Raw genomic sequence first — 256286 nt, 5'->3', positions numbered from 1 at the left:
AGTATCTTCCCTGTAGACTCATCTCAGGGTCTCCCATACTTTCATAGTCAGGGAGACACCATTTGTCTCCCAGCTAAAGCCGAGCTCAGGGTTCTTTGTTCAGATTTTAGAAACAAGGATGAGGACAGGAGGTCAGTTGTGATATTAGAGTTACGGCATCACAGGAGGCTGGAACTCAAGGTGGGCAGAGAAGCTTTTGAGCGCTGCTCTAGGCTACACTGTCTGAAGCTCTGAGTATGTGCAGATTTAATAATGGTTAGTTCTTTAAATAGTCATATAGTAAAATATTCTTTCACTCGAGAGAACAAAGGATTCCTAAGAAGTGTCTTAAAACTATAGTTATGGATCCATTTTTGAATTCTCTTTTCTGCCCCCTTTTTTTTTTTTAAAGATTTTTTTTGTTGTGGACCATCTTCAAAGTCTTTATTGAATTTGTCACAATATTGCTCCTGTTCTATGCCTTGGTTCCTTGGCCCTGAGGCTCCCAGCTCCCCAACCAGGGATCCAACCCTCACCCCCCACACTGGAAGGTGAAGTCCCAACCACTGGACTGCCAGGGAAGTCCCTTTCCTCCCTTCTTAAGCTACACACAAGTGATGTGAAAGCACGACACAGGCATAGGTTGGGGAGATGTGGCTGGAACCTCTTTGACCTGGGACCAAGCAACACTTAAGTATGAAATCTTCCTCATCATGGATACTTGAAACAAATGCCTTCCTTCTTGGCCCTCATTGCTAAAGAATTATGGCTATAAGGACTATAATTACCATCTGGCCCAGATCTCCTGCCAGATCTTCCTTGCAGCCAGTCTGTGCCAACTATAACAACCTTTCTAGGAAGGAGATTCCACAGACGCTGAGGAAAACTGTTTCAAATGACTAACAGCCCATACTTAAAGAAAATTTCATTTCCTCCAATTTGCAGAAGGGAAAAATCACAGGAAAGGACATGGCATGGTCAAAGTAGATTCAGCCAGAGGTTTTTACCTACCTGCAGCTCTGTTATTAAGTTTGGATCATGGACGGGTCCCTCTAAGGCCCTCCCTTGTCGTATCCCATTTTCTCTCTACTGATGGAGAAGAGAAGAGCCCAGTCCTCTTGACTGTGTTTCAGGTGTGTGTTCTCATGTCTCCAAATAGATTGGGAGATTTGGGATAGCAGAGACCACACTGTTTCTGCTCAGCCATTAACTTGTTGGGTAATTCTTTTTTTTTTTTTTTTTTTTTTTTTAATTTGGGTAATTCTTTAAGATTAAGGCTGCTAGAACATAGGATAGAGAAATGCTGTAGCCACAGGATTTCGGCCAAATCTCTTATAACAGCCTTTCAAATTAGGTGGAGAAATATAAGCTGGGTGAGAATGGAGGCACTCCACCACACCAAACGGTTCTGACTGACTGGATACATGTGAATCCAGAGGGAAGACTCTACCAGGCTCTGTCCTGGTCAAAATTTTGCCCATGACTTGAATGAGTACAGGTGACAACCTGATGAATCTGCAAAGGACATGAAGCCAAACTGGTGGCCTATGGGTCGAATCTAGTCACAAACACTTTCTGTTTTGATTCCTACATATTAAACAATTTTTTGAAATAGTGGTGAACATGTAAAACTTGAGGGACTTTCACATGAAAGCTCATATTTCTGGCTCCTCTTAGAAAATCAGAAGATTTTGCTTCACGGGGCCTTTCTGGCAACAGTCTGTTGGAATGAACTAGTGCTCCTCTCCTTAGATGGGGCACACACTCTCCACTTCCTACAGTCTCCACCTGGCCTACTGCATTCATTTATCTGACCCTGTTCAGCATCTGTGTCTGTGACTCTTGTTAACTAAAAAGGCCACAAAAAAAAAAAAAAATCTGTTACTCTCTACCCTGCAGAGAGTCATCACAGAATTTGCCCTCAATAGCAAGATACATACAATTCCAAGTGTGATATTTTCTTTGCCTTTTGTTCAACTAGCAAAGCCTATATCATGTTTGGCTCTTCGGATCTTGATTAAAAGCTGAGCATGAAATAACACGGTGCAGTCAGAAAGGATCATAGAAGCCTGAAGAGCTCAGGCTTAGGGAGGGCTGGAGACAGATTAGAGAACTAGCTGATCTTGGCCTCTGGAAGCCTGACCAGGCACTCCAAATAATTAGCAGCATGGCCTGCCAACACTACTGATTTCCCAAAGGGTAACTTAAATTGCCAAGAACAACAAGAAAATTGTTGCCACAAGCTCTCCAGGATTGAAAGCACATTGAATCAGACATCTTGCATGGCTGAGGACACTCTCCCTCTGCTCTGCTTCTTTGAGATGAATTGATACTATTGGGCTGTGGTCTGTGTGAAATGCCTTCAACCTGTTCTGAGAACAGATGAGAACTTGGTTTAAGATCTGATCAGTTAAATTCTAAAACATTTGGAATGGTTCAGAAGAGCTAAAATAGGTTTTGTTGCAGGTGAAAGTGTCATGAACAACTATAATTGCCATAAAAAGTACAGCTTATGACAAAGCCAGAGTTGTTTTGAAAGATGGAAAGAAGGAGCAGAATGTCCCTTGATGCTGTTGAGCAACTTTTCACAAGGTTGTATGGTTGCCCAATACCACTTGAAAATCTATGGCGATGGTAGGAGGAAAAGAAAGGAACAATTAGGAGAGAATTCTCATGCCTTTTTCCTGGCCAAATGAGAGTCAGAAAATAGAGAAATGCAAACAGGTGGTAAAGATCCATCACTTACCTCTCTCACAGTCATCTGGGGAAGAAGACTTCCTTGCTGGAAGTTTCTTTTTGTATCTTATGGCTTGCAAGACCTGGTAGTGGAGCCAGGTATCATTTTTCTACTTAAAATCCAGCAATGAATGGGAACAGAAGCCTTCCTAAGAACCTAATTCAGGGCAAGGGTGTACTTAGGTCCAGGTAGAAGCTAGGTCTAGAAAGAATGTTATTCTGTATTAAACAATCTAAATCTCATCATGTAATTAATTCTTTTGCTTGGAATCATTCAATGGCTCCTCTTGTGTTTTAGAAAAAGTCCAAATTTCTCCTTGGCCTGACATCTGATCCTTCACTACCTCCCTAGACTCATCTTCCATTATATTCCTTTTGATACCTGGCCATCCTGGCCTTTAAGTTCCTCTTATGTCTCTTCCCTCTCATCTTTGAACATGTTCTTCCCTCTACCTGGAATATTGCTTCACTCTGTCTTCAATTCATCCTTCCAGTTATAAGCTTACATATCACTTTTCTCAAGAAGGCCTTCTCTGGGACTTCCCTGGTGGCACAGTGGTTAAGAATCCACCTGCCAATGCAGGGGACACGGGTTCGAGCCCTGGTCTGGGAAGATCCCACAGGCCGCGGAGCAACTAATCCCATGTGCCACAACTACTGAAGCCTGCACACCTAGAGTCCATGCTCTGCAACAAGAGAAGCCACCGCAATGAGAAGCCCGCGTACCGCAACAAAGAGTAGCCCCCCGATCGCCGCGGCTAGAGAAAGCCTGCGCGCAGCAACGAAGACCCAACACAGCCAAAAATAAATAAATAAATATATATAGTAAAAAAAAAAAAAGAAGCCCTTCTCTGATTGCTACATTAGGTTAAAAAAAAAAAAAAGAAAGAAACCACCCACCCACCTATCTATTTCTCCTCAGGCTCCATACTATTGATACATCTATCTTTTTTTGTTGTTGTTGTTAAGTAAGTGAGTTTTTTTTTTAATTTATTTTTTGGCTGCTTTGGGTCTTCATTGCTGCACACGGGCTTTCTCCAGTTTCAGTGAGCGGGGGCTACTCTTTGTTGCGGTGCACAGGCTTCTCATTGCAGTGGCTTCTTTTGTTGCGGAGCACAGGCTCTAGGAGCGCAGGCTTCAGTAGTTGTGGCATGCAAGCTCAGTAGTTGTGGCTCGCAGGCTCTAGAGCGCAGGCTCAGTAGTTGTGGTGCACAGGCTTAGTTGCTCCATGGCATGTGGGATCTTCCCGGACCAGGGCTTGAACCCATGTCCCCTGCATTGGCAGGCGGATTCTTAACCACTGTGCCACCAGGGAAGTCCCGATACATCTATCTTGACACTTCTCACTTATTTTAAATTTCTTGTTTAAGATCTGCCTTCCCAGCTCTATACATAGACTTTCGGGGCAGAAACTCTGTCTTATTTATGGTTGTTACCTTTGCAATTAGCAGAGTACCTGGCATATAATTCATGTGCAATGAATATTTGTTCAATTAATGACTATAATGAAGGCTTTCAGAGAAGAAATAAGAAAAAGTATTCATTGGCTTTGAAAATCTGAGACCATTTAATCTCCTTTTCTCTTAGGCAGACCTCATTTCAGGTCAAGAAGATGAGGAAAAGGAGAAACCATCACTATTTTTTTTTTTAATTTAATTTTATTTTTTTATACAGTAGGTTCTTATTAGTTATCTATTTTATACATATTAGTGTATATATGTCAATCCCAATCTCCCAATTCATCCCACCACCACCCCACACCCCCGCTTTCCCCCCTTGGCATCCATACGTTTGTTCTCTACATCTGTGTCTCTATTTCTGCCTTGCAAACCAGTTCATCTGTACCGTTTTTCTAGATTCCACATATATTCGTTAATATACGATAAGTGCTCAGGATTTAGCAATCTGCCCTCGAGGTGCTCACAGTCTGGGAGGGGGGTGGGAATGGAGGAGTTCTTATATGAAAGAGATTATGTCTGTTTTTGCTTATCAAAGATTTACATTAAAGACTTCATGTAAATGCACACATAGCCCCACAGAGACCTTAAGTGTAGAATCCATGATAGTTATTCAGACCAAAATACTAAAAAAAAGACTTGAAAAAAAAAAAAGACAAAAAAAGAGGGCCCAAGGCAAAACCATCAAATACTCAATCCACTATCCACTTAGCTAAACTAGGCCCAATTCCTTGTTGCCCCAGGCCTGTCATCAGTGGGCTGATATCTCTAGCTCCCTTCCTGTTGCAAGCTTTCTACCACTTCACCTTCCTGAGTCTCCTTTAACAGATGGGAAAGAGATTGAATTAAGTCCATTTGTACAAGGGTAGACCAGTAAAAGGGTCCTTAGGATCTCCCTTCTCCCAGGCGGAAGGGCATCTCTCCAGGGCAGTGCTGGGCCACCCAATGAGCAGACTAGGTAGCTGCTTGGCACACCATAAAGCCCCGCCCTTCCAAGTATTTCCAGAGTTTGATGGGGGAAATCCAAACTTAGTTGGGCTCTTTTTCATTTGTTTCACAGGTTGGTATTATTTTTATTCGGAATTATATATGAGAAACACCATCTTTTCAATGCTTAGGGCCTTGAGGTTGCAACTCCTTCCCTGCCAGGGGCTTTATGGCCACATCTGAGACCTTGATCCTAAAATCACCACCCAGGGGAACTATTCTCATGCTAAGAATTCTAAGCCGTGCAGAATCAGGCGAGGTTGTGGAGAGAAATGATGCTAAAACTTGCAAAATAAGGTAAATTTAATCTGGATGGCTTTCCTCATAAGATTCTACTTGCTTTCTAGGGGTATCCCAACCTATAAACTTTGTGGATATTCTTCCTGGGAGATGTTCTATGTAAAAGGAGTTCTGTGGTCAAATAATTTTGGGAAATATTGCACCTTCTGTCTCTCTTAGAAAGATATATGATGTACATTAGCATATTAAATCCTCCAAGAAGTCCTGCAATAAAGGAACTGGTGTAAAAATAAAAACAAAAATCAGTGTTTTTCAAATGTATCTAATCACAGCAAGAAAAAATTTAAATCAAGTAACACCTATTAATATCCTGCAATATTGTGTGGAGCACATATTGAAAAATGCTACCCTAGTATTTACTTTTTTGTTGTTGTTGTTGTTGTTGTTTTGGTGATGGGATGCAGTGTTTTCAAAAGGGACGTTGGCACATATCCTGTCAAGTAAATCAATGTTCTCTTGTCAACTGACTTACTTGATGGGAACAGTCAATTCGCATGCTGACCCCCAGAATTCACACCCATGTGGGTTCATGATAAAGCATTAGTTGGCTTTTCTTTCTCTCCTTTCCCAGGGTATTCACCAGTTGATGATGGAAAGGTCATGTGGCTCCCATTGACTTTGCATTTTTATGGGCTTCTGTCAGCAAAACACTACCTGCACTAGCCAATTGAGTCTAAAAACAGGCTGAGCACATCACATTGAAGGAACACGTGTTCTCATTTTATAACAGTTTGAAGAGCTAATGTCACTGTCTGCTGTTTATTTAAGCAAAATACTTTCAGGTTCAATAGGGATTCAGGGGAGAGGTGCTGGGGGAGGCAAAGAAAGGGAGGAAAAAAATCATTTTATCAAACTCTGAGCACAGCTCCAGTCTCTCTTCGTCAAGGTTCCTTCCTCCTCTCAAACAAAAGCCCTGAGAGTGTCTGCTTCTTTAACTCCCACAAGGAGCCTTGAGCTTGGCAGGGGAGTGTTTCCAGTGAAACACTTGCTAGCTTAGAGCCCTTCAGCTGAATCACCCCATTGGACTGGGAAATGGCTAAGGATTTCAGTCTAAGCTGGAGGCGGGGAGGTTGGGGCTCCTGGTTCATTGAAATTCTGTTTCACCACAGTAGTAGTAACATCTGCTGTGAATGTGAACATTCTGTCTTCTCAGAATTTCTGTTTTTCTCTTTTCCTTCCTTCATTTTTTTTTTTTTAATTTTATTTATTTATTTATTTATTTATGGCTGTGTTGGGTCTTCGTTTCGGTGCGAGGGCTTTCTCTAGTTGTGGCAAGTGGGGGCCACTCTTCATCGCGGTGCGTGGGCCTCTCACTATCGCGGCCTCTCTTGTTGCGGAGCACAGGCTCCAGACGCGCAGGCTCAGTAGTTGTGGCTCACGGGCCTAGTCGCTCCGCGGCATGTGGGATCTTCCCAGACCAGGGCTCGAACCCGTGTCCCCTGCATTGGCAGGCAGATTCTCAACCACTGCGCCACCAGGGAAGCCCACCTTCCTTCATTTTTTAAAAAATAGAAATTGCAGGTGCACAGCCTTATTCTCACAGCAGCCCTCATGGGATTAAGTACTGCTCCCCACTCCCCTCCTGTCTCCAGTTTCTCTGCGGCCTGTCCACCTCTTCATTCCAGCTGCCACAGCTGCAGGCTCATAGAGAAAGCAGGTCTCCTGTGCTTCAGGGAAATAAATTACTCTTCCCTCCTCTGCCCATCAGGGTGAGAAAGAGAAAATGTGGCCAGCATTGGTTCAGTGCTAACTAGATGCCAGGCACTGTGCTAAGCACTTCCTATATATTTTCTTATTTCATCCTATTTCCATTTTACAGATGAGAAAACTCAGGTTCACCAGGGTAAGTAACTTGCCCAAGATCACATGTGCTAAGTGACAGAGCCAAGATTTGAAGACTGATGCCAAATTTCGTGTCCTTAACCACTATCATAAATTCATTCATTCATTCAACACATGTACCAGGCGATGTTTGAGTACTGGGGAGACAGAGGTGGGGAAAAAAAGAATCGACTCTTTCAAAAAAAAAAAAAAAGAATTGACTCTTTCCTTGTGCAGCTTACATTCTAGTGAGCAGACAAAAAATGCACAACAAAGCATATAATGTCAGGTGCTTTTAAGAAAACTAAAGCAGGGTAAAAGGGTGGAGAAACGGGGAGGGCTGCTACTCTGTACAGAGTGAGTGGTCAGGGAAGGCCTCTGTGAGGGGGTGACACTGAAGCAGGGATCACCCCGTGCGCCTGCGTTTTCACCCAGACACCCACAAGCTGGTGATTCCAGGCAATGTTCTTAGGACTCTTCATTTACGTACCCTGACAGGTCTCTTTTGTTACCTCTGGAAAACTCCATTTCATCTGGGAGGCAAAGCTGGTATTCTCCCATAGAAATATGTCGGATGTCTTCAGAGCTGTCCAGGGGAAAGGTGCCCTCACCAAACACAACCATTCATTTTACTTGGTAAACCCTATTCTTCTAGTAACCATGGCTAACAGTTGCTAAGCACGTAGCATGTCATGTGTCAGACTTTACATGTGTCATTTCATTTAATGCTGATAACCACTCAAAAGGGAGATTGTCTTACCTTCAGCTGTCATAACAAAATACCATAGACTGGATGGCTTAAACAACAGGCATTGATTTTCTCAGTTCTGAAAGCTAGAAGTCCAAGATCAAACTCACCAGTTTCTGGTGAGAACTGTCTTCTAGGCTTGCAGATGGCCTCTTTCTCCCTGTGTCCTCACATGGCAGGGGGCCAGGTGAGAGAGAGAGAGAGAGCACTCTGGTGTCTCTTCTTACAAGGGTACTAATCTCATCATGGGGGCCCCAAGCTCATGACCTCATCAAAACCTAATTATCTCCTAAGGTCCCATCTCTGAATATCATCACGTTGATTGGAGATTAGATGAATTTTTGGGAGACACAATTCAATCCATAGCAGAAATGTTATTAGTCCCATTTTCAGGCAAGGAAACAAGTACAAAGAGTTTAGGTAACTTGCCTAAGGTCACATGCATGCAATCAGTATCCATGTGCATGGACACATAAGCCCATGTTCTTGACCACTATGCTATGCAGCTTCTTTCCATGTGGAAGGATGCATTGATCCATCATACAGCTGGAATACTGGGGAATGCACCTTAAACTCTTCAAAAAGATGAACATATCCTTCTTTGAAGGCATTAAAAAAAAGTGCCTTCCTTTATTTCCCTTGTTCAAATTGTATGCCCTCTTTTCTCCTTAGACATTGAATGAAAGTCAGACTTAGACCCTACTGTACAACAACAAAAAGTTTTTACTTAAAAAAAATAATAAAACATCTATCAATCAACTCTCCTGGCTCTGATTCCATGACCGTCATGTAAACTTCTGGTAATAATTTAGCTTATCCTGTTGAGTTTCTTTCATGGAAAGTGCTGACACCAAACTTGAGTACTCTGTACTGTATTTTTCATTATTAAGTAACACTTATCTTTGCAGTTGCTACACATCAGTCTGTTGTGCATTTGGTTAGCGTGGGCTAGTCCCCAAGTCTCATCACCACTGGGAGCAATGACAAAATAGTTTCTGGGTCTCTAAAGCTGAGGCCTTTTCCAGACTCTATGTTGTCCCTTATCCTTGGGTTGGCATGTTCATCCTTCACACCTGCCATTTCTCCAGTGAAGGTGTACACTCACAAGGCTTCTTTTCCTTGATTGGAGCCTGGATGATCTTGGTCGAGGGTGGCTTACTTTTTTTTTTTTATAAATTCTTTCAGGATTTGTTTATTTCATCAGTAGTGGAATTAGTTCATTCTTTTTTTTTTTTTAATTTTGGCTGCATTGGGTCTTCGTTGCTGCACGTGGGCTTTCTCTAGTTGCGGCAAGCAGGGGCTACTCTTCGTTGCGGTGCACAGGCTTCTCATTGCGGTAGCTTCTCTTGTTGCAGAGCACTGGCTCTAGGCACACGGGCTTCAGTAGTTGTGGTACAGGGGCCTCAGTAGTTGCAGCACACAGGCTCAGTAGTTGCGGCACGCGGGCTCTAGGGCACAGGCTTAGTAGCTGTGGTGCACGGGCTTAGTTGCTCCACGGCATGTGGGTTCTTCCCGGACCAGGGATTGAACCCATGTCCCCTTCGTTGGCAGGTGGATTCCTAACCACTGTGCCACCAGGGAAGTCCAAGTGTGGCTTACTTCTATAGCTGGCTGAACTCATTGGTTATTTAGAGATCTTTATCTCAGTCAGTATTGGACTATAAAAGGATAACTTTAAATCCTATAGCTATTACAACAAACTTCATGCTATTTTTTTCTTGGATAGAGGAGTTTGGAATTTATTCCATAAATAATGAAAAGTCTTTGGAAGGTTCTGAGTTTCAAAGGGGCATGATCAGAGTTGTGATCTGTGAAAAGTGTAGAAAAGACCAGAATTGGAAAGGCCTGTAAGAATATTACTGCACTGTTGCAAATCCAATCTATTTACAGCACCGTAGCCACTCCTACCTCCATACAGTTTAGATGGACTTACTTTTTTCTATCCTGACTGCCATCACCCTAGTCTTATCACTAGCATCACTTCTCACTTCATTTCCTGTAATAGCCTCCTGACTAGTCTCCCTACTTCCTCTTTTTCTCCCACTAAAATTAATTCTTTATGTGGCAGCTAGAGAGTTTGTTTTTTAAAACATAACTTTATTTTGATTTAATTCACCTACCATGAATTCACCCGTTTAAAGCGTACAGCTAGGGACTTCCTTGGTCGTCCAGTGGCTAAGACTCCCAATTCAGGGGGCCCAGGTTCAATCCCTGGTCAGGGAACTAGATCCCACATGCTGCAACTAAGAGTCCGCATGCTGCAACTAAAGATCCCGCATGCCACAACTAAGACCCAGTGCAGCCAAATAAATAAATAAATATTAAAAAAAAATAAAGTGTACAGTTAAATGGGTATTAGTATATTCACAAGATTGTGCAACCATCACCACTAATCTAATTTTAAAACATTTTTATTACCCCTCAAAAACCTCATACCCATTAGCAGTCACTCCCCATTCCTCCTTCCTCCCAGGCCTGGCAACCACTAATCTACCTTCTGCCTCTATAGATTTGCCTATTCTGGACATTTCATATAAATGGAAGCACACACTATGTGGCTTTTGCTTTCTTGCTTCTCTCACTTAACATAATGCTTTTGAAGTCAGTCTTTGTTGTAGCATATATTAGCACTCCATTCCTTTTATGGCCAACTAATATTCCATTGTGTGGATATAACCACATTTTACATTTCCACTAGCAGTGTATGAGGGTTCCAATTTCTCCACATCCCTCACCAACATTGGTTTGGTTGTTCTGTACCTTTTATATATATATATATATATATATATATATATATATATATAAAATATATATTATATATATGTATATATTTATATATATAAAAGGTATATATTTATGTATGTAAAAGGTATATATATATATATATATACACACACACATATAAAATATATATATATATATATTTTTTGCCACACCACATGGCTTACAGGATCTTAATTCCCTGACCAGGGATTGAACCCACACCCTCGGCAGCGAAAGCTCGGAGTCCTAACCGTTGGACTGCCAGGGAATTCCCTTCTCTACCTTTGTGATTGTAGCCATCCTAGTGGGTGTGAAGCGCTATCTCATTGAGGTTTTGATCTCTGTTTCCTTGGTTAGTAACGATGTTGAGAACTTCTTAATGTAGCTATTGACCTTTGCTATATCTTCTTTGGAGAAATATTTATTCAGTTCCATTGTCCATTTTAAAATTTGGTTATTTATCTTTTTATTAATGAGTTGTAAGAGCTCTTTACATATTCTGGATATAAGTCCCTTGTCAGATATATGGTTTGCAAATATTTTTCTCCCATTTTATGGATTGCCTTTTTACTTCTTGATGGTATGGTTTACAGAACAAATGTTTTTAATTTTCATGAAACCCAATCTATTTTTTCTTCTGTCACTTATGTTTTGATGTTGTATCCAAAAGGCTTTGCCTGACCCCAGGTTGTGGACATTTACACCTATGTTTTTCTTTTAAGGGTTTTATTGTTTTAGCTCTTACATTTATGTCTTTCATATATTTGGAGTTAACTTTTGTGTATGGTGTGAGGTAGGGGTCCAATTTCATTCTTCTGTATGTGAATAGCCAGTGTCCCAGCACCATCTGCTGAAAAGAATAGAGAGATCTTTTAAAAACAGGTCAGATCACAATCCTCCTTTATTAAAATTTTCAATGACTTTCCATTGCACTTACAATAAAATCCAAATTTCTCTGCCTATCTCTTCACTTTCATTTCACACCACTCTCTTATTCACCATGCTCCAGGTCCCAGGTCTCTCATCTCCCAAAATAAGTAAAGCTTGCTATTCCCTTAGCTTCCTCACGTTTCTTTATTCTCTCACTTTAAATGCCATCTCCTGATAGATGACTTTCCTCAACTGTTCTTTCTAAAGTAAGTTCTCTATTCCATCTCTCTTATTTTCTATATCATCTCCTTTTATTTTCCTCATGGCCTTAATTACCTGTATATCTGTATCTACTTTACTACTTTATTTACTTTCTTTGAGTAATACTTCTTTGCCTCTGCCATAGTGTTTCGCATATGGTGTACATTCAATTCATAAGTCATGTTGTTAGAAACTATTATTTACAATTAGAAGGGACTTTAGAAATCACCTAAACACTCATTTTACAAATGCAAAAATCTAGGTCTAAGGAGGGTGAACGAGTTGTCTGAGGTCAGAAGGAATACTTTGATACTTTGATACCGAGAGCTCTAATTTCCAGGACAGTTTCTTTTTCATTTATAACACTGATTTGCCTTATGCCAATATCATGCTTTTTTTTTTTTCAAAATAACTAAAATGAAGAAATGGTTTTGTAATTCCTTATAGAAATGATATTATTTTTCTAAGCTTTCTTCCTAAAATGACTGAAATGGGCCCTCAAATGGAAGGCCTGGCCCGGGTTAGGAAGGCCGGAAGTCACTCTCCAGTAGGGCACTAACTCCTTTGTTTCTCCCTCCTTGGTTGTCCCACCGCCTCCTCCCTCTGCTGCCCACCGCCTCCCTTTCCTCGGAGTCCGCCGCCGCCCCAGCACAGCCATCGGCGAGGCTCCGCCCCCTTCAGGGCCCCGTGCCCTGCTCCAAGATGGCGCCGGGGGCTTCTGCTCTGGGGGAAGTGAGCTCACGCTACTCCGGAAGGGAAGTGGGGGGAGAGAGCAGGCGGGCGGGTGACCAGCCGGGGGGCTGTGGGTGGGGTGGCGGCCGCAGCTGTGGCTTTCACATTTGGGCTGGAGAGAGGGCAAGGGACTCGTCCCGCCCCTGGGAACCCAGTCGAGGGCCCAGGGCCGGGGACGTTGGAGGAAGTCGCCCCGAGCGGCTCGCCTGTACCTGGAGGCGAGGCGACCCTGGGAGCCGGCGTCCCGCCCTCGGCGGCCTCCTTCTCCGACCCTCCTCCCGGACTGGCCGCGGGCGGCTCCAGCTCTTTCTCGAGGGCTGCGGCGGGAACCGGCGAGCGGGCTGGACCGGACCCTCCCGCTGAGGACCGGCCGGAGGAGCAGAGGGAGCGCGGCGGGTCAGTCCGTCAGCCCAGAGGTCAGGCCGCGGGTTCCCGTCCGTGGTCCGTCCTTCGCCCAGCACTCCTGGCTAGAGTCCGCGACCTCCCCACGCTGCTCCTGCTTCTCCTTTGAGCATGCCACCAAATCCTCTGGCAGGGTGATTTTTTTTCTTCTTGCTTTTGCCCGGAAGGAGATATATATTGAAAGGACATCTGTCCTCATCGCTACCCCTCTCCTCTTAAAAGTTTTCCTTCAGGGGGAATGCTTGTATTCCTCCCCTGGACCATTTGATGATTACTACTCCAGCCCCCGTCTGGTTTAGCAACTGGGATCACCTTCAGATCAGATCTTAAATCTTATCACTTACAAAATTACAGAGTTGTTCTCTCCCGCCCAAGAAGGGCAAATGGACTTTGGAGTTAAGATGCAGGGGGGTGAACCAGTGTCAACAATGAAAGTCTCCGAGAGCGAAGGAAGGCTGGAGGGCCTGGCCACCGCGGTGACCCCGAACAAGAACAGCAGCAACAGCAGCTGTGGGGGTGGAAGCAGCAGCAGCGGCAGCAGCCGAGGCGGCAGTGCCAAAGGCTGGCAATACAGGTACGGCCCTTTCTCCACGGTGATAGCCTGAGGTCGGGGTGTGCTGGAGTCTGCATTCCTGCAGTTGCTGAAGGATGACGTTTATTCACTAACTTCAGAAGTAACTAATACATTTCATTTGGACCTGGGGTCTCATCTTTTTTTTTTTTTTTAAATTTTATTTATTTATTTATTTATGTCTGCGTCGGGTCTTGTTGCTGCGTGCGGGCTTTCTCTAGTTGCGGCGAGCAGGGGCTACCCTTTGTGGTGCGTGGGCTTCTCATTGCGGTGGCTTCTCTTGTTGCGGAGCACGGGCTCCAACACACGGGCTTAGTAGCTGTGGCACGCGGGCTCAGTAGTTGTGGCTCCTGGGCTCTAGAGCTCAGACTCAGTAGTTGGGGCACACGGGCTTAGTTGCTCCGCGGCATGTGGGATTTTCCCGGACCAGGGCTCGAACCCGTGTCCCCTGCACTGGCAGGCGGATTCTTAACCACTGCGCCACCAGGGAAGTCCCTCATCTTTCATTAGCAAGATTTAATTCATTCATTTGTCCATTCATTCAACAGGTACTTATTGAAGGCCTTTTGGAGAACACATAAATGTAGAGTCGTAGGACTCTAGAGCTAATTTTTTCTCTGATTTGATTCTATACTCACTTTTGTTTTTCCTATATTGTAATTTGTTTACAATAAGTCTGCCTCCCTTGCTTGCTTGTTGAGAGTAGGGACTGTTGAACTCAGCTCTCTCCGGAGGCTAGCAAATGCTAGGTGCTCAAAACATGTTTATCCAGTGATGGATGGAATCATTCAATCAGAAAAGATTCTTGCCCTCATGGTGTTTGCGATTTAGAAGGAGAGATGTACATAAAAAATCTGAATACAGAGGCAAAAGTACAACTGCTAGTGCCTCCGAAGCTCTAAACTAGTGAGGTGTTTCAGTTTGACTCGATCAGGCCACTCACACCTCTCTGTCTTTTTGAGAGATTCTACATTTATTAATTTTCATTGATATGAATGAAAAACTGAAGGAACAGGAAGTGAGTACTGGAGAAGCAATGGTAGTTTTATTTTTTGTTTTTGATATGTAAAGGATAGGTGGGTATAACCATCCAGAATCTTTTTTTCCAAATTGAAAAATATTTGACATGTAACATTATATTAGGTTCAGGTGTACAACATAAAGATTTGATATTTGTATGTATTGTGGAATGATCACCCCAATAGAGCTAGTTAACATCTGTCACCACACAGAGTTAATTTTTTTTTTAATGAGAATTCTCTTAGCAACTTTCTTATTTTTTTAAATATTTATTTATTATTTTATTTATTTTTGTCTGTGTCGGGTCTTAGTTGCAGCATGCGGGACCTTCGTTGAGGCCTGTGGGCTCTTCGTTGCAGCACGCGGGCTTCTCTCTAGTTGTGGTGCTTGGGGCTTCCTCTTCTCTAGTTGTGGCACGCAGGCTCCAGGGCGCATGGGCTCTGTAGTTGTGGTGCGTGGGTTCCAGAGTGCGTGGGCTCTGTAGTTTGCAGCATGCAGGCTCTCTAGTTGAGGCACACCAGCTCAGTAGTTGTGGCACGTGGGCTTAGTTGCCCCACGGCATGTGGGATCTTAGTTCCCTGACCAGGAATTGAACCTGCGTCCCCTGCGTTGTAAGGTGGATTCTTTACCACTGGACCACCAGGAAGTCCCAGCAACTTTCAAATGTTTGATACAGTATACGGTATCTATATGGTATCTATAGTCACCATGCTGTACATTACATTTCCAGGACTTATTTATTTTATAACTGGAAGTTTGTGCCTTTTGATCACCTTCACCCATTTCACCCATCCCTCCCTCTGGCTACCCTCAATCTGTTCTCTATATTTATGAGTTTTGTTTTGTTTTTTAGATCCCATATGTAAGAGAGATAACACAGTATTTGTCTTTTCTCTGTGACTTATTTCACTTAGCATAATGCCCTCAAAGTTCATCCATGTTGGTGCACATGGCTAGATTTCCTTCTTTTTTATGGCTGGATAATATTCCACTGTGTATATATACCACATTTTCTTTGTCCAATCATCATTGTCCATCTGATGGACACTTAGGTTGCTTCCATGTTTTGGCTATTGTAAATAACACTGCAATGTACATGGGGGTCCAGATATCTTTTTGAGTTAGTGTTTTCCTTTCCTTCAGATAAATATCTGGAAGTGGAATTGCTGGATTATTCAGAATCTTAAGAATGAATGAAACTGGAATATCTCATGGTATTGGAACTATAGGAATGAATTCTTAAATTTTGGTTAACTGACTGCCTGTGTGCTTAGCTCTCGGTTCTTTTTAGCTTTTGTGCTGTTTGTAGTTGTGAAATTTGAAAGGGATTAAAGTCAAGATTTCATGAAGGATATACATTTATCATGAATAATATCCATATATGTGAAATATGCATGACTATATTAACACACAGAAACAAAGTGTAGAAGATTATAACTTTTTATTGTTAAGTGATTATATGACAGGAAAGTATATTTAGTTACTGTGAGATGTCTAGGCTCACTTTTGGAATGCATGATGCTTTTTCTTTTGTGGTTTAAGACTGACCATATAAAATTATCAATAACTTGGCAGGGTTATTTTGATATGACTTAAGGGAGCAAGATAAAATAATATTTCATGTAGCCAGAGGTCAGTCTTCTGACATCCTCAACTCTTTGAAACCCAGTCTTAATTGAATTAAAAAGTGAAACAGGTTTCTTAACACTGTCATAAAGCCATATACTTTACTCCTATACTTTGATTCAGGACCCTATTATCCCTTACTTAGGGTATTATTTACTGGTTATATAATTTTCAAACTAGAATCTGTTGGAAGCACAAATGAAAAAAGTTACCAGGGGAAGTTTAACAGGAAATGGCAACTGACAGCATAGGACAATCAAAGATTTGAAAAGTTAACATGCAGACTAAGCTGTATTACTTCCTAGTAATATAATCATAGTTACAGTGACTTTAAGTCATCCAGGAAAGCACAGTCTGTTTAAGCAAAGAACTGTAAGATACAGTGCTGAACAATTTCAAGGAAAATAGCTAAAAATTTTTTTAAAATGCTTAAGTATCTGGAAAATTCAGTTATGTGGAACTCTTCCCCAAGGATGCAGATATATAACGCATTACTGCATTTACATACTGACATACCTCTTTACTTAAATGAGGCTTGTTCGAAGCTAATCCTTCAGTCTACCTCTCAATCGAATTTATCCCCTTGTCCTCTACGACACTGACCAAACAATTTTATCCATTGTCCTGCATTGCTCCTTCTTCCCTGGCTTCTTCTTGTGAGGCCCAAAGCTCTAGACTTTAAAAACAGCAACAATAATGAAAACTAACCTAAATCCTTTCCCCTTAAAAACAGTTTACACTCAAACTGCCTCCATTTCCTTAACCCTCATTTATTGCTCAACCCATGACAGTTGGCTCTGTCCTTACCAAGGATATGAGTTAAAAATGATGAATGTTTTTAGATTCCTATTCCAGTTGATATCTCTGCAAGTGTATCTGTTATTATTCTTTTCTTGGCTTTTTTGACATTACCTTCTCTTGGTTTCTCCTTTATTGCTCTGTCGTCTAATTGCTCCTTTTTCATTTCTTTGGTTGGCTCTTTTCCTTTAGAAGCTGGTGTGATACTTCGTCATCTTCTGTTCTTTTTTTTTTTTTTTTTAAATTAATTAATTAATTAATTTATTTATTTTTTGGCTGTGTTGGGTCTTCGTTTCTGTGCGAGGGCTCTCCCCAGCTGCGGCAAGTGGGGGCCACTCTTCATCGCGGTGCGTCGTGGCCTCTCTTGTTGCAGAGCATAGGCTCCAGACGCGCAGGCTCAGTAGTTGTGGCTCACGGGCCCAGTCGCTCCGCGGCATGTGGGATCCTCCCAGACCAGGGCTCGAACCCGTGTCCCCCGCATTAGCAGGCAGACTCTCAATCACTGCGCCACCAGGGAGGCCCCATCTTCTGTTCTTAAGCTCATGTTTTCTGTTTGTTATCTCAGTCTTTTCCATGGCCTCAAAGCTCTCTCTGGAACTTGAGAGCCGTAAATTCAACTGCTTACCTGTAATTTGCTACTATCCCGTTTTAAAAAATGGAGATTTCAGGTTATGTCCTAGGTAGTGGTTGAAATTTAGTAAAGACTGTGCTTCAAACCCTGGGCTTTGGCTTTGCAGACTTAGAAAATTAACTAGCATAATGTTTTCAAGGTTTATAAATGTTGTAGCATATATCGTTACTTTATTCCTTTTTGTGGCTGAATAATACTCCATTTATATATACCATGTTTTGCTTATCTCTTCATCAGTTGATGGACATTTGGGTTGTTTCCATTTTGTGGTTATTATGAATAATGCTGCTTTGAACATTTGTGTTCTAGTTTTGTGTGGACATATGTTTTCATTTCTCTTGGATATATACCTGGGAGTGGAATTGCTGGGTCATATGGTAACTGTTTAACTCTTTTTTTTTAATTTATTTTATTTTTGGGTCTTTGTTGCTGCACGCAGGCTTTTCTCTGGTTGCGGCGAGCGGGGGCTACTCTTCGTTGCTGTGCGCAGGCTTCTCATTGCAGTGGCTTCTCTGGTTGCGGAGCATGGGCTCTAGGCGCACGGGCCTCAGTAGTTGTGGCACATGGGCTCAGCAGTTGTGGCTCACGGGCTCTAGAGCGCAGGCTTGGCAGTTGTGGTGCACAGGCTTAGTCACTCCGTGACATGTGGGATCTTCCTGGACCAGAGCTCGAACCCGTGTCCCCTGCATTGGCAGGCGGATTCCCAACCACTGCGCCACCAGGGAAGCCCCCGTTTAACTTTTTGAGGAACTGTCAGACCATCTTCCAAAGCTGCCGCACCATTTTACCTTCTTATCAGCAGTGTGTTAGGGTTTTAATCTCTTCACCTTCTCATCAACACTTGTTATTGTCTGTCTTTTTGGTTTTAGCCATCCTAGTGGGTATGAAATGGTGGTGGTGGCGCATTGTGGTTTTGAATTGCATTTTCCTGATGACTAATAATGTTGAGTATCTTCATGTACTTACTGGTCATTTGTATTATCTTCTTTGGAGAAATGTCTGTTCAGAGGTTTTGGCCATTTTTTTTTAATTGAACTATAGTTGGTTTACAATATTGTGCTAGTTTCAGGTATACAGCAAATGTCAGATAGATAGATATATATATGTGTATATATATATATATATATATCAGATTCTTTTCCATTATAGGTTATTACAAAACATTGAATATAGTTCCCTGTGCTATGCAGTAGGTTCTTGTTGTTTATTTTCTATATAGTAATTTGTATCTGTTAATCCCAAACTCCTAATTTATCCCTACCCCCTTCCCCTTTGATAATCATAAATTTGTTTTCTATGTCTGTGAGTCTATTTCTGTTTTGTAAATAAGTTCATTTGTATCTTTTTTTAGATTCCACATATAAGAGATATCATATGATATTTGTTTTTCTCTGCCTGACTTACTTCACTTAGTATGATAATCTCTAGGTCCATCCATGTTGCTGCAAATGGCATTATTTTTTTGTATGGCTATGGCTGAGTAGTATTCCATTGTATATATATACCACATTTTCTTTATCCATTCATCTGTTGATGAACATTTAGGTTGCTTCCATGTCTTGGCTATTGTAAATAGTGCTGCTGTGAACATTGGGGTGCATGAATCTTTCTGAGTTAGAGTTTCGTCTTTTCCAGATACATGCACACGAGTGAGATTGCTGGATCATATGATAACTCTACTTTTAGTTTTTTTTTAAATAAATTTATTTTATTTTATTTTTATTTATTTTTATTTATTTTTATTTATTTTTGGCTGTGTTGGGTCTTCGTTGCTGTGCGCGGGCTTTCTCTAGTTGTGGCGAGTGGGGGCTACTCTTCGTTGTGGTGCGCGGGCTTCTCATTGCGGTGGCTTTTCTTGTTGCAGAGCACAGGCTCTAGGTGCACGGACTTCAGTAGTTGTAGTACGTGGGTTCAGTAGTTGTGGCTCGCGGGCTGTAGAGTGCAGGCCCGGTAGTTGTGGCTCACGGGCTTAGTTGCTCCGTAGTATGTGGGATCTTCCTGGGCCAGGGCTCGAACCCGTGTCTCCTGCATTGGCAGGCGGATTCTTTTTTTGTTTGTTTTTTTTGTTTTTTTTATTTTTTTTGGTGCCGAAACCCGGGAGGCAGGCGGATTCTTAACCACTGCACCACCAGGGAAGCCCCCGTTTAACTTTTTGAGGAACTGTCAGACCATCTTCCAAAGCTGCCGCACCATTTTACCTTCTTATCAGCAGTGTGTTAGGGTTTTAATCTCTTCACCTTCTCATCAACACTTGTTATTGTCTGTCTTTTTGGTTTTAGCCATCCTAGTGGGTATGAAATGGTGGTGGTGGCGCATTGTGGTTTTGAATTGCATTTTCCTGATGACTAATAATGTTGAGTATCTTCATGTACTTACTGGTCATTTGTATTATCTTCTTTGGAGAAATGTCTGTTCAGAGGTTTTGGCCATTTTTTTTTAATTGAACTATAGTTGGTTTACAATATTGTGCTAGTTTCAGGTATACAGCAAATGTCAGATAGATAGATATATATATGTGTATATATATATATATATATATCAGATTCTTTTCCATTATAGGTTATTACAAAACATTGAATATAGTTCCCTGTGCTATGCAGTAGGTTCTTGTTGTTTATTTTCTATATAGTAATTTGTATCTGTTAATCCCAAACTCCTAATTTATCCCTACCCCCTTCCCCTTTGATAATCATAAATTTGTTTTCTATGTCTGTGAGTCTATTTCTGTTTTGTAAATAAGTTCATTTGTATCTTTTTTTAGATTCCACATATAAGAGATATCATATGATATTTGTTTTTCTCTGCCTGACTTACTTCACTTAGTATGATAATCTCTAGGTCCATCCATGTTGCTGCAAATGGCATTATTTTTTTGTATGGCTATGGCTGAGTAGTATTCCATTGTATATATATACCACATTTTCTTTATCCATTCATCTGTTGATGAACATTTAGGTTGCTTCCATGTCTTGGCTATTGTAAATAGTGCTGCTGTGAACATTGGGGTGCATGAATCTTTCTGAGTTAGAGTTTCGTCTTTTCCAGATACATGCACACGAGTGAGATTGCTGGATCATATGATAACTCTACTTTTAGTTTTTTTTTAAATAAATTTATTTTATTTTATTTTTATTTATTTTTATTTATTTTTATTTATTTTTGGCTGTGTTGGGTCTTCGTTGCTGTGCGCGGGCTTTCTCTAGTTGTGGCGAGTGGGGGCTACTCTTCGTTGTGGTGCGCGGGCTTCTCATTGCGGTGGCTTTTCTTGTTGCAGAGCACAGGCTCTAGGTGCACGGACTTCAGTAGTTGTAGTACGTGGGTTCAGTAGTTGTGGCTCGCGGGCTGTAGAGTGCAGGCCCGGTAGTTGTGGCTCACGGGCTTAGTTGCTCCGTAGTATGTGGGATCTTCCTGGGCCAGGGCTCGAACCCGTGTCTCCTGCATTGGCAGGCGGATTCTTTTTTTGTTTGTTTTTTTTGTTTTTTTTATTTTTTTTGGTGCCGAAACCCGGGAGGCAGGCGGATTCTTAACCACTGCACCACCAGGGAAGTCCCGGCAGGTGGATTCTTAACCACTGTGCTACCAGGGAAGCCCCTATTTTTAGTTTTTTAAGGAACCTCTGTACTGTACTCCATAGTTGATACACCAACGTACATTCCCACCAACAGTGTAGGAGGGTTCCCTTTTCTCCACACCCTCTCCAGCATTTATTATTTGTAGACTTTTTGTTGATGTCCTTTGGCCATGTTTAATTTGGATTTTGGGGGGTTTTTTTGAGTTGTAAGGGTTCTTTATGTATTCTGCATACAATGTCCTTATCAGATATATGATTTGCAAATATTTTCTCCTGTTCTGTGGGTTGTCTTTTCACTTTTTTTTTTTTTGCCATGCCACGTGGTTTGCCAGATCTTAGTTCCCCGACCAGGGATTGAACCCGGGCCCATGGCAGTGAAAGCACCGAGTCCTAACCACTGGGCTGCCAGGGAATTCCCATCTTTTCAATTTCTTGAAGAAATTACTTTCAGCACAGAAGCTTTTAATTTTTATGAAGCCCAGTCTGTTTTTTCTTTTGCTTATACTTGGTGTCACATTTAAGAAATCATTGCCAAGTCCAAGGTCACAAAGTTTTGCACATATGTTTTTGTCTAAGAGTTTTATATTTTAGCGCTTACATTTAGGTCTCTGATCCATTATTACTTTATTTTTCTTTATGATTAATTTTATTTTTTCTTATGTGAAATAGCTGCTTATATCTTTTATTTTTCTATTAATATTTTCTCAATATTTTTATTAATATACTTGAAGTCTATTTTAAGTATTTGTTTATTTTTAATTACGTCAGTGTTTGTTTATTTATTTATTTATTTAATTTTTGGCTGCATTGGGTCTTCATTGCTGTGCGTGGGCTTTCTCTAGTTGCAGCGAGCAGGGGCTACTCTTCATTGCGGTGCAACAGGCTTCTCATTGCGGTGGCTTCTCTTGTTGCGGAGCACGGGCTCTAGGCGTGCGGGCTTCAGTATTTGTGGCATGTGGGCGCTGTAGTTGTGGCTCGCGGGCTCTAGAGCTCAGGCTCAGTAGCTGTGGCGCATGGGCTTAGTTGCTCCACGGTGTGTGGGATCTTTCCGGACCAGGGCTCGAACCCGTGTCCCCTGCATTGGATTCTTAACCACTGCGCCACCAGGGAAGTCCTTGAAGTCTATTTTAAAATATTCCATACTAATTAATTTTTTAATATCAATAATGCTTTAAACTACTTTGATAAAAGAGGGATATACAGTGAAATGTTTACCTTACGTACTTGTCCCAGCCACCCAGCTTTCCTCCCTGGAGGCACTATCTTTTACTGATTTCTTCACTATAGTTTCAGATTTATATTAGTTTTTTATATAACAAATATATAACTACATATAATATATTTTAATTTTGTATGGTTAAGTATTTTGCTATACTTGCTGCAAAGATTTTCCATAGTCTTTGTATTTTAATTTATTACCTTTTTCCAGGCATATAGAAAACTTGTATAAGTCAGACTCTTACTCTTTTTTTCTTTCACTTCAAATTATAGAAAATTATTTTTATGAATATTTGTTTTCATTTAGTTTTAAGATGATTTGGTGGTTTTATGTTTAATTTATGTTTAATTATGTTAATTATAATTAATTATGTTTAATTTTAATCCACCTGGAGTTTATTTAGAAATATATGAGATAGTGTGTTATCTATTATTGTGTTACAAATTATCCCCAAATTAAACAGCAGCGTTTTTATTTTTTTTAAAGATTTTTTTTTTGATGTGGACCATTTTTAAAGTCTTTATTAAATTTGTTACAATATTGCTTCTGCTTTATGTTTTGATTTTATGGCCGCGAGGCATGTGGGATCTTAGCTCCCTGACCAGGGATCGAACCTGCACCCCCTGCATTGGAAAGCGAAGTCTTAACCACTGGACCACCAGGGAAGTCCCAGCAGCGTTTTTTTGTCTCACAGTGTCTGTGGGTCAGTAACGTCTGTGCAGCATTGCTGGGTGGTCTGGCTCTGGGTCTTCCACAAGGCTACAGTCATCTTGAGGCTCAGCTGGGAAGGATCCACTTCCTGGCTCATTCTTGTGGCTCTTGGCACAATTCAGTTCTTTTGGCCTGTTGGAAACAGACCTCAGTTCCTCATGAACTGACCACTGGTGGCCTCCTTTGGTTCCTGGCCACATGGGCCTCTCCACGGAGCATCTTACTACTTGGCAGCTTGTTTCATCAGAGTGAGGAAGTGAGAAGAGAGTGCTAGCAAGAAGGAAGTCACAATCTTTCGTAACCTAGGCATGGAAGTGAAGTCACATCACTTTTCACTAATCATTAGAAGAAAGATGAGGTTCAGCCCACACAAAGGTGTGAATACCAGCAGGTGGGGATCAATGCAAGCCATGCAAGAAGGTGCCCGTCGTAAATGTTAGTATGAATGGACTCAAGATTGTCATCTATGATTGAGATAGATTTGACAAGTACACAGTTGGAAGTAAAGCTGAGAGTTGGAGGCTGAATTTGACTGTTGGGGAATAAGAGGAGCTACTTGGAGATCAGTTGCAATGACCTAGACATGAGCTAATAAAGAGAAGGTGTTAGTAGGCTGGAAAAGAAGGAAATCATTAGAGGAAGAGTGACAGACCTTGGTGGTTGATTAGGTGATTGGGTAGAAGGTAGTAGTGAGGGAAGGAAGTAAAAATTGACTTCAGTTATCCAGAATAAAACTTTGAAAAGTCTGTAGGAGAAACAGATTTGGGGGAGTCAAATGATGCATTTGCTTTTAGGTATGTTCAGCTTAAGTTGCCAGAATGTTTAAGTGACCTTAGAGATATGGTGCATTAGAAATGTAGATAATTGCCTTTGTAGTATCCAGAATGTTTTCACTTCTGTTATCACATTTAATCCTCTTGGACGAAGATAGGGCATCTAGGGCTTCGTTATCCCCATTTTACAGTTGAAGAAAACGGAAATCAAAATGAGTTGGCCAAGGTTATATAGCTAGTAAGTGAAAGAACTTTTATTCCTAGGTAGTTATTTGCATAAAGATATTAAAAGTAGATGAGCTCTCTAAAGGAATGAATAATTATTGATAAATAATTAGTTTCGAACATGGTGGTTTCATCATTTACTAGTGTTTTAACTCATGCAGCAAATACTTTTGAGCATTTACCATGTGTGAAGCCCTCTGTTAGTTAATTCCAAATTAACGTGTGCTCTCAGAACAATGAAAGTGGGGACCCCAAGGCTTGGTTTGGGAGGGTCATGAAAAAGAATCAGAAAAGGGAAGAGCCTCAACTACATTTGCAAAATATGTCATGACAGACTTTTTTAAAACCAAAGCTGAGATGTGGATTTATTAGATTAGCCTTAAATTTTCTTCTTTCCAGAGTAGTTTATACTCATATGATTTATATTCACCGTTTAAAATAAAAATAGATTTCTTTTTTTTTTAGATTTCTTAATTCTAGATCCTTCCTTCCTTTTTCATAGTAATGTTCAAAGTTTATAAAATGTGTGTGTTTCCATTGTTTTTCTTCATGTCAGCTTTCAGAAAAATTTTCAAATCTGCAAATCTGCCACTTGTTTATTTAAAATGGACAGATGAGAACTACCCAGAGGAGGAACCGAGAAGCAAATTGGGGTGTATGATGGGCCTGCTTTTTCCTGTTTTGGGCTCTGTGCTAGCTAACCTCTGTTAACAAACAGACAGATCTCTTTTCCTCATCATCAGATAGTATGCATTTCAGTAAATGGGTAGAAGTCTGCAAATGTATAGTATAGAAATAATTTTTGTGGTCAGACCTGGTATCTTCCACTCTAAATACTCTGTTACAGGGAAAAGTACCCATTTGCAAATGGGGAAATGACATTTGCCTAAATATAACCTAATGTTTGCTGTCTTTGAGATTTTACCACTTCTTTTTGGGTTGATTTGAAGAAAAAGTCATAAATGTTTGCTTTTTTCTCTGTAGGGGTTAAAGGGAAGTTGGATATATATTTCTGTACCCTAGATTTTGTTTTCCTATCTGAAATCTGGTACAGATGATAATAAAAACAAGGGAAAGACAACTTATAGACATGAAACTGAAAACAGTAAAATACTGTACCAAAAGTCTAGTGAGAACTCTACCAAGCCTTGAACAAAATTTTGGTTTGTTATGGTATGCTGTGATTTCTTATATTTCTGCTTTACGAGTTTAAATATAATCCATTTGAGTTCATATTTTCCTAGAAGTGATACTGTATTAAAACTATACAAAAAGGGGACTTCCCTCGTGGTCCAGTGGGTAAGACTCCACGCTCCCAATGCATGGGGCCCGGGTTCGATCCCTGGTTGGGGAACTAGATCCCACGTGCATGCTGCAACTAAGGAGTCCACATGCCCGCAACTAAAAGATCCCACATGCTGCAACGAAGATCCCATGTGCAGCCTAAATAAATAAATATTTAAAAAAACAAAAAACAAAAAACTATGCAAACAACTTAATGTTAGAACATACAAATTAGTTTTTTTTTTTAGTATTTTCTGAATAAGTCACGTAATTTAGGTCCCAGAGGTAATTGTCCATCAAATAGACTTGTGGGAAATTATGTCTTTTGTTTTTGAATATAGTAGAGATAGCAGGGCCCATGGTGTAATGGTTAGCACTCTGAACTCTGGAAATAGTGGAGAATATTCTTGATGTAAATTATACTACTTTGAGAGAGGGAAAATCTTTCCTAGCTAAGAATCTTCCACTGTACTGATTTTGTTTAATAAAATGATTTGTGTCCAGACTTGTTCAGGTTTAACTTAAAACTAAATTGCCTGATTAAACAGTCACATTAGCGTTTTGGCATTACCATCTGGGTTTTAGGACAATTTATAGAGTAGTTTAGTTTGCTGGTGAAAGAAAGGATTTTCTTTTTGGTTAATTAGGTATTGTAACAAAACATGATTTCGCACCTGGAGTTTCCCTGTACTTGAGTTTGGCTGCCATTGCGGTTTGCTTCCATTGCTACTATTGAGGTTGGCTGGAAGGTCCCTGGAGGGGTAGACTGAAGTCTCTGGTTGCTACTGGCTGTAGCTGGAAACCTTAGTCAGAGGGATAGAAGGGAGAGAAAAAGAAAAGGAACAGGAGGGAAAACAGGGACAGAAAAAGGACATAGCAAAGAGAGACAGAGGGAGAGAGAGAGAGCGAGGGAGGGAAGAAAGGGACAGAATGAAAATGATATAAATGGTGAGATGAAATGCCACCAATGTTGCTTCTGGAACAGGTTTCGTAACCTTGATAGAGGCCTTTTTAATATACTGCCTGAGCCTATACCCTCAATTCTATAAAGAATTACTTGTTTAACAATTTTGTAGATGTTGCACATTATAACTAACATAAATGAAAAGTATTTTTAATTTAATTTTGGGGAATAGGTAATATGTTCACTTGATCCAAAAAAATATTGAAAGGTGTGTAATGAAAATCTTCCTTCTACCCGATCCTCCACCTGCTCAGGACTCCTTCCACCTAAAAATAGAGGGTACACACTCGTGGCTTCCTGTGTGTGCTTTCAGAGATTTTTTAAAAAAGAATTAAGTAAATACAATATACATTTGCCCCACTTTTAATTTTATCACAAATGGTATCATACTATGTGTGTGTGTGTGTGTGTACACACACACACACACATATATATGTATGTAATAGTAGTTCAGGCTGCCATAACAAAATACTGTACTCTGGATGGCTTAAACAACAAATTTATTTTCTCACAGTTGGTGGAGGCTGGAAGTTTTGAGATCAGGGTGCCAGCATTGTCAGGTTCTGGTGAGGGAGTCTTCCAGGTGTGCAGATGACCTTCTTTTCACTGTGTCCTCACATGGCAGAGGGGTGGGCTGGGGGGGCTTCTCACTGTGTGCTCACATGGCAGGGGGAGGGGGACAGGGGTAGGTAGAGAGAGGTTGAGAGAGAGAGGCGTGAGAGAGCTGTCTGGTTTTTCTTGTAAGGGCACATCTCATCATAAGGGCCCCAGTCTGTACCTAAGCATCTTCCAAAGGTCCCATCTCTAAATACCATCACATTGGGCGTTAGGACTTCAACATATGAATTTTGTAGGGACACAATTCAGTCCACCTTTATAATAAGTTCCCTGTCGATGGACATTTAATTTGTTTCCAAAATTTTGCTGTTATAAATAATGATGCAGTGAATAACCTTCTGCACATTTCACAAGCATATGAATATATCTGTGGGAAAAATACCCAGGAGTCGGAATTACTGAGTCAATTTGTAATTTTGATAGTAGTTATCAGATTTCTCCTCATTGGGGTGTACAGTGGCAATGATTGAGTGCTTATTTCCCATCAGCCTCATCAGTGTAATGTGTTATTAGATTGGCAAAAATCTAAAAGTTTAATAGGTTAAAAAATGGTACTTCAGTGTAGTTTTAATTTGATTCTTTTTTTTTTTTTATTATGAGTGAGGTTCTAGTATTAAATTCTGAGTGGGATTTTTTTTTCCAGAAAAATTTAACAGGTTTATTTATGATTATAATAAAGTTGAACTGCTGAAACTTGTTCACTGAAACATTCTGAGTTGCATTAATGCTTTATGTCCCCACATTTATATTAAAAATTCAGGGACTTCCCTGGTGGCTCAGTGGATAAGAATCCGCTTGCCAATGCAGGGTACATGGGTTCAAGCCCTGGTCCGGGAAGATCCCACATGCTGTGGAGCAACTAAGCCCGTGCGCCACAACTACTGAGCCTGCATTCTAGAGCCCGTGAGCCACGACTATTGAGCCCTTGTGCCACAACTACTGAGCCTGTACTCTAGCGCCCATGTGCCACAACTACTGAAGTCCACACGCCTAGAGCCCGTGCTCCACAACAGAAGCCACTGCAAGGAGAAGCCCGCCCACCGCAACGAAGAGTAGCCCCCCCGGTCGCCACAATTAGAGAAAGCCTGAGTGCAGCAACGAAGACCCAGTGCAGCCAAAAATAAATAAAATTAAATCATTTAAAAAAAAATCACACACAAATGAAAATGGAAAAACTGCCAATACCTGATTACTGTCCCCTATTTTTCCACTAGCAATCATATACTTAAGTACCTTTTGACCCCATGGGAAAAAAATATCTAACGTTCAGAACTACCAATGACAGGAAGAAGAGGATTTTTTTTTTTTTTTAAAAGAATGAAAGGTTTCCCATCATAGTGGATTCTTAAGCATGTTCTCCATGTATGTGGCATGCTAGCTGGATGTCTTTTTTTTTTTTTTTTAAATGAATAAATCCTTTCTGCAGTTAACAGCTAAGTTTTTTTTTTTAAATAAATTTATTTTATTTTTGGCTGTGTTGGGTCTTCCTTGCTGCAAGCGGGCTTCTCATTGCGGTGGCTTCTCTTGTTGCGGAGCACGGGCTCTACGCACGCAAGGTTCTGTAGTTGTGGCTTGCAGGCTCTAGAGCGCAGGCTCAGTAGTTGTGGCGCACGGGCTTAGTTGCTTCGGGGCATGCGGGATCTTCCCGGACCAGGGCTCGAACCCATGCCCCCTGCATTGACAGGCGGATTCTTAACCACTGCGCCACCAGGGAAGCCCTGGATGTCTTTTGGCATAATTGTGATGGCATGGATAGCACACGGGTTGGTGTTTCCAAAAAGGCCAACCAGATAGGCCTCACTTGCCTCCTGCAAAGCACCAGTAGCTGCACTCTGGAAGTGCAGATCTGGTTTGAAGTCCTGAGCAATTTCCCGCACCAGAGGCTGGAAGGGAAGTTTGCCAATCAGAAGTTCACTGGACTTCTGATAATGTCTGATTTCACGGAGTGCCACAGTACCAGGCTTGTAACGATGAGGTTTCTTCACACCTCCAGTAGAGGGCGCACTCTTGCGAGCGGCTTTTGTAGCCATGCTTCCTGGGTGCTTTACCACTGGTGGATTTGCAGGCAGGCAGCTTTGTACGAGCCATGGTATAGAGACCTCTTACTTACCCACCTTCTCCTTTGGCTGGTGCTCAACAAGCTAGAGCTGGCGCTGGTGTTGGAGAGCGACGGCCTTTGAGTAGGATTTTATCCTGTTTTGCTATCATGGTAAATCGTGCATTAGTTTAAATCAGCAATTGGGAAAAATCTATACAAAATATACTTATGCCTTTAAAATTTTTTTTCTTATTATATTCTTGATAGCTCAGAGACATGGCTTCATCTTAGAGTATACATTGTATGTTTTGAAGTCATATTTTTAAAATTTCAAGTGATTTTATAGTTATACAAGATATGCAATCATTTGATTATACACATTTGTAATTGGGAGGTGATCCACTTCCTAGGAGTAATAGGGAGTTTGAAGATATATATATATATATCTCCACCAAAAATTATGATGAAACTATTATTTAAAAATATTATTTAGTTTTTTGGTTGTGCCAGGCAACATGCAGGATCTTAGTTGCCCGACCAGGGGTCGAGCCTGGACCCTTGGCAGTGAGAGCGCAGAGTCCTAACCACTGAACTGCCAGGGAATGCCCAGATTTTTCTTTTATTTAAGTAGTAGAATGAACTTTTAAAATTTTGTGTTGTTTTTTGAATAATTAATATTTATAGGTTCTTTAAGGAAAAAAACTTGAGCGTTTGAATTTGTTGTTACTTAGGTAATAAGTGTAAAATTTTCAAAAGAAGAATCAACTCTTTAGTCAGGTTATATATATATATATGTATATATATATATGAAAATGAACATTGCTTGGTGCTTCTTGTGTGGTTGTCACCTTTTTTTCCCCCTTTTTTATTCAAATATGGAGGAAGGGAAATGGTTTTCTGCTTTTTCTTTATACTTTCAATTTTGAAAGAATTAGCACAAGGGAAGAAAACATTCTTTCTTGAATTATGCTATACAGACAGAAATTAAATGTTACTCTAAATGTGTTTTTGGAACCAAGTATGGTTTAAAGCCGGAGAGAGGTACATACAAAAAGAGAAAGAGAGAGTAGACATACAGATAGGGAGGGTGGCAGTGGACTTTAGTACCCTGCTGTTCTCTTGGTCTGTGCTGTCTTGGTCTCATTGAAATGGCTTGCTGCGAAGACCTTTTGAGAGTATATGGGGGATAAGTAAATGCTACTATGTGAACAAGAAAAAATTTCCTACTTTTCTCTAAAATTTTTAAATGTGAAACATGATGTTGCTCTTATTTGCAAACTTTACTTTTGAAATAATTTTCTTTTGAGAAAAAACCTTTAGAATTTTGAGTAATGAGTAATGTACACACATTGTAGATCGAAAGGGTCATCTAGCTAAAGCATGAGAAAACTGAGGCCCAGAGAAATTAAGTGATTTGGTCAGTGTCATTCATGGTGTTAGTCAGTGGGAAAGTCAGAACTAGATCCTGTATCCATCCCTTTTAGGTGTGCATTCCACAGTATAACACTACCTCATACTTAAGCTTTAGAAACTTAATTTTGAACATAAGCGGTATTGAAAAGCCTACTAGTAATGTCTGAAAGTCCTGTTTATAGGTAAAAATTCACCCTATTTTTGTTGGCCAACAATGGTGCTATAGGCTGGTATGAGGAAACTGGTCCTTTTTTTGTATTGAAAGGTGGGAGTTGTATTGGTTGCAGCCTTTGGAGAGCAGGTTGGCAATATCTGTAAAAATTAAAAATGCATGTACTTTTCACCTAGCAATTTCATTTTTAGCAGATGTACTCAAAGATATATGTGTAACTTGTTTTGTTACAGTATTGTTTGTAATAATGAAAGCCTGGAAGCAAATGTCCATCACTAGGGGGACTAGTAGTACTGCTGTGCAATGGATTACTATGCAGATGCTAAGAATGAATTAGACCAAAATGAAATCATCCCTAAGAAAACTGCAAAAAGCAAGGTACAGTGTATGTAATCTCAACCATTTTTTTTTTTGGCTGCACCGGGTCTTAGTTGCAGCACGTGGGATCTTTGTTGAAGTGTGTGGCATCTTTAGTTGCAGCATGTGAACTCTTACTTGCGGCATGTGCGATCTAGTTCCCTGACCAGGGATCAAACCTGGGCCCCCTGTGTTGGGCGCATGGAGTCTTAGCCACTGGACCACCAGGGAAGTCCCTAATCACAACCATTAAAAAAAAAAAAAGAGTGTGTGTGTGTGTGTGTGTGCTCATGTGCGCACGCGCACACTTGTAGGTACATAGAATATCTCTGAAGAGATACATAAAAAGTTGAGAGAAATGCTTGTCTCTGAGGAGGGGAACTCGTGGCTGGAAGACAAGGTTGGATAAGAAACTTTTCACTGTAGGGACTTCCCTGGTGGCACCGTGGTTAAGACTCCGCCTGCCAATGCAGGAGACACGGGTTCGAGCCCTGATCCGGGAAGATCTCACATGCCGCGGAGCAACTAGGCCCGTGCACCACAATTACTGAAGCCCGCGTGCCTAGAACCTGCGAGCCACAACCACTGAGCCCGCATGCCACAACTACTGAAGCCCGTGCACCTAGAGCTTGTGCTCTGCAACAAGAGAAGCCACCGCAATGAGAGGCCCGCGCACCACAACGAAGAGTAGCCCCTGCTCGCTGCAGCTAGAGAAAATCCGCGCACAGCAACACAGACCCAATGCAGCCAAAATAAATAAATAAATTTATTTTTTAAAAAAAGGAAAGAAACTTTTCAGTATATGTATGTAATACTCATTAGGAGACAGTTCTTAATGGGTCTCTCATGTTTCTGCCTGACTTGTTAGCAGAGGTATTGATTCTCCTTTGTTCTTTACTGTTTTTTCAAAAATATTTGTATAGCAAACAGTCTTGGAGGATAGAGATAGTATTTCCCTCCTGAGCAAAAGTCAGGTTTGTTTACTGTCTAATATAATAAACATAATGTCTCCTTGCCATGGAGGTCAGGTAGACTTACTGTCCTTAAAAGATTCAGGTTCCCTACACTCAGTGTTCCTTTTCTGTACCTCAATCTACCACATGTGCAGGCATCTCCTGCCCTCTCTGCATTGCCCCATGTGATTGGGCTGATGATCTGTCTACTGCTATTGCTGTGACTACTGAAGTCTTTTGTCTCTGACTTAGGAGTTTCATGTATCCTGCCAGCATCCGTGAAACTGGCAAGCTAACTTGTTAGCTTACAAATAGGGTGACATCTCAGACCCTTCATAGTTCTTGACAAAATACTTACTGGAAAAATACAATAATAATTTTTTTAAATAAAGAAGTGGGGGACTCAGGGCTTTTTAGGTCCCATCATTCTGACTTGAAAATGTCAGGCTAACAAGGTAAGACAGATCTAAAGAACTGATCTAGAAAATGAGCCCTTTCCCCACAGAGGAATCGACTCCCTGGAGTGGGAGAAAACCAATACTTGCTGAGCATTTAACATGTTGAAAGATACTTCAAATGTATTGGGGTTGAAATATATTATCTCTTCCTATTTCCTCATTATAAATCTGAAGTTAGATGTTCTTATCCGCATTTACAGATAAAGACACATAGGACCAGATGTGTTACTTGCGTAAGGTCACACTGGGATTCAAAGCTGTGTTTGTGTTAAGCTCATGCTTTTCCCATTATAATAAACCACTTCCTAACTTTCTGGAAGCGTTAGAATTGACTTTCTGCTTTTCCATGTAGAAGTTTCTTCTGTCCCATCTTCAAATGGCCAGTTATCTGCATGAGGGATTTCTCAAATTTAGTTGTTTGTAACAATCAGATTATATATTGGACTTCTTCTGTTTTTGGTCTGTGTAGGCAACCATTTTACAGCTGTGCTTCTCGAACTTTCTTCATGAACTCTCTCTTAACTGCATAAGACAGTAGGTACCCCCAGTGGATACAGTTTGTGATTTAAAGCAGCCCATGGTTGATATCACTTTCTTGGGAGTTATCTATAATATCTTCAAAATTCATGAGGATTTTATATTCTACTCTGTAATATATTTGTTATTGGGTTTTTCAGAGGTCTATAAATAATATCATGAGTTCAGGACCAGTTGAGAAAGAGAACATTAGGGATCAGACAGGATGCAATCAAATCGTCAGGTTATTTTTTTATTGTGGTAAAATGTACATATCATAAAATTTACCATTTTAACCCTTTATAATTATACAGTTCAGTGGCATTAAATTTATTCATATTGTTATATAACCATCACCACTATTCATTCCAGAATTTTTTATCATCCCAAACTAAAACTCTGTACCTATTAAATAACTCCTCATCCACCCCAACCCCCCAGCCCCCCGGCAACTACTATTCGGCCTTCTGTCTCTGATTTTGACAAATCTAAGTACCTCATATAAGTGGGATTTGTCTTTCTCTTTCTGATTTACTTCACTTAGTATGATAACCTCTAGGTCCATCCATGTTGCTGCAAATGGCATTATTTCACTCTTTTTAATGACTGAGTAATATTCCATTTTGTGTGTATTTGTGTGTGTGTGTGTGTATCTCACATCTTCTTTACCCATTCATCTGTCGATGGACATTTAGGTTGTTTCCGTGTCTTGGCTATTGTAAATATTGCTGCTATGAACATAAAGCGTGCATGTATCTTTTCGAATTATAGTTTTCTCTGGGTATATGCCCAGGAGTGGGATTGCTGGATCATATGACAACTCTATTTTTAGTTTTTTGAGGAACCACCATACTATTTTCCATAGTGGCTGCACCAATTTACATTCTCACTAGCAGTGTAAAAGGGTTCCCTTTTCTCCACACCCTCTTCAGCATTTATTATTTGTAGACTTTTTGTTGGTGTCCGTTCTGACTGGTATGAAGTGGTGTTTTGATTTGCATTTCTCTAATAATTAGCGATGATGAGCATCTTTTCATGTGCTTATTGGCCATCTGTATGTCTTCTTTGGAGAAATGTCTTTTTAGGTCTTCTGCACATTTTTTGATTGGGTTTTTGTTTCTTTGTTATTGAATTGTAGGAGCTGTTTGTATATTTTGGAAATTAAGCCCTTGTCGTTTGCGTCATTTGCAAATATTTTCTCCCAGTCCGTAGGTTGTCTTTTCGTTTTGTTTATGGTTTCCTTTGCTGTGCAAAAGCTTGTAAGTTTGATTAGGTCCCATTTGTTTGTTTTTGCTTTTATTTCTATTGCCTTGGGAGACTGACCTAAGAAAACATTGGTATGATTTATATCAGAATGTTTAGCCTATGTTCTCTTCTAGGAGTTTTATGGTGTCTTGTGTTATATTTAAGTTTTTAAGCCATTTTGAGTTAATTTGTGTGTATGGTGTGAGGGTGTGTTCTAGCTTCATTGATTTACATGGGACTATCCAGTGTTGTTTCTACCTTTTGGCTGTTGTGAATAATGTTTCTGTGAACATTTTTATCTGTTGGAGTTCTTGCTTTCATTCTTTTGTGTATATACCCAGAAGTGGAATTGCTGGATCATATAGTAGTTCTATGTTTAACTTTTTGAAGAACCATGATGCTGTTCTCCACAGTGGCTGCACCATTTTACAGTTGCACCAGCAATGCACAAGAGTTCTAATTTCTCTACATCTTTACCAACACTTGTTATTTTCTGTTTTGTTTTGTTTGGTTTGGTTTTGGTTTTGATAATAGCCATACTAATGGGTGTGAAGAAATTGTTTTATTACTGGAAAAACTCACTGAAGAAAGTGCCTTTAACATGGGTTAAATAGGTTAGCTAATATTTCACCCTGGAATTAGTCATGCCTATCCACCTAGTCACAAGCAGCTTGGAATACTCAGGTCTTTTTTCCATCAGAGCAGATGAGAATATCTTCTCTGGGTAGGCAGGCAGATACAAAGGAGAGAGCCCAGAATGGGCTGAGCCATTCATTCATGCCCAGCTGTGGAAAGAGTGGGGGGAAGGCTGGGTAGAGAAGGACAGGAGTTCTCTGGAGAAGTCCTCCTCATGGAAATATGTGAGGAGGGAGCAAGTTTCTTAACATTTATGTGAGTTTTTTTTTTTTTTTTAAATAAATTTATTTATTTTATTTATTTATTTTTGGCTGCATTGGGTCTTCATTGCTGCGCACGGGCTTTCTCTAGTTGCAGTGAGCGGGGGCTACTCTTCGTTGCAATGTGCGGGTTTCTCATTGTGATGGCTTCTCTTGTTGCGGAGCACGGACTCTAGGCGCGCGGGCTTCAGTAGTTGTGGCACGTGGGCTCAGTAGTTGTGGCTCGCGAGCTCTAGAGCGCAGGCTCAGTAGTTGTGGCGCACGGGCTTAGTTGCTCCGTGGCGTGTAGGATCTTCCTGGACCAGGGCTCGAACCTGTGTCCCCTGCATCGGCAGGCGGATTCTTAGCCACTGTGCCACCAGGAAAGTCCTTATGTGAGTTTTGACATTAAAAATGCTTTAACTTCTTATAGTCAAGTAAATTTGCTCTAGAAAGATAGTCTAGTTTTACCCTGTTCTCCTAGCCACCTAGCCCAGTTTTGGATATGTGTAACCTAATTTGAGAAGTAAGGGCTTTTAGGAAACACAGTTCTACATCCCAAAAGAGCAATGCTCACATAGTCACATGGGAAAGTTTTAAAAAATTTAATCCATACCTATTAATAAGTATAAATAGCTCTGTGCCTGGACTGTCCCACCTAGTCAATGTAATTGAACATTTTTAAAATGTTTTATTTGATTATAAAAATAATATATTAAAATTGGAAAATGTGAAACAGTAAAGGGAGCAAATTAATTATCATCCATAATTCTTCCATCCAGTGATAACCACAGTTAACTGTTTTGTGTACTTTTGTTCTGTGCATATATTTTACACACTATATAAAATTCTGTAACCTGCACTTTTAGTGCTATTAATAAGCGTTTCCCCATGTTGTTAGAAACTCATAAGCATTTTAATTGGTGAATACTATTCTATCATATTTCTTGATCATTTTCTTAATGCCATTCGTCTAGCTTATTTGTTTTTCTTCCTTTCCTCTGCATTCATTTCCTTGTCTCTCCACTTTATTTTTTTTACTATTATAAATAGTGCTACAGTGGACATGTTTGCATATTATGTTTGTCTACATTTTTAATTGTCTGTCTGGATACCTAGAAGTGAAGTTCTTGGACCAAAGAGCATTAACATTTTTAAGACTCTTAGCAGAAGGGAGGGAATCTCCCTTGACTTGTATACTTTTTGGTATAGATTAAGACACAGTTGAAATTAGAATTAGTTTTAGCTGGGATTTATTTGAGTATACAGGCTGTGAATTGAGTTGTTGTTGCTGGTTTTTGTTTTTTTTGTTGTTGTTTTGTTTTTTTTGCAGGCTACTCAGTTGTCTTGTGGTTTTATAGAAAAATTCTGCTTCTGTCTTCCCATTGCCTAATTCATTCAGTGGATATGTATTGAACACCTGTTTATATCCCAGGCTATACACTAGGTGCTGCGTGGACTGCTAGGATGAGTAAGAAGCAGTCACTGCTCTGTGGAATATCTTTTTACAGCACCAGGAGGTACATGTGTTGCAGTCATTCCCATCTGTTGTCAGTTGCTTTTTCCTCAGCTAAGCAGACTGCTCCCTCCCTTCATGCTATTTATGTTACAAGGTAATGAACCAAAGCTAAGCCTTTTTGGAGGATAGTTCTTGCCTAGTAGAAAGTAGGAATTTTGAACTGTGGCTTGACTGGCACCTCCTTTACTACAGCTTGCATAAATTTCTGCCTGTAATAAATGCCTTAAGGTATCCATCTCTAATTCCTCTACCTGGGCTCTGGAGCCCACCTCTCCCCCATTTCCCTCTATCTCTCTCCTGAGTTGTGGTGAGCCTTTTTCTCATTACTATATCCTGCCTGTCAGGCACTTACAACTACCGTTGCTTTAAGCCCATATCACCTTAACCACTTCTCTTTCTCCCAGTCTCTCTTCAGTTATTGCCAGCTGGCTCTGCCTTCATCATTACATTGGAACTGTTATCTCTTAGTTGTTAAATCTTTTTTTTTTTTTTTTTTTTGCTGTGCCTCGCGGCTTGTGGGGTCCTAGGGGCCACAGCAGTGAAAGCACCGAGTCCCAACCTCTGGACTGCCAGGGAATTCCCTTGGTTGTTAACTCTGATAGAAACTTCTCAATCTTCATCTTCCTTCACCCCTCAATAGTATTAAACATTCTTGACCAAAAACTTACTTGAAATATCCCTGATTTTCTTCCTGCTACTCATCTACTTATTTCCTCTCTGTACTCCTCTTGCCTTTAAGACTTTTCCTTAGGGTTCTCTCTTAGACTCTGTCCCTTCTCTTGTCATTTTATAATACTTCCTAGGTGATTTTATTTACTCTCATCGTTTCAAATACTAGTTACGTGCTTATATGCTGATCACTACCAAAATCTGTATGTTCAATCCAAATTATGCTACCTTATTGCATGTCTCCCTGTGTTATGTCCCACAGGTCCCTTAAATTCAACATGTTAAATTGGAACAAATCCGAAACTTCCTTTATGATCCCCATAAAGGCGTTCATTCATATCTACACAGTTGTGCCAGCTGGAAATCTGGGTGTTCCCCTTGTCCCTTCTCTCTCACTCTCATTCTCATTTCACATCTGATAAGTCAAGTCCCATCGTTTCAACCTAATCACTATTGAATCCTGTGTCTTTGTTTAATGAATCCTGTATCTTTAACAAACTACCCTTTTCATTTGTATGACAGCTAAAAGCAGAGTCCCAGTGGGTCATTGTCTTTTTCTTCAAGGAGGTGTATTTTTCTTATATTAGGTAATGGATTTGGGATGGAGAGGAATCGCCTTTTTTACTTCCCCATCCTTTTCAGTGGATTTTCAGAGTGCTTTGCGTTTAGAAGGTACTGAGCAATCGTGTTGAACTGAAATAAAAGGATGTGAAACTGTTCAAAAAGTACTTAATTTCATTTTATTTTTTCATTTTAAAACTGTTTAATTTTCACATATTTAATTTTATATATTATTTTATTTTGTTTTTATTAAAATACAAATAAATGCTTAACATTTAAAAATAAATGAAGAAAGAAAATCAGTGAAGAATAGAACAGTCTCTGTGGCTTCCGAGGTTCTTGTCATTTCTCTACATATAATATTGATCGGAACCTCTGTTCTCAAAATACAGGGTTTAGTCTACCTGAGTCTAACCATGGAAACAGACTTTTTTAACTGAATTCAATGTTGGTGAAAAAGTAGTTTAATTTTAAAAGCTTCTACATATCTTCCTTAAGTCTGATAAAGAAGGGTTAAGAAATGTGTGTTATAGTAATGAAGAGTTAGGAATTGAAGCAGTCATTGTTAAGATACCTAGGAGGTGATGAACCTCAAATTAAGTAGAATAATGCCACTTACATGTAGTTCAGTTAATCAACTGTATTTATAGACTATCAGCTTCTAGCGCTAATTTCAGTAAAATGTTAACAAGATCAGAATACACATAGTTTGTTGAGTGGTGGAGTTGCTGAAGGACTGAAGAAGAAATTAACTTTTTCATAGCTTATTTTTCTGTGTATTAGTCTTTTGGACCGTCATCTCTAATTCATAGAACACAGAATATTAGTATGATATAATCAGATATGTGGTATATTCCCACTTTAACAACTAGGTTTTATTCATATTAACAGGTAAATCTTCTATTAAATTTATACATTTTAAATGGGAACAAACCATGAGTGTTAGAAGTACTACATAATAACTATAAGGAAGTAGAGAGAAGAAAGGAGAGGGAACGAAAGATGTTCACTCACAGAGCTTTTTATGCTAGCCACCAGATGGCACAGTGGTTCCGCATCAGCTGGTTGCACTGACTAGAGAAGGGGAAGGATGAGAGAGGGACAGTGCAACCAGCTGTTCCAAGAATGGATTGCTCTTCAGTTGGTTCTTTGTAACCTCAGATGTCTGTTTTCTGTAGTAAAAGCAGGCCAGCAGTTTATAATTACATATTTGAATTTGTTTCTTTTGAAGCTGGCTTTATGCTACTACCAAATGAACCATGTCAGTATCCCTCTTGTGATTTTTGTGAGAAGGTTAACTCTTTAGATACAAGCATCAGAAATATTAAAAACACTAAAAATTAAACATAAAACATTACTGTACTGTGGAATATGAGGATACACGTTCATTTTATTTAATGAATGATGCTACTGAAATTATACTCTTAAAAATTCATTGATAGTCATTAAATGACTGATATAAATAACTTAGATATGACCAAAATGAGGAATACCTTTAATAATATGAGGGACTAAACAAAAATAAGGGACATGAGGCATAATCTTTGATTGCTTTGAAATGAAGATTTTGTTTTTCTCAGTTGTAGATAGTTTATTTGAAGTTTAATAAACATTCTCCGCACAGTTCACATATCCATTTGAAGAATATATATAGTCCTAGAACCAGAGGAAGTGAACTATAACTGAGTTGTAATGTTTTTATAGCATGCTAATAGCCTTATCTAGTAATGAAAGCTTGGTGTAGAGAACCTAGATTAAAGGGGAAAATAAAAAATGGTGAATTATGGAATATCTGGGTACTTTGGGGAAATATTTAATTTAGGTTATGTGACACCCTAGGCCTTTTGTGGATTGGTACAGAGTGTAAATAAATATTCAGGTTATGAAGCTACAGGACAAAATAGACCAAGAATAAGGTTTTTTAAAAAATTAGATATTATTGATATATAACATTAGTTTTAGGTGCACTATAATTTTTTTTATATGTTGCAAAATGATCACAATAAGTCTAGTTAACATGCATCACTGGGCTTCTCTGGTGGCGCAGTGGTTAAGAATCCGCCTGCCAATTCAGGGGACACGGGTTCGAGCCCTGGTCCCGGAAGATCCCACATGCCGCAGAGCAACTAAGCCCGTGTGCCACAACTACTGCGCCTGCGCTCTAGAGCCCACAAGCCACAACTACCGAGACCGTGTGCCACAGCTACTGAAGCCTGCGCGCCTAGAGCCCATGCTTCGCAACAAGAGAAGCCACTGCAGGGAGAAGCCCCTGCAGTGAGAAGCCCGCGCACTGCAACGAAGAGTAGCCCCCGCTCACCGCAACTAGAGAAAGCCCGTGCACAGCAACAAAGACCCAACGCATCCAAAAATAAATAAAATTAAAAAAAACATGCATCACTACACTGTTACACTTTGTTTTTCTTATGATGAGAACTTTTAAGATCTACTCTCTTAGCAACTTTCAAATGTACAATATTATCAACTATAGTCACTATGCTATAAATAACATTCCCAGGACTGACTTATTTTATAACTGCAAGTTTGTGTCTTTTGATCACCTTCACCCATTTTGTTCACCTCCCACCCCCACCACTGGCAGCCACTAATCTGTTCTCTCTATGAGTTTTGGGGTTTTTTTGTTTTTATTTTTAGATTCCATATATAAGTGAAGGAATAAGTTTTGAGGACAAGAACAGTTCAAGACAGCTAAGCTCTATGTTAAATATCTAAAACAGATGAGGAACTCTTTGGGAAATTATTTTTGGGCAGAGTCCAGGGGCATTGGGATTCCTCTGGCCCCAAAAAGCTGTTTAAGCCTGAAGCCTGGGGAAAACATGAGCGCCAGACTAGAAAGCTCTGCCTTTTCAAGTACCAGTGGAACTGAAAGAAATAGCTTTGCTGTGACATAGGGCTGGAAGTAGGGCAAAAATCCAATGGGTTGGGTTTGTAGAGAAGAATCCTTCCTCTAGATGTGGGTTTTAGAAATTACTGAAATGAGAATTCAAATGGTACTGTCAGTTTTAACATGACAGAATACATGTATAATTATCATAACTTTGGGTTGGCAGTTTAGAGGTTGACAACCTTTGTCTTCTTGAGATTAGTGACCGTATGAAACCAAAAGGACATGAGCAGTTTCACTTAATATTAGTAAACAGTGTTGTTTGCTAGCCTTAGAATGGAAGAAAAATACAGGAAAAAAAAGTAACATATACTCAGTCATGGGATCAGTTCTTTATTTCCAAGCACTTTGAAGAAATGAGATTAGAAGGGCACCCAACTTCCAAGCACTTTGAAGAAATGAGATTAGAAGAGCACCCAACATTGAGTTTATCCCTGAGGCATCCTCCTACTTCCTCTCCAGTAATAATAGCTACTAGAATCTTATAGTCAATTTGGGCATTTTGTTGTGTGTTTGTGTAAGAGAGTATCTTTATCTTCATCTCTTTTCATTTGTCATTCAGATCAACCTAAGTCTAAAAAATTTTGTTCTATTGGTTGTGTCAGCTCTCTCTTGATTTTGCTTTTGATGTCCATGTTTTAAAGGTTGCCAGTTGTCTTATACTTTCCATTTCCTAGATGCTGGTTAGCTGAAATTTTACCAAATAAGCTCTGTGATTCAGGGATAGTAGAGAAAATAAATGTTTAATATCGTTTGCATCTTATAGTTTAAAGTTAAAACTTTAGAGTAGATGATTTTAAAGAGAATTCTTAATGTAAGTTACAAAATAAAAAGTGAAGCCCATATATCAAAAAGATACATCAACGTAGGTGAAGCTTTAATATCTTTTCATAAGTATAAGGAACCTTAAAATATTGGAAACAAAGTATCAATAAGATACTGCATTTTCTATGAACCACTGTAACAGAACATTTCTGATAAATAGAAAAAGGGGGCAGGAGGTAAAGAAACTCACTTTCAGTAAGGCTAACGATACAGGTCTCAAATAAATCTTTCCGGTGGTAAGACTTGCAATGAGCACTTTGCCGCATGCCTGTCTGGGGTGGGGGAGTGGGAGTGGGGTGTCATACTCATCAAAACCAGGATCTCCATTTTGGAAGCCCAAAGAATCAAAGACATAACATGTCCCACCAGATTGAGGAGGCACTGTTCGACCTGGAGACCTTTTTTAGTTTATTCTAGAACCATAAAACTGGATTTTCTTTGTTTAGTATTGAATTAAGTTATAAAATATTTTTATTTATAATTATATTTATAGTATATTTCATATTTATGTAATTTTATACATATATAATGATTTTATATTTGAAATATTGTATAGTAATTTATGGGGGATTATACTTGCTTTGAAGAACTCTGGTGAAGTCCTCTGGATATGAAATATGGGGGATTAAATAGCTCTATTTGTTAACCTATAAATTTTACTTCTGAAGTAAGTTTGAAGCATTTGTAAAAAAGTATGTGTCTACAGCTTATTTATTTATTTATTTATTTATTTATGGCTGCGTTGGGTCTTCGTTGCTGCGCGCAGGCTTTCTCTAGTTGCGGTGAGCGGGGGCTACTCTTCGTTGTGGTGCACGGGCTTCTCATTGCGGTGGCTTCTCTTGTTGCAGAGCACGGGCTCTAAGCACGTGCGCTTCAGTAGTTGTGGCGCTCAGGCTCAGTAGTTGTGGCTCGCGGGCTCTAGAGTGCAGGCTCAGTAGTTGTGGCGCACGGACTTAGTTGCTCCATGGCATGTGGGATCTTCCCGGACCAGGGCTCAAACCCATGTCCCCTGCATTGGCTGGCAGATTCTTAACCACTGTGCCACCAGGGAAGTCCCTACAGCTATTTTTTAAACTGTACAGTTAACTTCCTGGAATTTCTTCTAATTTTCACTGACTTTGGCCCTTTCTGATCTTTTTGAAACAGTGATCACATGGAAAGTGTGTGTGGCTATTTAACGAAGTACACCAACCTTGTCACTGGGTGGCAATACAGGTAAGTGTGATTATTCTGTCACATCTCTCTCCCAAGAGACCAGAAATGGGGCTGATAATTTTATATTCTGATATTACTTCAGTACAAATATGGCTGGGAAACATGTTAGAGAAAGATTTACCATGTTTTTTCTAAAAGTCTGATGACTTTCTTCTCCTTTTTAAGGGGTAGGAGGAGTTAACATCTGTCAAAATTGCAGCCTCCAAATGCCTCAGAAGTTAGAATCATTTGTCCACTTGCCTTATGCATACTTGCAGTGGTGAGACTTTTAGGGTGGTTTGGAGACGGCAAAGAGATTTGTATTAGGTGCCTGTTCAGGATTCTCAAAAGTTCTCTGGGACCTTGGAGAGTTTAAATAACCAGCCGAAGGTCAAACAAGCACTCAATAAGTAGCAAAGCCAACTATTTTGAATACTGTGTGGAATTGGTAGTTGTAGGGCAGGGGATTAAACTTCTTTTTTTATTGTGGTAAAGTAAACATAACATAAAATTTACCATTTTAAACATTTTTTAGTATACAGTTCAGTGGCATTAAATACATGCACATTGTTGTGCAGCTATCACCTTCATTCATCTCAGAACTTTTTGCATCTTCTCAGACTAAAACTCTGTACCCATTAAACAATATTTCCACATTTCCCCCTGCCCTGAGTCCTTGGCAACCACTATTCTACTTTCTGTCTCTATGAATTTGACTACTCTAGGTACCTTAATAAAAGTGGAATCATACAATATTTGTCCTTTTGTGATTGGCTTATTTCACTTAGTATAATGTCCTCAAGGTTCACCTATGTAGCGTGTGTCAGGATTCCTAGCTTTTTAGGGCTGAATCGTAGTCCCTTGTATGTATATACCACATTTTGTTTATCCAGTTATCTGTCAGTGGACATTTGGGTTACTTCTACCTTTTGGCTAATCGTGAATAATGCTGCTGTGAGCACTGGTGTACAAAATATCTGTTGGAGTTCCTGCTCTCATTCTTTTGTGTATATACCCAGAAATGGAATTGCTGGATCACATGGTAATTCTGTGTTTAACTTTTTGGCGAATCTCCATATTGTTTTCCATAGCAGCTGCACCATTTTACATTCCCACCAGCAATGCACAGGAGTTGCAATTTCTGTACATCTTCCCAACACTTGTTACTTTCTGTTTTATGTGGGTTTTTTTGTTTTGTTTTGTTTTGTTTTAATAATAGCCATCCTAATGGGTGTTAAGTGGTATCTCATTGTGGTTTTTAAATTTACAAGTGTTAAAGCTAGAATTTGAACCCAAATAGTTCTGACTCCAAAGTCTATGTTCTTGGCATTATAACATGCTGCTTCTTATTCACATGTCATTTGGAGACCTCTGCTTTTGGCTAGGTCAAAAGCATGATGGAATAACTGGAGCTGAATTTGCATTTTACCTTAAACAACTAGAAAATGGGACATAGTATATGAAAGAATGGTTTTCAGACTTTCAAAAAATAGTTGAAGCACTATGATGAACATGTGATTTATTAAAAGAGAAGGCAGTTTGGGCCATGTTTAGTTTGAAGTAACAATAGGGCTTTCAAATAGGAGTGATATGCAGGAAGTTGGAGGTCATATGAGAGGTCAAAGCTGGATGTGAAAAGATAGAAGGGAATCATTCCTGTTGAAGTGAAAAGGGTAGTTCTCTAAGGTTCTCAGTTTTTATTTTTTTTAAAAAAGAGCAAAGTCAAGGGAGCCTTTTCATTTTGCATTTTCCCACCTCAGTTTTTATGTAATTTTTTAAAAGCTTATACATTTAAATGACATATAAAATATTTTTTAAAAAAATTTATGTCACTCTGCTTTTAGCACTATTCTTTGTTCTCTTTTTAAAAAGGGAAATAGGTTAACTTTTCTCCCCCATGCCATTCAACAACTTTCATTCATATTATATTATTGAGAAAGTCTCAGAAGTGGAACAGAGTAAGAAAGCTCCAAAATATACCCAAGCTTATAAGATTTAATATATGTTAATGATGGCATTTCAGGTCAGTGGCAACTTGAGACCATGGGGAGAAGGGGCAGGTGTTTGTATCATTGCGTGAGGGAGCCTTCCAAAAAGATCCATTGGCCACTGGTTGCCTGAGGAGTTAGCTAAGAGATCCAAGCCAAAGTTCCAGCTTAGGGAGGGGCACTGCCTCTGCCCATGCGATCCCTCCAGCTGTCTAAGAGGCCAGTTTTAGCAGCAGCAGGAAGTGGGGATGAAGACAACCCATCCCTGTTTGCCACTGAGAACACAGAATCTTTTACCAACTTGCCCCATCAGAGAGATCTCAGCTTGTCAACTTGATTGCTGCAAGACCACTTTAGAAAAAACTTCCATTTTCTGCCAACCTGGCTGGAGGCTTGTGGCACAGCAGAGATATACTGGGTTCTCAGCATGGAATGTGCAGACTGAATGATAAAAAAGGAACAGAAAGGTTAAGACCATGTTTAAGGACCTTAGGCTTAGAGCTCAGTTCCTTTGGCAGGCCTAGCCACTTTGTCCCTGTGCTGCAGGTAAAGCTTAAGTAACAAAAGCACTGCACCTGTGCCAGATATTCAAGGCAGTTTCCCTGCAATCCATTTCTGTTTGACTAAGGGCAACTTAGAGCAGCTTGGAGAAATCCAGCATGGGCGTACTCTATAAATAACTGCTTGCTTTGGAATGTAGTGCCCTAGGAATGAGCAAGACCCTCTCTTGAACCCACTTCCTTTCACTTTCAGCTCTAATTCCTGAAGATGAGATCACTTCCCTGTTGGCTTAGAAGTTCTATACATGCTCAGCACTGAAGTCTAGGATGGTCAGAGCAAAGCACATGGGTGCCTTTCCATCCAGAATCTTCACTAAAGTTAATTTTTGCCATCATAAGACATACTTCCAAGTCAGAATATTTTTTAGATTAAAGTTCCATTTGATGATACTTCACCTGAAGTTGTGGGCTATTCTGAAGATTAGTCATTTTCTCAAACTGACAGTCTTTGTTGTTTTGAAATTGCAAAAAATAAACAATTATTTAATTTTCCTTTTAACAACTTAGGTGACTTTTCTGCATGTAAAGATAGATGCTGAATCTTAAGTCTTTGTTTCTGGATTTCTTTAGCTTCTTGGTTAGGCCAACTTGATAAAAATACTATAATCAAGAGTCTCATACCCTTCTGGGCAAAATAGCTTTATTAAGTTTCCTCACTATGTGGATTGTCTCTCTGTCCCCAATTTACACATCTTGTAAAATATCTCCAGAGAAGTGGTGAAGGAAGAACATTTGGGTTAATTCATGTATGATGAAAGACAGCCCAAAGTGCTCTGTTACTGCCAGTGGGTCCATAACATCATCTTGGTGTTAGAAAGATATTCATTTATTGGCTCATTTCTATCATTTTACCAATCCCTCCTTTTGTATATTTAGGTGAGTACCTCCCATGTTGTAAATTTGCGGTAATGCTTTTGGGATAAGAAATATGTGTTCACAGCAAACTTGAGATTTCCAAACATGTTATTCTCTAAATTTTCTTTGAAGTGACTGCTTGTAAGAGAAGAGATCAGTCTTTTTCCTTTGACTGTTTGAAATGAATTGTGCTTATTGCTTAGAACAGTCGGAAGAGATTTCTTTCTTTTCTTGTTTCCTTCGTTCGTTCCTTTCCTTATTTCTTGTTTGTTTGTTCATTTGTTCCTTTGTTCACAGCTTTATTGAGATGTAGTGCCCATTTGAAGTGTACAACTCAATGGTTTTTAGTATATTCAAGAGACTGCTTTCTTACCAACAGACCCCTTACATTTGCTTGCTGAATTTTTTGTAGTAGATTCATGGCTTAGTCTGTTCAGGCTGCTATAACAAAATGTCACCGACTGGATAGCTTATAAACAACAGAAATTTATTTCTCACAGTTCCGGAGGTTGGAAGTCCATGATTTTGGTGGCAGCATGGTCAGGAAAGGGTCCTCTTTTGGATCGCAGACTTCTCATTGTATTCTCACATGGCTGTAAAGGGCCAAGGGAGCTCTCTTGGGTCTCTCTCTTTTTCTTGTTTTCTGGCCGCACTGCGCGGCTTGCGGAGATCTTAGTTCCCCAACCAGTGACTGAACCCCTGCCCATGGCAGTGAAAGTGCCGAGTCCTAACTGCTGGACCACCAGGGAAGTCCCTTGCGTCTCTTTTATAAAGGCACTGATCCCATTCATGAGGGTGTTACACCCTTATGACCTGATCACTTCCCAAAGGCCCCATCTCTTAATATCATTACCTTAGGGGTTAGGATTTCCACATGTGAATTTTGGTGGGGACACATTCAGACCATGGCAGATTACTAAGGACACTTTATATGTTTTAGGAATTTAAGATGATTTCAGTGGCTAGTTTTGTGTTAATTAAAATAATCCCTTCAAATCTTAGGGAAAATAATGTTAAACAGCCCTTTTAAAAATAGGCAAAAATGTGAGGGGCAGTTCACTAAGTAGAACTACAGATGGTCAATAAACACATGAAAAAATGTTTAACTCCTCTAGTAATTAAAGAAATGGAGGTTTAAAGCTCTCAAAAATATTAAAATTAATTTATCAAATATCATCAGAATATGTGAACATAATTTTTAAAATCACAAGCATGCTAAAAGACGAATGAGAAAAACAATAGTCTTGCTTTCCCGTCTCCCTTTTCAGGCATCTGCTTTCGACTTGTGTTTTCTTCTCATCGTTTCTTTTTCTTTCCCTGAATAAAAGGCTGATTCCATTCTCTTCCAGTTTGGTATGGTTGATATGGTTGCCATGTTGCTTAAGACAATATCTTCTAGGAACTTGAACTGGATCAAATTGTCTACCTGATTCTATTACAGAACACACTAACATGTAGAATGCCAAATTGCTCTAAACCCAAACGTTAATTTTTTGAAATAGAAACTTTTTAGGTTTTTTTTTTCTAAAGAAAAGAACTATTGCACTACTTAAATTGGAATCCGAATTAACATATTTCCTAAAGTAGTTAATCTAAAACCAAATCAGAACATCAAATTCTTTTCCGAAGTGTATCAGTATTTCATCATTTAGTTTCAAGTTCCTTGTTTCTGCATCTCCAGTTGCAGCTTTTTCATTTTTAAAGAGGATAAGTAATCTTTAGTTGTGACCTATTTAATGTTACGTTCACAAAATCTTAATACCTTGGCATTATTCTTATTGTTTATTTCACCGATTAAATCTTAAATCAGATTCATTTCTTACCTAGCATTTGTTGACTTCAGAGCTCATGCTTTGATTTGTTCCCAGTGAATTTTAAATAAAAATTCTCACTACCATTTGTCTTGGGCAACTTACCCTCCCTGTTAATGAATTCTGGAGAGAAATCTTCCTCTGAAAGGATACTATATCTTTGTTCCTTTTTGCATTGTCTAGTATACCTCTTCCCTATTAAATGCCTCTTTCACAGCTGAAGGTTTTATATCTTTTATTAAACTCATTCAATTTTTCAATAACATTTACTGCTAGGAAATTCAATCTAGTGTTTCCAAGTACTTCTTGAGATGCTTTTGAATTTTATTTAATAGCAAAAACTCAAAAGTGTGTGATTAAATTTGGTTTGCTTTAGTTTGACTAGGGGAAATATTTTAAAATTATGACCTTTTTTAAAATCATTACAGGTTTTTTGTTTTAAACAATGAAGCTGGGCTATTGGAGTACTTTGTGAATGAACAGTCTAGAAATCAAAAACCCAGAGGTACTTTGCAGCTTGCAGGAGCTGTAATATCACCCAGTGATGAGGACTCTCACACCTTCACTGTAAATGCTGCCAGTGGGGAACAGTATAAACTCAGAGGTATGACTGAAATATGAGAATTAATAGTGTGATTTTCTTCTTCCTTGAGAAGTTGGTATACTTCCCTGCTTTCATTTAGGTTTTGGAAATAGAAACTGCTGTCATTGATGATATAGACACAATATTTTAAACCTTGGAATTGCTTTAAGGATTTATGAAATCTGTTTTAATTAATGACTTTTTTTAAGTGGCACAGTGAACAAGTCTGTTTAAAATTGGGCCCTCTAAGAAATTTGTGAAGAGGAAATCCTGATTACTGAAAACTCTAAAAACATAGACTTCTTTAAATTTTTTTTATGTCTTCCATGGATTTATATTTTACCCCCTTTCTTGATTTGGTTGGTATGCTCTCTTTGTGGTTTTTAGTGACTAATGTACGTAATTGAGATTTATTAAAATGCTCGTACTTATTAAAATAAAGTATAACTTCTGTTTAGATACATTTAATTTGTATATATAAAGTTTCTGTTTTTTATTTAATTAATACACATAAAGTATAATGATAACCCTAATTGAGCATGCTTCTAGAGATCTGAAAGAATATACTGAGGATACATTAAATACTTAATAAAGGTTATTTCTTTAAGGAAGAGCTTATTTTTATGAGAAAGTTAAGACATGTCATATACCCACCTAGCTGCATGTAATTTATCCTCCTAATGAAATAGCCACATCCAGCTATGGTGTTACCTGACAAGGTTGATGCTTTGGCCTCTTTCCTCCCTCCCTCTGGTCAGGGACGTTTGCTCTAGGGAGAGTAAGACCAATCCCTGATTTTCAGTGATCTATTCTTCATGCTATAGACAATTAATTGTATTCTAAAAATAAATATAAAAGTGAATAACTTGTAGATACTTTTTATCAGCCACAGATGCTAAAGAGCGACAACATTGGGTTAGCAGACTTCAGATATGTACACAACACCACACTGAAGCTATTGGCAAGGTATGTGGATTCATATATGATATTAATGCACAAAAATGGGAAAAGATTTTTAACTTATTTTTTTACATTTTAAAATTGAGGTAGTATTCACATACCATAAAATTTATCCTTTTAAAGTGTACAATTTCATGGTTTTTAGTATATTCACAAGATTGTACAACTGTTGCAACTATCTGATTCCTGAACATTTCCATCACCTTCCAAAAAACCCATATCCATCAGTAGTCACTCCCTAGTCCCCTCTTTCCAGTCCCCTGACAAACACTAATATAATTTCTGTTTCAATGGATTTGTTTATTCTGGACATTTCATATAAGTGGAATCATACAATATGTGCTTTTTTGGTCTGGCTTCTTACAATAAGCACAATGTTTTCAAGGTTCATCCATGTCACTGCGTGTATCATACTTTATTCCTTTTTAAGGCCAAATAGTACTCTATTGTATGGATGTACCACATTTTGTTTATTCACCAGTTGATGGACATTTGGATTGTTTTATTTTATTTTTCGCCATGCCGAGTGGCTTGTGGGATCTTAGTTCCCCAACCAGGGATTGAACCTGGGCCCATGGCAGTGAAAGCGGCGAGTCCTAACCACTGGACCGCCAGGGAGTTCCCTGGATTGCTTACATTTTGTGACTGTTATGAATAATACTTCTATGAACACTTGTGTTCAAGTTTTTGTGCAAACACATGATTTCAGTTCTCTAGGTTATTCCTAGGAGTAGAATTACTGGGTTATATGGTAGTTCTCTGTTTAACTATTTGAGGAACTGCCAAACTGTTTTTCAAAGCAGTCAGACTATTTCATGTTCTCACCAGCAATACATGAGGGTTCCAATTTCTCCACATCCTTACCAATACTTGTTGCTGTCCTTTTTTACAATTATTATGGCCATCCTATGCATGTGAAGTAGAATTTCATTGTGGTTTTGATTTCATTTCTCTAATGACTAATAATGTTGAGCATCTTTTCATGTGCTTATAGACCATTTGTGTATCTCCTTTGAGGTGTTTTATTTTTTAAGATGAAAAGGAGGGTCTCAGTACTTGACATCTGAGGTTAGAAATGTCTAAAAAATAATATAGGGAAGCATAGTTAAAGGATTCCATACCTACTTTTCTTTTTCTTCCTAGTGGTTTTTCCCCATAGCTAAATTTTTTAAAGTTGTGATTTAGGCCTATAGTCTGAAATCCAGCATAAAAGCTTTATTTGTGCTGCAAGATTCTAAGCATTGGCAGTGACCAGAAAGTGCTAGTTTGTTTCAAAGATACTTGAATGTTACATTAGAACATTTATTATATTGAGTATTGCTGAGTATATTTTTTGCTTCAATCGTGATGTTTAAAGATCTGAAATTAGAAATTTCTTGTTATTCTAATACATTCTAACGTGGATAAAAAAAGTTCTTGATAGCACACACCTGGAATTAATTTTCTAACTGCGTTACCAGTTTACTGTGGGATGTGTGAAATACTTAAACTTTGAAGGATTTAAATTTTATCATCTTCAGAGCTATTCTTGTAGTCAATTTTGAGGTTAATTTTATTTTTAAAGCTGTCTGTTTGTAAAAGACTCTAGTTTAGTATAGGTTGAGAGTTAACCTAAAGTTTAAAAAAGGAATGATTTTCTTTGTTTGTCTAATAGAATAATCCTCCTCTGAAATCACGGAGCTTCTCACTTGCATCTAGTGGTAATTCTCCTATATCCCAGAGGAGACCCAGTCAAAATGCCATTTCCTTTTTTAATCTTGGACATTCCAAACTACAATCAGTGAGCAAAAGAACTAACTTACCTCCAGACCATCTTGTGGAAGTCAGAGAAGTAAGTATGAATTGAAATCAAGTTAAAATGCATAAAATAATCTTAACTGCTTGGTTTTGACACACAAAAATTTTAAATCCTGTGTCTTCTGGGGCCCTCAATGTTTAAGTCTTAAAGAGTCCCTGATTCTTCAGGTGTCCTAAGTTTCCTCAAGTCTGTCAACTAGGTTCTGTGTACACTGTCATCTTTCAAAAGTCTGCATCTTTTATTTCTCAAGTAAGAGTACAGACTCCATTAATGTAAAATTTATGATCAAAAGGGTTATTAAGCCTAGTGGAAAGACTATATGGTCAAACTACTGACTATTTTCTTTAACTGGTACATGTAAATAGAGAATTTCGCACACAAACAAAAATAGAATAGTTAAATCCTTGATGTTGCCTTATCTCACCATTTTCTTCATTCTCTTTCAAACTGAGTACCAAATAATTCTAGTTAATAAAGGATGCAGTTGTTAGGTTCTTAATAATCCGGGTGTTTTTTACTGAGTAAATTTTGGTAGAGCTTATAAATATCTGTGTAGTGAATTGTGAAAATAATATTATAAATCACACCCAAATGATTTAAGGCAGGAAGCTGGGGAGAATGTTCCCTCTATCAAGTTGTTTTGGTTTGTATTTATAGATGAAGAAATTGAGATTTAAAGAGATGAAGTAACATCCTTGAGATAAACAATAGCTTTGACTCACTTTTTAGTCCTGTTATAAATAAGTGACAATTATAAATACCTTTTTTCATAAAACAATACATTTTTAGTATTTATGTTGATGATATTCAATCTGTTGATAAATATTGGTGTTTGTGTCTTAAGGAAATCAAGGTACTGATATATTAATCTACAGTGAAGGAAAAGGAAATATTAAAAGTGGTTAAGATAAGGGATAGAATAAAGAAAAATATTTAGGGGCAGACTTGTATCATAGTATGTTCCTTAACCCTTAAAAATTAGGCTGCCATGAAATTTTTGGAAATCTTTGATCATGGCTAGTGATGGGAGCTGGAGGGTTCTTCAGAGATGCTGATAATGTTCTGTTTCTTGATCTGGGTGTTGGTTACCTGGGTGTGTTTGGTTTATGAAAATTCATCAAGCCTATATACTTGTGAGAAGTGTACTTTTCTATCTGTAATACTGTATATCAGTATATATACTTCAGTAAAGAGTTCAAAACAAGCAAAACTCATGTAGTTGAAGTTGTCATGAATTTTGGTGCACATTTTCACGGAAAAGGAACCTTTTTGTATTTGAGATTTTAGCTATCTGTGGAGACCTCTGCTTGGCTGTGCTTGGATCTTTAGGACCTGCTGTACTGAGACTGTTGTCATATCTCAGCTTCTCTTCTACTGTGATGACTTTTATCACCCACGCTTCTCTTTCTTGCTCTAATGATTCTTTTGTTATTCTCACACCCAGGGGTAATTTCTTACAGTACCCACACTATAATATTCTGTGATTTAAAATATACCTTTCATATCATTGTGATAGCATGTTAATGTTTAGCATGTAACTCTGACACTTGTATGTAGAGAGTGTGTGTCCCCAAAGTTTCACAACTACCTCTTTAGGAAGGACAGGTATTTACTTACAGAACTGACTAATTTAATGGCAGCTTTCTTGAATTATGGCGCCAGTAATTATCGTAGGATTTGAGGGTTGACCATTGTTTGGCAATCTCTGTGCCAATGCCACATACAAAAAAAAAAAAAAGTTTTAGTTGAGTGTCTGTGTCTTCACTAGGTTGATGTTTTTGCTTTTAAGAACTCAACAGGTCAAATTATAAAATTATAACTCTATTAGGAACATTCTGTATTCCAATGGAATAATTCTATTTGTGAGAAAATAGTCCATTTGGAGAGTTTATACCATTTTTTGTCCTTCAGACAAATATTTTTTAATGTTTTTATTTTTTAATAAATTTATTTATTTTATTTATTTATTTTTGGCTGCGTTGGGTCTTTGTTGCTGTGCACGGGCTTTCTCTAGTTGCGGCGAGTGGGGGCTACTCTTTGTTGCGTTGCGCGGGCTTCTCATTGTGGTGGCTTCTCTTGTTGCGGAGCATGGCTCTAGGTGCGCGGGCTTCAGTAGTTGTGGCACTCGGGCTCAGTACCTGTGGCTTGCGGGCTCTAGAGTGCAGGCTCAGTAGTTATGGCGCACAGGCTTAGTTGCTCTGCAGCATGTGGGATCTTCCCGGACTAGGGATGGAACCCATGTCCCCTGCATTGGCAGGTGGATTCTTAATCACTGGGCCACCAGGGAAGTCCAAGAACACTTTTTAAATGCTTACTTTGGACTAATTTTAAATTTACAGAAAAGGTGCAAAAGTAGTACTGGGTTTCTATATATCCCCCATCTAACTTTTTGTATGTTACCATCTTTCATAACATAGTATCAAAACCAGGAAATTATATAGATACAATACTGTTAACTATAATCCTTATTCAAATTTTAACAGTTTTTCCACTGACATTCTTTTTGTTTTAGGATCCTGTCCTAAAATGTTGCATTTAGTTGTTGTTATTACTACTTAGTCTCCTTCTGTCTGTAATTGTTTCTCAGTCTTTCCTTATCCTTCATGACCTTGACACCTATGAAGATCCAGTTATATTTATGTAATGTTCCCAAATTTGCATTTATCTTATGTTTTCTTATTATTTGAGTGAGATTATACATTTTTGGGAAAAATACCCTAGAAGATATGTATCCTTAGTACCTATATCAAGGAGTTCAGGATGTCAGTATGTCATATTACTGGTGATGTTGGCCTTGATCACTTGGTTAAGGTAGCTTCTACTGGATTTCTCCACTGTAAAGTTTCTGTCTTTCCCTCTGTAGTTAATAAATATCTTGGGGAGGTACTTTGAGACTATGCAGATCCTTTTTCTCTTCAAAGACATTGAGAAAACTTTTGATACCACACTGACCTATGGTTCCAGGTAAGAGTTCTCAAGCTTTTTGTGGTCTTGGGATCCCTTTCAGTCTTAGAAATGATTGAGGACCTCAAAGAGCTTTTGTTTTACGTGGGTTAAATTTACCAATATTTACCTTATTAGAAATTAAAACAGGTATTTTATTTTATTTATTATTATTTTTTATTAGTTATCTATACATAAAAACAGGTATTTCAAAAATACTTGTTTTAAAATTTTATTTTAAATTTTAAATGTTAAATGTTTTATTTTAAAATAAAAATTAATAAATTCATACATGTTAATATAAATAACATATTTTATGTCAAACAACTGTTTTTTCCCAAAACAAAATAATTGCACTCAATTTATTGCCATATGTAGTTTTGGTTGAAATACGTGAAAAAAAATTTGGCCTCACACAGATACGTGGTTGGAAGAAAAGAGGAATATTTTAATAGCTTTGTAAGATAGTTGTGGCTATTCTTCTCTGATACTTCACCAAAACTTGACAGTGGCAGTTTCTAATTTTTTTTTTTTTTTTTTTTTTTTTTTTTGGCTGTGTTGGGTCTTCGTTTCTGTGCGAGGGCTTTCTCTAGTTGTGGCAGGCGGGGGCCACTCTTCATCGCGGTGCGTGGGCCTCTCACTATCGCGGCCTCTCTTGTTGCGGAGCACAGGCTCCAGACGCGCAGGCTCAGTAATTGTGGCTCACAGGCCTAGCTGCTCTGCGGCATGTGGGATCTTCCCAGACCAGGGCTCGAACCCGTGTCCCCTGCATTAGCAGGCAGACTCTCAACCACTGCGCCACCAGGGAAGCCGACAGTGGCAGTTTCTTAAGTGTTAGATGCAGTGTGGAATCTAATATATATCAGTGAACTTTTCATATTCTGTTTCATGAAAATACATTGGTTCATCTTGCACTTTGAATGGATCTTTAACCTATGCACAATTTTGTAACACTACACATTAGTCATTTGGAAAATATTAGTTCAGAGTTATGCAAGTCTTACAGATGTTGATATACAATATCAAAAATTCACATTCATTAAGATCCCCACTAATCTCATCAGAAAAGGCTTTCAGTATTGGAAACCTGTCAAGCTCATGGTAACTGACATAGGTTTTCCAAGATTGTAATTTCATTTTAAAGCTCAGATTTTATAATTGGCCACAAATACTGTCAGTTGTTTTTCTTGAAGTGGCAAGTCATTTTGTTTAATTTGAGATGTCTACCACATACCCCCAATCCTGAAGAGCCATAGTTTCTAACAGTCATTATTTATGTCAAGGAAAAACATCCCTGTGTTTCTCCTCTTTTCTACTGCAACACCCTATACTTCTGTCCTCCGGTCACCAAATGTGTGGAGGCTTCCTCCACACTAAGCAGTTCTCTGATCCTCTGCAGACTCCACCTAGGTGTTCTACAATTTAATTCAGTTCTGACACTATTTATCTGAGATAGTATCTGCCCCCACTTCAGATGCTATTCGCAAGTCCAGGTTGTCACCTGTTGTTTGTGACCAACCACCTATAAATGGGAGATTTCCATTACCCCTTCTTCAGGTTGGGTCATTTGCTAGAACAGCTCACAGAACTTGGGAAAACAGTTTACTTACTATATTACCAGTATATTATAAAGGACTATAACTCAGGAACAGCCAGAGGAGGAGAAACATAGGGCAAGATATTGGGGAAGGGATGCAGGGCTTCCGTGCCCTCTCTGGTTGCACACCCTCCCAGTACCTCCATGGGTTCACCAACCAGAAGCTCTCTGGACCTCCTCCTTATGGGTTTTTATGGAGGCTTTATTACTTAGACATGATTGACTCCATCACTGGTCATTGGTGATTAATTCAACCTCAGCCCCTCTCTCCTCCCTCGAGGTTGGGGGGCGGGGCTGAAAGTTCCAACCCTCTAATCTACAGGGTTGAGTCCCCTGGCAATCAGCCACCATCGAGGGATTCTGCAAAAATCACTCCATTAACTCTACTGTGGTTGAAAGCGGTTTTTATGAATAACAAAGGACACATTTCACCTTTATGCTCTGAAGCTATGACAGGAAACCAAATATTGTAACAGAAGGTGTCCCTATGTTCTGATCACTTAGGAAATTACAACGGTTTTAAGAGCTGTGTGCCAGGAAGAGGTGGGATTCTTTCATGTCAGAATGGTGATCTGTGGAAAAAACAGCTAGTTCAGCTTGCAGCTCAGTCTCACAAGTGCTTTTCCTTAGGCAACCACAGTACTTTAGTATGCAGCAGAAGTGCACTTTTTTTGATATGCAATGGAAGTGTACTTCTGATTTTTCATATAGACTATTTAAAAATGTATACTCAAGAGTCAAGATATAGTAAAACTAATAATTTTTACTAATTTTTCAAGAACATTCTTAAGTAAAACTGGCTCCCCCCCCGCTCCCCGCCCCCCCTTAAGTGCATGGAAGTGAAGGATACAATGATGACTAGTACTGTTGATGATGATGACACTAACTTCATTCTAACTAAGACACCAGCAGTTTTACCCACCATTGCTTTCACACCATCAGTGCAAATGCCACCAAGTGAAAAAGGCAAATTAATTTCCTAAAATTATTGTGAAAATAGTTTCGACTCTATAGACCCCCCGAAAAGAGTCCGACAAGAATCTGCAGAGCACTGTTTGAGAATTGCTGTTCTAGAGTGATCCAGCTCCAGGAGGTTGTAATGCAAAGATATAATTCAAAGTGAGTTTGAAAGGAGTATTTTAATCAAAGTCCATGGGTAAGTCCGGCAATGCATAAAGTAACAGTTGGCAAAAGCAACTGACTATTGAGAATAGAGTCATATTGTGCTTGAACATAGATTTATTACTAAAGTGTTAAAGTGATCTATTTTAGTATTTACTGTTTATTATTAGTACAATTTGTCAATCACTCCATTAATCAGTGCGTGCTTCATGCTGGTACTATGTTGTACCCTGGGAGGGGCTAACATGACCAGTCTAGTAAAGGAGACAGACATTTAAAATACAAGCAATAAAATCATGATTCTCATCTGGTTTTCAGACAAACTAGATGCCACTTAAGTGATGTACACTATCACCATATTTGCCATATCTAGCTACAAAACACAGATTAAGCAAGTTTTCAGCTTTCCTGATGTTTTTTCTTTCTTGAGCAACTGGTTTCATAATGTCAGGAACAATCACTAAAACAGCTTCACACAGTCAGTTCTATTTCATTGTAAATATATGATCAACTCATTTGTTCACTTTGGAAAAACCATAACCAAATTTTAACATTTGTGCTATAATTATAATTTAAAGTTTATTTTTTCTAGTCGAGAGCATCACTTTCTTAGGCATCTTCACTTCTAACATCAGCACTAGCAAGTGGCTTTTTTGGGCCATTTGCACAAGGAAACACTTTCTTCTCTTAAGTGTTATGTTGTGATAGCTGATTATTTATGTTGTCAGTATCCTGCTTATGATTTTTCCTTTATTAAACTTTTACTGGCTTATAACATAATATAGAAAAGTATACAGATAATAAGTGTACATCTTTTCTTTTTTCCTTTATGCTCTCTGAAGAGTGTAGTCAAGTGAACAGGTGTTTTTAATTTAAATGTCCAGTTTTTCAAATTTTTTCTTATGGTGAGAATAAGAAGTTATATTCTCTAAGTTCAAGAAAGAAAGTGAGGGGACTTCCCTGGTGGCGCAGTGGTTAAGAATCTGCCTGCCAATGCAGGGGACATGGGTGCAATCCCTGGTCCGGGAAGATCCTACATGCTGCGGAGCAACTAAGCCCGTGCGCCACAACTACTGAGCCTGCGCTCTAGAGCCCGCGAGCCACAACTAATGATGCCTGCACGCCTAGAGCCTGTGCTCCACAGCAAGAGAAGCCACCGCAATGAGAAGCCCACACACTGCAATGAAGAGTAGCCCCGCTCACCACAACTAGAGAAAGCCCGCGCAGCAACGAAGACCTAACGCGGCCAAAAATAAAAGTAATTAATTAATTAACTATTTTTTTAAAAAAAGAAAGAAAGAAAGCGAAAAACAGCCTCTTGTTTGGCTCTAGGTTGAAGCTCTTAGCAAGTAACATGGAGTCTGTTTAACCAGCTCAATTCAGTCATTAACAGCCCTGATTTAGTATACTTACTTCTGAACGTTAGACAATCCCTAAAGGCCATACTTCCTCCACTCTATCACTTTTGTTTGTAAAGTCAACCCATCCTTGAATGTTGTACTTCCCCAAAAAATCTGTATAAGATTAGCTCTTTGATTTGTTCTGGAAGAACTGTTCTTCCTTGCCTGGAAAGTAATAAATTCAGCTTGGTTTCAGATATAGTTGAGCAGTAATTTTTTCCCTCAGCAATACTAGCACTTATTGTGACTTGTTTAAGAAATCTGACAAGTGTAAAAGTTAGTATTTGCTCATAACATTGCTAGAAGCAGAGGGGAAGAGCAATTATATTAAAGACCCCTAGACCAGTGAGAAATACAAAAGAGGCATAAGCTTCCCATTTCTAATTACATACCAAGAAGTTCTTTTAGAATGAAGAAATAGGGTAAGTATGTAATTTGGTCTTCAAACTGGAACAGGTTTAGATATAATTACAGTGGGCTCTAAGCATAAACCAGGGCTGTCTCTAGAAATTTGGAGCTTATGCCTCAACTAATTATGGAATTTTGTCTACAATTTCTTATCTGGCTTTCTGCTCTGTTTAATTAGCCATAGAAGTTCTTTTCATTAGACCAGAGGTAAACCTAATGGATCTGTTTGGCCCCCTTCCCTTGATCTTCATCCCAGTTCTTAATTAACCTTCTAAGCATGTATCCATGTATAAAAGAGCCTGACACACAAGTGTGCATCTTGTAATTTTCATGTAACTACCTCCTGGATCAAAAAATTAAATATTACCAACACCCTAGAAGACCCTCTCATACCTCTCCATCATTACACCCTCCTCACTATCCTGACTTCTAATACCATAGATTTATTTTGCCCGTTTTTGTAATTTCTAAAACTGGAATCAAAAAGTATGTGCTCCTTTGGGTATGGCTTCTTTTTAGTCAGCATATGTTGGGGATTTACTTACATATTGAGTGTAGCAGTTCCTTTCTTTTCACTGCTGCATGGTATTTATTATATGGATATACTTTAATATTTTTAATTCATTCCAGTGTTGATAGACATTTGAGTTGACAAACATGTATACATACATATCTGTTGGTTATGTAACTAAGAATGTTGGATCATGGATTATATTTATTTAGCTCTATATATTTAACTCTAGTAGATATTACCAAACTGTTTTCCAAAGTGTTTGTACTTATTCATAATTTTGGATTATTGGGAGTTAGTCCTAGCATTTATATACAAAAACATTTACACACACACAAACAGTCCCCAACTTACAATAGTTTGACGTACGATTTTTTGACTTTACAATGGTGCGGAAGTGATACACATTCGGTAGAAACCGGTCTTTGAATTTTGAATTTTGATCTTTTCTTGGGCTAGTGATGTGTGGTACAATACTGTCTCCTGATGCTAGGCAGCAAGCCACAGCTCTCAATCAGCCACGTGATCATGAGGGTAAATAACTAATACACTTGTAACCTTCCTGTACCCATACAGCCATTCTGTTTTTCACTTTCGGCACAATAGTCAGTAAATTAAATGAGATATTGAAGACTTTATTATAAAATAGGCTTTATGTTAGATGATTTTGCCCAACTGTAGACTAATGTAAAAGTTCTGAGCATACTTAAGGTAGGCTAGGCTAGGCTAAGCTATGATGTTCTGTAGGTTAAGTGTATTAAATGTATTTTTTTTTTAATAAATTTATTTTATTTTATTTATTTATTTTTGGCTGTGTTGGGTCTTCATTTCTGTGCGAGGGCTTTCTCTAGTTGCGGCGAGTGGGGGCCACTCTTCATCGCGGTGCGCGGGCCTCTCTCCGTCGCGGCCTGTCTTGTTGTGGAGCACAGGCTCCAGACACGTAGGCTCAGCAGTTGTGGCTCACGGGCCCAGTTGCCACGCGGCATGTGGGATCTTCCCAGACCAGGGCTCGAACCCGTGTCCCCTGCATTGGCAGGCAGATTCTCAACCACTGCGCCACCAGGGAAGCCCTAAATGTATTTTTGACTTAAGATATTTTCAACTTATGATATTTTCAACTTAATAATGGGTTTATCAGGGTGTCATGCCATTGTACGTGGAGGAAGATCTGTATAGATACCTTCATACCCACACTTTTCATTTAACAACCCTTTTTTCTGGTAAGGGTGACTGTTTGATCCAGTATTACGCATGTGTTTTCAGGGGCTATTTCATGTATGACACACTTAATTTGCTTGGTAGGATCATTTCGCATCTGTCTTTCACTAGCCCTCCAATGAACTGTATTAAAAATTGTCTAGAACAGAGTCTCTGAAATCTAAAAGAGTCTCTCCACTATAAAGTTTCTTTGTGAGTTAAAATAATTTCCAAAGGGTGGACAATCTGAGAACCTTCTGCTCACAATTGAAAATAATTAAGCATAATAAATTCCGGGGTTTTGTTTGTTTGTTTGTTTGTTTTGCCGCACCATGCGGCAGCATGCGGGATCTTAGTTCCCCCACCAGGGATCAAACCCGAACCCTGCAGTGGGAGCATGGAATCTTAACCACTGGACCACCAGGGAAGCCCCTAAATTCAGTTTTCATTTTTAAAACTTGGGTTGCACATCATCGTTGTTATTCCACTGACTCTGTTAGGAACTGTATAGATAGGCCTCCTAATCAAAAAGCGTATTGAACTCTTTTAACTTGAAAAGCTTATATCCACTATTTGCTTAAAATCAACCGAATGGGACCAGAAAGTTAGACTGGGAAAGCAGAAGCATGTAAACTATCATGATTTCACTGTAGGTTCAAATTGAGCCTGTCCAGATGTGCTGTGAAGAAAGTGGTTGAGAGCCCAGACTGGGAATTATTTTTACTTTGGAGTGAAATATCTAATGCTGCTATTAAAAATGATCTGGAATGTTCTTTCTGATGACTTATATAAATGTATACTGTTAAAGAAATTTATATAAAGGTGGAAGGAAGTCTTTTGATCTTTGTTTCTGCCAAAGAAAAAGTGTAGCTCCCAAAAGTTACCGTCTTTTGAGAAGCACTATTAAATGTTTATTGAGAATAGCCAAACAAATTGAAAATAGATTTCTAGGCCTAATATGCCCTAAAAATGGCAACTGTATGTTTACATGTTATACAGAATATTGTAATTAAAATGGCAACTGTATGTATACATGTTATACAGAAATTATGAGTGGGACACACAGAATTGTTGTTTTCCTTAGATGATGTCTCATGCTGAAGGACAACAAAGAGACTTAATTAGAGGAATTGAATGCCTTCCTGCTTCTGGCCATCTGAGTTCCTTGGACCAGGATCTCTTAATGCTCAAGGCTACTTCCATGGCAACTATGAACTGCTTAAACGACTGCTTTCATATTCTCCAGTTGCAGCATGCATCACATCAGAAGGGCTCATTGCCTTCAGGTAAGTTATTGCTTAAAGGTAGGACTTAACATTGCAGGTCAAAACATGGAAAGGACCAACTGTATCCTTTGTAATTCTACTCCAGAAAATCTTAATCAAAGCGAAACGAATAGAAAACCAGCAAGCCTCTTGGTTTTTAATTATCACACTAATGTTATACAAAGTCTTTTTAACTGTGTCCTTTTTCAACTCTAAAACCATTTTAGGTCTCATATAATTACATATCCCTTTAGAAACCTCAAACTCAACATGTCAAAAACTGAACTCAAAACTCACGTCTTCTATATTTCTGTTAAAGTTGGTGGCATCACTCTCTCTCGACGATCAAAGTAGAAACGTTGGAATGATTCCTTGAGTTTTGCTATAGTCCACTATTCATTATTTCCATATTGAGATATATATATATATTAAAGTCTAGAACTTCCCTGGTGGCACAGTGATTAAGAATCCACCTGCCAACGCAGGGGACACGGGTTCAAGCCCTGGTCCGGGAAGATCCCACATGCCGCAGAGCAGCTAAGCCCATGTGCCACAACTACTGAGCCTGTGCTCTAGAGCCTGCGAGACACAACTACTGAAGCCCGCATGCCTAGAGCCCATGCTCTGCAACAAGAGAAACCACCACAATGAGAAGCCTGCGTGCAGCAAAGAAGACCCAACGCAGCCAAAAATAAATAAATAAATAAATTACTAAAAAAAAATAAAGTCTATCGGTCACCTTTCACTTTGAAAAATAAGATGTACATCTAGTATTTGAGAGCACCTATTTGTTGAAATTAGTTTACTGGGGAAAAGAATGTTATTGCATGGGATAACAAAAAATGAGTTTTTCTATTAAATGAGATGAATAAACTCATCATTTTAAAAATTGAGATATAATTGACATATAACATCATGTAAGTTTAAAATGTTGATTTAATACATTTATATATTTGTGTACCACCAAAGTGTTAGCTAATGCCTCAATCACATCGCATAATTGTTATTTACTTCTTCCTTTTTTTCCTTGGCCATGTCGCGAAGCTTGCGGGACCTTAGTTTCCCAGGGCTGGGCAGTGAAAGTGCCAAGTTCTAACCACTTGACCACCAGGGAATTTCCTGTCATTTCTTTTTTGTAGTGAGAACATTTAGGATCTAGTCTCTTAGCAACTTTGAAATATTTAATATAGTATTGTTGACTAAATTCTCTGTGCTGTGCATTAGATCTCCAGGACTTATTCATCTTCTAGTTGCAAGTTTGTACCCTTTTAACAACATCTCCCCAACTCCCCCACCCCCATCACATTGTATTAATAGTAGTAACTTAGTGTTTCCCAATACTCATTGTTTTCTTATCCAAGGAACTCCCCTTGCTTGTGGAAGAGAGATATTTTAGGAAGATGTTGAAACTTTGTGCAGGAAAAAGTTTACCAAGTCAGATCTTGATATGGTTAGGGTATGAATCCCATCCTCGTGTGTGCCTAAATTCAATATTTCAAGCTAACAATAACAAGCTAATGGCAATTGTAGATATAGGTCAGGGCAGTATTACAGAGGCCAATAAGTTATGTATGTTCCACTTAAGGAACTCATGGTCCACTTGGGGAAGAAACATGTAAATAGTTAACTATAATATATAAAGTGCCACTTACAATGGGAACAAAGTACTGTGGGAGAACATGTGAATGGACTAATACTTCTGGTAGAAAAAAAGTCTGGGAAAGGCACAGAAAAGCTAAGAAAACCAATTAGTTCAGGAGTGGGAGGTAGGGGAGAGGGCATTCCAAAGAGATAGAAAAGCCTAAATTGTGCATTGTGAGCATGGACTGTTGTCTTAGAGGAATTCTAAGTAGTCCAATATAAATTTTCTCCTGTTATAAAGCACTCATTATAAAAAATTTAGAAACTACCATGCAATTGAAAGAAAAATCATATGTTATCTTACCAAGCAGAAGTTGCCCCCGTGAATATATTAGTACATTCCCCACCAGGCTTTTCTTTTTTTCTTTTTAATTTTTGTTTTACCTCATAGTTGTTTGAAGATAGGTGTTTGTAAAATAGATAACCAACAAGGATATATTGTATAGCACAGGGAATTATAGCCATTATCTTATAATAACTCTTAATGGAGTACAAGCTATAAAAATACTGAATCACTATGCTGTACACCTGAAACTAATATAATATTGTAAATCAACTATACTTCAGTTAAAAAAATAAATAAATACTTGATTAATTAAATACTATGTAATTTTTAAAATTCTTAGAATTTTGTGTAGTTTAAATTAATAGTCTTATTTTTTAAATGATTGCTTTGTGATTAATGAAGCATGCCCAATATAAATTTGTATTTTTTTAATTAAAAATGTGAAACACACTGTAAACTTTATAGAAGTATCTAAAGTAAAAGGTATTGTCCCATATCACTATTTTTTGGAGCACAGATTTGTGGGTATTTGAGGGAATTAACTAATACTGGTATTTCTCACCATAAATTGCCATATTTTCCAAATTAAGTAGGTAGAAATTTATTCTTGTCAGTTGAGAATGAAGATAAAACTGTGAAGAAAAAAAAACTGAATTACCTTCCCACTCAAATTTTGAAATGAGGGCTTCCCTGGTGGCGCAGTGGTTGAGAATCTGCCTGCCAATGCAGGGGACATGGGTTCGAGCCCTGGTCTGGGAAGATCCCACATGCCGCGGAGCAATTAGGCCCGTGAGCCACAATTACTGAGCCTGAGTGTCTGGAGCCTGTGCTCCGCAACAAGAGAGGCCACGATAGTGAGAGGCCCGCACACCGCGATGAAGAGTGGCCCCCACTTGCCACAACTAGAGAAAGCCCTCGCACAGAAACGAAGACCCACCCAACACAGCCATAAATAAATAAATAAATACTTTAAAAAAAAAATTTTTTGAAATGATCCAAGAAATGAAATCTGAATAAAAATTAGTGTTTAGTCCCATGAGGTCTTAATGTATATTATACAAAAGCACAGCAGTGATTATTGATGTAGAAGGGTCCTGAGACCAAATGATTGGTTTGATTAAGAGTTTTGTTATGGTTTATCAGTTGAGTGATCTCTTAGAACAGATCTCTTAAGTCTAGTGTTTGTGTGCATTTTATTTCGAGAAGTAAGGAAATCTAGATATTGATATTAAAAATAAACATTTCAAGGTAGGAACAAAGTGGTTTCATTTCTTTGGAATTTTGAAAGAGACCCCATGAACTTATCCAGGGCATTCCTCTAATTATGAATCCCCGCCCCCCCCCCCCCCCCCCAGTGCCAAGTGAAACTGAACTGAGTGGCAAGGCAAGATGCTCTGGTAGCCTGATAGGTACTTTGTAATTTATTCCTCTACTCAAGTCTGGGATTTTGTTATAGACTAAGTAAATTCCATACTCCTTTTAATTTCTGCTGTGGTAGTCTGAGCATCCCTTAATGTAGCACTATATAACCAAGTTTCTGTGAAACCTAGATCAACCTCTGAAATCAAACGGAACATTTTCCATTATTGATTAGGCATAGAATCCACTTTGTTAAACTAGTTGAGGGTAATAAGAGACATTGAGTCATTAATTGAGAAGATGACAGGTCTCTAAATGTGACCACTGTCTTTCACTAGGTCAGCTATTATTTATTCAGTAGGAGAGCCTTTCAGTTTAAAAGTATATGGAGCTTTTTTATATGATTGGAAAAAACATAATGGACATGTATTTGCAATTCTTAAATTACATCAAGGGGGTTATCTTGATTAGTTAGAAAATTGCTACTGAGAATAAGGTTCAACCCCAAATTGAAGCAGATTTTATTGTTTCACAGTCCCAGGTTCCTCCTGTAATTGTGACTTCCTTTAGCCTAACTGCATACTTCTTATCACTAGAGGGACAGGGTTCATGCAGAAAGGCCAGCAAATCAACTGTTAGGGTAGGAATACACTTTATGATTCATAGATTTGCATAAGAAGTGAGTTTAGTCCTATTCAGGGTTGATTCATTTAAATGGTATCTGATTTCAAGTTGCAGGTTGCTGTGTTGTAAAATACCCAATCGTGATGCTCATGCTAATGAGATAAAGTCACTGTCTTGCAGAGTCTCTTAACAGGTTGAATTGCTTGTAGTCTTGTAGGCTCAAAAGAAAATTGTTTAATAAAATCCACATTTGCTGAACTTTCCAGATTATGAGCAAGTTTCAGCGAAAGTTTTCTCTTACTTCATCAGGAACGACAATCGAGTGGTTAGAACCAAAGATACCTTTATCAAACCACTATAAAAATGGAGCTGACCAGCCCTTTGCAACTGAGCAGAGTAAGCCAGTGGCAGTCCCAGAAGAGCAGTGCGTTGCAGAATCTGGACTATTCGCAAGGGTAAGGTAATATGAACATAGAGTTTTGGAGTAAAAATTAGGCATCGCTGAAAAGCATCTTTTCATTGTCAGGACATGCAAATCAACATAATGAGAGCATACTCTAGACGTTGTTCTACCTTAAACTGCACTGGCTTTGGAAGGGGTCTATTGTGTAAAACTTGTACATAGTTTTCCAGGTTAAATTATGTGGCCTTTTTAGTTTTAGTTTACTTTTGCTTCACATAAATGTATTTAAAAAATGAAATTTGCATGTTTTTCTTTTTCTGGAAAATCGCTTTTCTAATAGAAGATTATTTGCATGATATTTATCTCTTACATTTCTTAATTTAACGTTATTTACTAGGTGTTTACTATTAAGTTCATAAGTTTAAAAGTTTAACATTAAGGTTTTGTTGATAGTAAGCACTTTACCAAACCAATTTTTAAAAGTGTTAGTCTACTTAAAATAGCACACAGTCTTAGGGTTTAATATTTTTATAAAGTAATATTAATTCCACATTTCTCAGAAGCTAAACAGTGTTTTCTTCTATTCATAGTTCCACCACTGTAAAAAATCATACTGGTTTTTTGCCTTTTGAGTTTACATCTGTTATATTTATGGTTATCATAATTACATAGATAGTTTTGTTTTAAGCCCTTTTTACTTGCTACTTCTCATAAGTATTCTTATATGTTATTCTGGCCTATATAATAAAAGTTTTTAGGTTGAAGTAGGCTTTTGAATGTCTAGGTTGTTTGTTATTTTTTGTTCTTATAAATAATGCTATATCATTTTGTCTACTGCTTTATTTTTTTTTCTCCCCTTTATTTGGATTATTTCTTTAGGTTATATTCCCAACTAGAATTACTGAGTCAAGAGTAATGCACAGTTTATGGTTATTTATATAACAGCAAATTACTTCTTAAGAGAAACATATGACACAGGGACTTCCAAAGCTGGCAAAGGTCTTGAGTCAGTGAGGCAGGCAGTGGCAGTAGGGTGGGTGGGGGAGAAGAAAGAAAAAAAATCCTTTTTTTCCTATAGCTTTTTGACTAATTCATCTGTGGAGTCAAGCAGTTAGTAAGTATTCATTAAGTTAGCTAATATGTGACAAGTCCAACATTAAGAATTAGAGGAGACACAAAAATAGAAGACAGTTCTTTCACTGAAGAGACTTAAAATCTATTTAGAGTCACAACATATATATACTGAAACAATGAGGTGATAACATAAAGCCGTATTTTTTATTTTTTTTCATCTTAATAGATATCACTTAGATTCTTGGGATATGGGCATTCAGGGAAAGAAGAGAGGTATGTGAGTAGAGTGGATGAGGAATGCTTTGGAGAGAAAGTGGAATTGAAATTGGGCTTTGAAAGGAGACAAGGTTTGAAGAGAAGAATAGTAGTAAGGGAATCTCAAGATGGGGGAGTAACACAAGCAGGGATACTAAGGCATGTGTACTTATTGCAGAAAAGGCTTGCCTGATGATTTTGAACCCAGGTCCTGTCATATATGTGGGCCAATTGATTAACCATGCTTAGCTTCCTCATCTGTAAAGCAGGGGTAGTAATACCTTATAAGATTGTTATTTCGATAAAATAAATTTAGCAGAGTACCTGGTTTATGGAAAATGACCCCAGGGTTGTTGGATTTTATAAATCCAGATGACCATTCATGTTGCATGCTATGTGGAATTCTAATCCCCTGAGCACTGCTCCATAGAATACTGTGTAAACTATGCCCCCAAGGAACATAAAACTCATGCAGAAGAATTTAGTCTTAATGTGATACATAATGAGATCATGAGCATGGGAAGGGATGCGATATGTTTTAAAGGATTGGTATATGATATGACTTGGAATTAAAGTGTGGATAGAATTAAAGTGTGGAAGTAGAAATGAAGACAAATGAATAGGTAATGTGCATTTCAAACGAAAAATCAATTGAGCTTGTGATTGACTGGATATAGGGTTGGATCAAAGATGACTCCAAGTTTTTGAGACTAAATGATTAAAATTGTGGTGCCATTCACAAAGCTAGCAAAATTAGGAAGAAAGAGCTTTTTGAAAGAAAAGGTTTAGTATGGTTTATGAACATGTTGAATTTTATTTGAGAAGAGGACATATGATTGTTAATGTATATGAAAAGCAACTGGAAATGATGTAACCAAAGCTTTGGAGAGAGATCAGGACTAGAGATATAATTTACAAGTGAAAAGTTATAAACTATAGGTCATACACTCCAACATTTTCATACTTCTAAATGAGAATACAAAGCATGTTGGAGGTCAGGATAGAGGCATATGTTAGAGATGGGGCACAGAGGTGGGGAGGAGAGGATCGTTGAATTTCCAAATCTTTTGAAATGTTGAGTAGACCAAGTGTATGACCTAGTGCAAATAGAAAAAAATAAGTGCATAGATTTTTTTTTTTTTTTTTTAATTACAAAAGACATTAGACTCCACTCAAGCATACCAGAAAAGACCTGAATTTTTCAAAAATTTCACATATGCCTTCTTTGGAATATGAGTGTCAATGCAAGCTTGAAACATATATTCCAGTAGTGGAAATTTTGCTGTCAAGTGATAGAGGAGGTAAACCTCAGTGAGGCTAGAATGAAGCCCACAGTTCCTTAGTGTCCAAGTCAGAAATCAGGAAGACAAAAAAATGGGATTAGTTTGAGTTTTGCGGATATTGGGGTTTCCCTCTGCCATGCAATCTCCAAATAGTATGAATTCCTAGAAATTCAACAGGCGTTGCCACTGTATTTGCTAACCATTCTGGGTTTTTAGGGATTTTATATGTTTGAGCATGTTTATTTGAATTTTTGTAATGCTTTTTTTTTTTAACCTTAAGCTTTCCTTATTTTTTTTTTTAATTTTATTTATTTTTTGCTGCATTGGGTCTTCATTGCTGCACGCGGGCTTTTTCTAGTTGTGGCGAGCGGGGGCTACTCTTTGTTGCGGTGCGCGGTCTTCTCATTGCGGTGGCTTCTTTTGTTGCAGAGCACAGGCTCTAGGAGCGGGCTTCAGTAGTTGTGGCACATGGGCTCAGTAGTTGTGGCTCGCGGGCTCTAGAGCGCAGGTTCAGTAGTTGTGGCACACGGGCTTAGTTGCTCCGCGGCATGTGGGATCTTCCCAGACCAGGGCTTGAACCCGTGTCCCCTGTATTGGCAGGCGGATTCTAACCACTGCGCCACCAGGGAAGCCCTAACCTTAAGCTTTTCTTTAAGAAAGGCATGACAATCTCTAAGAAGGGCCATTTCAAAAAGAAAAGAGAGCTTCCAAATTCTTCCATTCACATCATGCTTTAGAATCAGTATTTAATCATGAATAGAATTCCTTTTTTTTTCTATTTTAGTAAGTGGTTTGACTATTTTTATAAAAACAACAAAAACTGTATTCTTTTAGTTTTTCTACCAGATTTTTTTTAACATCTTTATTGGAGTATAATTGCTTTACAATGGTGTGTTAGTTTCTGCTTTATAACAAAGTGAATCAGCTATACGTATACATACATCCCCATACCAGATTATATTTTATCTCTTTAGTTTAATATTATTTTCGTTAGAGGAAACCACAAAGTAAACTTTGTGTATAACTTTGTGTATAATAATGTTTAAGGCTGTATTTGCATTATTAATCTGTGTCCTAGGTTCTGACCTCAAATGTAATAGTACCTTTCAGAAGGTTGGAGAACATTATTTAATTAAGATCTGTTAGTTTTTTTCCCCTCAACATTTCTCAGATGAAAAATTGTTATATTTGGAATTCATATATAGAAAGAGGGATGATCGGTTTTTCCCCTGTTTTATAATGAGTAAACATTCACTGGTATACTTAAACTATATTGTGCAACTGACTTAGGGTAGAAAACAGGAAATAGTTCCTGACAGACTTGCTAGCCATTGAAAAGGGGAATTGAGAAACTTGCCTTTGGGATCTTTCCTCAAGGTCATAAAAACAGAAATAATTCTGATATACACAGTTGTTGTGTTTGGTCGCTGAAGAAATGAACTAGACCATTAATTGACTTATCAGAATTTGAGCTAGTAAAGATTTCTTTGTTCGAAGGAGAGAGAAGAAAAAGGAGAAAAACAAAGGCAAAAGAATGACCAGAAACCCATTATTCTTTAACTGTGTCACCAAGTTTTGTATTTTGTTTTTAATATTTTGAGAGCATTAAGTTCTTGATTTTATGCCTGATTAGGATTGGTTTTCTTTGCCTAGCTACATAGAACAGATGGGCTTCTTGTTTGATAGGATTTGGTTATGAGAAGAGAAAGTTAAAGGCAGAGACATTAACAGAATCATTTCATTTTTAAAATCCTCATAACTTAAAATTTAATACAATACCAAAGATAATATACTCATGAAGGCTGTCTTGCACAAAGGTAATGAAAAGAGATACCACTGAGAGAGATGGGACACCATCCCCACATAAACATGAAAAGTGACATCTGATAAGATTATAGAATCTTGGGATTTGAAACTTTTTTTGTTTTTTTTTTAATTAATTAATTAATTTATTTTTGGCTGCGTTGGGTCTTCGTTGCTGCGTGCGGTCTTTCTCTAGTTGAGGCGAGCGGGGGCTACTCTTCGTTGTGGTGCACGGGCTTCTCATTGGGTGGCTTCTCTTGTTGCAGAGCATGGGCTCTAGGCACGTGGCCTTCAGTAGTTGTGGCATGCGGGCTTAGTTGCTCCGCGGCACGTGGGATCTTCCGGGACCAGGGCTCGAACCCGTGTCCCCTGCATTGGCAGGCGGATTCTTAACCACTGCGCCACCAGAGAAGTCCAATTTGAAACTTTTATTTGTTGCTTAAATAGAAATAAGAAATTATGTTTCTCGTAACCAGTTATTTGGAGCGAAGACCCTATTGAGATGAGAGTAAACATTTTTGGTTTTTCAAGGGGCTGTTTTATTGATTGAAGAACTATGCAGAGAACATTTTGTGGCATTAAGACTGCATAAGCAACTACAAGCTTTCTATACCTGCACCTAGAATTCTCTTCATCCCCAAAGTTTCTTCCTGACAACTCCAGGGATGCGTGAATATCTAAATATAGATTACAGAAGTTAGACTTGACATGTACAGTCACTTTAAAATTTTACTTTTATAGTGTTAGCTTAAAAATAGGGCAAATATTTAATTCTCAAAACATCTTAAATTGTAGGTAGTGGTAGGGTCCCCTGGCAGGTGGTCAAAGCCTGCAAAGCCTAAGTTTCAGGTAAGACATTTTCACTCTTTCTGAAAAATCCTGTTTTCACAAAATATGTGTGTTTTATGTGTGATACTTATGACAAAACCACAATATGTTCAATGTCAGTGATAATGGGTTCATTGAAGGAAGTCTATTTCATGGCCAAGTGATGGAAGTTGTATTTTCAGAAAGATTTTTGTCTGTTCTCAGATTCATTTAGGCCCAATATAAATGTCTTCATCTGATGTTTATACTTTTATTCTTAATGGATATTAATAAGCACTAGTAACAATAGACTTTTACTTTATTTTGCGTCAAGGAACCTGAAGAAATAAATGCAGATGATGAGGTGGAGGATACTTGTGACAACAAGGAGGATGACCTGGGAGCTGTGGAAGAGCAACGCAGTGTTATCCTACATCTCTTATCACAGCTCAAGCTGGGCATGGACTTAACAAGAGTAAGTAATGGGATAAACAGTCTAAGGAGATCATTAGATTAGGACTATACCTATGATTGTTAATGTCAGGGCTTTTTAATCTTTATGAGTTGGTTTCTTAGTCTCTTGATCAGCATTTATTTTCATAAAAAATGTGATAGGTTTTTTGTGCAGCATTAAGTCACATGGCAAATAAAGACCTATAGTCTTGTTTCTGTACAAAATAAAAGGGGTCCATTGGGATACAGAATTGGAAAATCTAAAGAAAAGAATATAATCCCACAAAACCATTAAAGTCATTGATACTTCTACTTTATTCTTACTTACCATTTTGGATAGTGCATTTTGGGTATTAATCTGTAACAGAGATCAGCAAACATTTTCTGTAAAGGACCAGATAGTAGATATTTTTAGCTATGTGGACATAGATCTCTGTTGGAACTATACTTGACTCTTGAACAATTTAGGGGTTAGGGGTGCCAACCCCCCATGTAGTTGAAAATCCACATATAATTTCTGACTCCCCCAAAACTTAACTACTAATAATCTGTTGTTGACTGGAAGCCTTACCAATAACATAAACACTCAATTAACGCAAATTTTGTTTCTATGTATATGTATTGCTAGTATATACTAGACATCAAAAATGAAAAGATAATGTGAAAAAAATTTATATTTATTTACAGATATAATGATTCATGCATTGATAATGAAGAAGCAGCAATATGATTGCTTTATGGTAGCCTAGTGTAATCAGCTTCATGGTAGCCTAGCCTATACACTAATGAATGAATTGTTATAAAATTTTTATGACATACAGTATTGCAGTCATATTCATGAAACAATACTGGAAACATTGTTACATTTTTTAAAAAAACCCACATACCTGTGATAATACACAGTTTTTCTCTCATTGTGAGAGAGGTACGGTACTTTAATGTAATTCTTTGAAAGCGAGGTTATAAAACAGTAAGAAAACTAACATATTATACATTTTATATTACAAATTACTCACCTTAAGCCTGTGTAAGAATAGACTATCCACTTCCATACAAGTCTTGCACATGATGTTCTACATGTATATTTTTGTATATTTATTGGAAAAAAATCCATGTATAAGTGGACCTGCAATTCAAACCCATATTGTTTAAGGATCAGCAGTACTCAACTCAGCCTTTGTAGTGTGAAAGCAGCCATAGATAATATGTTGGATGGGCATGGATGTATTTCAACAAAAGTTTATTTACACAAACAGGATGCCAGATTTGGCCCAAAGGCCATAGTTTGCAAACCCCTGGTCTACAGCCTTGCTACTTTAAAAGTGTGGCCTGAATTAATTTGATAGAGTCCTTTCACTATATATGTGTATATCAAATCACTACAGTGTACACTTTAAATATCTTACAGTTTTATTTGTCAATTATGCCTTAATAAAACTGAGAGAAGAAAAAAAGTGTGGTCTGAAGATCAGTAGCATCACCATCACCTGAGAACTTGTTAGAAACGCATAATCTCAGCCCCCAATCTCAAAGTTAGAGAACCAGAATCTTCATTTCAGTAATATGTATATATACATTAAAGTTTGAGAAGCACTGATTTGTAGTTTTTAATTTTAGGCCCATCTTCTCCATTCCCAGTTTATCTAATTAGTGTGCCTTAATTTGTTTTAACAATTAATCCATGACATTGATTTAAAAAGCCAGTAAGGGACTTCCCTGGTGGTGCAGTGGTTAAGAATCTGCCTGCCAATGCAAGGGACACGGGTTCGAGCCCTGGGCTGGGAAGATCCCACATGCCACAGAGCAACTAAGCCCGTGCGCCATGACTACTGAGCCTGTGCTCTGGAGCCCACGAGCCACAACTACTGAGCCCATGTGCCACAACTACTGAAGCCCGTGCGCCTAGAGCCCGTGCTCCGCAACAAGAGAAGCCACCGCAATGAGAAGCCCGTGCACCGCAATGAAGAGTAGCCCCTGCTCGCCGCAATTAGAGAAATCCCGCGTGCAGCAACGAAGACCCAATGCAGCCAAAAATAAAAAATAAATAAAATAAAATAAATTTATAAAAAAATAAAATAAAATAAAAAACCAGTAAGGTTCAAAACCTATGTATGTCAAACATTTACTACTGTGGAATTACATACTTTGAGTTACTGTTGACACTACTTTGCATTAGTGTAGGATTTCAAAATTGACTTCACGAGGTATATTTCAAATTGAGGTTTTTGAAGGTAGTGGAAGTGTAAATTAAAAGGTTGTTTGATTCCAGTGAGTTACTCACCTGAAAATGCAACTTAAATATAGAAAGCATTTTGCCTTTAGCATTCACTTTGAAGCATTTCAAAATCAAAAACACATTTCTTTCTTTACTTAGACTTATAGTAATTATAGGAGGGTTTTTAAGTAAATTGATTGAATTAATAGCCTGCTAAGAAGCAGACATTTTAGGAATAAAGAAACCCATTTAAACATTCATCTTTCATCTAACCTTAGTATTCAACTGGGTATCATTTTTATTCTAGAAATATTTTTTATATTAGTGGTTCAGAAAAGACTATTAGTTGTAAAATAGGTTAAAATGAGCAGTCAGGTAAGGAGTTTATTTGGTTATTATGGTATTTGCTGTCCCTTAGTAGATTTAGGTTTGTAAGGCATAAGAACAATGTTGGGGTTTATGAGGCATAAGAACATTTGAAAAGAATGTTCTGTGATAATAATCCAGATGGTAAAGTCTCTCTTGACATGAATAATGAATTTAATATCGTTTCCCCACATTTGTGCATTGTTAATTGAAGAAATACATATATATTGTATTTATATATAAAATCAATAGCATTAACTGATCACAAATTATGAACAGCCATATAACATTTAAAAGAATGGTACTTTTTGAGCAACATTAAAGAACCTGGTGACTAAACTGCAGTCGCATATACCTCCTGTCTAACAATGACACTGATACAACAGATGTTTATCAAGCCCCTCTTATATTCCAGACACTGTGCTAGGTGCTGGGGCTACAGCAACCAAGAAGGTAACCATGGTCCTGGCCTGCATGTTGTGAATAAGTAATAGCCATTTTCCCCATTGTTTTGTTCTTTTAAAAGTAATATTATAGGGACTTCCCTGGTGATGCAGTGGTTAAGAATCCCCCTGTTAATGCAGGGGACACAGCTTTGATCCCTGGTCTGGGAAGATCCCACATGCCACGGAGCAACAAAGCCCGTGTGCCGCAACTACTGAGCCTGCGCTCTAGAGCCTGTGAGCCATAACTGCTGAGCCCACGTGCCACAACTACTGAAGCCCACATGCCTAGAGTCCATGCTCCGCCACAAGAGAAGCCACTGCAATGAGAAGCCTGCGCACCGCAACAAAGAGTAGCCCCTCAATTCTCTGAAGATACTAATTACTGTTTTTTTGTATTGCTCTCTCTGGTTGATTTGTGGTGTTTGTTGTTGTTTTAGGTGGTGCTGCCTACATTTATCCTAGAGAAGCGTTCCCTGTTGGAAATGTATGCAGACTTTATGTCTCATCCAGACCTGTTTATAGCCATCTCTAATGGAGCTACAGCTGAGGACAGAATGATTCGTTTTGTTGAATACTACCTTACCTCATTTCATGAAGGCCGTAAGGGAGCCATTGCTAAGAAACCATACAATCCTATCATTGGAGAAATGTTTCACTGTTCCTGGAGGATGCCAAAACGCGAGGTAGCATCCAGTGTCATTAGCAGCTCTTCCACCCAGGCTGTCACAAATCATGTTCCTCCATCAGAGGAGGCTTTGAGCCAGGTGGGATCAGACTGTTACACGGTCAGATTTGTTGCTGAGCAGGTTTCCCATCATCCTCCAGTCTCAGGATTTTATGCAGAATGTGCCGAGAGGAAGATGTGTGTAAATGTGCACGTCTGGACTAAGAGCAAATTCTTAGGCATGTCGATAGGTGTGACAATGGTTGGGGAAGGTAAGTAGAAAAATTATTCTCCAATTTTTAATATCAAACTATAACCTTAAATTTGGGGAAGCTAGAGAAATATTAGTTATAAATTTGAACTGCTATGTGTACTACTTTTTTTCCCAATTCCTAGTATGTTTCAGAATACTGGTGGTGAGGGGAGGGGGCATATCTATCAACAAATATAAATTCTGTTTTTTTACTTTTTTTCTGATTTTAAATGTAAATTATTTTTATTATAGAAAACTTAGAAAAGTATCAAGGAGAAAATACAAGTATCTCTAATCCCTTCATCCAGAGATAGATAAATTTAGCTAGTATTTTGTATTTTTTCTATGTGTATATGTTCATACTTTTAGTTTTATAAAATTAGGATTCTCTCTATGTAGTTTTTTGTCCTCCTTTTTTGCACTGAATATTCATTTCCTCAAGTTATTGATAATGCCTTAAAACATGTTTTTGTTATTATAAACAGCACTCAAGAAATATTTTCTGGGTAAATCTATATCTACATCTTTTGTATTTCAAAGGAGATATTCATAGAATATTTTAAACTATGTTGCCAAACTTTATGTCTACTCCAGCAAATGATTATGAAAAAACAATTTAAGGAAATACAATATTTTTTGGCTAAGAATAGAAAAAACAAATTAACAACAACAAAAAAATCTCCACAGAAATCATTGCAGAGTTAATGAAAATATAATGGCCTGCCATTTTAATGTTAAGGAACACTCTCGTGCATAGGAAAATTTGTTCTAAATATAAACTTACAGTATAAGCATGGCATAATTAAGCTTATGACCCTAACATTTTGAAATTGTGTTATTTTAGCCTTGAAGAAAATATATTATCCCCTTTTTAAGCTTTCCTCATCTTTAAGTCCTGTTGTGCTGTGAGTCTTACCAATTTCCAAATGTTTCAAACTAAGCAAAACTTTTATAACATTAGAAGATATTTTATTAGTTAAAAAAATAGTTTGCTATCTCCAGTTATAAGCTGCATCACGTTAACACTAGGCTCTTCACAAATCAGTTTACTTACTTTAGAGATGAAAAACCTGAAGCCTAGAGGTGATGGGATGTGTCCAGTATCATAGAAGTTAAGGCATAGTCGGATTTAGACCCTCATTCTTTGACACACTCTCCCCGAGGACAGTTACTCTTACCAGTTCATGAAACAGAGAGTATCTGGTGATAGTATCCTCTCCCGCTCCAAGAAAGGAAATACCTCAAGAAATGAGGAAAAGCATTAATATCTTAACCATGCATTAATTGAGAAGGATGTATATGATAGTTATTTTTTGATTTGCTAGTTATATATTCATGGATTTGCCTTTTTTAAATTAAATTGCTGTTGACACTCTCAATAGAAAGTAAATTAAATCAGAGAATGGAACTTCTGACAGTTTATTTTGCTTCTGTCAGCAGCCATGTTTTTATTGAAAAGTAGGGGAAAATTCTGTTTAATTATCAGATAAATGAGATTTTAGAATACTTTGAATCTCAGTTATCCTAACTAGTCTTATTTTCCCATTCAGTAGAAACTGATTATATATTTCTTAGACGTTAAATTCCATAGTGAATATTACTTATGTTAACTATATTCCTAGAAATCAAAGATCATGAATCTAGTTTATAAGGCCAAATGTTTTTAGAAAGGTACGTGATATCCTTTTCAACTTAGAATTAATCAACAGTTATTATTAAATACTTGAAATATAACCAAGTATGTTATGTATGTCTTCTGACAGCTCCCATTATATATAAATATATCACATACAGAGCCATGTTCCTTTTCAAATGGCTCAATATTAATTGTTGCCCATTGTGAAAACTGTTAAGGGCAATACAAATTAATAGTTGGCATTGCTTTATGTAAAGTAGACTACTTTAGAATCTCAGTCTGTCTATTTGTTTATCCTAAAAATAGACTATATTAAAATATTTATCATAATTTTTGCCCTTATTTGTGAACATTAAGAACACAGTAGTTAACGAGCATTCATTAAGAGAGACATGCCATCATAGTTCAGACTAGTAGTACACATCCAGTTCGGTATTTGTTTTTATGGTGAACTAGGTAATGAGCTTAGGTTAGTAATGTAGCTCAAGTCTCCTTAATGTCTCTTAATTATCTAGGATAGATTGATTATTCATTTATGTAATTCCCCTTTTTTTTGTAATTCCCTTTTTTATATGTTTTTTAAAACCATCTTTATAGCATCACTTAATATGGAACAAGCCCCATTAGAATAATATTTATTTGAAAATTACCACTTCTAACTCTTGTAGCTTCACCTTAAATACTTCAGAATTTGGCAAACAAAATTATTATGAGGACCTTAGTTTATATCATAAAATTACTTTTTTTCTTCTTAATATGCATAGAATAGAATGAAGAATACCTTCTCCCCCGGCCCCCCCGCCCCCCATCATACCATCTGAGATTAAGGTCTATGACTCTATAATGTTAGATATTTAGTTATTCCAGAAACTGCTTAAAAAGTTATTAGTCCTAACTAATGATCAGATCTTATGATGATACAGTATAGCATGGTCTTAAATTCTGACTTAAGGTTTTATTTTACTTTTAGGAGCATTAGAGAGAACTCTTAAACAGTTTCCACTGCAACATTTTCTGGTCGCATGAACCCCAAAGGGATAATAAAGTCATAATGAAAGTAACCTCGATTCACTATTACTAGGAATTGTTGTCAAATACAATTGTAAATGAAACGAATTTCATCCAAAGCTAAAAGAAAATTAAGCAAAATTATGATGTTCATTTACCAGGCAGGAGAAAAACTTAATATGGATTTTTCATAGCTGTCTTTTTTTCTTTTAAAGATATTAACCACTTTTATGTTTTCACATTCAGGAATCCTCAGTCTACTAGAGCATGGAGAAGAGTATACGTTTTCTCTACCTTGTGCATATGCCCGGTCAATTTTAACTGTTCCTTGGGTAGAACTGGGTGGCAAAGTCAATGTCAACTGTGCAAAAACTGGGTATTCAGCCAGCATCACTTTTCATACTAAGCCATTTTATGGTGGCAAACTGCACCGGTAAGAATATTTTAGTGATACCTGGCTCTTTTTCTATCAGTTTGATCTTGTATTATAACTCCTATTCTTTTTCTGCTTTGTTTTATGTGAAATGGGATTGGATTTTTATTCATGTTTAATTTTGATTTAATATATTTGATCTTTGAAGGCATTCTGGAAATCACGATCTGGTTTCAAAAATAGTGACAGATCTATCTTCTCTTGTAAACTAGAACTCCTAAGAAATGGATATGTAGCTTCTGGCCCAATTTCTGCCTTTAAAGGGATTCAGACTTGGATCCAGACCTCAGTAGAGGTAGTATTGCTACAAGTTAGGATGAAAATACATCTAATCATAAGAAATAGTTCAAGAAGCACAATGATGGAAGCCAATATCTTTAGGCACCAGTATTGAATGTGGCTTTGTTCTATTTCCATCTAGGAATCGGCCAGTTATTATACCTTTAGTGGCTTGTTGGTCTTTTCAGCACTCGTCCAGATCACCCAACTACATGAAGACAAGTTTTCTAATAGGATCCTCAAAAGGATACTGACTCTTTCCTTAAGCTTTTGATGTCTATTCTGACTGTCCTGAAGTAGGAATAGTTTTCTTTTTCTACAAATCTTTTATTGAAGAATAACATACATGAAAAAGTATAGAAGTTGATTTGGGGCCATTTCAAATAGTGCTGCTAGAACATTGTGAATGTATGTATGAATTTCTGTTTGGTAGATACCTAGTAGTGGAATTGCTGGGCTGTAGGGAATGAAACTTTAACTTTATTACTGCCAAACAGTTTTCTTACATGGTTATACCAAAATGCACTCTCTTCAGTCACGTATGAGACTTTCAGTGCATATAGCTATTTTACTTCTTCACCAGACAACTGGTACTCCACGATCTTAGAAGTGGAAAGAAAGATTTATTGGCTCCCAGGCATTGAATGGGCCTTAAAAAACACAGATTTCAAAAACACTGAAGCAGAGAATTAAAAAAAAAATTACAGATCACCCAAACAGAATCACTGGAGATTGTCAGGATAGTCGTCTTTTATCCTTAGAGAAGGTTTTAATTTGGTTCACACTTTGTTATATGTGCTTCTACTTACTCCTCTCACCATAGTGATCACAGGATTCAAACTTTACAATTAGAAGGGACTTTAGAAGTCACTACACCAACATTTGCTAGGTGTCTAAATCCTTTTGCATCATACCCGATAACTGATTTGTTCATTGTGTTGGTACATTATTATTAGTACAGAACTCATAATGCATGAGGCAGCCTATTCCATTTTCAGACTCCCCTTATTTATATGAAGTTAAAGTTGAAATCTATATCCCTGTAACATTCCTGCATTGGTGAAACCATTCTTCAAAGTACATAATTGAGTCAAATGCTTAGGGGACACAACTACAGTGATAAATTTTCCAAGTCCAGCACTTTTTATTGACAATGATATTGATGAATTTCTTTTCTTTTTTTTAATTGAAGTATATTTGATTTACAATATTGTGTTTCAGGTATATAGCATAGTAATTCAGTATTTTTGCAGATTATATTCCATTATAGATTATTACAAGATAATGGGTATAATTCCCTGTGCTATATAATATATTTTTGTTGCTTATCTATTTTATATGTAGTATCAATAGTTTGTTAATCCCATACCCCTAATTTGCCCCTCCCCCCCTTCCTTCTCCCTTTTGTTAACTACAAGTTTGTTTTCTATATCTGTGAGTCTTGTTTCTGTTTTGCATATACATTCATTTGTATTATTTCTTAGATTCCACATAAAAGTGATATCATATAGTATTTGTCTTTATCTGATTTACTTCACTAAGCGTAATATTCTCTAGGTCCATCCATATTGTTGCAAATAGCAATATTTCATTCTTTTTTATGGCTGAGTAATATTCTGTTTTTTAAAGATAATATATCACATCTTTTTTTTAATATATATATATATTTATTTATTTGGCTGCTCCGGGTCTTAGTTGCGGCATGTGGGATCTTCGTTGCGCCATGCAGACTCTTAGTTGTGGCATGCAAACTCTTAGTTGCAGCATGCATGTGGGATCTAGTTCCCCGACCGGGAATCAAACCCCGGCCCCCTGCATTGGGAGCGTGGAGTCTTACCCACTGGGCCACCAGGGAAGTCCACGACTGTGGACTTTTTTGAAATCATTATTATTCATCATAAGGTTCCTCTCCTCTGTGAACTTTCTTGGGTTGATTAAGAGATAAAATCTCTTTTAAGGATTTCCCATATTTATTCTATCCGTATGCGTTATCACATGTTGAGCCATGAGTGGGAACTTTCCCATATTTATTATGATTCAGCGGGTTCCTTTCCATTATTAAATCTCTGCTACCGAGAAGGAAATAAGAGGCTGTTAAAGGCTTTCCTACATACATTCATTTGTATTTCTACATATGAATTTTCTGATAGTTTTCAGTTAACACCTATTTCGTATCTAGTACACATAATGTTACCTCACTTGCATGTTCAGAATTTTCTTCTTTTGTAACAGCTCAACTATATGATAGCTATTCTGATTAATTTTTAAGTCTTGATTATGTTTCAAATGTCCCTTTATAAAAACTCAGATTATAGTTTTGAGGTCAGGTTAATTTTTTTGTCAAATGCAAAATATCCAAACCTTTGTCCTGAACCCGTGCTTTATCTTGCCTTAAATTATAATGATAAATATAAGCTATAATTTATCATATTGCCAGGACTACCTTAATTTAGAGAATCAGAATTCATCCCCCAAATCTTACCATTGCCATGACATTTAGATGGTTCCTTGCTGCAAATATCCTGCATAGAAATTTTCTCTTGGTTTTCATACTTTGACTTTTTTAAGACTCCTAATAATTTTAGATAGATATCCTTGGTTTGTTAGTGATCAGTCATTATATTTGCCATCTTATTTCTTTGAATTTCTTATTTAAATTGGCTTCTTTTCTCCCTTCATACTTTTTTACCTATCCACAAGGCCACAAGTATTGGATCTTTTTGTTACTTGGAAGTATACTTTTGGTTGACTCCAAAATTTCCTCATTTTTTCCACTCTGATTTCCCTTAAGACCAATGGTTTTACCTAATTTCTCATTTAAAAGATTCATATTTGAAACATACTTCTCTATTTTGATATCTTTTCTTCTTCAATTTTATAGAATATTTTAACTAAGACTCTCTTTCATGTCTTTATTAATAACCATGCCTCCCTCCTCAGACATAGCCTAGTTTTTCTACTGCTGTCTGCAATCAAGCAGACACATTTTCTGCTGTCTGCATTTGATATAAATATATTATCTTCCACTTGTCTTTCCTTACTCCCTCATTTTCCACAACTCTCTCTGATGGAGCCAAACAGGCCTAGTTAACTATTCCTCGTGCCCTTGTCCATCTCCTGATCCCATTTTCCACATTCACTTTAGGATGGTGATTTTTTAAATATATGTAGCAGTATAATGTCATTAAGATTTATGTTAACTAACTGCTAAGTGACATACTTTTCTGCACACTGAAGATATAGAAAAGTAAAAAGACGATCTCTGCCTAAGGTTTTAGTCTAATATTAGAATGCAGGACCCTATCTTTGGAAAGCATTTATAAGGCTTTTAGGAAAAACTCATGTGTAATAGACAATTAAAAATGAAGTCTGTTATTATAGTAACCATAGTGATGGAAAAGGACAATAATGCTGTGAACCTGGGATTAGGTAATTATTGTACCCGAAAATACTCTTCTGCTAAAGTAAAAAGAGCAACATGATGCTCAACATACTTCTTATTGTCTGATAAAGGACGCCTATCACTTTTTTCAGGAGAGACAAACTACTTTCCTGGTATTAAATTTTGAAGGGATTTGTATCAAGTATTCTTATGTAGTGGCATTGAGTAACATAATAGAAAAATGTCGTCTTTAGTTCTGCATAAGATGTAATTCCCTTCATGTGGTATTTCTTACATGTACATCAATAAAACCCAAAGCTGAAGTCTTAACTTTCAATCTTTAAATAAAATTTTTCTATATGAAGCCAAGTTAATATATCCAATGATTTTCTGGTATTCTAAATAGCTATAGAGACAGGGTCTAGATAATCTAAAAAGTCAACTTGGGGGGCTTCCCTGGTGGCGCAGTGGTTGAGAATCTGCCTGCTAATGCAGGGGACACGGGTTCGAGCCCTGGTCTGGGAAGATCCCACATGCCACGGAGCAACTGGGCCCGTGAGCCATAATTACTGAGCCTGCACGTCTGGAGCCTGTGCTCCGCAACAAGAGAGGCCACGATAGTGAGAGGCCCGCGCACCGTGATGAAGAGTGGCCCCCGCTTGCCACAACTAGAGAAAGCCCTCGCACAGAAACAAAGACCCAACACAGCCATAAATTAATAAATAAACAAATACTTTAAAAAAAAAAAAAAAGTAAAGTCTATAAAAAAAAAAAGTCAACTTGGGGACTTCCCTCGTGGTCCAGTGGATAGAGTCCACGCTCCCAACGCAGGGGGCCCAGGTTCGATCCCTGGTCAGGGAACTAGATCCTGCATGTCGAAACGAAGATACTGCACGCGGCAACAAGGATCCTGCGCGCTGCAACTAAGACTTATTTTGCACAGCCAAATAAATAGGTAAATATGAAAAAAAAAAGTCAGCTTGATGTTGTTCTTAGAAAGTGAGAGAGTAAATGCCTTATCGGTTATCAGATCAGTTATCCTCACTTTAGAGATGAGTAGGATGGCAACTTAAAATTTAACTCTTTGGTAAGTATTTTAAAGGCAGCGTATTCCATATCATTATTTGATACAAGACCTAGATTTATATGCTTTAGATATTTAGATATTCATTTACATATTGTCTGTGATTGCTTTCCTGCTACAGTGAGAGAGTCAAGTTGTGACAGAGACAGCCTGGCCCACGAATCCTAAGATATTTACTTTCTGGTCCTTTGTAGAAGTTCGCCAACCCTGCATTAGACTGTTAAGAAGAATTGTTATAAGCAAAATGAGGCGAGGCCCTTCTTCTTCCTTATGCTCCTTTTGCAAGTTCCTCATGGCCTGCCTCTAGCATGTGCAGTTCTTGTTCCCTGCCCCAGTTCTTGTCACGATGCTCTTGCTGTGTAGCTGCACTAAGCAGCAAAGACCCCGTGTAACCCAGCACGCATGAACAGGAACCTAGGGCTTGTTACTTTTTAAGTGGAAAGGCTTGTGAAGGAGATAATGATAACTTGAGAGATTGTGGCAATAAAAGAAAGATCAAGTGAGAAACGGGTTATTATTCCTCAGTTTGCAGAATATAGTTCTGGGTATATGTGGTTGGAAGATGGAAGAGGTAAGTAAGTGTTCAGTGTCATCTGTTCATATCATGTTTGGTTACAGATAAATTTTCAAGGAAGGAAACAATGTTGGCAAGTGGGATCAGAGAGGAAACATGGATGTCACAAAAAACATTCAGTCAGGCAAAAACCCTTAGCAGTGTACTTATTTAAGTTCAAACGCTTTGAGGTATAACCTAGAGTTCCCACTCCTGCTGTAATCAAGCAGACTTGTAGTCCTGGTGTTCTTTGTGTCCAATGAGCTACAATTATGCCTAACGTTTAATTTTGGATGTTTGGTCTGCTCTTGGATTCCAAACCCTCGTACACCTTGATCTCTAAGATCTGGCTCATTTGCTTATTGGCTCCTGCACCTCTGCCTTGAGCTCTGAATTTGTAGACCATTCACTTCTCCTGCTTAAAAACTATGGACTCCCTAAATTCAACTACAACCTTCTGGTTCCCAGGCCCTTGGCTTATATCTGGCAAATGCTACTTGTGGTTCCTGAGCTGTCACCTGAACCTGGGCTTTGGTCCTTTGGATTCCCCCCCTTTCTTTTAATATTCATTCATTAATTTATATTTTGGCTGAGCCAGGTTTTAGTTGCGGCATGCGGACTTCTTAGTTGCGGCATGCATGTGGGATCTAGTTCCCTGACCAAGTATCGAACCTGGGTCCCCTGCATTGAGAGCGTGGAGTCTTACCCACTGGACTACCAGGGAAGTCCCTGAATTCTCTTTTGAATCCAGATAAACCATAATCCCTGGCACACTGACCAGAACCTAACATTTGCCCACTATTCTTTGAGTTCTGAACCTCTGTTGAATCTGACCCTGTTGTTGTTTGTGTCTGACAGTGAACATAAAGTACTTAATTAAAAATAATTAGACCTGTTTCTATTCCAACCTTCATTTGAGCTGCATCCTGTCTGTCTGTTGATAATCCAGCCAGATAACTCTTCATTAAACTTTCAACAACATTAGTGTTTGAGTTCTCTGAGTTTTGTGTAGATAGTGATAATTTTTGTATACCAGTGCTCTTTTTGTCAAGAGAATTAACAAATGTTTAATGTATCTTTTATTTTTTTCTACCTCTTACTGATTTGTCTGGTTTCTATATTTAATTTAAAATTAAGCTTATGTGGTTTTATACAGAATCTGTATATCCAGAATTTAAAATATAGGGACTCTAAACTTTTAAATAGGACTAGTTTGAAAAAAAGTTGAATAGACTGTAGTGTTGCAACATTTTTATACTGTAATAAAAAAGAAATGTTAATATTTTTCATATTCCTACTTAGTTTTAATATTATAACGGTTGTTTGTAGCAAGCATTTAAAATACCACACTTTGTGATCATTTATGGTAACTAAGTCTCCAGTTTGATTCCTAGTATTCTTTCTCAAATTAAATTGATGTTATTTGAAAAAGTTATCTAGGGAACTATCAGGGATTTACAAAGACTTTGTAACTGACAAATTGACTTGTAATTGTAACTGACTTTGGTGCTGACAAATTGAAGTGATATGTGTAACTAATTTAAAGGGAATTCACAAAGTACATTCTGGGTTTCAGAATTCCTAAGAAATAAGCAATATTACTTATTAGAGCATATCTTTTTTTTTTCTGCCTGCTTCTAGGGTTACAGGTGAAGTAAAGCACAACATCACCAACACTGTTGTATGCAGAGTACAAGGGGAGTGGAATAGTGTTCTTGAGTTCACTTACAGCAATGGAGAGACAAAGTACGTGGACTTGACTAAATTGGCAGTGACGAAGAAAAGAGTAAGACCTCTGGAGAAGCAGGACCCATTTGAATCCAGGTATGTCATCCTTGCATCCATTCAGGAAAGAGTCAGAAACTCTGGATCTTAATTTAAGCCTTTTCACTAGCTTCCAGCCCTGGGTAAGTCACTTCACTGCTCTGCATCAGCTTCCTCATCTGTAAATTGAAAGTATTGGTCTGATCTGATGCTCTTAAACCCTGTACCAGCTATGACATTATGTGATACATAGTCACATTTTAGTAAAAATAAAACATTAACTGGGCAAAAATATTAACATTTAGTAGTCAAAGGATTACTATCCTTATCATAAAAACTCTTCCAAATTATTAACAAAAAGATGGGTACCCCAGTAGAAAAATGGGCAAAGACATAAAGAGGTAGTTCACAAAAATAGAAAAAAAAAAAATGCCCACTAAGAAAATGAAAAATTGTTTAGTGTAATTAGAATTCAAAGAAATACAAATTAAACAATAAGACAAATTCATTTTTTAAAATGGTATCTCTTTTGGAAAAAGTATGAGCGAATAGACATTTTCATATTGCTGGTTAGAGAGGTAAACTGCTACAACCTTCCTAGAGGGTATTTTGGCAATATATGTCATAGGCCTTTAAAAGTAAATGAGCTGCAACATCATTAATCATTAGAGAAATGCAAATCAAAACTACAATGAGATATCATCTCACACCGGTCAGAATGGCCATCATCAAAAAATCTAGAAACAATAAATGCTGGAGAGGGTGTAGAGAAAAGGGAACACTCTTGCACTGTTGGTGGGAATGTAAATTGATACAGCCACTATGGAGAACAGTATGGAGGATCCTTAAAAAACTAAAAATAGAACTACCATACGACCCAGCAATCCCACTACTGGGCATATACCCTGAGAAAACCATAATTCAAAAAGAGACATGTACCAAAATGTTCATTGCAGCTCTGTTTACAATAGCCAGGACATGGAAGCAACCTAAGTGTCCATCGACAGATGAATGGATAAAGAAGATGTGGCACATATATACAATGGAATATTACTCAGCCATAAAAAGAAACGAAATGGAGGTATTTGTAGTGAGGTGGATGGAGTTAGAGTCTGTCATACAGAGTGAAGTAAGTCAGAAAGAGAAAAACAAATACAGTATGCTAACACATATATATGGAATCTAAGGAAAAAAAAAAAAAAAGGTCATGAAGAACCTAGTGGCAAGACGGGAATAAAGACACAGACCTACTAGAGAATGGACTTGGGGATATGGGGAGGGGGAAAGGTAAGATGTGACAGGGTGAGAGAGTGGCATGGACATATATACACTACTAAATGTAAAATAGATAGCTAGTGGGAAGCAGTCGCATAGCACAGGGAGATCAGCTCTGTGCTTTGTGACCACCTAGAGGGGTGGGATAGGGAGGGTGGGAGGGAGGGAGACGCAAAAGGGAAGAGATATGGGAACATATGTATATGTATAACTGATTCACTTTGTTATAAAGCAGAAACTAACACACCATTGTAAAGCAATTATACTCCAATAAAGATGTTAAAAAAAAAAAAAAAGTAAATGAAGTGGATCTATATGTGTTAACAAAGTAGTCTCCAAAATGTATTGACAGTGGTTGCTTCCAGAGAGGAATACTGGGGTCTGGGATAAGAAAGAGACTTACTCTTCACAGAATGCCCTTTTGTACTGTTTAAATTTTACATCACGTGGAAGTATTACTGTATCAAATACAAGGAAGCGTTAAACATCTTAAGATCACATAAATGAAACCAAACAATTTATAAGTAGATGTGTAAAGGGATTTAATACATTTTAACCAAAAACTCAGGTTGGGTCAAAAAATAAAACAGCAGTGATTGAAAAAAATTCTTCTATGGGTGTATTTAGGATTTATTTAGGAGAGTTTGTCAAGGTTTGGTATGTGGACCCCCGGGGCCCTTGAGACCTGTACAGGGGGTCTGCAAGTTGAAAAAACTTTCATAATAATGCTAAGATATTATTCGCCTTTTTCTCTCTGTTTGCACTTGCATTGGTGATATGTAAGCAATGGTGGGTAGCACTGCTGGACCTTAGCACCAATCAAGCAGTGGCACCAAACTGTACAAGTAGTCGTGGTATTATTCCTCACTGCCATGCAACTTTTTTCTTTTCAGCCTTGCAGTTTTTTTAAATGCCATTTTCTTTTTAAAATGTGCTTGAAAAGCAGTACAGATTATTAGTTTTATTAAATCTGGAACATTGATTACCTGTCTTTTTTAATATTCTGCATGACAAATTTGGAGTATACATAAAGCACTTGTGTTAGATAATGAAGAAGTACAGTGGTTATCTGGAGGAAGAGCACTTGTGCAGTTGTTTGAGTTACAAGCAAATTACCCTTTCTTGAAACACTATTTTTACTTAAATGATTGACAGACAAACTAAGGCTGTTCTAATTTTAATATTGGGCAGACATTTTCCTTATAAATGAACGATGTGAACATGGCACTTCAAGGAAAACAATTGGCAGTATTTTTTGCTAATAATAAAATTTAAACAGAAACAACCTAAATGCCCATTCACAGATAAATGAATAAGGAAGTTGTGAGGTGTATATATATATATATATATATATATATATATATATATATATATATATATAGTGGAATATTATGCAGTCCTTAAAAAGATGGAAATCCTGCCATTTGTGATAACATGGATGAACCTTGAGGGCTTTATGTGAAGTGAAGTCTCAGAGAAAGAACAAATACTGTATGATCTCATTTACATATGGAATCCAAGGGAAAAATAAAAAACACTGCACTGTTGATGGGAATATAAATTGGTGCAGCTGCTATGGAAAATAGTATGGAGGTTCCTCAAAAAACTATGTACTCCCATGTTCACTGCAGCATTATTTATAATAGCCAAGATATGGAAACAACCTAAGTGTCCATAAATGGATTAATGAATAAAGGAAATGTCATATATATATATATATATATATATACACACACACACACAAAAACACACAATGGAATATTAGCCATAAAAAAGAATGAAATCTTGCCATTTGAGACAACATGGATGGACCTTGAGAGCATTATGCCAAGTGAATTAAGTCAGACAGATAGACAAATACTGTATGATCTCACTTACATGTGGAATCTTAAAAAAACCAAAACCAAAACCAAACAGTTTATAGATACAGAGAACAGAGATTGGTGTATTGCTGAAATGCCAGAGGTGGGCAGCTGGGGAGTGGGTGAAATGAATGAAGTAGGTCAAAAGGTGCAGACTTCCAGTTTTAAAATAAATGTCACGGGGATGTAATGTACAACATGGTGGCTATAGTTAATAATACTGTATTGCATAATTGAAAGTTGCTAAGAGAGTAGTTCTTAAAATTCCTCATCACAAGAAAAGAAATTTTTTTGGTAATTATGTATGGTGATTGATGTTGACTAGTCTTATTGTGGTGAACATTTCACAATAATACTAATATTAAATCATTATGTTGTACACCTGAAACTAATATAATGTTACATGTCAACTATACCTTAATAAAAAAATTAATTGAAAAAATTCACAGAAAAGGAGATCGGACTGTGGTTACCAGAAGTGTGGGGTAAGGAGTGAAGGAATTGAATGAACTTCCAGTTATAAATAAGTACTGGGGTTGTAATGTACAACATGATGATTGTAGTTAACACTACTGTATGGTATATTTGAAATTTGTTGAGGGAGTAGATCTTAAGAGTTCTCATCACAAGGAAAAAAATTTTTTTTTCTATTTCTTTAATTTTGCATCTATATGAGAGGATGAATGATGATTAACTAAACTTACTGTGGTAATCATTTCACAATATATGTAAGTCAGGTCATTATGCTGTACACCTGAAACTTATACAGAGCTGTATGTTGATTATATCTCAGTAAATATCTCAGCAGGTTCCCACTAGCTATCTATTTTGCACATGGTAGTGTATTTATGTCAAACCTAATCTCCCAGTTCGTCCCACCCTCCCCTTCCCCCACTGTGTCCACATGTCCATTCTCTACATCTCCGTCTCTATTCCTGCCCTAAAAATAGGTTCATCTGTACCATTTTTCTAGATTCCACATATATGCGTTAATATACGACATTTGTTTTTCTCTTTCTGGCTTACTTCACTCTCTATGACAGACTCTTTGTCCATCCACATCTCTACAAATGACCCAATTTCATTCCTCTTTATGGCTGAGTAATATTCCACTGTATATATGTAGCACATCTTCTTTATCCATTCATCTATTTTTGGACATTTAGGTTGTTTCCATGTCCTGCCTATTGTAAATAGAGCTGCAATGAACATTGTGGTACATGACTCTTTTTGAATTATGGTTTTCTCAGGGTATATGCCCAGTAGTGGGATTGCTGGGTCATATGGTAGTTCTATTTTTAGTTTTTTAAGGAACATCCATACTGTTCTCCATAATGGCTGTATCAATTTATATTCCCACCAACAGTGCAAAATGGTTCCCTTTTCTCCACACCCTCTCCAGCATTTATTGTTTGTAGATTTTTTTAAAATAAATTTATTTATTTATTTTTGACTGCATTTGGTCTTCATTGCTGCATGCAGGGCTTTCTCTAGTTGCAGTGAGCAAGGGCTACTCTTTGTTGCAGTGTGCGGGCTTCTCATTGCAGTGGCTTCTGTTGTTGCGGAGCATGGGCTCTAGGTGCGCGGGCTTCAGTAGTTGTGACATGTGCGCTCAGTAGTTTTGGCTCGCGGGCTCTACAGCTCAGGCGCGGTAGTTGTGGTGCACAGGCTTGATTGCTCCGTGGCTTGTGGGATATTCCCGGACCAGGGATTGAACCCGTGTCCCCTGCATTGGCAAGCAGATTCTTAACCACTGCTCCACCAGGGAAGTCCTGTTTGTAGATTTTTTCATGATGGGCATTCTGACCAGTGTGAGGTGATACCTCGTTGTAGTTTTGATTTACATTACTCTAATAATTAGTGATGCTGAGCATCTTTTCATGTGCTTCTTAGCCATCTGTATTTCTTCTTTGGTGAAATGTCTATTTAGGTCTTCTGCCCATTTTTTAATTGGGTTGTTTGTTGTTTTGATATTGTGCTCCATGAGCTGTTTGTATATTTTGGAGATTAATCCTTTGTCCATTGCTTTATTTGCAAATATTTTCTCCCATTCTGAGGGCTGTCTTTTCATCTTGTTTATGGTTTCCTTTGCTCTGCAAAAGCTTTTAAGTTTAATTAGATCCCATTTGTTTATTTTTGTTTTTATTTTCATTACTCTAGGAGGTGGGTCAAAAAAGATCTTGCTGTGGTTTATGTTGAAGAGTATTTTTCCTATGTTTTCCTCTAAGAGTTTTATAGTGTCCAGCCTTACATTTAGGTCTTTAATCCATTTGGAGTTTATTTTTGTGTGTGGTGTTAGGTGGTGTTCTGATTTCATTCTTTTACATGTAGCTGTCCAGTTTGTCCAGCACCACTTTTTTTTTTTTTGGCTGCATTGGGGCTTCATTGATGTGCACAGGCTTTCTCTAGTTGCGGCAAGCAGGGCCTACTCTTCGTTGCAGTGCACGGGCTTCTCATTGCGGTGGCTTGTCTTGTTGTGGAGCACGGACTCTAGGCACACGGGTTTCAGTAGTTGTGGCACACAGGCTCAGTACTTGTGGCTCGTGGGCTCTAGAGCGCAGGCTCAGTAGTTGTGGCTCACGGGCTTAGTTGCTCCGTGACATGTGGGATCTTCTCGGACCAGGACTCGAACCCATGTCCCCTGCATTGGCAGGCGGATTCTTAACCACTGTGCCACCAAGGAAGTCCCCCAACATCACTTATTGAAGAGGCTGTCTTTTCTCCATTGTATGTTCTTCCCTCATTTGTCATAAATTAGGTGACCATATGTGCGTGGGTTTATCTCTGGGCTTTCTATCCTGTACCGTTGATCTATATTTCTGTTTTTGTGCCAATATCATATTGTCTTGATTACTGTAGCTTTGTAGTATAGTTTGAAGTCAGGTAGCTCCGTTTTTCTTTATCAAAATTGCTTTGGCTATTCGGGGTCTTTTGTGTTCCCATACGAATTGTAAAGTTTTTTGTTCTAGTTCTGTGAAAAATGCCATTGGTTGTTTGATAGGGATTGCACTGAATCTGTAGTTTGCTTTGGGTAGTATAGTCATTTTCACAATATTGATTCTTCCAATCCAAGAACATGGTATATTTCTCCATCTGTTTATGTCACCTTTGATTTCTTTCATCAATGTTTTATAGTTTCCTAAGTACAAGTCTTTTGCCTCCTTAGGTAGGTTTATTCCTCAATATTTTATTCTTTTTGTTGCAATGGTAAATGGGATTGTTTCCTTAATTTCTCTTTCTGATTTTTCATTGTTAGTGTATAGGAATGCCAGAGATTTCTGTGCATTAATTTTGCATCCTGCAACCTTACCAAGTTCATTGATTAGTTCTAGGAGTTTTCTGGTGGCATCTTTAGGATTTTCTATGCATAGTATCATGTCATCTGCAAACAGTGACAGTTTTACTTCTTCTTTTCCAATTTGTATTCCTTTTATTTCTTTTTCTTCTCTGATTGCCATGGCTAGGACTTCCAAAACTATGTTGAGTAAGAGTCATGAGAGTGGACATCCTTGGCTTGTTCCTGATCTTAGTGGAAATGGTTTTGGTTTTTCACCATTGAGTATGATGTTTGCTGTGGGTTTGTCATATATGGCCCTTATTATGTTGAGGTAGGTTCCCTCTATACCCATTTTCTGGAGAGTTTTTATTGTAAATTGGTGTTGAATTTTGTCAAAAGCTTTTTCTGCATCTATTGAGATGATCATATGGTTTTTATTCCTTAATTTGTTAATATGGTGTATCACATTGATTGATTTGCATATATTGAAGAATCCTTGCATTCCTGGGATAAATCCCACTTGATCATGGTGTATGATCCTTTTAATGTGCTGTTGGATTCTGTTTGCTAGTATTTTGTTGAGGATTTTTGCATCTACGTTCATCAGTGATATTGGTCTGTAATTTTCTTTTTTTGTAATATCTTTGTCTGGTCTTGCTATGAGGGTGATGGTGGCTTCGTAGAACGAGTTTGGGAGTGTTCCTCCCTCTGCAATATTTTGAAAGAGTTTGAGAAGGATGGGTGTTAGCTCTTCTCTAAATGTTTGATAGAATTCACCTGTGAAGCCATCTGGTCCTGGACTTTTGTTTGTTGGAAGATTTTTAATACAGTTTCAATTTCATTACTTGTGATAAGTCTGTTTATATTTCTAATTCTTCCTGGTTCAGTCTTAGAAAATTGTACCTTTCTAAGAATTTGTCCATTTCTTCGTGGTTGTCCATTTTATTGGCATATAGTTCTTTGTAGTAGTCTCTTATAATCCTTTGTATTTCTGTGGTGTCTGTTTTGATTTCTCCTTTTTCATTTCTAATTTTATCGATTTGCGTCCACTCTCTTTATTTCTTGATGAGTCTGGCTAAAGGTTTATCAATTTTGTTTATCTTCTCAGAGAACCAACTTTTAGTTGTATTGATCTTTGCTATTGTTTTCTTCATTTCTATTTCATTTATTTCTACTCTGATCTTTATGATATCATTCCTTCTACTGACTTTGGGTTTTCTTTGTTCTTCTTTCTCCAGTTGCTTTAGGTGTAAGGTTAGATTGTTTATTTGAGATTTTTCTTGCTTCTTGAGGTGAGATTGAATTGCTATAAACTTCCCTCTTAGAACTGCTTTTGCTGTGTTCCGTAGGTTTTGGGTCCTGTTTTCGTTGTCATTTGTTTCTATGTATTTTTTAATTTCTTCTTTGATTTCTTCAGTAATCTCTTGGTTATGTAGTAGTACACTGTTTAACCTCCATGTATTTGTGTTTTTTACAGTTTTTTTCCTGTAATTGATTTCCAATCTCATAGCATTGTGGTCAGAAAAGATGCTTGGTATGATTTCAATTTTCTTAAATTTTCCAAGGCTTGAGTTATGACCCATGATGTGATCTAGCCTGGAGAATGTTCTGTGTGCACTTGAGAAGAAAGTGTATTCTGCCACTTTTGGGTGGAGTGTCCCATAAATATCCATTAAATCTATCTGGTCTATTATGTCATTTAAAGCATGTGTTTCCTTATTTATTTTCTGTTTGGATGATCTGTCCGTTGGTGTAAGTGGGGTGTTAAAGTCACCTACTCTTATTGTGTTACTGTTGATTTCCCCTTTTATGGTTGTTAGCATTTGCCTTATGTATTGAGGTGCTCCTTTGTTGGGTGCATAAATATTATTTATAATATAAATATTTATTATTATAATTATATAATCTTCTTCTTGGATTGATCCCTTGATCATTTTGTAGTGTCCTTCCTTATCTCTTGTAGCAGTCTTTATTTTAAAATCTATTTTATCTGTTACGAGTATTGCTATTCCCCCTTTATTTTGATTTCCATTTGCATGGAATATCTTTTTCCATTCCTTCGCTTTCAGTCTGCATGTGTCCCTAGGTCTGAAGCGGGTCTATTGTAGACAGCATGTATATGGGTCTTGTTTTTGTATCCATTTAGCCAGTCTGTGTCTTGGTTTGAGCACTTAATCTATTTACATTCAAGGTTATTATTGACATGTATGTTCCTATTACCATTTTCTTAATTGTTTTGGGTTTGCTTTTATGGGTCTTTTTCTTCTCTTGTGTTTCCTGCCTAGAGAAGTTCCTTTAACATTTGTTGTAAAGCTGGTTTGGTGGCACTGAATTCTCTTAGCTTTTGCTTGTCTGAAAGCTTTTGATTTCTCTGTTGAATCTGAATGAGATCCTTGCTGGGTAGAGTAATCTTGCTTGTACGTTTTTCTCTTTCATCAGTTTTTGGTTTTATTTATTTGTTTGTTTGTTTATGACTGAGTTGGGTCTCTGTTGCTCCACGTGGGCTTTCTCTAGTTGCAGTGAGCAGGGGCTAGTCTTCATTGCGGTGCGCGGGCTTCTCATTGCGGTGGCTTCTCTTGTTGTGGAGCACGGTCTCTAGGTGTGCAGGCTTCAGTAGTTGTGGCTTGCAGGCTCAGTAGTTGTGGCGCACGGACTTAGTTGCTACACAGCATGTGGGATCTTCCGGGACCAGAGCTCGATCCCGTGTCCCTTGTATTGGCAGGCGGATTCTTAACCACTGCGCTACCAGGGAAGCCCCTCTTTCATCACTTTAATTATATCCTGCCACTCCCTTCTGGCCTGCAGAGTTTCTGCTGAAAAATCAGCTGATAACCTCATGGGGATTCCTTTGTATGTTATTTTTTGCTTTTCCCTCGCTGCTTTTAATATTTTTTCCTTGAATTTAATTTTTGTTAGTTTGATTAATATGTGACTTGGTGTGTTTCTCCTAGGGTTTATCCTGTATGCAACTCTCTGCGCTTCCTGAACTTGGGTGACTATTTCCTTTCCCATGTTAGGGAAGTTTTCCACTATAATCACTTCAAATATTTTCTCAGACCCTTTCTTTTTCTTTTCTTCTTCTGGGACCCCTATATTTCGAATGTTGGTGCGTTTAGTGTTGTCCCAGAGGTCTCTGAGATTGTCTTCAATTCTTTTCATTCTTTTTTCTTTTTTCTGCTCCTCGGCAGTTATTTCCACCCTCTGTCTTCCAGCTCACTTATTCGTTCTTCTGCCTCAGTTATTCTGTTATTGTCTCCTTCTAGTGTATTTTTCATTTCAGTTATTGTGTTGTTCATTTCTGTTTGTTTGTTCTTTAGTTCTTCTAGATCTTTGTTAAACATTTCTTGTATTTTCTCAATCCATGCCTCCATTCTATTTCCGAGATTCTGGATCATCTTTACTATCATTACTCTGAATTCTTTTTCAGGTAGGTTGCCTATTTCCTCTTCATTTATTTGGTCTTATAGGTTTTTACCTTGCTCCTTCATCTGTGACATATTTTTTTGTTGTCTCTCTTTTTTTTTTTTTTTTTGATGGGTGGGATTGTGTTCCTGTCTTACTGGTTGTTTGGCCTGAGACTTCCAGCACTGGAGTTTGTACGCTGTTGGGTAGAGCTGGGTCTTGGTGCCGAGATGAGGACCTCTGGGGGACCTCACTCAGATGCATATTCCCTGGGGTCTGAGGTTCTTTGTTATTCCAGTGGTTTGGACTCAGAGCTCCCACCGCAGGAGCTCTGTCCCAACCCCCGGCTCATGAACCAAGATCCTGCAAGCCATGTGGGGTGGCAAAAAAAAAAAAAGAAAAGAAAAAATGGAGCAGAACAATAACAAAGAGTAAAAAAAAAAATGAGATTAGAAAACTAACAGATGTTAGAAAGAATTAAAAAATAAAAATATAGATGAAACAATGACCTGAATGTAAAAAAGAACCACAATAGTAAAAAAAAAAAAAAAAAAAAAAAGAGGAGAAAAAGAAAAAAAAAGCCTGAGAAGGCCTTGGCTTGGGGGTGGGGTTTAGGCAGGGGTGGGGTTTAGGTGGTGGGTGGGGCCTGTGCTTAGGAAAAGACCCTGAGGGGATGGGGGTGGGGCTTAGGCATGCCTCTGGCCTTGGAGGGCAGAGGACCAGGTCTAGGATCCCAGCAGGCTCACTGGGCCCGAGTGGGTGGGGGAAACGCTAGGCGTGTTCCCCCCGATCCTCCGATCCTGGTGGGCCCCTTCTCGTTGGCATCTCTTCTTCTTCTCCCCCCTCCCTCCCTCCTATGTCCCTGTGACCCATGCAGCCAGAGGGGACCCCGGAAGGCAGGGGACCAGACCCGGAAGCCCAACAGGCTTCCCAGGGCCGAGTGGGCAGGGAAACTCCCGTGGCCCCTCCCCTAATCCCCTGGCCCCAGATGGTCCCCCACATCTGCCTCTCCTCCTCTTCCCCCCTCCTCCCTCCCTCCTACGCCCCTAGGACCCCCACAGCCGGAGGGGTCCTTGGAGGGCAGAGGACCAGGCCTGGGAGCCCAGCAGGCTTCCCAGGGCCCGAGTGGGTGGGGGAAACACCCTCTGCGCCTCCCCTGATCCTCTGGTCTTGGAGGGTCCCTCCCGCCCACCTCTCCTCTTCTCCCCCACCTAGGACCAACACAGCCCGGAAGGGGCCTGGGAGGGCCGAGGACCCTGCCTGGGAGCCCTGCAGGCTTCCCAGGGCCTGATTGGGCAGCGGAGATGCTAGGCATGCTCCCCCCCGATCCTCCGAGCTCCCGAGGGTCATTCCAGGAGTGGGAACCCCTCCCCAATCCCAGCCACCCCTCAGGTGCCTGGTGCTGTCCAGCCTCCACTTTTCCTCCCCCCTTACTCCCCCCCTCATCCTACCTGGTCACTCAGGGGGTTCCTCCCGTGTCCTTGGGTGTCGAGGTCCCCCACCAGCATCTAGCAGGCACCCTAGTTGTGGGGAGATGCGAACTCCGCATCCTCCCCTGCCACCACCTTTGACTCTGCCCTGACTTACTGGTTTCTTAGTAGCATGTTATTTAGTCTCCATGTAACCTTTTTTTTTTTCTCATTTCTCTCTCTGTGGTTGATCTCTAGTTTCTTGATGTTGTGGTGAGAAAAGATGCTTGAAATTATTTATTTAGTTAGTTGTAAATTTATTTATTTATTTATTTTTTGGCTGCGTTGGGTCTTCGTTGCTGCACGCGGGCTTTCTCTAGTTACGGCGAGCGGGGGCTACTCTTTGTTGCAGTGTGCAGGCTTCTCTTGTTGCAGAGCACAGGCTCTAGGTGCATGGGCTTCAGTAGTTCTGGCCCGTGGGCTCAGTAGTTGTGTCTCATGGGTTCTAGAGCTCAAGCTCAGTAGTTGTGGCACACAGGCTTAGTTGCTCTGCGGCATGTGGGATCTTCCCAGATCAGGGCTCGAACCCATGTCCTCTGCATTCGCAGGCAGATTCTTAACCACTGTGCCACCAGGGAAGCCCTTCAAATAATTTCTTTTCTCAAATTTGTTGAGGTTTGTTTTGTTTCCTAGTATGTGGTCAATCCTAGAGAATGTTCCATGTGCACTTGAAAAGAATGTGTATTCTGGGTTTTTTTGGATGAAAATATCAATTAAGTCTAACTGTTCTGTTGTATCATTTAGGATCTCTGTTGCGTTATTGATTTTCTGTCTGGAAGATCTGTCCACTGATGTGAGTGAGATGTTAAAGTCTCCTACTATTATTGTATTCCCGTCAGTTTCTCCCTTTATTTCTGTTAGTATTTGTTTTTTGTATTTAGGTGCTCCTATATCACGTGCATATATGTTAACAAGTTTAATATCCTCTTCTTGTCTTGATCATTTTACCATTATATAGTGTCCTTCTTTTTGTTTTTTTATGGCCTTTGTTTTAAAGTCTTTTTTTTTTTAATAGATTTATTTATTTATTTATTTTTGGTTGCATTGGGTCTTCGTTGCTGTGTGCAGGCTTTCTCTAGTTGTGGTGAGCGGGGGCTGCTCTTCGTTGTGGTGTGCAGGCTTCTCATTGTGGTGGCTTCTCTTGCTGTGGAGCACAGGCTCTAGGCACACGGGCTTCAATAGTTGTGGCCCACGGGCTCAGTAGTTGTGGCTCGCAGGCTGTAGAGCGCAGGCTCAGTAGTTGTGGCGCACGGGCTTAGTTGCTCTGTGGCATGTGGGATCTTCCTGGACCAGGGCTTGAACCCGTGTCCCCTGCATTGGCAGGCAGATTCTTAACCACTGAGCCACCAGGGACGTCCGAGTCTTTTTTGTCTGAGTATTGCTCTCCCCGCTTTCTTGTCATTTCCATTTGCATGAATTATTTTTTCCATCCCCTCACTTTCAATCTATGTGTGTCCTTTGCCCTAAAGGGGGTCTCTTGTAGGCAGCATATTATAGGCTCTTGTTTTTTTATCCAATCTGCCACTCTGTCTTTTTTTTTTTTCCCACTCTGTCCTTTTTTTTTTTTTTTTCTTTTTTGGCTGCACTGTGCAGCCTGTGGGATATTAGTTCCCTAACCAGGGATTGAACCCGCACACCCTGCAGTGGGAGCGCGGAGTCTTAACCATTGGATCAACAGCGAAGTCCCCATTGTGTCTTTTGATTGGAGCATTTAGTCCATTAACATTCAAGATGATTATTGATAGATATGTATTTATTGCCGTTTTGAACCTTGTGTTCCAGTTGATGTTGTATTTCTTCTTTGTTCCTTTTTCCTTTTGTGGTTTGGTGGTTTTCTTTTGTATTATGCTTGTGTTCTCTTCTTTTTGGCTTTTGTGAATATATTGTATGTTTTTGATTTGTGGTTACCCTGGTTTTAAAGTTTGTTAGCCCATTACTATATCTACTTGCTTTAGACTGGTAGTCATATAGGCTCAAACACAGTCTTTAAAAAAAAAAATCTGCATTTTCTTACTCTCCTCTCCCATATATTATGATTTTGATGTCCTCTTTTACATCTTCATGTTTATCCTTTTGCTGTTCATTGTAGTTATCATCACTTTCCAAAAAAAAAAAACTTTTTAATCTGTGTACTGGTTTATTTAAGTGATTTACTTTCCAATTGTGATTTTCTCTTTGCTGTAGATTCTTGCTGCTCTTCTGTTTGGAGACGATCTTTCAATGTTCTTTTAGGATAGGTTTAGTATTACTGTATTCTTTTTGTTTTTGATTGTCTAAGAAATTCTTTATCTCTCCTTCTATTCTAAATGATAATCTTGCTGGGTAGAGTATCCTAGGTTGCACCTTTTTCCCTTTCAAGACTTTGAATATATCTTGCTACTGTCTTCTGGCCTGCAGTGTTTCTGTAAAGAAATCAGCTGATAGCCTTATGGAGGTTCCCTTGTTAATTAACTGTTTGTTTTTCTCTTGCTGCCTTTAGAATCCTCTCTTTAACTTTTCCCATTTTAATTAAAATATGTCTTGGTGTAGGTCTGATTGGGTTCATCTTGTTTGGGACCCTCTGTGCTTCCTGTACCTCCACAACTGTTTCTTTCTTTAGATTAGGGAAATTTTTAGCCATAATTTCTTCAAGTACATTTTTGATCCCCTTTTCTCTTTCTTCTCCTTCTGGGATCCTTATTACGCGTAGATTGGCATGCTTTATATTATCCTATAGGTCTCGTATATTGCTTTCATTTTTTTTTTTTTTAATTTGTCTTTCTGTCTGCTGTTCTGATTGGGTGATTTCCATTATTCTACCCTGCAGATCATTTATTCGTTCTTCTGAGTTATCCAGTTTGCTATTTATTGCCTTTAAGCTCAGCTTTTGTCTTGGCAAATGAGTTTTCTAATTTTAATTGGTACCTCTTTAATAGTTTCTAATTCCTTTTTACAGTAATCTGCATTTCTGTCTATAGCCTTTCTTAATTCCTTCACTATTTTCATTATCTCCTTTTTGAACTCAGAATCGGGTATACTGGAGATGTCTGTTTCATCTTTAGGGGAATTCTCTTGATCTTTTAATTGAGAGCGGTTCCTCTGCTTCTTCATTTTACTTGTATTTCTCTGACTCTGTGAGTTTAGGAGAAACAGTTAATCAACTGTGGTCTTGAAGGGCTGTTTTTATGTGGGAATGTCCTGGTGTAGCCTCTGTGAGTCTAATATTTTTGGAATAAGGGCTGTCTTCAGTATGTATGACTGCCGCATCTTTCCTCAGTGTGTGTTGGCTGTTTCCCATTGATAGGGGGTGTGATTGTTGTGGTGACCAGAGCCTGCAATGGATGTTGAGCAGGGTCTCCTCTGTGTCACAGCCCTGTTGGGGGCAGGGCCTGCTCCCCAGTTGTTGGAGTAGACACCCCCAGATCTGTTTCTGATTTGTGGTATGAGGTAGGAAGGACTGGAGCGCGTCCTCTGGGAGAGGAACCACTGAGTATTCCTCCGTCGGAGCTGTCCACTGGGAAGTGAGCTCTGTGGTGTTGCCTGTCACCCATTGTGCAGGCTCACAAAGTACAGTTTTTGGCACTGCCCTCAGCCCTGCCTCAACCATGGGAATTCGGGCAGTCGGCCAGGTGTCCCTCAGGCTCTGTGCTCACAAAGCCACTAGCACAGATCCGTTGGTGCAGAACTGCTGAAGTCAGGCACCAGGACTGCCATAGTCGCACACCTAGACCCACCGTGGGAGCTACTGAGTCAGCCCAGATCCCTGGCCCCACCTCTGGTATGTACCTGCAGAGCCTGCAGCTGCTGTCACCAGGCCCACCCCGGCCATGGGTGCACCAGTAATCTTCTCAGATGTCCCACAAGCACTGAGTTTACAAAGCCACCCATAGCACGTAAATCTGCAGATCGCACAGCTGCTGGGACGCTCAGATCTCAGCCCTGCTTCTAAAGTCATGCAGTCCCTGGGGATTGGCTCGGATTTCAGCCCCACCTCCGTGTATGGTTATGTGCTCCCAGAACTCATAGAGGCAGACCCATCCTGCAGTGAGCACACTGAGAATGAGGCTGCTGTGACGGGCCCCACCCCTTCCTTTGCACTCATATGTTAACAATGGGGCTTCAGTGGCAGACCCAGGCTCCTTCCTCTGCACACCCCTGGTTGTGGCTTGGGCCTCACTCCAGCCCCTTCAGGCTGTCTCCATGTAGCCATCCCCAATCTGCTCCCCAGGTCTGTCCTCTGAAGCCTGAGTTTCAGCACCCAGCCCCTGCACACACCAGCAGACATGCATCTTGGGCTAGGGAGTGCATGGAGTTGGCCAGGACCTTCTGTGCAGGTCTCTCTCTGTTCTGCATGCCACAAGCTGGCTACTGCACTCTCCTTCAAGCCTCTGAAACTCCCTTTCCATCCCAGCTGATCTCCCTGCCAGTGAAGAAGTTTCCCAGGGTAAGGGAACATTTCCTCTTTCACAACTCCCTCCCAGGGGCACAGGTCTTGTCCCGATTCCTTTTTTTTTTTTTCTTTCATCCTGCCCAGTTACTTAGTGATCTTTTTTTTTTAATTTTTGAATTTTATTTTTTTATACAGCAGGTTCTTATTAGTCATCAGTTTTATACACATCAGTGTATACATATCAATCCCAACTACTTAGTGATCTTTTTTGCAGCTTTGGTTGTATGAGATCTCTGCCAGCATTCAGCAGGTATTTTGTGAGAATTGTTCCACATATAGGTGTATTTTTGATGTGTTTGTGGGGGGAGGGGACCTCCACGTCCTTCTATTCTGCCATCTTGATCTGGCCTCTACCTTTTGAACTTTTTGATATGTGTTTTCTGATTTCCCTTGTGGGTTTTTCTTCTTTCTTTCTTTTTTTTTTTTTTGGACTTGAACTTATTTAGTAATGTGTTGTTTAATTTCCAAATACTTGGAGCTTTTCCAGATATCTTCTCAGTATTCATTTCTAATTTAATTTCATTTTGGTCAAAGAATGTGCTTTGTGTGATTTTAATCCTTTAAATTTATTGAGATTTGTTTTATAGCACTGAATGCATTCTATCTTGGTAAATGTTTTGTGTGCACTTGACGGGAATGTGTATTCTGTTGATGTTAGGTGAGAGTATTCTGTAAATGTCAATTAGATCAAGTGGATTAATAGTATTTTTCTAGTCCTCTGTATCTTTACTCATTTTCTGTGCATTCTTTCTATCAGTTGAGAAGAGGTATTGAGATCAGTTACTGAAATTACCAATTTTAATGGAATATTTCTCTTTATAGTTCTATAAGTTTTTGTGTCATGTTATTTGAACGTCTGTTGTTTGGGCCATACACATTTAAGATTAAATGCCCTTTTCTCAGGAATGGTAACACAGTTGTTGGAAACATCCTCAAGCTTCCTGGCAAATAGGAACCACACTCTGTTTCTCCAGAATGCTGACCCTGAAAAGATTGCACGTCCTCTTGCTGCATTGCCCCCCACCCTTGGCCATTATGAAATGATCCTCTATCCGTGGTCATAGTTCTTGCTTTGAATTCTACTTTAATATTAAAATTGCCACTTAAAAATATTATTGAGTTATATTTTACATATCATAAAATTCACCTGTTTTAAGTGTACAATTCAATGATTTTTGGTAACTTTCCTTAGTGGTGCAGTTTTTACCATTAATTAGTTTTAGAATCCTTTGATCCTCCCATAATATCCTTCATGCCCATTGACAGTTAATCCCTGTTTCTGCCCCCAGTCCCAGGGAACCTACTTTCTGTCTCTATAATTTTACTTTGTCTGGACATTTCAGATAAATGGAATCATACAGTATGTGATCTCTTATGCCTAGCTTTTTTCACTTAGCACGTTTTTGAGGTTCATTCATGGTACAACATGTATCAATATTTCATTCCTTTTTATTACTGAATAGTATTCCATTATGTGACACTACATTTTGTCTATCCCTTCACCAACTGATGGACATTTCCAGTATTGGACTATGATGATTAATACCGCAGTGAACATTCTTGTGCAGACCTTTGTGTGGACATGTTTTCACTTCTCTTGGGTAAATACCTACGAGTGGAATTCCTGGTTTGTGTGGTAGTTTTATGTCTAACTTTTCAAGAAACTGCCAAACTATTTTCAAAAATGGCTGCACCATTTTACATTCCTGCCAGAAACGTATGAAAGTTCCAGTTCGCCTCATCTTCATCAACATTTGTTATTGCCTGTCTTATATAATATGCCCATTCTAGCTGATGTGAAATAGTATCTCATTGTGATTTTAATTTGCATTTCCCTAATGGCTAATGATGTTGAGCATGTTTTTATGTTCTAATTAGCCATTTGTATATCTTCTTTGTTAAAATGTTTGCTTATAAATTTCACCCATTTTTTAAATTGAATTGTTTGTTGTCTTATTGTGTTATAGGAGTTCTTTGTAAATTCTGGACACAGATCCTTTATTGGGTATGTGTTTCGTAAATATTGTCTCCTAGTCTCTTGCTCATCTTTTCATTTTCTTAATGGTGTTTATTTCAGTAATCAGTTTTTATTTGATGAGGTGAGAGTATCATTGTTTTCTTTTATCTTCTTCTAAGTTTTATTGTGAGGTGAGAGCCTAAGGTCACCTTTTTGCACGGGGATATCCAGCTGTCCCAGCACCATTTGTTGAACAGACTATACTTTCCCCAAAGAATTGTCTTGGCAGATTTCTTTGGCTTGGAGTTTGTTGAGCTCCCCCCGCCCTGCCCCCGTGCTGTGCCTGCAAACTCTCTAACTTGTCAGTTGGAGCACTCATAGGACCCCCTCATTTGTTTGCCTGCTCTCAGGAGTCACTGTCCTGTGCTGCCTTTTGTTCGACGTCTGAAAACCATTGTTTCATTATGTTTTGTCTGGTTCTGTAGTTGATTAAAAGCAGGAGGGTAAATCTGGTGCCCATTATTTAATCACATCCAGAAGCAGAAGTGGTCTCTTCTATTTCAGCTTTTTAAAAATTTATTTCTCCTTTTGCTTATTGTTTCCTAAGTTTCTTAAAAATAAAAATCTTGGTTATATAACTTGGGAAAATATAAATTATTTTTAATTTAAAAAGAAGCAGAAGCAGCAGCATCTTGGACATTAACATCAGCAACATAGTGTCAGCATTCTTGTAACTCATAGGCATGAAATTATAGATCTGATTCAGGAAATGTAATTTATTAAAATCACTGTTAATTTTGAGGGTATCAGTTCTATTTAATTATCTTTTTTGAAGAATGTAAAATGTGTGGTTTTTGGATTTCAGGCGATTGTGGAGAAATGTGACAGACTCTCTGAGGGAATCTGAAATCGATAAGGCCACAGAGCATAAACGTACCCTGGAAGAACGCCAGAGGACTGAAGAAAGGCATCGTACTGAAACAGGCACACCTTGGAAAACCAAATATTTTATTAAAGAGGTATATGTCCTACATGTCTTCAGACTAAAACTCATTATCTACTTAGTGAGAACTTCACCTTAGTAGGCTTTCTTGAATTATCACTTATATATCTTTATTTCTAAAAATAGTCCAGCTTAACCATGAGCTTTTTCATGAGCTTTTCACAGTTTGTCAAAGTAGGATAGTTTACCAGCAGTTCAGATGAAATAGATTTGGGGATTTAAATTGGCCACAAAATACCGACATTAATCTTTAATCTCAATAACAGACTATGCAATTGACAATTTGTTGCTTTTTGTACCACAGTGAAACTCTTTGTTCACTTCCAGAGACCACATTTTAAGGATGCATGAAAAACTTAAATGACTACACAGAGGATAGTGAGAAGTGACTAGAATCTTTGCAATGTTTAAGGAAAAAAGAGTGATGTGGGGGGTGTTTAGGCTGGAAAACAAAATTGGAGACATTCATTATAACTTTCTTCAAATATAGGTTAGGCTTATCACGTAGAAGTTTCTTATCAGCTCCAATAGCAGACTTGAGCTAGGCCCAGACTACCAGGAAGCATTTTGAGCTTAACATAAGAAGGAATGTATAACAATAAAAAATATCCAATAATGACAAGCGTACATTTTATAGTAATGTGTTCCCCATCGCTAGACTCATGTAAGAGACCATGGCTTATATAGAAGTGTTTAATTCACTAGTTTTGGAGGTAAGACAAAATGATTCCTAAAGTCTTTTCTACATTTAAAGGTTTTGTTTTATTTTGTTTATTACTTTCTGGTAGAACTCAGAGTAAGGTGAATAATGGACCAGAGCTGATGCCAAGAAAAGTTTTCTTGTCCATAGCCAAGTCTAAGGAAACTCATTGAATTTTAATATTGGTCTGTCAGGAAAGAATCTGGAAAAACAGTTTGTGAATTTTGCATAGTTATTACCCTTAAAAGCCCACAGTTTATTGTAGTAGTTTCATTGCTTTAATTTTTCTCAACTGTTTTCTTTCTTCCTTCCTTCCTTCCTTCCCTCCCTCCCTCCCTCCTTCTCTCCTTTCTTTCTTTCTTTCTTTCTTTCTTTCTTTCTTTCTTTCTTTTTGGCTGCATTGGGTCTTCATTGCTGCATGCTGGCTTTCTCTAGTTGCAGTGAGTGGGGGCTACTCTTTGTTGTGGTGCATGGGCTTCTCATTGCGATGGCTTCTCTTGTTGTGGAGCACGGGCTCTAGGCGCACGGGCTTCAGTAGTTGTGGCACATGGGCTCAGTAGTTGTGGCTCACGGGCTCTGGAGCACAGGCTCAGTAGTTGTGGCCCACGGGCTTAGTTGCTCCACGGCATGTGGGATCTTCCCGGACTACGGCTTGAACCTGTGTCACCTGCATTGGCAGGCGGATTCTTAACCACTGCACCACCAGGGAAGTCCCCCAAATGTTTACATGGATAGGAATTCAAGGAAAAGTACTTTACATCTCTTCATTTTTATATGAAAAGATAAACCTTTGTAACTACTATGCAAAATTATAGTCTGGTAACCTTGGATTTTTTTCATTTCAAGCTCACTAAAATAGCATACCAGAAGCAGATTCTAAAGAGGAGAATTTTTCTAAGGGAAGACTTCTATAAATCATTAAAAATGAACTCTAGGGGCTGAGAGCAAGAAGCTGTAATGGGTAAAAGATGCAACCAATTTTAAAAGATTTTAAAAGATAGGCCTCCTGGTTCTTGTAACTAACATGACATGTAAACATGCTACTTCTCATGTATTCTTTATTTGACAGATATTATTAAGAACCTACCACTTAATCCCTTTATTATACTTTGTGATGTTGGATAGACAGATGTAGAAAGTGATAGCAAGATATGGCAGTTGTCTAATAAAGTAGTGAATTTCTTTCTGCCTAGATAGTCTTAACTAACTGCCTGATGAAACAGTAGACTGGAGATGCTTACTCAGGTTTGGGCCTCTTTAGTTGGTAAGATGTAAGATGGCTTTCTAACTGGTGTGCCATGGCACAGTGGTACAACAACAGATGGGTTAGATTCGTGTCATATACTGATTGCCTAAGCCCATGGGGCCACCGCGTCACATCCTGTGTGTGACAGGACCATGGACTGTGCTGTAAGAAGCACTGCAGAGGAGAGGTGAGGCTGATGAGGATGGTAGTTAGCTGACACTGGTACCACGAAGTTCATAACAACTTTGGCGCTATTGCCATCAGGTATGGCTCTTTGCTAAGAAGAGTCATATGTTATTGAAAAGTCAATTTTGTCTCCCCTGTGGTCCTAAACACAGTGCTGGGCACTTAGTAGATGTTTCATACATATTGTTATGAGTAACAAGAGCTTTTCCACTTGTTTGGTACTTTCATTATTGCTGTCAAACCAACAGACCAGTTTGGAGTTGGCTTTAGTTAGGTGGAGGAGTAGAGTCACTTGATATAAAAAGAGGAGGTAGAGTAACCTGAGAAAGTATAGATGAATTTAAAGTGTTTCTAGTATCATTTGATAGTACCTACCTTCTTTTCCTGACCATTTCTCACTGACATTTAATTAGATCTTCCATTTCCTCTCTTTTGCAATTTTACACATCCATCAGGATCTATTGGTCATATCCTCTTGAGTGGATGTTTAAAATTTCTTAAGATGTATATAAATGCAAGCAGGAAGGCTTTTGCAGAATAGTGGACCACATTGGAGTCAGATGTGTTAAGTTTGAACCTCAGTCATACCTTGGATAGTTTATTTACCACTTCTAACTTCAGTTTCCTCATCTGTAAAATGTAGGTAATTATATAGAAGGTGCACTGAAAAGAACTCTGCCCTTCCTGGGTGAAGTTGGACAACTCATTTCACTTCTCGGAGCCTCAGTTTCTTCATCTGTGAAGTGAGATGGTCAGGTGGCACGTCTTAACTTCTAAACCTAGCATTCTGTAATGTGGTTAGGAGACATCTTTTGTGTTTTTGTGTTTCGTGATAATTATCAACCAGGTGATTTAATTTAAACAACATAATGGTTTCTGTTGTTAAAGAGAAATTATTCTGACACTTATTAAAAATGACAAGGAAGACTTTATTCAGGAATATCGCAGTAGAGGAAAAAGATTGAATTCAACTCTGAATGTGTTGATAAGTGGTAATTTATAGCCAGTGGGCAGGATGAGGGAGTGGATGGAAGATTACTAAGAGGAACTTGGTCAGATGTCAAGGATGGTGGGTCGGGGGAGGCACATGATTAGATCAAAAGTGCGAGGAGAAGAGTTTCATTGGATATCAAAGATGAGAGAATTCTTGATAAACTAGTTCATCAGGATTTTTTTTTTGCTAAAACTGAGTTTAGCAGGCCTAGGATGAGGCTTAGTCAAGAAGAGAGACAGAGGAGTCTAACTTTTAAAGTTTGGTCAAGGAGAGAGTCCTCATCACTATGACCCACATAATTGCTGGGCGTAAGCCATTTTTGGAGTAAGGTAAGGTAAATATATATTTTTAAATATTTTTTTGAAGATTTTTTTTTTGATGAGGACCATTTTTAAAGTCTTTATTGAATTTGTTACAATATTGCTCCTGTTTTATATTTTGGGTTTTTGGCCATGAGGCATGTGGGATCTTAGCTCCCTGACCAGGGATTGAACCCGCACCCCCTACATTGGAAGGTGAAGTCTTAACCACTGGACCGCCAGGGAAGTCCCTAAAAAAATTTTTTTAACGCAAATAAATTGAGGGCGATATAGGGGTTAACGGACAGAGGTTCAAATCTGACTTACTTCACCTAGTCGCATAAACACTGAACTGCAGTCTTAGCTACTGTGACCTCAGCTCTGCCAAGCTCTCACCCCAGTATGCTGCTTCATGCATTTGCTGCAGCACTTTTTTCCTCACTTGGTCTTCTCCTGTCTTTCGTTCACTCTTTGACTAACTTTATCTCCTTTTGGTATCCTTCTATTCACAGGAACCAGGGAAAACTAATAGGGTAGAGTCAGGAAAGAACTAGGAAACAATACTCAGATCCTAGAGATGCCGGTTGAGATGTAGAGAACAGCTCGTACCTTGGTGACCATTTCCTGTGCTCCACTTGCTGCCTGTCACTCCATCAGTGGGGCTCAATCTGCAGCACCTTGGCAAAATTGTTAGAATTGCTACAAATGACTTCTGCAAAGTAAAATATTCGTGGAGCACAAACTAGGTCTTCCCAGACCAGAACTTCTCACCTAATCCTAGCTAAACCACACATGTTTTTTGGTGTCTTAAGCACAGAGGCTTTTTCTTCACAAACTCTTGTTTTTAAATGTGAGAACAGAATTGCATTTCAATGAAGGCATTGCATCTAGTTTTGGTTACTGATCCTGAACATAATAGAGGAATGGCTCTTTAATTTATTTTTCCACTTGTTTCAGGGAGATGGCTGGGTTTATCACAAACCCCTTTGGAAAATAATTCCAACAGTACAACCAGCAGAGTGACACACACTATCTAAGACTCGACCAAATGAACTTCTCTATTTACCCTAAACTCTCCCAGAATGGAGTCATTGCACTGAGTGACCTGCTTCCTGATTGCACAGACTGAAACTGACTACACACGAATGTACCAATTAGGGCACCATAAAACTGCAGCAAGACCAAAGTGTTGAAGAAGCACGATGGACCTCTCACCAAGCCGTTCATGTGATGTGAGCAATATCATCTGAAGCCCTTTCACCTGAATTATTAGACGATTAATCTTTTATCCAGTTCCTGCTCCAAAAGCTAAGTTTGAATCCCCTCTTTTTGCATGGGGGCAGCAGATAAACACAACAGTGAGAACTCAGTGATTTTGATTTCTTTGTAGTGAAAATTGAAGTCTCTTTCAGAGTTTGTGCTTTGCTTTCTGTCAGTAACTGAAGTATTCACTACTTTTACAACAAATCAAGAGGAGGAAGAAGATGACCCAGAAGTGGCTTCAGCCATTGTGCCTGAAATCAGTGTTAAAAAAAAGTCAACCAGGTTGTCGTAACAAGGCATTCTGTTCCTTCAAAGAGACTGTGTGCCTGTGTCTGAGGAACTTATCCATTATCCACCTCTGTTGGAACTCTCTTTTAAAAAGTATATTTATAAATTGATTAGAATTATAACCATGGAGAATTTTTTCTTCTGAGCATTTTAATATACTTGAAAACAGCATTGACTTGAAAAATTTCAATACCTAGTTTTATTAAATATTATACTTGAGAGACAGTTTTTTAAAACGTGGTCATGTCAACATGATGAGATTTTGGCCCTTCTCAAGAACTGAGGCATTAAAGAACAAGCAAATATTAAAAAATAAGACTTACTGTTTTCCTTACCTTTTTTTCACTTGTAGGTTAATATCCAATATTACGTGCTATCCCTCTGGATAAGTATGCTTTATCTTACCTCTGTTCACTCAAAATTTTGAAACAACTATTCATATTTGTCAGTAATTCAGAAGTTATATATGTGACTAAGTGCATGTATGGTATGTTTTGTTTTTTCAAGGAAACGCAAATGCTGAAGAAAGAGTATGAAATAAAAAGGTATCAGGAAAAAAAGATATCAGGAAGTTGTATTCAGGTACAGTCTTTTTTTTAAATAAGTATTTTATTGAGGTTGAAGAATTGCTGGCAATTAATAGAATAGTGCTAATTATGGCTTTCATCATTCATTCAAGTATTTATTTAGCACCTACTTATGGTGCTCAACACTTGTTACTTCAAGCTACCTTAATTTTCCAAGAGTGGTGCCTTACTCTGTTTCTTCTGATGTGGTCTTCCAATCAGTGTGTGTAACATATACCTGTTATCCATCAGCCATTGTAAGTGGCTGTATCTGTTGCATCATCATAAGAAGCTTAAGCTTTGTGCTCTGATAAATTGTGTTTTATTGAAGGGGGCTAATAGGATGAAAACAGCAAAATAATAATTTTTTTCAACAAATTGTAAATTATAAGAAGATAATTGGTTAATGTACAACCATTTTAATGATTCCCTTGTTCATTTTTGCTGTGAAATGCACTGAAAAATCTCAAAATGAGTTATAGTTCATGTGTTGGGAAGATTAAAAAATAATAAAACTAGAGAACAATGATGCCTTTGTCTGTTTTATGAATGGAGAGAAATAGAAAGTTTATATTTAGCGGAGTTATTGCCCTGTTCATTCGAGAAGGACATTGATTTTAAATCCTTACCTTCAGGAATCTCTTAGGGAAATAAGGGAGTAAATTTAATAACAGTTTTTTAAAATTAAAATGTTTTAATTTTATGACTTTTAAATTAACTGGAAATAGAGCAAGAATATAAAATGAAACTGGAGGTTTTTGTTTTGTTCTTTGAACCATTTGAATGCCCATTTATTTCTTTGAATTTTTGAACCATTTTAAGAATTACTGAAATATGACTTTTTAAAATTCTTATTAAAAGTACATTTATGAGTAATTGAAATCTCCCCCCCTTGACAGGAGTGAAATAATACCACTTTAGGGTAACTGTTTTACCTTGTCCTTCTCTTCTTGACATCTGCTGTAGCTTATTCACTTAACAAGAGGTAGAGGCCTTTTCTGGTTTTTGTTTTTGTTTTGTTTTTTAATCTACACCTTGTTAATATTTGGCCAGGGAAACAAGTCTTTGTAGCAATTGTATCTCTGTCTTTTGGGGCAAAGTTTTAAATGTACACTTTCCTTCTGGCTATTAGGAATTGTATGTTAAGAAGTCCAAGACTAGAAGTGAAAAAAAGAGAAAATTCTGGCCTTTAGATTGTGTATTGGGAGAGGTATGGCATCTGCATATTGATTCACTGAATTCTGCAAGTTGTAACCAACATCACCTCTAATACCTACTTGTCGCCAAAAATAAGAAGAAGAAGAAGAAGAAGAAAAATATTGAGTCCCTTCACTCCACAACAACCCTGTGAAATTGTAAAGTCAGGGATGGCTGTTCAAACTTTACAGATGAAGAAATTATTGCTCAGAAAGTTTAGTGCTCACTTCAACTCACTTAGCTAGACCTTCATTCATTCAACAAACATCTGCTGAGTATTCCTTTGGGGCTGGGATTCCTTTGTCTTTTGGCTGGGGATAAAATAAAAGTATTCCTTTGCTACCCTGCATTGGACTCCGATGTGGCAAATACTCTCCCTATCCTCAGAGACTTGGATGAGGGAAGAAGCTAAAACTTAATTCCTGAGAATGGGATGTTGACACAGGCAAGGCTATTGGTCTTTCCAAATCCCAGAAAAGCATCAGTGATACCTAGGTAATGTGGAAGGCAGAGTTGAGCAGTGAGCTGAAAACAACAGGGTTGGTTCAAAGTCTGCATAAGAAGCCCCAAACAATGCATCCAGGTGACTAACCCTTGTTCCACCCTACAAGAAACTCTTGAGAGATTGAACCAGGACCAATTGGTTCTGATTGAACCAATTCAGATCTTTCAGCCCCTTCCCCTATCCCATTCCCAAAATATTGGCAGTCAGGCTTATACCCTTAGGCGAGAGATTAAAAGATCCATTTTAGGAGAACAACTCCAGAAAAAAAAAAGTCCTACGATATATTTGAAGGGTCCACCAGCAAAAAGCTCAGCTGACAACCCTGTTAATTACTTTACAGTAAAGCCAAGTCAGCAGTTCCTCCAACATAACCCTCCACCCTCTCACCAATACATTACACATATCCATCGTCCACCACACTGTATATATAGACAGCATATCATGACTCATTTTAATAGCTAAGGATCAGCAGACATTTGAGGAAAGCTTCCAACATGAATAAAAGATCAAAGCAAACAGGAGAAAAGAAATTAGAGGAAGCAGATAATTCAGGAAGTCAGGGGAAGTAACTTCAGAAAAAATTAAATCTTCAGGCAGATGAGATGATATTGCTTCCACGAAACATGAACAAAATGCTATTTTTAAAATGGACTGTTCAGAGAACAAGCACAGGTCTTGGAAATTTAAAATATGATAGTTCAAGTTAAATACTCAATAGATGGTCTAGAAGATAAGTGAGAAAAAGCTCTCAGCAAATAGAACAAAAGGGTAAACAATGGACAATAGGAGAGAAATGATACGGAAATGAGAGAAGCAATCCAGGAAGTCTAACGTGTAACTAGTGGGGATTCCAGGGAAAGAAAACCAATGGAAGGGATGATACTATTTTGATATATGTATATGTGTGTATGATGTGTATGTATATATTTATGAAAATTTCCCAGAGTAAATGATGTGAATCCATTTGAAATGCCATGAATACCCTGCACAATAGAGAAAAAATAAAAGCCCAACCCAAAGCACATCATTGTGAAATTGCATAACACTAAGGATAAAGAGAAGATTCTAAAAAGAGAATGGCATCAGCCTTCTCAATAACATCACTGAAAGCTAAAAGACAAAAGAGCAATACCTCCAATTTTGCCTAGAATTTTATCCCCAGCCAAAAGACAAATCTGACATGCAAGATTTCAAAAAACTTTTATGCCAGCATTTCCTTTTCTGGAAGCTATTAAAGTATATGCTCCAGCAAAACATACGAAGAGGGGGAAAAAAAACAATAACAACAGGAATTGGAGAAGATAAGAGATCATGAAAAACAGAAGATCCAACAGAAGAAGTCAAAGAGGGGCATCAAAATCTATCTCACTACAAGGATGTCATTGGTCTCAGTTCTAATGAAGTTCATATAAGATGAGAATGTTTTGTACATTGCAATACTTAATATATTTGATTACTTTATGTACTAATATATATTTATCAGTTCTCCAAATTTTAATATTCTGGGGTTATTCAGCTGTTCTTCATATGTTGGTGTTTCATCTCATGATCAGTTTTCTGAGAATGCACCATATATCAATGTTATGTGGACTACTTCCAAAAAGCCAGAATATTGCGAGTGGAATCTTGTTTTAGACCCATGGATCTTTCATCTTTTTAACAGTTTTGTTAATGTATAGTGGACTTAAAGTATACAATTTGACAAGTTTTGACATATGTCTCCATCCATGAAACATCATCACAATCATGATAATGAAAATATTTATCATTCCCAAAAGTTTACTCTTACCCCTTTGTAATCTCTCCTTCCCACCTCTCCCCTCTCTCCACCTCTTTCCCATTTCCAGGGACTACTTGTATTAGTATCCTCTTATAAGGACACTTGACACTGGATTTAAGGCCCACCAGGATAATCCAAGACGATGATCTCATCTCAATATCCTTAATTACATTTGCAAAGACGCTTTTTCTAAGTAAAGTAACATTCACAGTTTGCAGAAATTGGGACGTCACCAACCACCAATGGTGATTTTTGGAGATCACCATTCAACCCACTACCTCACTAATCTGCTTTATGTCACATAAATTAGTTCGAGTTTTCTAGAATTTTATATAAACAATCAAACAATATGGTCTTTTGGGAGGGCGTCTGGCTTATTCCATTCAATATAATTTTCTGCGATTTATCCATGTTGATTCGCGTATCAACAGTTTATTCTTTTTTATTGCTGAATAGGAATTCATTGTTTGGAATATACCCCAATTTGTTCATTCATTCACTGGCTGATAGATACCTGTGGCTGTGTCCCCAGCACCTCATCCCTCCTCAAGTGGAAAAGAAAAAACTCCCCCTCCTCCACCCCTCCAGGCAAGGAAATGGCTGTTCCCGTGAGTGAGCTCACCTGGCCTTCAGAAGAAGCTGAATCAGGCACTCTCTGCCGCTCAATCAGAGTTTGGGACCAGAGCTGTGTCCCAACCACCTTCTACTACTAACTGGTTGTTAGCAGTGACTGTGGGCAAGTTGAACTGCCTCTCTGGGCTTCTCTGTCCTCATCAGAAAAATGAAGGGGTTGGATTAGAGGATCTCTGAGACAATACCTTACCTATGATCTCCAGTTTGGGTTATTTATACAGGAAAAAACAAAACAAAAAAAACCCTCCTCTGCCATTCCCCTCAGGGCTGAAGTTGGTGGTTTCTGGGATTAATCAGTTGACTCGGATCTCTGCAGTGTCAGTGCTTTTCCTTCCTAACAAAGGGGAGAGGTGAGGATGGTAGGGCGGCTCAGAGACACTCCTGGTAGAAGCAGAGATCTGACTGATTAGGGCCCAGCTGCAGAAAGTGACACAGTGAGTCCTGCTGCTTGCCTCTCAATCTCAAGGAAATGATTCTCAGGGACCAAGCTGGGGTCCTCACAGGACCAATCCCATGGGGAAGGGGCTAGGGAGGAGGGCCCACCTTGGGATTGGGGAAGGGATGCAAGAGGAGACAGCACTGGCCACCATTCCACCGTAACCATTCTACCATTCTTACCTCCCCCCTTCCTCGCAGTTTCAGGGAGAATTCCTGCGTGAGGAGTTGCCTGCAGAAGCTGGAGGAGGAAGGGCTTTCTTTTGGCCTGCTTGGTACAGTGAGAGCTAGGGTAGTCAGGAGGCCTGGCTGGCTTTCATAAGTAAAAGTGTGGTTTGTTATTATTTCTTTGCTTGTTTTGTCTTGTATGCTGTGCCCCTCCTACTCATTCACCAGTTCAGCAGACCTATATGCTGAGTGCAGGGGACACAGAGACGTGAGGCATGTCCCACCCCATTCTTACTGCTGAGTTCATTAGCCTAGAAGAGGAGACAGACAGAGCTAATAAACAAGATGAGAAGTGCCAGAACAGAAAAAAGCCAGCCTTCAATGAAGAGGGTTAATGAGTATGTGGAAAGGAGGTCATGGAAAAATCCCAAGTCGAGAAAACAACCAGTCTAAACACAGGGCAAAGTACATTCAGTATAAATTTACTTACTTAAAATTATTTCTCGTATTTGGAAAGTCCTTTACTGTTCTATAGATTCAATAAAAAGGGCAAAATAGTTTAGGAAGAAACAATTTAAAAGCTACCCAAAGGTCATCAGTCACAAAAGCTTACATCTCTTGCCTGTTTCTTGCTCACCTTTCTGAACGTGTATTGGACAGGCTGCTTCTCAGGCAGAGGTAAGATCCCAGATGCTGCTCCCTCTCTCCTGTGTCCTGCCCTCACTTAATTCTGCTCCTGAGTGTCCGCATTCACAGCCATGCCCCTCCCCTTGCTTTGCTACCCTGGGAACCGCTGCTCTCAGGGGTGGTTGGCCAGTTGGCTGAAGAAGAATAGGATCCCCCTTAGGAGGGCTGTGCCTCTGATAAGTGACAGCAAAGCGTTCCCGTGTGGCAGTCCACACAGCATGGGGCAAATGATACCAGAAGTTCCAAGTAGAAGATTCCATGTAAGACATAAATGTTTTAAACTGATTGATGGTAATTTAAATTTTCTCACAGATGCAGCCTTCCTCTCCCCCCTCCACTTATACTGTCTATAAGAGAAACTTTAAATAAAGATACACATAGGTTGAAGATAACAAAATGGAAAAAGATCTACCATGCAAACAAAACAATGAGCATTGTATAGCTGGTGTGGCCATATTGATATCAGACAAAATGGGCTTTAAGAAAAACAGACAGATGGAGACACTTCACAATGATAAAATATCAATTCCATTAGAAAGTCATAACAGTCATGAGTGTGTATGTACCTAATATACATCCTCAAAATACATGAAGCAGATGTCACCCACACTGGCACTAAAATGAGAGACGGGGTGGGGTTGGGGGCTGGTTGCTGGTCAAGGAGAAGGGTGTAGTTTCAGAGCAAGAAGAACGTGACCTTCACAGACCCTGGGGGGCCGACCAGACACAGGAGGAGAATCCTGGGGAGGGGAGACAGAACCTGGATGATGGGAGCAGAGAATGGGTGTTTCATGGAGTTTCTAGGCTAACACAGGAGCTCAATAAATATTTGTTAAACTCATGACAAAATGGAAGCCTAAATCATGCTATTCAGATATAAGAGACTGAAGTTCCTCTGGCTGGATGAGGTGGGTAATGTGTCCACACAGAAGGCGACTCAGCCTTAGAGCCACCCTGGCCGGTCACCCCTGCTCCTGAGACTTTTCCCATTGCAGTCCTCCCCCAAGGGGGTGCTGGAGTGGGTATCTTTCTCCTGTCTGAATCAGAAGAACAGACAGCATCTGTATTGGAAATCTCCATGGAGTTGGCTTTGGGCTTTCCCCGACTTTAGCCAGTGAAGTGACTTTGCCTTCATAATCCAAGGAAATGTGCTTCTCTCTGGGTTTTCAGGTGAGGAATGAACCCTCGATTTCTGCCAATTGCCCCCTTTTCCAGAAGAGTCTCTCTTCTTCCTCTCCCCCATCCAGAGCAGCATGGCCCAAGAGCTTGGATACTGGGTATCCTATAAATCTGGGTTTGAATCTCAGGTCTTCCCCTTATTTGCTGGCTATGTGACCTTGTCAAATATTACCCAAGCCTGCTTCTTTGTGAAATGGGGAAAATGATGCCTGCCTTGCAGGGGCATTTCATGAAAATGTATGTAAAGTGCCAAGCACATAAAAACTTCAAGGTAGGGTGTCCAAAAGATGGACCCATTAAAAAGCTCGAGATACCATTTCTTCTCCCACCCCAGGCTCTTAACATAAACACTAGTTTTGTCTCTTTATTAAAAAGAATTTCTTGGGAATTCCCTGGTGGTCCAGTGATTAGGACTTGGTGCTCTCACTGCCAGGGGCCCGGGTTCAGTCCCTGGTCGGGGGACTAAGATCCTGCAAGCTGGGTGGAGCAGCCGGCCAGAAAGAAAAAAAAAGTTAGCTTATAGACAGCCCCAACGGTAAGATGTATTATCTAGTGGATACAAATATCAATTTTTTTAATAATTAAAAAAAATATTTGGCTATGCCAGGTCTTAGCTGCGGCATGTGGGATCCTTGCTGCCGCGTTTGGGTTCTCTTTTTTTTAGTTGCAACATGCAGGATCTAGTTCCCTGACCAGGGATCGAACCTGGTCCCCCTGCATTGGGAGCGAGGAGTCCCAACCACTGGACCACCAGGGAGGTCCCACAAATATCAATTTTTAAGAAATATATTTTTTTGTAATAGAGCAGAAATAATTCCTCAGGTACTATCAGAGCTTAAATGAAATTTTCCGTAAATCTTCCAATGCCTATTTAGCCTAAGGAAATAACTGGTTGGGTACTCAAAGATGTTATATAAAAGGATGGTCACTGCAGTGTTGTTTGTAAAAGTCAAGCTTAGAATCAAATTATAACTACTGAGGATTATAAGATTAAACAAGTTATAGTAATTTTTTACAATACAAAATTTTTTACAATTTTTTACAAAAGTGTAGCCTTTAAGAAGATTCTGTAGAAATATATTTAATTGCATGGAAAGGTGTTCTTACTGTGCTAAGTGAATAAAATAAATTATAAATTAGCATTGTAGTGTGGTTCCATTTTTATTATATATGTGCATGATATTTGAATGGATATATGTTAAATGTGATGTGTTTATCTCTGGGTGTGGGAGCATGGATAGCTTTTATTTTTATGCATAGCTATCTTCTAATTTTCCCACAATGAACATGTATTATATGTATATAAGATAAGGGGAAATGAACATGCAATCCTTTTTATCCTTATTTTAGACACTTCAACACCCTTCTGATTTTTCAAATTTGGTTTCTTCAAGGCCATCTCTTAAGAAGATACAGGAACAAAGTTATATCTAGGTGAACGACTTAAAATGGATATCAAAGGCAGTCTTTTTTAAAAAATATCTTGTTAGATATTGTATTTTTTTTAAACATTTATTTATTTATTTTTGGCTGTGTTGGGTCTTTGTTGCTGCACGCGGGCTTTCTCTAGTTGTGGCGAGCAGGGGCTACTCTTCGTTGTGGTGCATGGGCTTCTCATTGCGGTGGCTTCTCTTGTTGTGGACCACGGGCTCTAGGCACACAGCCTTCAGTAGTTGTGGCGCGCGGGCTCAGTAGTTGTGGCTCGAGGGCTCTAGGGCGCAGGCTCAGTAGTTGTGGCGCACAGGCTTAGTTGCTCCGTGGCATGTGGGATCTTCCTGGACCAGGGCTCGAGCCCGTGTCCCCTGCATTGGCAGGCGGATTCTTAACAACTGCGCCACCAGGGAAGCCCCTCAAAGGCAGTCTTGAATTTTTTTTTTTCACACAAACAGAGGTGTGAATGAAGGGGAAACAGATGTCCCTACTCTGTTTTAGTATTTTGTTTGGTTTTTTTTAGAAACCACAGATAGCACTGTGGCCTCCCCTCAGGTGATTGCTTTGTAAAGCCCCGAGTCCTTTTCCTTGTTCCAGTTGTTTAAAACAAGACAACAGGCCCCAAATGGAGTCACTTATGCTAACCACACATCACCAAACCGGGACTTAATATTTAACTTAATTATAGTTTCAGCTCTCCCCGAAATGGAATCTTAAACCAGTCAACCAGGAATTACTTGGTCAGCACTAGTAAGGTAATCTGTTCGTTAGAGCCCTGCCGTCCCCTAAAGGAAAGTGTCCTTGCTACAGCCAATCCACTTTTTGCTAGTATAACTTCCTTGCCCCCATTCCGTCCTATAAAAGTTTTTCATTTTGTACAGCTCATTGGAACGCCTTTCTATCTGCTACATGGGATGCTGCCTGCTCCATGAATTGTTGAATAAAGCCAACAAGATCTTCAAAGTTTACTCAGTTGAATTTTGTTTTCTAACACTACTCACTGCAGGGTGAGATGCTCAAGTCACCAGCACAGAGCACTTATTCCAATGGCTCTAGGACTTAGTTTCCTGGGTATCTCAAAACTGGGAAAAGGGCAGAGGATAACAGATACAAATCTGTCCCTGGAAAGGAGATATCTATTTCTCCTATAATAAATTAATAAAATAGTCTTCTGATTTAAAAATGGTTCCTGGGAATTCCCTGGTGGTCCAGTGGTTAGGACTCCGTACTCTCACTGCCGAGGACCTGGGTTCAATCCCTGGTGGGGGAACTAAGAAAAAAAAAATTCCTGAGAATTTACGTAGCACGGATATTCCCTGAAAAACTGATTAAATGCCTTTAAACATTTATTGAGTAAATATCCTAGGTTTGGTAACAGAGTAAAATAATAAAATAGGGTCCTTGCCTTAAAGGAGTCTGAAGTCTAGTTGGGGCAGACCAACATATAAGTAAATAATTGTAAAAAAAAATATGAGAAAGGTCATAACCGATTTCTGAACAAAGTGATAATAGCACTTGGACATGATAACTTGAGGTTTTAGGGATGAGTGGGAAAAACCGCTACCAAGCCAGAGGAAGTATCAGGAGGAGGAGAAAATTGTGTGTCACAGCTTTGAACAGCCAAGTTATTTGGGCAGAAAGATCAGTTTCTCTCCTTGAAAAATTGATGACCAGACTTTGTATACAGGGTACTTCAAGGTACCACAGTCTGGTACACCCAGTGAGCGCTTCCCATCAGGTTACCATAGTGAATGCTTGTCTAGGAAGCAGGTTCGAAAATTCAACTGAGGTGTTTGTAGAAAATTATCAGATATCTCCAGGGCTTCAAGAAACACTTAAGATAGAACTCAAGTACGGCTTCAGCCAAGCGCTTCACTTTTCTCAAACACTTAAAAGTGTTACCTTTTGCTAATTGTTACTCAACCTGCTGACAATAATTTATGCGGCTCGGATCTTTCCGGGTGTGTGTGGGGGGTAGGTGGGGCGAGGAATGGAACCAATAATGGCAGGCAAGATAGAGGCCAAGAGGGAGACGTCAGATCGCAACCTCCAATTTCTTTTTATTTATTTATTTATTTTTGGCAGCGTTGGGTCTTTGCTGCTGCCTGGGCTTTCTCTAGTTGCCACGATCAGGGGCTACTCTTCCTTACAGTGCGTGGGCTTCTCATTGCAGTGGCTTCTCTTGTTGCCCAGCCCCGGCTCTAGGCGCGCGGGCTTCAGTAGTAGTGGCACAAGGTCTAAGTAGTTGTGGCTCACAGGCTCTAGAACGCAGGCTCAGTAGTTATGGCTCACGGACTTAGTTGCTCGGACCAGGGCTCAAACCCGTGTCCCCTGCGCTGGCGGGCGGATTCTTAACCACTGCGCCACCAGGGAAGTCCCAACCTCCGATTTCTTTTGAGTTTCAATTTTTCTTTAGGTGGTCACCGACCCGAATGGTTCCAGTCCCTACTCTGATCTTCACCTTCCTCTTGCCTTTCTCTCCTTCTCTCTCTCAACCATTTCTCCGGGATTCCTGGGTCTCCTGGCTTAGCAGCTGACCACTTCCCTTGTAGGTCCGCCCTTCCTTCCTAGCCCCATCCCCAATTTCAGCCCGCGCCCAGGAGCCCTCTCTGCCTCCGCAGCAGCCCCGAGCGAGGCCAGGCCGGGTCGGGAGGCCGCATGCCCAGGGGGCGGGGCCTGGCAGCGGCCGCGGGTGGAGGGGCGGGCTCGGCTGGGCGCGGCGGCGCAGGCGTACTGTGTCCGCCGAACCGAACCGCAGCTATGGAGCAGGCGCCTCCCGACCCCGAGCGGCGTTTGCAGCCTGCGCCCCTAGAGCCGCTGGGCCACCCTGACGCTGGGGTGGAGTCTGTGGTCGGTGAGGAGTCTGTGGTCGGTGAGGAAGCGGAGGGGGCCCGGGACGAGGGCCCCGGGGACGGCACGGTGAGGAGAAGGGGCGGCAGAGGTCGCCCGGCCTGGGTCGGGGCCTAGCGGGCAAGGCTGGGCTGGTCTAGCCTGGCCGGGGCCGGTGTGCTCGTCCGAGAGGCCCCGCGGTGACTGGGAAGCGAGGTGGAAAGGCCGGGCCACAGGTGCAGAGTGGGGGGGGAGGCTCAGTGGGAAAAGGGGGTTCTGAGTAGGGGGCGAGCGCCGGGCGCTGCAGGACCACCGGAAGGGTGGAGGGGGCGCGGCAAAGGGAGCGGAGGGCTTTCTGTGGGTGCGGCTCGGCGGGCGTGGAGATGGGGCCCGGGAAGCGCCAGGCTGGCGTAGGTGCGTTTTTCAGGGTCGGGGAGCCTGCGAAGTTTGGACCTGAAGAGGAACGCTGATGTTTCTGGCATCTTGTAAGGGGTTGTGCGGAGGAGAAGGCTTAACGGAGGCACCGTGGGCAGTGGCAGCGGTGTTTGAGAAGGAAGAGAACGGGGGACTTGCAGAACAAGTCTGGGGCAGTAAGGGTGGTTGGCTTGGTGTCACCATCAGGAGATGGAGCAAAGTGTTAGAGTCATGAAAAAGTACAAGTGAAAAAGATTTTTTAAAAACTCCTTATTTGACTGTAATTTCTTCATTTGGGGTCGGTGCTCTGTCTCCCAATGGAGACGTGTCATGGATATCCCATGTATCTGCTTTGCGAAGCTCCTTCGGTAATTAGTGATTTTCATTTGCTTGAGGAAAGGAGAAAATGCATCATTTTATATTTGTAATTGCTTTCATTCCGAAGTGTTTTCATGCATAATGCAAGGTGGGTAGACCTGGTTGAACTGAAGCGATTCAGAAACTCAGTGGAGTACTTCTCATCAGACCACCCTAATCAGAGTGTGCATTGCTCATCCATTTTGCTTCTTTTTTTCTGAAACAGGTGTTAGTGCTAATGCAGAACTGTCCATCCTTATGATCAATGGATAAAGAAAAGTTAAAGTTGTTTGCTGACTGAAGCTAGAAAGACTTAACTAGTTAGGAACTTCAACATAGGAGTTGAACGTTTTGCCTACTTGGGGGAAATGTCGAGATATATAGGATAGCATGAAGACTTTTATGGGTGAATTTTAAGTTTTTCATTTAATTTCTTCCCAAATTCTAGAATTACTTGTGGAGAGGTCAGTATCTCATACGAAATGTGAGAGAAGTGTGTGTATTCTGTAGTGCATAAACTTGGCTCTTAAATGATTTGCTTTTTTAATGAAGGTTCCCATCTGTGACTTAGTTTTTCTGTTCTCTTAAAAAGAAAGGAAGGCAAGATGGGAATAAAGACACAGACCTACTAGAGAATGGACTTGAGGATATGGGGAGGGGGAGGGGTGAGATGTGACAGGGTGAGAGAGTGTCATGGACATATATACACTACCAAATGTAAAATAGATAACTAGTGGGAAGCAGCCGCATAGCACAGGGAGATCAGCTCGGTGCTTTGTGACCACCTAGAGGGGTGGGATAGGGAGGGTGGGAGGGAGGGAGATGCAAGAGGGAAGAGATATGGCAACATATGTATATGTGTAACTGATTCACTTTGTTGTAAAGCAGAAGCTAGCACACCATTGTAAAGCAATTATACTTCAATAAAGATGTTTAAAAAAAAAAAAAAAAAAAGAAAGGAAGGGAGGGAGGGAGGGAGGAAAGAAGGAAGGAAGGAACTTTTATTGTGAAGTATACCATTAATGCAGAGAAGGGTCTCACAAAATAATTATCAGTTCCTTTGAAGCCTCCATATATTCTCCTGGGTTACATCCACTCCCTCCACCACAGAAGTAATCTATATTCTGAATTTTGTATTAACAATTCTCTAGCTTTTTAAAAATAATCTTATGGTAAGTGTCCCTAAACAATATGGTTGTTTAGTTTTACTTGATTTTGAAATTTACATAAGTGGACTAGTTTTACTATGACTTCCTTTCTTTGCTCTATAATGTTTTGGGGATTCGTTGAAAATGTAGCTTAGTTCATTTATACTCATGGCTCTATAGTATGCCATTTTATAGATATTCTACAGTTGATTTCTCTTTTCTTCTGTTTACAGACACTGGCGTTGTTTCACAAGATTCTTGCTATTTCTAAAAGTTACTACTACCATGAACTTCTTCCTGCATATTCTTGGCGCAAATGTCTCATATAAACTTAACAGTGGAATTGCTGGATTATAGGGTGGTAGCATAGGATATAGGGTAGTAGGTAGTGCCAAATTGTTTTTTAGAGTGAATATACCAATTTGTATTCCCATCAGTAGTGCCTCATGCTCTCTGTCCTTATCAACACTTAATATTTTCAGACTTTAAATTATTTGCCAATCTTGTGGATATGTGTTAAAGCAATTTTAGATTGTTTCAAAAGGTAAGAGTCATGTCTTTTGTTAGCTACATCATGAGTTTAATTTTGATTATGACGATGAACATTTTGGTAATTTTTTTGTGAAAGCCTTTGGGTACTTAATTAACTAATATGAAGTTGTAACTATAGTATAAAATCCATTTATGTTTATTTAAAAGTGATTATAAATATCTCATTAAAAAAAAACCTATGTGTTCAGTTTAAGATATTTGAAAACCCAAATATGCCATCATACAGTAAAAGTTGTAGTTACACAGTATTACCTGACTCTTCAGTAAATATGTGTTGCAGGAGACCATTCATTATTGCCCAAACTTAAGGGTTTCCTCAAACAACTCTGTAATTTAGTAATTTATAGAGATATAAGCCATTTGGACAGATATTTCAGAATCACCAGGAGTTTAAAAACACACATTCACATGTACTGTGTACGTTGTCCCCTCCTCCTAAAAGATTCCCCAGTCTCCTCCTTAGAAAGTCTGCTCGTTTTCCCTGTTCGTATCCTCTCTTCCACTCCAGTCCATCCCCAGTTGAGAAGTATTGCAGTAACCACAGCCAGGCTGCTACTGTTACTGGTAGATAGGAATGTGGTCTGGGCAGACATGTAAGTTACATTTGTTATTTGTGCTAGGCACAGTAAGGCTCTACTTTTCATTTAATTTTCAGAATTACCCCCAAAAGACATATAAAGATGAGGAAGCAGAGGCTGAGAGAGAAGTGATTTGGCCAAGGGCACAAGCTAGTCAGTGGCATGGTGGGATTTGAGCCCAGGTCTGCCTGGCGTTGATATCAGTGCTTTGTTCATTAAGGCATGCAGCTTCATTCCAAAAAAAAAAAAAGTTAAAAATAGTCTTGTAAAATACTGTACTTAAAATTTTTTCCTTTAGTTAAGATTAAGTTGTTATGTTAAGAAGATAAAAAGGTCTAAACGATGTGTTGATTTATCAATCAGTTTTTCACCACAAAGATACCTATGCAGATAGTGGGCAGAGATGGCAAAAAGCCTCATCAGCCTTATTTTTGACTGCACATTTTGGATGGAGAGGAAGTTGTACCAGTTGCCCTACACCTAGGGCTAGTGGAAACAAGCACTGTCTAAGGGTTGCAAATCTTTTCTGGTTTTAAACGTCACTAATTAAGATTCTTTAAATTCTGTTGTAAACTCTTTTTCTGTATTCTCTTATTTTTCTTTCTGTGAGTCTTCATCCTCTTCCTTTCCATTGTCTAATTAGAAGTCTCCTTTCTTGTCATACTTTTTCCTTATAAGGAAGAGTGTATTTTTTTTTAAGTATTGTCAGTTTTATTTAAAGTAGTTTAGAATATGAAAAATGAGAGATGAATTCAGTCTCCAAGAGAGTAGTAATTAGTCCTGGCAGAAGAGAGAGGAAATAGCAAGGGAATGGATGTAAAAATACTTCTTTTTTAGGCTGGAAGATTCCATTGAGTTGGCAGTTAACAGTATTTGCTCAGAGAAGAACCACTGCCTGAGGGATTCATAATGATTTTTGTAGGGAGAGGGGTCTAGGCCTAGGAGTGCTGGTCGCGGCTAAGACTGCTTGAGCAACCGATGCTTGAAAATGCCTATACACAATTATCACCTTCACAGATTGGCAGCACAGAGCTAAGTGGAGGAGGCCAGAACTGTGGGGAAGGTTTGAGGCATTTGTGGGTGAAGATAACATGAAAAAGGAAAAGAAAATGTATAGGCATAGTTACAGAATTTATCAGTTTAGTAGCGGATAATTAAGTCATTCTCAAGAATGTTTTCCTCATTTTCTACCTCAGCAGCTCTCAGATTTTTTTGGAAGGTGACTCAGTACAAAATACATTTTTACATCATAGTCAGTATACATATACTTGTATACATAAGCGTTGTTTCAGGAAACAATACTTAACCATTACTTCACGTAGTGCCCTCTTATATTTCTCTCTTCTTTTTTTTAAAATTAATTAATTATTATTATTTTTTTTTTTGGCTGCATTAGGTCTTCGTTGCTGTGCGTGGGCTTTCTTGAGTTGCAGCGAGCGGGGGCTACTCTTCGTTGCAGTGCAGTGGCTTCTCTTGTTGTGGAGCACAGGCTCTAGGCGCGCGGGCTTCAGTAGTAGTGGCTTGTGTGCTCTAGAACGCAGGCTCAGTAGTTGTGGCACACGGGCTTAGTTGCTCCGTGGCATGTGGGATCTTCCCAGACCAGGGCTCGAACCCATGTCTCCTGCATTGGCAGGCGGATTCTCAACCACTGCGCCACCAGGGAAGTCCCTTCAGTTTGGGTTTGCCTGATGTTTTCTCATGATTAAATTCAGGTTATGCTTCTTTGGCAGAAATTGCCACTAAAGTGATGCTGTGTTCTTCTAATTGCTTCTTACCATTTTGCCCACGATTAGGTTTGGTCACTTTTTCTGCCAGTCTACTCTAATATAAAGTTACTCTTTTTCCCTTTGTAATTAATTTTTTGTGGACATAATTTTTTTTCTTCCAGTTTTATTGAGATATAATTGGCATACAGCACTATATCTGTTTAAGGCATACAGCATAATGATTTGACTTGCAGTCTTCATGAAATGAACATCCATCAGCTCATATAGATAGAAAATTTAATAAATAGAAAAGAATTTTTTTTTTCTTGTGATGAGAACTCTTAGGATTTACTCTCTTAACGACTCTCATAGGGGCTTCTCTGGTGGTGCCGTGGTTAAGAATCCACCTGCCAATGCAGGGGACACGGGTTCGAGCCCTGGTCTGGGAAGATCCCACATGCCGCAGAGCAACTAAGCCCGTGAGCCACGACTACTGAGCCCACCTGCCGCAACTACTGAAGCCCATGCACTCTAGGGGCCCGCGTGCCGCAACTACTGAGCCTGCATGCTGCAACTACGGAAGCCCGTGCACTTAGAGGCTGTGCTCCGCAACAAGAGAAGCCCCTGCTTGCAGCAACTAGAGAAAGCCCACGTGCAGCAAGGAAGACCCAACGCAGCCAAAAAAAAAAAAGAAAACAACCCTCATAAATAACATACAGCAGTGTTAATTATATTTATCATGTTGTACGTTCCATCCGTAGTACTTATTTATCTTATAACTGGAAGTTTGTACCTTTTGACTGCTTTCATCCAGTTCTTTTTTCCCGCATACCTCGCCTCTGGTACCACAAATCTGATCTCTTTTTGTGGGGACATACTTTGAAACTATGAAAATATCTTGTTCCTCATCAAAATTTCTGTTTATTTGTCTGTTTCATTATGGACTCATGGATTTTATTTTATTTTTTAAACTTTATTAAGGTATAATTTATATACCATAAAATTCAGTCATTACAAGTATATAAATTCAGTAATTTTTAGTAAATTTGCAGAGTTGCACAACCATCACTGCATCCTAGTTTTAGAACATTTCTGTCATTCCCCCAAATTCCTTCATTCCCCTTTGTAGTTAATCCCCCTTCCCACCCTTAGCCCTAGGCAACCACTGTCTGCTTTCTTTATAAATTTGTCTTTTGGATAGTTCATATAAATGGAATCATACACTCTGTTGTCTTTTGAGTCTGCCTTCTTATAATGTTTTTGAGGTTCATCCATATTATAGCATGTATTAGTCATTTCTTTTTGTTACTGAATAATAGTCAATTGTATAGATATATCACATTTTGTGTATTCACCATTTGATGGAAGTGGGGTTATTTTCAGTTTTTAGCTATTATGAATATTACTGCTATGATGAATATTCCTGTGCAAGTCTTTGTGGGGATATATGTTTACAGTTCTCTTGAGTTAGACTTGAAGGAGAGTAATTGCTGGGTTATATGGTAAGTTTATGTTTACTTTTTAAGAAACTGCCACTGTTTTCCAAAGTGGCTGTACCATTTAACATTACCACCAGCAATTATGAGGCTCACATTTCTCCACATCCTTGCCAGCACTTGGCATTGTCTATCTTTCTGATTATGGCCATTCTAGTGGCTGTGAAGTGGTTTTAATTTGCATTTTTCTAATGACTCATGGTGTTGAGCATCTTTTCATGTGCTTATTGCCATTTGTATATCTTCTCTGGTGAAATTCTATTCAGATCTTTTGCTTATTTTAAAATTGGGTGGTTTTCCTTTTTACTGAGTTGTATATACATGTTGTTCAGGTATTCTGGATACAAGTTTTTTCTTTTTTTAATCAGGTAATGAGATTTATAGATTTTTTTTTCCCCTAGGCTGTGGCTTTTTTCTTTTTCTTAATGGTGTCTTTACAAGAGCAAAAATTTTTAATTTTGACAAAGTCCAGTATATCAGTTTTTTTCCTTTTATGGGTTGTGGTTTTGGTATTGTATCTAAGAACTCTTTGCTTATCCCAAGATCACAATGATTTTCTCCTTTGTTTTCTTCTAGAAATTTCAGTTTTAGCTTTTTTTGGCCATGCCGAGCGGCTTGCAGGATCTTAGTTCCCCGACCAGGGATTGAACCCGGGCCCTCGACAGCAAAAGTGCAGTCCTAACCACTGGGCCACCAGGGAATTCCCCAGTTTTAGCTTTTATATCTGAGTATGTAAGCCATTTTGAGTTAATTTCTGTGTACCATGTGAGTAAAGGGTCTACTTTTTTTTTTTTTGCCTGTGGCTATTCAGTTGTCCCTGCACTGTATGTTGAAAAGACTCTCCATTCGCTGTTGACTTGCCTTGGTGTGTTTATTAAAATCAGTTGATCTTAAATGTAAGGGTTTATTTCTGGATTCTCAGTTCTGTTCGATTGATCCATTGATCTCTATGTCTGTACTGCCAATACCCCACTGTCTTGATTAGTTTAGCTTTTTAATAAATTTTGAATAGTGTAGGTCCTGCAACTTGTTATTTTTCAAAATTGTTTTGGCTATTCTAGGTCCTTTGTATTTCCTTATAAGTTTTAGGAACAGAGTATCAGTTTCTACAAAAAAAAACCCTGCTGGGATAAAGTATTTTTAAAGGAACAATATGTTAGTATGTTTTATAATATTTCAAGCATGTCCTGTATGCGTGATGCTTCTTTGTCATTTGGACTTTATTATTGTGAAATCTAGGACAAATCTGGTCTTTATTCTTTTATAGTGGTCTTGTTTTTTATTTTTCTGCCTTAATCTTCTTAGGATTTTTTTTTTAACATCTTTATTGGAGTATAATTGCTTTACAATGTTGTGTTAGTTTCTGCTGTATAACAGAGTAAATCAGCTATACGTATATATACGTATATCCCCATATCCCCTCCCTCTTGCGTCTCCCTCCCACCCTCCTTATCCCACCCCTCAGGGTGGTCACAAAGCACCAAGCTGATCTCCCTGTGCTATGCAACTGCTTCCCACTAGCTAGCTATTTTACATTTGGTAGTGTATATATGTCCATGCCACTCTCTCACTTCGTCCCAGCTTACCCATCCCCCTCCCCATGTCCTCAAGTACATTCTCTACGTCTGCGTCTTTATTCCTGTCCTGCCCCTAGGTTCTTAAGAACCATTTTTTTTTTTTTTTTTTTTTAGATTCCATATATATGTGTTAGCATATGGTATTTGTTTTTCTCTTTCTGACTTCACTCTGTATGACAGACTCTAGGTTCATCCACCTCACTACAAATAACTCAGTTCGTTTCTTTTTATGGCTGAGTAATATTCCATTGTATATGTGTGCCACATCTTCTTTATCCATTCATCTGTCGATGGACACTTAGGTTGCTTCCATGTCCTGGCTATTGTAAATAGAGCTGCAATGAACATTCTGGTACATGACTCTTTTTGTATTATGGTTTTCTCAGGGTATATGCCCAGTACTAGGATTGCTGGGTCGTGTGATAGTTCTATTTTTAGTTTTTTAAAGAAGCTCCATACTGTTCTCCATAGTGGCTGTATCAGTTTACATTCCCACCAACAGTGCAAGAGGGTTCCCTTTTCTCCACACCCTCTCCAGCATTTATTGTTTGTAGATTTTTTGATGATGGCCATTCTGACCGGTGTGAGGTGATACCTCATTGTAGTTTTGATTTTGCAATTCTCCAATGGTTAGTGATGTTGAGCATCCTTTCATGTGTTTGTTGGCAATCTGTATATATTCTTTGGAGAAATATCTGTTTAGGTCTTCTGCCCATTTTTGGATTGGGTTGTTTGTTTTTTTGATATTGAGCTGCATGAGCTGCTTGTAAATTTTGGAGATTAATCCTTTGTCAGTTAGTTCATTTGCAAATATTTTCTCCCATTCTGCGGATTGTTTTTTTGTCTTGTTTATGGTTTCCTTTGCTGTGCAAAAGCTTTTAAGTTTCATTAGGTCCCATTTGTTTATTTTTGTTTTTATTTCCATTTCTCTAGGAGGTGGGTCAAAAAGGATCTTGCTGTGATTTATGTCAGAGTGTTCTGCCTATGTTTTCCTCTAAGAGTTTTATAGTGTCTGGCCTTATATTGAGGTCTTTAATCCATTTGGAGTTTATTTTTGTGTATGGTGTTAGGGAGTGTTCTAATTTCATTCTTTTACATGTAGCTGTCCAGTTTTCCCAGCACCACTTACTGAAGAGGCTGTCTTTTCTCCATTGTATATTCTTGCCTCCTTTATGAAAAATAAGGTGACTATATGTGCGTGGGTTTATTTCTGGGCTTTCTATCTTGTTCCATTGATCTACATTTCTGTTTTTCTGCCAGTACCATACTGTCTTGATTACTGTAGCTTTGTAGTATAGTCTGAAGTCCGGGAGCCTGATTCCTCCAGCTCCGTTTTTCTTTCTCAAGATTGCTTTGGCTATTTGGCGTCTTTTGTGTTTCCATACAAATTGTGAAATTTTTTTATTCTAGTTCTGTGAAAAATGCCATTGGTAGTTTGATAGGGATTGCATTGAACCTGTAGATTGCTTTGGGTAGTATAGTCATTTTCACAGTGTTGATTCTTCCAATCCGGGAACATGGTATATCTCTCCATCTGTTTGTATCATCTTTAATTTCTTTCATCAGTGTCTTATCGTTTTCTGCATACAGGTCTTTTGTTTCCTTAAGTAGTTTTATTCCTAGGTATTTTATTCTTTTTGTTGCAATGGTAAATGGGAGTGTTTCCTTAATTTCTCTTTCAGATTTTTCATCATTAGTGTATAGGAATGCAAGAGATTTCTGTGCATTAATTTTGTATCCTGCTACTTTACCAAATTCATTGATTAGCTCTAGTAGTATTCTGGTAGCATCTTTAGGATTCTCTGTGTATAGTATCATGTCATCTGCAAACAGTGACAGCTTTACTTCTTCCTTTCCGATTTGGATTCCTTTTATTTCTTTTTCTTCTCTGATTGCTGTGGCTAAAACTTCCAAAACTATGTTGAATAAAAGTGGTGAGAGTGGACAACCTTGTCTTGTTCCTGATCTTAGAGGAAATGGTTTCAGTTTTTCACCATTGAGAATGATGTTTGCTGTGGGTTTGTCATATGGCCTTTATTTTGTTGAGGGAGGTTCCCTCTCTGCCTACTTTCTGGAGGATTTTTATCATAAGTGGGTATTGAATTTTGTTGAAAGCTTTTTCTGCATCTATTGAAATGATCTAGGATTTTTTTCTTTATGCTGAAGATATTTAATTTTCTAAATCATTATACATGGGCCACATGCCTTTCAGTCTGGGGCTGTAGAAAAAATTTTTTCAATCCAGAAAGGATTTTTGTTGGTTTCCTTTTTAGTTATACAGATTATTATCTCTGTTCTGTTTCTTCTGATTTCTTCTTCAAGAACTTCTATTATTTAAGCGTTGGTTCTTAGTTTTCCTTTTTTTAAAATCATCTTTCATCATTTTCACTTTTTTGGGGTCTTTTTTTCATTACCATTCTGGGAGAGCTTACCATCTTACTGTTTTGATATTTTTGCAGTGTCAGTTTTACAGCCTAGAATTCTATTTTACTTTTTGCTATTTATTTTTCATTCTTTGCATTCTTTCTCTTCTGAGTTAGCTCCATGCTCATCTCCATCTGCCTGTTTTTTGTTTTTTGGCCTGTTTTCTTTTAATTTTATCTCTTCTCCATAATTTGTAGTATAACAATGAATGTGATATATTTTCTTTCTTGTGTGATTTAAATAAGATTAACTAAATGAATGCTATAGATATGCCAACTCTTTTCATCTACAGTCCTGAAAGTTGTTATATTAAGGTTGTCATTTGTCTTCATTTTGTCTTTATTCCTAAAGAACGCCACAGATGAACATTAGCTACTAGATGGTGAGAATTCCTCAGGCAAGCAGTGAACCACTGAACTCAGGCACCTTGTCTCAGTTATCTTCCCTTTCCTAATGACTGTCATTGTATTGATAGATACTCAGTAAATATTCAGTTATTGAATTAATAGTTTCTTATTGTTCCTTTTATCATTGTTATCTGTTTTATGCTTGCTTGTACTGTTTCACTGTTTGCAACATTTTTAAAACTTAAAGTAGATTATATTCATTTTTACTCACTGAATTGGAAATAAAGAATTTCATCAGCCTTTTAAGTATGTCCGTCTTCTATATTTATTTGGTCTTAAGTTAGGTAGAAAGTAGTGATTCACATATCAAGCATCTGCATTTGGGATGTTATTCCTTTGAATATAAGTGTAGGATGTGAGTGTAGCGTCACTCTTTAGTGATGTTCTTTACTCTAATGAGAAGTCCACTTTTAATACATCTAAAATGTCGTGTCTTACTAGCACACATTATAAATCAACTATACTTCAATTTAAAAAATAAATAAATAAAATATTATGTCTCTCTTTAAAACACACTCCTGGTCCCATCTTCCAGTCATCAAGTTTATCCATTTCTCAATATTTTGAATGTGTCCTTTTAACAATTATGGTATTAGCTGTGTTATTCTTGGCATTGTTTGTACTTTAGTATGACAGGATAAGCAATTTTATATCATCTACCAAATCCTGCTGGTATTTTTGTATGCCAGTCTTTAGTTTTTATGATAGTTGATTTTATTCTTTTATTTTTTCCTTCTGTGTAATTGGATGGCATAATGGGGTAAATTTATGACTCACATGCATTGTATTTTTGGCTGGGAAATAGTTTGCTTTATCAGTTATGTGCTTCCAGAATTCAGAGAATTTTTCACTGGAGTACGTGATGGTAGTAAATCAGTGCTTGGCTGTGGGCCCAAATTTTTTATATGTATAATCTCAACCAGTGAGGGCTTCATAACCCTGATGTTGAGTGGTTTGTGCTTATGTAATTTTTTGAGCCTTTTAATTGAATGATTTCCTCCTATCTTATTTTCTCTTTTAGTACATAAACACAAAACTATTAATAAAAGTGTCTTGTTTGACAGCAGAGTGGTTTTTGTTTTTGTTTTGTTTTGGGTTGGCTCTTACTTCTCTGTCCTTTATCTTCTTTTAGCATTTTTACCTCCTCCATTTTTCTTTAACATTTCAGGCGGTACTTCCTAAGTGTGTCATCTTTATTCATCACTGATTTAATTTTGTGTACTGTCACATAGCTTATTTTGTCTTCATAGTACACAGGTGTAATTTTCTGTGTAAAGTATCATCATGGGTTTTACTGCATGCATCTTTTTCTTTCAACTTTTGGTGTATCCATCTTTTTACTTATATCTCTTCTTCACAGACTAACCCCAGTTATAATATAGTACAGAGTTTTTAATTAAAACCCACTGAACTTTAAAAGTGAGCAAGGGAGAAAAAAAACAAAGCATAGCAGTTATTGCATGGTCTCACTGTGTCTTTCTTGTTTAAACTTGGAGTTACTTTGGATATATTCAAGACCCTTCTTCAGTGGCACACTTCCTACAGAAAGAGCCTATGAACCACCTGTGATGTCTTTGTCATTTTCTTCGATGCTTTGATACAGACATGGGGATGATCTAGCAGAAAAGAAAGAAGTCTCCTGTTCTTAAAACCTGCTGTCTCAGATAAACAAGGTCCTACTGTATATAGCACAGGGAACTACATTCATTATTCTCTAATAAACCATAGTGGAAAAGAATATGAAAAAGAATATATATATAACTGAATCACTTTGCTGTACACCAGAAACTAAAACCAGTTTGTAAATCAACTATACTTCAATAAAAAAATGAATAAATAAATAAAAGCAATATTTTTTTAAAAAATAGGAAAACCTGCTGTCTCACAGTGGAGCCTGTTAATCACTGCCAAAAAGTTTAGGCAGGGACTTCCTGGTGGCGCAGTGGTTAAGAATCCACCTGCCAATGCAGGGGACACGGGTTTGAGCCCTGGTCCAGGAAGCTCCCACATGCCACGGAGCAACTAAGCCTGTGCGCCGCAACTACTGAGCCTGCGCTCTAGAGTCTGCGAGCCACAACTACTGAGCCTGTATGCCACAACTACTGAAGCCCGCGCACCTAGAGCCCATGCTCCGCAACAAAGAGAAGCCACCTCAGTGAGAAGCCTGGGCACCACAACAAAGAGTAGCCCCTGCTCGCTGCAACTAGAGAAAGCCCGCACGCAGCAATGAAGACCCAATACAGCCAAAAATAAATTAAAAAAAAAAAGGTTTAGGCAAATTTATGGTTAAATATGTGATGACTCCTTTTTTTTTTTTAACCTGCCTGCTAAAAATCTCACATTTTGCCATATATGTAGTATTTTATATTTGAGATAGAGATTTGACTTTGGTAAAATAAAAAGATTAGATATCAGGGACTTCCCTGGTGGTCCAGTGGTAAAGAGTCTGCCTTCCAGTGCAGGGGACGCGGGGCAACTAAGGCTGTGTGCCACAACTGCTGAGCTTGTGCACCTCAACTTAGCCTGCATGCTGCAAACTACAGAGCCCATGCGCTCTGGAGCCCACACGACAATGAGAGAGAGAACCTGCTCGCCAAAACTAGGGAGAAGCCTGTGCATCGCAAGGAAGAGCCCGTGCACTGTAAGGGAGGGCCCGCACGCCACAATGAGCACCTCAACAAAAGATCCCACGTGCCTCAATGAAGACCCGACGCAGCCAAATAAATAAATAAATATTAAAAAAAGATTAGATATCAGTATTGAGCATCATTTGTCTTTGTATATAGTGTTTTTAGATTTTTTCATGTGTATTTCTATATAGGTTTATTCTCGGTTACTGTGTGAAATGTCTACATTTTATTTTAATTTTTTTCTCTTATAATCTTGCCTACATTTTAGTAACTAATATGGCACTTCTTAAAATAGCTTCTGGAAAAGTTTAATGTGCTACAGTATGCTGATAAAAAGAGGCATGGCATTTGCTGATATCATTTAGCAACCCCTAGCAACTTAAGAGATATAAAAAAGTAGCCTGAAGTATGTACTAATAATGGATTTTATTAAAATAGCTAGGGTGTTTTCAATATAATTTTAAAGGTTTTTTGTTGTTGTTCTTCCATTGTTTTTATTCAGATGACGGAAAATAATTTTTGGTTGAAGAAGATAGAAATTAGTGTTTCAGAAGCAGAAAAGCGAACTGGGAGGAATGCCATGAATATGCAAGAAACATATACTGCTTACCTCATTGAAACAAGGTGAGTGATGAGAATTAGGCCTAGGTTTAGATAGAAGAAGCTTTGGTAGCTATTGATGCAAATTCTGTTGTATAATGGAATTGTTTGCAGGTCATTGTCTTTTTAGGGATTTTTGCTGTTGTTTTACTTTTTAACAGGTTAACAGGTGTGTCTTTTACTCTGGTACTCTTAGTAGCTAAGTTCTAATATACTTGTTTTGGAGGGAGAGGGAAGGTTATTGGAATACTTTTGGGATCTGGAATGTTACTTGACACACGCTTTCGTGGAGTTCTTGGTGTTAGATACAACGCTTTTGTGATTTTGGGAAAAGATACCAGGTTCTCAGGGGTGTATGAAGTATGAAGTGGACTTAAGTAAGTGGAGATGGTTAACAAAGAAGTCTAGGAGGAGAGAATACAGTCTAAGTCAGTTTAGGAGAGTTGGGAGTTACAGAGAAATTAAAATCCCCCCTTTGCCCCTGCCAGCTGTGCAGCATGCGGGACCTTAGTTCCCTGACCAGGGATGGAACCCATGCCCCCTGCAGTGGAAGCATGGAGTCCTAACCACTGGACTCCCAGGGAATTCCCCATTTTTAATCTTTTTTTTTTTTTTTTTTTGGCGAGAAATTGAAGTCAGTTAAAAATTGATTGAGACTGGAGCTTTAGACCTTGGGGTAAAATTGAAAAGATAAAATAAATCATGGTGTAATTGAAAAAAAAAAAAGGAAGAAGATAAAGTAGCTCATGGTGTAATCACAACTCACCAGAAAAGTCTTACCTCATAAGGAAAAAGTTAAAGGAATTAGATTGTTTTGTCTAGAGCAAAGCAAGGGAAGACTCAATTTATTTTGCCAATTATAAAGTTTATGTAAAGACTATACTGACAAGGTCTTTTCTCTCTGTGGACTGAGCAGAAATACTTTCAATTAAAACAAGTAGAGGGGGGACTTCCCTGGTGGCGCAGTGGTTAAGAATCCACCTGCCGGTGCAGGGGACATGGGTTCGAGCCCTGGTCCGGGAAGATCCCACATGCCACGGAGCGGCTGGGCCCATGTGCCACAACTACTGAGCCTGCGATCTAGAGCCTGCGCTCTAGAGCCTGCGAGCCACAACTACTGAGCCTGTGTGCCACAACTACTGAAGCCCGCACGCCTGGAGCCCGTGCTCCACAACAAAGAGAAGCCACCACAATGAGAAGCCTGTGCACCTCAATGAAGAGTAGTCCCCGCTCGCCACAACTAAAGAAAGCCTGTGTGCAGCAATGAAGACCCAACGCAGCCAAAAATAAATAAATAAATAAATCTATTTCAATCAATCAATCAATCAATCAATCAAACAAACAAGTAGAGGGACTCCCCTGGCAGTCCAGTGGTTAAGACTCCGTGCTTCCGGTGCAGGGGGGCATGGGTTCGAACCCTGGTCAGGGAACTAAGATCCTGCATGCTGTGTGGCACGGCAGGAAAAAATAAATAAATAAATAAAACAAGTAGATATGAGAGAACTTTCTGATAGCTTCTAAAATAAAATAATAGAACTGCCAGACCTAGTTGATAAAGTGTTACAACCATGTTTTAATGTGAATACATTAAAAAATTTTTTTAGTTATTTTCATTGGCTTTACCACACCATCACCAAACTAGCCTTAGGGCTGAACCCTGTGCCATTTTCAGGGTTTTCTCCAGGTCTGTGGTTCTACCCAAAATGAAAGTTAAAATCATGGTGAAGGTTATTTAGTCTACAAATAATTCTGAAAATCCTTTCTTTAAGTATAGTCTTCCTTCTTACACACACACATACATACACATACAACAAGCAAAGAAAACAAAACAAGAAAAGAAAAAAAGGGGCTTCCCTGGTGGCGCAGTGGTTGGGAGTCTGCCTGCCAGTACAGGGGACGCGGGTTCGAGCCCTGGTCTGGGAGGATCCCACATGCCGCGGAGCGACTGGGCCTGTGAGCCACAATTACTGAGCCTGCGCGTCTGGAGCCTGTGCTCCGCAACAGGAGAGGCCGCGATAGTGAGAGGCCCGCCGCGATAGTGAGAGGCCCGCGCACCGTGATGAGGAGTGGCCCCCGCTCGCCGCAGCTAGAGAGGGCCCTCGCACAGAAACGAAAGACCCAACACAGCCAAAAATAAAGAAAGAAAGAAAGAAAAAGAAACGAACACTCTCTCAACCTTGGTTTTTTTTTTTTAATATAAAATAACTTTTATTTACATAATTTACATCTGTAGAATATAACTGCTTTCTTTAGAACAAGAAAATTTACAATGACAGATATTGCTTTTTGTCAAAGACTTCTTCAAGCAAGATAGTATACATGGTCACTTCTATTTCAAAAAACATGGTGGTAAACAGTGGATATTCATATTTTTATCTGTGCCTCAATCATTTACCAACAATTAGGCTTTGAAGCCATCATGTTGATCACTTGCTAAGACGTAAGTGTTCAGGAGGAAAAGTCAAGAAAAAAATAAAGACCTTTAATCATATCTCTTTTAAGATTTATAAAATACAAATTCTTCACAACATCATCTTTACATGAGTCACATTAAACACAGGTGTGAACAAGTCTTTCCACCTTGTAAGGTAAATACACTGATTAAGTTTCTTTTTCCAAGAGTAGTTTTAAGGATATAATAGTAGGATAATTTAGTTGTCTGACTTGATTCTCTAACACAATGAATGCCCAAAGATAAAATTATCCTTTATACAGTAAGAAGTTACATCTTCCATAAAATTAACTCATTGTAGATGAACAAGAGACAGATGTTAACAAAGTTAAAATGTAACATTAAACAAGGGATAAAATAATAGTTTAGCTATGACAACCTAATACCCAAACTAACGTGAACTAAATGAAAGAAGCCTTTTCAGAATATGAGATTTTTAAAATTTATAAAAACAGGGCATTAAAATAGCAATGTGATTTGCTACCATGATTTCTGTGACATATTAATCCCATGAAATAAATAACTGCATATCTATAGAGAATTTCCTTATAGATCCTCCTTTATGACAAAAAAGTTTAAACTGCAAATTTCACTATAAGGCAATGAATAAGAAATGCTCTAATATCAATTGTTTTCATAAATTAGGATTACTGTTATACTTGCCAAGCCAAATCCAATTTTACTAATGAACTTGAAAACTGGCCACCATTTTTTTCAAATTACAAACATAATTAGACATTAAAATATCTTCCCAACTGAAATACTGATTTCATAATGCAATCAAGGGTTTAAGTGTCAGGCACAACTCATAACTCCAGTGACAAATATCTCATAGGTAATGACATCAGCACCTTAAGGTAAGAAAACTACTGTCTAATGTATGGGTCAAACTAAAAACCCAACCCATCCATGTCCATCATTTAAGTATTGCCTGTAGCTGTTTTCATACTGAAATGGCAGAGTTGAGTAGTTACCACAGAGGGCATCTGGCCCACAAACTCGAAAACATTTTCCAGAAAATGTTTCTGACTCCTGATCTAATGTATTATCAACCCAGAAGGCTTTTCAAATAAAAGAATAAATCTGTTCTTTCAGAAGTTTAATTTGAACCACCAGAGATTTACTTGGATGGGTAACAGAATTACCTATGTAAATCACAAAATCTCAAAATTGAAACCAACCCTTAAATTCATATTGATGATAATCACTGACTTAATAAAGTCTTATCTTATTTTCTGTTTTTAACATCACAATTATGTTCTGTGCATAAAGGTCTAAGTACTTAGTTCCTTATGGAGAATTTAATGGGGAAAAAAAAACTACCAAGAAATTGTTTTTTAAAGAAGGAATGTGTGTATGTGAGCATATGTGTGTGTAATGGAGACAGAGTTTTGTATGGAAATTTGCCTCATAAATAAAGTTAAGGGTTTTTTCCCCCATACAAATCCTGAGATTATCCAAGAAATAAGAAAAACAAAAAATTCACAGTACAAAGTCAATATACTAAACTATGAGAAAAAAATGTATTCAAAATGTATATACTAGCCAAACAATTTAGTTTTATCACTTTAAATACCTTTAAAATTAAAGAGGGAAAGGAGACAAACATAAATTTGTTAATGATTTCTTTACCCATAATCTCAGGGGTAAAAATAATTAAAACTGAATATTCTTTTAAATAAAAAATTTTAAAATAAATAAGCTTTTTGATGTTTTATCTTTATAAATAGTAAGTTTAAATACTAGTTCTTCAATTAGGACTAATGTTACATCAACACGAATTAGAAAAATACACATTTTTCAGTCAAATAGCTGATAATAGAATAGTTTTTAACATTTACCATACTAAAGTGGAGTTTCACAATTTCCTTTCGCACACTTAGAGGCAACTGAAAAATAAATAAATAAATAAAAAAGAAAAAGAAACGAACACTCTCTCAACCTTGTTTTAAAAAAAAAAAAAAGAAAAAACAAAGAATCTTCCAAAAAGAAGAGAAAATTTGTGTACGATAGGAATTTTGGGAAAAGAGCTAAGGTGGGTCTTTTAAAAAATAGGTTGTTTTGGGACATGCATATATACATGTATGTATCAGAGAGATTTTTTAAGGCAATTAAAAAAAATTATGGTCCCATGAGAGAGTTTTTTTTTTTTTTTTTAAGTTAAATTACCCACTTTAAAAAATCATACTTTAGGGGACTGCCCTGGTGGTCTAGTGGCTAACACTCTGAGGTCCCAATGCAGGGGCCCCAGGTGTGATCCCTGGTCAGAGAACTAGATCCCACAGTCATGCTGCAACTAAGAGTTCGCATGCCACAACTAAAGATTCTGCATGCCGCAACTAAAGAGCCTGCATGCCGCAACTAAGACCCAGTGCAGCCTAAATAAATAAATAAATCATACTTTAGAAATTCGTGGCTCTAGCTTTCTAAGTAAATTCTTAAATTTAAAACTGAAAAGGATAGTTTTATTTTATTCTATTTTATTTATTTATTTGGTTGCCCTGGGTCTCTTAGTTGCGGCAGGCAGGCTCCTTAGTTGCAGGAAGCAGGCTCCTTAGTTGTGGCTCGTGGGCTCCTTAGTTGTGGCTCGCCGAAAAAGGACATTTTTAGTATGTGCCTATTTCTTCACCCAATTGAACAATGAAATTAGCTGTTGATTAGTTTTACTGCTGGAAGAGACTCTTGATTTGAATAATCTGGAATGATTTATAGTTTACTCTTGACTTTGAAATGAATAGAGTATTATAATTTGAAACTTGGAGTTAGAAGTGACCATACACGAGTAATATAGCTAGACTCTGGATAAATATTTAAGTGGATCATCAGTAAATGTGTGGTGCACAAAAGGATTATTGAGTTGACTTTCACAATTGTATTTCATTTATTTTAAAACAGTGATTCTCAAACTTTAAAATGTATAAGAATCACTTGGAAATTTTGTTAAGCTGCAGAGTTTTGGGTGGGGTCCAGGAATTGACACATTTTAAGCAAAATTCCAGGTGTTTTTGAAGCAGATGGACCATGGACCATAGTTTTATCAAGTATAAAGGCTTTACATATTTTTTTTTAATTTTCCTTTTTTTAAAAAAATTAATTAGTTTATTTATTTATTTTTGGCTGTGTTGGGTCTTCGTTTCTGTGCGAGGGCTTTCTCTAGTTGCGGCGAGCGGGGGCCACTCTTCATTGCAGTGCGCGGGCCCCTCACTGTCGCGGCCTCTCTTCTTGCGGAGCACAGGCTCCAGACGCGCAGGCTCAGTAGTTGTGGCTCACAGGCCCAGTTGCTCCGCGGCATGTGGGATCTTCCCAGACCAGGGCTTGAACCCGTGTCCCCTGCATTGGCAGGCAGATTCTCAACCACTGTGCCACCAGGGAAGCCCGCTTTACATTTTAAGATAGTTAAATTTATCTGTCTTTTTTCTTTTATGATTTGTGTTTTCCCTCTCTTAAATTCTTGCCTACCCCACATCATGTACATATCCATTTTGAGAAATACTGCTTTTGGATAGATTATTTTGAAAGTACTGTACCCCTAAGGCTAACTTTCCTTCAACAACCACAGAACCCTGGAATTTATTAATTTAATCATGTAGGATTCTTGCTGTAATTCAGTATTATTCAGATAGTCTTGGGCAATATGAGTATTATTGAGCCTTGATACTGACTAAAAGTTGAACTTTAACATATAGCTTATCTACCTACTCTTTGGACACAAGTAGAAAGTCCATTTAGCAATTGCCTATAGTGTTATAGTTTAATAGGCTAAGAATGAATAAGGCTAAAGTCATTGATTTTAATTTCTCCAGAGGTTTTTATGCTTTCCTGTTCATAGAGTATGAACCCTTTTAAAATAAAGTATACTGTATGTAGTAATAGGTAAGAACGCCTCGTTGTCTTGAGAGGCTATATGATGTCTTCACTTAATTCCTCTAATTTGTAAAACAGGGCTGATGATCCTATCTACTTTATTGTGAGGGTTAAATTAAATGTTGCATGTAAAACCAATTATGTGCTATTAAGTATTTGTTAAATGATTGGATAAATGGGGTAGTTTTGTGGTCCAAAGAAAGTCTTCTCTATGCTTTTAGGTGGTTTTCAGTTGTTAGACCCTGCCTTTCATGGCCTTTAAAACAAAACAAAACAAAATCAACGTGTAAAAGATCTTCTAACAGCCTTTAGGTGTACTGCTTATAGGCTATATTTATCTACTTATTAGCAAGATGTGGGTTCTGTTGGTCATGATTTTAAATAATTTGAAACTTGATATTAACCCAAGATATTTTTTCAGCTGAAGTTGAAAATCTGAATTAGAATAGTATTAGTCATAGCAAATGGTTAGGTCAAGTCTTTAAAATGAATTATGATTTAATAATCCTATATCTTTGCCATGGGAGCTGTTTGTACATTTTGAATTCCATATTATGCTTCCTTTTCTGTTTCCTTTCTATTATGTTTCCTTTTCTAATATATAATGCAATGAATAAATTTAGTGGCAAACTTAATATAAAAATTATTTTTTATTATAATAAATAATAATAAATTATTTTATTTATTTATTATTAAAATGCTTGTGTTGAGCATGACACAGTGTATATATCTTCTCAAGACTTTACTTTATTCTAAGACTGATTTAGCCTCTGTGCCTTTATGCCATAACGTACAGATGCACACTTTGGTTATATGCGTGTTTCTTGGAGGGCCTGTAGGTTATTTTCAAGCAAACAATTAGAAAATGGGAAGGTTCTGATAAGGTTTAGAAGACTAATGTTTTCTAACAGTGATTATGCTAGCAGAAATTGTAAATAGTCAAAATAATTTCAAATATTCTTTATATGATTTTACCCAGCTTTCCCCCAACTTGAACTTTTATATGGATGAGACATGGCATTGCCTGCAGCTCTTTATATTAAAGATAAGACTAGAATTGAATTTTTACATCCCTTCTCCCCACTGTTTCAGAGTTAATTGACATTTTGCTTTTGTGGATTTCTTCTGGTACTTGGATGCATCTGATTCATTTATAACGTTGAATCGAGGGTTTTTTTGGTGTCATCGTCTTTGGCATGAATGTTATTCCCTCATCGTGGCAGGAGGTGTTCTCTCATTGTGGCAGTGAAAAATACTTTTTCTTTAATGAAACACGGGCTAAGCCAGACTTTACTGTATTGGAAAGCCAGCTGTTATACATTAACCGAATTATTTTGTATTGAGGCTTTTAGAATGTTCCTAATATGACTATTTCTCTTGAGTTCAAATAGGTTTTCTATAACAGAAGAAAGTGGTTAGGAGTGAAGGCTTGGGAATCAGATGGATCTGAGTGCTCTACCCACAGATCTTTGTGATTGTAGGAAGAGCATATACTGTGCAGCTGCTTCCTCATCTGTGAAATGGGGACAGTAATCCCTGCTTCACCAGGTTTGTTGTAGGGATTAAATAATACATGAAAAATTCTCTACTCAGTGTCTGGTTCATAAGCATTCAGTAAATGGAGTTATCAGTTTTAAAGGAGGTCGTGTGCATGCATTTGTATTTTTAAAAAACACTAGAAATCTTATTCTGTCTTTTTCAGGTCAGTTGAACATATTGATGGTCAGAGTGTCCTAACAGACTCACTATGGAGGCGGTATAGTGAATTTGAGTTGTTGAGAAACTACCTTTTAGTTTACTATCCGCATATTGTTGTGCCACCTTTACCAGAAAAAAGGGTAAGAAGTGAAATGGCAGTATAGTTCAGAAGTATTTAGCATTGAGACTATTCTTCATGGTTGTTTTGTTTATCTAGGCAGAATTTGTTTGGCATAAACTCTCTGCTGACAACATGGACCCGGATTTTGTGGAAAGACGTCGAATTGGTTTAGAAAACTTCCTCTTGAGAGTTGCTTCACATCCCATCCTTTGTAGAGACAAAATCTTCTATTTGTTTTTAACACAGGTATTTTTCTTTTATTTAGTCTTTTAAAAAAATTCATTTGACTTGGGATTTTTAAAATTTTAAATTGTGGAATGCTTATTCTTAAGGATCCTTTTGGAGCAGCTTTGTTAATTTATATGCATTTCATGGTTTGTTCTGTTTTGAATTTCCAAAGTAAATTACATCATTCTTTTGGCTAACATTTTTATACTTAAAGATACTAAAGATGGTACTTTTTGGTATCACTTAAATGGTATCAGAGTTAGCCTTTAGTGTTTTGAAGCCCAGGTCTATAAAATCTTGGGTCCATCTTTGGTAATCTTTTGGAATCTGGATTGTATGTTTAATTTTACAGTGAAAGGAATTCTTTTTTAACCTTTCTCTCCCATCTCCCCTGAAAGAAGAACAGAACGATAGGTATTTAATTTGGACTATTCCTTACGGGCTATTTTGCAATGATATTTAAAAATAACTTTAATTTTTAGGAAGGTAACTGGAAGGAGACTGTGAATGAAACCGGATTTCAGCTGAAGGTAAGGATAATTGTATGAAATAATTTGTTATGTTCCTTTACAGTTTCTAGCACAGTGCCATGCACTTAATGGGTTCTTGCTGTTTATTGAATGAGCGAATGTTGGAAATTGGTTTTGCATCTAATATCATTGGTAGAGTTTTTAAAGAAACAATGCAGTTTATTTTTGATTGGTGTAATTTTTGTTAATAGTGAGACTATAATGGGCATATTTATGAGTTTAATTCTATTGGGAAAGAAGATTTTGAAGCAGTAATTTAGATACAGGCTATAGATTTTTCCCACAGTTTAGTCATATTATACATTGTATATTTTTTTCTTCCCTCTGTCCTTATCACCACCACTATCAATGGTGCCCCCATAATTGCTCACTCTATTAAGTAGTAGACATGCTTCTTCTGTCTACTGGGACATGGCCAGTTTTGAGTGGGCGTAGGATTCATTTTGTATTAGCTCTGTTAGTAATACAGGCCTAATTAGATTTTGACAGCTTTTCATATTCGGTCATTAGAATTAGTGTCTGGGAATGGAACTGTTATCTAAAAATTAAAGAGCATGTTGGTCATAAGATGGCCACCCTAACTCCAGTCTACTCTCCCTCTTGTTGCCAAAAGTAATTTAACACTGGTGCTTGCAAATTTTTAAAAGTTTTCATCTCTTGTGTAAACTAAATAGGTAAGAAGAAAAAGTAATATAAATTGATATAATATATAAATTGATAAACAATTCACATGATAATGCAGTAACAAAATTCAGTAGGTCTAGGCAACAAGAACAAAATGTCTTTACAGTAATTTTAAGAACACCCCCTAGAGATTTATGCATTGGTATATAGGTATTTTAATTTTAACATAAAAAGACAAGGAAGAGAAAAATTTTTGTCTGCACAGAAAATATAATCAAGTATCTAATTCTGTCATAAACCAATTTTAACTTATAAACATATTGTTGGCAGATAACATGAAAAAATTAGTATTTTCTTGGCTATAATTCATTATGGTGCTCAGAGAGAATACTGGGATTTTGGTTTAGAGATGGTTTGAAATAACTCTGAACTTTAAAAAATTATTTATATTTTGATAGAATTTTCTGAGAACTAGTCCAGGATTTCTTAGGAGCTAGTAATAAGAAAAGAGCAAACTAAAATATATTCTTTTTAGTGTTGTCTCTTTATATAAAAAGAAAATTTAAAAATTTTTAGTCATTGATTTAGTCATTAGTTTAGTAACTAGTTATCAGTTGTTTGTCCTTAACTCAGTTTTTGGCCATAACTTGGGTGGCCTTGAGAAAACTTCTAAATTTCTCCATCCATATAGACTATGCTTTTTACAGAGTGCTTTGAATCTTGTGTGTAGGTGCTATTTAAGTGTTTAGATACAATGTTTTGTATTTGGGTAGCCTTATGGTGAAATCTTAGTTTCACTTTCATAAAATCTTTGAAAGGTAATACTCTGTACACAATAATTTGAAAAGTCAGAATTTAAATGAAATGGACCAGACATAAAATGTATGGGGAGAATTTGGAGACCCATGCAAGGAAATGGGACTTTTTTTTAAATGAAGCAGGGTTTTTAAAAAATATATTTATTTATTTATTTATTTGGTTGTGCTGGGTCTTAGTTGCGGCACATGGGCTCCTTAGTTGTGGCCCATGGGCTCCTTAGTTGCAGCTCACCGGCTCCTTAGTTGTGTCTCACGGGCTTCTCAGTTGTGGCTCGCCAGCCCCTTAGTTGTGGCATGTGAACTCTTAGTTGTGGCATGCACGTGGGATCTAGTTCCCTGACCAGGGAATAAACCTGTGCCCCCTGCGTTGGGAGCGTGGAGTCTTAACCACGGCGCCACCAGGGAAGTGAAATGGGACCTTTTAGGACTACACATACACACATGTACGTGCATGCATACATACAAACGTATGTGAGGTTGTCCGAGAGATAGAGAAAGACACACACTTCACTTATCTGGAGGTCATGTATTTGGCAGTTACAACTGACCCAATCACAGTTGAAAGGGGGGATTTAGAACTGACTTCTGAGATGTTCAAATGGATGTAACATAACTTACTGTAGTACTTACAGATATACTTTGGTCCTTTCAGATAGTACCCACTTAATTTTATTATAGTTATTAAAACAAACTCGGCTATCTGTTTTCTAGGCTACAACATATTAGAAGAAAATTTAAGAGGTCTAAAAGTGAATACTGCCAGAGACAGGCACACTGTTACAATAGTGAAATTGACAGCTGAGCCTGCTAGTAAAGGATAACAGTGATCTGAGAGTCAGACACTGCAGTATGGAGGCCTCTGGCATGGGGCCAAATCCCCACACACCTATGTAACCCCTAGGGCTTCATTGTGTCACAGGTGGATTCAGTATTAGTTGTTTATAGTGGTTACCTTGAGGCTTCAAGAAAAGGTTGAATTGCTGGCTGAGTACTCGTAATTCAGCGTTTCTTTCTTCTTTTTTTTAGCGTGGAACTAGTTTTTTGATTAAAAAAATTTTTTTTAATTCGGTGTTTCTTAAAGTGTGGTCAGTTGGCTTCATGAGTCTCAATTTGCTGGGATTGTTTGTTCAAAATACTGAATCCTAGAGTTCATTCCAGACATATTGATTCCCACGAGCCTAAAACTTAAGAACCATTGCTGTAAGATGACAGATAAGAATATTTTTAGGGAAGATAATTTTAGAAGATTATCAAAATTGGTAAAAAAAAAAAAAAAGAAAATAAAGTTAGAACCTAAAGCAGTATCTTATCTGAATATCATTAACATTAAATGTTTACTATGTGCTTAAGCACTGTACTCTAATACACGGTCATGTTTTTTTGCTGACAGTTGCCTCAGTACCTTTGAGGTTAGTTTAGCATTATTCCAGTTTTTTAGATGAGGAACTAGAGAAAGTGACTTAATGGTGGTATAATGTTGATTGTTCTCAATTATTGTTTCAATTTGATCGCTGTCAACTTGAACTGGTCTACCGGACCATGGAGCACTGTCCAGCAAGAAATCTCCAGCACGAAATTTCGCAAACCACTTTTGACACGTTCGATTAGTCACAGCACCTTCTCCATACACTGCGCAAATCTTTCTGTGCGTTTCAGTTGCGTTTTTACCTTTCTTGAAATAATAAAGCATAATATGCCGAAAATGCTTTTTTTCTTCCATCTTCAATATTAAAATTGCTACACAAAAATTCACCAATTTTGTGAAGTCTTTTTTTAAACGCACGCTGATATGACAGCCATCACATACAATCTAACAAAATTGTTTCGAATGAAGTTAAAGACAGCTGAGTGCTACTAGAGCCATCTTACGGAAAAAACCGAACGAAACTTTTGGCCCACCCAATACTTTATTTTTTATTTATTTATTTATTTTAAAAAATCATATGGTATTTGTTTTCAGTTCACTCTTTTTTTTAAAATTAATTAATTAATTTTATTTTTGGCTGCGTTGGGTCTTTGTTGCTGTGCGCAGGCTTCCTCTAATTGCGGCGAGCAGGGGCTACTCTTTGTTGCAGTGTGAGGGCTTCTCATTGTGGTGGCTTTTCTTTGTTGCACAGCACGGGCTCTAGGCATGCAGGCTTCAGTAGTTGTGGCTCACGGGCTCAGTAGTTGTGGCTCGCGGGCGCTAGAGCGCAGGCTCAGTAGTTGTGGCGCACAGGCTTAGTTGCTCTGTGGCATGTGGGATCTTCCCGGACCAGGGCTTGAACCCATGTCTCCTGCATTGGCAGGCGGATTCTTAACCACTGTGCCACCAGGGAAGTCCCCCACCCAATACTTTAGTTTAAAGTACTATCATTTTAACTCAGTTCTCTCAGTAAGTTACTTACATGAAAGTGTCATCCATATGCCCAAACCTTAAATGAATTTAGTCTGACTCAGAAGAATCCAGAACCCCGTCTGTTGCTTGGAGCAGGGACTGTCAGAGAAGATCTGGGCCTTTAGGATCTCTGCTAATCCTGGAGATTCCAAATGCTGGGTGCCTACAGACTGTCAGGTACTCTTCTAGGTGCTGTGGATACAACAGCAAATAAGCTGGAAACATTCATTATCTCCATGTTCTTATGGAGCTTGTGTTGTAGTAGTTGGAGACTTTAAGTTAACATTTATTTAAGATACTTTGAAAGTTATAGGTGATATAAAGTAAAACAGTCATTACTGTGAGAGAGTATGACAGCAGGAATTTTTTTCTAGGGGTTTTTTTGAGATAGGTGACAATGAAATTTATTGTTCAAATGGGGACACTTTTGAGAATAAAAAGGGGGTCTGCTAATAATTAGATTAGGGACAACAGGTGTAAGCCAGAACTGTCCTGGGCAAACTGCATCACATGGTTGAAGAGAGAACATTTGAACTGAGACCTGAATAGTGAGAAACCTGCAGTGGAGTCAACCTAGCAGGTAAAGGAAGAATGTTAGAGAGAGGGCAAGCTGGTAATGGTTTACTAGGCAAGGTTTGGGGGAAGATAAGAACCTGAAAATGAAATAAAGGAAAGGCAAGGTCTAGGACAAGGAAAGTAAAGTATGTAATAGTAATTGGAAAGGGAAGGAAAGGTGGGGATTAAAGAACATGGGAAAGGAAGTTAAGTTGGGGCTGTAGAATAGTCGGGGTTATTTTTTTCATTCAGCCAATACTTATCGCATGTTTTTCTTGTGCCAGGCATTGGGAGGCACTGGGGATACAGGCATGAACAAAGAAGATTAAAGTATTGCCATGGCAGCCATTGTGCAACTCTAGGAGCCCCATTCACATTGTGCTTTTCTTGTGGCTCTTATATTCTAGTGGACAGCTAGGAAACAAGAAAACAACTCAGGAGATTTCAGATAGTGCTGTATTAAAGGAGATAAAGTAGGGTGGTATGAAACAATTATGTAAGGGCTTCTTTAGATATTTAGTGGGGAACCTGATAAGATGGATGAATGGTAGCCTGTCAGATTTGGAACAGCCTAGGTAGGTGTTTAGAGATCTAGCTTTGGGGAGAAGTTTCTGATTTGATGACATTTTAGGCAATTTCTCTTATTATGGAATATTGTAAAATGATGAGCAGATTGAGTGGGGTGTTGTGATGGACTGACCTGACAGAATGCGTGGTAAACAAAGGTTAGGATGGTGATGGTTTACATTTTATATGCCTTCTATAGTGGTAAAATGGTAATATTAAAAGTAAAAAATAAATTGGTAGTATTAAGTATGAGATTCAGAAAAAGATACACATGAAAATTTTCTTTTTTACTGATGGTTTTTATGTAATTTCATCCTTATTTAAAGAATCTCATTTGCATGTGACTATGAAGTCATTAACACGTTGATGTTTAGTGATTTGAATTCACTTAAAGAACATAAGGGAGTAATATTATATGCCTTAAATTCATAGTTGCTTTAATTGTAAGGACTTTCACATGCGTTAGCTCCTTTGCCCTTGAGTTGTAAGAAAGGTCAAGAATTGATAAAATACCCATTTTAGAAATAAGAGAATCCCCTGAATTCAATGACAAATTAAGCTTTAGATATTCTTGATAGCTCTTTGAATTGCTTTTGATCTGAAGGCTTAGGAGGCTGGGTTTATGGAGTGGTGTATTTGTTGCATTTGTTTTTATTTCTTTAGCCATGTAATCTGGGGAGCCCTAGTAGTTTTGCTTTTGTTTGTTTATTATGGGAGTATTTGTAATTAGGGCTTATAAGTTGGAATAATATAAAATATTCAAGCTGATTGGGATTTTCAAAACCAAACCACATTATGAAATTGATTACTGATTGAGCTACCTTTTATGAACTGTATCATTTTTGTGCCTTGGTCAGAAAAAAAAAATTATATATATATATATATACACACACATTTATTTATTTTTAATTTTTTTATTTTAATGAGAACATATGATAAGAGGACAGGATTTGGCTATATTAAGTATAAATTTATACAATGAAATTATTTCATGTTGATCCTTCTGTCTCTCCTTTGAAATAAGTTAGGGTAGAAATAAGTAAAGGTAGTTAAATAGTTGTGTTGAAATATCTAGAAATAAGTAAAGGTAGTTAAAAAGTTGTAACATTTCCTGCCAGCTAGAAAGGAATTAATTTGATGTCATCTAGCTTGGTTTTTTTTTTGGCCGCACCTCAAGGCATGTGGGATCTTAGTTCCCTGACCAGGGATCAAAACTGTACCACCAGGGAAGTCCTCATCTAGCTAGTTTTAATTTAGTACAGGCATTTCCATATTTCTTTATTTTCTAAAATACTGATTATGAAAATGAGAAAAACCAATGTACATTTGGTTTACATTCCACCTGAGAACGACCCTCAGTAATGCACAGGCTTCAAAGCAGTAGTTGTATTTAGTTTATATATACAGATCATTGTTTTTCTTGATTTAGAGAAAAAGTAAACTACTTTTTTCACACGACCTATTCTGTTATAATAATGCAGAGCTATATGCTTGCTAGTGTGTTGGTGTTTACAGTTGTTTTACTTTGGTATTACTGAATACCATGTGTTCAGTTTAATTTATAAATATTTTTGTAGTGTTTTAAAAAATAACTACTAAGCTGTTTTTTGGGGTATGTTTAATGTGTTTGACACAAATGATACGAAGAAAACTGTACTTGAGCATCTTAATTCTAAAGGGAAAATAAAACTGTTTGGATTTATACCCTGAAATGTAATTGTATTAAGTGAATAAATTATTTTTTCCAGGCAGACTCCAGGTTAAAAGCGCTTAATGCAACATTTAGAGTGAAAAACCCAGACAAGTAAGGTTTTGTTTTAATAACAGTTACAATGTTGTTTTGAATGGTGCCTATCAATCTATTTAATTTTTCATTTCTGAATGTATGCACTTTATTTGCTAAGTATTTTAAATAGTAATTCACGTTAGTGAAATCCTTTTACAGTCTAAAACTGATTTTGAAATTTGGTAATTTAATTGGGATTAAGGTTGTAAGTAACTGAAGTTTTAGAAAATTAAACCACTGCTTTTTGCTAGAAGGATTTATTAAGTGTTTAAGGTATCAGAAAAATGAGAAAAGTAATTTTAATTTCATATAAAATAGTTTTTCTTATTAGACTTTGCTTGTCAGATATGTACAAAACTCAAGATAATATATTATTTATTTTAATAATAAACTACTTTGAATAGCAAAAAAACTTGATAGACAGTTGCATACTAGTATAATAATTTCGTGGAGATGTATTTATATGACAATTACCTGACTTCATCAGTGTCACTTTGGTGTTTGTGAGAGCATTTCTATATTAAGGAAAGCTGGTGTATTCAGAAATAACTTTCCTTAGGGTGGGATCTAGGTATTTAAGATTTGGTTTTGTTCATTCTCTGAATTTGGTGGATAATTCAGGCTCTTCATTATATGGACCTTTACCTGAAGCTTGCTTCAGCTATACTTTCCAGGTAGAAATGTGCTTAGGTAGATGAGGCTTTTCCATATTTGGTGACCAAGTTTATGAGGTCTGTTAGGATTTCTCTAGTCAGGCCTTCAGCATTAACTTCTACATAGTGTAAATTCTTAGCAGACAAAGGCCAAGTTTGCATGGTCTGATAGCCTATTGTGCTGGACTTTACAAACCATAACACATTAACATTATGCCTCTGGTTTTTAGTATACATTTTGAATATAAATAAATATTTTAAAGTTTCATAATTAAGAAATTGTGATGGTAACCATTGAGGTTTTTATTTTATTTTTTTGATAGACTTTATTTCTTAGAGTAGTTTTAGGTTCCCAGCAAAATTAAGTGGAAAGTACAGAGCTCCCAGGTACCCTCTGCCCCTACACTTACACAGCTGCCCCTAGAGGCACAGAGCCGCCCCCATCATCCCTTACCAAAGTGGTACATTTGTTATGATTGATGAACCTACATTGGCTCATTGTTACCCTCTCAAAGTCCATAGTTTACATTAGGGTTTACTCTTGGTGTTATATGTTATATGGGTTTTGACTAATGTATAATGACATGTACGTGTCATTATAGTATCATAAAAAGTATTTTCACTGCCCTAAAAATCCTCTTTGCTCTGCCTATTTATCCTTCCCTCCCCATAGCCCTGGCAACCGCTGATCTTTTTGCTGTTCCCATAGTTTTGCCTTTTCCAGAATGTTGTATCATACAATACGGAGCATTTTCAGAAAGGCTTTTGCTTTGTAATATGCATTTAAGGTTCCACTGAGGTTTTTATAAGGGTTATAATGACATCCATGGTATATGAGATGTTCTCTAGGTTAAGAACTAAATTATGTCACCCTCCAAAAAAAGCTTTGGAAAACCTAAGCAGCAAAGTTTATGACATTGGTGAATGTACATTCATTAGAGGAGCATGTAGATGAGACAGTTTTTAAATTAATATTTAATATTATTGTTTTGTCAGTTGAATGTTTTTTAATTTAATGAAAAATATTTTGTCAACTGAATGTTTGTCTTCCCTTTTCTGACCTACCAGCTTTTCTACATTGCTAAATTTTATTTAATATCCATATTATATATAGAATTTTAAATGTGATATGACCAATAACATAAACAAGGCAGTTTTTTGCTCCTAAGTTCTTGTTCAAGTATATAATTAATGTATAATTAGTAATAGAATTCATTTGCCTTAAGTTTTAGATAAGAGAATTATCTATATCAGTCATTGTTGTAACAGATTTTTAATATACAGAATCTCTATTCTAGGTCTATCTGGCCCAAAAGATTAATTATTATTCATACCATTACTGAAATAGTTTATATCACTAAAATACTTTCATTCTGTTCTTTCTTAAAATCTAGAAAACCAGAAAGATTGTTTCAGAGGTTTCAAATGATACCTCTTCATGCATGTTTATTTTTATTCAAACTAGACTGTTAAAAGCAGTGAGGAGGAGGACCTTGAGTCTCTACTTTTTTGTGGCCATATTTGGCTAATATTTAGGAGGTAGACTGAGTGATTGGTAGAATGTATGGGATGAAAGAGAGGAGAAGGAAATACAGGTGGCACCTAGGTTTCATTGTTTAAACTGCTAAGGAATAGAGGAGAGAGATTTGATGGGATAGGGGAAGATAAGTTGAGCTTTGGATATGTAAACAAGTACAAATGTCTGCTAGTTAGTTGGCTTCATAGATATGGCTTTTAGGAGAGATTTGGGCTGGAGTTATATATTTGGAGTTCAGGAGCATGTAGATCATAATTGTGAAGCTTTGTGAATAAGTCACATAGAGTGTGTAGATTGAAAGATTGGTTGTAAGAGGGGTGAGGACCTAGGGCTGAATCCTAAAGAAGCCAGTGCTTGAAGGACGTTTTCCAAAGTGTAATCTGAGGATTGCCAGCATCTGAATCCTGTGAGTGAGTTTGTTATAAATTCAGATTCCTGAGTCCCAGTAGGGCCTCTGTGTACAGTTGTGGTGGTTACTTATGTCCTCTTTTACTGAGAGGCCCTCAGTAGTGTTCTTAGCAAACACTTCAGGAATCCTTTGCACACTAAAGTTGGCGGTATAAGAGATGAGTGAAGGGAGTGAGTCCTGCAAAGGAGACTTTAGGAATGGCCAGAGAGTAAAAGGAAAATCATGAGAAATTAACACTGATGTCAGGGAAACAAATTTTTGAGGAGGGTGAGGTCAGGTGTTACATTGCTGGAAGAACGGTGGTAATAGAAGTTTCAGGTCTTATGGAGAATGGCAGATATCAGATTATAGAAACAAAGATTACTGAGCAGCATGAAGATTAAGGTTAGAGACAATGAGTTTATGGTTGCACCATAAGATTTTTTTAGCACCATAAATTTTTTCCTGTTTTTTTTGTTTTCAAACCAACAAATATTATCTCTATCTCAGTTCCACAGTGTAAATTATGAAGTATGACACCTTTTCTTGGCTTTAAAAATATCTAGAGAAAATATGGTTATTTTGTTTTAGAACTTTCTGAGTTTGCATCGGTGTGTAAATGTTTAAGGCTAGCAAATAGTTAAATAGAATCAGTTTTATTATTCTCAGGAACTGCTGTTTTGTCTTTCAGTTTTTGACTTTTCATGAGAAAAATGATGTTTTGTTTCCTGTTTCAGGAGATTTACAGAACTAAAACACTACAGTGATGAACTACAGTCTGTCATCTCACATCTTCTTCGAGTCAGAGCTGTAAGTGGTCCCCAAGAACTTTTTGACAGACATTAAAAAGGAAGTGCTTCTCATTTAATTGTTATGTTTTTAAGTAATGGAAGATATTTATGACGAATAACTGATTTTTATATTCAAATTTGGTGTGTTCATCACCTAAATTGCATTTTTAAAAAAATGTGAAATGTTTTCTGGCATAAATAACTTGAAGAATTTTAGCCTATAGTTTTCTCTGTAGTCTGTATATGGTTGTTTCAACATCTTATCAAAGGGCCTACCATTTCAGTGTTGGAATATAATTAAGTGTGGGATTTTAGATCTACATATAATATCCTATTCTTTCAAGGTTTTTTTTTTTTTAAGGTTGCTGAATAATTAACACTGTGTTAGGCCATTCTGTGTGCTCTTAAATTATACTAAATAAATTTATGTAGGGTAATGGTCTGCTCTGACAAAAGGGACTAGAAATCTGCGAATAATGATTGTACTTAGCTGTACAGTTTGGCTGTAACAGACATGGGAGAAAAATATTTTTGGGTAAATTAATGTAGTACCTGAAAAATGTTGTGTCATGCACTCTGGTCCTTTGGGGTAACCTAGAGGAAACGTTAGAACTCTCCTTAAAGGCTTTGAAGACGCTGGGCTACCAGGTCTAGGATTATATCTTATGCTGATTAGAATCATCTTGAAATGAAATATATTATCTGGGATTTGTTTTAATGAAAGGGTCTACTGGTAAGGAGTGGAGAGTGCGGGCAGTTTTAGATGCAACTAGATTGGCTGTATAATAATTGTTGAAGGTGAGTGTTGGGAAATGGGAGTATATCTTACTATTCTCTGCTTTTTGTATGTTTGAAGATTTTCATAAGTATAAAAAAAATAGGGCTTCCCTGGTGGCGCAGTGGTTGAGAATCTGCCTGCCAATGCAGGGGACATGGGTTCGAGCCCTGGTCTGGGAAGATCCCACATGCCGCGGAGCAGCTAGGCCCGTGAGCCACAATTACTGAGCCTGCGCGTCTGGAGCCTGTGCTCCGCAACAAGAGAGGCCGCGATAATTAGAGGCCCGCGCACCGCGATGAAGAGTGGCCCCCACTTGCTGCAACTAGAGAAAGCCCTTGCACAGAAACGAAGACCCAACGCAGCCATAAATAAATAAATAAATAAATAGATAGATAGATAGATAGATAGATAGATAGATAGATAGATAGATAGATAGATAGATAGATAGATAGATAGATAGATAGATAGATAGAGCAAGGGAAATAAATCCTTCTGAAGTATCCTTGTATTGGCCCAATCTGTGTAACCGTTCAGAATACTATAGGACTTCTTAAAAAAATTGTAAGATACTTTCTAGGAAAAGAAAAGTTACCTGTGAGAATTATTAGGGTAGAGTCAAGAACTGGGTATTGGAAAGGACTTGTGAATTAATGAGATAAAATTTCTAGGCCCTTAGCTGCTTTGAAGTTACCTAAACAAATTAGGCAGCAGTTCTTGCGGAAATTGGAGGTGGGGACAGAGACATCCCAGAAGACTGGAAGAACACTTCACACTGCTTTGTCTTCTGTGCCAGAAAACTTGGAGAATCTACTCAAATTAGAAGTCTGGCTGATTATGAAAGCTGTATCCTCCTTAAAGGCCTTCAACCAAAGGAAAGGGGGGCACCCTGTAGAAAGCATCGTGTAGCAGGGAGCTTAACAGTTCTGAGAGTCTTGGGCAGGCAGAGGTACACCATTAAGCAGTCACAGGACTAACCCCAGATACTGAGATGTTCTCAAGCAGTCCTTCACACCCAGAAGAAGCGAAGGGACAAGGCAGAAAAACCAGCCAGAATCAGATTTATCAGAAAGAGCAGAGATGAGGAGTGAATTGAACAAAGTTTAACAGTTAAACACTCAGAAAATCCATGAAGCATAGGTAGTAAATTTGAGTGAGATCTAAAGGAGGGAGGAAATAATTGTCATTGTTGTGAAACTGTGCTACAGATCATCTAGCCTGCAAGAAGGTATGGGTGATTGCTCTCATAAAGCAAATAAGAAAATTGTCAAAAGTCAAGATAGGATAGTGATTATATCGGATTTTCTGCTGAAAGTATATTTTTGAGTATGATTAATACTTAATAATCTTTAAAGATCATGACAAAATTTAACTGTGGTGTTAAAGAAAAATTTTGAGCCTCTCACACAGTTGTTTTTATGTTCCTTTCTTTTTTTTTTAATTAACTTATTTTATTTATTTTATTTTTGGCTGCGTTGGGTCTTCATTGCTGCACGTGAGCTTTTCTCTGGTTGTGGCGAGTGGGGTCTACTCTTCGTTGTGGTGTGCAGGCTTCTCATTGTGGTGGCTTCTCTTGTTGGGAGCACGGGCTCTAGGCACACGGGCTTCAGTAGTTGTGGAGCGTGGGCTCAGTAGTTGTGGCTCGTGGGCCCTAGAACACAGGCTCAGTAGCTGTGGCGCACGGGCTTAGTTGCTCCGCGGCATGTGGGATCTTCCTGGACCAGGGCTCGAACCCGTGTCTCCTGCATTGGCAGGCGGATTCTTAACCACTGCACCACCAGGGAAGCCCCCTATGTTCCTTTTTATTTTTTGTACATTCCACTTCAGCCCTGTTGTCCTTCTAACTACTTTCAACCATGCCAAGCTTGTTTCTGCCCTAGGGCTTTTATTTGCTCTTTCCTGTGCCTGTACCATTCTTCCCCCATGCCCCACTCTCAAGAACCTCTCTTGGCCTGTTCTCTTTTTGTCATTCAGTTATTGGCCCAAATGCCCCCTGAGAGAAATCATCTTTCCTGAGCATCCTATATAAAATACGATGCAGTTTTCTATCATTTCCTGTCATCACTGTTGTCTTTATAGCAACACTGACATTGTATTCTGTACTCATTTGTTAATTATCTCCTCTACTAGTGTATGTGAGCTCCCAAGCGCAGGAGCTTTGTTTTCTCACTGACAGATCCCTAGAATAATGCCTGACTCAGAGTAGGCACCCACTACGTATTCACTGAATGGATGAATAAATGGATGTATGTGCTGACAGTTTTATGTTTAAAAAATCTTAAAGAGCAGTAACATAAATTACTTCTTGAATTTAATTATAACCAGCCAGGGAGAACTGGTTAGTAATGTATATTTGACAAGAAATACGACCTTTAAAGAAAAATGACCTTGTCATCAGAGAGCTTACAATACACAAGAGAATTCTGGATATCGATATATTTACCCTAAACTTTATGAAAACAGGCTTCAGAAACTTAATTGACATAAAAGACAGCTTGAGCTCTTCAAAGGAAAGGCAGCACTTGTTCTGTGAGTGAAATTGAAATTCTGACTCTATAAATGAGATAAATGCCAATGGAAAATACAGAATAGCTAAAATCTTGATTGTTCTAAAATTAGGAGAAAGGTTGTTTAGTCATAGACAGTGACATACCAGTTAAAAATGGAAGGTTAGAGCCCAACACTGACAGAAGCCTGCAAACAACACAGAAATCACCACAGTGAGGGCTTTTTTGTAACATTCAGAGTGTCAGGAGAAGAAGGCTTAGACACTGTTTGAGACAGATGATGAATTGTTAACAGACGAAGAGAAAGTAGAATTATTTGGCTATCTTTTCTGACAAGGAGAATTCTTTTGAAAGTAGAAAAGGCAAAAAATAAATGACTAACAGGTTAAAGAGTTAATATTTAAGACGTCAAAACAGAACAACCAGAAAGGGCAGGTGGCCTTAGACTGAGAGGAGCTGGATTTAGAACTTGTCTCTGGCATTTACCAGGTCCTTCAGGCAAATCCACTAACCTTTCAGAGTTTGTTTTCTTTGCCGGAAAATGGGAATATCTGCCTGGCACATAGTAGGTATTACATAAATATTTGTTATATGAATGAGTGTGTTATTCATAGAGTTGTGAGACTCAGATGAGATAATCTGTGTTTTGTAAACTAAGACAAAAGGAAAATAATGCTAATCTAATATTTATTTACTGTTGTATATCAGCCAAGCATATTGTGTTATTCTTACCTAATTCCGACAGTAGCCCTTTGAAGGTAGGTGCTGTAACTGTCCCCATTTTATAGATTAGGAAGCAGAGGCAAATGAAGTTAAGTAACTTGCCTAATATTATACTATAAATAGATATGATGAAGCCAGAATTTAAACCTTTGTCTGACTCCAGAACCCATGCTCTTAACCACCTACAAATGATATATTGACAGAGGACATGAATTCAGGTAGATTGAGGGAGAAGAGAATTGATTTTCATTGAGTCACCTTGCTTATTGCCAGGAGGCTTACAAATGTCATCTGCTTTAATCCTCAGAGTCATATGATGAGGTTCATTTCCACATTTCCAAGAGAATGATATAATACTAAGGCTAAGAGTAGTTTAATCAATTCTCAAAAGTCAAACCCTAAAGTAAGAAGGAGCGGGAATTTTTTTTTTTTAATATTTATTTTGGCTGCGCCTGGTCTTAGTTGCAGCACCGGATCTTCGTTGCGGCATGCGGAATCTTTTATCGTGGCATGCCGGCTCTTTGTTGTGGCTCATGGGCTTCTTTCTATGTGTGGTCCCTTGGCATGTGGGATCTTAGTTCCCCGACCTGGGATTGAACCATGTCCCCTGCATTGGAAGGCATATTCTTAACCACTGGACCACGAGGGAAGTCCCAGGAGCTGGAATTTGAATTCACGTTTGTCTTACTCCAAATCCCTTACTTCCTACAATCATATTTGCTGCCTCTCTAGGGGAAATCAAATTTAAAAGGGAGGGAGGAATGTTTAACTTTGCTAATACTCTAAAAATGTAAATTGAAATTATTGAGACACTATTTAACATTTAATTTGTAGTCATATATAAAGATGGTAATATCTAGTGTTTGTGAAATATTTGGTGACAGCGGCATTGTGTGAAGTATTACATACAGTTCCTTTGGGAAAGATTTTGGCAGTAGTATCAGGAGTCCTAAATCTCATAATCATTGCCTCCTTAGGAGATAATTCAAAAGAAAAGCTATGTGTCCAGATTTTTAAAATAAGATCATCTAATAGACTGTCCTAAGACTTTGTGTCCTTTTTAACATTTAATCCCCTGCTACTTCAGTGAGGATAGAGAAGGCATTCTTACCATAGTTGCAAATGATTCAGAACTGGGGAGGATGATAAGATGAGTCTGTCAGATTTCTTCTGTTGTCATATTATTTGCTAGGTGTCAGTCCTCCCCTGTCAGTTGTCAGATGATCACTTTTCAAAAAGAAAGGCTTGTCAGCAGAATTGAAATTGAGTGGCAGTGTAGACTAAATCATTGTGTATAGCCCCCCTTTACCTGGCACCATGACTCTTGCTTACCAACGGCCACTGAATTAATCTGGTTTCAGGTTTTAATAATTCATGATTTATTTACCTGCCATTTTTGTCTTTACTTTTCTCTAGAAATGATAATTTTTGGTCTATAGTTTATAGTTTTTCCTCGCTTCATCTTTTTTCTCACTGCCTGATGATCTAGATACCAATCATCTCATGTTTCGGTTGGCTAGAACAATTTGTTTTCATGAGTAGTTCATGCCAGAAACATTGCTGGTCCAGTAACAACTACTGAGTGGCTCTTTGTTGCCTCATTCACCAATAGAGTAGTTCCTTGTGTGGTTGCTCACCTTTCTGGAGTATGAGAACTCTTGCCTCTTTTTGTCATGTTCTATGGACCAAAGTATTTTCCAGAGCTCTAATTATCATGGTAAAAGTTCCTTTTGTATCAGCTGCCAGGAGTGATAAAATTTAAAGAAAAAAAAAACTTTTAAATACCAGGGATTCGGAAACTTTCTTTGAACATTTATTTTGTGTATGCATTTTGTATTTAAGTTGTTCTAGTTTTTATTCTTATGTGGTTATTTAACAGGCTCTTTCCCTCTCTTCTATACTTAATATCGTAGGTAGATGATAAAATGCTCAGCTGTCAGGAGGACGTTTGATCTTTAAAAGTACGAGGATCTAGGGATTTCCCTGGCGGTCCAGTGGTTAAGACTCCGCATTTCCACTGCAGGGGGCGGGGTTCGCTCCCTGGTTGGGGAACTAAGATCCTGCATGCCATGCAGCGCAGCCAAAAAAAAAAAGTACGAGGATCTGCAAAAGTTAGTAGTCTAGAGTGACATTTTCCATTTTATATTCTTTGGAATGCCAGTCCTGTAACATGTTCCCTACTGCAAACCAACTCTCTCTCAATAGTCCTGATTCCTATATAGTGTTAAAGATCAAAAAAGTCTTACAGAAAAAAAACCTGTTAAACGTTTTAATCTCAGTATTTCCCAAACTTACTTGACAATGGAACCACTTTAAACAACCAACCAACCTTTGACACTCTATAGGACTCTCAAAAAATAATTGGGAAATAACATCCCAGAGAAATTAGTTTAGAGGTCTGTGGACAGCCCTGGAAAGTTTCAAGCATAGTAAAGACTATGAACTTTGTCCTGAAAGTGGAGTCTAGTACAGGGGTCGGCAAACTTTTTCTGAAGGCCAGATAGTAAATATTTTCAGCTGTTTGGGTCATATGGTCCCTGTTGAAGCTATTAAACCCTGCTATGAAAGCAGCCATAGACAGTGCTAATATGAGTGAGTATGACTGTGTTCCAGTAAGACTACAAAAACAAGCTGCAGACCTGTAGTGTGCTGCCCTCTAGTCTAGCAGGTCAAGGCGAGATGGAAAACATTTTATGATCCTCCTACGCCTGCTCCAGGTTTTTACAATGTGGTTCATTCAGTTTAAGCTGAAGTATTGAAAGGTTTAAGAATTATTGTAAGGTTAATGCCTAATTCCTCAAATTACTCGTGTTTGAGTAAGGAACTAGAGGGGTTGAATGTAAATTCAGGGTTTACATTTGGAAATTATATACTAGGAATTCTTTTTTAAGGTTTTATGTGGGATTGACTTTTGATCTTCTAGTTCATGTCCATAGCACTTTGGGGGAAAGTAAAGGAGATTACTGCATATGGTGTTTTGTTTTGTCTTTTGTAAAATTTGTGTGAATGGCTAGGCAGTACATTTTTTTTTTTTGTAGTTTTTAAAAATATTTATTTTATTTATTTATTTTTAATTTTTGGCTGCGTCGGGTCTTAGTTGCAGCACTTGGGCTCTTCGTTGTGGCGCGTGGGCTTCTCTCTAGTTGTGGTGCGTGGGTTTTTTTTTCTTTCTCTAGTTGTGGTGCGTGGGCTCTGTAGTTTGCGGCATGCGGGCTCTCTAGTTGAGGCACTTGGGCTCAGTAGTTGTGGCGCATGGGCTTAGTTGCCCTACGGCACATGGGATCTTAGCTCCCCGACCAGGGATAGAACCCATATCCCCTTCATTGGAAGGCAGATTCTTTACCACTGGACCACGAGGGAAGTCTCTAGGCAGTACATATTTTATCTCAGTGACCTAAACTGTAATTCTACTGTTATTAAAATATCTAATGTTAGTTGGTTAGAAGGCATTAACTTGGTAAATTAGCACAGAGGTATATTGCCTGGGAACTTCCCTGGTGGTGCAGGGGTTAAGAATCCTCCTGCCAATGCAGGGGACACAGGTTCAATCCCTGGTCTGGGAAGATCCCGCATGAGCAAATAAGCCTGTGCGCCACAACTACTGAGGCTGCGCTCTAGAGCCCGTGAGCCATAACTACTGAGCCCACGTGCCCTAGAACCCACGTGCTGCAACTACTGAAACACACGTGCCTAGAGCCCGTGCTCTGCAACAAGAGAAGCCACTGCAATGAGAAGCCCGCGCACCACAGCAAAAAAGTAGCCCTTGCTCGCCGCAACTAGAGAAAGCCCACATGCAGCAGCAACAAAGACCCAACGCAGCCAAAAACAAAAAAAAAGAAGTATATTGCATGTGTGCAGTGTTTATATATAAAACTGTCCATACAATTGAAAATGTTTATATTCTTTCCCTTGGTAAATTCCCCTTTGGGGACTTTATCTTAAGGAAATAATCTGAAATTTGGAAAAAGCTGTACTCTCAGAGATGCTTATTTCAATGTTATTTATAATACTGAAAAAATTAGGGATAACTAACTATCTGACAAGGAATGCTTATATATTTTATGCACCACTAGGTGAAACTTTATGCACCTATTTAAAGTGGTATCAGGGGACTTCCCTGGTGGTCCAGTGGTTAAGACTCTGCGCTCCCAATACATGGGGCCTGGGTTTGATCCCTGCTCAGGGAACTAGATCCCACATGCCGCAACTAAAAGATCCTGCATGCTGCAACTAAGACCTGGCGCAGCCAAATAAATAAAATAAAATAAATAAATTTTTTTTAAAAATGGGGGGACTTCCCTGGTGCTCCAGTGAGTAAGACTCTGTGCTCCCAATGCATGGGGCCCGGGTTTGATCCCTGGTCGGGGAACTAGATATCCCACATGCATGCCGCAGCTAAGAAGTCCACATGCTGCAACTAAGAAACCCGCATGCTGCAACTGAGTCCTCATGCTGCAACTAAGAAGCTGCATGCCACAACTAAAAGATCCCGCATGCCTCAACTGAGACCCAGCGCAGCCAAAATAAATAAGTAAATAAATAAATATTAAAAAAAAAAGTGGTATCTATTAAAAGTAATATTGGGGCTTCCCTGGCAGTGCAGTGGTTAAGAATCCGCCTGCCAGTTCAATCCCTGGTCTGGGAAGATCCCGCATGAGCAACTAAGCGTGTGCACCACAACTACTGAGGCTGCGCTCTAGAGCCCGCGAGCCATAACTACTGAGCCCACGTGCCTTAGAACCCGTGTGCTGCAACTAATGAAGCACACGTGCCTAGAGCCCGTGCTCTGCAACAAGAGAAGCCACGGCAATGAGAAACCCGCGCACCACAGCAAAGAGTAGCCCCTGCTCGCCACAACTAGAGAAAGCCCACGTGCAGCAATGAAGACCCAACACAGCCATAAATAAATAAATAAATAAATAAATAAATAAATAAATAAATAAATAAATAAAAGTAATAGTAACCTGCTGGTTAAAAATATTAGCACTCTTGGTATAGGAAATTTTAAAACGTTAATTAAAAATATATATATGTATGAAGAAATATGAAAGCTATTACATAAATATGACAACACTAGGTGTTTTTTCTCCCCATGATGAAACTTTGGGAGATTTAAGCTTCTTTTCCATATTTTTCAAGGTTATTGTGCTAAGCATGTATATATATATATGTATTTTAAATGAGGATAAAATCTTTTTTTTAGGTAATCTTTATGTAACTTTGACTTCATAGCAATTTCTTTCGAATATTTATTCCAGAGAGTAGCAGACCGACTGTATGGTGTATATAAAGTACATGGGAATTATGGGCGAGTTTTCAGGTAAGCATTATGCAAACTTTTATAGTAAACAACAACTAGCTCTAATTAGCTTTTTGCCTAAGAACTATAATTCTTGAAAATACATGATTCTGGAAAGCAAAAGATTATTTTTTAAATGATGTCCTATAGTAGTAGTCTTCAAACTTTTCACTGTAAAGCCTTTGTTTAAATAAAAAATAATAAGGAAGCCCAATATATTGAGCAGAGAAAAGATAAACTGCTCTGAAGCAGTGAGCGGTGTCTTTTACTTTCTTGGCAGAATGCCCAAGAAGATTCCTTTGGAAACCACTGTCATATAGAGTTAGCGGTTTTCTTTTTCTTTCTTTCTTTGTGTCACCTTATAATTTCTGAAGGCTTTTGCAAGATGGGTTTTTCAGTCTTGAGGTAATATTAATGTAAATTAGAATATTTATTTGTGTAGATAACTTGCATATCTTGGTTATTTTTGAGCTTTTTCTTTTGTGAATTTTTGTGTGTGTTAATTATTTTAGTTGTGACATTTTAGAAGTTAATTATCCAAATCTTCTTGTAAGAAAAATGTCCTTGCTAATGTTCTAAGTCCTTTTGATTGAATTAATCAAAATAATTCATTTAACATATTTGAATAGGTAAGACATTCATATAGCACAAAATTCAACAGGAACAAAAGCTTATGTAGTGAAAAGTCTCTTCCCTCCTGCCTGCCAACCACCCCGGTCTCCTCCTCTGAGGCAACTAATAGCAGTTTCTGAGTTACTTGTGTATCCTTCTAGTAACATGTAGCACCATAAATGTATATATTAACACACAAACGAATGCATTTCTCCCTCCCCACTTTAAAAAAAAAAAAATTTATTATTTTTCGGCTGTGTCGAGTCTTAGTTGTGGCACACGGGATCTTTCATTGCGGCACGTGGGCTTCTCTCTCTAGTTGTGGCACGTGGGCTTCTCTCTAGTTGTGGCGCACAGGCTCCAGAGCGTGTGGGCTCTGTAGTTGTGGCGCGTGGGCTCAGTAATTGCAGCGGACGGGCTCAGTTGCCCCTCGGCATGTGGTATCTTAGTTCCCTGACCAGGGATCAAGCAGGCGTCCCCTGCATTGCAAGACGGATTCTTAACCACTGGACCACCAGGGAAGTCCCCCCCCCGCCCCCCGTTTTTTTAAACATGGAAAGGGAGCATGTTTTAAACATTGCTATGTTCACTTGTTTTACTTTGCTTTTTTTTAACTTAAAAACAGCTCTCCAATATATATTGCTATCAGTAAATAACTGTATGGGGCTTTTTTTTTTTTTTTAATTTTTTGGCTGCATTGGATCTTCATTGCTATGTGCGGCCTTTCTCTAGTTGTGGTGAGCCGGGGCTACTCTTCGTTGCGGTGCGTGGGCTTCTCATTGCGGTGGCTTCTTTTGTTGAGGAGCACGGGCTCTAGGCGTGCGGGCTTCAGTAGTTGCAGCACGTGGGCTCAGTAGTTGTGGCTCATGGGCTCTAGAGTGCAGGGTCAGTAGTTGTGGCGCATGGGCTTAGTTGTTCCGTGGAATGTGGACCAGGGCTCGAACCCATGTCCCCTGCATTGGCAGGCGGATTCTTTTTTTTTTTTTTTTTTTAATTTATTTATTTAGTTATTTATTTATGGCTGTGTTGGGTCTTCGTTTCTGTGCTAGGGCTTTCTCTAGTTGTGGCAAGCGGGGGCCACTCTTCATCGCGGTGCGCGGGCCTCTCACCATCGCGGCCTCTCTTGTTGCGGAGCACAGGCTCCAGACGCGCAGGCTCAGCAATTGTGGCTCACGGGCCCAGCCGCTTCGGGGCATGTGGGATCCTCCCAGACCAGGGCTCAAACCCGTGTCCCCTGCACCGGCAGGCAGACTCTCAACCACTGCGCCACCAGGGAAGCCCTGGCAGGCGGATTCTTAACCACCGCACCTCCAGCGAAGCCCTTCTGGTGGTTTTTGATATACAGAAATACTCAATTTGTTAAATTCAGTTAACATGTAAGTGGTTAGATTTTCTCCTTTATAAAGTAATAGCCTCTGACTTTTGTGTATATCTTAATAAGGTCTTCCCCACTATGGATTATAAAAAAATAGATTTTTCATTTCTTCTACATTTTTGTGGTTTTATAAATTTTTGATTCATATTAAATTTATTTGAATGTCAGGTGTGAGATATGGCTACATATTTACTTAATTTGAGTAACAGGTTATCCATATGTCTTGGTTGATCAAATGCAAGATGGGACAGTATCAGCATTATATGATGTTTTGTAATGAAGAAAAGCATATTAATATTGTAAACATGTAGACTCTTCATAGCTAGGATAGGAGTATATGTCTAAACAGGACTAATGGGAAGAAAGGCAAATCGTATTCAAGTCAGCTGCATGATGTGCGACTTACCTGCTTTTAGATCTATGCGTGAGTCAGCCCTGATATTAAGAATACTACTCAAACTGGAACTCTAGTTAAGCTTGGGAATATGCTCATATGATAATTAACATAAATCAGACACTCTCAAAAGTAGTACATTGGCCCAGAACGGAGCCTGCGTTTCCGCAGAGCTGGAACTCCCGGCTCGGGGTCTCTTCCCTCCGCCGTCACTGAAGTGCCCCGGAGCCCGAGGGGAGGGCGGCCTCACTGAGGCTGCCGGCTCTGGAGGGGCCCCGGCGGCCGAAGCCGTGACAGTCCTGGGGACCGCGGGCCGGTTGTTTCAGCAAGTAACTTAAAGACAAAATGGAAAAACAAGGAGGTTTGTGCCTGAGATCATGTTGATGTGAAACCAGGGATGGCCACCTTGTGCCAGTGAGCTGTCTGAGATGTCGTGGGAGTTGCCTCTAACCAGGACCTGATACCCAATGCCCTGACAACGCTGCCTTTTCAAAGCTTGAACTGCGACTCTTCACTTGGCTCCGCAGGCCCAGGGCAACTTGAACACCTAGCAAGACAACAGCTTCCAAACTGTGCGAAACAGGATGTTGAACGTGCTGACTTCCCCAAGTGGGGAGATTTTTAAGAAAGAGGCTGCGGGAGGAACCCAATCACCAGGAGATGAGGAGATGAGGTGCCTTTTCCAAACTCTTCCCGATCAGACGGTGTACCATCCTCTGGGTGTCACAGGCATGTTTTAGGTGTAGGAAGGGTCCCCTCCAAGTAAGGAGAACACCAGGGAACTTTCCAAAGCAGTGTCTCCCCAAACCATAAAACTGGGGAAGTTTTAAGCTACGGGTACATGCATGTTCACGAAGGACCTTGGGCAGTAAGCAGTGTCCAAGCTTTAGATGATTGAAGTCTTGAGTGTCAGAAGCAGTCATCATCGGCCTCCCTTAGGTTCTGTTTTATCTGGCGTTTATAGATGATGTACATATAGATATCTATTCTTTTTCAGATTCTTTCCTCTTATAGGTTATTACAAAATATTGTGTGTAGTTCCCTGTGCTATACAATAGGTCCTTGTTTATTACTTATTTTATACATAGCAGTGTATATATGTTAATCCCAAACTCTTAATTTGTCCCTCCCCCCGCCTTTCCCATTTGGTAACAATAAGTTATAAGATTTTATATTCCTCAGAAATGGGGGAGCTGAAAGAGAGGTATCATTTTCAATGGAAAATTATTCAAAAGAAGATTGAAGCTTCAGCCCAGATTATTAGATGTACATCCTTGGAAAAAAATCACTAGTTTCTCTAAACTTGACCTGACAAATAAGACAAAAACCCTTCACTGAACTTGCTTATAATAAAGTGATGGAAATATCAAAAAAAAAAAAAGTAGTACATTTATTGTAAATAATAAATGGACTTGTGTTAATTTGAGAGGCAAGTGGATACAAAGTCACTTGGCTGAATCAAATTGTAAAGAAAATTATTTGCATTAATGTCTCATGATAAATATTATACAAATTCGCCTTTGTGCTAACTCAGTAAATTAACAGAAAGCCATTTTACATCTAAAATATTTCATAAAAAGTGAGCCAAGGAGACCACAGGTGGTTGAGGTAATTTAAGCAGGTGATCAAGAGCCTGAACCAGAGCAATTGCCAGTAGGGACTATTAAGGAGACATAAATGACAAGATTTATCAATTGATTCTTTCAGTCATTCAGCACACATTTGCTGAGCTCCTGCTACCGTGGTAGGTGCTAAAGATACCAAAATTTAATTTGCAGGCAGCTGAATGATTAGGAGGATTGTGATAGAGAATGTAGGAAAAATAACAGGTTTGAGGAATGAATTAAAGGGTTCTGTTTTGAATAGATTGCATTTGATTTAAAGATTTCTATTAAGCAATTGGAAATTTGGATCTGCAGTGTGAGAGGCTCGTGAGAATATGAGTTATATATAAAAGCTACATCCTAATAGAATGATATTTAATGTAGGGTTAAGGTGATAATGTTAGAGGGTTAGAGTAAGTCTGTGAGAGACTCAAGGGCGGAACCTTGGGGAATATCTGTGTTCAGGGGTCAGGCAAAGAAAAAGAATGTGAGGGAGACATTGGGAAATTGATGAGGAGTGTGCAGTGTCAAGCAAGTGAAGGGAGCACTTCAAGAAGTTGGAGTTATACTGTAGAGGAATTGAATTTAGTCGAAAAGAGGGGAAATGGGTGGGTAAATCTTCGGTGTTAATTTGGAGAGCAGTTTGGTTTGAGTGATATAATGCTGTGGTCCTAGGAATGACAGGAAAGGGTTAAGGAAGGAAAGACAGCAAGTTACTGATAAGTCTGTTAAGAAAAGTCTCTGAGGTTATTCTTGAAGGGGTATAGGGCCTCTTTGTGGTGGTGGTGGTGGTTTTTTGCAGGGGGAGCAAGGGTAGGAGGGTGGATGGGAGAGAAGATAGAGAGGAAGGCACAGAGCTGTCTTAAAGGAGAGGAGCAGTATGTGGCAGGAGGCCGCTTTAGCTGGCCCCTGTCTTAGTAAAGCAGGTGTCTCTGCTGAGAACAGGTGGGGTGATTCTGTGGTTAGGAAGCTTGAGGGGAGTGATATAGGGCAGTCTGTCTCAAACTAATGGAGAGGAGAGTTCTTAAACTGATCCTACTGCATACCCTCCTTTATCTCCCCTTACCAGCTCCATGGGGGATTGGCTGGAAGCAGCTGTGGCAAGTGCAGAATATCTTTGAAGACTTGAGTTCTGTCAGTTTATTCAGATTTTACATTTTACTCTGTAGAGCATCCATGGTTATTTAAGTATATATATAACTTTCCCTGCCTCAAACTTAAAATTCGTTCTTCGGAAAAACTGTGCCATGCTTAGATGGCTTCAGATATCCAAGATGAAGTATCCCAGTTTGAGAAGCACTGATGAGGGTATCATTTAGGAAAGTGGGAAAGGATTGCTGAGCAGTACCAATTGGTAATGAGTGTTTTTTATCTTTTCTTTTTGTTTCCTTTTTATTTTTTCATTACTCTTATGGTCAGTGGCACTACACTGACCATAAGAGTAATGAAAAAAATCCAGGGAATTCCCTGGTGGTCCAGTGGTTAGGACTCGCATTTTCACTGCCGGGGCCTGGGGATTAAGATCCCACAAGCCTCGCAGCGCAGCCAAAAAAAAAGAGTAATGAAAAAATCCAGAGCTTGAGAGTCACATAATTGGGAAAAAGTTTAATGTGTTTCTGTTCTTTGGTTTGAAATTTGAGAGGGGAAGAAATATAAAGCTGATTTCATCAGCTTTGTCTCTTAATTTAAATGTTTTCTATATATATCAAATAACTTGGTAAAATTGTGCCTTTTTGCTAAATTAGAGATTGAAGTGAGAAAATGGATTAAGAAAAAAGATTGAGCTATGAGTGGAAAAGGACTGTCAAAGAGGGAAGGAAAGGTGACAAGACTTAAACTTACTTGTAAGTAAGAAATGAGCAGGAATTAGATGCACAGAGAAGAAACAGGGAAGATTTTTGTAATATGTTCATGTTGCATGTTGCTGGGTTTTTTTGTTTTTGTTGTTTTTTAAAGTATAGGAGTTCATTTTGTGCTCTTCTTGAGTTCCTAGGCTTTTTGCAGCTTCTTCCTGGATATAGCACCTGATTCAATTTAGGACAGGCCAAAGGGTCATTCCATGTAGGTGCTTATAGGACTTGTCTATATGTTCACTAGTTTCAGGAACTTTTAAGATCTGCCTGTCAAGAATTAGACCAAACACTGTTGACATGAAACAAATAGACTGCCAGATATTTCTCCAGCAAAGATTAGCAAAGAATTGCAGTTTCAGGCTGCAACGATGGCAAGGCTCATGCAAGTTCCCACAGGGCAAGGGAAGGAGAAGGCTTTTATAGAGAGGAAAAGGAAGTTGGGAGGGCTAGAGTAAACAAGGAGTCTCCGTGGCTTTTCATTGGCTGAGACCTGGCCAGGAAAGAAGAGGAATCTTTCTTCTTCTTCTTGGGCTCTGCTGTGGACACAGGGCATGAGAGCTCCCCCTTTTGGTCTTCCAACTCTATTTAATTGAGGTTTCTGTTTATTTTTTACAATACATAGGCGGGATTCACTCTGCAAAAGACTTAGAAAAAAGAGAGTTTTAAGTGCCAGTAACTAAGTTTTTGAAGCTAATGAAAGCTGTCAGGAGCTAATAGCCTAAAATGTTATATTCTGTTAATTGAACATTTTAAAATACTCATCTTAATTCATAGATTGTGAATCCATATAGAAGCAACCAAGGAAACACATCCTTCCCAGATTCAGTTGGTATAATTCCTTTCAAGGGATTCCAGGAAACTGCAAAAGCAAATTTCTTTCAAAGAGTCATGTGTAAACATAATCAGGGATATGCAAACCTTGTCATATACCTCAGAGCTCAAAGACGCACAGGATGTATTTTGTTGAAGGATTCTATAATTTATTTTTTATTTTTTGGTCATATGGTTGATGAGTGGCTGTGAAGAGCTCTTTTTTTTTTCTTTTGGCCGTAACATGCAGCTTGTGGGATCTTAATTCCGTGACCAGGGACAGAACCCGTGTACCCTGCAGTAGAAGCGCGGAACCCTAACCACTAGACCGCCAGGGAATTCCCTAAAGAGCTCTTTTGATTAAGAAAGCCAAAAAACGGAAGTGAAGGTTGGGATTAGTAGGTAGAACACTCTGATGGCAGTTGATTCTAATCTCAGCTCTGCCTCTCATTGGATGCCTGACTTTTGAGTAAACCATGTTAGATCTCTGAGCCCGATTTTAAATATCTGTTCAGTTGTGGGGTTAAATGGGGAGAGTGATTTCCAAACCCTTTTTTAGCATGGAACTTTGTTTAAATGAAATGATATACGGAAGTATAAACAAATAAAACTTATTACTATAGACCTGCTTGGGGCTGGAGACTTTCCCTCCCATGCCTCTATCCCTGATGAACACCAGATTGGGCAGCTAAGTTTAGTTCTGTACCTCTATTTTTGTTGTAATAATATTTTTATTCCTTTCCAGAGTCTTGACCCTTGGGCATTCTTGGAGTTCTTTCCTTTCTTTCTTAATGGAACTGTAAAATACTAGAGCAGGAGGGACCTTTGTGGTTTTATAGTTAAGATTCCTTAAGCTAGGAGATAAGGATGGACTTCAGGTTCTCTGAAGTCTCTGAAATTATTTATAGTTATTATGAAATATTAACTATATTCCCTGTGCTGTACAATGTATCCTTATAGCTTGTTTATTTTACACATAATAGTTTGTACCTCTTAATTTCCTATCCCTATCTTGCCCCTCCCTCCTTCCCTCTTCCCACTGGTAACCACTTATTTGTTCTCTATATCTGTGAGTCTGTTTCTTTTTATTATATTCACTAGTTTGTTTTTTTTAGATTCCATGTGTAAGTGATAACATACAGTTCTCTGTCTGATTTATTTCACTAAGCATAATCCTCTGTCTGATTTATTTCACTAAGCATAATACCCTCCAAGTCCATCCATGTTGTTGCAGATGGCAAAATTTCATTCTTTTTTGTGGCTGAGTAATATTTCATTGTGTGTGTGTGTGTGTGTGTGTGTGTATCTGTATATACACACACATATATATACCACACTTCTTTATCCATTCGCCTGTTGACATCTGTTAGGTTTCTTCCATATATTGGAAATTGTAAATAATGCTGCTGTGAACATTGGGGTGCATGTATCTTTTCGAGTCAGTGTTTTCATTTTCTTCATATTTATAACCCAGGAGTGGAATTGTTAGAGCAGGCAGTTAGCCAGATACGAGCAGAGAAGAGAGGCCTGGGTCATATGACAGGAAACCATACATCTTGCAGTGACAGGGTCCTAGAGGCAAAGAAAGGTGGGAACCTCTTGTGTCTGAATGTAACTTTTTGCTCATTATACCCTCATTACAATAGAATTAACATTGAAGCCAGAGCAGTACCCATCATGCACCTGACGCCATGGCAGATCCAAGAAGACCAAGGACAAAAACAGCCCCTCCTCTCAGAAAGGTGGAACTTGGATGAAAGCCAGGAAGTTACCCCAGAGTCCCTCCCTCCTTGATGAATATTCCACCCGTTTTCACACCCCATATAACCAGCTTGCCAGAAGGAGCTCGGGGCAGCTGCTCTTCTGAGCTTGCCAGCTCTCCCTCCTGAGAGTATACTGTTGCTCAGTGAATCTTCACTTCGCTTACTTGGCGTCTGTGTCTCGTCTCTGAATTATTTCTGTGACAAAACAAGAACCTACCCTCCGGCAACAGAATTGCTGGATCATATGGTAGTTTTGTTTTTAGTTTTTTGAGGGCTCTCCATACTGTTTTCCACGGTGGCTGCACCAGTTTACATTCCCACCAACAAGTGTACAAGGTTTCCCTTTCTCCACGTCCTTGCCAACATTTGGTGTTTGTGCTCTTTTTGATGATAGCCATTCTGACAGGTGTGAGGTGGTATCTCATTGTGGGTTTTTTTTTTAATAATCTTTTTTTAAAAAAATAAATTTATTTATTTATTTTTGGCTGTGTTGGGTCTTTGTTGCTGCGTGCGGGCTTTCTCTAGTTGTGGCGAGTGGGGGCTACTCTGTGTTGCGGTGTGCAGGCTTCTCATTGTGGTGGCTTTTCTTGTTGTGGCGCACGGGCTCTAGGCACGTGGGCTTCAGTAGTTGTGGCTCACGGGCTCTAGAGCACAGGCTCAGTAGTTGCGGCACACGGGCTTAGTTGCTCTGCGGCATGTGGGACCAGGGCTCGAACCTGTGTCCCCTGCATTGGCAGGTAGATTCTTAACCACTGCCACCAGCTAAGTCCCTCATTGTGGTTTTGATTTGCATTTCTGTGGTGATTAGTAGTACTGAGCATCTGTATGTCTTTGGAAGAATGTCTGTTCAGGTCTTCAGTCCATTTTTTAATTGAGTTCAGTTTTTTTGATATTGAGTTGTATGAGCTATTTATGTATTTTGGATATTATCAGTCATATCATTTGCAGCTATTTTCTCCCATTGCATAGGCTGTCTTTTCATTTTGTTGATGGTTTCCTTTGCTGTGCAAAAGCTTTTAAGTTGGGCTTCCCTGGTGGCGCAGTGGTTGAGAATCTGCCTGCTAATGCAGGGGACATGGGTTCGAGCCCTGGTCTGGGAAGATCCCACATGCCGCGGAGTAACTAGGCCCGTGAGCCACAACTACTGAGCCTGCGCGTCTGGAGCCTGTGCTCCGCAACAAGAGAGGCCGCGATAGTGAGAGGCCCGCGCACCGCGATGAAGAGTGGCCCCCGCTTGCCACAACTAGAGAAAGCCCTCGCACAGAAACGAAGACCCAACACAGCCAAAAATAAATACATAAATAAGTTTAAAAAAAAATAAAATAAAACTAACAATTCATGCTTTAAAAAAAAAAAAAAAGCTTTTAAGTTTAATTAGATCTCATTTGTTTATTTTTGCTTTTGTTTCCTTTGCTTTAGGAGACAGATCCAAAAAAATATTGCAACGATTTATGTCAAAGAGTGCACTGCCTATATTTTCTTCTAGGAGTTTTACGATTTCCTGTCTTACATTTAGGTCTTTAATCCATGAAGTCTCTGAAATTATATGCAAAATTTTGTTTGTGATTTTCCCTCCTTAGTGGAAAAGGTCCACAGTCTTCATCAGATGCTACAAAAGATTTATTACCCTCTTTGATCTGGTTCATCTGTGACAATTATCCACCCATTAAATACTTTATGATAGCAATTATGCCTCTTATAAAGTTGATGCTAAATCCTTCTATACTTTTTATTTTATTTATTTATTTTATATTTTGGCTGCGTTGGGTCTTCATTGTTGCGCGCGGGCTTTTCTCTAGTTCCGGCGAGCAGGGGCTACTCTTCATTGCGGTGCGCAGGCTTCTCATTGCTGTGGCTTCTCTTGTTGCGGAGCACAGGCTCTAGGCACGCAGGCTTCAGTAGTTGCAGCACACGGGTTCAGTAGTTGGTGGTATGCAGGCCCTAGAGCATGCGGGCTTCAGTAGTTGTGGTGCGTGGGCTCAGTAGTTGTGGCTCGCAGGCTTTAGGGCACGCGGGCTTCAGTAGTTGTGGCATGCGGGCTCTAGAGCGCAGGCTCAGTAGTTGTGGCGCACGGGCTTAGTTGCTCTGCAGCGTGTGGAATCTTCCCGGACCAGGGATTGAACCCATGTCCCCTGCATTGGCAGGAGGGTTATTAACCACTGCGCTACCAGGGAAGTCCCTCCTTCTGTACTTTAATAGTTCCTTGTTAATGGATCCCTCCTCTCCCTCCTCTCCCTCCCTAAACTGGTTAACATTTTCTAGTTCCAATCCTCGGCATATACCTGGACCCCAGTTAGAACCTTTTGTTTAGCAGATGCTTCTTAAATTGTAATAGGCATACAAGTCACCTGGAGAACTGTTAAAATGAATATTCTGAGTCAGTAGATCTGGAATGAGTCCTGCGAGTCTGCATTTCCAACAAGTTCCAGGTGATGCTGTTCATAGACCACGGTTTGAGTAGTCAAGGGCTAGACTATGTATATCTTGAGGGGAGAGGTCTTGTGCCTAGTAGTGGCTGATACATAGAACCCAGTACATGTTTCCCTCCTCACATTTATTCATTTATCGGTTCATTCTTTCATTTTACCTACAACCTATAAATGCCAAGTATTTATCAGGCACTAAACGACTTAATAGGAGTAAATAGATGATTAAGTATAAGTCTTACCTTTCTTGAACTAGTTTTTAGTCTTGTTTGGTAAACAAAAGAATTAAATTTGGTTATATTGACCTTGAGTTGGTAGCACATTAAAAGGTGCTCAAAGATTAGATGGATGAAGTACCTGTGGAACATCCAATAGATAGTTGATCTGGACTGTCCATTAATTCTGTTGACGTGACTCATAGCTGCGTTAACTGTGATTGCTACCTTACAAATTTGGCTAGTTATGCCTGTAATCTGCCAAAACCCCTAGACTTTGTTTTTCATGTGAAGAGCTGGGCTTTAGGTATGTTGAATTTGAAGTGACAGAGGTATATAAAAGCAGAATTGGGCTTCCCTGGTGGCGCACTGGTTGAGAATCTGCCTGCCAATGCAGGGGACACGGGTTCGAGCCCTGGTCTGGGAAGATCCCACATGCCGCGGAGCAACTAGGCCCGTGAGCCACAACTACTGAGCCTGCGCGTCTGGAGCCTGTGCTCCGCAACAAGAGAGGCCGCGATAGTGAGGGGCCCGCGCACCGCGATGAAGAGTGGCCCCCACTTGCCGCAACTAGAGAAAGCCCTCGCACAGAAACGAAGACCCAACACAGCCAAAAATAAATATAAAAATAAAAATAAAAAAAAGAAAAAGCAGAATTGTCTTGTAGACATTGGAAGTATGGCTTTAGATAATATAGCTAGAGGTGTTAAAAATTCATTTTATAAACAGCAAAGCACTAAAAAAAGGTTAACTGTTGCTATTACTATTTTGAGGGTAAACATATGAGTAAAAATTGTCAGAAGGAGATATGTTTATTTATGTTTGTTTTCCTTCCTTGACAGTTTTAAAAACCATGTGCGGTTTTACCCCTCTAGTATTATAAGCATATAATCTGATATTTCAAGAACAGTGTATAAAAACTACAGATTAACAGAATCATAGTGTTTTAATTTTTTCCCTTTTATGATATATGCAATTGAAGGTGTTTATTATACATAGCAGAAGAATTGGAAACAATCTTGAATGGTCAGGAAAATGGTTAAAAAATTATGAGTTGCCGTCTGAAATAATGCTGAGAACAAGTTATTTTAATAATGTGGGGAAATACTATTAATAGAAAAAGCATAATACAAAATTGCATATACTGCATGATCTCAGCCATATTAAAATGAGTAAATAAAAAGAACTAGAAGGAAATATATCAAATTATGTCATCTCTTAGTATTTAGGATTATAGATTCATTTCCCCCTTTATTATAATACACATATGCATCTTCCATAAAAAGGAATTTTTATTTCAAGAATTTCACTGAAATGACAACAAAATGATCTGTGCTTTTAAGTAGACTTTGTCATGCAACTTTAGTGCAAGTTATCAAAGTTTTATGGTACACCTAGTATTTCTGTACAGTTGTCTTTTTCTGTTACCTATTAAGATAGTGACATGTAATCATGTGTGTTTATCAGAATCATCCATGTAGTAATTAAAAATATGCATGCCTCAGCTCTATCCCCGAGATTCTAATTAAGTAGATCAAGAGCGGGGTAAGCATTCGTAGTTTCTAAAAGTGCCACAGTTGATTTAAATATGCACCCTAGCTGAGAAAGTTGTCTATAAGCAGAAACTGTTTTGTATGATACTTGCTTTACACTTAACAGCAGCAGATACAAACTTTTGAACTAATATTTTAAAGCCTTCACTTGCATTTAGTTGTTAAACTTCGGGGAAAGGAGGATATTTGAGTCACAGAAAATAAATCCAAAATAGATACTATACATTGTTTAAAAGCTAGCTAGAAAACAACCTTGTAAAAGAGTCCATTTAATAATATTCCATATCTAATTCATGATGTATTTGGTTTTATGTTTTTCTTCTTAGTGAGTGGAGTGCCATAGAAAAAGAAATGGGTGATGGACTGCAGAGTGCTGGTCATCATATGGATGTGTAAGTACCCAGAGAATTTAAGGTAGAACCTGAGGTGACATTAGTGGTGAAGTGTTAGTGATTCTTCTGTTATTCTGTTTTTATAAAGTTTGCTGGCATTTATATTGTGCTCTTTGTATATAGATTTGACTTAAAGAAGTTTATCTCAGGAATGCAAGATTAATTTAACATTCAAAAATCTTTCAGTTCAATTCACATATTAGCAGAATAAAGAAGAAAACCCATGTGTTCATTTCAGTACATGTAGAAAAAGCATATCAACATCTATTCACAGTAAAAATTTTCATCAAGCTAGGAATATAAAGAATTTCCTCAGTCTAAAACTTACAGCTAATACTGTACTTAATAGTGAAATATTGGTGTTTTCTCCTAAAATCAGGAACAAGGCAAGGTTGTCTGCTTCTACCACAACTAGTAAAAATGGTAGTAGAGGTCCTGGTCAGTGCAGTAAGACAAGAAAATCAAATAAGGGGCATACATCTTAGAAAGGAAGAAGTAAAACTCTCTTTTTTTTTTTTTTTTTAAACATCTTTATTGAAGTATAATTGCTTTACAATGGTGTGTTAGCTTCTGCTTTATAACAAAGTGAATCACTTATACATATACATATGTTCCCATATCTCTTCCCTCTTGCATCTCCCTCCCTCCCACCCTCCCTAAAAACTCTCTTTATTTGCAGTTAACAGGAGCTTTTATGTAGAAAATCATAAAAGAATCAACCAAAAATATTATGGAATAGCTGAATTTAATGAGAATGCATGATACACAATGAATATATTTAAAAAAAGTTGTTTTTACATACTAGTAACATTTGGAAAATAAAAACTTAAAAATGCCATTTATAGCATCAAAACAGAATACTTACAGATTAATTTAATGAAATATGTGAAAGACCTCTACACTGAAAACTTTATATATAAACATTGCTGAGAGAAAGTAAAGACCTAAATAAATGGCGAGATTAAACCATGTTCATAGATTGATTGGAAGACTCAGTAGTGTTAATATGACCATTCTTCCTAAATCACAGTTCCAATCAAAACTCCAGTGACTTTTTAATAGAAATTGATAAGCTGATTCTAAAATTTATATGTAAATTCAAAGAATGTAGAATAGCCAAAACAGTCTTGAAAAAGGACAAGCCTGGAATATATTACCTGATTTCAAGACTTAGTATACAGCTATAGTTATCAGGAGGTATTGAGATAAAGAGATCAGTGGAATAGGCTGGAGTCCAGAAATAGATCCACATTTACATAGTTCATTTCAAGAAATGGTTCTGGAATAACTGGATATCTTCATGGAAAAAAATGAACCTTGAGCCATATCTCACACCTTACATAAAAACTAATTCAATTTGGATGATACACATAAGTGTAAAAGCTAAAATAGCAGGTTTTAGTAGAAAACATAGGAGAATATTGTTGTAACCTTCGAGTAAGCAAAGATTTTTTAAAGCAGATATGAAAAGAAAAAAATATTTTTAAAATGGTAAATTGTACTTCATCAAAATTAAAAATTTTGCTTATCAAAAGACACCATTGGAAGTGGAAGGAATGTGGGAGTACAGTTTCAGTTGGGGAAGATAAAAAGTTCTGGAGATGAATGGTGGTAATGGTTGCACAACCATATGAATGTACTTACTGCCACTGAACTGTACACCAATAAATTGTTAAAAAGGTGAATTTTACATTATATTTTACCACAAACACACACAAACGCACCATTAAGATAATGAAGAGGCAAGCCACACACTGGGAGTAAACATTTCCAACCGTAATATATAAAGAACTCCTACAACCGAATAATAAAAAGACAAAAATATATTTATTTTATCTAAGTATTATTTTTTCGGGGGCTGTTATATAAGCTGACCAGCTGCTTTTCAGCCATTTTGTTAAGTCTTCGTGCATTCTGTTGACTGGACATTTTTAGTATTTTCAAGAATTTGGGATTATCCCTTTACTTGGTTTATTTACAATGTTAAATAAAATTAATTTTAGTAATGATATCTAAAAAATCTTTACCATTTACCCTTTTGTACCCAAAGATGTGCTGCTTATCCCTACACTATGTTTCCTATCTTCAAGCCACCAGCCACCTATCTTCTTTTTTGTTTTCTTAACATTAACTTTTCCAGAATTGTAGATTTATGAACTAAAGGCAGTTTTTCCTACTCTTAACAATGATTCTCAAGATGTCTTTCAGTCACATAGGGGAAATTCCACAGTCTAACAAATGTAAATTTATATTTACAGAATACATATTTTGCCTACTTTTATAAATACTGTAAACACATCACTTTTCAGTGAGCATTAACATAGATTTTTTGTTTGTTTTTAGAATTCAGTAAACTGTTTACTTGTCTACATGAAGTGGGCTTGGAGACATAAAATATATTTTTCTTTTATGCCCATGCTAGGGAATCAGAATTAATTTGAAAAAAGGATGCTTCTTATACCATACAGAAGTAGTAAATGACATAGCCCATGTCCTTAGGGAATTTATAATGTGATCAGAGAAAACCAACACAAGAGACATTTCTTTGATAAAATTTAAGTCCTCAATTTTTGATAAGAGATCAGAAGTAGAGTGATGACTAGGACTAAAGAAGTCTGGGAAGATTTCTAGAGGTGTTGAGATACGTATGGTAGGATTTGGAGAAGTACTGTGGAAAGCCATCACATTTCTGTGCAAGGAAAGACTCAAGGCCAGGAACAAGAGTGGCACGACAGTGAAGGGCTTGTCCAGATCAAAGCAGAGGTTGCTATTGAGAATTAGAATAAAATAAGGCTTCTAAAATTTTCTGTAATCTTTATTTGCTCGACTTTTCCTTTTGTAGCTTTTTGGCATTACTGTATGTAGTTGCTACCAGGAGCACTAATGTACCAATTATACTAAACTCTTACTCTTTCTACAGATTTTGTAGCCCTTTTTGTAATATATTTGAACAAAAGATATTACAGTGCTTCTTAAGCTACCTTAAGAAGGACCGTTTTTTGTTTGCTTTGTTTTTCTATTTCTAAGACCTTGCTGATCAAAACATTTAGGTAAATAAAATAAAATTGTCATGGTAATTAAAGATTGCTGTAGGGGGGAGGGATAAATTAGGAGTGTGGGATTAACAGATACAAACTACTGTACATAAAATAGGTAAGCAACAAGGGTTTACTGTATAGCACAGGGAACTATATTCAGTATCTTATAATAACCTATAATGGAAAATCTGAAAGAAATATATATATATAACTGAATCACTTTGCTGTACATCTGAAACTAACATAATAGTGTAAATCAACTGTACTTCAGTTTTAAAAAGTTGTTATAAATGTTTCTAAATGCTTATTCTCACTTTCTGTACTTGCTTTTGTCACTCATGGGTAGCAAATGGTCTGTGGACCACGCTTTGAATAGCCCTTCTTTAGAACTTCAATACTTTGTGTCCTGATAAAGGTTACTCTATGCAATGTTTTTTATTTTTATTATTTTTTATTAAAAAAAATTTTTTTTACATCACATTTTTTTTATTCAAACAGAAAGTCACAAAAATTATAATCATCCTCATCAGTTCACTCAGTCCCATGTAATTAATTTTTTTTCCTCTTGATCTTTTGTTAGCAATTTTATGAATTCATCAGTTTTCCATTAGAGTTCTGAAAATGTTTATTCATTGAGTTCAGCAGTATAGTCAGTTACCAGAAACCTGTACTTGTCAGAGTCTTTTCCATGAATTCCTTGAAGATGAAACCCTTTTATAGGAACATTTTTGCAAAAGCATCAGAGTACACCCAGAACTGTCTGTAAATGACAAAAGACTTAAAAATGACCATGGTTAAAGATTTGATGAAAGTTCATAATAATGCAATTGACAAGGAAATTTAGTTATTTCTGAGATATACATTTGCAATGTTTTTTAAATAGGTATGCATCTTCTATTGATGATATTTTAGAAGATGAAGAACATTATGCAGATCAGTTAAAGGAGTATCTTTTTTATGCAGAAGCACTGAGGTAAGTATAATACATGTTCCAGATGCAGCCCTGTGGCTGGTCACCACTCATATGCTACTCTAAAATAAAGATTTTTAAATGAGTTCATTCCCCCAGATATTGAATGAGGTCTCATTGTATTCCTGTGTGTTACAGAGGGCTAGATATAGCTATTTAAGATGAGCCCTGTGCTTGAAGCATTATGTTGATAAAACCTGTTAGTCTCAGACTTCAGGTCTGTCTGTATGTTGTTCTACTTTTTCCAGTTTGAAGATTGGAAGCAAAGTACAGATTGAGACTGTGTAGCATAATCTGTCGCTAGGTTGTATATTACCATTTAAATTCTGTAATTTTTTCCATACCTGCGTATTTTATCTCCTTAGTAAGGTTGTAAAACTTCTTAATGTCAGGACTTTGTCTTCTCTTTTTATAGTATCTTCTATGGAGCCAAACAATTCTCTGGGAGATAGTCCAGTTTAGAAAAATGAATTGTTTTCCTACCACTTTTTTGGGGGGCAAATTATTATTATTTTAAAATTTGATTAAAACCGATTTTGTTGGCATTAAAATTTTAAATTTGAATGGATATAAACCAAAAACCAGAAATTAAGTTTGGTAAAAATGGGAATAGGAGTTTTCTGGTAATTACAGATTAGAAGGCAGAAATCAATTTAGAGAAACATAGACAAACCCCACGTTTACAATGATTGTGCCACAGATTTAAACTGCAGTAGTACATTAGTAAACTGTTCACACTGAGATCTTCACCTTGAGATTCGACACCTGTTTCTTGAAAAAATATCTCAGTACCTTGTGCAAATAAATTGGTCTTTCATGTGCCTTAGCACGCTTAAAATTTCTCCATTGTATATATACAAAACACCTACCATTTGGGCAGGGCAAAATGCATACTTTCATAACAAAACTATAAAGTACTTCTCAAGTATGAACAATATACACATAATACATGGTATACAGTATTTACAAAATATAAAATATAATGCAAGCTGTTTGTAATTTTTTAAACTCATCTTTTGCCCTTGTATATTGCAACAAGGTAATTTTCCATTTCTGTACCATTGCTTTTCAAGAGTCCAGGGATTTTGGAAAAGCTATGTTTTACATACATACTGAAATCTGAGATCTAAGTTTGAACTTTTAGGAGAGTTTTAAAGTGTACTGCCATCAACTCCCTATTTTGGTTGGAATTTTCAATGGTGTTTCCCATCCAGTGACTAGGAGGCTTTGGAAGAACACTAGGAGAAAGTGGATCACTAAACTTTACCCCAGCATAATTCTTCTTTTGGCTCACTTCAGTTAGAAATGATGATTTCTTCAAATGCTTATTTTTAATATTCTCAGTATTTTTAAAAGGCTTTTTTTCCTGCTTCTGAATTATATCAGATGAAACAGAATCCTGCCAAAAGTTATTTTCATTTCTTTTTGCAGAGGTGATCTTGGTTAGTGGTAAGTTACATTTGCTTTTCTGTCTGTTTATCTTTGGTTGTTCACACAAGTGTATACCATGAACAAGCTGGCTGTGGGGAATGGCAATTTTCTCCGATTTTCCCATCTCTGATTTTAAAACTACTTTCTATCATCTTGTCCAGTTATACATATAATACATAGAAGAAAATGGTTTCTGCCTGCCCCCTACTTTCTGTTTTAACAACTGCTTCAAGAACTTTACTGCCTTAATTCCAGTCACTTTCCTAGCTCAAGTGATCCTTATAGGAAGCCATGAGGAGATGGAAAGACAAGGTAATCTATTAGATCACTGCCCTTTCAACACTTGTAATATGGTAGGGAAGCAGGACACAAATAGAAAGCCAGAGCACAAGGTAACATAATCCATGTCCAAAAGGGTAACTGCCAACAGAGCTCCCTGGTTTTAATAACGTTCTAGAAAATAAAGGAATCTTACTAGGAAACAAGTACAAAAGCTCGCTTTTACATTATCACTAATATTACAGAAGAGCCATGGAATTGAAAGGAACCTATACAAAATTTAAGTATTCACGGTGGACAAATTTAATTTTTTGCAAGGCACAGCTAGATAAGCTGCAAATCTCTCAAACCAATATTCTTTCAACAAATGTCAGTAACTTATTTTCATTAGTATTATGAAGGTTTTTGAAATTAAAGTCAAAATGTTTTATTTTGATACAAAGGTTACTTTAAGTAATATAGCGACTTAATACCGTTTAAGTTTTAATCAATTTTATCCTAGTCCAGTAGCAACTGGGCAGCATATCGTCAATTCAGTTGGTAACTTTTCTTTCGAAAACTTCATCATTCTGGACACAAGTAATAAAACTACCTTCCATTAAGAAAGCCTGGCACAGTATACAGTGGGAATAGTTAAACAGTAAATGCCGTTCATCTGATAGACTAGCACAGAGAACTTATCGCTTCAAAGAGGCGACAACTCTGCTGTCGCTCCTGCCAACTTTCGAAGTTGAAAAGTACAGCTAAGTAGGTTGCCCCGGCTAGGAGCAGCGCCCCAGTTGGACTGGCGCCCCACACCGGGCACCTCATAACTCAGTAAAAAGCCAACTGGAAGTGGGTGGCTGCCAGCCCATGGCAAACCCCACACCAGGCAGCGAGAGACCGTATGCACGTCCTGACGAATCTTGGCACTACCAACGGTCCCCTATCACTTTTAAAATCAGCCTAAGAATTCTGTTAATAAAACAGAGGAGCAATATTCCTTTAGTTGTTCAGTAGCTGGTATGAAAACATCACATTGTTAGCCTTTTTCCTTCTAGAGTTTTGAGTAGTAAGAAGTTACACCAAGGACTTCCCTGGTGGCGCAGTGGTTAAGAATCCACCTGCCAATGCAGGGGACACGGGTTCGAGCCCTGGTCCGGGAAGATCCCACATGCCGTGGAGCAACTAAGCCCACGTGCCACAACTACTGAAGCCCACGCACCGCAACGAAGAGTAGCCCCCGCTCACCGCAACTAGAGAAAGCCGGCGCGCAGCAATGAAGACCCAATGCAGCCAAAAATAAATAATAAATAAAATAAATAAATTTTTAAAAAAAGTTACACCAAGGTGTTTTCAAGTTACGGACCAAAAGAAAGTTGCTGAACACAGTGTAATTCTCTGCAGCTCTTAAAAGTTATAGAAAAGATTAATGTGTATTGATACAGAAACATATGTGTCTTTGGTATATAAGTAGTTGAGAAAGAAAAGATGTAGAATTACTGAGGGTGGGTGGATATGTGTATTTGTAAATGCCTAGGTAAAGTCTGGAACGATATATACTATCTATTAACATGAATTATGTCTGGATAGTGGAACTGGGGAAAAGAGAGCGTTCTTGAAACTTATTTTGTGCATTCCTGTATTAGAATCCTTTTTTTTTTTCCCCAGGGAACATGGATTACTTTTATGAAAAAAACTAATAGACGTTTCTAAATAAAAAGAAGAAAGCTTTGAGATGTCTTTTTAAACAATACTCAGTTGTGATGTGAGATTATAGCATTAGTTCCTATGTTATACAAAAGCTTTTTTTAAACGTATGTGATAATGGTATGTTTATTGAAAAAAATGTTGCAAGTATCTGGAAAACAACCTTTTTTGTTTTAAGTATATATAAAGTTTTTATGCTTAGGTTCTGCTAGATTAAATTTTTAATGTTGGGCTACTACATTTTAAACTTGAAAATTCTGTATATAAAAGTTCTGACCGTAGTAAGACGTGAATGCCTCCCCTTTACCCCTGAAAAAAAATTTTTTAACATATTCATGGAGAAGCCACAAAAATTAAATGGCAGGGGCTTCCCTGGTGGCGCAGTGGTTGAGAATCCGCCTGCCAATGCAGGGGACACGGGTTCGAGCCCTGGTCCGGGAAGATCCCACATGCCGCGGAGCAACTAAGCCCGTGCGCCACAGCTACTGAGCCTGTGCTCTAGAGCCCGCGAGCCACAACTACTGAGCCCGCGAGCCACAACTACTGAGCCCGCGAGCCACAACTACTGAAGCCCGCGTGCCTAGAGCCCGTGCTCTGCAACAAGAGAGGCCACCGCCATGAGAAGCCCGCGCACCACAACGAAGAGTAGCCCCCGCTCGCCGCAACGAGAGAAAGCCCACGCGCAGCAGCGAAGACCCAACAACCAAGACCCAACGCAGCCAAAAATAAAATACTAAATTAAATAAATAAATTTATAAAAAAAAAAAAAAAAAAAATTAAATGGCAGCACTTTCTTTCATCCCTAGGGCTGTGTGCAGGAAACATGAACTTATGCAGTATGATTTGGAGATGGCTGCTCAGGACTTAGCATCCAAGAAGCAGCAGTGTGAGGAGCTGGCAACCGGGGTGAGTGGTTTTCCATTTAGGTCTCTGGTATTATTATAGGAAACCTTAAGTGGAATGGGCTGCAGGATGCCTGGAGCTTTTACAGGGAAATAATTTGTGGGCAACTTTGTAATTCTTTTGTTTGTGATCTTGATATAAAAGGATGTAAGCCATTAAAACACGTATTATATAGTGTTGTAAGAAATTTTGCCAACATTGCTGTGTGTAATAAGAACCATCTCTTTTCTGATTAAGTCCAAGTGAAAAAACATTATTCTTTGGGATTGAAATAATGACCTTTACCAGGTTTAATTTTACCTGGTATATTATAGAACTTTTAGTTAACTTTGAAAAACTTTGCCCTTTTAGAATCAGTGCCTCTCTCCTAACAGGGAGCTTTTTGTGTACTTTATTCTTGAATGCTTACAGTGAATACTTGTGAAGAAAATTCCTTATCGTATTGGACTTAGATCATTTTTATAATCGGCTTTCTACTGTCCAGCTATTTCATTGGAATAAAAAAGCTGTCATGGTGAGAGCACACAATCTGGAAGTAAAGAAGCAGTTACAATGCCACCATTTATGAGTCATTTCATAGTTAACAAGTACTTTACTTGTGAAAGTGCTTGTGGGCTACCCACATAGAGATACGTGGGAAAAGACCTCTGACCATGAAACAGGTGCACACTGTCTTGATTTATTTTTAAAATCCAGGGGAAATTCCCAGTCCATTTTCAGGGAGCTTGGTTCTCTACTCCTAAATGTGTTTCCCTCAGTAAACTCCAGAGGATGAGGAAATGGTAAAGCAGTGAAGCTTGAGGCTTGGATTTAGGCATCCTGTTTTACTAATAGATACCAAGTTTTAGTGTGAGTTACACAGATTTTAAATAGTTTCTTTAGTTTATTTTCACTGTTGCCTGTTGAATTTTATCTATTTTTTATATCACAGAGTAATTAGAAAAAATATGATCACTAACATAAAGAAATAACTTGCCTAATACTTCACCTAGAAGTTTTCCATATGATGAAGAAGCTCAGTTAAAATTTTTCCCGTTTTGATTCTTCCATATTTTCCAGTGTTAGAAATCTTATTAGTAGCCCCCTGGTTGTAAGGCTTGTGGTGTTTTCTGTCTGAGCTAGGGAGGAAATGGCTATTTCCCCTTTTTTTAAAAAAAAATAATTGTGGTAAAATATCCAGAACATAAGATCTATTATCTTAACCATTTTTAATGGTAAAGTTCAATAGTAGTAAGTACATTTACATTGTTGTGTAACCAACCTGCAGAACTGTTTTCATCTTGCAAAATTGAAACTCTGCACCTATTAAATATCAACTGTCAATTTCCCTCTCCACCCAGCCCCTGGCAGTCACCATTCTACTTTCTGTCTCCGTGAATTTCACTACTTTGGATACCTCATATAAGTAGACTCATACAGTATTTGTCTTTTTGTGACTGGCTTATTTCACTTACCACAGTGTCCTCAGGCTTCATCCATGTTGTAGCATGTGTCAGAATTTCCTTCTTTTTTAAGGCTGAATAATATTTCAGTGTATGTGTGTTGTTTATCCATTCATCTGTTTCTATTTCATTTTAGACTGTGAGAACATTTTCTTTGAAGGGAATGACTACCAAGCTCTTTGGTCAAGAAACTCCAGAGCAGAGAGAAGCTAGAATAAAGGTGCTAGAAGAACAAATAAATGAAGGAGAACAACAACTTAAGTCTAAAAATCAGGAAGGCAGGTAAAAATGCTGAGGTGTTTTAACATGGCTAGACATGTAGACTCTGTGACAGATTGTTTATAACCATTCCCAGCTTCACCAGTGTCCCTGGATGTAGCCTGTTCTTCTAAAATGCAGTGATTGAGTATTCCTAAGAAATTTGAGTTATCAAAAATCATGTTGCATAGAAACAGTTGTTTTAGTGTCAGGGAAAGAGGAAGAACAAAGTATCTAAGCTTCATAATATTATTTTCCTGTACTTTTCATGATTTCTGTCCTTTGCACATTCCCTCTGCCCTTTTCTGTCAGTTAAAAGCCTGATCATTCTCCAGTGCCAAGCTCTTGCATTACTTCTCTGTGAAGCTTTCTCTTATCCTCACAGGCTGTCATAGCACTTGGTTCATGCCACTATTGCATGGCAGTTTTGTATTGGGTGGTTGGTTGTACAGTGTGACTGTCCCTGGCTAAATTACAAACCCTTCAAAGTCAGTGACTATGTCTCTTTCATCTTTATGTCCCAACACCTTGCATAGGGCTTGGAATGTAATTATTCCATAAATATTTTTAGAAATTCAGTTCTCAAAGGTCTGCCATGACTGTTGGGCTCATTTTTCATATTGTTGTTTTCATCTGATAGTTGTTGAGTAGACCAAGGCAGACCAAGAGTGTATCACTGATTTGGAGGTGGTTTTGTTAATTTTTAGAACTGCTGGCATCAAGTAAGTCAAACTAAACTCTCATGAATAGAGTTAAAAAAAAAAAAGACAGTGGTTAAGATTCCGCACTTCCACTGCAGGGTGCGTGGGTTTGATCCCTGGTCAGGGAAGTTCCGCATGCCAGGCGGTGCAGCCAAAAAAAAAAAAAAAAAAAAAAAAGACAAATTGCTCTCAGAATTTTTAAAACTCTAGTTGTCATTTAAAGTAAGCACATGATAAATGTGATACATAATCCATCTTGTTGACAAGAATGTATGTTTTCCAGTGACCCCAGGAAGGCAACTTCATGTGGCATCTGTTAGGCTTATGAGCTGGTTCAGGGAGCCATTTACATCTGTTTTATGGGAATAATTTGAAGCTAGAATTCTTGTGGCAAAATAGAGATTATTAAAATGTAGATGAGTGTATGACTGTATGCTTTTTCTCCCACTGTAATTTTTAGGAAGAGAAAAAATAGAACTATCTTATACACGCAATAGCTTTTTCCTCTATATAGACAAAAACCCAACTCAAATGAGAAATGGTTATTCAAATTTATAATATGTAGTTTACTTAATTTAAATAAGAATAATAATAATGACTATACCTTTTATTTCAGAGAATTTGTCAAAAATGCTTGGGCTGATATTGAACGCTTCAAAGAGCAAAAGAACCATGATTTAAAGGAGGCCCTCATAAGCTATGCAGTCATGCAGATCAGTATGTGCAAAAAGGTAGGTTTTGGTTTCAGTGAAGGTACAAGTATATTCAGAAGTGCCTGCAAATTTCTTTAAAATCGGTTTCTTATTTGGACCAAAGTATTTATCATTTTCATTTTTAAAGTCCATTCTTCTCTTCCAGAATGTTTCCCAGTTTCTCTACTTAATTTTGAAAGAAGGGTCATAATCAAAATATCAATTACCGAGTCTCTACTCATCTAAAGTTCCAAATTTGTATGCCCTGTTTATAACTTCTATGTGAAAATATGTACTAACAACATTACTTTGGTTATATGTCCCAAGGTTACTGCCCTTGGACAGGGCAGTACAGTACCATTCCTAACAGTGATATATACTTCGACTGGAAAATGGTTTCAGCGTTATTTTGGGAAACTGTGGCTGCGATACAGTTTGTTAGAGTAAACCCTTCACGTAGTTGACATCTCAGTAGAATGCATGGACGTTGAAGCTTATTCTGGTTAAAATAAATGTTTTGGCAGTGATGGAGATCTTTCTAAAACGCTGTTATAAGAACAAAATACAAAATATTCCTTAACCTCTTCTTCATAACCCAGGATCTGCCTGTGTGACCACCAGTCAGTCCCAGCGCTTTACATTTCTCTAGCACTTCGCAATTTATTGAGCGATTTAACATGCTTTATCTCAGTATATCACATAGTAAGATGGATTCCCATATTTATGAAGACATTCTTAGAGGGAAAAAAATCACACTCATACAAACACTCTTATGCTTTAGTTTATCCAAAGTTTGTATTTTCTGGCTCGGAACCGTCACTTTCTTAGCCCTTTTTACTTGTATGACCAGAAATAGCAGTAGACAACAAAGATGTTTTGAGACAGAAACAACAGACTCACGCATTAGTCATTGGGCCAAATTTATAGTTATGCCTCAGTGAAATTGTAAGTTACTTCATTTTGTAGATCTTTGGGGTCACTTGAGAGAAGTTAAAACCATGACTGATCAATCTGCAAATGCTGATGGTTGAATATATTGTAGTTTGGGGTGTTTTTGTCTCTGCTGCTGTCACCCCATCAGCTCCTTCTGCTGCTTCACGTTTACCGTCTGTCTAATCTGCCTTTTTAACTCTTCGGTGGTCTGAAAGATCAGAAAACAAAGGTTTTTAGAGTTGGTTTTGTTTTGTTTTATTCCTATAAAAGATTCATTAATAGGTTCCTGTGATCTCCCATTTGCTTCTTTTCCAAGAATGCAGATTTTGTATAATGGCTCAAAGGACTTTCCCCCTGCCACTTTGCTTAGGGTGAGCTGGTTAAGGGTGCTAAAAAGTAATCTCTGGATAAACAAGATATTACTGTAGGTATGTGCGGACACACTGTTGGATATCTGGTGTATCCTCAGATAATAACTAGAGTAAACAAGAGTTTACTCACATGAGATTAATAAGAGTGTATGTTTACCTTATTTCTTAGGAACAGTGTTACAGTGTTTCATGTTTTATTTTCTTGCCTAAGTGGAGTAGATTCTTATATTTGAAAATCTACAGTGCTATTTTCTTTAGAAACTTAAAATTAAGTATGAGAAATCAAGATTAACATCAGCTTTTTTTGGTAAATGTGGGTATCTATATATTTCAAGTTATTTTATGTTTTTAAATTAAAAAAAATTATCATAAAAAGAACATATATGCTCATTGTAAAAATTTCAAATAAGCCAGAAGCATATTCAGTAAAAATTCTCCTCCTCCTTCCCCAAATCCCTTTTTGAAAACTCAACACTGTTACATCTTCATGTTTATCTTTTCAGACTCATTTGTACATATACAATCATTTAGAAAATATACACTTTCCTTTCCCACAAAAACAGGATTGCTTATATGTGCTAGTGTGTAGCTTTTGTTTTTTCATCTGCTGTCTTATGGATGTCTTACTAGGACAGTGCACATGAGATCTATCTTATCCATTCTACCAACGAATACTCCATTAGATACTACTTTATCCAGGCAATCTGGGACATTTTAAAAGATTTTTGTGGGTTTTTTTTTTTTTTTTTTCTTTTTGTATTCCATCAGGGAGGAAGAAAAGCTAAAAAGATTAATTTTTTTTTCCTATTGTTTGAAGCCTCAATAAATATTGACAAACTTTAATGTTTAAATATTAAAGAAAATATTCTTTCTTCATAAATTAGCAGTTATTGGCAAATATATATCTTGTTTATTGAAAACATACCTTTATTTCTACCACTTTCTAGATTTTACTGTTACATTTTTCCTAACATGCATTTTTTTTCCCAGTTTCAAACTTGCATTTTTGTTTAAGCATGTTAGGTATATTATAGCATATTAGTTTTTTGCTAAATTGCCTGCTATAACCATTGAAAGGGAGTTGATAACTTAGTACTTAATTAGTACTTAATTATCAAAATATTGATTATTAGACTAAAATTAATAATTCATTAATTTATATTTAATTGTTAGACTAGTAAGTTTTTTCTTTTGTTTCAAATATTACAGAACTTGTTTGGTTTATAAATAGAAATGATATGAATATGTGATATGAGTGAGTGAGTGTTTCAAATAGAAGTTGTAGGAGTTCTTTCTGTTTTGAAGATAGGCTCATACAAATGATTCTATTACTTTTTTCAAAAGTATTTGACATTGACTTATATTAGTTATTGCCAGAAGAAGTGTCCTATTTGCTGGACTTGTTAATTATTCCAAAAAGTAAAACTTAGCATACCAGTAAGCCAAATACTTGGGCTTTCAGAATCCTTCCAAAATCACATTTTTAAGTTTTTTTTTTTTTTTTTTTTTTTTGATTTGTTTGTTTTTAAAGGGAATTCAAGTTTGGACCAATGCTAAGGAATGCTTTAGCAAGATGTAATCCTGTGAAATGAGTTTCTCTTCAATCAAAGTGCCCCAAAACAGAAGCACAAGTAAATAGAAAAATTTAAGTTGCTACCAGTATACACAAAAATATATAGTAAGTTGAGTAAATTCAGCTTTCTTTAATTTGATTGTAGTGTTAATATAGCACAAAAGGGTATATTTTAATGAAGATTAAATATTATAATTTGAGGTTTTGGGGACTGGTGCTGATTCTAAAAATGTTAATTAGATAAAATATACCAACAAATTGTCAGGCTTCTGAACCAATGACTGAATATCAAGATGTTAGGTAATTTTTAGATGTTCGTTTTAGTGCCCACTGTTTCAGATCTGCTTATGTAGGGAGTTTTTTCCTAAGATTGAATTCTTATCTTTATTTGGTAAGACCCACTAATCTGTTATAGGGGGTTAATTTTCCTTGCCTTATAGTTGAGCTGTTTGGTTTGACAAACCTCAGCAGAAACTTAGTGTGGAATCTAAGAATTTCTCCCACATTCTTTAATTCCCCCAAACATTGCATACACTAGAAAATGCCTTCAATGTGTGTTTTACCAGAATTTTGATACTAGTCAAAAATTTTACACTGCCAACAAAGAAGACTCAACTTCTCAGATATATAGTAAAATACATTGTTGTGATCTAGGAATTGGTATATAGCAAGGTTTCATTGAGTATGTTACATACGAGCATTAAATTCTCAGATAATTCTTAACCTCAGTGATGAGCCTAAATTGACTCTGCTTGGCTCGCTACACATGGCATTTCAGGGTACAAAGTGTAGCATTTCATTGTATGAGATATATGTAGTGAACATACGTGTTAGTATCTTCATTATTAACATCCTTTTTTATTGCTTGGCTGTAATTTTTGTAAAGATAAATTATATTGCTTTTGTGTGTGTGTTTTTGTGGTATATGTTCAGAAGCCAAGCACCCTTGGTATTTTGCTAGCTTTGCAGAACCCTACATGTGTACTCATTATTACTAATTATGTAAAAAAAGATTTCCAGTACTGTTCAGCATTTGACTTTTTTACATGTTTAAAATGTTGCTGAAGTTTTGTGCTGTTTGCCAAACTTATACAATAAATAAATGAAGTATTGTGTGGATTTTCATATGATTTTTGTTATTTTAACAAAGTGGCCTGTACCTATTAGTATCTGATGCCCTATGGAAAAATAATATATGCCATATTATATTTTGAAGTGTTTAATTGTATAAATTTGTCTTATGCCAAAATGTTGGGTTTTTTAAAAATAAGATGCTGAAATGTATGATTTTAAAAATTCTACCTTTTTTTTTTTTTTCAAAAAAAAGAAAATTGTTAGAAGCAAAAGTCATCTTGATAGGTACACATTTCATTCCATTGAATTGTATCATCTCTTGGCTCATGAAATAAAGTAGCTTGGCCTTTAAAAATCAAAAGCCTTTTCTTCCAGCCTAACCTTAGACTAAATATAAAATGTATTAGATTTTTTTTCTACTAGCTAACTTAATTTGAAAAGGCCACTGATACCTATGTTTTAAAAGATGATCTTCTCTGAAATATACAGATATTCACTTGGTTGTATGTATATTTAAGTAGGAATTTCTTGATGGGTTGATTTTGAAAAAGTTTCATTTGATAGCACAATAATTCCTTAAAAAAGAACTCTTAATGAAATTTTATGATGGAAATCATTTTTGGTACTATCCATAATAAGTATAAAGAAAATCTATATGCATTAACCCTTTTCTGTATTTAAAAACCAGAACTCAAAATGAATTATTTAAAGGGTGAGTTAGATCTCCAAAGATAAATATAAAAAGATAATATAAGCAATAACTAAAGAAAGAAGATTCATTACATAAATGTAAATACTTAGTAACAACAGAGGAAAATTTCATCTTGATAGTGTACTAGTGATGCAGTTAGTGTGGTCAGAGCATTAAAATTAACTGAAGTCATACCTAGCCTTCATTTACATCCAAAAACTTGATGAATGAGTCACTGGTAATTACAGCATAGCATCCAACAAAGGAACTGGGGGTTCTTAAAATTCAAGCATCTTTAGAATAAACACACACCCAGGTTGGAATGGAATGAAAAACCAAAAGTTATGTAAGAGGAATGCTAGGCTTTTTATAGCCTTATAATCATTTTTTTAGATATATATGCATACTCTCCTCCAGGGTAGAATTTACTGATTCTCCTGAAAATGTTTCCCTAAAAAAATTTAGGAGTTTCTTTCAAGGTTTAGTAACCCCGAAAAATAAAGTAACAAAAGACCAAATCAGAAAAATTGTACTTGCTTCCTAAATTATATAACTTTAAATATTTATATATTTGAAAGGAAGGAAGGGACTAGGGGGGAAAGGAGCAAATTAAATTCAAAGTAAGGACTTCCCTGGTGGCACAGTGGTTAAGAATCCACCTGCCAATGCAGGGGACACAGGTTCGATCCCTGGTCTGGGAAGATCCCACATGCCGCGGAGCAGCTAAGCCCGTGTGCCATAACTACTGAGGCCTGCGCTCTAGAGCCTGCGAGCCACAACTACCGAGCTCACACGTCACAGCTACTGAAGCCCGAATGCCTAGAACCCATGCTTTGCAACGAGAAGCCACTGCAATGAGAAGCCCACATACCGCAACAAAGAGTAGCCCCTGCTCGCCACAGCTAGAGAGAGCCCGCGCACAGCAACGAAGACCCAGCACAGCCAAAATTAAATAAATAAATAAATAAAAATAAATCAAAGTAAGTAGAAGAAAGAAATATTAAAAGTAAGAGCAAAAATCAGTGATACTGAAAACAGGTAAATCATAGAGTTAACACAGCCAAAAGTTGGTTCTTTGAGAAGAGTAATAAAGTTAAACCTCTAGCAAAACTCGGTGGAAAAAGAAAAAGCACAGATTATCCCTATCAGGAATGAAATTGGGGATGTTATTATAGATCTTACAGTCATTAAAAGGATAATAATGGACAAATTTTAACCAATAAATTAGATGAAGTCATCAAATTCCTTGAAAAATAATAGGTTACTAAAACTGATATGAGACAGAAAATGTAAATAGCCTTATATCAAAGAAATTTATTATCAGAAATTTTCCTGCAAAAGAACTTCAGGTCCACATGGCTTTATTGGTGAATTCTATCAAACAATTAGGGAAGAAAAGCTTTAATTCTACATAAATTTTCAGAAAATAGGGAAAAGGGATACTTTTCCCAATTTTTTTGAAAAAAAGAACAAGTATTACTCTAATACCAAAACTGGCGAAAGACATTTCAAGGAAAGAAAGTGACGTATCAATATATATCATGAACATAGATGCAAAAATCATTAAACTATTAGCTAATTGAATCCAGCAATATGTAAAGAGCATAATACCTTATGACCAAGTAGAGTTCATTGCAGAATGAAAGGTTAGTTTAAAATTAAAAGAGTCAATAACTATAATCACCATATTAACAGAATAAAGGAAATAACTTCATGATCATTTCAATACATGTAGACAAAGCATTTGACAAGATTCAACACTGATTCATGATAAAACTCTCAGGAAACTAGGAATAGAAGGAAACAGTCTGATAAAGGGCATCTGTGGAAAACCTCCAGCTACCATCATACTTAATGTTGGGAAAGTTAAGTCCATCACTAGACAGTTGCCCTCTAGACAATATCTGTCCCCATTTCCCCCTCTCCTCCCACCAATGCTGAAATTCCTCTGGCTTTCTCCCTTCACCTATCTCCCTCCCCTATTCCCTGTGCTCATTTTTCTCAGAATATTTGTTGAACCTTGAAGAAGATGGATCCCTCATTCTTTTTTTTTTTTAAAGAATTAGTCATTTTTATTTATTTTTATTTTTGGTTGCGTTGAGTCTTCGTTTCTGTGCGAGGGCTTTCTCTAGTTGCGGCAAGCAGGGGCCACTCTTCATCGCGGTGCGCGGGCCTCTCGCTACCGCGGCCTCTCTTGTTGCGGAGCACAGGCTCCAGACGCGCAGGCTCAGTAATTGTGGCTCACGGGCCTAGTTGCTCCGTGGCATGTGGGATCTTCCCAAACCAGGGCTTGAACCCGTGTCCCCTGCATTGGCAGGCAGATTCTCAACCACTGCGCCACCAGGGAAGCCCCGGATCCCTCATTCTTAAAGCTCTAACAGGAAGTATGTTCACTTCCTGGGCACTCCACAAGTCCAAAAGGTTTGGGGAATCTGTTGATTCAGCAAATATTTATAAAATCATACCCAGATGAAGGTGGAAACAGTTGATTCAGTAGCAAAAGTCCAAATGAATAAAACATCCTTTCACACACCTGTGTGATAGAAGCACCATCAGCAGAAGACATGGAGAAATTCCTAAATACTCAGTTGTTCAGGCCTTGATTTCAGAGGATGATAGCTAACATGCATTAAATCCTTATTACTACTATACCTGAAACTGAGGCACAGTGCTGTGATGTGCTTGCCCAAGGGCCCACAGCTCGTAACTACTAGAGCTGGAGTTTAAATGAACCCAAGTAACATGGCTCTAGAGCGTGTACTTTTTGAGGCTTTTCCCTTTTGGAGGAGCAGAGACCTGGAGGAGACCCTCTGGGACAGACCCGTGAGGATGGGGGAGGGATAGAAAAGGTAACTTTATCATACTAAAGTTGTAAGACATTTGAAAGGAAAATGTCTTGGGTACTTCTGGGAATGGGAGCTAGAAGGGGAAACCTGAGCGAGGGGCACGCTATGGTGAAATACTAGATTATTTTTCCAATTTTAATGTGTTTGTGAATCACGTGGGGATCTAGTTAAAACACAGATTCTGATTTGATAGAGTGGAGCCTCAGAGTCTGCATTTCTAACTAATTCCCAGATACTGTCAGTGCTACTGGTCACACTTTGAGTAGTGAGGTGTTAACGAAATATATATATTTATATAATGTGGAATATTACTAGCTATTAAGCCAGTGGCCTGGCCAAACATCTATTTCGGTACAGTTATTTAGAAAATATACAAAAATTCAGCAGTTATACAAAAAAAAGGAAGGAAGGGAGGGAATTAGGTAATACCAATTTCTTAGTACAATTTCAAGTTTGCAAGTTTACAACAAAAGCAAATTTTATGTTAAGCTTTAATGAGTATATGGATGATAATTATGCAGAAATTAAGATGGAAATTCAATAATATGGTAATAACAAATAGCATTAATGAGGCTTTCATCAAATATTGTGGAAGATTTCCTATTAAATACTATAGTGATTTAGACTGTACTTTGGGTTTATCTTTGTACCTTCTCAAAATTCCTCTAAAACGGCAGTAAGGAAAAAAATATTTTTTTGAGTACCATTAAGGACAAAGGAAACAGAAGAGACACTGTGTACAAGAAATGTTCACAAAATTTTGGAAGATAAAAAGATGGAGGAGTATTAATTGACTAAGCAAAACGGTGGCAGCTCAAACTTATGTGCCTGTCGCTGGGGCTACTAATGAGAAAGCTAATTTACACAGCAGAATCCAAGAAAGACTCAGGAATTAGAGGAAACAGGTACACTGGTAAGAAGGAACAAGTGTGGAGTTGGGTGGGGGGAGGGGCTGGTGGGTCCTGACCCTTTCTCCATATGCTTAGGAGATCACCATTGCACATTACCATGAAATTTCAGATGAATAAAAGTCACCAGGAAAACAGTTAATATACAAAAAATTGCCATCAGAACAGCATCAGGCTTCTCAATAGCAAAATTTCTTGGATGCCAGAAGAGAATAGAGTAATCCCTTCAGAATTCTGGAGAAAAATTATTTCCAACTTGACAGCCAAACTGTCAATCAAGTGTGAGGCAGAACAAAGACATTTTTGGATATGCAGTCTCAAAAAATTCTCTTTCTATACACTCTGTCTCAAGAAGCTATTGGAGGGGCGGAGTCAAGATGGCAGACGAGGAGGATGCGGAATTTGCCTCTCGGCACAACTAGGGCACCTACCAGGCACTGGCAGGGGACCACAGACACCTAAGGGTACAGGAGGAACCCCCAGCAACTGGGTAGAACGGGTGGGGTGGGGCGGAGTGAGGGGGAGGAGAAGTGGAGGCAGGACAGGACTGGCGCCCCTGAGGGGTGGCTGGGGGAGGGGAAGGGATCCCACGTCCAAAGGGGGAAATTGGGGGACCATTGGGAGGGCAGAGGATCAAAAGGGAGCGTGGCCAGGTTTCCCCTGCCCACTTGGGCCTCCGGGAGCCTGCTGAGATCCTGGGCCTGATCCTCTGCCCACGGGTCCTGAGGGAGTGGGAGGGAGGGCTGGGGAGCAAAAGTAAAGGCCAGACCTACGGACCAGCACCCCTGACAGGTGGCTGGGGGAGGGGAGGAGTTCCTACACCCAGCGGGACCCACCCATGGTTAGGGGTCCAGCGGGGATGGGGGAGACCCTGGGGGAGACAGTGGGGGAGGGGCGCGAAGGAATGGAAGGGAACGGGGCCAGTGCTTTCCCTGTTCCGTTAGGCATTGGGGAGCCTGTTGGGCTCCCGGGCCTAATCCTCTGCCCTTGGAGCCTCCCTCCTGCTGTGCAGAGCCCAAGCTCCTCCCCTACACCCACACCCAGGGCCCTACCTCTACACTTGGAGACCCCCTCTGAGACCCCCTCCAACCGTGCTGGGCCTAAATCCCGCCCACACACCCTCACGCAGGGCCCTACCTCCAAACTCCAGAACTCCACACTCCAGAGGCCCTCCTTTGGACGTACTGCCTATCCGCTTAGGCACAGGTCCTAAGCAGAGGCCCCGCCCCACACTTAAACGTTGCCCCGCCTAAGCCCCTGGCCCCAAGGCCTTTTCCGGCTGCTTAGGTCCTGAGCCTAGGCCCCCGCCACCCGCCTAGGTCCCACCCACCCTAAACCCCGCCCCTGCTGAAGCTCCCCCCCCACCCCCCGCACCTAAACTCCGCCCCCCATAGCCAAGGCTTTTCTTATTTTTTTTCTTTTTTCCTCTTTTAGACTGGGGTTCTGTTTTACCTTGTTGATTCATTGTTGTTGACTCATTTATATTTTTATTTTTTCTAATAAATCTTTTATTTTTCTAATTTTATTTTATTCTTTATACTTTGTTATTTTTCTGCTCCTTTTGGCTTGTTCCCGCCCCCCCTCCCTTTTTTTTTTCTGTTCTGGTTTTATTTTACCTTGTTGCAGTTGTTTCAATTATATTTTTATTTTTCCTAATATATTTTTTATCTTTCTAATTCTATTGTTTTTTATTCTTTGTATTGTATTGCTCCTTTTTTCTTCTTTTTTTTTTTTTTCTGCGCCACATGGTTTGTGGGGTCTTGGTTCCCAGGCCAGAGGTCGGGCCTGAGCTTCTGTGGTGGGAGCTCTGAGTCCAAACTGCTGGACTAACAGAGAACCTCAGACCCCAGGGAATATTAATTGGAGTGAGGCCTCCCAGAGGTCCTCATCTCAGCACCAAGACCCAGCTCTGTCCAACTGTCTGCAAACTCCAGTGCTGGATGCCTCAGGCCAAACAACCAGTAAGACAGGAATACAGCCCCATCCATAAAAAAAAAAAAAAAAAAAAAAATGCAGTGACAAAAAACTATGTTACAGATGAAGCAGCAAGGTAAAAACCTACAAGACCAAATAAATGAAGACGAAATAGGCAACCTACCTGAAAAAGAATTCAGAGTAATGTTAGTAAAGATGATCCAAAATCTCGGAAACAGAATGGAGAAAATACAAGAAACATTTAACAAGGATCTAGAAGAACTAAAGAGCAAACGAACTGTGATGAACAACACAATAACTGAAATTAAAAGTTCTCTAGAAGGACAAATGACAATGAAAACACGACGATCCAAAACCTATGGGATGCAGCAAAAGCAGTTCTAAGAGGGAAGATTATAGCTATACAAGCCTACCTCAAGAAACAAGAAAAATCTCAAATAAACAATCTAACCTTACACCTAAAGAAACTAGAGAAAGAACAAACAAAACCCAAAGTTAGCAGAAGGAAAGAAATCATAAAGATCAGATCAGAAATAAATGAAATAGAAACAAAGAAAACAATAGCAAAGACCAATAAAACTAAAAGCTGGTTCTTTGAGAAGATAAACAAAATTGATAAACCATTAGCCAGACTCATAAAGAAAAAGAGGGAGAGGACTCAAATCAATAAAATTAGAAATGAAAAAGGAGAAGTTACAACAGACACCACAGAAATACAAAGCATCCTAAGAGACTACTACAAGCAACTCTATGCCAATAAAATGGACAACCTGGAAGAAATGGACAAATTCTTAGAAAGGCATAATCTTCCAAGACTGAACCAGGAAGAAATAGAAAATATGAATAGACCAATCACAAGTAATGAAGTTTAAACTGTGATTAAACATCTTCCAACAAACAAAAGTCCAGGACCAGATGGCTTCACAGGTGAATTGTATCAAACATTTAGAGAAGAGCTAATACCCATCCTTCTCAAACTCTTCCAAAAAATTGCAAACTGCTGGACTAACAGAGAGCCTCAGACCTGAGGTTAGAAGGAATGCTCCCAAACTCATTCTATGAGGCCACCATCACCCTGATACCAAAACCAGAGAAAGATACTACAAAAAAAGAAAATTACAGACCAATATAACTGATGAATATAGATGCAAAAATCCTCAACAAAATACTAGCAAACAGAATCCAACAACACATTAAAAGGATCATACACCATGATCAAGTGGGATTTATCCCAGGGATGCAAGGATTCTTCAATATATGCAAATCAATCAATGTGATACACCATATTAACAAATTGAAGAATAAAAACCATATGATCATCTCAATAGATGCAGAAAAAGTTTTTCACAAAATTCAACACCCATTTATGATAAAAACTCTCCAGAAAGTGGGCATACAGGGAACCTACCTCAACATAATAAAGGCCATATACGATAAACCCACAGCAAACATCATTCTCAATGGTGAAAAACTGAAAGCATTTCCTCTAAGATCAGGAACAAGACAAGGATGTCCACTCTCACCACTATTATTCAACATAGTTTTGGAAGTCCTAGCCTCGGCAATCAGAGAAGAAAAAGAAATAAAAGGAATACAAATTGGAAAAGAAGAAGTAAAATTGTCACTGTTTGCAGATGACATGATACTATACATAGAGAATCCTAAAGATGCCACCAGAAAACTACTAGAGCTAATCAATGAATATGGTAAAGTTGCAGGATACAAAATTAATGCACAGAAATCTCTTGCATTCCTATACACTAATGATGAAAAATCTGAAAGAGAAATTAAGGAAACACTCCCATTTACCATTGCAACAAAAAGAATAAAATACCTAGGAATAAACCTACCTAGGGAGACAAAAGACCTGTGTGCAGAAAACTATAAGACACTGATGAAAGAAATTAAAGATGATACCAACAGATGGAGAGATATACCATGTTCTTGGATTGGAAGAATCAATATTGTCAAAATGACTATACTACGCAAAGCAATCTACAGATTCAATGCAATCCCTATCAAATTACCAATGGCATTTTTTACAGAACTAGAACAAAAAATCTTAAAATTTGTATGGAGACACAAAAGACCCCGAATAGCCAAAGCAGTCTTGAGGGAAAAAAACGGAGCTGGAGGAATCCAGCTCCCTGACTTCAGACTATACTACAAAGCTACAGTAATCAAGACAATATGGTACTAGCACAAAAACAGAAACACAGATCAATGGAACAAGATAGAAAGCCCAGAGATAAACCCACGCACCTATGGTCAACTAATCTATGACAAAGGAGGCAAGGATATACAATGGAGAAAAGACAGTCTCTTCAATAGTGGTGCTAGGAAAACTGGACAGCTACATGTAAAAGAATGAAATTAGAATACTCCCTAACACCATACACAAAAATAAACTCAAAATGGATGAAAGACCTAAATGTAAGGCCAGACACTCTAAAACTCTTAGAGGAAAACATAGGCAGAACACTCTTTGACATAAATCACAGCAAGATCCTTTTTGACCCAGCTCCTAGAGTAAGGGAAATAAAAACAAAAATAAACAAATGGGACCTAATGAATCTTAAAAACTTTTGCACAGCAACGAAAACCATAAACAAGACGAAAAGACAACCCTCCAAATAGAAAATATTTGCAAATGAAGCAACCGACAAAGGATTAATCTCCAAAATATACAAGCAGCTCATGCAGCTCATTATCAAAAAAACAAACAACCCAGTCCAAAAATGGGCGGAAGACCTAAATAGACATTTCTCCAAAGAAGACATACAGATGGCCAACAAATGCATGAAAAGATGCTCAACATCACTAATCATTAGAGAAATGCAAATCAAAACCACAGTGAGGTATCAGCTCACACCGGTCAGAATGGCCATCATCAAAAAATCTACAAACAACAAATGCTGGAGAGGGTGTGGAGAAAAGGGAACCGTCCTGCACTGTTGGTGGGAAAGTAGATTGATACAGCCACTATAGAGAGCAGTATGGAGGGTCCTTAAAAAACTAAAAATAGGACTACCATATGACCCAGCAATCCCACTACTGGGCATATACCCTGAGAAAACCATAATTCAAAAAGATACATGTAGGACAATATTCATTGCAGCTCTATTTACAATAGTCAGGACATGGAAGCAACCTAAGTGTCCATCGACAGATGAATGGATAAAGAAGATGTGGCACATACATACAATGGAATATTACTCAGCCATAAAAAGGAACGAAATTGAGTTATTTGTAGTGAGGTGGATGGGCCTAGAATCTGTCATACAGAGTGAAGTAAGTCAGAAAGAGAAAAACAAATACCGTATGCTAACACATATATATGGAATTTTAAAAAGCGGTACTGATGAACTTAGTGGCAGGGCAGGAATAAAGATGCAGACGTAGAGAACAGACTTGAGGGCACAGGGTTTGGGGGGGGGAAGGGGAAGCTGGGATGAAGTGAGAGAGTAGCATTGACGTATCTATACTACCAAATGTAAAATGGATGGGTAGTGGGAAACTGCTGCATAGCACAGGGAGATCAGCTCGGTGCTTTGTGACCACCTAGAGGGGTGGGATAGGGAGGGTGGGAGGGAGGCGCAAGAGCGAGGGGATATGGGGATATATGTATATATATAGCTAATTCACTTTGTTATAAAGCAGAAACTAACACAACATTGTAAAGCAGTTATAGTCCAATCAAGATGTGGAAAAAAAAAAAAAAAAAAAGAAGCTATTGAAGGATGTGGTTCACCAAAGCAGGACCATTGATGAAAAATCAGGACAACATGGGATACAGAAAAAGAAGATCCAGCATAGAAGGGAGATGACAGGTACGCCCAGGATAAGGTCAGAAGGAGTCCTGGGAAGGCACTGTCCAAAGGTGAGCTAGAGATGGGGAGCTCCAGGAGGCAGAACACCTGGGAAAAGTTGGAATTGTAGGCTTCTGTATAGATTTGACAAGTGTGGAATGTTGTATTTGGAGGCTATTGGAGTGGGATGTTTTAGCCATAGCTAGAAAGAAAACTAAGCAATAAAAACAAGTCTATTATAATATTCAGGAGAAAAAGAAATGTTTTGTAAGAAGAGAATCATAATCAGAATATACTGCCTGGCTCTGAAGTTAAAATATTTACATGATTATAATAATGGAAATAGGACAATCAGCTTATCCAAACATGGTGTTAACAACTATAGCAGTTGTTTGGGAGGGGAGGTTAAGAGAGCCAGTACTCATCTAGTATGTCTTGATAAATCAAGACATAGTACCAGAAGCATTGTTAAGAAATAGGAAGAGAAATGTCCAAAGAAATGGCAAAAAGAATTGAAGGGACTGAGGAATGAGGAATAGGTGGAAGTGAGGCAAGGGGCAGCTATTTTATATCATAAACCTTTTAACATTTTATTGTGGAAATTCTCAAACATATTCAAAAGTGTAGAGAAAAATACAATGAATCTCCATGTACCCCTCATCGCGCCCCAACAATTACTGACGTGGCCAATCACATTTCATCCATACTCTCACTATCCCATCTTATTTTATATCATAAACCTTTAAGTACTATTTAATTTTTTTTAGTTTATTTTATTGAAATATAGTTGATTTACAATGTGTTAATTTGTACTGTACAGCAAAGTGATTCAGTTATATATACATTCTTTTTCATATTCTTTTCCATTATGGTTTATCACAGGAAATTGAATATAAGCATTACTATTTAATTTTTAATTAATAGTTAATTAAATACCTGCAGATGATAGGAATAATATTTGTGAAAAGATATCACTATACACCGAACTGCTTTGCAACCAAGAGAAAAATAACAGTAATCACCACCTCAGACAACATGGCCCAATAGGAACTTTATCAAAGTTGGTACATGTACTACAGATATACAATGGAATACTACTCAGCCATAAAATAGAACGAAATAATGCCATTTGCAGCAACATGGATGAAACTGGAGATTATCACACTAAGAGAAGTAAGTCAGAAAGAGAAAGACAAATACCATATGATATCACTTTTCTGTGGAGTCTAAAATATGGCACAAATGAATCTACCTACAAAACAGAAACAGACTCACAGACACACAGATCAGACTTGAGGTTGCCAAGGGGGAGGGGAGGATGGAGAAGGATGGACTGGGAGTTTAGGGTTGGTAGATGCAAACTATTACATTTAGAATGGATAAACAAGGTCCTACTGTATAGCACAGGGAACTATATCCAGTCTCCTGGGATAAACCATAATGGGAAAGAATATTAAAAAAAAAGAATGTATGTGTATAACTGAGTCACTTTGCTGTACAGCAGAGATTGGCATAGCATAGTAAATCAACTATACACCAATTAAAAAAAAAGTTGGTACATGTACTAGACAGCATAATACACTGGGAATGAATATGGACATGGGTAATGAAAGTGACAAAAGCACACATCTTCCCTCCAAATGTGGCTCCCAAAGGAATTTTAACTAAAAGTCAGAAGATTAAAACAAATAAGTATCAGGAATTAGGCTATCAGCAAAATATGGCTACAGCATACTGAAATGAAAGGGCAGTGTCCACATCTGCCTCTCCCCACTTATTAATAGATAATGTCTTAAAGTGATGGTTTCCAGTAACCACAGTGAGGTACACTCATGTTAGAAACACTGCTTGGGGTGCAAATGCTGCGCTCCTTTATGGGACAAGATGAAGAAAGGAGAAATAGTGTGAGGCAGTAGCTAATTCAGAATATGTGTAATAAAAATGTAAAAATAATTCCTTTTTCCTCCTAATATATAATAAGCAGAGAAAAAGGCAGAGAATACACAATAGGCACATAAAGGCAAAAAAAAAGCCAAATTCTGTTTCCCCATCCCCACCCAAGGAAGTAAAAGAGGTCAAATCAAAGACTGTATTAAAATCAAGGATCCCATAGTATTATAAATGTAAATGTTAAAGGACATATCAAAGTTTCTTGTAGATTGTGAAATTCATATTTGACATTTCAAGAGAATGTTAAAATGTTTTAAGTTAATATATGGAGATGGTTAAAAAAATTTTTAGAATGGTGCTAAAGGCCTATACATGAAAAGTTGTGTCGTTCTCTCTCATTTCCCATCCCTCAGTCTCCCTGCTCCTCTCCACAGAGGTAACCACTCTTGTTGGGTCCCTGTGTATCCTTCCAGAAATTGTCACACGCATGTGTATACACCCCTGCACACACACAAAGGGGAGCATACCATGCATACTTACTATAGCTCGAAGAGGGCTCCATGTCAATACATATACCTCTATCTCTTTTTGGCCATGTGGTATTCCATATAGACCATAATTTATTAGCCTCACATTGGTGGAAATGAGAGTGGGTTCCAGTCGGGGACCATTATAAATGATGCAATGAATATCCTCGTCTTTATGCTCATGTAAGAGTACGTCTGTAAGATAAATTTGGTGGGAATTTTTCAAAATAAAGTTTTATATCCTACATAAAATGGTACATAGTGTATTTCCAATGACGTTGAGTGAACTTCATGTTCTAATTCCAGTTTGAGCACGTGCTTCATAAGAAAAAGTCAGCTCTTGATTATTTATGAGAGGGTTGCCCTGTGAGGATTTTCATATAGCGGCTCTGGCTGAGCCTCCTGCTGCAGCACTGGTCAAAAAGGGATTGAGAGTGGGAAGCAGAGTGTGTAACCCAGGGAGCGGCTGATGCAGGAATGGAGGTGTATTCTAGCACCTTCATGTCTAATTACATTCCCATGCTGGTTTTAAAATAATTTGGCAATGACCTACCATTTAGAACTACCTACATTTTACTCATCCCCATCCCCCCCCACCCACAAGGTGAGCATAGCCATATTTTGCTTGTTCAAAGGGAAAAGCTATCAAAAGTACAGAAAGGTAGCCAGCAGCATATCGAGGCTACAAAATGACAGATTCTTGTCAGATATCTGAGGCCGGAAACTCAGGGCCATCCCCAGGCCAAGGGGCAGCGTGGGAGCCCACTGAAAATTGGTGTGGGCCAGTGTGGATGTTAGGACCTTTCGGTGCCTGTCCTGGCTGCCCTGCCCTTTCTTTCCCTACTCCTGAGCTGCCAGTTTGGTGGGGGGCAGGGCGGAGAGAGGGAAAGAGAGAGAGTGATTTAAGAGTTTCTCCAGGGAAGCCCGGAGATCTGGACTGTCCATTAATTCTGTTGACGTGACTCATAGCTGCATTAACTGTGATTGCTACCTTACAAATTTGGCTAGTTATGCCTGTAATCTGCCAAAACCCCTAGACTTTGTTTTTCATGTGAAGAGCTGTGCTTTAGGTATGTTGAATTTGAAGTGACAGAGGTATATAAAAGCAGAATTGGGCTTCCCTGGTGGCGCAGTGGTTGAGAATCTGCCTGCCAATGCAGGGGACACGGGTTCGAGCCCTGGTCTGGGAAGATCCCACATGCCGCGGAGCGACTAGGCCCGTGAGCCATAATTGCTGAGCCTGCGCGTCTGGAGCCTGTGCTCCGCAACAAGAGAGGCCACGACAGTGAGAGGCCCGCGCACCGCGATGAAGAGTGGCCCCCGCTTGCCGCAACTAGAGAAAGCCCTTGCACAGAAACGAAGACCCAACACAGCCATAAATAAATAAATAAAATTAAAAAAAAAAAAAGAGTTTCTCCAAAGAACAGAATTATTTTGAGAACAAATTAATACTGTGCAATCAACCACCTGATGCTCAGAGAGGCCAAATGAAGGGTAGATTCCCTCTGGAGGCATCAAGCGGATAATGCTTCCCAGAGTTGCTAAATTTCAAGAGAATGGTTGAGAGGTGTGTTTTCTGGTTAAAAGTGGTGATAAGAGCCAAGGCATTCATTCCCTCGAAATCAATCCCTGATCTTTCCTACTGACTATAATAAATGTGAGAAATGAATTTTCAGTGGTGAAATTTATGACTTGTTAATTAACATAATGGACTTTCGTTGATCTCATTAGTGGGAGTCAAAATTTGAAAGAAAAAGGAGTTAAAATTCTTGGGATTCTGATTCATGGAGTTTTGGGTGGGGCCTGGAAAAAAATCTGCATTTTCTAAAAATGTCCCAGGTGATTCCGATGAGCAACCAAGTTGAAAATACCTCATTCTAAGGATAGAGGCAAATGGAAATGGTAATCATTTACCATTTAGTTATAAACGACACATTCCATACCCTCCCTTGCCTTCCAGATGTGGTTGGTAAAAATGCAGCCCATAAAAGTTGAAGCCCTTCCCAATATGGTCATGGATGTGGTGAAGAGTTCACTTCAGGACATGTGGAGCTTGGTATGCATGAGAACGTCCAGGTCGAGGTGACCAGGAGGGAGTTGGATGTACAGGTATGAAGCTCTGGAGGAGTCTTGGCTGAAGATGGGTTTGGGAGACATTAGGAGATAGATGGAATGAACAAAGTCACTGAGGAGAGCGGGCTGGATGAAAGGAGACCCAAGGATGAAACTCTATGTGCGGATATGGTCGTGGCCATTGTAACTAATCTTTCTTCCTTCTACTTACATTTTGGTAAAAACTCAACTCTATTTCTATGCTAACCTATATATCCCTTGCCTTTGTGTGTGCCTTTACTACATTTGCCCCCTGTCTGTTCCTGTCCAGGCTCTGAATGCCCAATTCTTTCAACCATCACTCAGTGCTTTCCCGACTCCACCCCACCTGAGCTGATATTACATGGGAGCCTCTGGTTTGAAGTATCCTTCTCAAAACTTAGGACCCAGAAATAAGTATGACCCTCCAGAGGTTGGCCCAGATTAAGCAGGATACAGGAAGGCTGCTCATTGTTGGTGTTGAGGCACCACAAGTTCCCATCAGCAAGCTGAAGATCACCACTGTGAACCGGGGTATTGTCCCTGTTTCCCTTACATCCCCGAAGATGCTCAAGAACCAAACCTACATTTTATCACATAATTCTACTTTTCTTTTCTTTTTTTTTCAGTCACGCCGCGCATCTTGCCGGATCTTAGTTCCCCGACCAGGGATCGAACCCGTGCCCCCTACAGTGGAAGCACGGAGTCTTAATCACTGGGCTGCCAGGGAATTCCTAATTCTACTTTTCTTGATTCACTATATATTCGTATATTTATGAAGAGAGAGAGATCACAAGTTTCTCTACATATATGTATCTCTGTAGGTATCTATAGATACACACATGTGAAGGACTGGCTTCTCTTAGGACTTATCAGCATGTCAAAAATGTTGGTCAGGCCTGATAGAAACACCAGTGTTCCCCCTGTGTTGATTCAGGCAGGTGGGGATGACTGAAGAACAGTGGACCTACTGCCCCAAGTCCTGGTGGCAGCCGGGAGACCGTGGGTAACCATTAGTCAAAAATCCATTTTAGGGGCTTCCCTGGTGGCGCAGTGGTTGAGAATCTGCCTGCCAATGCAGGGGACACGGGTTCGAGCCCTGGTCTGGGAAGATCCCACATGCCGCGGAGCAACTAGGCCCGTGAGCCACAATTACTGAGCCTGCGCATGTGGAGCCTGTGCTCCGCAACGAGAGGCGGCGATAGTGAGAGGCCCGCGCACCGCGATGAAGAGTGGCCCCCACTTGCCGCAACTAGAGAAAGCCCTCGCACAGAAACGAAGACCCAACACAGCCAAAAATAAATAAATTAATTAATTAATTTAAAAAAAAATCCATTTCACCTGCCTTCACTAGTCAAGTTTGTCTAGGAAAGGCTTGCACGTCCTCCACGCAGCACGTAGCCGAAACAATAACGTTTTTGCCCGACTTGCTTTCCGGGAACTTGGAGTCAGCTGCGTCTAGCTTGAGCTGAGCTGGTCCTGAGACTGGACAGGACTACCAACCTTTCAACTGGGCATGCGCGAGTGCCCACTCGATGACCTTTTGACGTCAGAGGGCCGGAAACTCCGCCCTCAGGTGGGGCTAAGCGCCTCCATTTTTCAACGTGTTGATGCCTGTGGCTTGGTTCCGCCTGCGCAGAACGTGGATTACCTCACCTTTTTCCAGTCACCTTTTTTCTCCTGTTCCCCACACCCCGGGCCGCCAGGTGTCTTTATTTGTATCCCATAAATGCCCCGAGCCCTTGTCCGTGGGAAGGCAGGTGTGAGGCGTGTTCTCCCTTCTGCTTGGCTGCCTTGTGAATAAGCGCTGTCGTTGCTGTAAACCTCAGCGTGTCAGCATTTTGGCTTGCTCCGTGGGGCGCAGAACGAATCTGGTACCTGGTTCGGTAACAGCCCCTTGTGAGGTCTAACTCCCGGTCTGTGGCTCAGCGAGCCCCACTTCTGATACCTTCCACCTCTCAGCAGCCCTGGTAAGTCAATGGAAGGGACGATATCCTCTGATTAAGAATTTGCTCAACTGACCCTTGAAATAGACCTAGTTCTTTTAATGATAGGATCCCAGACTCTTCAGCAAGAAATGAGCTTAGAGATGATTTCCCCTATTTTTAAAAATGAGGAGACATGACCAGAGAGGGGAAGTGACTTGCTCACAGTCACACAGCAGATTCCCAACTTCCTTCCTGTATTCTCCCTTCATATTTGTCTCCTGAGCTAAAAGGCCTGAGTGGCTTGCCCAAACCTCTCTTGGCTATCACATCTCACCACCTGCTGAGTAGCCAGGGACGGGGACTGAAAGGGGGATAAGGCGAGGTCCCACACCAGGTCAGGGGGGCACATGGAGAGTGGTTTGTGGGGAGGACATGGGAAAGCAGTTGGCTGAATGAATGTTTGGGATCAACACTGGCTTTCCACCACGCAGGGGCTTTGGACAGTTACTGTTGCAAACACCTCTCGAGTTCCCTCCTAAACCTGAGCCTGTGTATGTGACACCTTGGTGGGGTGGGCAGGAGGCCAGTGATACCTGTGTTTAACAGGTGGCCTGAGCCCCAGAGGACGACGGGTGATCTGGGTCACATAGCTGGGTTGGACCAGGCCTGGAAGTCTTGGCTCCCACTTTGCTTGGCCCAGCCTGCAGGCCTCTAAGGCTCTTTAGGGGTCCCCGTAGGGGATGGACAGAGTTTCTTTGGTGGCTGGCGGAGCCGCGGAGTCCTGTGACCTTCCCGCTCATGGTGAGCTCACCAAGCCTGCCTGACACCTGAGCTCTGGACGGCTCCTTTTCCGGCCAAGCTCATGTTTCTCTCTGGGGGACATGCCCTGGCTTGGAGGTAACTGAAGACCCCCGTCTCTTGTTAGAGGCGGAAACTGAACCATAGCTTTTGGTGGGGCCTGGATATTCATGAGAGAGCCTCTGCCTGGAAGCAGGCTGACTAAGAGAGCTTGGTATTACAGACACCCAGGGATGCTCTCTGTAGTTCCCTGAGCTCACTTGCTTTTGTTTGCCTCAGGACCCTCGGACCCGTGGCTTCTGCCTGAGGCAGGCTCAGCTCCCAGCCCCATCTTATTTATCTGGAGAACTGTCTTCACAAACTCATCTTAGCCATAACCTCCTGTGGGAGATCTTCTCTGAGTTCCAAACAAAGAGCATCTGGCTCCCTATCCTCACCAGTCTTAGAATTTAGCATCAAGTACTGATATTTCTGGTTTCTCTGTGTGTGTGGTCCAGTCTGCATTTGAAAAGGACATGTTGTCTTCAGCTGTATGGTGCAGTGTACTATGCAGGGTTCTTATTAAGCTTCTAAATTGTGGGGTTCAACCCTTTTTCCTTACTGATTTTTTTTTTTTGTCTGCTTGATCAACTACTCAAAGAGGTGTATTAAAATCTCCTACTTCAATGTTGAACTTGTTGATTTCTCCTGATAGTTTTGTCAATTTATGCTTTATACAATTTGAAGCTGTCTCATTAGGTGCATGAAGTCTTCTAATTTTTATCTTTATTTAATTGAAACTTTTTATCAGTATGTTATGATCCTCTAGTTCTATTTATATCCCCCACCCCAATTTATATGAGATTTTTCCCTTAAATTTTGAAGGACTACATATGGGTAAGCCACAATTTAATTAACTAGTCCTCTATTATTGGACATTTATTGTTTTTAATTTTTCACTGTAATGAGCATCTTTGTGTACAACTCTCTCTGGGTAAAGTCCTAGTAGTGGAATTAAGAGGTCAGGGTGTGTGAACATTTTAAAGGCTTGTCATATCTGTTGTTCCTTCATGGCTGTTGATCAAATTAGAGTTTTCAGTGTGGAGTCACCCAGTTGGTTGTGGTTGAGCTGTGTGTTCTTAAAATCTCTCAGTGTTTTTGGCCTGGTCTTCTTTTGTCAGCTAGGCATTCCCCACATTTGTGGACACTTGGTGGACAATAAGTATAATTTATAACTTTATTCCTGTTACCTTTCGCCTGTTAGATTTGGCCCAACATGCCAACATCTCTCAGCCTCAGATTCAGCCACCAATGCAGGGGCTGTGCCTTCCATAGCTTCACTCGAGTCAGGACGAAAATGAGGAGAACAGAACCCCACGGGGATATCGAGTTCTTTCCCAATACGACTAATGAATAGTTTATTAAACATTTACTCTGCACTAGGCACTACACATACGTTAACTCATCGGATCATCACAAAATTCCCCAAAAGCCGGTATTACGGTCTCCACTTTAAGATGTGGAAATTGAAATTCAGAGAGGGGAACTCTGTCGAACTGGTCATCCTGCTCTGGGTGAACGGAGCCAGGATTCCAACCCTGGGCTGGGGTTCTGGTCTGCGACCCAAATGGCCAGCCCCGCGCTAGAGGAATCCACCACCAGGTGGCAGTAGAGCCAATGGGCCCAGGAAGGACCTCTTGCTGGAGATCCGAAATCAGCCACAAAACTGCATTTTCTTCCTATAAAGTAGCACTGGCTCTTATTGACATGCCTAAAACTAGATTATTCAATAAAATAAACATTAACCCAACAGGCACATTCCTCGGGGTAAAACGATAATAAAGTAAACAGACCTTTGAACGTGGACCTTTCTAGCCTAGATTTCATCAGTATGATTCCTCAGGGGGAAATCTCTGCTCCTAATTCATCTCCCTGGCTTTCCGCCCACTCCTTTCTGCTTCTGCCCCCTGCATTCTCCACTCGTAGCAGTAATCTAGGCTTTGGGGCCATCCTCAGCTGGGAGAGCTTATCAGAATCTGGGGCAAGGGTATTAGAGAGGGGAACTTGGTGGCCCAAAAGCCCTCCTGGGGATTGGGATAGTCCCGGTTTTGGAGAGAATTCTCAACTCACCATCCAACCACCCACCCTTCCACCTATCCAGCTTGTGAGGGAAGATGTGCCTCTTTCTGATCTAAGAGTCCATGAAGCCCTCTCATTCCGTCAATCTCCCAGTCATGGTTTGAGATTTTTCTGCCTCCTTTAAAAAAAAAAGAAAAAGGCTTTTATACTTTCTTTTTAGAGTTCCTGAACAAGCACGAGGGCTTTGCTTGCTGCTTTCCCCCTCTTGCCCAGCAGCATCTCTTTCAAACCCCTCGAACAAGCACACATTTGTATTGTCTAACTGCGTCTATCCTTCAACAGAAATAGAACAGCAAAAGGATTTTTTTTTTTTTTTACATTCTGACACACGTGGGTTCTGCCTAGCTGGTCCAGGGTTGAACTCCAAGCCCGCCTCAGCAGTGTCCCTTGCTGCAATCTGACTGCTCCCAGTGCCCTGTACTCGTGCTTGGGGAGGGTCTCTCTGCTCCACAGGCAGAGTGAGTTCCTGACTGTCACAGGAGTTAGGGACCTCTGGGTGGGACTGATGCTGGAGAAGCAGCCAGGAGTGGAGCTCTAAGCGCCACCTTTTACAAGTTCTGTGATTTGGGGTAAGTTACTTGAGTTTGATGAGACTTGGTTTCCTTGGTGCAAGGTGGGCATAAGTATAGCCCCTCCTGTGCAGAAATGTTGTATTCGGTACAATAATGCATGTCAAATGCTTAGCACAGGGCCTGGCACACTGGGCTAAGTGTTCAGTACTGTTGGCTATTGTTCAGTTAAGTAAGGAATGGGGATAGCTCATGGAATCATGGAACATCACTGCTGATGGGCCCGTAGGGATCAGGCTACGCTATGGTCTGAGTGTTCATTTCCCCCCAGTTTCATATGTTGAAATCCTGATGCCCAGCCTGATGGTATTAAGAAGCGAGGTCTTTGGTCCTGAGGGTGGACCCCTCAGGAACGAAATTAGTGCTCTTGTAAAAGAGAACCCACAGAGCTCTCTCGTCCCTTCTACCGTGTGAGGGCCCAGAAGGAAGTCGGCACCTGGAAGAGGGCTCTTACCACAACCTGAGCCTGCTGACACCTGATCTTGGACTTCCAGCCTCCAGAACTGTGAGAAATTTCTGTTGCTTATCAGCTACCTAGTGTGTGGTATGATGTCACAGCAGCCTGAATGGACTAAGGCAGGATAGTTCTCTCAAATAACAAGATGTCTTGCTTTACCAACTTGGATGAAAATAAGGAACTATTTTTTAAGGCCCAAATAAGCGATTCCAAGCTCCCAACATACAACTTATTCAGAATGTCTCCCATTATTTTTCAATTTTACCTCAGTAAAGCTTAAAAAAAGGTGTCCTCCCGATAGTGAGTCTAGAGACCCTGAGTGGTTCCGGGTTGTGGTCACTTCATGTCTGAGAAGATACAGGAGGCCAAAGGACCATTCTCCGTGCGGCCTGCCTCCCAGGCCACAGCTGTTTCTCAGGGCTCTCTCTGCAGGTTATGGTCAGCTGGGGCTGGCCTGGGCTCCCGTGGCGATGGTGTTTCAGAGATGGAGCTCTTTGAGCTTCTCCACCCAGCTTATGTCCAGCCTGGGCTAGTTCTCCCCACAGCTCTGGATCCTCCAGGGGCTCTTTGGGTTCCTCCGGAAGCCGGAGGCTGTCCCTCCCTGCAGCCGCCAGCAAAAATGAAATGGCAGCCCAGTGATGCTGTGAATCCCCGCTCCGCTCCACACCCACACGGCCAGCGTCAACTCAGCCCCACCCCCAGAGCTGCTTCCTGCCCTCCCGACATCTCCAAGCCGAGTTCCAAAACCCCCGGAGGAAGTCCTTCCTCTCCCAGTCCTAAGTTCACAACAGCCCTAGATTTCTCTTCTCAGCAGCACCTCCCATTTCCTTCAGCAGAAACTACCATCCTGTTGCTCCTGTATTTAGGTGCGAAAACTGCAGCCGGCTGGTCAGTAGGCGGGGCCCACGTGTCCTGACGCCCAACGTAGGGCTCTTAGGCCAAACCCTAACGGGCCTAGGTTCGAGTGGAAAAATTGGGAGGAACAGATAAGGGTCAGGGGTCAGGAACAGGTCAGTTAAGTCAGGGCACTGAGGGGAGCTGCGGGGGCGGGTGAGTCTGCAATTGGTGGGGGTGGGAGTGATGAAGGGGCCAAGGCCCACTGGATGCTGATATTCATTTTTGGTAGAAAGGTCCCTCAAGAGCTGTGCAATTAGGTGCGTAATGAATCAGAAAGAGTTGTTTTGAGGATGAGAAGGAAATACCCAGTGCTGGCTTATGGGCTGTAGGGCTTTTGTCAAAACCAAAACCAAAACCATGAAGTCTGGGGGCTGTGAATTCCACTCATTTGCATGTGAGCTGCCATTAATTTGTAGATTGAATTTGGGACCCTAACAAGGAGCACATAAAATTAAATTAAGTAATTAGTGCTAATGTCTGCAACGGCTCTCAGGACAATTACTCAATGAGGGAGCGGTGAGAGCCTAAGAACTTTACATCGGTTCTTCTTTTCTTGGTCAGCTGTAAATGCGGAGCTGCAAAAAGCACAGAAACACACATGAGCACACCACCACCATCCCAGAAGTCTGACCACGGAATGGTCAGAAACCAGAGATCCCATCAGTCCTGACCCAGGTAGGGCCTGACTTATCTGCACTGGCAAATTGTAGACCCTTTCCCCAGGATACTGTTCCTTATTGAGACCAGGAGCAGCTTGGGACACCTGGCATCAAGGTGCTTGCATGCAGGAGAGATGGGGGAATTCATCCAGCTTGGGGTACGTGTACCTTGGGGTTGCAGAGTGGGGCATCCAGGCTGCTCAGAGCCCTTCATCCCAGATCCTTAGAAAAGAAATCTAGAGAAGGGAGCTGTTGCTCTAGGTGCTGGCTCCTCCTTCCACCTTAAGGCAGTGGATTTCCAAGTGTGGAGCCTGGACCAGCTGCATCAGCATCACCTGGAAACTTAGAAATCCAGATTCTCAGCCCCACCCCAGACCTGCTGAATCACAAACTCCACGCACCTGGTGGGGTCAGCACCCTCCTGGTGGCTCTGATGCATCTTCACGTTTATGAAGTTCTGCCCTAGGGGATCCTGGGACGGTAGCAGCTTCATGGCTAAGAGTGTGGCCTGCGTTCCAATTCTGGCTTTGCAGTGGGTGGGCCTACGGTGAGGCTGGGGTCACCTTCGGGTAGATTGCAAGAGGGCCTGGCTTTCTGGTGCACCCTGGCTCTAGCTGCCTCCATTGCCTCCCCCTATTCCCAGCCCTGTCTTCCCGCTGGATAGGTGTGAGACGTTGGACCCTAAAGAACTGAGTTCTGGTTTTGTTGCTGTGAGGTGGGGCCCTAGGAATGTGCATTTTAAGAGCTCCCCAGTTATTCTGATGGTCAGCCAAACTTGGGGATTACTGGTTTAACATCTATGAACCTCAGTTTTCTAACCTGTAAAACAGGGTCATAGTATCTGCATCATGGGGTCGTTGTGGGGATTAAATGAAATAGTGCAGGGAAAGCACTTAGCATCCGCCTAGCATGCAGCAAGCTCCCAACAATGGTTGTGAGGGAGGAGTTCCAGGGTCACCGTGTGGGGCGCTGAAAAGGCCTCAGGGCATCCCAGCAATTCTGTGATCCTCCCAGTTGCCTCAGCCTTTCTCCTGCCTGGATTTTATCCTGTTGGGGAGGGAAACCATGGTTAACCCCTCCCTTACCAGGAGTCTGGCCACTCTCCAGAAGAGGGGCTTCAGTTGTCCCAGAGAGTGACGATCTGCAGAGGCCTGGGGTGCCGCGGTGGCCTCTCTACTGTTGAGTTGAGACTTGAGTCAAAATGAAAGCAGAGACATTGTGGATTACCAACTAAGAGCAGATATGTGCTTACACTGTTGGGCTCATCAAATTCTAAAAACGGTGAGGCGGGCATTGTCATCTTCCACATTTCGCAGATGAAGAAACCGAGGTGCAGAGATGTTCACCTGCTCCGAAGCCCAAGCTGGTTGCCTTACACGAGTGGTGCTCAAATTGTGCTCTGCAGACCCCAGGCCATTTATGTTGCTTTAGGGGGATAGGAGCAAGGAGAGGTCCCCTGGCCCAGCTTGGACGTCCCCCTCCCTCTTCAACTACAGCATAGCTTTTGACTCATTTGGACCTTCAAATAGGACTCTGCCAGGATTTGCTGGCTAAAAAAAGTTTTTTTAAATCACTGTTCCATCCATCTGCTTGAAGACTCCCCCCGTCAGTGTCTGCCCCAGCCAGCCCTGGACCCAGTGCCACAGAATCTGAACATGAGGTTCTTTGAGCCCCAGCTTTAACTGAGGAATTAATATGAACGATAGCAGACATCTGTGTGAGCGTCAGACAGAATTCCCATACACTTTGACCTTATAAAGGAAATTTTAAAGTGGTTTCACAACTCTTGGACTCCTCAGGCAGATCAGGGATATGAAAATGGGTTAGAGTGTGTGGAGAGTGGGTGATTTGCAAAGAGATTTCCTTGGAGAGATCTGTTGCCATGCTGAATCCCCCATCCTGCCATCTACTTCACCTCAAACTTAGTGAGAAAGGCTTCCACGGGGCTACTTGGAGAACTTGCAAAGCATTTCAGTTACCTATTGCTGCAAAACAAACCACCCCAAAAAGTAGTGCCTTAAAACAATAATCACTGATTTGTTCACATTTTTACAATTTGGACCAGGCTCAGTGGGGACATTTGTCTGTGCTCCAAATGGCTCGGTCATCTGGTTGGCAAGTTGGTGCTAGTTGGAGGTCAGCTGGGATTGTTGGCTGAGGGGCTCGGTTCTCCACCATGTGGCTGCCTGGGCTTCCTCACAGCATGGATGCAGGTACCAACAGGGAGGAAAGGGAAGGTGCTAGTCTTCTTAAAGGATGGGTCCAGAACTGGCTGAGTCACTTCCAGCTGTGCTATTGGTTAAGCAGTCACAGGCTAGTCCACACTTAAGGGGGCGGGGTAATAGATTCTACTTCTTGATAGCTGAGTGGACACGCACATAAAGGGAAGGGAGACATTGGTGGCGGCCACCTTTGAGACAGTGGCCACAAGACCTCTGGAGTTGAGGGGTGAATAGGGGCCCAGGGTCTGATTCCTTTCTCTGGGGGATGACAGAGAGATGTGCTGACTCGGGGCTTTGAGGCAGAGCCAGGACCTGGCTGGTATCTTAGGATCATCTGGGACTTCATTAGAACTAAGGGGATTGTGAGTGCTTCCCATGGATCAGAAGTGGGCCAAGCAGAGGGGAGAGGCTGTGGGGCCCAAGCAGCAGGAAGCTGGAACTAAAGGTGTCGCGAGTGACCATTTAGGATACAGATGAATCACGGGGGAAGGGAACCGTAGGAGAAAGATCTAAGGGTGGGAGTCTTGGAGCAATCCACAAAAGCACCTGCAGTTGAAAGTCAGCTTGAATTCTTTACCAACCCAGAGAGTGCCAAGCTGTCTAGCCTAGTAGCGTGTGACCTTACCTCATCTGCTGCCCTCTCCCTCACCTGGTGATGATGGAAACAGCCACTGTGGGGTGGGGAGGAGAGGGGATCGGGTTGGAGGAAGAAGCAGCCTTTCCTAGAGGCGGCAGCACCAACTGCAAGCCTTGGCTGGGAGAGAGGAACAAGGTTCCTTTAAATGAAGAGTGAAGACTGACTAATATATAACTACAGAACAAGAGTGACTTTCTGACCTAAAATAACTGCGAGGCTCTCTCTTCCCTAAAACTGAGCACACGAAAAATCATGAGGCCTGCTGAATTTTCATCCTGTGGCAGAAGAAAAGTTTTACCCACTGAATAAAATTTAAAGGCTAGTGGGAGACAAGAGAAAGTTCAGTTGGTTACAAACCGTGCTTGTTCCTCATACAGGTACAATCAATGATTGTGGCCACAGCAAACCCTGGGCCTGGGTTGGAACTCTGCCACAACCCTGTGGTCCAAAGGCCACAGTGTGGAGCAGGCAGAGCACTAGGTGTTGTGCAGGATGTTTGTTCCTGTGACCTTGCTTTGCAGCGGGGAGAGGCTCACCAGAAATTTCTCCCAGGTCCTGGGGAAGGTGGTTTTCATTTCCCTGCAGGGCCTCAGATCCATCAGATAGAGAAAGTTATCTCCAACCCTTCTGGACCTCTTGTCCTGGTCTGGAGGTGTCTTCCATCTCTGTCTGCCTCAGGCCTTGGGTCTGGAAATGACTACACCTCCCTCACAGATATGACCTTGGCACTCATGGGCCAAGATCTTCATATTGTCTGGATTCTTGGGCTGCTGTGTTGACAGCTCTGGTTGTGAGGTCAGGCAGATTGGGGGTAGCTGGTAGTAACAAAATGCTGGATACATTAATAGGATACAACCCAGAATTTCTAGGTCTGCTCATGAGACAGACTCTCTTGTTGGGGAGGGGGCTGGACCATGTGGCTCTCTTCAGCTACTCCTGCCTCCCATGCACTCTTGCCCCTTGATGCTCTGACCGAAGTGTGGATACATCGCCTACTCTCATGGTCTGGACCGCTGAGACAAGACTAGCCCATTCCAACAGGTTTGACCAAAAGCTTAGGCCATACACATGAGCAGTGGACACAGAGAGGCCCCTCTTTCTGACCCCAGACCTCCCAGTTCCACAGGGTGGACACCACCTTGGCCCCAAGGTCGGAACGATGAGGATCATAGAGAAAAGTGGATTCCCCACTCCCGCCTGCCTAGGGCTTCAGTTTAAGGGAAGAAGCTCTTCTTCCCACGGGGGATTAGCCCTGGGAATGACATCATTTCAAGGAAGTCTGGATGCTGGGCTTCCCCCTCCCCATTCCAAGGGATTCCTGGATTGGGTTCAAATTATATTTTCAACACCATAACCCCAAGATTCATATAGTAAAGACTCATAAACACAGCAGTAAACCTCGGATCGAGATCTTGTTGAACTCTTAAGTGGCCAATGAAATCTCCTAGGATTCTTCCAGTCATTAGTACTACTCACCAAATGTTTATGCTTCATCTCCCAGCCACGTCTTTTGCTTTGAAGTTAGGTGTAGGCTTGTGAGGTGGTTTTAAAAAATCCACATGTTCTTTGATACTTCCCCCTTCAGGAGGTGGAGCTTAGCTTTGCCCATATAGCATGGGCTGGAGTTAATGACTCACTTAGAAGTCTCTGATTTCTGAGACTAGGTCCTTAAAGGTTTTGTGGCTTCTTCTTGGACTCTCTGTTGACTTGCTCATTCCAGGGGAAGCCAGCTGCCATGTCATGAAAACACTCAAGGAGTACTTTAGAGAGTTTCATGTGGCAAGGACCCGAGGCCTCCTGCCAACAACCAGTCCTAAGCTGCCAGACGTGTGAGTGAGCCGCCTTGCAAGCAGATCCTCCAGCCCCTGTCAAGCCTCCAAATGCCTGCAGCCTTGTGCGAGACCTGGGGCCACAACCACCCAACTAATCGGCTCACAGATTCCTGACCCTCAGAGTCTACATGAGATCATAAATGTTCATTGTTTTTAGCTACTAAGTTTTGGGGTTATTTGTTATATGGCAATTGATAACTAATACACCTGTGATTTGCTTTGGCTTATGAAGAATGGACAGAAGTGTCACGTGTCATTTCTAGGAAGAAGCCCTTAAGAACAAGGTACACGCCACTGTGTTCTTTTTCCAGACAGGTTCCAGATGGTGACAGCTTCATCAGTCTGGCCCTGGAGTGAGGACCGTGTGTGGGTCAGGGTCCAGCAGGGGAAAGATGACATAGGCAAAAGGGGAATTGAGGAGAGTTTAATGAAGGGTCCGTCCACAAAGGCTTGGGCAGCCTTAGCAGAAACCAGCGAAGGATGGTGAAACATCTCAAGCCAGCATTACTACCCCCAAGCCTGAAGAGGCAGGGGAGGGAGGAGTTGCCAGAATTTGGTGAGAGCTGTAGCTGTAGGAGGGCTTCAAGCAGGACCGTAGCTTTCTGTAGAGAAATGCAGCCATGCCAACCGACAAGGAGGCCTCTGGAGGAATGAATACCCGACCTTACCTCCTCTGGGTCTTCCCATTGGCCAACACATGTAGTCTCAAATATTGGTTTTGCCAGTATTTAAATGACTCTTTAAAAGTGGTACCAAACAGTTCTATCTGTTAGCTCTTTAGGGATACAATTTGTAGCTTACTCATTTTGCTAGTTCATTGAGAGGACATTTTTCTTAAAATAGCTGTACTGCTGAGGCCATTCTGAGGTTCTTCTATGGAAGAGGTGGCCAGCATCTGCTTTAGATACTTTTCCACAATGAAATATTTTCTTCCTTGTTTGACAGAGCTTTCCAGATGCCTACTGGCCTACCCCTGGCCTGCACTTTATGAGTCTTGCTCTTGGAGGTTGTGGCCTCCAATTTCCAGAGAATACATCTTTTTCTGAATGATCTTGGGCCTTCCATAAACACATATGATGGCCCAGCCCATTCCTAAATCCATCTAGAGGATTTGCACAACACCCCTCCCCGCAGGGCTGCTTTAGCTAACCCTAGGCTTTTAAGATCCAGGAGTCCTAGGCAGAGAAAGGGCCAACTGAATAGGAATGAGCTTATAGGAAAAAAGACTCGACGTGCAAAATTCTTAGAGTGTGCTTGCTCTCACAGAGTGGCAGTTTGGAGATTTCAAACCTCTCCTTAGAGCCTCATTATTCTAGTGAGATTAGCCCTGCCAAGTGTCCACCACCCAGGCATCTCCCCCCTAGGATTTCAGGTAGGTCACGATCATGAATGCTAGAGATTAAAAGATCCTTCTTGAGAAGTGTGTTGGCCCTTGCCTAATGTGGTCACTGGATGTTTGTACCTGTGTAAAACGGTGGCTGAGCAGTAAGTCCAGTTCATTTATGTTCATCAGCTAATGTCACTTAAAAAAAACACACACACACACAAAACCTGTCAACAAGAGCTTATATAGACCCTCTTTTCTGTACTTTAGAAGAATACATGATGTTCTGTTCCAAGACATCTAATACTGGAAAGGAGCAGTTTACTAATCTAGACTCTGAAAGCACTGGCCCAACATCAAATTAAAATAATGGTGTATCTGTGGGAGTGGGGAGGTCCAAGGCAGCTGGCCAAGGGATACTCACATAGGACAAAAACAGCCCATCTTCCTGGAGCACCAATTTTGTTAGAAGTTTTAAAGGCAGGGGACACATTTTTACCTATAACACATTATGAAACAGACTGTAATCCGCATGGATTTTAAATATAAATTGCAAATCTTCAAACACATTTTAGCTTACAGCTGGCCTTTTTGGGCTACAACATCTTCTCACCCACCTCCAACTCGTATTTGCGTGAGGGTGCTTTCATAGCAAAGCTGAAAAAGCACGGGATCTGAAAGTGCCTTGCTGGTGGTAGAGCTCCCCAGATGAGAGGAAGACACAAATATGACCAGAAGCCAAAATACCCAGACCCCACTCTCATCTGTTTGCATAGATACCTTCCCCAGGTTAGGAGAGGATATCTTGCTGTGTGCTTTTATGCAAGTTCATAGCCCTCCAGGCCAATGGGTTTAACAGGATTTCTTTATAAACTGTTCGAAGATAGTAAGGGGTCTAAGCACCCAGTCCCAATGCGTGGCGGAGGGTGGGTGTGGGCGTGTGTTTCCCCACAGGCAATTCTCCCCCACCAGCTGGGTGTCCTATGATTCAACTCAATTCTGACACTGTCCACCTGGAGATAGTGCCAGATCCCACAGGTTAAGGGCTCAGTCCCGCAAGACGTCCCCCGCCCCTCCCATGCCAGTCGCAAATCCAGTTTGTTATCTGTACTTCTGACCTACTGGCTATAGATTGGAGGTTCTAATAACCCCCACTCTGGGTTCAATCAATTTGCTAAAGGGGCTCACAGAACTCAGAGAAACATTTTACTTACTAGATCACCAGTTTATTATGAAGGGAACAGCCAGATGGAAGAGATGCCCAGGGCAAGGCATGGGAAAGGGCTCAGAGCTTCCTTGCCCTCTCTATCTCCCCCCATCTCCATGTGTTCACTAACCCCAAAGCTCTCCGAGCCCTGTCCTTTGGGTTTTTATGGAGGCTTCATTACACAAGCATGATTGATTAAATTATTGGTCATTGGTGATTGAACTCAGTCTCCAGCTGTCAGGGAATAGGACTGAAACTTTCAACCCTCTAATCATAAGGTTGGCTCCTCTGGTAGCCAGCCCCCCATCTTTAGGTGCTTTCCAAAAGTCGCCTCATTAACATAAAGTCAGTTGTGGTTGAAAGGGACTTGTTACGAATAACAAGACACCCATTTCACCTTTATGGCTCTGAAGCAATTTCAGAAACTGAGGACAAGCGACCAAATACTACAACAAAAGATGCTCTCATGCCTCTTACAGCTCAGGAAATTCCAAGGGTTTGGGGAACTCTGTTCCAGTCTTCAGTGTCCCTCAATACCCATTATATGAAGATTCACATAAATTCCTGCTTGATTTTATTTTATTTTATTTTATTTTTATATATATATATATTTTTTTTTTTAATTATTAGCTTTATTAGCAGTCAAAAAGGAAAGATTGGAATCCCAGAAAAATGTCATTTTCCTCTGGCATAATTATAGCAAGGACTGACCAAGCCCTTCCCCCTGAACTGCCCAGAGGATGGTGGGTAGGGGCTTCAGACCCTCCCACACCTGCTTGATTTTAGATCCCAGAAAAAACTGCCTCCACAAAAGAATTACTCTGAATTCTTTGTCTTATTGGACAATGGAAATTATGTAACTTTATTGTGTTTCTTTCTGCTTCATTGCCAGACATCTTAGAACCGAATTTCTCAGGTTTTAAAACATGTCAGCTTTGATGCCAGAAAATGCCTGCCTCTTCTGCCTCCTTCAGACGGACTTGGAGCTCTTTCATCCTTATATGTCAAATCTTGTTCTGTGTTGTAAACAGTCAGCCAGCTCAGGAAGCAGGCAGGGCACAGATTTTAATGTAAATATTTTTTTCAATCGGCATTTAAATTGATGTGATCAATTTACAACCAAAATTCAGATACAAGACCAAAAATTATTAACACAGACAAAAAGATAAGCACTGAAGAGGAACAGCTGATGGATATTATTTTTAAAAAAGGAAAACCTATGCAAATTCATTTTGTTATAAATAATGCTGCAATGAATACCTATGTGCATGATTCTCTGATTAGTTCTCTAAAGTATATTTCTACAAGTGAAATTATTGCCCTTATGGTGTAACTATTTTCAAGGGCAAGTTAATTTTCTATGGGTATTAGGATATTTGGGGTCACAAGAGAGGCCGTACAGCACAGTGGCTCAGACTGTGGACCCCAGAGTTCAAATTCTGGTTCCACTGGGTTCCGCCTGGGTTCAGATTCTGGTTCCACTACTGAGTAGAATTAAAAGCAGGCTGTTTACACTCCAGTTCATTTTATGAGATAATGGTAAACACAATGGTCTACTCAGCAAAAAATAAAATAGAAAAGAAAGAGCAAGGACACATAAAAACTAGAAAGCATAAAACAAAATGAAAGAAGCAAACTCATATAAAACTATTATGAAAATAAATGTAGATGAGTTAAACTTGCTTGAGTAAAAGACAGTGATTCTCAAATTGGGTCAAGTGTCAAATGAGAGATTGGCTGCTTCCTCAACTTCAGATAACTCTTTACTGTGAAATCTGGTCACCATGCCCAACTCACCCCTGTTACTCACTGCTCTTGTCATGTCATGTAGGTAGTCACTAAATCCAGCGTACTCCTTTCAGCCCTTGTCTTTCTTAACTTCTTGGAAATATTTGATGCTGTTAACCACTCCCTTCCTCTTGACACAAGCTTTTTCCTCAGCTTCTATAAGGCTGCATTTTTTCCCCTGGTTTTCCTCCTATCCTGTTGGCTTTTCCTTCTAAGTGTCTTTTTCCTTTGCCTATCCCTTCAGTGTTGGCGCTGTTCTTCAGGGTCTGCCCTAGGTGCTTTTCTTTCTCTCTCTGCATATTCTTTCTGTAAGATCTCCACCACTCCCAAAGCTTTGATTACAACCCATATGCTGATGGATCCCAAATCTAGAATTCCAGTCCAGGTCTCAGGAGGGATCCTGAGCTGCAAATCTGTATATCCAATTGCATTTTGGCTATTTCCATCTGGGGATTTTGTAGGAGCCTCAAACTCAACATTACCCAACCAAACTCATAATTTTTCTCATCTCTTTCTCCTGATACTCGTAAATGGCACCACATGGTTGCTAAAGTCAAAAACCTGGGATCCAGCTTTGACTCCCCTCTCTCTTACCACCCCTATCAAATGAATCAGCCTCTCCTAAATATTTTCCAGGTCCATTTGCTTCTTTGAGTCCTCACTGCCAGCACCCTCTTCTGGCTCACCACCCTTTCTTGCCTGGGCTATTGAACAGCTTCCTAAATGGCCTCCCTACCTTGAGTCATGCTACACTTCAATCCAATGTCCATTGTGCTCCAGGGTGCTTCCTCTAGAGCAAAAAAACTGGCCATGGAACACCCATGCTTAACATCCTTCAGTGACAAGGCCCTTGGTGACCTGCCACTGAATTTCTTTCGTCTTGAGTGTGTCCTGCTCTTCTCACATTCAGGCCTTTGCACATGCTGTTCTTTCTCCCTAAAATATTATTTGCAATTCTTTTCTTAGCTTATCTCCTCTCATTCGTCAGGTCTCAGATTAAATGTCACTTTCTCAGGAAAATCTAAAGTAGGTTAGGCTTCCCGGCCATGTGCTTCCTTATTACCATACAATTTCTCTACCATTTATCACAAAAGTGTTGAAATTTCTTACTTAATTGCCCTGTTTCCCTGTTGGGCTGCAAGGTCCATGAAGATGGGAACTGTGTCCATCTCTTTCACTACCATGCACCCCAGCATGTGCCCAGTAATAATCATTAGATGCTCAGTACATAACTATTTATTGAGCAGATATACAAGAATGTGTATATCTTCACATTGCTCAGAATGGCAGAAAAACTTGGAAAACACCTAATTTTCTAACACAAGAGGGTAAGTTCAGTGGAGTATGACTCTTCACATGTTGAATTACCCATGCAGTCCAGTTATTAGGAATATTATGGTAAAAAATATTTAATGACATATGGAAAGATGTTTCTTATATATTGTTAGGTGAAAACAACAGTATTATATGTGTAGATGTAGAGTCTGATCATATTCTTGCCCTTGTGTTTATGATTTTTCCCTTAGAATTCTTTATCTCATGCATCTACCTTTCTATTTATTTTGTTCTTTTTCTTTTCAGCTTGTTTTCATCCTGTGACTATCTGCTCATGTTTTATGAAAGACATCTCTTCTTCCATCTTATTGAGGATGCCAAATAATTTCACAGTATTTTCTTTCTGTGTCCTGTAGCAGTCTGCATTTTCAGGGATTTGTCCCTTCCCCTTGTCCTTTCCCTTATTTAGTAGTTTTTCATGGACACCATTTTTCTTCTCCTTTTACTTACTTGGATTGAATGAAACAATGCCGTCAGCTTGGCCCAACACTGTCTGCTTGGGAGATAATAGCATCCTTTTCTTAGATCAACAGCTTGAGAGGAGGTTGGTGTGAATGGTTCCCAGTCAAATTCTGAGTTCTAGGGGACTCTAGTATAGCTTTGCTCACTGAAGTGACATCTCCTTCAACACCTACCGCCTGGCTCTTTGATTCTGTGACCCTATATGGTACATAACAACTTCAATTCCTTTTCCACTAAAAGGAACCAGGGATTCTAGGGGAAATGGCTGATTCTAGGTCTGGATGGGAAATATACAAGGTAAACCTGAACATCTTGCCACACCAGATAGGATTATACATCAAAAGGATTCAGGAACCTATGTGAAGGGGCTTCCATTGGCCAGTGGTGGATAATTTGAGCATCAGTGAGGATAACTGCAGTGGATTGAAACACTCAAATAATTAAATCCATGCGTTCGCAATACCCTAGTTGGTCTCTGTGGGAGGATGCTAGACACCAACTCATTATTTTTAAAATTGATAAATAAGAAATTAAGCATTATAGTGCTTTTCTGTTTTTGGACTGTATCATGGAGAAACCAAATACAGATTGTGGGAAGTTTCTCTTTATAGAAGTATTACAGTTAATAAATGAAGAAGGATGGATAGAGTTAGAACCATTTTGCAACCCCCAATGTGATATTGGATCTAGGCTTTGACCATCAACAGCCACCAGCATCACAAAAAAGAGGAGCAACCAGACATTAAGGGACTCCTGGTGGAAGAAAGCAGCAGCACCTATAAGGTAGTCGTGCCAAAAAAAAACTAACAAACCTGATTAAGCCTCTAGATTCACCTCCTTTTTATAGGAAATTCAGAAGATAGAGGAGCATGCTAAGCATTTCAGCACCACCAGCATGAGAATGCAATCATCAAAATCCAGATGGTGGGAAACTCTGCCTGCTCCCTTCCACAAACAATTTGCCAGCTATTAAAAAATCATGATATTTATCAAACAATTGAAAACTTGAGCACTGATTGGATTTCTTTGTAATAAGAAATTACATTAACTTCTTGGGGGTGATAATGATATTGTATTAATGTGAAAAAAAGTATTTTTATAGATGAAATGGTATGATGTTTGGAGTCTGTTTCAAAATGTATGGGGATAGTGAATGGAATAGAAAAGAAACAAGATTGGCCATGAGTTGGTAATTGCTGAACTGGGTGATGGGAACACAGAGGCTATTATATCATTAGACTATTTTCCTAATTTTGCACATCTGCTATTCTCTATAATAAAAAGTTTTTAAAATTGCAATTATCAAAAAAAAATTCAGTGAAGTAAACCCTTATACTTGATCCCCAGTAAACACTACCTCTGTGCTTATAGTATGTTAGAATCCTCCCAGCTCACTGGGACCTACAGTAGATCCCATTCCATCACAATTACATTCTTGTGTCAGCACCTATGGCTAAAATCAAGCCAAGTCAGAATTACCTTGAAAATCTTTTAAATTTCCCACAAAATAATAAATAAGGTATTGTCTAGATGCTTTGTAGAGTGATTCTTATGCACATGGGCATTTGGAAAAAACTGAGAGACACTAAAGGAAGATTCAATAACTTGGAATACTTTCTTCATTTGTTTTCCTGGACACCACTTTTTCTTGATTCTCCTCCTACCTTACTAGCCACTTGCACTTTTCCCGTCATCCCCCTCTCCATGTTAGAGTGTCCCAGGGTTCAGTTCTTGTATCTTTCTTTTCTATCTAACTTCCTAGTGAATTCCTAGTGAATTCATCGACTCTTAGGGCTTTAATTAATGTCTATAAACTGATGACTCCAGATTTCCATCTCTAGCCCAGAATCAATCCCTGAACTCCAGACTCATTTATCCAATTGCCTACTTGATTTGTCCATCTGGGTATCTAATAGGCATCTCAAATTAACATATTTGAAACAGAATTCTTTTTATTAATTATTTATTTTTATTTTATTATTGTTTTAATTGAAGTATAGTTGATTTACAATATTGGTTTCAGGTGTACAACATAGTGATTCAATATTTTTATAGATTGTACTCCATTTAAAGTTATTAAAAAATAATGGCTATATTTCCCTGTGCTGTGCAATATATCCTTGTAGCTTATTTATTTTATGCATCATAGTTTGTACCTCTTAATCCTCTAACCTCGTCTCACTGCTCTCCCCTTCCCTCTCCCCACTGGTATCCACTAGTTTGTTTTCTTTTTCTGTGAGTCTGTTTTATTATATTCATTTGTTTGTTTTATTTTTTAGAGTTCACATGTAAGTGATAACATACAGTATTTGTCTTTGTCTGTCTGATTTATTTTGATAAGCATAATACCCTCTAGGTCCATCCATGTTGCTGCAAATGGCATTATTTCATTCTTTTTTATGGCTGAGTAGTATTCCATTATATATATATATATACCACATCTTCTTTATCCACTTGTGTCTTGATGGACACTTAGGTTGCTTCCGTGTCTTGGCAATTGTAAATAATACTGCTATGAACATTGGGGTGCATGCATCTTTTCGAATTAGTGTATTTGTTTTTTTCAGATGTATACCCAGGAGTGGAATTGCTGGATCATATGGTAGTTCTATTTTTAGTCTTTTGAGGAACCTCGGTACTCTTTTCCATAGTGGCTATGCCAATTTATGTTCCTACCAACAGTGTATAAGTGTTCCCTTTTCTCCATGTCCTCGCCAGTGTTAATTATTTGTGGTGTTTTTGATGATACCCATTCTGACCAAAGTGAGGTGATATCTCACTGTGGTTTTGATTTACATTTCTCTGATGATCAGTGATGTCGAGCATCTTTTCATGTACCTGTTGGCCGCCTATGTCATCTTTGGAAAAATGTCTATTCAGGTCTTCTGCTCATTTTTTAATCAGGTTGTTTGGATTTTTGATATTGAGTTGTATGAGCTGTTTATATATTTTAGATATTAACCCCTTATCAGTCATGTCATTTGCAAGTATTTTCTCCCATTCAGCAAGTTGTCTTTTCACTTTGTCAATGGTTTCCTTTGGTATGCAGAAGCTTTTCAGTTGAATTAGGTCCCATTTGTTTATTTTTGCTTTTGTTTCCTTTGCCTTAGGAGACAGATCCAAAAAAAAATATTGCTATAATTTATGTCAAAGAGTGTTCTGCCTATGTTTTCTCCTAGGAATTTAATGGTTTCTGGTCTTTAAAATTCATTTTGACTTTATTTTTGTATATGGTGTGAGAAAATGTTATAATTTGCTTTTTACGTGTAGCTGTCCAGTTTTCCCAGCACCACTTATTGAAAAGAGTGTCTTTTCTCCATTGTGTATTCTTGCCTCCTTTGTTGTAGATTAATTGACCACTGGTGTGTGAGTTTGTTTGTTTATTTATTTATTTATTTATTGGCCAGGCTGCATGGCTTGCGGGATCTTAGTTCCCTGACCAGGGATTGAACCCGGGCCCTTGGCAGTGAAAGCACAGAGTCCTAACCACTGGACCACCAGGAAATACCCCCTGGGCTCTCTATTATGTTCCATTGATCTATGTGTCTGTTTTTGGGCCAGTATATACTGGTTTGATTACTGTAGCTTTGTAGTATAATCTGAAGTTAGGGAGCATGATACCTCTAGCTTTGCTCTTTTTTCTGAAGATTGCTTTGGCTGTTCAGGGTCTTTTGTGGGTCTGTATAAATTTTAGGATTATTTGTTCTGGTCCTGTCAGAATTCTTGATTTCTGAACCTTCCCCATCTTACTCTTCCCACAGTGTTCCTCTTCCCTATCAATGGCACCAGTTGCTCAGGCCAAAAACTTTGAAGTTGTCCTTAATGCCTCTTTTTTTGCTCATGTCCAAAATTCATTCTTTCATTAAATCCTATTTATTCTACCTTTAAAATAGATCCAGAATCCAGTCTCTTCTTACTACTTTTGCCTGGATGATTTCCATAGTTTTGCAACTGGTCTCCCAGCTTCCAACCTTGCCCCACAGACCATTTCTTTTTAAACCTAGCAACCAAGTGGTCTTACATCCAATCATGTTACTCCTCTTGTCCAAATCTGCCCACTGTATCCCACATCAGAGTAAAACCCAAAGTCTTAAAATGACTTACAAATCCGTTCAAATTATTGTGCAGTGAGCTCCACTACTTTCCATGATTCAACCAGCCCTCTGACCTTCCGTCTTGCTATTCTCTGCCTCACTGACTTTGCTTCAGTCCCACCGACTTTACTGCTGTTCCTTGAATATGCCAAGCACACTGCCGCCCGAAGACTTTTACCTTCTATCAGTTCTCTGCTCAAATGTCACATTATAACCTCTAATCACACATGCATACACAGCCCTCAGCACTCCCTCTCCCATTTAGCCCACCTTATCTTTTCTATAACACCTGTCTTCTGATATACTATACATTTCTTATTTATTTGTTATTTGTCTTCTCTACTAGAATGTAAACTCCCTAAGAAATGGAAATGTGTCTTATTCATTGCTGTATTCCCACTACCTAAAATTGCTCTTGGCACATAGAGAGAGCCCCCAAATATTAGTTGAATGGATGAATCAGTGAAGGAAGGAACAAGAAGGATGTCTAGATGCAGATGGGTAGGCATGAAACGTTTAAGATACTTCTCAAATCAGCTGTGAGTGGGGAACAGGTGGGGAATTCGAAACGTTCCTGCTTGTCTCCGGGTTTACTCCATTTTGTTTTATTATTAAAATTCCTCAGAGGCTGCCAGGTTGTACTAAGCTCTGTGGAGAAGCCCTTATCTCAAGGAACCAAGGAATCCTCAGTCCGACCACCAGTGAAGAGCTGAATCCCATCAACAGCCATGTGAGTGAGGGAGGACGTGAGTCTTGTTGAGCCTGAAGAGAGGCCCAGAGCTAGGGACCCAGCTAAGTCATGCTTGGACTCTGACCCACAGGAACTGTGAGAAAATAAAGTTTTAAGCCCCTAAGTTTTGGGGGTAATTTGTAACACAGCAATAGTTAACTAAGACAGAATTTGGTTTAGTGACTAGACCAGAAATTCCTTGAAAGCAGTGACTATTCAGTGCTTGTCAGATGAGTATTTTTTAAATCCCTGGATGACTTAGAGTTTTTAATCTTTTTCTGTGTCTGCATGTATTTTGGGGGTGGGGAGAGTTCCATCAGGCGACTGCTAACCAGGTGCTACTTTAAATGTAATGTCTGCCTCTCAGTCCTAATCCCTCCATCTCATTAATGTGAACCTCCCAGTGTTTGTGATAATGTGGACAGAGTGAAGTTTCCTAAACAAGTGATCACTTTCCACCCTGTATAAGATGCATTTTTCAGAGAGGGATAAGCACAGAGGGGATAATTATTATCAGTAACAATGCCCCCTTGATTAGAAATTGGAACGCTGCTCTTCTTAAAGCATTAAACTGTAGTTAACAATCACAGGTTATTGTTACAGATTGAGCTGCTTGAATATTTCCTTCTTCATTTAAGATGCACATCCTTAGAGGTGTGGTCCATAGGGAACAATCTTCCCAGTCTAAATAATACATCATAGAGTGGACTTTTCTAGAGCCACTGATGATGCTCCCAGGTCACCAGCATTTAATCCCTCATTTTGAATCTCAGCCAGAGAATGTGATAAATACAAGAGATCCAACACATGAACTATTGAGTGCAAGCACCTGATTTTTCCATGTGTGCATTTTGATACAGGCAGTGCTTATACTGAGACATAGTGAATTCTTTTCATCAGAAAGCTGACTGAGCCTCAAAGTAAAAATTCCTTATTGTACCAGTCAGAGGCTCAGGGAAAACTGTTAGGCTCTGCCAAGTCACGTGGTCAGTGGCCAGGCTCACGGGGAAACTCAAAAGCAATGGATGTGAACACTTCCCTTTATACCCAGGCTGCTTCTGGGGGTGGGAGGATGATGTGAGAGCCCAGGAGAAAGGTGGTTAGGTCAGAATCTCTTCATTCAATCCCACATTCCATATTCCAAGAAATGATTTATACTCTCTATGGGGTGTGTTCTAGGGCCCTGGGGATTGGGAGAATGCAGCTGCTTGGCTTTTTTCCCTCAAATTTGCATGCTTCTCCAGCAGATGATTGCTAACACTGGCAGGGCTGGACAAGTCTAGTTCTAATTTCTTGAGGCACAAAAAAAAAAAAAAAAAAAAAATTGAAAAAGATTTTCTAAGCTGCTTCTGAGGAGGAGGAAAAGGGCTTGGTGATGCATCACCCAGCTGGGCAGGGCAGGGTGTTCTATGATTGGTAAAACTGGAATTATGCAAGGGTGTGAGGGGTCGGGCTTGAGACCTGGGGCACAAGGAGTGGATTTGAGAGGGGCCCTCCCTGGGGGTGGGGTCGGTTAGTTAGTATGGCTAATATCAGGGAATCTCGGAGTTGGGGGAGGCAGCTCTGTGGAGGGGTGCTTCCTGATGCTCAGGCTGAAGGGGGTAGAGGTTGGGGAACTCTTGGCAATGAGAGCGTTTGGGCTGGTCATTTAGAAGTAGATCTAAGGCTTCATATAGGTTGAGCCGTCTTTGTCTGTTCCTCCCTAAGTTAATGTGTAAAGTTGTCCAGAAGGTCTTCTTCTGCTAGTATCTGAGCATTTCTGTGAAGCTCTAGGGAAACCAGAATCTGGAAATAAATATTTTACTCATTTATTTATTTATTTATATAAATTTATTAAAAAATTTTTAAAATTTTTGGCTGCGTTGGGTCTTCGTTGCTGCATGCGGGCTTTCTCTAGTTGCCGCGAGCGGGGGCTACTCTTCGTTGTGGTGCACAGGCTTCTCATTGCGGTGGCTTCTCTTGCTGTGGAGCACGGGCTCTAGGCGCACAGGCTTCAGCAGCTGTGGCACGTGGGCTCAGTAGTTGTGGCTCATGGGCTCTAGAGCACAGGCTCAGTAGTTGTGGTGCACAGGCTTACCTGCTCCGCGGCATATGGGATCTTCCTGGACCAGGGTTCGAACCCGTGTCCCCTGCATTGGCAGGCGGATTCTTAACCAGGGAAGTCCCTTTACTCATTTATTTTTACGTAATATTGATAGTCTCTGGCGTTCTCTCTGGGCCCTGATTGACATTTGATTCATTATCCATTTATACAACCATTGAATACATTTCTTGAGCACCCCCTTCATGTCAGATGTTGTTCTAGGCTTTGAGGTCACAAGGGTGTAGAAGACCCATGGGATTTGTGCCTTCATAGAGTTTACTTTTGTGCGGGGATGACAGGGATCTAGCACCATCCAAAAGGATGAGTCTGCTGGCTCATCAACTTCTGTGGGTAGTTTTATTCCAATAGTCAGCACAGATGTGATTTCCCCCGTGGGTAGCTATTCTTGACTATAAACAGCTGTGAATCAGCATGTCAAAAGCCTCCTTAAAGCAATGCTCTCTTGTCTGAGACTGTGGAAGCTTCAGAGAAAGATGTTTTTGTTCAGGCCTGGGGAGGCTGTGTGTTAGCAAGGGGCACCCAAGAGAAACTCTCAAAACACCTGTAGGGGGCTTCCCTGGTGGCGCAGTGGTTGAGGGTCTGCCTGCCAGGGCAGGGGACATGGGTTCGAGCCCTGGTCTGGGAGGATCCCACATGCCGCGGAGCGGCTAGGCCCGTGAGCCACAACTACTGAGCCTGCGTGTCTGGAGCTTGTGCTCCGCAACAAGAGAGGCCGCGATAATGAGAGGCCCGCGCACCGCGATGAGGAGTGGCCCCCGCTTGCCGCAACTGGAGAGGGCCCTCGTGCGGAGGCGAGGACCCAACACAGCCAAAAATAAAAATAAATAAAATAAAGAATTACAAAACACCTGTAGGTGAGTGTAGCTTGAGCACCCTCCCCTGCCCCGGAATTTTGTCATTAGACATATAAAAACATCCCTCAACCTCCACTCCACTCTCACTCCACCATCATAGTTGGGTCTAGTGGACCTGAGGCACGAGGTCCTCTGAGAGTCAGGACAACAGATAAAAAGAATTCATCCATTGATTCCGGAATGGTGTTTTGCGATATGATAACACTGTTAAGTTTCTCGAACGTAAGCAAACTGGCTTGTTCTGAAATGATGTCTGAGAGGAACATGGTTTAAAATGGCAATTCTCAAACCTTCAAGAACAGAACTTCTCACCCCTAGCTGCACATTAGAATGACCCAAAGAATTTAAAAAAATGACCGATGCCTGACCCAATCCCAGCCCAGTTGGGAACCACTGCTGTAGTCTGCTCCAGATGGGAGGTGGGCTGACCTACCAGAGGACAAAGGTAAGTTAAACAGGCTGCTGGCAGAGGGACTTCCAAGCTCACCACTAAATTGGTCAATAGGTGTACATTTCAAAAGCCAGTTTCCAAAGTTCAAGTCACCTTTCTTGTGGCTAGAAACCTTTAAAATTGTAAAAGCAAATTTTTATTTTCAAAGCAGCTTTGAAGTTTGAAATTTAAAGCTAGCAAGCTGTGCCGTCCTGTAGAAGGGAATATTTTAAACTCCTGGAGAGTGTGTCAGAATTTCAAAAGCTAACAATAATAGATGAAAGCTGACTGATGTCTAGTGTCAAACAGGCAGCAAGGTTTAACAGGATTATAGTAACCAAAAACCTCTGGACCCTCTCTCTGTGTTCTCCATAGAAATAGACAATTACGGAGTTGGAAGGCCAGCCCTCACCCAGCACACGAATCTTGTGTGGAACATCTCTGCTGGAAGGAACATTGCTGCTAGAACAATTTAGATAAAGAAACACTGTTTTCTAGAACAGTCTGCACCCCTTTAGTGTAGCTGAGTTAGTGTAAGAAAGGTACATCTTTGGGTTGGGCTGAAAGCAGCAAAGGTATCTCATCAGTCTCTATGACAGCTGTGTCCACTCCCCGAGACCTCTCTTCTCTAGCCCATGTCCTCAGTTTCTCTGACCATTCTGGGTGTAAGATGGCTTTCAGATCCCTCACCACTTGGTTGTTCTCTCAAGTTTGTCAATGCACTTTTTAAACGATGACACCCAGGACTAAACACAGGGTGTGAAATGTCAGGTGCATCAAGTGGCAAGATTCAGACACAAGACCACCACAGTCTAGCTTCTCTGTAATTACAAGAGGAGGACGGGCCCAGACCGGGTCAGCATGGGGACTCTCTGGCATAGTCTGAGATAGACCTGGGAGAGACACAAATCTTGGGTGACCATAACTGCGTGATAAGAGAAGGATGGACAGGATTTAGCACTGATTTGTAAACAAGGATTATACACAAATGCTACTTTGTAATTTTAGTACAATCACTCCTTTAATTTTCTTTAGTAAACATCTTGAAAATGTGTGGTCTGCTCTGTGTGGTGTCTTTGTAGTATGGGAAAAGGGAGGTCACAGATGGAAAAGAAGGAAAAGCAAGGTAGAACAGTGCTCCCTGTGCCCTGGGCAGGAAGAACCCTGTTGGCCGCTCTGGCATGTGGGCTGAGAAGTCAGAGGCTCTGATGACAAACAAAAGTGATACGGGAGGACTCGTAGTCCCCCAGAGCTAGTGGAGTAATCTGGAAGGCAGGGGGGGATTGAGACCAATAGTGGGTACTGGTGTTAGTGCCCTGTCCGCTGCCAAGAACGGTGGGAAGCTCAGTGTTCAAGGAGAGCATGGAGGAGGCGAGGTGGTGCCTAAATATATTCACCAAAAGCCACTTTTCCTGGAGAAGGAAGAGGACAGTTATTTCACGTCCCTTGCACCCCTATTTCTGTCTCATGCCAGAGAGTCTGGGCTTTAAAGAATGCTTCAAAGAATGTCTTGTCTTGGAGAGAGACAAGTTAAGGGAGATTTCCAAGGGTGGAAAACCAGAGGCAGCTTTGTCCTTCAGAAGGTAAGGGCTGCTTGGGGAGCTGGCAATCTGGAGGTGAGGACAAAAGCTAGCACACTGTTTCCTCATGTTGGAGCCAGAAAGAGGAATTGTAATTATAAGTGAGGGAATCGTTCTGCTTGCTTATAATTTCTGCAATTGTAATAGTTGAACTTGGAGATTCTCCCTCTACAGTGAAGGTGTTCTGTGACTCACCAACAGAATGGGCTTGTTTCAGAAAAAACTCAGGGCAGGGTCTCAAGTGGTCATGTGGTTGGGACCGTCCTACAGCAGGAGGCTTCTGAACCTATGTTGTCACCAGCGCAGGTAGCAGCCACTAGCTCTTTGTCATTTTGTTTAGTCCTCAACACATTACCACGTACAATAACTTCATGATGAAAGACTTTCTGATTTTGTGGGGACTTGATGGCTGATACGGCCACTTCTGATCTGATTTTCTCCTGTTAATTTCACCATCTTCCTAGAAGTAATCTCCTGAAATACAAAGTAGAGATGATGAACAATTAACTGTAAAAACTGAGGGTGAGGGAGAGAGGAGGGGCAGTTTCCTCGTCTGAAATATCTGGATTCTTGAGTTCTGACATGGCTGGCCTGACATCTGAAACAATATGACATTATGGCAATTGGAAACAAATACATGCAAAGAACTTCCATGGAAGGATATTTTCCTCTTGGGGAAAAAGCAGCCTATTTTTGGTGGTATTTCTTTAAGCTGGAAGGAGTCAACATTTAGCCTGAGTGGATCCTCACGAGCTCCTCTAACAGCGCAAACAAAAACCTGGATAGATATTGCCTAATAATATCCACAACATCTCAGAAATTCCAGGGGACGTATCCTTCTCATGTTTTAGACAAGAAGGAAGCAGGTTTGGAAATGGAATCTGTTGAAACGAATGTCAGCCTGTAAGGAATTACGCTGCTTGAAGAGGAATTTAAATGTTCTGCCATATGCAACTATTCGGAGTCATGAAATGTGTTTGTTCATTCGCTTATTCACCCATTCATTTATTCACTGATTTAACAGATATTTATTGGGGGCCATCTCTGTATCCACAGTGTCTATTAGGCTTTCCAGGTGAGAAGGAGCTCTGTGTAGGTTTCTAACTCTGTAGGAGAGAGATAGTGCATAGTTACTAATGTCCCCCTGAGAGGCAGGCGACAGGACAGTAGTCAAGCCATGAGGCATCACCCTTACGTTTTGTAAGCTCCTGGCAGCCTTCATATTTGGAAACACACAGTTATGGAGATGATCTCACCTACGTGGCTGGCGTCGGGGCCACATGAACCCAGGCTTGTTCAACTTCCCTGCTCTCCACGTTGAAATGTACATCTTTACTCACTGTCTTCTCCTGCCCTCTTGTTTCAAAGAAAGAAATGTCCAAGGCTGATCTCTTCAGCAGCTGGTCTCTCTCTTCCCTCTTGATTTTTTTCTGCTCTCCACAAACATACCTAGTTCCCTGCCTTTTGTACAGACCATCTTTCTATTCTGCTACTCCTCAAGCTCCATCTCTTTTCTCTATTTCCAGTGACCACTAATCTTCTCACATGGTCCTTCTTCCTCTCTATTCACTCCACCCTCTCCCTGTGAACTCCCTACAGCCCACTAGGTGAAACTAACTGCAAAGGTGACCAGTGACCTCTGTGGTAGAGAGTTGTGTCCCAATGTCTGTCATCTTTTTCTTCCTTTAGAAATAGAACCCATCCGTTTTAGCTGAGTACCAAACTTCCCAGCTAAAGACTGCATTTTCCAGGTTCCCTTGCAGCTAGGTGTAGCCATGTTCATAACTTCTGGACCATCCCCTTGAAAGGAAAGAGTACGTTTTCCATGAAACTTTTAACCTTTATGCTGCCTAGACTGTGGAGGGATGACAGGAACTGTACTTTTAGACCTGAGATAGAAACCTCATGCTCAAAATGAGAAACCTCATGCATGAGATAGAAACCTCATGCGCCAAGATAAGATGGTGGGCCGTATTAGCCTGGAACTGCTTATGCTGGACTGTTATATGAGGGGAAGTGTGCTTCGCATTGTTATTTTGGCCTTTATTACAGCAGCCAAGCATGTATCCTTCAAGAATAACCCACACCTTCATCAACACAAGCTTCAAAGTGCCAATTCCAACGTCTGTTTCTCAGGTCCCACCCTTCTTGATCTCTCTGCAGCACTGGGCACTGTGGATGACCTGTCTTCCTGAAACTTCGTCCTCCTTGTGCTCCCCTGCTTTTGCACAGTCCTGCTTCCCTTCCCATCTCTCTTATTGTTCCTTCTTTGTCTACCTCTGTGGCTTTCCCTTCTCTAGCCTTCCTTTCACCATGGTTTTCTCCACTGACTTTCTCCTCTATATTCAGTGGCCTCCTTTGGAAAGCTGATCCCAGCTGCTCATTTCAATCCTTTCCTCAGAATTTACCAGCACTGCCTTGGTCTGCCTCGTGGACAGGTGCAGATACTTAGCACACAGTGGTGTGGTGTGATGGTTAAGAGCACAGGCTCTGGAGCCAGACTGTTCTGTTTGAATTCCAGTTCTGCCACTTACTCATTGAGGGATCTTGGGCAAGTTACTTAACCTCTCTCTGCCATCGTTTCCTCAAGGATGAAAGGAAGATAATAAGAGTACTTATCTCAAAGGGTTATTGTGATGATTGAATGGGTTCAAAGTTGTGCAGCACCTAGAGCAGAGCCTGGTACCTGGACAGTGCCATGTAAATGTTAACTCTTGTTGTTGTTGGCATCACACCTGAGGACACAGGTCCCAGGCCACAGGACCAAGCTGTGGTTGGCCCAGACGTTACCTCAGAGTCATAGTCACTCATGGTGCTTTGGTGGCTAGAAACATGATTGGATTTCTCCGCTTGCCTGGATTCCTGATCTCCTCCCTGCCCTGGTCTCTGGAAGTTACAAGATAGTTTTATTTCCCTTTGTGTCAATGATTTTTGACACCAATCTCCAGTCCTGGTCCTTCACTGGAGCTCCAATGAAGGGGCTTAAATTATCCACGGCCGTGGCACCTGGAGCCCATCCTTCATGTCACTGTCAAAGCTGCCTGCATGGGTTCTGCTTGGCTGTTGGAATCATAGGCCTTGTACTGTGGGGCTGATTCATTGTGAGAATTCCCATACACTACCGAGCGTGTTCACTGGGAAGTTTCTCTTTCCTTCTCTCGGGTAATTATGGTTGTCAGACTTATGTGGATTAGTAGGGAGACCTAATTCTAGAATCAGACTGATCCTAATAAAAATCCAAGCTACTCCACTAGCATTGGGGAAATTATTTAACTATTCAGAATTTCATAACACCCAGCCCACAAGTATGTTAAGTAAAATTGGATGCATTCAGGTAATGCACGTAGGAAACTTGGACATAGGAGGCAGTCAATACATTTTTTTCTCTTATTTTAAAAATAGCATTTATTCCATTTACTTTTATTTATATTTATATTTATTTATAAATATTTATATTATCCCGTTAACCTTATACGAGAGGCTGAAGGGCTTGGCGTTGCTTATGCCCTTCTCTGCAGGAGAAGGTCACTCTTAGTGGGTTTGCGAGCAGTGCACTGACTCAGAAAGTTTAACATTAAATGAATGAATTTATATCAGGCTGATTCCAGAAATGAGTTTAAGTGACCCTTTCATAAGGATTGGCCTGCTTCCTTCCCCAGCCATGCTGTGTTGAACAAGTGGGGTGGTCAGTTTTTCATCTGACTATACACAGAGCCAGCCCAGAAGGAGCTTTCCTTTTTTTTTTTTTTAACAGGAATTGCTACTGAAAGGTACGTCATTGCCATCTGGCTCTGGTCTTTTATGCTTCTGAAGTCCCCTAACTGATGCAGTGGTGGAGAAAATAAGTAGTTGTCTATATACCCTGCCTCTTGGAGGGGGAGAAGAACAAGCATAGGGCTAAAAAGAAATCAAGTAGGTTCTTGGTTCCCTCCCCAAGTAAGACCTTGACTCCCTTAATAAAAATAAGCTAGTGCCTCCAACACTGGCAGTGGAAGAAGACTCCAAATATTATGTGGGGTATACTTATACTAAAAATCTATGTGTTGTTTACCTGAAATTCAAATTTAACTGGGGATCCTCTATTTTCTCTGGCAGCCATAACTAGGAGAGCAAGGAAAATTGGTGATGGTGATGGGTTCCATGTGAGAAGAAGGGAGGGCAGGACAATGTCCACTTGGTGAAACAAACAGAATTCTTGTGGACAGACGATTTTAGTATATGAAGCAGCAATGCTGTGGCTGGGTTTGAGCCTAAGACACTGCGCCCTCAAGGGCTGGTGGGGCTTGTTTTTCTTTCCTTTCCTGCTTTAGAGAGCGTGCCTGAGGGAAGTCTCTATTACCCCACTGTCCTCAGAGATGGAGACTCTTCACTCCAACCTAGAGCTGTTTGTTCTTTTTTTTTTTAACATCTTTATTGGAGTATAATTGCTTTACAGTGGTGTGTTAGTTGAGCTGTTTGTTCTTTTAAGAGCCTTCTGAGAACCAGAACATTGAGGGGAAAAAGAGATATGCAGTGAAATGCCTAAAGTGTAACCTAATCTGGGCCAAATGTAGCCCACAGCATCCTAAAAATGAGACACGTGGGCACCTCCAGCCTCTAATTACACAGTGAGGATGACGCAGATTGGCTGCAGCTCCGGGTTGCTAGAGTGTACAAAACCAGACATTTCTTTTCTTATGGGAAATGGGGAAGCAGTCACTTTGGTGATGGTGGGGTGGAGAGAAGGCATGCATTTAATTCTCGTCAGTATAAACATGTTGTTTATTTCTACCCACCTAATATAGTTTATGTGAGATTTAAAGCATCCAAAATCATCTGTATGTTAAAACATGAAGTCAAAACAAAGGAACTCAACATTGCTAGTTATTAGGGAAAATGCAAATTAAAAACACAATAAGATACCACTACCTACTTTCGAGACTAACTAAAATTAAATTATAAAACAAAACAAAAACTGACAACATCACGTGCTAGCCAGGTTGTAGACCAGCAATGCAAAATGACACAGTCACTTTGGAAAACAGTTTGGCTGCTTCTTACAAAGTTAAACATACACTTACCACAGCACCCAGAAGCCTCACTCCTGGTATTAAACTTGTCAGTTACAAGGGAAATAAAAACGATGTCCACAGAAATAGCTGTATGCTAATGTTCACAGCAGCTGTGTTCATAATAACCAAAAAATTGGCAACAACAAAAAGTTCATCAATTGGTAAATGGATAAGCAAACTGTGGCACATCCAAACAATGAAATACTACTCAGCAATATAAAGGACCAAGGCTACTGATGCGTGCAAAAACATAGATAAATTGCAAAAGCATTATGTAAGCAAAAGAAACCAGACTCAAAGGCTACATGCTCTACGATTCCATTTATATGATGTTTTAAAAGAGCCAAAAAACCCGATAGGTACAGAAAGTAGATCAGTGGGGTGGGGAATTTGTACAAAGGGGTATGAGGGAATTTGGGGGTGATAAAGCTGTTCAGTATCATGATTGTGTGGTGGTTACACAATTGTGTACATTTGTCAAAACTCATTGAACTGTATACTAAAAAAAGGCTGATTTTACCCTATGTAAATTAACTCAATAAACCTGACTTTAAAATAAAAACCTCTAAGGTATTATTTTTATTAGGATATCATTATCAACTATGTTTATGTGATCTAATATTAGAATATTTGCTATGTGTCAGTCACTATGCCACACATTATATATTAGATGATTTTAGGTATATATATATATAAGATGATTATACATACGTATGTATATTAGAATGATTATTAGCTGAGGAAACTAAGGCTCAGAGAGGTTAAGAAACTTGCTCAAGGTCACAGAGTGGGGTAAGTGGAAGAGCTCAGATTTGAATCCAGCTGTGTCTGATTCCAGAGCTTTCATATCTTGCTGCCCTAGTTCAAGATGTAAGCATAATCAACTCATATATTTAGCCAGGGTTTCTCAACCTCAGCACAGCTGACATTTGGGGCTGGATATGTTTTTGTTTTGGGGGATTGTCCTGTGCATTGTAGAATGTTTAGCAGTGTCCCTGGCCTCTACCCACTAGATGCCAGTAGTGTCCACTCAGTTGTGACAACCAAAAATATCTCCAGATGTTGCCAATTGTAACCTGGGAGCAACCCCTCCACCCACATTAAAAACACTGAGATTTCAGGGAGACTGTCTCAAAGAAAGACCAATATGAAGTCACTGTGAATACTGAAGATCCAGAGAAGATATTTGGCGTATTTGGGTAGCTGGGGCCCTGACTTAATTGGAACATTTGGGTAGTGGGTGAATACTCAGAAGTTAATTAATTCTACATAAAGTCAGGTGCAAAAATATATATGCACATGGACATAGAAACACAAGGATGAAACCATAAAGTTTCATGATAAATACTTATGTCAAAATGCATGTTTTTCCTCCTATAGTCACTGAGGGGAGCTTTATGCTTGTGCCAGAGGTGCTTCATTATCCAGGGTGGTGGTGGGGCTGCCCTTGGGAACTGCTTCTGCTTTGAAATCTCTACCCGTGGCAAGTCTTCATCTTCTGGAAACAACTAGCAGTTACCAAAAATGGTGAACAAGGTAGACAACCAAATTAGGTGATGATGTGTTTTTCTCAAAAAGCAGATGTGACCACGAAGTAATAAGATTGATCTTTCTCTGCAAAGCTTGTTCAATGATTGTTGTGTGTTTGGTGGTTTTGTTAAATAATACAGTAATAATACTAGCTACTAGTCACCGAGAGCTTACTATGTGCTTCGTAGTATGCAATATTCATTTCATTGAATCATCATAAGAACTCTGTGATCTATCACCATATATAAAAATTAACTCAAAATGGATCAACAACTTAAATGTAAGAGCTAAAACTGGTAGAAAACATAGTTGCAAATCCTTGTGACCTTGGATTAGGCAACGTTTTTAAAAATATGACACCAAAAGCACATGCAATAAAAAAAATAATAAATAGGACTTCATCAAAATTAAAAGCTTTTGTGTTTCAAAGAACACTACCAAGAAAGTGAAAAGACTGTCGCAGAATGGGAGAAGATATTTGCAAACCATATATCGGATAAGGGATTAATATAAAGAACATATAAAGAACTCTTACAAACCAACAATAAAAAGATAAATAGACTGATTTTAAAATGGGCAATGTAAATATACATTTTTCCAAAGAAGATATACAAATGGCCAATAAGCATGTGAAAAGATGCTCAACATCATTAACCATCAGGGACATGCAAATTAAAACTACAATGAGATACCACTTTACACCCAATGGGATGACTGTGATAAAGAAGACAGACAATACCAAGTGTTGGCAAAGATGTGGAGTAATTGGAACCCTCATACATCGTTGACGGGAATGTAAAATAGTGCAGCTGCTGTAGAAAAGTTTGGCAGTTCCTCAAAAAGTTAAACATAGAGTTACCATATGACTCAGCAATTCCACTCCTAGATAGGTACCCAAGAGAAATAAAACATATGCTCACAACAAAAACTTGTACAGGAATGTTTATAGCAACAGTATTCATAATAGCAAAAAAATGGAGACAATCCAAATGTCTGTCAACTGATGAATGGATAAACAAATTGTGATACCCTCATCCAGTAGACTATTTTTCAGCCATAAAAAGAAATAAAGTACGGTTATTAATACATAGTGTAACATGGATGAACCTTGAAAATATTGTATGATTCCATTTATAAGAAATGTCCAGAAAACCCAAATACATAGCGGCAGAAAGTAGATTAGTGGTTACCAAAGAATGGGAGGAAGAGGGAGTGGGGAGTGACTGCTTAGGGTTATGGGGCTTCATTATGGGATGATGAAATGTTCTGGATTAGATAGTGGTGATGGCTGCACAACTTTGTGAACATACTAAAAAACACTGAATTGTACAAAAGGGTGAATTTTGTGGTGAGTGAATTGTATCTCAATTTTTTAAAAAGAACTCTGTGAAGTGATTACTATTATTACCTCTCTTTTGTGTAACAGAAAACTCATGTTCAGAGACAACAAGTTATTCTAGGTGGCTGAATAAAATGTGAAAATCCCCCTTTGCACCTCCAAACACTTAGCAGTTTGGTATATTTGCTTTTAGTCCTTTTTCATGCAGTCACGTGTGTGTGTGTGTGTGTGTGTGTGATATAAATCTAAATCATGTTAGACCTATTGTCCTACACTTTGCTGGCTGTTTTAGTCTGTGTTTTACTTTAGAGATTAGTCCATGCATATTCATGTAGAGAGAGACGGAGACAAAGACAAAATGAGAGAAAGGAGTTCCTTAGTATTTCATAGAATGAATGCATCATAATTTATTTAATCATTTCTCCTATTGATGGATACTTCAGTCCATCCATTCTGTAAACAATGTGTTTATTCCCCAGAGTTCTATCCTTTCTGGTGTCTCCACTCTCCCTGGATTCTCTCTCCTCTACTCTCATGTTACCTGCTATCCAGTGGTACCTACTCAGTACTTTCATTAGACAAGAGGGTCCTGCCCTGGACTGTGTACTTTGGAGGTCCTTACATATGCAAATACATACAATGTAAATTAATTGAGGACTACCTGAGCACCTTTGTCATCCAGAATCCAGCAGTCAGCACAGGTACAATGTGACCCATATCTTTAAACATCTACTCTACTAATACTGTTCAGGTCTCAAGGAAACACTTCTCCACATCTCTTGCCCTATGTCCCTAAAACAAAAGGCAGCTGCCTCTAAATAAGTACTGCTGACATAGAGATGGATGCTGCTTCTGAGTTTGAAGAGGATTTGAGCAGGGTAAGTATTTAGACAACTAACTGGTCAAATCCTTCCTCTCAGACTGTGTGAAGTATAATAGATTATTGCACAACAAAGTGTCTCCCAGTAGTAGTAGAAAATGGATGCTGAGCCTCCATTTTCTTGCTTCTCTTCATGTTCTAAATCCTGATTCTCCTATTACTCACACTTGTTGCACAGAATGGCAGAGGAGCATTTTACAATATTAAACAATAATATTATATTAAATTATATATCCTATTATTTAATATAGCCTATTATTTTAAATTTGTATGTATGTAGGTCTAGGCATAACATCTGTGAAGCTATGAAGATAACCAATTCTTTACATTGGCAACCAGATGGACTGTGGTAAATTGTTTGCAAAGATAGCTGCCAGTAATGCCTCCCATCCCTGTCCACTCGTGGCATTTCTCCCATCAAGAAGTGGAGTCCATGGGGCTTCCCTGGTGGTGCAGTGGTTGAGAATCTGCCTGCCAATTCAGGGGACACGGGTTCGAGCCCTGGTCTGGGAAGATCCCACATGCCGCGGAGTGACTAGGCCCATGAGCCACAACTACTGAGCCTGCGCGTCTGGAGCCTGTGCTCTGCAACAAGAGAGGCCGCGATAGTGAGAGGCCCGCGCACCGCGATGAAGAGTGGCCCCCACTTGCCGCAACTAGAGAAAGCCCTCGCACAGAAACAAAGACCCAACATAGCCATAAATAAATAAATAAATAAAATTAAAAAAAAAAAAGAAGTGGAGTCCATTTCTCTCCACTTGAATCTGGAATGACCTTATGGCTTGCTTTGACCAATAGAAAGTGGCCGAAGTGACTATGTCCGTTCAGGGCTTAGGCCTTAGGCCCGGCAGCTTCTGCTTTCCTATTGGGATCCAGCCACCATGTAAGGAAGCCACCTTCCTTCAGACCACTGAATGATGAGAAACCATGTGGAGAGAGAAGTCCCAGTCTCCAAGCCACCCCCTCACAGCCCCAGGCATGTGGATGAGGTCCCCCTCCAGTTCCAGCTGAGCCTCCGCATGACCGCAGTCCCATGAAGAGCTCAGGAGACACTAGGAGAACCAGCCAGCCAGTCCACAGAGTGGTGAGAGATAAGAGCTCGTTACTTTAAGCCGCTAAGTTTTGAGATGATTGGTTATGTAGCAAGAGATAATGAAAACATGAATATTGCTAGAGTTGCTAATAGTTTCATCTTTCTAAAAATATTTAATAAGATTTAAATTGTCCAAAAATTAAAACTTTCAACTTTAAGTAGTTTTGATTTAAATTGTTGATATTCATTCATAGTAATTTGTATTTTGCTTTTCAATTTTAATAGTTTTGAATAGTTTAGAAGAAAAAGAATTTTTAGAAATGTACATGAAAGGTAATTAAAAATTTTTTACATTTCTTTGATTTACATTTTAATGAAAATTTATTAGAAATTTTGGGTACTTTGAATACAGTTACATTTACTGTTTAACCCTTTGAATCACTACTGTCAATTGCATACAAGTTATGTGAAAATCTTCATTATAACAATATTATTGAAACTTTTGCTGAAATGAAGGCATGAAAAATAAATTTCATAAAGGAAAGGAACAATAATTTATGAATTACGTATATACTTTATGACTCATCCCAACTGCTGACCCATCAACAGAACTCCCAAATCATCAGCCGTTTTGCCAACCTTCAGGCATATAAAAACCATCTCTTTATACACGTTTTTAAAAATTTTGTCATTATGAAGATATATTTGTCATGGTAAAGGGAGACAGTGTATTTTATTTAAAAATAAGTCAGTTTGATTTATAACTTTTAAATATTTAGGTCCAGGTTACGTGCACTCTTGCCCCAGGCCCTGCAAATGTTAGGGGCAGGCTTCTCTGCCATGACCTTCCCTTCCACCATCTGAGGTATATATTCATTTGCCTACAAGATAGCTCCACCTGTTTGCCTACTAGAACTTCAGAATCAGCTTGTCCAAAACTGTCACCTTTCTCTACAAAACTTCCTCCCTCTTTTGGTGATTTCTCTGTCACTCAAGCTAGAAAGTCATCCTGGATTTCTTCACCCAGTTACTCTCCCTTAACTTTCTAAATAATTCTCTAATCTGTCCTCTTCTCTCATCTTTATCACACCTACCCCAGTTTGGGCCCTGAGGGGCAGTATCATCTGGAGCAGTGCTTCTCAAACTTCAGAGTTATCTGGAGGGCGTGGCATGTTAAAACACAGATTACTGGACCCCACCCCCAGAATTTCTGATTCACTTGGTCTGGGGTGGGACATGATAATTTGCATTTCTGACGAGTTCCTCGGTGACGCTGATGCTGCTGGGCTACACTTTGAGACCCACGGGCCTAGGGGTTGATTTCAAATTTTGCTCCTCTTATTTACTATGTGAACTTGGGCAAGTTACTTAGTTTTTCTAGGCCTGTTTCCTGGTGTATAGCATGGTATAAAAGTCTAACAATAATAATAAGCACTTAACAATAATCCTGGACAAGTAAGACCTTATGAATGATAGTTACTATTGAGGCCCTCATCATCTTTCTCCTGGAATCACTGCTGGTCTTCTCCATCCCTTGTAAAACCATCTGAATGATTCGTCTCTCTCTCTCGGACCACAGTCTCTTCCTTTCTATTGATGCCTACCCAATAACATTTCAACACATTCAAATCTCTTCCAATTTTTAAAAAACCCACAATCTGGCTTTGACGCCATTCTTTCCTCCTGCCATCCTATCTCTATCCTTTCCTTCGTATCGAAGCATTTGAAAGAATCGTCTAGCATTGCTGTCTCGACTTCTTCCAGTCCGTCAGCGTGCACAGACTCCGAAGCCAGCTCTCTCTAAAATAACAAATGGCTTCCCAGGAGATTGCCAAATCTCCTGGACACTTGATCACGCTACAACATTTAATACTGCTGACACATCTTCTGTAGGAGGCAGTTTCGAAAATGGATCCCAGTGATCTCCGCCTCCTGGTATTCACTCCCTTTTGCGATCCTCTCCCCTTGTGTGTGGGCTGAGCCGAGTACCTTTCTTCTAAAGAACAGAATAAGACACAAGTGAGATGGGATGACATGGCACTTCTGAGATTAAGTTGTAAGAGACTTGCTTGCACTTTTCCTCGGAGTCTTCTTGCATGTTTGTTCTGTTGACGCAAGCTCCCAAGTTGTGAGGTGCCCTATGGAGAGACCCACGTGAGAAGGATCCAAGGCCCTCATCCTAACAGCTCTTGGAAAACTGAATCCTGCTAACAATTGGACAGTTTTCTAACAGTTTGGAAGAGGATTACTTCCCAGTCAACCCTACAGATGAGACCACAGCCTTGGCTAACAGCTTGATTACAGCCTTGTAAGATACCCTGAAACAGAGGCCCTAGCTAAGCAGTGTACAGATTCCTGACCCCCAGGAAGAGTGAGATGATAAATGTGCTTTGTTTTAAGCCACTATGTTTTGGGGTAAGTGTTACACAGCAATAGATAAGTAGTATATCTTCCTTCTTAAAACCAGTTTCCTGGGTGGGGACTTCCCTGGTGGTGCAGTGGTTAGGACTCTGCGCTCCCAGTGCAGGGGGCCTGGATTTGATCCCTGGTCAGGGAACTAGATCTCACATGCATGCCGCAACTAAGAGCCTGTATGCCACAACTAAGACCCAGTGCAACCAACCAAACAAATAAATAAATAAATATTAAAAAAAATTTTTTTTTCCATGAACTTCCACAACCCCCAGTTTTCCTCCTAACTCCCTGTCTCCTCATCCTCTCTCTCCTTCATTGGCTCTTCTGGCTTTTCGGCTCTTACCTCCTGCTGTTTCTCAAGGTTCTTCCTTCTCCTCTACATTTTTCTCTCCAGTGTCACCCATTCAAATGCTGTCTATAATCCAGTGACTCTCAAATTTATACCTCTAGCTCTTTTGAGTGCCAGGCCCATATATGCAACTGCTTAAAGGTCATTCCCACCTGGATGTGGGTCTCACAGACTCTTAGACTTAGTATGTCTGAAACGGAACTTGTTATTTCTCACCAAATCTCTCATCCTCCTAAGTTTTAAGCCTCAGTGAGCAACCATCCACCCAGTTGCTCAAACCAGAAACCTGAGAGTCATCTTTCATTTTCTTTAGTCAGATATTTTTTGAAGCCCCTACAATGTGCTAAGCAGCGCTCTAGGCTCAAGGAGAGTTTACAATCTTGTGAGGAGAGAGACAATGAAAATAATAAATAAATTTTATGTATGTTATATATATTTTTATATATTATATACACAACAGTAAATGCTATCAAGGAAAAACTGAGCAGGCAGAGCACTGAATGTCATGGAGGGTGAATTGTAGTATTAGATGGGATGGTCAGAATAGACCTCATGAAGGAAGAGACTCTTGAAGGAAGCGAGGACTGTGCTATATGAATAAATATTTGGGGGAAGAACATTTCAGGAAGAGGGACAGCTAGTTCAAAGGCCTTGACCAGGAACTTAATTGGGCGGTTTCAGGAACAGCAAGGTGGTCAGTGTAGCTTGAACAGAGAGAACCAGGGGGAGATTATTAGAGATGAGGTCAGAGAGGTACCCAAGCCTAGATCATGTGCAGCCTTACCGGCCATTGTAAGGATTTTGAGTTTCACTCTGAGTATAATAGGGAACAACGGGAGGGTTTGGAGTGGAGAAATCATACAATCACTCTGATTAGTATATTTAGAATAGGCTGTAGGGAAATCATTCTTCTTCTTTTTATCTCTTTGCCCCCAAATCTTTTTATTTTTCTCACTAAGCCCCTTTTATTTTATCTCTTAAATATATCTTGAATCCACCCAACCTCTCTTAATTTCTGTTGTCACTACCTGAGTCAAACCAACAACTTCCCTTTTTCACTCAATCAACTAATACTTGTTGAGAAGCTACTATGTTCCAGGCACCATTCCTTATTCTCGGTGCTTGGGACAGAGCAGTGAAAAAACAGCCTGTGTGGAGCTTACATTTCTCTCTTGGATTTATAGCTTTTAAACACTAGCCATCCCTCAGATTGTCTTATGTATATATTTGGTTACGTGTTCATTGTATCCTCTCCTCACCAATGCGTAAATCTTGTGAGATCAGGGACATTTTCTGTTTTGTTCACCAACTATATTTTCAGTGCCTAGAACAGCACTTTTCAAATAAGGTGTGCTCAATAAATACCAGTTGAACGAATGAACAAAGTACTGCAACAGCCTCTTAACTGGTCTATTTCCAGTGGCTTTTAAACTTTCTTTGAACTCGACTCACAGGAAGAAAGACATTTTACACTGTAATTCAGTGAAGACTCACACACATGTATACATGAACATAATATATTTAAAAGTATTGATAGTGTGAAGCTGTCTGATATTATTCATTCTATCCTATTATGTTTCATTAAAAAAAACCCTGCCAGTTACAACTTTAAATTTGATTTCAGAATCCTCTAATGGAATTTAATCAGAAGTTTGACGAACACTGCCCTGATGCATTCTCCACAACCAGAGTGTTGTGTCTAACTCAGAAGTCATGTCCTGTTACCTCCCTGCGTAAAATCATTCAAAGGCAATCTGTCGGTCTCAGGCATTTCTCCCAAACGTCAGTCTTTTATGGTTGTTCATGTACCAGTGATAATATAACATATATAAAAATTTGTGTGAATTGAATCACTTTTGTCCCTCAGCCTTACCTTGAGCAATAATGTAATAGAATATGTTGGAGACATGCATTATATATTTTCTAATGCATATAAAATTCATTAGCTACCAAAAGAAAAAACATTGGATAGCACACCATCTAAAATCTTCTTGCTCACCACCCAGCCACACTGGGGAATCCTGCTCTCGGGATAAAGGTCAGATGCCTCAGCTTAGCCCACGAGGTACTCTGGAGCTGGCTGGTGCTTTCTGCTGCAGTCTCGTTTTTTTTTTTTTTTAACCGCTTCCTGCACTCATTCATTCTGAATGACTGGCAGGTCCCCAGAACGCACCAAGCTCTCTCTGGCTCTAGGGCTCTTTACCTGCCATCTCCTTCCTCTGCCCAGGACTCCATCAGAACCCCAGCCTACCTCCTTTCAGGTCTTGGCTTCAGTCTCATGTTGGGAAGAGAAAGCTTCCCTGGCCGTGGGGCTGAGCTGTGTCCTCCCCAGGAGGCTGTGCTTATCCTGTCTAGAGTGTATCATCCTCAAGTGAAGCGGCTTCTTCATGTGTTTTACTGCAACTGAAGGCGGTGAGCTCCTTTTCGAGGGCTGGGGGAAGAGTATTTTATTTACCATAGTATTTTTAGTATTTACTATAATACCGAATATTCAAGAATGATTTGGTTGATGAATAGAAGAACAAATGTATGGATTTCTCAAGGAAATGAATATCACTAACACTCAGCACATTGCCCGACACATGCTAGGCATTCAAAAAACATTGTTGAGTGATTGAAAGAAGTAAAGGCTGCTCCTCACTCTAGTGACATTACCTTTTTAAAAGATTATTTGAGAGGTGGTCTCAGATTCGAATGGCTTTGTTCTATGTGACATTATTCTCTCCTCTCTGCCCAGGAAGAGGTCAGAAATGAGGTCAAAATATCTATCTGTGGCCTAAGAGACTTTGGGTCCCTCGATAAACAAGCTTGCTGTGACAGAGGGCAGGCAGAGTGTCAGGGAAGCTGCAGCACAGTGGGGATATACACCTGTATGCTCTTCTCTTAGTGCAAAGTAGCTATAGAGTAAATATTAAACATCTGAATTAATATTAAAATCCAAGGACTTCCCTGGTGGTTCAGCGGGTAAGACTCCACGCTCCCAGTGCAGGGGACCTAGGATCAATTCCTGGTTGGGGAACTAGATCCCACATGCATGCCACAACTAAGAGTCCGCATGCCATAACTAAAGATCCTGCAGGCCGCAAATAAGACCTGGCACAACCAAAAATAAAAATAAAAATAAATCCATGCTTCATGTAGGTTTTCAGTGCATTTAATGCTATTTTACTATATATCCAGCTTTGATGCCATTATCCCCCTTTTCTGAGATTCTAGAACACAGCCTATGCAATTTTTACAGACTGACGGTACCAACGTTTCTTACAACAATGTGTGCCATAGGGATATATAATAAAGGTTTTACAGAAACTAAATTATACTCAAAGACTTTTATTTTTCTCTTTTGTAATAGCTCTACTATTTGGCATCTTGGGGAATGCAATATTTGGTATAAGTGGAGTTTCCAAATATCGATGTTTAATCTTGTAAACACCAAAACATTAAAAAACAAAAACGATGGGAACTTTCCCAATATATTGCACACTTCTCTACCTTTTTAAAAAAATGCCTCCGATATTGATGGTTCTCTGTTGACTTGAGGCTCTTCCCATGGACACCAGTTATTTGAATGTCATATCTGTCTGTGCTAGAGGTCAGGGGAGCACACATGCAGACTCAGATGATATGGGCCCTGAGGCTAATTGGGCTATCACTTTAACGGTGACCTTGAAACTTATTTTCTTACAAACAAAACTATACCCCAAGTCAGCTGATTTCTGAGCTGTCCCCTTCCCCCTTTTTTCATAAGGGGAGAAGATAGCTTATGTAGCTATATAATCTTCTTTGGGAAAGCATAAAATGGTTGTCTTTATGAAATATCATTAGCAAATGAAAAGGTAAAACAACCTGTTCCCACAAGAAAATTATCCACTTTATCACTGATGCTATCATTTCTGTCTGCTACCCCTGCCATAGATAACTTTCACCTAATTTTCAACTTGTATTTTTCTCTGCAGCCTTACTTGTTCACATTTTGTTCATGGAGTATGGAGGATTATTCTGCCATCAATTCAAGATGTGTGCATCTGTGTGTGTGTGTGTGTTGGAAAGAATTTGCTTCGAAGCTTACACATTTTTTAATTACCAGGAGATAAATGCCTCTCTAAATGTGAAAGACCTGCATCACGTTTGACATTTGTATAGAATTTCCCATGTAAGTTTTTAGATGTATGAACAAGGTGGAAAGTATGGTTTTGGTATCGGAATGATATGTGGGTTCCATCAGTGAGGGAACCCAAAGCACCTTCTGCCTACCTCTATGTTATCACAGCATATTATGCTGAAATTATCTCACTTTTTATCCGTCTCCTCTATTAGTCTAAGAGCTTTGCGTGAGCTTAGACCACATCCTAGCCTTCTTTGAATCCCAGCAGTGTGTTCTTATGTAGCTGCATAATCTTCAGGAAAATGTAAAATTGCCTTTATGAAAAATCACTTTGAGAATGAAAAGGGAACACAGCCTCAACCCCAGCGCTCCGTTCTCGTGTTCTTGTGCATCTTGACCTTTCACCCGTATCTTCCCCTGAATCCCTCCAAACCATAGTTATCTCACAGCTGATGAACTTTAGTGCAACCCAGGATCTCTTTTATCTCTTTTGCTGAGCCTTGCAAGTGGGCTTTTAATAAATGTTTACCCTGAACATTGGCATGTAGGAAGACGGTCATTTTGGGGGAAACGCCTTCATTGTGTTGATCTCCACAACTGTTTAGCAACAGGGTAGTTTTAAGATTCTCTGGTAAGGCTGGAATTCTGACATGCTTTTAAAATTTAAATTATAAAAAATAGTAAAAACGAGAAAAAAATTCATCTCCACATTATATCGCACTATCTGGCAATAAGCTAATGTATGAAATCTTTGAAAGGTCGAGAATGATAAAATTTTCCATTTGCCATTCTTTCTATTTTAAGGAAACTCACAGTTTTAATACATATAACAGTAGTTAACTTGTCTTCATTCTGCTTAAACTTTGGGAAAGAAGAAGTAGAAACTTGATTTGCTGGTATTTGCTGAGTAGAAAATAGCAAGCGTCTTTACAATAGACCAATTTCATCAGCCTTGTAAATAAAATTATTCAGGCAAAGATTATGCTTAGAAATAAATTCTCTGAATAATGTTACATATATTTTTCTGCAGCTTAGTTGCTTATTTTTTTTTCTGGCTCTATCATATACCCTCTTTATTCCCCACGCTAAACATTCTCCAAGATATTTTTCCACTTAAATCATTTTTCTGTACTTGAATAGTTTCTATCTTGTCCCTTCCCTCAATCCACTTGCAGGAACTGATTTTTTGCCCCTATCGAATTTTATTTTTAGGAAATTTGGTTCAGCACCATCTTTAAATGCTTTTTAATAGTAAGAATAACAACAACAATAATATCTATAACACATAGAACATTTAACTATGTGCCAGATATTATTCTAAATAATTTACATGTATTAACATTTAATATTCTTAACAACTCTAAGAGGAAGGTACTATTATTAGTCTCATTTCCTAGATGGGGTACTTGACAGTACAGAGAAGTTAAGTAACTAAGGTTGCAAAGCTAGTAAGTGGTAGAGATAGGATTCAAACCCAGGAGGATTTAGTTTAACCACAAGGCTAACCTCTAGGTCCTGATAAGGTTTTATCCTCATAATGTTGCTTCATTTTATTTTTTCCTTTCCCACTGATATCATCCTGGCCCAAGACGTTATTTTCATCCATCACCGTGTTCTTGCACATCTTGACTTTCACTCATGATTTCCCTGGGATCCCTCCAAACTATAGTTATCTCACAGCTAATGAACTTTAGTGCAACCCAGTACCTCCCTCAGGCTCCTGAGAGGTGGAGGGCTACTTGTCTCCCTAAACTCAAGAATTTATTGTGTAAACTCAATATCCAAAGTAGGAGTGAATAGGTCATTCATTAGCTTTAGCTTTATTTATTACATAGCTTAATTTAAGTATAATTAATACCAAGAACTGCACATATTATGTGTACAATTTGATGAGTTTGGACATATGCAAACCCCAGTGATACTATCACCACTGTTAAGGCAAGAGACATCCAAAACCTCTCAGACATTCCTTTTGTGTATGTTTCTCTCTCTCTCTCTCTCTCTCTCTCTCTCTCTCTGGTAAGAACACTTAACATGAGATTTGTCAGGAAAACAAATTTTGAAGTGCACAATACCGTATTGTCAACTACAGGCACTATGTTGTACAGCAGATATCTAGAACTTATCTATCTTGCATAACTGAAACTTTATACCCATTGAATAGCAATGCTCCATTTCCCCTGCCCCCCATCCCTCCAACCTCTAGTAACCACTATTGTATTCTCTGCTTCTATGGGTTTGACTATTTTGGATACCTCATACAAGTAGAATCATGCAGTGTTTGTCTTTCTCTGTTGGGCTTATTTCACTTAGCATGATGTCCTCCAGGTTCATCCATGTTGTTACAAATGGCAGAATTTCCTTCCTTTTAAAGGCTGAATAAGGACTTCTCTGGTGGTGCAGTGGTTAAGAATCCGCCTGCCAATGCAGGGGACATGGGTTCGAGCCCTGGTCTGGGAAGATCCCACATGCCGTGGAGCAACTAAGCCTGTGCACCACAACTACCGTGCCTGCGCTCTAGAGCCTGCAAGCCACAACTACTGAGCCCATGTGCCACAGCTACTGAAGCCTGCGCACCTAGAGCCTGTGCTCCACAACAAGAGAAGTCACCGCAACGAGAAGCCTGCGCACTGCAACAAATAGTAGCCCTGCTCTCCACAACTAGAGAAAAGCCCACGTGCAGCAATGAAGACCCAATGCAGACAAAAATAATAGTAATAATAATAAAATAAATTTATAAAAAAAATAAACGCTCAATAAGATTCCATTGTATGGTAAAGAAGATGTGGCACATATATACAATGGAATATTACTCAGCCATAAAAAGGAACAAAATTGAGTTATTTGTAATGAGGTGGATGGACCTAGAGTCTGTCATACAGAGTGAAGTAAGTCAAAAGAGAAAAGCAAATACCATATGCTAATGCACATACATGGAAACTAAAAAAATGGTACTGGTGAACCTAGTGGCAGGGCAGGAATAAAGATGTAGACGTAGAGAACGGACTTGAGGACACGGGGGTGGGGGGAAGGGGAAGCTGGGATGAAGTGAGAGAGTAGCATTGACATATATACACTATCAAATGTAAAATGGATGGCTAGTGGGAAGCTGCTGCATAGCACAGGGAGATCAGCTCGGTGCTTTTTTTTTTTTTTAATAGATTTTTTTTTTTTTTAAGTATTTATTTATTTATTTATGGCTGTGTTGGGTCTTCGTTTCTGTGCAAGGGCTTTCTGTAGTTGTGGCAAACGGAGGCCACTCTTCATTGCGGTGCGCGGGCTTCTCACTATCGCGGCCTCTCTTGTTGCAGAGCACAGGCTCCAGACGCGCAGGCTCAGTAATTGTGGCTCACGGGCCCAGCTGCTCCGCGGCACGTGGGATCTTCCCAGACCAGGGCTCGAACCCGCGTCCCCTGCATTGGCAGGCAAATTCTCAACCACCAGGGAAGCCCAGCTCGGTGCTTTGAGACGACCTAGAGGGGTGGGATAGGGAGGGTGGGAGGGAGGCTCCAGAGGGAGGGGATATGGGATATATGTATACATATAGCTGATTCACTTTGTTGTACAGCAGAAACTAACACAACATTGTAAAGCAATTATAATCCAATAAAGATGAAAAAAAAGATTCCATTGTATGTATATACCACATATTCTTTATCTGTTCATCTCTTGATGGATGCTTGAGTTGTTTCCACATTTTGGTCATTAGTTTTAGAATATATCAGTGATCTGGAAGTGCCCTTCAGATCTGAAGCAGAAACTGAGGGAGAGGTGTCCCATGAAGAGATGGCCCACAGGAACAGGAAAAGCCATGTTTCTCTGGGTGGAGTGGGAATGACAAGATAGAGTGGATCAGGCTCCTGTGGACCTATCTCTGACAAGTCTATGAATTTAGAGCTTTGCAAAAAAGCCAAGTTTCTCCTTAAGGTAGAAGCAGCCTTGACAAATGGCTCATGTTGCAGGCAACCACATGGGTAGAGAATATAGTACTTCCACATCCTCCTGAGCCTGAGAAGTCCAGGAAGCTTGGAAGATGGTTAATACAGGAGGTTCTGAAGACCTGGTGAAGTCTTTGGGGACGAGAGATGGAAGTACATTCCTCTCCTAAAGAAGCCAGGGGGCCAAGACTGAAGAGAACCCATTCCAGAGCCAGAGGAGAGGAAAGAAGCCCTGGAAATCCCACCAGTTGGAGCAGTGGTGCCAGCCTTCCACAGGTTAGGCCTAATCAGGTAAGATAGACTGGTGGCTGTAGGCCGAATCTGACCCACAGACATGTTTTGTCTAACATGCTTTCCTGTTTTAAAGAAATTTAAATGTTACTTGTCAACATTAATATTAGGGAGAGTTCACCCCAAAGTTCAGATTCCTGATTTCTCTTGATTTCCAGTTCTTCACCTTCTCACTTGGAAATGAGTAGTGTCTACGCCCTTTAGACTGGCTTGAGCTGTCTGGCTCTTTACTGTCCCTTTCACTGTCAGTTATCTCTCTACATCTGACCTGCTTCACCTATTTATGTTACCTGCTTGGCTAGTTAGGCATTTAAGTTTGCCACCTGTGCACTGCATCCTGAGCAGCTTATGTGTACCACTTCCCAAAAGAAATTTCTACACCTGCTTAACAGATGTTTCCTGGAGCCATCTCAAAAAGGGTGTCAAAAAAAGACATAAGCTATACGTACTTAATATTTCAAGAAACTTTATAACTTGAGTTGTAAAGTTATAGCTTGTAAAGCAAGAGTTGTGTTTCTCTGCAGTGATATGTAATGAAATCCTTCAACAAATGGAGCCTGTGAGCTTGTTTAAAAACACACATGGAAAGTAGGAGTTAGAGAGACAGCATGCATCCTATGCAGGAACCAGCTATGGGGAGAGAGAACCTCTTTTTAAAAGGGAGAGAACCACAGTGAGATACCACTACATTATTAAAATAGCTAAAATAAAAAAGAGTGATAATACCAAGTGCTGGTGAGGATGGGGAGAGACTGGATCTCTCAAACATTGTTGGTGGGAATGTAAAATGATATAGCCACTCTGGAAAATAGTTTGGCAGTTTCTTCAAAAATTAAATAGGCACTTACCATATGACCCATCAATCATAATCTTAGGTATTTATTCCAGAAAAATGAAAATTTAAGTTCACACAAAAACCTGTACACAAATTTTCATAGCAGTTTTATTTATAATAGTAAAAAGATTGGAAACAACCCATATGTACCTCACCTGGGGAATGGATGAACAAATCTTGGTACATCCATACAATGGAATACTACTCAGCAATCAAAAGGAACGAATGTTTGATACCTGTCACAACAGGGATGGGACTCAAGGGCATTATGTTTAGGTAAAAACATCGAAAGTTTACATGCTCTATGATTCCATTTATATAACATTCTTGAAATGACAAAACGACAGAAATGAAAAACAGATTAGTGCTTAC

The 256286-nt window shown here is 39.3% G+C and overlaps 2 protein-coding genes across 2 annotated transcripts; both read left to right on the top strand.

Moving 5' to 3' along the window:
- Nucleotides 1-12710: 12710 nt before the first annotated feature.
- Nucleotides 12711-110031, top strand: OSBPL11 (oxysterol binding protein like 11). The gene is made up of 13 exons (XM_061193190.1): nucleotides 12711-13630; nucleotides 42717-42785; nucleotides 48407-48582; nucleotides 49448-49527; nucleotides 51176-51352; nucleotides 61582-61783; nucleotides 65982-66127; nucleotides 71632-71772; nucleotides 75215-75713; nucleotides 78585-78771; nucleotides 85711-85893; nucleotides 104370-104523; nucleotides 108890-110031. Exons 1-13 carry the CDS (start codon nucleotides 13440-13442, stop codon nucleotides 108953-108955), a joined length of 2271 nt encoding a protein of 756 aa, XP_061049173.1. The 5' UTR covers nucleotides 12711-13439; the 3' UTR covers nucleotides 108956-110031.
- A 10773-nt stretch (nucleotides 110032-120804) lies between these two features.
- On the top strand, nucleotides 120805-191477 carry SNX4 (sorting nexin 4). Its single transcript, XM_061193189.1, has 14 exons — nucleotides 120805-120983; nucleotides 134685-134806; nucleotides 142801-142936; nucleotides 143014-143163; nucleotides 143628-143675; nucleotides 150365-150420; nucleotides 153718-153790; nucleotides 163035-163096; nucleotides 176007-176072; nucleotides 179994-180083; nucleotides 184286-184385; nucleotides 185961-186106; nucleotides 187400-187514; nucleotides 190311-191477. Exons 1-14 carry the CDS (start codon nucleotides 120825-120827, stop codon nucleotides 190356-190358), a joined length of 1371 nt encoding a protein of 456 aa, XP_061049172.1. The 5' UTR covers nucleotides 120805-120824; the 3' UTR covers nucleotides 190359-191477.
- Nucleotides 191478-256286: the final 64809 nt, after the last annotated feature.

Source organism: Eubalaena glacialis, chromosome 6 (assembly GCF_028564815.1).
Source record: "Eubalaena glacialis isolate mEubGla1 chromosome 6, mEubGla1.1.hap2.+ XY, whole genome shotgun sequence".
NCBI classification, from domain to species: Eukaryota; Metazoa; Chordata; class Mammalia; order Artiodactyla; family Balaenidae; genus Eubalaena; species Eubalaena glacialis.
Note: the sequence above shows the minus strand (reverse complement) of the source record. Positions and strands in the feature narration are given on the sequence as shown.

Excerpts from the sequence above, each read along its gene's own strand:
- OSBPL11 (XM_061193190.1), top strand. The coding sequence starts at position 13,440 with ATGGACTTTGGAGTTAAGATGCAGGGGGGTGAACCAGTGTCAACAATG. Across the intron at positions 49,528-51,175 it reads ACACTGAAGCTATTGGCAAG|AATAATCCTCCTCTGAAATC; the intron begins GTATGTGGATTC and ends TTTGTCTAATAG. Across the intron at positions 75,714-78,584 it reads TGTGACAATGGTTGGGGAAG|GAATCCTCAGTCTACTAGAG; the intron begins GTAAGTAGAAAA and ends TTTCACATTCAG.
- SNX4 (XM_061193189.1), top strand. The coding sequence starts at position 120,825 with ATGGAGCAGGCGCCTCCCGACCCCGAGCGGCGTTTGCAGCCTGCGCCC. Across the intron at positions 134,807-142,800 it reads GCTTACCTCATTGAAACAAG|GTCAGTTGAACATATTGATG; the intron begins GTGAGTGATGAG and ends TGTCTTTTTCAG. Across the intron at positions 163,097-176,006 it reads AATTATGGGCGAGTTTTCAG|TGAGTGGAGTGCCATAGAAA; the intron begins GTAAGCATTATG and ends TTTTCTTCTTAG.